The 288,358-nt window shown below is 42.5% G+C and overlaps 3 protein-coding genes across 8 annotated transcripts; 2 read left to right on the plus strand and 1 right to left on the minus strand.

Moving 5' to 3' along the window:
• Positions 1-6,584: 6,584 nt before the first annotated feature.
• On the plus strand, positions 6,585-59,412 carry FGF2 (fibroblast growth factor 2). 2 transcript variants are annotated; one of them, XM_084768777.1, is made up of 3 exons: positions 6,585-7,318; positions 48,301-48,404; positions 59,229-59,412. In XM_084768777.1, the coding sequence occupies exons 1-3, from the start codon at positions 7,144-7,146 to the stop codon at positions 59,409-59,411; spliced, it is 462 nt and encodes a 153-aa protein (XP_084624903.1). In that variant the 5' UTR covers positions 6,585-7,143; the 3' UTR covers position 59,412. The 2 variants fall into 2 exon arrangements, with proteins under 2 accessions (XP_084624903.1, XP_084624902.1); XM_084768776.1 differs by having other exon boundaries at positions 6,600-7,318; positions 59,226-59,412.
• Positions 59,413-59,521: 109 nt separating this feature from the next.
• On the minus strand, positions 59,522-74,664 carry NUDT6 (nudix hydrolase 6). The gene is made up of 5 exons (XM_084768775.1): positions 74,417-74,664; positions 70,854-71,057; positions 67,086-67,141; positions 64,311-64,365; positions 59,522-60,108 (listed from the first exon to the last, which is right to left on the minus strand). The coding sequence occupies exons 1-5, from the start codon at positions 74,625-74,627 to the stop codon at positions 59,711-59,713; spliced, it is 924 nt and encodes a 307-aa protein (XP_084624901.1). The 5' UTR covers positions 74,628-74,664; the 3' UTR covers positions 59,522-59,710.
• Positions 74,665-74,820: 156 nt separating this feature from the next.
• AFG2A (AFG2 AAA ATPase homolog A) lies at positions 74,821-239,153 on the plus strand. 5 transcript variants are annotated; one of them, XM_084768768.1, is made up of 17 exons: positions 74,821-75,009; positions 75,323-75,492; positions 79,971-80,095; positions 81,412-81,569; positions 87,696-87,754; positions 89,264-89,908; positions 90,770-90,899; positions 91,250-91,306; positions 94,016-94,139; positions 96,522-96,777; positions 100,441-100,595; positions 114,176-114,385; positions 115,671-115,724; positions 117,425-117,504; positions 122,495-122,621; positions 192,087-192,251; positions 238,797-239,153. In XM_084768768.1, the coding sequence occupies exons 2-17, from the start codon at positions 75,333-75,335 to the stop codon at positions 238,971-238,973; spliced, it is 2,682 nt and encodes an 893-aa protein (XP_084624894.1). In that variant the 5' UTR covers positions 74,821-75,009; positions 75,323-75,332; the 3' UTR covers positions 238,974-239,153. The 5 variants fall into 5 exon arrangements, with proteins under 5 accessions (XP_084624894.1, XP_084624896.1, XP_084624895.1 ...); XM_084768770.1 differs by lacking the exon at positions 74,821-75,009 and adding an exon at positions 194,316-194,354 and having other exon boundaries at positions 75,030-75,492; positions 238,797-238,934; XM_084768769.1 differs by lacking the exon at positions 74,821-75,009 and having other exon boundaries at positions 75,031-75,492; positions 79,974-80,095.
• The last annotated feature ends 49,205 nt before the right edge of the window (positions 239,154-288,358 follow it).

Genomic DNA, 288,358 nt, shown 5'->3' on the forward strand with positions numbered 1-288,358 from the left:
CCAAACTTAGGTGCTCTGGAACTGGAAAAGCATCATGTGCTTTAACCACTAAACCATTTCTCCAACCCAGAAAACTACATTATAATATATTGATAAATGGGAAATAAGACTATAAAACAGGGTGTTCAATATGACTAAATTTTGTAGAACCAAAATAAAGCAAAATAAAATCTACACGTATATTTCTGTGCCTGTCTGTTCGTCTTATACAAAGTGTATCAATGACACGTTCTGGCTAGAGGCGTTTAGTTTATCTTCAGGGTCAGCTATCATTTATCAGCATAACTAGACACAAGAGAGTTGACAGAGGAATGGAGAGGCACATTAATCACCTTCCCCTTTCAGCTACCTAAGGTCTGTCTTCTCAGATTAGATCAACAGATAGCAATGTTCTTCAAATATCAGTCTAGTCCCTGAAGAAATGCTGTTGCATAGCTATGAGTAAATACTGAACCCTTGACTTTTATTAAGACAATTATTGAAGAACATTTTCTTTCTCTTGCAGAATCACAGTTACAATCACTGGCCTTTCTGCCACCCGCTACTCTTGTAAAGAGATGCTAACCAGGCTTCCAGGAGCATCAACACAAGACAGAGCACAAAGCGTAGAGCAGCTCTTACTTCCTTTAGTGCTCTGCCTGCCTGGATTAATGAAGGTGGAGATGTGGCTACACGTCTTGTATGAATAGACCCTATCCTTTTAACTGGTGCATTATCCACCTTTTAATTTTACTTTTAAAATTAAATTGTGCACGTGCATGCATACACATGTGTTTATGTTATGTGTTGGCATATGTGTGTGAGTGTGAATGTGTTGAGTGTGTGTGTGTGTGTGAGAGAGAGAGAGAGAGAGAGAGAGAGAGAGAGAGAGAGAGAGAGAGAGAGAGAGAGAGAGAGAGAGAGAGAGAGAGAGAGAGAGAGAGAGAGAGAGAGAGAGAGAGAGAGAGAGAGAGAGTTTCCCTAGGACCTGGAGCTCACTAATATGACTGATCTAGCTAGCCAGCCTGCTCCAGGGACCCCCAAGCACTGGAATTACAGGGGGACCACCATGACCACCTCACCTTCACAGAGCTGATGGAAATCCAAACTCCAGTTCTCACACTTGCATGTGCATGGCGAGCCACTGATCCAGTTAGCCATTTGCTAGCCACCACCAAAAGTCTTTGGTCATGTATTGATAGTTAATTCTTCTCAAATTAGTCTTCAAAATAGAGGCAAGGTTCTGAGACTTTCAAATATTCTCCAATAAATAAGAGAATTGGGAAATTAGAGCTTTGGGCTGTTCACATGTATTTATGAGATCTGGGTTTAACAGTTGTCTTTGTGGCCACCCATGTTTCCTGTGGATTTATCCTCTTCTGTACATGAGCCCAGGCTATGGTTCCCACTGAACTTTTACTACAATTTCTTTAAGAAACCGCTGATCGAAACAGTAATTTTCCAGATAGCATATTGTTTTGGTACTTTAGTGACATATATTTTCCTACATGAATTTTTTAAAAAACAAAATAAAAATTTCAAATCCAGCTGACCCCCATTCCAATTATTTTTAGTTACTATTCATTTCTTCTGATACTTTGAGAGAAGACGTCCACTTTCAGGGCTCTGTTCTGAGCAGGAAGGTTGTATTCTCCTGAGGACTGCAGGCTGAGGTGACTAAATGACCTTTTCCATTCTGGTGGGGAGTGGGTGACTGCTGTAGGTCAGGATTGAGGTCACTGGCTGGAAAGTTACAAACAAAGTCATAGTTTTGGCTGAGGGAAAGTAAACTTGGACTACAGACAAAGCCAGTGCTTCCTCGGTGATGAAAGAAAAATTTCCCATTTCTCTTCTGTCAACGCAAACACTGGGCATAATCACCAGTCTGGATGGTCAGGGTTTGTCGTATTCCTGAGTCTGGTGTGCATCACTGATTGCCCATGTGTGGTCAGGGTGAAGCTACCGATGTCTGGGACATGTCTGGAAAAGCAGGGCTATTTCTCAGGAAACAGAACTTTGAGCTGTGGAGATGGAGGAAGCCTGTGGTGGTCAAGGAACCTTTTGTCCAGAAAGGCTAAGCCCAGGAAGTGTCATGGTGACTGCAGATTCCACTTGCATGCCGGAAGAAGTGTTTCTTTCTTAGCCTGTTCTCTGTGCAGGGTTTCTCTGTCTCTGAGGAAGGACCTGCTGGCGCACAGGAATCAAGTGCATGGCCTTCATCATGCAAGGCGGCAATGTGGCTTTCTCTTTAAGACCGTGTAAATTGGCTGGGAATGTTCCTCAGTTGGTGGAGTGCCCAGCTGCCATGCCAGAGGCCTTGAGTTCAATACCCAGCACTACGTCAACCTCAGAGTGCTAGCATATGCCTGTAACCTCAGCCCTTGGGAGTGGAAACAGCAGCATCAGGAATGCAAGGCCATCTTTGGCAAGTTCATAACCAGCCCAGATACACGAGGGCTTGTCTGAAAGTAGCAGTCACGAGGCTGAAGCTGGTTTATGTTAGCACTTTGAGTAGTTGCAGAGGTGGGGTGGCTACTCCTGTCCTTTGATGACCAGGTGTTTGTCATGGTGACCGGCAAATAAATTTTTGACCTTAGATGCAGAGCTTATCCAGATCTTATACCTACACTGCTAATTCTCAGCGCAACCTTTTTGTGGAACGGCTTTTCAACTTTAGTTTTGTCATCTACTAAAGAGCATTCTCAGCGTTCTAGTGCTGAGGAGAGCATTCAGTGGCTAAGAGTGCATACTTCTCCCGCAGTGGGACTCAAGTTTGGTTCCAGGCACCCACACACAGTGGCTTACCTGCCTGGGCACCAAGCAAACACACGTTGCATAGACAGACAGACATTCAGGCAAAGCACACATATGCACAGAATTAAGGTATATAAATCTTTAAAAAAATACAACATAAATTTGAAAACAAGAAACCCATGTTAGGATACTAGGCACACGAAAAAGGTTGGGACACTGACCACTTGAGGAGTCCCATGCCCCCTGATGAAGGTTTGGGGCCAGGTACCGTGGCACCCCACATTGTCTCCTGTTTCTTAGTCTTCCTCTCCTTGTATTTACTGAGCTTTGCATCCATTTGTATTTGTTTCACTTCTAATTATGGAACGGAGCACTAAACATATGAACCTCTGATGAGCAAGGCAAAAAGCAAATAAGGAGACCAGAAGTCTCCAGGAGTATATGGGAACCATTTTGTTTTTCTAGCTGAAAGAATAAGATGAAGTGATGAAATCGTCACAGAGAGAGAGGGAGAGAGAGGTCCCTGGCAATTTCCCCCCTCTCCCTCTTTCTCTCTCTCTCCCTCTCTCTCTCTCTCTCATTGTAGAAAATATGGTTATTAATATTTGCTATTAATTACATAATTATTGTTGGTGGTTACTATTTAACCCACTATCATATCAATAAGAGACGCAGACACCTGATAGGGTTTTAAATGCTTTAAACTCTGGGGCTGGGCAGAAATAACCCCCTAGGCTACCTTGTTAGCGCCCAGCCCCACATGCCATGCCATCTGCTTTAATCATTCCTATCTGGGTTGCTTCCCATCCGTAATCCCATAAATACTTGCACATGCTGACAGCCGGGCTGCTTCTCCCCACTCAGGACGTCCTCAGAGCAGGCTCCTCCCGGCCATGCGCTCCTCTTACGCTAACCCATAAGGACTCTCCTTCTCCTTCCCCTCCTGTCTCTCTCTCTCCTGCCTCCTCTCCTTCCCATGATCCCCTGTCCTCCAAACCCTCGAACTTTTGCTTCACCTACCTCACTCTGCCCAACTCAGGTGTGCAGGAAATTCTTTAACCAATTAGGGATAATTTGAAGGCAAGGCATCACTTTGATACATGTGAGAGTCAGCTCGTAGAGCAGTAAGAATCTCAGGGTGAAAGCAATTAATTAAATATAAAGCATCAGACCGTACTGTAACACACTCCCCCCCCCCCTTATTTCCTTCGATATCCTTCCAAAGTTTCATTTTCTAACAGTCTTAACCAACAGTGGCTGTGTCCCCACACCCTCATGTTCAGCATGCTGGGTTCTGACACACACAGTGAGCATACACACAGGCTTCCCTCTGCATGCTGCCTTGCTTTTTCTTTCGGACAACCTCATAAGCACCTTAGATGGCACTAGGGCTTTGTGGCCCTCCTGGAGCATCCTAAAGAGTTCTGAAACCAATCTGTCAACTTGGCTTTTGTTGGAAGTTGTATTGTGAGGCGATCTAGACTGGTCCTTTCTCGTGTCTCTATACACTGTCCTCTGAAGAGGAGAGGGTATGTTATCTTTTTCCTAAGGATTTCATGTTGGACTATTATATTTATTTATTATGTGTATTTTAAAATCAGCTATGTAAGTAATAAACAATCCTATTGGGGGTAGCTTTTTTTAAAAAAGGCAGCATAAACACTGAGCAGCTCTTCTCTTACTGCAAATGCGTAGAGGCAGGTGTTCCTGGAATACACCACATCTGTCAGTGAACATGTTACTTGTATGCATTTGTGTATGGGGGGCTCACTTCAAAAGACAGAGTGTATAGGATATTTTCACTTGTTTCCCAGTTTCTTATTCCATGCAGGAAACCGTTTTTTAAAGCAATAGTTCATTATAAAATTATATCTGATAATGACTGGTTCTTGGGTGAATTACTATACTCGCTAATTAATTTGTTACATGAATCATTTCCTTTAATATGCTCCTATTGATAGCCATTCACATTTTAACTTTGAGTTGTTTGCAACCATTAGGAATTTGTTTTAGAAACCTGGATTTTCATAGAATTAATTTAACCGCTTGGACTTTTAGAAGGAGGAAAGAGTTGAATAGATCTCCCCCGCCCCGACTTTGGAAGGAAGTAGGCGTGGAATGGGGTGCAGTTCCTTCCCCAAACCCCTGGCCGATGCCGGTCAGCTCGCTACTCTGCACTGGTGCTCTTCAAACCCGTGCCTTCCGTCTTACTGGGCGGGCTCCACCGCGTGTTTCCCTCCTTAGGCCACTCAGCGTCCAGGAGCGAGCTCCCTCCCTGCCTTACTGGGCCCTCAGTGAAGACAAGAGTAATCTGGGCTGCAGACTGATTGAGAACACGTTGTCCCCAAATGGTACCGCAGCATTTAAGAAAACAGCAGTGTTCAGGAAAAAAGCGGGAAGCCGGGAGCAGTGGCACCTGCCAGTAATGCCAGCACTTGGGGAGGCAGAGGCAATCAGACCTCTGTGAGTTCGAGGGCTCCCTGGTCTAGAAGGCTGAGTCCAGGGCAGCCAAGGATACACAGAGAAACCCGGTCTCAACACACACACACACACACACACACACACACACACACACACACACACACACACACGGGAGGGAGGAAGAAAAGATAAGAAAGAAGGAGGGGCAGGAAATGGTAGTGCACGCCTTTAATCACAGCCCTCTGGAGGCAGAGGTAGATGGATCTCTGGGTTCAAGGCCAGCCTGGTCTTCAGAGTGACTGCAAGACAACAGCCAGGGCGACACAGAGAAACCCTATCCCAGAAAAAAGAAAGAAAGAAGGAAAGAAGGAAAGAAGGAAAGAAAGAAAGAAAGAAAGAAAGAAAGAAAGAACGAACAGCAGGATGGCTGCTCATATAACTCCTTAGCCTTCTCTTATTGAAGTCATAAAAGCCACATTTGAGAGGCATCTGCCTTATACCTACAGTCAGGGACTTCCCATCTCTGAGGACAGACAGAAGACAGAGACTCAGAGCAACCAAGACTTGCTAAGTGCCCCCCACTCATGCCCATTAGGCGGCACCTCCTTCAATCACCGTTCTCCGCAAGTATACACAACTTCTCCCAACCTGATGGAAAACGCACAGGTCCGTGTGTAGCGTTTGGGTTTTCATTTCCTTTTCAAGTTCTCAGATTTACCTTAAGTTAGTGTTTTTTCTCATGTTAATGTGTCTCCTGCTATAAGAGCTTCCGTCATGAACCTGGCAGGAGGCTAGGGGCAAATGAGCTTGCTCACACTCCTCCCGCTAGGTACACAGCGGCCTGGAGACAAGGCTTGAGCTTAACTCTGGAGAATATACTAACATCACACACTTGAGTCAAGACCTCCGTGCAGACTAAAAGTAGACGCCCTCAGGATGGTCTTTACAGCTAACACACAGTGGCTCTTGCAGAAGCTTGCCTAAATCTCCCCACGGCGAGGTTCTCTAAGCGGCTTGTGTCTCCTCAGAGCAGTCACTTCTGCTCAGCCTCCTGGCCTTCACCCTTTGTGTAACCAAGTCTCGCATGCTCTCTCCCACACATCTCAGATGCTTTCAGCACCCGCATTTGATGCGTGCAGGTTTTCCAAACGGTATTTTGGAAAACATCCTCACCTGAGAGATGTGTCCCCACACGAAGGGGATAGAAGCACCGAGACTCAGAACAGAGGCTCAGAGAATCCGAACGTCGAGCCTGTGTGTGTGTGTGGGGGGGGGGGGGTCTCCCGAAAATCACCAAATGCAATTAACTGCAATTTTGTGAGACTCAGTTCCTTCCAAGAAACATCTAACAACTGAGGTAGGGCAAGCGCCAGCTCTGGGCTTTTACGTAAGGACTCAAAGCGGTTTTCATCTTCCCACGCTTTCTCGGGCTGGGCGCCCAGAGAGGAAACTCAGGCGCCCCCTTCTCGGCTTCTGTCTCCTGCACCCTTGTCCTTTCACAGTTTGTGCTCTACAAGGACTGGAGATTTCCAAAGCCTGACTCGATCAGTCCCGAGTTTAGACACTTTGCTGCTTTGGGGTGGAGGGCGCCTCGGTGCTCTAAAAGGCAGGCTTGGAGAAAGCACGCGAGAACGTTGCACTTAAAACTTTGGGAGCTGCGTCACGGCAGTCGCCTGGAGAAGGCTCCTCCGAGCGGGACAGAGTCCTTGCAGCTTACAGGCACCGGGCGTGGGGAGGAGGCGGCGCGCGGGGCGGGGGCGCACGGGGCTGGGGTGCAGGCAGGGACGCGGCCCCGGGCCGCTGTAGCAGCACACAGGGGTTCTCCCGGCTTCAGGCAGAGTACCCGCTGCACTGGACTGCGAGCGCGGCGGGACGCGGACCGGGAGGCTGGCAGCCCGCGGGCGCGCCGCGCTGGGGGGCCGAGGCCGGGGTCGGGGCCGGGGAGCCCCGAGAGCTGCCACAGCCGGGTCCCGGGGCCGAGGACGGGCCATGGCAGCCAGCGGCATCACTTCGCTTCCCGCTCTGCCGGAGGACGGGGGCGCAGCCTTCCCACCAGGCCACTTCAAGGACCCCAAGCGGCTCTACTGCAAGAACGGCGGCTTCTTCCTGCGCATCCACCCCGACGGCCGGGTGGACGGCGTCCGCGAGAAAAGCGACCCACACGGTGAGTCGCCACCTCCCACCCGTGCTCATGGTCTAGACCACCCTGCTCCCTCGCCCTCAGGGATGTGGGGACACTGAGATACAGAGCCTTTCAGCCCCTTGGCACCGTGGACCCAAGGCACAGGAAGCAGCTTTATTCCTGTGTCCTCAAGAATAGGGTCCCCGCCCTGCGATTCCAGGTAGGCTGGCTCCTCAGTCTCTGGTCCCTCACTGGCTACCTGTTGCAGCCTGGGTCCTAGGATGTTTGAGGCGAGGGGGTCCGCTGTTCTTGGGTTTGGGGGTAGGCGTGTCTCAAGCAGGGCTCTGGAACTCCTGGGCATCCTGCAGTCACCCATGGAAAGCGAGGCAGGACGAAATGTTCGGACTTGGTGACTCTTACTCTCTCAGCTATCTTAATCTCTATCCACCCAGCGTCTCCAGGTTATCACAAAGAGGAAAGCTCAGGGAGCCAAACCAGACAAGACTTAGTGATTCGCTGCAGACCTTGTTTCTGTGTGAAGTGCAGATCCCTTGACAGCACTGAAGTGGCGGGAGTGGGGTGGGGTGGGGGGGGGGGTGGGGTGGGGTGGGGGGGGTCACTACTTTGCAGTGGATTGAGGGTGAAATAAGAATTACAGCTTCAATTTATGTTATTAAAAAAATACCTGGTCACGGATATAGAAACAATACTGTCCTATAACAGCAGTCTCGACTTTAAGCGCTCCCAGGCATCAATCACCACAGTGTCTGCTGTCACAGATTGGACCCAGTCTCAGGAGTCAGGGATGACACACCTGCATTTCTGAGTTTCTATTCTCCTCGGTGCTCGTCCAGGAAACACACTTGGAGAGCCACAGGCTAGAAAAGGCCCAAGTGGGTTAGTTTAGGTCTTGAAAAGTTGGTGGTGAAAGGCGACTTGCAAGTGGTTTAAAACATCTGCGTTCATCTTTAAAGGCTCAGGTGGGGGCCCGACTTTTTATGTATTTATTTATTTTGCGTGAGAGAAGAGAGGCCTCGGGCCTGTGTTCTGGGGTCCCTGAGGTCCTCCACCCAGGAGCTCTATCTCTAAGATGCCCAGCCCTGTGAATGTGACACACACTTTCAGATTTTCTGAGTATATTTAAAGCTTAATAGGACATTTAACTGATATAAAATATAAACACTGTATATATTACTGAGGTATGGTAATTTCAACACACTGTATGATGTTCAAATGGGTTTAAAAATACTTATCTCATCATTTACATTTTTTACAGTAAAACTTTACCCACATGCTTTCTTCTTCTTTTAAAACGTGGCACAACGTTTTCTGTCCTCACTGCTGGTATCGCTGCTGTCTCCTCACAACAGAACATCTTGCTGCTGCCTCTTGCTTCTTGAGTAGGGAGCGCTAAGGGATTGTGTGTCCGTTATCTGTTTCGGGCCTGCTGTAATTTGGAAAATCTTATCAATTGAAAAGACGCTTAAAAGAATTTATGTGAGCCAGGACTGCTTCTCTACCGCAGAGCAAAAGTTAAAGCATGCGCCTTTGTCTCTGAGGTTCGTCGGCTGCTGGCTCAGCTGCTAGGACGAGCTGATGTGCGTCCCAAGTGGTCTTGATTCTTTTCTGAAGCACAAGTTGTTTGAAAGCCTGTTCCATGCCTGAGGGCAGAGAAGCATCTTCCAGTCTGGGCTCTGCTCTGTGGGGCTTTACCTGATGCTCCTGGGTTTGTTGTTGTTGGTTGGTTTGGTTTGGTTTGGTTTGGTTTGGTTTTTTTGAGACAGGGTCTCCCTTGTAGTCCTGGCTGTCCTGGACTCACTTTGTAGACCAGGCTGGCCTTGATTTCACAGAAATCCACCTGCATCTGCCTCTCCAAGTGCTGGGATTACAGGCATGGGCCAACACTTTCGGCGTGATGCTCTTGTTTTTTAATGCTGCATTAGTTGCAGAATTATTTTTCTTTGAAACCATTTGCTTTATAAATAAGTCAGAGGTGCGTGAGGATAATTCTGAGTTACATAACATACTGCCACCCTGTAAAAGCACTGTACCTTTCTTTTTCTTTTCTGTCTTTCTGTCTTTCTTTTTCTTTCTTTCTTTTTTGGTTTGGTTGAATTAGAGCCTCATTATGTAGCCCAGGCTGGTTTCAAACTTAAGACTTTCCTGCCTCAGCCTCCTGCCTCCTGAGTGCTGGGATTATAGGTCATGTGCCACTATTCACAACTGAGTGATTTTTCTTAAAATTTATTTTATTTTGCTTGTGAGTTTTTGTCTGCATGTGTGTCTGTGCGCCACCTGCTTGCAGTGCCTGCAGAGGTCAGAAGAGGGCATTGGATTTCCTGGAGCCGGAATTAAGATGATTGTGGGCCACATCATGTGGGGCTGGAATCCAAACCCAGGTCCTCTTCACGAGGAGCAAATGCTCTTAAACGCTGAGCCTTCCGGTTCTGCAGTCAGTGATTCTCAAGTGGAGTAGCTTGGCAACTCTTAGAGACGTCTGTGGACATCATAACCTGAAAGGGCACTTCCAGTATTTAGTGGGGGCACTTCTGGTGTTTAATACGTGGCATTCCTGGGTATTTGGTGGGGGATCTTCCTGTGTGTTTAGAGAGGGAGCACTCCTGGGGGAAACTTGTGTGTATTTAATGTGGGGCACTCCTGGGTATTTAGTGGGAGCACTTTAGCTGTTTATTGGTAGATACTTCCGGGTGTTTAGAGAGGGGTACTCCTGAGCATGTAATGGGGGACAGTACTGGGTATTTAGTGGGGAGCACTTCTGGGTCTTCGCTGAGTAGGGGCGCAAAGTGTTAAACATCCCGCTTTACTCAGGACGGACACCCAACTAAAGCAGTCTAGAACTAATGTCCAGGATCTCCCTAACTTTATCATTAGCAAAGACAGCTGCTTACAGTCAAGAGTAGAGTCCCCCATCCAGATGTGTGCGGCAACTAACTCCTCTAGAGGACTTTTTTTTCCTGACAAAAGTACCTACCTAGCCACCTTTGTATAGTCTCACATAGACATAACCTTATGTACATATGTTTTCCTAGCATATGGAAGGCACACTGACGGTTGGGCAGGTCAGGACAAGGCTGAAGGGAAAGATACAGGCAAGAGTGAGTGTGGACAAATGGCAGAATCCCCTCATAAAAGCCGCTGGCTTCCCACTGCAGTAGTGGGATTCCCGGCTCTTCTCAGTCCTCAGCGTGTCCAGGGGATGTATTGCTTTCTGCTTAGCTCTCTTCCCCCTCAGCAGTGAGGAGGGACCCCATCTAAGAAAACACCTCCATAAGATCAGGCTGTGGGCCAGTGGTTCCCAACCTTCCTGCTACTGAGACCCTTTAATACAGTTCCTCATGTTGTGCTGACCACCCCACCCCCATAAAGCCATTTTTTAATGCTACTTCATAGCTGTAATTTTGCTATTGTTGTGAGTCCTAATGTAAATGTGTTTGGAGGTAGAGGTTTGCCAAAGGGGTCACAACCCACAGGTTGAAAGCCATGGCTCTAGGCATTTTCTTAATTAGTGATTGATGAGGGAGGGCCCAGCCCATTGTGGGTGGTACCATCCTGGGCTCTAAGCCCTGAGGAGCAAGGTAGTAAGCAGCACCCCTCCGTGGCCTCTGCATCAGTTCCTGCCTAGAGGCTCCCAGCCAGCTTAGGTTTCTGCCTTGGCTTCACACTATGGACTGTGATCCAGGCTCTTGCAAGCCAAATGCAAACCCTTTTCCTCCCCGGCGCTTTTGGCCGTGGTGTTTCATCACAGCAATAGGCCCCTGACTAAGACAGTGGCTGAGTGAAGCTGCGAGTGCCCTGGAGGGCTGGGAAACGCGCTCTGGAGACTGTGCTCTACACCGTAGGTGCTGGCTAGGTGTGGAGTGCAGTTCAGCTACAGAAGAATGAGCAAGGTGCGATCAGGTGTGAACTGTCCCGGGAGGGAGAGCAGAGGTGAGAACCCAACAGAGGTGTCCACGGTTCTCAGTGGTGCTCTATCCTGGCTGCCCCTCAAGGTCTTTTTTCACTGGGGTTGGGGCGGGGGGGGGGGCTGTTTTCTGGACCTTTTCATTTAGAGGCCTGGAAGATCTTTATTTGATGTAGGGTCTATGATAAAGCCAAGGTGCTGCAAGTGGTGACACCCTTGATCTTGACCTCAGCAGGCCTCTTCTGACATCCTGAGGATAAATTACATTAAGCATCCACTCCAGGAGAGAGAACATTTTTTATCCCAAGCAGCACGTATGGCATGTGGGGAAGTGTGAGACGTGGGCTGCTTGTGGACACGCTAGCAGTAAATCTATTCCAGATGCTCTTACTTAGAGGAAATGAAGGTATTTAGAAATACTGGGCCTACCCTGGGCTTCTCCCGTGCGCTCATTGGTCACAATTCTCTGCTTCCCAGGCATGGGAGCCTGAAATTCGCAGAGGCTGGTGGTCATCCCACGCCCACAAGGAGGGGGACGGCAGCGAGGTCAGCCTGCCTCCTGCACTATTTGCCACTCTACGTATTCCACACAACGCCAACAATAAAAACATGGATTGTGAAATTCACAGATCTCATTTTTGTGGAAGCTCAGAGAAGCAGCCAGGTGCCTGAGTTTCCCTACTGGTTCACTTTCCTGACCCAGCTTCTTGCCCACCTGGCCGCTGGCCTGCGAGGCCTGCCTCTGTGGCCTCCTCGCTCTCTCATTCAGCAGTCATGGTAACCCCCCCCACGCCCTACGCCCCATGCCCATGCCCCCCTGGTCCCCTCCCCCCACCATGCCTGTGGCCAAGCTTCCTCAGTTCCTGGGCACTGAGGGCCAGATGCTTTGATGGCTCTGTGAGCCCAGTCTTGCTGTTCTGTGAGAATTGTGGGCCAAGCAGCCTTAGCTTTTCCACTGCCCTGTGTAAATGCATCCATTCATTTACTGATTCTAGATGCTTTGGCTCTCCCGTCCTTTGGTCATTTCTGGCAAGTGATTCCTGCCAATTTGCCTTAATAAGCATGGTGTTTACTGTAATGCTGTTGGTGTGCAGTAAACAAGTGAGGTCAGACTCCCGGAGCCTATTAATCCTGGAGATCATGTAATCTGTACGGCAATGAAAGGACAATTCATGAGTCACAGAGATTACCACACCTTAGGAGTCTTTAAAGATGAGCCTGATGCCAAGTGACATCAGCCTAGAGGAGGCAACATCCCCTTCTGATGTGCCCTGAGGGCTTTCGTTGGGTTTGTAAAACACCCGTTATGTAACCAGACTTTTGACAACAGGACAATCTGAGTATTCTCTGAGTTATGCTATGTCATGACATAGACAGACATCATTTTAAAGTTCAATTTGAAAATAGAATCTTGTAGATGCAGTAAACATGCTGGAAGCAAGCTTTGTGCATCACAAGGGAAGGTCCTCTGAGAGCTGGCAGAGGCGTGCAGCATCCTTTGCTCCAGAACACCGCTGTCTTCTCACAGGAGACACTGGCAGTGGATGGTAACTGCTGCACATGCCGGAGTCCTCTGTCTCTTCCCAACTCCTGACCTTGTTGATTTTCCAGTACTTCCCATACCTTTGGCTCTGAAGTGCACATCTGTAAGGAGGTCACCCAGGACCACCATAATATGAGCACATCTGGGCATAGCTTAACTCATGAGCATATTCTGCCCAAACAAGTCTTTTCTGTTGGGACTTTTGTTTGTTTGTTTGTTTTGAGTTTTCTGTTCTTATGCTATACGCATGCATATATGTGTGTGCATACCTGCGTGTGTGTGTGTGTGTGTGTGTGTGTGTGTGTGTGTGTATGTCTGTATCTGTGTCTCTTTTTCTTACTTTTTTAGCAAAATAATTATGCAGAGTGCAACAGGCTTGGTAGTTAGACTGTCTACTCAGGGTTTGCCTGTCAAATATACTTGTTTATTTACACTAAGCTTCCTTACAATACCATTCTGCGATAATGGTTATGGTGATCTCCTGTAAACAGACACCACACCAAGGGGGGACTGTTGGCTAGTTAGGCAGAAAAGGCTGCAGGTTTCCACTGGGGAATCTTCTCCTGAGGCACCCAGAAGTCCTTCGGCTGCGGCAGTGCAGGAAGGTGGCCCTGCCGGAGGTCCCAGAAGGTCTCTGAGAGCTTGAGGCAAGGGGCCAGTGCTGACCTGTGGGCACATGTGAAAGGTAAGCCAGAGTGACGCGGTGGCCAGTTCTCAAGGTCCCCTTGCCTGTGGGTATCGTCAGCTCACGGGCTTGAAATGTTATATTTCAGGAGCACAGCAGTGTGTTATTCCAGCAGGCATTAACTTTGGGGTAGTGAGGCACACAGGTTAGGGCTGGTCCATTAGCACATCAAAGCCTGTCTTGAGCTGGGCTTTTTTGGGGAGCTGCTTTGTTGCAAGCTCCTATCTTTAAAGCACCATGGTGCAAGCCTTTAATCCCAGCACTCGGGGAGACAGAGGCAGGTGGATCACTGTGAGTTCAAGGGCAGCCTGGTCTACAAAGCAAGTCTAGGACAGCCAAGGCTACACAGAGAAACTCTGTCTCGAAATAAATAAATAAAAATGAAAATAAATAATAAAGCACCATATTATTCCAAGTCACACACACAAAACAAAACACCCAAATAACCCTGGTTTTGAGGGTTGTGTGTGTGTGTGTGTGTGTGTGTGTGTGTGTGTGTGTGTGTGTGTGTGTGTATGTATGTAACAAATTAGAAATAACTCTTATACCTACAGAACTCTAATTAAGAATTCAACAGCTAAAATTCACTATGATTTGGGGCATTTCTTTGGCTTTAAGACAAAGTTTCTCTAGCTATCCTGGACTTGCTTTGTAGACCAGGTTGGCCTGGAATTCACAGAGATCCCCCTGCCTCTGCCTCGCTTGTTGGGATTAAATGCGCACGCCACCATGCCTGGTTAGGCATTTCTTTCTTGTACCCACTGTCTGGTGAGCACTTAATTATCTGCCTGTCAAAGGTCTTCTTAGTAATGTGGCCAGGGACCCTCTACGCTGTGCTGTGTGTGCTTCTCGAATGTAGGCGAGGTTGCAAGCAGGTTGTGAGTTCCCTCTTGAGTCACAGACTGTGGCTCTTAGAAGCCAGGCTGGACTGCCCTTAGCCCCTGGCAGACATGTTTAGTCAGAAGCAATGGGGCAACAGCAAGCCCCAAGTATTCAGTGTTTAGCTCCTATCTCATCCTAGCCGACCTCCGCTTCTCTCCCTACACAGGGTGACTTATCTGGTGTCACCCTGCTGCTAGCCCACTCATTTGCAGGAACCCGGAACGTGTGTGCCTTTTCAAAGGGTTACCGATCCTAAATTAACTTCCATCTTGGGTTATCCGGTGGAATTCCTCAGTACAAATGTCCAGATTTTTCAAGACACCATGGAGAATAACAGTATGAAGGAGAACAGGTTAAAAAAAAAAAAGTAAGGGTTACATCCCAGGTGTAATTGAGCCATTAAAAAGAATGATGTTGATTTAATTCATAATTAATCTTATATTAGCTTATAATAGAAGTTTATGATTAAGAATTCAAATTACTGCTCCCCCGCCAAGAGGTGGTTTATTTGTTTTAAGAGACATGTATATAGAAGAGAAATGACCTGGCTGGCTTCTGTGAGTTTACTGTTCACCCACCCCCACCCCACCCCCACCCGCCAACCCCCAGAAGGTGCTAGGACTCATGGGAGGTGACCTGACATCTCTGTGAGATGAATTAACTCAGTATGCCCTGTGTTGGGCACTGACAGAGCATAGCCAGGGACACCTGCTCCACTGAGGGCCACAGTCCCTGGTATAGATCCAGGTCCTTGCTTAGATGTCACTCAACATAATTATATTTGGAAAATTTAGGGAATCTTGGAGGTTGATTCTTTTTAAGGAAAATCAATGGAAAGATGAGTCATTTCTCAGGAAAAATGAACCTTACAGCTTTTACTAGCCATTCTGATTTCTTTAAAAGAACTTACAATTTTTTTATTTAGATTTGAAAAAATGACATTCACATGTGTCTGTCTGGAGAGTGTGCGTGCGAAGGAGCCAGGTCCCCCTGGAGCTGGAGTTACAGATGAGCTGGGGGCTGAGATTTGGCCTCTATAAGCGTAGCAAGTGCTCTTAGCCACCCAACTCTCTCTCCAGCCCCAGCACCGTGTTCTGTCTGAGACAAGAGCACAGGCTGGTCTGGAACCCCCAGTGAGCCCTTGTATCAGCCCCCCAAGTGCTGGTGTGACTGCTGGGAGCCAGCATGGCCAGCAGCATTTAGGACTTTTTTAGACCATGTGTTGTGGGATTCCTTCTCCTCAGGGTTCTGAAAGCCGTTGATGATGCTTTCTCAGTGATTTAAACCCTGCAGTCCTAGCCTTGCTTTTATTTTACTTGCTTTTCATTTTGCAAACTCCTTTTGAGCCCATCCTGGGCTAGGATTCTGTGTCAATCACTGGGAGACTCCCTTCCAGTTCACTCACGTAGCCTTTCCCGGCTTGCCACTCTCCTGTGACATGTGGCATGATTGCCTGCCTCCGGCTTCTTGGGAATCCTTCAATTTCATCAGTCTCCACTAAGGGTGCTCCTGTCCCCCGCCCAGGTGATTTTCCTGCATGTTCTCTTGTGTCTGGTCTTTTGCTTTCCTGTTTCCTGTCTCTCTCTCTCTCCCTCCCTCCCTCTTTTCTCTGTGTATGTTCTAGAATTTCTTCAGCGGGTCATTTTTAGTCTCTTGTGAGTCCCTGCCCCTGTGTTTTCACTGTTCTAAGGATAGGCACCCCACCACAGTCTCAGTGTGACATGTCACACCGCCTCAGAATAGTTCCTTTTCCTACCAAGTTTCCATGTCTACTTAAGCTGCTTTTCTAGAAGCTGGAGACTGCTACCTTTCCTCGTTACGGAAGTGGGCACGTACACACTTGGGTCTGTCTCCCAGTCTTTGGGGTTCCTCTTTGCCCTACTCTTGGTTTCTCCTGCTACCTTCCTGGAGCATTAGACCTGGTAGTGTTCTCAAACATGGCTGTGTTAGTTTCATTTCTGTTGCTAGGTTAAAATATTCAACAAAAAGCAACTTAAGGAGAAAAAGGTTATCACAACTCCAGGTTAGCACCGAGATAAAGGTGGCAGGAACTTAGAGCAACGAATTAACTCATGCCCAGAGCCAAGCAGAAAGAAGCGAAGTCACGCAAGCCTGCTGCTCAGCCTACTTTCCTGACACTGCCACAGCCCAGGACCTATACCGAGAATGGTGACCTCAGAGTGAGGTTCAGCCCTCTTGTGTCGGTTAACATAACCAAGGCAGTCCTCACAGACATGCCTACAGTCCCGTCTGATCTAGACAGTTCCTCACTGAGACGCCCTTCCTAGTGGATTCTAAATAAGTCCAAATTGTCAGTGTAACCTAATCATCATCCCCATGACCTTCAGCATCTTCTGTCCCTGTCATCTGTTGTTATCCCCAAGACTGCCACACTTGATGCCTAGATGTCTCCAACATGATAGATGCACCTCTCTTGACACAGTCGGTCTCTCCTAATGTAAGTTCGCCTTTCCAAAGATTATTTTTCTCCTCAGTTCCCCTCTCTCACCCTCCTCCATCCTTACCTTCCTCTGGAAAAATACAATATAAACTACCTCAACAGTCGTCTACGACCCTTTCTCCTGCCTTCCCAAGGAGAGCTTACAGAGCCCCTTAGTCTTTGGCTCCTGCCCCACTATAGAAGCAAATATGTGTCTTTATCTGATGCTTTATGTGTCTGTGTACTGAACTGGGTCTGTGAGCACACTGAGGTAAGGAGTAGGTCAGCTTTTCTTCACACACACACACACTCACACAGACACACACACTCTCACACACACTCACACGTACTCACATATACACACACTCATATACACACTCACACACACACACACACACACACACACACACACACACACACACACATTCACATACAGTGGTCACTCAAAAATGTTTGCTGTGTCAACCATTTTGCCCAGCAAGCCAGCCAGGGCTTTTCACCTGCCTTTTGACCTCCTGGCTATGCCCCTTTCTTAGTTCAGCCAGGCTGACCTTTGTAGCTAGAACTCCTGTCTTCTTTCCCTCCCAGCTCAGGTACTGTGTGTAGCTGGACTTCTGGCTACTTTTTGGGGGTCTTTTCCTTACCTTCCCATATCACCCCTATCCATTCCAACCACCCGACACTAGGTAGGAGAGAAGGAAGGTTAGAGCGGGTCGGGGGCATCTGTATCTTTAGACTACACACTGCTGATTAGGGATATTGAGTTCTTTGGGGGGCAAACTTGATCTTTGTCACCAGGATATCTCCAACCAGCCACAGCAGCAGGGAAGGGCAGCCTCTCTTGGAACTCTGGCATCTATACACCGTCTGAAGAGTCCCCAGAATTCCAGACACAAACTATCTGCAGCTGTCAAAATCATGCCCCTGCCAGAGCACTAGGCAAATCATAGTCAGCCACTGTGCACAGCCTGAAGCAGGCCCACATCCCATACCTGGGGCTCAAACAAAAACATATTCACATATCACTCCTGTGTCGTAAGGGAGTTTTAAAGCTCTAAAGTAATCTAGATACTTGCTACTCCCTAAGTAGCTCCCGCCTTCTTGTGTGTTCTGGGAGTCTGAGGTTGAGTTACTTACTTGAAGCTCCCTGTGGCTCAGCTGTTGAATGCAGGGTCATCGTGAGGTAGTAGGTGTGTGAGGGCTCGCCCAGCCAACTTGCCTCCCTGTCTTTCCCTTCCCTCCCTCCATTCTTATTTCATTTCTTTCTAGCCCCTTTCTTTATCTTGCCTTGGTCCTCTTTCCTTCACCCTTTCACCCTTCACCTTTCTCTCTGTCTCTCTGTCTCTCTCTGTCTCTCTCTGTCTCTTTCTCTCTCTCTGTCTCTTTCTGTCTCTCTGTCTTTCTGTCTCTCTCTGTCTCTCTGTCTTTCTGTCTCTCTGTCTCTCTCTCTGTCTCTCTCTGTCTCTCTGTCTCTCTCTCCTTTTCCATCTCATTTTTTTACTTCAAGCTAGGCGAGCGTTCTGCCACAGAACTGTATCTGAATTGCATGTGAGGTATGTGAGGTGTGAGTTGCCGTGGTAGCCCCGCAGTGAGTATGTGAGGTGTGAGTTGCCGTGGTAGCCCCGCAGTGAGGTATGTGAGGTGTGAGTTGCCGTGGTAGCCCCGCAGTGAGTATGTGAGGTGTGAGTTGCCGTGGTAGCCCCGCAGTGAGGTATGTGAGGTGTGAGTTGCCGTGGTAGCCCCGCAGTGAGTATGTGAGGTGTGAGTTGCCGTGGTAGCCCCGCAGTGAGTATGTGAGGTGTGAGTTGCCGTGGTAGCCCCGCAGTGAGGTATGTGAGGTGTGAGTTGCTGTGGTAGCCCCACAGTGAGTATGTGAGGTGTGAGTTGCTGTGGTAGCCCCGCAGTGAGGTATGTGAGGTGTGAGTTGCCGTGGTAGCCCCGCAGTGAGTATGTGAGGTGTGAGTTGCTGTGGTAGCCCCGCAGTGAGGTATGTGAGGTGTGAGTTGCTGTGGTAGCCCCGCAGTGAGGTATGTGAGGTGTGAGTTGCTGTGGTAGCCCCGCAGTGAGGTATGTGAGGTGTGAGTTGCCGTGGTAGCCCCGCAGTGAGTATGTGAGGTGTGAGTTGCCGTGGTAGCCCCGCAGTGAGTATGTGAGGTGTGAGTTGCCGTGGTAGCCCCGCAGTGAGTATGTGAGGTGTGAGTTGCCGTGGTAGCCCCGCAGTGAGGTATGTGAGGTGTGAGTTGCCGTGGTAGCCCCGCAGTGAGGTATGTGAGGTGTGAGTTGCCGTGGTAGCCCCGCAGTGAGGTATGTGAGGTGTGAGTTGCTGTGGTAGCCCCGCAGTGAGGTATGTGAGGTGTGAGTTGCTGTGGTAGCCCCGCAGTGAGGTATGTGAGGTGTGAGTTGCTGTGGTAGCCCCGCAGTGAGGTATGTGAGGTGTGAGTTGCCGTGGTAGCCCCGCAGTGAGTATGTGAGGTGTGAGTTGCCGTGGTAGCCCCGCAGTGAGGTATGTGAGGTGTGAGTTGCCGTGGTAGCCCCGCAGTGAGTATGTGAGGTGTGAGTTGCTGTGGTAGCCCCGCAGTGAGGTATGTGAGGTGTGAGTTGCCGTGGTAGCCCCGCAGTGAGTATGTGAGGTGTGAGTTGCCGTGGTAGCCCCGCAGTGAGTATGTGAGGTGTGAGTTGCCGTGGTAGCCCCGCAGTGAGTATGTGAGGTGTGAGTTGCCGTGGTAGCCCCGCAGTGAGTATGTGAGGTGTGAGTTGCCGTGGTAGCCCCGCAGTGAGTATGTGAGGTGTGAGTTGCCGTGGTAGCCCCGCAGTGAGTATGTGAGGTGTGAGTTGCCGTGGTAGCCCCGCAGTGAGTATGTGAGGTGTGAGTTGCCGTGGTAGCCCCGCAGTGAGTATGTGAGGTGTGAGTTGCCGTGGTAGCCCCGCAGTGAGGTATGTGAGGTGTGAGTTGCCGTGGTAGCCCCGCAGTGAGTATGTGAGGTGTGAGTTGCCGTGGTAGCCCCGCAGTGAGTATGTGAGGTGTGAGTTGCCGTGGTAGCCCCGCAGTGAGTATGTGAGGTGTGAGTTGCCGTGGTAGCCCCACAGTGAGTATGTGAGGTGTGAGTTGCCGTGGTAGCCCCGCAGTGAGTATGTGAGGTGTGAGTTGCCGTGGTAGCCCCGCAGTGAGTATGTGAGGTGTGAGTTGCCGTGGTAGCCCCGCAGTTGTTCTGAGCAGCACCTTTCTCTTTAGCCCAAGGAAGCAATGCAGGCACATTGGTTATCTCCTGGTCACTTGCTCCGGTGCAAAGCTTTCTCCCCAGCTCTGGAGGTGATCCTGGTGCTCAGCTCCTCTCACAGAGGAAGCCTGCTGATCCCTGTGCCTGGTGCCAGAGTGTTTCACCATAATCTCATTGAGGAATGCAGCCTGGGGGCAGGGGTTGGAGGGTGGGAGAGGTGGGGGCGGTGGGGGAGGTGGGGGAGGTGGGGGGTATGCATACTTGGCTCAGGCACCTTAATGCCTAAGTCCCTCACCCTCCAAGTGACAAACTGTCTGGCACCATTGTTGGTGTCCTTTGGCTGTGAGGAAATGGCACAGATAGCCTGGCTCTGATTTATGAGCTGGTATCCATCATAACAATCTGCAAAACCCTTAGAAGGATGGAGCTGGTGTGACACAGTGAGTCAGGCTCTTTGTAATGGGTGTCTGCAGGGGAGGGGGGGAGAGAGGGCTGAATAACCGTCTCCTCTGCCTCCTCTCTTTGCTGAATCATTTTACAAACAGGAAACAATCCATTGGGTTTTGTAATAGTCATACAAACAGGATCTGGAAGAGCTTGAAAGAGTGGAGCAGTAGCTCCATTTAAAAAGCTTCCTTTCCAGGGAACAGTGATGGGCCGTGTGAAGGCAAGCTGGAAAAGTATTTTGACAACTTATTACAATTATTGGAAAACAAAAGGCACTTTTGGGGGCGTACTACCCGATGAGCAGACTTTGTATTGGAACTCATTCTGTAGACTAGGCTGGCCCCGAACTCAGAGATCTGCCTGCCTCTGCCTCCCAAGTGCTGGGATTAAAGACAGCCACTACCACCATCCAACATATATAGTATCTTTTAAAACAATACCTGGCGTGTGGGGTTTTTTTTTCTTGTTTATTTTTTTTTTGTTGTATTTTAATGCAGCTTAACATTTTTCTTAAAGCTCTTTCTAGCCTTGGTCTCGTTTAAAGGTGGTGTGTGTGTGTGTGTGTGTGTGTGTGTGTGTGTGTGTGTGTGTGTGTGCGTGTGTGTATATGTGTGTGTATGTGTGTGTGTGTGCGTGTGTGTGCATAGGCTGCATGTGGGTGTTGCATGGCATGTACATGTGTATGCTGGGAAAAGATATTATTTACTCATTGGCTGGTGGAGCCTCAAGAGGAAAGGCCCCTTTGATTTTGAATATTCCGGTTCTGGGATGGTATGTTCTTGCATTTGGCATGGTTGGTGTTTACTTATTACTTTTTAGCTTACTGAAAATAGATGTTGGGAGAGCCTCTGTCTAAGTCATGCTTAATCTTTCACCTTTGACCTCATTTCTTATTTATCTATATCAGTTATTCAAAACCCAAGAATTCAGAATTAGAAAATAATTCAAATTCAAGGGTGTTTGGAAAGGCAGCCCTGCTGTGGTTGAGTTTACTAATATGTGAACAACCTACAGAAGTTGCTGGAATTAGAAACAGCTCACAGCAGCGATGCCCTCGGCTGTTAGAGGGCAGGAAGTGAGGCACATATTGATTTCTGGAGGGTGAATATGAAAGCCATGATGGATTCCAGCCTTGCTCAGATAACGGAACTCCTGCGCTGAGGGGCAGACTCCCTCCGCCCTCCAGAGGAGGAAGGGCCACTCTATCTCAGGGCCATAACATTTACGGAGGAATGAATGAGTGAATTAATGAAAAATGTGAAGTAGTTTCATCTCTAAAAATAGGATCATTTAAATCTCAAATACAAACTCATAAACCAACGATCATTCATCATTTTACAGGTAAGAAAGATTTTTTTTTTAGGCGTTTCATTCCATAGTCTCTATCTACACCCACAAACAATGAATTGTGCATTCTAGAATCTTCTTGTTCAGAATCTAGGCCCACAGGAGAGGTCCATCCACATGGGCAGAAATGTGAGCAGAAGTAGTGGTTTTGTGGCAGTGAGATCCAATTTATGGCTTTGCTTAACATGCTGAAAAAAATGCACTCATGTTAAAGCGTATGAAAAGTAAGAAGCAAGGCTCTGAGGCTGGCTGAGGAAAGCTGCTGAAGAAAAGCTATCCTGAAAGCCTGAGTGGCCACGCAGTGGAGAGACCATGCCAGGGATCATGAAAACATCTTCCAGAAGCAACGACAATTTTCTCTGTTGAGGAGAAGTTTGTCCCTTTTTTTCTTTTAGGTTATCTGAGTTGTAGAGGTGGGTACTGAGGTATACGTCCTAGGTCTTTGAAATTTTGACAATTTTCTTTGGATCAGAGAAACTGCTGAACTAAATTAAATCTGGTGGCTCTATTTTTTTTTTTTTTTAAAAATGGTTTGAAATAGTTCTGGGCCTGTGCTACGCCTAGAGCGAAGGGACACCATGTGTCCTCCGCCCCATTTGGCTCTTGCACTTTCATTTGCTTAGGAAATAGTTCTGTTTTGGCACTAAATATTTCTTCACTATTGAAAGGTAGTTTTCTGAAGAACTGGTTTTTCTTTGTAAAATAAGATTTATCATTTATTTCTCTGTGTGTCTGTGTGAGTGCATGTACATGTGTGTTCAAGTGCATGTACATGTGTGTTTAAGGGCCCCCAGAAGCCAGAAGACACTAGGATCCTCTGGAGCTGGAGTTACAGACATTTGTGAGTTGTCCCATTTGGGTGTTGGGATCCGCACTCTGGTCTTCGTGAAGGAGCGGCAGGTACTCCTAAGCCTTGAGCCATCTCTCTAGTTCATAGAACTGAAGCTTTTAATGACATATTAAAATTAGAAGTAATTAAGGACCAATGCTACAAGGCATGGAGTGAGTCTTGAAGTCAGGATCTGGCCGATTAAAGCCCAGAGTGAGCTGGCCATGCAGAAATGCAGACAGTAACTAAACAGCTCTTTTAAAAGCACAGTAAGAGTCTTTCAGGGAATTTGAGATACTATAGAGATGTGCTGTAAGGTTTATAAATGACTTGAAAGTGCACATACCCTTTACCCATTTTGTTCCGCCTTCTTCACCAAGCAGCGTTGCCGGGCAGCAAAAGTGTGGGATGTGCTCTGTGAGGAAGTGAAGACCCAGACTGATGAATAGATATCAAGGAAGTGCTTTGCTGCCTGTACCCAGGAAACTCTCTGGAGACGCATTCCTCTTTGCTTGGAGTCCTCTGCCGTCTGTGATGTCAGTGCCGTCTTCACTGTGGGTCAGCCCCCGTGGCCACAGTCCTCACTTCCTGCCTTAGTCCTCCGTGTCTGGTCTCCGTGGCCTTTACTTGTGCTGGCCTCTGCCTGATTGTCATGCTGTTTCTAGCGCTAGCCCAGAATACTGGTGTCCATCTGTCTGTCAGTGCTAGCTTCTGGGGTCGCAACATAACACCAGATGGGTGGCTTAAACAGTACCTGTCTATCTTCTCAGATTTGTAAGCTTCAAGTCCAAGGTTAAGGTGCTGACTGATTTAGATTGCTCCCAGGCCTCTCTCTTGGGTTTGGGTTGGGGACCCTCGCGCCATCTCCACAGTTGGTGTCTAGACCCCTGTGCCCCTTAGCTGTCTCAATTTCCTGCTATCAGGGCACCATTGTTACAAAAACTAATGGCGAGTGTGCGTTCACCTCTCCCAGATGTGAACCCGTCCATTCCTGAGCCAGTGTTCTATGCTGCAGACCCCCACGAACCAGGCTCCTTGTTCTGTCTCTCGGTTCCACTTACTTATGTGACGTCATCAGTAGCATGACGGTTTGCTCACCTCAAAATTGTCAGCTTCAGCCAGCCAGGCGGGCACAGGCCTTCACACTCATCTACTCCAGAGGCTGAGACAGTTCGAGGTCCTGCTGAGATACCCAGGGTCTTCAAAGACCCGATCTCCAGATAAGATCACATGCTGAGACGCTGGAGATGATGTGGGATTTAGCACTTGGGGCTTGCAAACGTGCCTTGGCTCTTTAACGGCGTCTTCTCAGCTGGGCTTTATGCTTTGCTGGAGAAGCTATCCAGATACCATGTAGTTGTTACAGTTGGGACATGGTTCTCTTCTGTTCAGAAGAAGGCGAACGCCGGTGCTTAGTCCCCGAGCCACTCATGGGTCCGTTGGAAGCAGAACGGAGGGGACAGGAAACGTTACTCTGTGTGAGGTGTAGTGGCGAATGACAAAGTGTTCGAGAACAGGCTGGAGGGCACTGAGGGACGAGGAGTAGCAGGAGGGGTGGCTGAGACGCTGCTGTGGAAGAGTGGGGCGTCCATGAGCTGTGAAGGGATGCTTGCCTTTCTCAGAGCTGCACTCGGTAAGAGAACCGTCTCCTTCAGGAGAGCGTCATGAGTATAGAACGGTCACCGACATCTGGCTCAGGCTTTACTTCTATTTTTATTTTATTTTGACTTTTTTTTTTTTTTTTTGAGACAGGGTTTCTCTGTGTAGCCTTGGCTGCCCTGGAACTTGCTCTGTAGACCAGGCTGTCCTGGAACTCACAGAGATATGCCTGCCTCTGCCTCCTGAGTGTTGAGATTAAAGGCGTGCGCCAGCACCACCTGGCTTATTTTGACTTCTTGATCATGGTATTTCTGCTGTTCCTACTTTTAAATCTGGTATTATATATGCTCATGGCTTTTACTCATCAACATTTTGGTCCATTGCAAAATTTCTATATTAATGATCTAATATCATGTGACACATTGGAAGCACATGTTCCCTCTGAATGACATAAAAGATAAAATGGTGACGTTGATTTATTTAGCTACTTATTATACCAGGAGTTGAGCTCAGGGCCTTGTGTGTGTATGCTAGGTGTATTGACTAATTTGCAGTGTGAAAAAATACCTGATATGAAACAACCTAAGCGAGGAAGGTTTTATTTTGGCTCTCAGTTTTAGGCAGTACAGTCCACCATGGCAAGGAAGCCTTGTGGCTTGTGACTGCGGCAGCAAGGAAGTGAAGATGTTTGCTTACTTGAAGGCAGATCAGGAAACAGAACGGTTAGGTCAAGATCAGTGCTGTAACCCAGAAGGCATCTCTCATTTCCCAGCAATCCACACCTTCTAATGATGCTGCATCTCTTAAAAGGTCTCGCAACCTCCCATAGCACTGTCACCAGCTGGAGGCCAAATGTTCAAACCCCTGAGCCTGTGGGGGCATTCCACATTCAAACCATAACACTCTTGTCTGTGGCTCCCACAGGCTCACGGCCATCCCATAGTGCAAAACGCGTTCAGTCCAACTTCAAAAGTCATCACAGTCTGACTGTTCCACCACCGTTTAAAGGCCCAAAGCACAAAATGGAGGAATGGGCAGAGCAAGGAAAGACTGAGCTGCGTCAAGATAAAACCCAGCAGAGCGCAAACTGTTCCATCCCTGTCTGGTGTCCGGGACGACAGCATGCTTGGGCGGCAAAGCACATGGTCCTTCTCTTGGCTACCCTCCGTGCATACACCTCTCCGTGGTACATGGCTCACATCCCTGGCATCTCTTACATCCTAGACTCTGCACTATAATGAGGCTTTAGTGGCAGAACTTCATACAGCGGCCTCTTGGGGCCACCCTACAGGGACTCTGACCCAGTTCCACATTGCTTGGCCTCTATGGCTTTCTGGAACTTTAAGTCTCTGTGATCTTGTAATTGGTGCGTTTTGCATGTTATGTCTGCACAAACTAGTGCCATGTGGTTGGCTTTTGCTGCTTGTTCTGTAGCCTGAGCTCCCTTACCACAGTGTGGGCAGCCTTCCTGTGCCTTGCTGGCTATCCCTCGGGGCTGCGTGTGTGAGGGAGCCTCTACTACAGCGCCAGCACTTGTTGGGCATAGCCGATGGCACCACATCTCCTTGCATCAACCTCTTTAGTGGCCTCTGTGTTTTATCCACAGCCCTTTGTTCTCTGCTTTAAATCCAGCCACTCTCTTCTCTGTGCGCAACTGCACATTTTCCCTGTAGGTTCTTTCTCACTATACATCTGGCTAAAAGCATTGCGTAATAACCGCAGCAAATTAGCCTGTTTTTTTTTATTGTTTATTTGTTTGTTTTGTTTTCTGAGACAGGGTTTTTCTGTGTAGCCTTGGCTGTCCCAGACTCACTTTGTAGACCCGGCTGGCCTCAAACTCATAGACATCTGCCTGCCTCTGCCTTCTGAGTGCTGGGATTACAGGTGTGCACCACTGTGCCTGGATTAGACTGTTATTTTTTTAAAATTCAGCCTCACTTAGACTTTTTTTTAAAAGCAAGATCCTTTCCCAGAATGTAGCACAAATAGCGCCTAGTTTCCAGTAGAGCCCTTGTTCCTTTTTGAAAGCTCACTAGCCTGGCTTTCACTGTCCACCGGGTTTTCCTCATCCTTATCAGAATGTCTCACTAAGCCTTGCTTTCAGCACTCTGTGACTTCTTTACCCTAGAGCCTTAGACACTACCACATTATTCCCACAACTAGTCCCAGAAGCCCGTGAACTACCTGGCCAGGTTTATCACAGTGAGGACACTGCCTTTTTTTAAAATTTAATTTAATATCTATTGTATTTTATTTTTATGGGACAGGGTCTTATTATACAACTCTGGCTTGCCTGGAGTTCACTGACTTGCTAAATAGCCCAACTTGGCCTTGAGTGCTCAACAGCACTTTCGCATCTTCCTCCTGGGTGCTAGGATTTTATATGTGCCCCACCATGTCTGGCTAGGACCCTAAGTTTTATATTAGTTACTTTTCTTATCATTGTGACAAAACATTTCAAGAGAAGCACCTTAATGAAGGAAGGACTTATTTTGGCTCACGGTTCATGGCAGGGAAGGTGGTGGGGAGTGTGGCTGAGGGGGGAGTGCGGCTCAGAGGAGGAGGTGCCAAGGCTTGAGTTCTTTCCTGTGCCAGGTCCGTGGTAGAAATCAGAGTGGCCTTTTTTTCTTCCCCATCTTCTTTCTCCACCCTCTATTTGCTCCTAAACTGAAACTCTTCTGTTTCCCAGGCCAGGCTTTCCAATATTTACACACTGGCTATGGTGGTTGTACTAGCACACAACTGTTAACATTGATGCCTAGGAGGGAGGACTCCAGCACAGTTGTGAAGAGCTGTCTAGATTAAGTTAGCCTCTGAGAATGACTGTGAGAGATGTCTTGACTGTTAGCTGCAGGCAGGACCGTGCCCTGGGCAGGGATCCTGGACTGTGTGGATGGAGAGGGCGAGCTGAACGCTTGCCGGCCAGCTCTCTTGTTCTGTCTGTGGATTCAGTGTGGCCAGCTGCTACTTTAAGTTCCTGCCACTGAGACTCCCCTGCCTTAACAGACTGCAACTTGGAACTGCGCCTCAAACCAGCGCTCTGGCCCTTAAGTTGCTTTATTTTTCATCACAGCATCAGGAAGAAGCCAAGACACTGGCTCCTTCTTGAGTGGATTGACTAAGCAGAATAAACCATCAGCACCTGCCCCTCAGTCCCCCTCAGCGCCCTTCCCTGTTGTAGCTCATCCTGTGTGTCAGGCTTTTGCCAGCAGGGTACAGTCAGTGTCAGACCAGATACTGTTTCCTGTGGGAGTCAAGAAGAGACAGACACTTCTCACATAATAATGTGCCCTCTAAGCCAGGCGTGGTAGCAAATGCCTGCAATCCCAGCACTCAGGGCAGCAAGGCAGGTGGCTCTCTGTGAATTCCAGGCCAGCCTGGTCTACAAAGCAAGTCCAGGACAGCCAAGGCTACACAGAGAACCTCGGGAGCACTCCCCTTACATCAGCAACCTCGGGAGCACTCCCCTTACACAGCAACCTTGGGAGCACACCTTTTACACAGCAACCTCGAGAGCACTCCCCCTTACACAGCAACTTCGGGAGCACACCTCTTACACAGCAACGTCAGGAGGACTCCCCTTTACACAGCAACCTCAAGAACACCCCTTACACAGCAACCTTGGGAGCACTCCTTTTACACAGCAACCTCGGGAGCACTCCCCTTTCACAGCAACTTCAGGAACACACTCCTAATACAGCAACCTCAGGAACACACCTTTTACACAGCAACCTTGGGAGCACACTCTTTACACAGCAACCTTGGGAGCACACTCTTTACACAGCAACTTTGGGAGCACTCCGCCTTACACAGCAACCTCGGGAACACACCTCTTACACAGCAACCTGGGGAGCACACCTCTTACACAGCAACCTTGGGAGCACTACAATTTGAGTGGGTTCACAAGAAACTCATATTTTCCTGTTGTTTTTCTTACTGAGGATTGAACCCAGGGCCCCATACAGACTCTAGGTTATTATTACAAACCCAGTTTGGGGTTTTTGCTAGACTTTCCACCCAGTCTTAACAACTAAGCTTCTAATATTCCTATGGAGGATGTTCCTCTAGTTATTTATTATATGCCTTGCAATTCAACTAATTTTTCTTGGAAGGCACTGCAGGAGGTTGTATTACGCAGGGTAGCTTTTCTCTCCATTTGTTCATGAGATTTAAAGGAAAAACAGTTGGGGTATCTGTTTGGTTACACCTACTTTGAATATTTTCCACCCTTGAGTTACTTTTGGCCACGCTTAATGATGTAGAACTGGAGAGCTTTTGTGTTTCAGAGTTCTGCAGAGCCTGGCCTGTGCCCCACTTCCACACGGGTGTTCCCTAAGCACTCTGTCTCTCTGGAAGAGGCCTTCACTGGCTGCCAGTGAAGGGCACGATCCCTCAGGGTGGCGGTGAGGCCGCCACCTTCTCCCAGGTTGAGAGTTTGACATGGGTGTACCCTCAGGTGGTCTCGATGCCTTGAAAACAGGTGCAAGCTGCTCTTCTGAGAGGGGGTGTGTCTTTTCAGGTTCTCGTGGCCCTCCATAGTCCAAACTATGGTAAGAGGAAAGGGTCACAGATATGGGAAAACTGCCTTCTTCCCAACCCAGCTGCCTGTCACTGAGATAATATTTTTTAACGGCATCCCTCTGAAAGTGGAGTTTCAGGACTGTGTGCTGGTGTGAGCTTTCGTGGTGAAGGAAACCATAGAATTGGCTCTGGGAGCTTTGATTCTCTGTGACTTAGGAGGTGTTTGCCAGGGAAGGTGTGGGGGGCAGGTATAATGTGCAGTTGCAGGGGACGGACAGCTTCCAGTGCTCGGAGCACATTGGGATGATGGCAGCTGAGAACACTTAGTGCCATCTCTCAGAATAGCTGGGAAAGCAGGCTTCTGTGTTCTTAGCACAAAGCAACAAAAGGTGTGTGAGGCGACCAGTGCACCAATTACCTTCCGCTCGTGCTCCGTCCTGCACTCCTGAATATAAACAACGCCCTGGACATGGTGTGGCTGCTAGTTCTTTCATCACAGTGAGGTTCCTCATCACCTTGAGGTTCCTGGGGAGAGATTTCTGCTTTATAACCAGGTCAGGTCTGGTTGCACTTCTAGCAGCCACGTTCCTTTACCTTTTGGCCTCTGGGAAACTTTTGCTCAGCTATTGGCTACAGGAAAGCAAAGCACGTGGCTCACTTCAGCAAGCACGAAAATCTCACCGGTGGCCCTACCAGTCTTCAACTCTTCGTTTTCTGCTTGCCTTATTGAAAAATTACTTTAAAAAGTTTCGGTCTTGGTATAGTGTCAGTATCTTTTTTTTTTTTAACTTTATCTTGAATGTTATTTGGGACCAAACAAGTCACGCCTCAATTTAAAATAATACAAAATGAGTTAGTTATTTTCACCACAAATTGTCCATTACATTATTGCATTCATCACTAGGTACTGAGGTTTAAAACCCAAATAAGATGAGGGCTTTATGACTTATGTGTATTGTCTAGCAAGGCAAGAAAGAAATGTAAGTCAATAAAGGTGATAAAATATTTGAGATTGAGTTGTATTATGTAGGCCAGGCTGACCTTGAACTTGAAATCTTCCTGCCTCAGCTTCCTGAGCACTGGGATTAAAAGTGCGTGTCCAGCTAAGACCAGTGGATTTCAATAGGGAAAGTTAAGTTAGGCATGGATTCGGATAGGAGCACCCTTCTGTGCAGAGTGTTAGAAGTCAGTAGGTTTTTGCCAGGCTTGTGGGCGGGTAAGGGCATGAAGGCTCAGGAGGCAAAGCCAAGTGTGTTGTGTTCCGGGAACTGTGATGCATTTGGGATGGCTGAAGTGAGGTGGGAGGCAAGACCGTCATCACACTGGATTGGTATGGGCCCTGCAAGCCTTGTCCAGCGAGGGTGAGAGCAGCGGCAGAGGTAGGAAGTTACTGCAGCTGTCCGGGCAAGAAGCATGAGTCCGTCAGCTCATTGCTTCGTGCAGAGTAGGGTGTACAGTCACGTGCATCTGCTCTGGAGCAGAAAGCCCTCCATGCATCAAGGGAGGAAAGGGATTGTTGATTAACACTGAAGAGCCTGCCCTGTTATGAAATGCACACCCTGGCCCCACTTGCTCATGGGGTAAATGCATAGGAGGAGATGTGAAAAGGGCATAAGGCCCTTTAACAAGGTCTAGTAACTTTGGAGGGAGCTGGAGCTGTGAACAAAAAGGATACAGGGGAATCTTTTGTGCCCATGGATGTGTGACTTTTAAGAAAGAATGTACCCTTGTGTGTAGAATGTTCTGAGATGAGTGAATGGTGGGGAAGTGTGAGACACAACTCTGGAACACCAGGATGTGCCCAGGAGAGAGCTAGGCAGCAGCAGTGTTCCTGTCTTTGAGCAAGTGGAGTTTTGGTCTGGGTCTTCAGCCCTCAGTCACCTGGTGAAGGGGACCAGGAAGTAGCTAAGAAACCATCTCACACTCCTTCAACTCTCCCACATCTGGGCACCTCCTTACGGAGCAGCTCGGCTTCCAGGAAGTCATTAATTACAGTCCTGCAAAGAGACAGGATCAGGAGGAGACTCGGTCAATCAACAGACTCATGGGTAGGTTAAGAATGGTGCATGGAAAAAAAAAAAAAAGAATGGTGCATGAGGCTATAGAAGGCAGCCTGGGGAGGAAACTATGGGAGGTTTGATGTGCTTCGAGGCTGCCTTCTGCTGTCCTGACTGAAAAAGGCCCACCCACACGAGGGAGGAATAAACCTTACTTGCCTGAGGTCCCGAGGGGAAAATGAGTAAGACCAGGCTCCCTGTGTCAGTTAGTCAGCTTCCTGCTACTGTAATGCCTGCCAGGGGCAGTCAACATATAAAGAGAGAAGAGTTACTTTGGCTGATGGTTTCAGGCGTCAGTCCATAACGGGTTGGTGCTGTCGCTTCTGATGCTGTGGCAAGGAAGCACACTGGGGTGGGAATGTGTGAGGAGCACAGCCGTTGCCTCAGGCAAGGGTGGAAAGAGAACAGGCAAATGAGGTGTGAAATCTTGATGCAGGCAAGGGCAGTGCACCTAATAACCTGGAGACCTCCCACACACTGATCCCACCAGCCTGGACACCCCCTCCCGCATACTGATCCCACCAGCCTGGACACCCGCTCCTGCACACTGAACCCACCAGCCTGGACACCCGCTCCTGCACACTGATCCCGCCAGCCTGGACACCCGCTCCCACACACTGATCCCGCCAGCCTGGACACCCCCTCCCACACACTGATCCCGCCAGCCTGGACATCCCCTCCCACACACTGATCCCGCCAGCCTGGACATCCCCTCCTGCACACTGATCCCGCCAGCCTGGACATCCCCTCTTGCACACTGATCCCACCAGCCTGGACACCCCCTCCTGCACACTGATCCCGCCAGCCTGGACACCCCCTCCCACACACTGATCTCACCCAGCCTGGACACCCGCTCCCACACACTGATCCCGCCAGCCTGGACAACCCGCCACCATGGATACTTTTCTACTATGCTCATTATAAGTAATGGTGTTTGAGATTGTAGAGGCAACCCAGAGAGGAAGCTGCAGCAGGTCTGAGTTCAAAAGCCACTTGGTGTCAGAAGCCGTTCCTCTTGTCCAGGTCTTAGCCTGACTGAATGCCAGTATAGGACAGAAAAGGCCACATAGCCTATGTATGGACCCAGAGTGGTAGCTGGCATTGCCGTAACGGGATTGAGTGGCAGCTCACAGAGTTGGGCTGCAGGGACAGAAAGCCGGGAGGCAGTGGTTCCTAAGAGGAAGATGGAGCTGGAATCACGCTGGATGTGCAAAAGAGGGGAGCATGCTGTTCCCGCTGCAGTTAAGGGACACAGCTGCAGAAAGAGCCTCTGAGCAGATCTGGAGTGAGTGTCTCAGGCAGAAGTCCGGGCTAGGGTAAGGAAGTCAGCTCCAGCATGGATCTTATTGGAATAGGCGATTGTAGATTACTTTGTAGTTTACAGGTTCTTCTCATGAGTCTAAAAATGCAGATGGTTGGGGGGTCAGTTCTTAGCCTTGGTGCTCTGGTGGGTAGGGTCAGGTGACCATCTTTTTTATAGTTTTTATTAGCATATATTCATTCCTCAGAATGAGTGGCTTTCTTATGACAATTCATACATGAATATAATGTAATATAATGTACTTTTCATCATAATCTTCTGCGTTATCCCTCCTTACACCCCTACGTGCACACTCATACACACATACACACATGCACACATGCACGCACACACATGGGCACTCTAGGACACCTGCAAGGTCAGAGGTAGCAACACCAGCCAGAGACTAATGTCCAGGAGAGTCAAGATCAAGGCTTGGCGTGCCAGAGGGCTTAACGTGATTACCCAGAGCCACCTGGGAAGGGAGACGTGCTGTCCGAGTGACTGACAGCCAACAGAGAGTCAGTAAGCCGCAGTCAGAAATGGGCAGAGGAGGCGCCAACCAGAAATAAACTGCCTGCTCATGCCCTTGTTGTGCTTGGGGGGCAGGACCTGTATGTGTGGACCCTTCCTTGGCTCAGCCCATGACAGCGCAGAAAAAAAGGACAGCCTCAGTGGAAATGACCTCAGCCTTTTGGCAGTTTCCACCACAGTCCTATGGAAACCCCTAGACAAAGGAAATCCAAAAGTACTCAGGATTTTTTCTTACTTTCCTATTTTATTTTATTTTCTGTCACACTCAATAAAGGCTGCCACTGCTTTGCATATACCCATGAGAGTCCGTCTCTTTAATTTTCATTTTTGCAAGAAAATGAACTTGGACCCACTGTCCCAAGTGGGCCTTTGGTGACGGCCAGCGTCTGGCACCTTAGGACCTGGGTTCAGTGGCCTAAGCTAAGCAGTAAAGATCCCATCAGGCTCTGGGGTCTGCAGCAGTCGCTTTGGTGTGCACTGCATATGTGCTAGTTCTGATCCCTTGGTATATGTTGGAGTTATGTTTGCTTGTTTGTTCTTCACCAGCCTCTGTACTTAGATTTTTTTTTTTTTTAGTGTTCAGACTAATTTACATTCCAAGCAACGGTGTACCCCGACCCCCACTTATCGTTACCCTTTGCTGATGTTTTGTTTTCTTGGTTTCTTCTTTCTTTGTGTGCAAATGACCACTGCCTTAGACCCATAGACAGTGGAATGTTCCAGACAGTCTTGGGAAAATTGGTATAGTGATAAAAGCTGTGGCTTGAGCAAACTTTTACATGCATATATATTTGTCTCTGGCCATTACGATAACTTATCCACAGGCATGAGATTTCTTTTCAGGCTTGAAACATTTCAACTCAGAGTGACTCGGACAGAATGACTGCGGGGACCAGGTGGGTAGTGCAAAGTCGAGAGGCGTTTTATAGACAGCAGACATATTGCTTGGAGGAATCAGAAAAGGTCATTTACATTGGGGGGGGGGGTTAGGTTAAGGGAAGTAGACCAGGGAATGGATGGGGTGGGGGCAGCTGGACACAAAACAACTGAAGACCAAGCAAGAGAGATTCGGATGGAAACACGAGTACGCCCAGGCTCCCGAGCCTTCCGTCCAGCGCTCTTGGCTCAGTGGCTCCAAATGTGACAAGCAGGGAACACTGAAGGAAAACAGAGTGACTTGTCCTCACAGCAGGGGAAGAGACGCGTGCCCACTGTGGTTTCAGGCGCCTCAGCTAGCGGGGGGAAGTGTCTGTACTGGGGCCAGGAGCTATTTGCCATCTCCTCCCGCACTTATTTTATGGCATTTTGAGAAAATTTTATAAGCTCCAGTCGTTGCCTCTGCCGACTGTAGAAATGGGAACAGTTAGGTCAGCATGCTGGGGGGGGTGGAGAGGGGGTGGAGGGGGGACCCTCGCAGGCCTTCATGTCCTCATCTTCCCTCCCAACCCTGGCCAAAGCCCCACGCAAACAACTGCTAGGACCAAAGCATGCTTTTATATTTCTCTGTAGTATGATTCTTTAAAAAGCGTATCAAAATCGATGCATAATTGTGCATATTTATAGAGTAAATGGTGACATTTCAGCACATGCTCACAACATAAAGATGGGCAGTGCTCATCAGGCCTAAGGCATATGGAAGACAGGAGGCTGGGTGACAGGGGACAGCTGGGAGGAAGGCTTCTAGGACACCTGTGGTCGGCACATGTATTCCAAATTACCTGGTAAAGAGGATTTGATTGTTCCTAATAAAAAGGGATATTAAGCACGTGTGATGGTGGGCTTCCACTGTCCATCTTTACATCTGTGTGTGTGTGTGTGTGTGTGTGTGTGTGTGTGTGTGTGTGTGTGTGTGTGTGTCACCTGCCTTGCTGTACCTGACTTTTATCATTTGATGCAAGTAAGGTCTACAAATGTCAGGATTTTGTTACCTGAATGTTTCATATATGCGGAATGTGTTATCTACTTACCTTCATCTGTTCATCTGCCAGTGAACCTCAAGGCCAGCCCATATCTTGCTACTGTGAACAGTGCTGCCGTACACACTGGTAGTGACGGTTTCTCTGATGTGCTTCCTCTTCCTGTGCACTTAGGTCTGATGGTGGGATCGCTGCATCGCATGGCATTATGGGATTGGTGTTTTAGGAACGCCTATACAGCTGTCCACATGGCTGAGCCAGTTTATGTTCCTTTTCCAGCAGTGTAGGAGAGTTTACCTTTTCTAGATCCTTAATATATCTTTTGGAAAGAAGCGAAGGCATACACTCTGCAATTTCTGGTGGCCTCATCTTTGAGATGGTATCTCAAAAAGTACAGCACGGCATGCCTCGTAGCCAGCCACTGAGGAGGGTGAGACTGCTCACCTCTGACCCCAGGACTCTATGGCCTTGGGCCTGGCAACTTACCAAACTGGCTCCTGCTTCATTGACAGTTGTGTAAAAGCTCAAGGCTGCACGACCGCCTGGGCTGGGGCATAAGGCCGGTTGGCTCTGAAGGCTCACCACTAGCCTAGGGGGAGAAACCAAATGCGCATGGACAACAGAAAAGAATGTTCTTATGTGAGGCTGGCACTGGGGCCGGAGGGCGTTAAGTGCCTTTCTGTACTGGAAAGCCATGAAGCTAGACAATCATTTCAGGTGTGGGTGCATGAATCTTGGGGAGCTGCTGCCTTTGGCAGAGTTGGGGGGGGGGCGCAGCGGGAGAGTGTATTCCTTGGCTGCAGGTGCTGCCTTCTGCCCCTGTCTTCACTTCAAACCAGGCCTGGCTTCCACTGCCCTCACGTCCACCCGCGCTCTGTCTGGCCTCACCCGCGTTCCTCTGGTGAGGCTGTCCACCCTCAGCGTACTGCTGTGGAGAGAGCCCTAACAACCGTGGCGCTTTGAATGAGAATGACTCCCTTAGGCCCATATATTTGAGTGTGTGGCTCCCAGTTGGCGGAACTGTCTGGGAAGGATCAGGAGGTGTGGCCTTGTTAGAGGGAGTGTGAATGAGGGTGGGTGTGCTTTACGGTTTCAAAAGACTCACCACTCTCAGCTCTCTCTGACTTGTGGTTCTGTCCCGTGAGCTGAGCTCTCAGTTAGTGCTCTGGTACCACAGAGCACTGTCTGTTTGCTGCCATGCTCCCCACCATGGTGGTCTTGGACTCATCCTCTGAAACTATAAGACATAAATGAATCCTTTCCCCTCTAATTGCCTTCATCATGGTATCTCTTCACAGCAACAGTAGAGTAACTCAGCCAGAATACTTAGGATAAAACTGTCACATACTACATAGCTGTTGGACTTTTATTTTCTCCTGAAACCTCCCTTCCAGGGTCTTGTATCTCTTTGTTTCCAGCACTATAGTTAACTAGTGCTGTGCAACAAACAGCTCTAATCCCAGCGCCCTAAAGTAAAGCATCTCATTGTTAGTCGTGTTCCTGGGTGGATGGGGGCTCAGCTGTGCAGGGTACATCACTGTTAGGTCAGGATTCTTACACAGCTACACACACACTCTCTCTCTCTCTCTCTCTCTCTCTCTCTCTCTCTCTCTCTCTCTCTCTCTCTCTCTCTCTCTCCCTGTGCAATCTGAAATGGCTTTTTAAAAACGTTCTAGTACCTTGACAAGGGTAGTGGAAGCCCAGGTTTCTTTTTGCTATGATGTCTCTCCCTGAGGTTGGTTTGGGTGACTTTTCAGTGTCTGCTCTAGGAACAAAGGTTCAGAGAGTGAGTGAGCCTCTCACACAGCTTCTGCCTTCATACCTCTGACTAAATCCCCCAGTGTATCAAAACCAGATTAACTGTGGAGCTACAGCAGTGCAGAGCCCAGCTGCTCTAGTTCAGTGCAGCCACAGGGCAAGGTGGTCATGTTCCATTCAGAAACCTCCTCTCCTCTCTGAGAGCGTCTTTATGTGGATGCCCTTCTGGTACCTTCCTTTACAGGGACTGGCAAAGGCATCAATAACTAAAAAAGCAGAGCGCTGGTTCTGAGGCAGAAACTGCAGGCTGCTCCTCATTGCTCCTAATATGACCAGCCTGAGGTCCCCTTTTCCCTTCTGGTTCAGCCAGGCATTTCTTCCTGTGTTGCACGCTCTCTGGCACCATCAAAGCCATCTGTATGTTATTTAACACTTGAGCAGAACTGTGGGCAATCCCCACTACCAAGCCTTCGGATGCTTTCAGTTCAGTGCGTTTCTTCCAAAGAGCCCATAGTCTCTTTATAGTTCTGATTATATGAACCCACTTTTCCTGGTCTACACTTGGGAATTTCATTTGTCTTTTTCTACTTCATTTATAGAGCTCATAACTAAAGCCTATCACTCACCCACTCACCTCCCACTCTGAGATGGAATGAGGCAGTAACCGAGTGCCTCAGCAAAAGCGGGGGAGAAAAGGTTTATTTGGGCTTACAGTTCAGAGGGGACACAGTCGTTGTGGTGGGAAAGCGTCAGGGATGTGACACCAGGCCTGGCAGTCAGGAAAGAGAGATCTTATCCATTCATACAAAAATTAGGCCAGGAAATAGGGCCAGACTATAAGCCCTCAAAGCTCACCCCCAATGACACAGTTCCCAAAGTCAGGCACTACCTCATAAATGTCTTATAACCTTCCAGAACAGTGCTGCCAGCGGGGGGGCCAAGTGTTCAAACACACGAGCTTATGGGGGACACTTCACATCCAACCCGTGACAGGAAGAAAGTTACCTACAAAATTTAAGAGCATCCATGCTCATAAATATGTTAGAACACGGCAGTACCATGAAGCTGGCCAGAGACTCTGAGGTCTGGGTGTGAAGACGGGTTCTGTCGTGGCTTTCCATGTTACTGAGAATTAAGGAGGAAAAATGGACAAGGAGGCCACAAGGTGTCTCTGGCATTCCTGCGCCATTTTTTTTTGCTGACTGCCGGATTCCTGCCTCGGTGGGTATGTTTCTATGTAGCTATCACTGCCAGGGGGAGTGTGCCTGTGCGTCCTGCGGTACAGAGCTAGGTACAGAGAATGCTTCGTCGGTGCTGTGTGAAGAATATAGGCAAAACCAAATTAGAGTCAAACACCTCTACACACAAGTGGACGCCACTGAGTCCAACAGAGGGGTTCCTCGACTGTGAATTCTCTTCATTGCCCCTGCTATGGATGGTGTCCTGAGACTGCACCTGGCACCACGAAGGCTTAGCTAGTGACACTGGGGACAGGAGTGCTGTGAAACATGAGAAAGGAAATCTAGGATGTTTCTTCTTTTTAGATCTCTGAGATGTTTGAATTGGACAAGACTTTAAATATAGGACAACCCAGGACTTCATATAGTAGACCTATGGAGGCTGGCGGAAGTCTAACAAGCTTACCAGCCACTGGGCCTAGTCTGTGAGTGTCAGCTGTGTGCTCAACTCAGGGGCAGACAGTGAAGAGATGGCGGCTACTTTAAAGATGTCACCATGGAGGGGTCAGCCTGCTGACTGTCAGTCCTAGGCTGCTGCACCCAGAGGACAGGACTGAGATCTCAGTCCTGCCAAAGAAGAGGCCATTTCTTCCTAGAGACTTTGAAGCAAAAAAACAAAAACAAAAACAAACAAACAACAACAAAATGCAGTTTTCTGCTCTCCCCTGCATCTACCCAGCACCTCTCCTGAAAGGAAGGACAAAAGAGGTTTTCCTTGCAAGGGCCTCAAAAATCTTGGAGCTGGACCCCGGGATCTTGGCAGGGAGCAGGGTTTTCCAGAGTGGAGCTCGCCTGACGGAGGGACGTGCTGCAGGGCTATTTTCATGAGACTCAAAGAAAACTCTTTCGTCTCCAGGCTGCTTTGAGAGGTGTTTTCCTAACGCCTTCCGCAGTCGCACAGAATGGCTCCTCAGTTGCTGGGGCAAGTTGGGCAGCTTGCCGTCCACCCTGGGCTCTGCCTGCATACACCACTGCGCTGTTCTGGAACTGCCCGGATTGAGTCTTGCAGATGAATGTTGACTTTTTAATCCAGAAAGAACTGCCAGGGACACAAACAGCCCGGCTGACTGGCACTCACCCGAGTGCTTGCGTTATCTCCACAGGGTCCTTACCTAACACTCAGGCACTGTGGAAGTGTCCAAGAGCATTTCAGATGGGAAGAAAGGGCTGTTGCCAGGAAGAGGCTGGAGTTGGGAGGTGCTCCTCTCTTGGGTCCATTGGGTCCATTGCAGAATTACTTGCTTGTGGCTTATGTTTATAGCTAATCTCTTTTGACCACTTACGACTTTAAGACACTCTAGCTTGGTTAATGGCTTTTGATAAGGAGCTTTCATTGGTGACCATAAGCTAAATGCCAATAAGAGATGTGTGTGTGTGTGTATGAGTTTATATGTATATATGTGTATTTATGTCTGCATGTCTACATGTGTATATGTGAATGTGAACATTTATGTACATATATGTGTAGGTAAATGTGTGTATCTTGTGTGTGTGTGTGTGTGTGTGTGTGTGTGTGTGTGTGTGTGTGTGTGTAGCTGGACCCTATCAGGGCTGTCAGTTGAGGATTGTTTTCTACACTGTCACAGTTTCCACTGTGCATTCCTACTCTTAAATCTTAACCACAAGACTGCTTTGCTATTGAATGTTTCCTGTGTGGCCCTATCTTTGCCTATTTTAAATTAAAAGCCATTGTTTTGTAAGAGAGGGTTCAGGTTACAACATTAGGGGGAAATTAGAGACTTTCCCCAATCTCCTCCTGCCTTCTACAGCCTTTCATCACTCGTGTCTTACACTACACGCGTACACTTGTCACAGTAAACCCATACTTGCTCACCTCTGAGTCTGTCCTTCATGTTAGTGAAGGTGCTGTGCATTTCAGGGGTTTGGACAGGTGCAGTGTGACAGCATCTCTGTCACTGTGTCACACTCAGTCATCTCACTACCCGGCGAATCTTGAGCTCGAAACATTCACCACAGCCTCCAACAGGCCCACCCCCTTCTTTCCTTTCCTGTATGGTTCCTCAGGCCCTTCCCTTCGTTGATCACGTGTGTCTTTCTAGTGCTGAGTTATGTGTGTGTGTGTGTGTGTGTGTGTGTGTGTGTGTGTGTGTGTGTGTATTCTGTTGCCTGGATGAGCCACAGTTTGTTCTGTGATTAACACAAAGATATCTTACTTGCAGCCAGGTTGTAGCAATCATGAACAAAGTTGCAGTGAGTACCCCAAAGTTTGCAACTTTGATAGAGCTGCTACCCACTTTTGGTACAACTACTTTTGTGTCCTTGGATGTTGAGACAACCCAACGGGTTGACGAGGAATTTTCAAGAATTGATTTCTATCATATTAGAAATGTCAGCCATTGTCCTCGGTGATTATGTTCCTCAGTTCTGGCAGCTGCCAACCCTGACTAATATTCTGACTTCCTATGGCTCGTTCCTGTTAGGACTACCGACTTGCTCAGGGCCTCCTGTTGCTGGTCTCCTCAGACAAGGGAGCCTGTGTCCACCCACAGCTTTCTTGGGCCTTTTCAAGAAGACGCTGCCTTCTTGGTAGCACAAGCATGCTTCTTGCAGGGCACGCGAAGAATGCAGAGGGATCAAATGTTCTGCAGCTACCAGAGAAGATCATTGTTAATAATATTTTTTTTAACATTCCACTGTCTAAGGTCCAGGAATTCTTCTTGTCTACCCTTACACGCATGCGCATGTGCACGCAAACATGCACCTCCTGATACTAACATGGCGACAGATGGGGGCAGAGTGGCATCCGAGTCGCAGCCTCCCTCTACTTTGCCCTTGCTCACCTCAGGTGAAAGCAGAGGCTGCAGAACAGGGAACTGAGAGTCTCTGAATAATTGAGGGCTTACTAAGGAGACTAAGCCGTGAGGGGGAAAAAGCCACAATGATGCCGGTTCATTTTGTACATTTTCCTGTGATGGTTAAGAAAGAAATCATTAAAATTCACTTAATCAACTAAAACTTTGCTTCAGCATTTTCTCTTTGTCTTGTGCTTTTATGACATGGCACGTGTTTAAGAAGCTGCATTCGGATTGCTCACTGCAGGAGCAGAGCCCCTTTTCTAAATGGACCCTGGCTGACATCTTTGGGCAGCAGTGGCTACAGGACATCTCCAGGCACTGCAAAGCCTTTAGTCTGCATTTGGCTTTGAAGCCTGGATTCTGAGTTCCTTCCATTCTTAGTGTACGTGGAAACTGAAGCCAATAGTAAAATAATACCTAGAGGGAACTCCCTTCCTCACACGACATAGCTCCGCTCAATCATTTGTGGATCTTGATGCACACACTAAGAATGTTAACTATCAAACCATAAGTAGAGATTTTGAGCAGTTGACTGATTTTTTTTAAATTAAATTTTATACTTTGGGAGAGCAAAAAATTAATTCAGATGCAGTGGTATGAAATAATGTAGATTTCATCTCCTTTCATCCAGGGAGACGTTACCTTCTTACAAAGCTACAGTCTGGTATCCCAGGCACACTGTTGACATGAACACGGTGAAAACATAGACTATCCCTGTCTTAGCTGTTTTTCTGTTGCTGTGATAAAATAACACCCTGGGGGGGAAAAAAAGCAACTTAAAAGAGAAAGGGTTTATTCTGGCTCACAGTTGCAGGGGACACAGTCCTTCCTGGCAGGAAAGCCACGACAGAAGATAGGGAAGTCATGGGGGGTAGCACTGGAGGCTGGATGGTCACGTTGAGGCAGCACACAAGAAGCAGGGCACGAACAGGAAGTCCTCCAACCAGCCTCCGCCTCCAGTGGTTCCACTGCCTTCTCCATGGCTGGGACCGAGTGGTTAGAAACACCCAGGCCATGGGGACATTGCACTTACGCCACAGTTCTCCATCACAGGGATCCTCCCCTCCTCACTGTTACACAGTTGCGCCAACTCCCCGGCCCCATGCCTGGCAGCCACAGTCTGTTTTCCGTTACTGTGATTCCCGGGCCACTTATTTTTAGCAACGCTTTAGGAACATTTCTCCATTGAGCGCATACAGGACTAATGACTTTTATAAGGGGAGCCAGGTGTTTATTTATAGCTCCATGCGCTCAGCGCTGCCTTGTTTTGCCCCGGTGGAAGTCAGCGTGGGGTCCTGACGTCTTGATCCGTGGGGCATCGGTATTGCGGCTATTCTTGCTATGAAATGCCCCTCCCCGGAGGCTAACAGTACTTTCTCACTTGAATTTCTACGACCCACGAAGCAGGCCAGAGAGAGTCCGTGGTGGCTGCATTTGGGGTTCCCGTGTCTCCGAACCAGTCACCAAGGAAAGGGTGAGAGTAGGGGCTGGATGACACTTGCTGTTCTCACAGAAGACCTGAAGTCTGTCCCCAGCACCCTTGTGGGGAGGCGCACAGCTTCCTGTAACTCCAGCTCTAGGGAATCTGGTGCCCTCTTCTGGCCTCTGTGGGCACTGCACATGCACATGCTCCTTCCCCCATGTACACACCTAATTAAAATCAAAACAGAACAAAACAAACTTATAGAAAAGACAGGCTAGAGACTGTCCACTGACTGAGCAGGGACCAGGGTTCTCTTTGCCCATGTCTGCACTGTGTCTGCTTTGCCTCTGTGCCAGTCCAGAGCTTCGGAACGCCATAGTTTGGTGATGTGAGGGCATTTACGTGTAACAGACAAGTCACCGCCTTAGTAGGGGTGTGCCACCTGGCAAGACCTGGCAAGACAGTGAAAATGAGGGAAGATGAAGACTCGGGCGTCATCTGACAGGCGCTCTCGGCTTGCACCGGCCTTCCTCTGTAGTCAGATAACCCGGATGTATCTGCTGTTGGGCGTGGAGTGACAGCCTGACAGAGGAAATCTTGTAGGGCACTTTTGTGGATTCTTATTGATCAGAATGGCCTGTAATGGCCCTGCTCTTACCATGAGTCAGATAAACAGTATCACATTTTTAATTGTAAAATTAAATGGTGTACTCTATAAGTAGGATAATTATGACAGGAGAATGAAGACTACAAGCATGTTACATCGCACAAAATTTCGATTAAATTATTTTTACACAATTTATTACCATTGATGATCTTATATCAGGAAAACATGTTTTATTTTGTCAGTATTAGGACTGATATACAGAAAGATTTAATGGGCTCTTTTGGGGGGGGGTGAGACAGGGTTTCTCTGTGTAGCCTTAGCTGTCCTGGACTCACTTTGTAGACCAGGCTGGCCTTGAACTCACATTGATCCGCCTGCCTCTGCCTCTGCCTCTGCCTCCTGAATGCTGGGATTAAAGGCGTGTGCCACCATGCCTGGCTAGATTTAGTGGACTCTTAAACCTGTGTCCTGACTGGGTAGTGAGAGAAGAACTCAGATTTCTTAGCTAGTTAGCTGTCCTTTTCCCTTCTTCTGTTTTCCCCTTCCCTTTTGTTTTCTTTTACTGTCCCCAAATGTAACCTTGTTTGCAAATACAAATTTCTTAATAAACTATCAGCATGTCTGATATGATTCATACATTTTAATCTTTTGGTTGTGTTATGAATACAGTGGAGGGGAGGTGGTTGGGGTTTGGGATGGCAGGCCAATGAAGAACTTTTTAAAAGTCTTTCACTGAGAGGAAGTGTGCAAAGCTTCTAAGCCACGCCAGTTCACAAGCATCTGAGCATCACTGGGTATCCAAGTGCTGTTGGGCATCCCATGTGCGTACAGAAGTTAACTGCTCTCATTTTTAACATGTGTGTGTGATGCTTTAGTTTCTTACATCTCTTTGTTGGTACTCGCATGGTCATGGGATTCCAGTGGCGGCTCCTGATCAAAGACACACACACACACACACACACACACACACACACACACACACACACACACACTAGGTCTTTGAACTGCAGCCACGGTGAGGAGTTTGTTTATCAGGGAGTGGTGGATTTTCATTCCATGGAGACAAGCAAAGCTGGTATAGTTATTTGCTGACTCAAACACACTTCCGTTAAGAGCGAGCACATGCCATCACTCAGTTTTAGGCACAGAAAGTCTTTCTGAGTGAGTAGGAAAACTGTGTGTGACTCTGCCTGCTGTATAGTGAGGGTCTCAAGACACAGTGCCTGTCACCGGAAAGAAGTAGCGACCTTGCAGTGCGGTTCTGGCTGTGACACACTGCCTGTCGCTGGAAGGCAGAACAGTGGCCTTGCAGTATAGTTTTGGCTGCTTTCTAACTGTCTTTCTGTGCAGACTTGACAAGTTTTGCTTGGGTTTCAAAGTCTTTTGCTGAGAAAATGACACTATTGCTGGCCCAAGTAAAGAAAACTCACACAGTGGCCCCGAGAGCATCACCATGTGGAGGGAGAGATGCCGTAGGCCTTGAAATAATTGCTGCTGCACGAGTGGACCCGAGCCCAGGCTGGTAAATGAGTGACCAAGTCATTTACAGGACAATGCACTGAGACGCGGTGTGGGATCTGCGTCGCTTCTGTGACGTTTCTCTTGGGAACAGTGGGTCTGTGGATGTATTACGGTGCAGGGAATGTGGCCCACTGCCATAAGATTATGTACAGGAGAGAGGACACTGTTTCTTGGTGTCAGGCATGGGAGAGGAGGAAAGGTCTTACTATGTAGCCCTGGCTAGCCTGGAACTCATTGTGTACACCAGGCTGGCGCCAAACTCACACGGATCAACCTGTCTTTTAAGTGCTGGGATTAAAGGTGTGTACCACCACGTGTGGTCAGAAATGAAACTTCTAAAAAGATGTCCCAGACATATTTTGTAGATCATATGTGCTCTCTCCTACACAGTCTCTCGCCCCTGACCAAATCGAAGGTTTCCCAACACCTCGGCAATTTCCCCAAATCTTAAAGCAAAGTGGGTAACCTAGGAGGCTATGTTGCTTAAAAGCAGTCCCTCTGTCCCTCTCCCTACCCCCCCTCCCCCACCCTCCCACCCCTCACCCCCACCCGTGTGGTATATGCATAGTGTGTGAAGAATGTGTATGATCTGCTTATGTGTGTGTCTCTGTGTATGCATGCGTGCGTGTGTGTGTGTGTGTGTGTGTGTGTGTGTGTGTGTGTGTGTGTTGCGCACAGAAACTCTTGCCCCAGATGGACTGAATGGCTTCACTCTTGCAAGTTCAGCTTGCTCTGTTTCTTCCACAGCCATTAAAGAGCCATGGATTCTGCCTTTGCTCAGCGTCTGCTTTGTCTTCTCCCGGAAGGCGTCACCGTCTTTATGTTCCCCTCTGTCTTGAGTACAGCCTTTGCTCCCTAGGAAGCCACTGTCAGCATCTCCCCATCACCTGTCGCATATCTTCTTTGAGATGGTCTTCTGGAAATTTCCCATTTGGATTTCCTCCAGGCGCTCTGTCAGGGTGTCTCTTGGGAATGTTTTCCCGCCTTCTCTAGTCATCTTAGTCCTTAGCTTCCCAAGACAGAAATGTACCTGTGGCTCTCTTCTGAACTCCCCATCTCTTCCTCTCTCCTCTTCCCTGCCTCCCTTTTTCCTCCCTTCCTTACACCTTTTCCTCTGTTTCCACGCTTGGTAGTTATGCCCACAAGCCTTTTGTATGTGTTGGCTATACTCCAGCCTTACTGTTTCCTCAGAACTCTCTTTCTCTGATCTCATGTCATACGACCGTGCTCCTCAGCACAGAATCCAGAGCGCCCACGCCCACTGGCCAGCACATATCTCATGCAGCCACATGTGTCCGTGGGGTAGGTTTTTCTTCTTTTCCCTCTCTTCTACAGATGCTACTATGTAAGATGCGATCTTGTTGTCTGTCTCTTTTCTTGATTAACTGCTAACTCCTCCTCCGTTCAGTTTTCCCTGTTACCCGATTGCCTCTGCTCTCTTGGGCTAGGTTAGGTGCATCCTCTGATGTGTGTGATGCGCATGTGTCCTATCTGTTTCATGGTTTGAATATCCCTGTCAGCTCATATAGCACGGGCTTGGGTACCAGCTCATAGGCTCCAGGAAAGGGATCTTGAAAGGCTCCACGGCTGAGTGGGCTGTTAGGAGAGCAGCCCAGCTGCAGGACCTCGGTCAAATACTTGAGACGTCTGCCATTCATACTGCCTGCCTAGGAAGCCTGACTTCCTGCCGCTGTGGACTGTGCTGACCATCTCTGGTTGGACTTCTTGCCTTGGCCTGGCTTGTCATGTGTCACAGTTGCCACATCAGCTTGTGTTAAGGAGGTCATTTCACATTTTCACTTTCAACCTGCCTGCACCTTTCCACCCACACTCTAGCAACAAAACTAACAGGAATCAGTGAACACTGCTTATTGATTAATGGTTTCAATCCCCTAATTAAAAGATACAGACTAACGAATTAGATTAAAAAAATCCAGTGTCTGTCTTTTTACTGCATCCAAGAAGTATACCTCACCATGAAGGAAAAGGACAGATATCACCTTAGGATAAAAGGGATGGACATGGCTGTGCATCAGCTTCTGCGAAGGGATCATCTGCGTATGCAGGTAGTTCATTTCTGTTTGACTGAAGCTCAGCTGTGACTCGTCTTTAAATGAAATCTGTGCCTCTATGATATACCCAACTCTGGTTGTTTTCCAAGCCTCTGCAAGTAGTGCCAACTGCTTAGTGGGTAATGACCAATAGCATTCAAGCACAGGTCACACGTGGATCTGAAACACATCACTTGTGTTTTCCTTCTCCTCCCTACTCCATACAGATGCCGATCCTGCCAGAGTGTTTTAAAGCTAACCTCATATATTAGGTCTCATTCTATGTATATAGTGACTTCCTGATAGGAAAAACAGTGTGATATAATCACTGCAATGTCGTCATATCTAGCAATTTTAATCATTATTCCAGGGTCAGAAGCTGTTCTGTGTTGTTTCCTTAGCGACTTGTAAACACTAGGGAAGTCAACTTACCTTACAATCACATTTCATTGGTTTCTAAAGTTTGGAACTATCATCGGGTTTTTCTACTCCTCTGAGTAGTGTCCCAATGGTCCCCTGGGCTATTTGTACTGGAGGACTTATGACTTCCTTTTTTCTGTGACCAAACACATTTGATGAACACTCTGTACCTGAGCCTGTTATACTGACTTACATCATAGGTTTTACTGGGCAGAGTTGTGAGACATTTGGCATTAAAGTTGGTATTATTCCGAGTTTGAAGTCGTCCTCGTGGGCTTGCACATGTGACTATCTTGTCCCCAGCTGGATGCTATTTGGGGGTTCTGCGGGCCTGGGCTAGTCACTAGAGGTGAATGCCTGGTCTTGTTTCTGGTCCCATTTCTACTTGTCGATCTACCAAGATGGAGGGTGTCCTGCCACTCTGTCCTGCTCCCACTTCCTGTCCTGCACTTCCTGCCTTCCCTGCTATGATGGACTGAGCCCCTCAAACTGTAAGCTGCAATAAACCCAAGCTGCCTCTGTTAAGAATTCACAAGATTTATTTGACCCCAGGACTTGTCTTTTAGCATTTGGTAGCCAAAACACATTCTGGGGAAGGCAGTCCTAGCAGGCAAGCACTGCCTCCCAACAGCAAGTATAGCTGTTTAACCTCATTTTTTCCCAACTAATTAGATATTTTTTGTCCAAATCATGTTATCATAATCATGTGACATGTAGTTCGGTTTTCCTGAAAGCCATGTAGTGTGGAAGGTCACCTGTAACCATGTTGGGGTGCCACAGAAACTTATGAAAATAAGAATAGCTGAACAGGCTGTCCCTCCAGAGGAGAGATGAATATATCAGAAAAGGCAAAGATAAGGTAGAAATAAGATGTGAGGAATCGGGGAGGCAGCTCCCGAGGGGGCAGAGGACTGGAGTTCCCTTTATTTGTGAAAAAGTGGCCAAACAAGACTTTAAAAATGTTGAGGCAGTTGCACAAACATCTCACAGATGGCCTCATTTGCATGGAGTCTCACAATACGTTCATTTTATTTTAAAATATCACTTTGTTCTAAGTGACTCATGAATAACAAACACCACACCGCTGGCTTAAGGAAGCCATTCAAATGCTTTCCCTGACCCAAGCTCAGCATACGCAGAGAATCTGAAGGCCTGGGGCCTCGCTCAGAGCATTACACTTTCATTAGCAACTGCCCGCCACAGGGGACACCAGCTATGACAGAATTGAAACTAGGAAAGCTAGCCGCCCATCTCTTTGATGCATCCTGTGCCTGCGTTCTGTCTTTCTTATCACCGAATCCTTTCTGTCTCCATTGTAGATGCTCAAACATACACACGTGCGCGCGCGCACACACACACACACACACACACACACACACACACATTTATATTATGGGCTAGGGTCTGCACATGAGGGAGAACATGAGAGCTTTGTTCTTTCTGAGTTTGGGTCATGTTGCTTAATATTATATTTTAAAATGCCACCTGTTTTCCTGAAATTTTTCATGATTTTTTTCTTTACAGCTGAATAATATTCCATTTGCATATATACCACATTTTCATTATCTATTAATTTGTTGAGGATGTGTGTGTGTATGCCTGTGCATGTGGAGTGTGTGTTTGTGTTTGTGTGTGTGTCTGCATGTATGGTGATGTGTGTGTGTGTGTGTGTGTGTGCCTGTGTGTGTGTTTGTGTTTGTGTGTGTCTGTGTGTATGATGTGTGTGTGTGTTTGTGTATGTGGTGTGGTGTGTGTGTATGCCTGTGTGTGTAGTTGTGTGGTATGTGTGTTTGTGTATGACTGTATTTGTGTGCATGTATGGGTATGTGGTGTGTGTGTGTGTGTGTGTGTGTGTGTGTGTGTGTGTGTGTATTGGTGTGGTGTGTCTATGAGCCATGTATCGTAGGACTGCTTCTTTGCTCTCTTATAATTTTTCTCTGTTACTTACAGTGAAACTACAACTCCAAGCAGAAGAGAGAGGGGTTGTGTCCATCAAAGGCGTGTGTGCGAACCGGTACCTTGCTATGAAGGAAGATGGCCGGCTGCTGGCATCTGTGAGTAGTCCTTTCTGGAGGTGGCTATCCCGCTTGCTTTGCGCGTGTGTTTACTAGCCTTGGCACGGAATCTTTGCTTGGGTTTCATGTGCATCATTTTGTCTCCTTGTCTCCCTAGATACTAGCATCATTGCCTGCATCTCACAGACGTTAGGACGAGTAGGGAGGAACACACAGCGCACATGAGAGAGAGTCCACGCAGTCTACATTCACAATGGCTCCAACTCACTGTGCTTTTCTCTGCAAAACAGTTGGGGAAAGTCTCCTTTATAGTCGTTTAAAGACCACATAAAGGCACACCTGCCAGTGTCTCCTTCATTATCAAGACCAGCGGTACAGTCTGTTGTGCACACAGTGCATAGAAAATGGTACTGTGGAATAAAGGCACAGGACGCAGGGCACACTCCTGTGTCAAGTGTGTAAAGGCCTGGTTGTGTGGTTTTGAGAATGGAATCAAGGGCTTTGTGCTAACAGGCCAGTGCTCTTTCCCTGAACCACACCCTCTGCTCTGTATAACCTTTTTAGCTTTCCTGGCAGAGAGTGCCATAGCATTGCATAGTTACAACGTTGTCAGGTGTACAAATTGTTCAGTTTTTTTCTGAGCGAGGGCATTTATGTTTCTGAGAGAAAGAGATTGTCTAGTCATCAGTTTTCAGATCAGTCGTCTGGCAGAGATACTTCGATTAATTTCGTTATTCACATTGGACTTGGCAGGATAATTGACAAAGCTGTGTGCAGGGCTCATAGTTTTGTGTGGCAGCTAAACACATTTCAAGACCCTCTTCAAGAGTAGCTCTTGCTCGCTGGGGGGGGTGGGGTGTGTGTGACACATTTCTTTTTTGTTGTTACTTTTTAAATATTTTTATTTATTATAATTTATTTACATTACAATCTGATTGTTATCTATTGGCTCGTATCTTCCAGTTTTCCACCCTCCCTCCTTCTGCCCTATTCCCCTCCCCTAGACTTCTGACGGGGGGTCGGATGGGGGGCTATCAAGTCTCATCAGGATAGCCACTATCTCCTTCCTCTGTTTGCCTGCAAGGCTGCCCAGCCAAGGCATATGCCTTTAATCCCAGCACTCGGGAGGCAGAGAGAGGTGGATCTCTGAGTCTGAGAACAGCCTGGATGTTTGGAAACACTGAGTTCCAGGACAGCCAGGGCTATACAGAGAAACCCTGTCTCAAAAAACAAAAACAAACAAACAAACAAAGTAGCCCATACTCATAGAATGTATGGTGGGCCAGATGTGCTAGACAGCAGACTTAAAAAGCCAGGTGTCATGTGTTCTCTGCTCCTAACGGGTCCACTGTGCAGGAAGACAGAGCTGTAGGTGTGTTGTGAGTACTTTGTTGAGTTGTTTTTGTATTTCCCACATGCACATAGTAATACAGGAAAAGGTTGGAGGTATTCTAACGTTAGGAGTAATTTAGAGAAGAAAGTGACTAGCTCTCATAGGACTCAGAGAGGTGACTTGTAAAGGTGTTGGGTGAAAAGGATCCCAGGCACGGGTAGGGCTGAAGCTGTGCTTACAAGAGGCCACTTGACACATCTCTAAAATTGCAAGCAACTCACCCCAGCTGGAGTGTGACCTTCAGAGGGCAGAACACAACAGAAGGGAAGAGAGAAGGCTGGAGAGGCGGCGGCCAAGCTAGCCATGTTTGCTGAGAGGCCGGTAGGGTTGGCGTCTGCAGGAGAGCACTCTGGCAGCAGTGTAGGGCAGCTTAAAGGAGCTCCAGGGTGTCAGGGAGATGAATCAGAGTTGAAGAGGAAACACTGCTGTGGCCATGACAACTGTGTGGGCATCTCGGGGATCTGGGAAGGAAGGTAATGGTAGACAGAGATGCAAGACTCTGAGATCATTTCAAGAATGCACATTTCTTTTTTCCCCCACTGCTGTTTATATATTGTATAGCTAGCTGCTAGCGAGCACGGCAAGCAGCACTTGAGCGAACAGTATCTTTTACTCCCTTATCTTGAATTCTTCCTTCTGCGTTTCCCTGCCCTTGTGACCTTATTTGGTCCGGGAGGTCATTCCTCCTCGGCTTTATCTGCAGTTTTCCACAGTCACGGGGCCACATCTGAGTCAGGAACTGCAGACTGTCTGGACCCCAGCAAAACACAGGCCGCATTTTCAGGGCTGAGTTGAGCTGCACTGGTCTTGGTTCGGTCATAACTGCCTGTGGACGGCACGAGCCCCGTGGCCTTGAGGTTCCACTCTTTCCTCTCTGTTGTAATCTTGCTCAGTGAATGCCTTGCTAGGGTAAGACTGCACCCAGAGAGCCTGTATGTCAGTCACAAAAAGAACTGGTCTCAACAACATACGCTGGATGGCTGTCAAGGGCCTACCTGCCCCCCCCCCCCCCATCCCTGTGCTGACAGGGTGACAAGCCAGAGGAAACAAATTAAAGATGGTGGAGGTGAAAATGGAGCCATTCAGGTCTTCACGGAGAGTTCTGGCCTTTTCTCTGGACAAATAGGTGCCAAGCTTCATAAAGTCCTAAGAGCTAGGCAGTGTTTCTGGTCCCTACCTCAGCAAGGAGAACAGTGCTCCTGATAGCAGATAGGAGTCTCGCTGGATTTCTGTCCCCTCAGTGCATGCTGAACCCTTCAGGATGCAGCCCATGGCTGCCAAGTTGACAGGGTAGGAGTTAGTTTAGTAAAGTTCAGAAAATTATCACAGACTTTCAGCAGTTATGCACGCTCCAATGGTCACACGCACACGGACAATTCAAGATTCGTCAGGCTCTTCTGAGGAGGGCACCAGCCACTCCAGCTGAGGGCCCAGTGCAGAGTTAATCTCTGGCCTCAGCATCCAGTGTGGATGGATGGCCGCCACACCTCCTCAGCGAATCCCTCTTCTCATCTGGTCCTGGTGGACTGTCAGTCTTCTAATGAAGAGATGAGTGCTCCTTCCTGAGCAGGAGCCATCGTGTGTGTGGGGTGTGTGTGTGTGTGTGTGTGTGAATGTGCCTCCTGTCTGGAGAAGCTGGTTGTAAGCATGTGCTTGCTACAGGCATATGCCTGCCCACCTTCTACCTGCCCTGCTGCCCCCCCCAACCCCCCCCCCTCCGTCACCTTGTGCGTGGTGGCAACACAGGATTGCCGTGAATGTTACACACTGAGTGCAAATAAGGACATGGCCGCTCCCAGGTGTACAGTTGAGGAGAAGGTTTTTATTGTAGATAATGAGAGTTCAGCCAGAGGCGTCTGGAAGATTCCAGAATGAACATGGCCAGCAGAATAGACTGGGCCATCAAAGGAGAGAGGAGGAGAGGGAGAAAACAGACCAGGAGCCAAGAGCAGAGGACCAAGAGAGGAGAAGCAAACCCCCGCTGAGAGAACAAGGACCAAGAGAGCCAAAAAGGGAGCCAGGAGGCAAGTGGACAAGAGGAACCCGTGGCCAAAATGGGTGGGTGATACAGGAAAGAGAAGCTGCGAGAAGGGCTGGCGGAGCTCAGGGGCTAGAGGGGCTTAGAGTGGGGGGAGGGTGAGAAGCGCTGAGAGGCGGTGGCCTGGGTCCACTTGGATGCGTTAATAGGCACCTCCGTTAGCGTTAGCCATGTGTCTTGAGCGTCTTTGAGACCTGGCACCTTCTCCATGGTTTCTGCAGTGGCTTCCAATGTGCTCGTCCTCTTGCAGAAAACAGTACGTCAGAGTCATCTTGTCTTTACTGCCCTTCGAAGGTTCGAGAAAGGACTGGTGTGTACTGCGCCACCTTTACATGACAGACAGCAGTCTGAAAGCCTTTGGGTTAAGGATCGCTCGTGATTTGAAAACATCTGTATGTGTGTGTGTGTGTGTGTGTGTGTGTGTGTGTGTGTGTGTGTGTGTGTGTTCTCATATGTGTGGATACATGTGCTGTTGAGAGTAAAGCTCAACCGTGGTACCGTCCCTCAGGTGTACAGTTTCCCTTCTTTGTCAAATTTCTTCTTATTTAAGTGTGTATGGCTGCTTGTTTGTCTGTGTAGCCCTTGTGTGCCGTTCCTGTGGAGGTCACAGGCAGTTAGGCACCTTGGTGTTTTGTTCGTTTGGTTTGGTTTGGTTTTGCACAGGATCTCTCGCTGGAGTTTATCAAGTAGGCTAGGCTCCCTGGCTGGCCTGCAAGGCCCGCGGTCATCCTGTCTCCACCTCTGCAATGCTGGGATTGTGAGAGAAAGACATGATACCGTTTCTGCTGCCCCCCCCCCCTTTTAAAGATAAGGTCATACTATGTAGCTCTGGCTAGCTTGTAGGTAGAGCAGGTTGGCCTCTGACTCACAGAAATTCACCTGCCTCTGTCTCCCAAGTGCTGTGATTAAAGACAGGTGCTCCCCTGTCCAGCAATGCCAGGCTTTTAAGATGTGGATCGGGAGCTAGCTCAGACTCAGGCCCTCAATGCTCCCGTGGCAAGCACTTTACCATCATCTTCCTAGCCCTTGGAAACATTTTCTTTAGAGAGACTTTCTTCTTTCCATATATTCTGCAAAGGTGGAAAAGTACTGTTTTAGGACTCAGTTATGCAGCCCCAAAGTCAACACTAATCAAATTTGTCAGAGAGAGAGAGAGAGAGAGAGAGAGAGAGAGAGAGAGAGAGAGACTGCATCATTGTAAAGAGACGAAATGCTAGATTGAACCCAGACAGTGTGGCCAAGAGAGAATTACCGCTCTTAGAGCCCGTTGCCACCAAGTCTCCGCGGCCTTTTTAAAGATTGAGACCACGCCGGCTCTTAATTTTTCCCATTTGTGGTTTTTATTTAGTTCTGAAATGTTCAGCACGGATACTTACATCACATCTGTTTTTAATTCTCGGAAGTGGTGTGAGCAAATACATTTTGAGATTTCTATTGAGCAAACTCCCTCATAGGCCAAAACTGCAAAAAATCAAAGTACTGTAAATGAGTAAACAGCTCGGAAAACAGAGCATGGGGGAATGGTCCCAAGGTTCAAACCTAAAAATTGAGCAGAGGCCCAGAGCCAGCGTGCAAGCGGGGGTGGGGGGGTGCGGGGAGCCTCGGGGCATTTTGCTGGGTCACAGATGTTTCTTTCTGTGTGGAGACCATCTGAGCCAGTGAGGCCTGGAGAAGGTACAGCGCTTAAACATCATGCACACTAGCTGGAACTGTGGCAAAGCCGGAGCCCAGGCTGCTCGGCTGCCTGGAAGCCCTCACGGACGTCAGTGAGGGCAGTTAGACTCACGGAGAGGTCCATCTGCTCAGTCTCCTCAGAGAGTCTGTGTTCAGTACAGTTAAACCACATTCTGCATTTCAGCTTAAAGTTGAATTTTTTTTTTTTTGGCCCGCCTGGTTTCTCTCTTATTTAGATGCTGCAACATCATTGTAGCTTTATTTTAAGCTATCTAAAATATTTTATTTACTCATTCATTTAGAGGATATTTGTTGGTCTCTTACTATTTGGCAAAAGTGGATAGCACAACAGATATAATAACATGAAACTTCAACATGGGATTTATATGATGGGTGTCACCACATAGCAGCTCGCTGTCTTAATACGCTAGCTTTATTAAGTCTTTGAAATTTTCCTACAGTATATTTTGATCATTTCCGTCCCCCATTCCTCTCCTAACTCCTCTGCTATCCATCCCCACCTTTCCACCCCCTCCCAATTTTGCATTCTATTTTTTAAAAACCCACTGAGTTCAACTTGTGCTACCCATACTTCGGGGTGTGAGGCCACACGATGGAGCATGTTGACTTATCAGGGGACACACCCTCAGAAAACTGATTCTCTCCCCTAGAAAACATCAACTGTCAGTTAGCAATGGAGGCTGGTAAGCTCCTCCCATCTCCTGCCTAGGAGGCTGGTACGCTCCTCCCACTCCCCTCCAGGAGGCTGGTACGCTCCTCCCACCCCCCTCCAGGAGGCTGGTAAGCTCCTCCCACCCCACCCCCCTCCAGGAGGCTGGTAAGCTCCTCCCACCTCCTGCCTAGAATGTTGACTGGCTTGATCCTTAGTCAGCCTTGTGCAGGCAACAACAGTGGCCACAAAAGCAGTTCACTTAAGAGACATTTTAAGAGGGACACCAACCAAAGGGGACATAGGTACATAAACAGATTGTGTCTGTGGCTAGTGCAGATAAAAATCACTCAAAAACAGCTTGAAACTCAACGAGTCACTTTTATTCTATAAAAATCAATTTTATAATTTAGAGATTACTTAGCCCCCTGCGTGTGTATGTATGACGAAGGTGGCAGCGGTGTGTGTGTGGAAGGGTGCAAGTGTGCGCACCTGCATGTAAAGACCCAAGGTTGACACCATTGCTCACTTTGTATATCAAAGCAGGGTGTCCTGGCAGTTTTAGGTCAACTTGACACAGACTAGAGTCTTTTGAGAAGAGGAAACCTTACTTGGGGCAAGCCTGTGGTGTTTTTTGTTTTTTTGTTTTTGCTTTTTTCTTGTCTGTTGATTTGATGTGGGAGGGCCCAGCTTACTGTGGGCAGTGCTACCACTTGGCTGGTGGTCCTGGGGAGCCTAAGAAAGCAGGCTGAGCAAGCCATGGGGAGCAAGCTAAGAAGAAGCAGCCCCCCACCCCACATGTCCCTGCCTCTAGGTCCCTCCCCCTGACTTCCCTCCGTGATGGACTGTGATGTGGAACTGTAAGCTAAAACAAACCCTTTCCTCCCAAAGATGCTTTTGGTCATGATGTTTTATCAGAGCACCAGAAACAATAACTAAGACGTAAATTTATTGCGGAATACAGAGCAATTTTGGCTAGTTTGGCTGGCCAACTTGTACCGGGGATCCTTTGGGCTTCTGGGTGTCCACTGCTCATACCTGCATTTATGTGGGTTCTAGGCACCTCAGCTTTTGTCCTGATACTTGCACAGCAAACACTTTGTCCACTGAGCCACCTTTCAGTGGAGGAGTTCTTTTCTGGTAGCACTTGCAGTTCTAGGGTCTGGCTTTTTTCATTACATGTGTCTTATCTTTGTCGTGTAGTTTAATGTATTTAGAATGCACAGTGCATGTCTGGTGCAAGTGGATACGATGTGAAGATGACATCAGTAAAGGATACAATTTGTTTTTATAACTAAGTTCACGGGAAGGTCAGGAAGATAGTCTGCTATGTTTACCCTATTAGGTACTGGCTGGCCGTCACACTATGGTACTAGTAGCTGAAGTCTGTCCTAACTTACAACACTTTAATTCTCCCCTGAAGATCCTATTCAGGGCCAGCTTTGGTCATCCTGGTCATCCTGTCTCTGTAGTTTCCTCCAGACAGTGACCATTTCTCCTTATTTTTCATTACTCTGCCAGCCAGGCATCTTTAGGATCCTCCAGTTTGGGACTGCTGGGTGTTTTTCTTGTGACTAGACAGAGTTCTGAAAGTTTGAGAGGATAACCACACAAATACAGACTTCGCCTTTGGCAGGAAAGTGGGTGTCTCCACTCTGAAGTTAGTCTTTTTTCTCCTTGGAAGGGGAGTCACCAAGAAGCAGCCCTGTCATCCCTTGTCCAGTGGTAGCCTGGGTTCTGCATCAGTCGGGCTGGTCCAGGTGCTGTCTGCTTCCAGACAGGAACAGAGGGACCTCGAGGTTAAAGGTTCTGTTTCTCTCTCAGGAGCAGCTTAGAGTGCTCAGGATGAGGCTCTGTGTGCTAGGCAAAGCTTCTGGTCTCATGGGGGCAGGTAGGAAGAGTAACACCACTGGGTGTTACAGTTAGCTCTTTTAAAATGAGACTGCTGCTATCAGACGGCAGTGGAAACTTGTGAGTTCCAAAAGCCTGTCATGAAAGCAAAAATGGCTGCCACAGAAGTTCCACCATCGCAGCCTGGCCACCCTGGCCACCCAGTGGCAATTCTTCCCCAAAATAAATGATGAGGCTCAGACTGTCCTGGTGGGGGAGTGGATTGAAAGAGCAAGGCAGCACGCCTTTATTTTTGTGAGTCAGGGACATTATAATAAACCTTGTGCAGTGGGAGGAGTTTTGGGGGTGAACGTGTTTGATTCGCTGGGGCTGAGGGATTCCAGGGATACTTAATCTACATGTAACAAAACAGCCCTGTCATAAGAAGGGAAATGCAGTCCTGAATTATTATGGGTCGGGGAGAATCTCCAGGTATAGTTAAAGGTCATTGGTTGAAAGCCAAGACACCAAGACATCTTATTAGGGTAGGGTGGGTGTCTCCAGCAATCCCCAGGTGCCTGCTGAGCAGGCTTCCTATCGGGAAAGGGTTGGCTTGTAGTCTCTCTGCTGGAGAGACTGACTATGACACTCACTAGAGTTTCTGGGATCCAGACAGAGAGAGCACCCCACTGAGAAAGGATGTCCTCCATTTTATACTGAGCTCAGAGGCTAACCGGAAATGCCAGACTTTAACCTTACCAGCAGAGACTACTGAGTTCACTGTTAAGGGATGGAGCATCATAAGGAAGTCACCATGCAGCTGTTCACACTCAGGGGGATGGCATGTTGCATTAAGGATGTCACCGTGCAGCTGTTCACACCCAGAAGGAAGTCACCATGTGGCAATTCACACCTATGGCATGGTTAATTGCAGATAGGACATCACCATGCAGTCATTCACACTTAAGGGATGGTGTGTTGCTGGAAGTCACCATGCAGCAGGAAGGATGTCAGTGTAGGAGATCATTGTGATGGGGTGGAGTTGGGCGGTTTTGCTTTATGCCCTTGAGGGAGGGAGTAGTACCTAGATAAGTTATTTAAAGTTTCTTTATGCAGGAAATTTGTGTGTTCTCCATTTACTTTTCAGTTCAGCCATTTTTTACAAGATTGATTTTATTTGCTGAAACATTTGGGAACTCCTGCCTTTGGCTTGGTGTGTTTATTTTGAGCATTCCATCACTTCTTGAGCAGCAAGACTTACATGTAAATCTGCTGTTGTAGCCCGGAATGATCCATTTCTCCATGGAGTCTTTTTATTGGAAGATGGGATCACATGACTTATTGTGCTTGTTGCTTTGGAACTGTTGTTGCTTCCAAGCTCTGTCAAATGTGTGCTTATATACATATGTATAAAATGCCTCTGTATCTAACCATCTGAGCTGTATTATACTGAACATACGTTAGTATTCCTGAGGTCACCATCTCACCCACGATCTGTTGGTACCCTGGAATAGTTAGCCCTCCTTCTTGCTTGGCTCTCCTCTCCACACCAACAGAGCCTTGTTCATGGTGTCTCTTCACAGAAATAGAAAGGTAACTAAGACAAATGACTTCTTGGGATTGTTGTGTGTAGTACCCTGTGGCATTTCAAGTTCACTAGTACTTTTCAAAATTCCATTCTGTAGTTATTAGTGAAGGGAAAGGCACAGTGGTTAAGAGCACTTGTTCTTTCAAAAGACCCAGGTTTGATTCCCAGCACCCACATCACTGGTAGCTTCAGTTCCAGAGGATTTGATGCCCTCTTCTGACCTCTGTGGACACATAAATACACACCAGCAAAACACTCATACACACAAAATAACTAAATCTACAAAAAATACTAAAGTGGAACTTAATATGCTTATTAATACAAGTCATATTTATATATTTATACATCTTGAATTCATGTGTACATGTTTTAAAATTGACATGGTATGTATATTGCTTTTTATATAAGTACCATTTGGTTGAAATATATGTTTATTAAAAGGCAGTTTTTCCCTGTTTTCTCTTAAAGTGTATAGTTGATTCTCTGTGGTCCAAAGTTACCCTGCCAACTTGATTTCTTATCATTTTCCTAAATAATATGATAGTTTTTAAGACTCTGTTACTTACAACATTGTTTCCAGGCCCAGCTATTTAAAAACTATTTTGTTTTTCTGATACACGTTGTCTTAGTTAGAGTTTCTATTGCTGCACTGAAACACCATGACCAAAGAGCAGGGCAGGAACCTGGAGGCAGGAGCTGCTGCAGAGGCCATGGAGGGCACTGCTTACTGGCTTGCACCCCATGGCTTGCTCAGCCTGCTTTCTTATAGAACCCAGGACTACCAGCCCAGGGATGGCCCCACCCACCACGAGCTAGGCCCTCCCCCATTGATCAGTAATTGAGAAAATGTCTTATAACTGGATCTCATGGAGGCTTCTTCCTCTTCCTCTCTGATGGCTCTAGCCTGTGTCAAGTTGACACACAAAACCTGCCAGCACACAGGTGAATAGAAACTAAAAGGCAGAGTCCTTTCCATCTTGTTTAAAATGAGAATTGCAGAAACCTGTCTGCTCCAGATTGCGTATTCAGAAACCAGTGTGCTCTGGATTGTTTGTTAAGCTGGTGCATTCTAGACTGCTCGTTCTTTGTCACTGGTTGGCATTTGGAGAGCATCAATCTCCCACCAGTCACTGTTTGGGAATATTTCTGACATCAGGTGACCTTAGGTGTTTTCCACACAACAAACTGCAAGTGACTTCGGTCACTGGCCAACATCTGCAACCTTCCTGGACTTAGTCCATCCCTCCTTCATTGTGGGGGGAGTACTCTGAGATCCCTTTTTGATGTTATTTCCCTTATACCCCAGGAGAAATGTAAAGGTGAAATGCCTAACTGTGAAGCTGCCTGGTGAGGACGGGTGTGGGGGGACAGACACACCCGGAGGTACGTTCCTCCATGTTACAGGATGTGACTCTCCTGTGAGGCCCCTCATGATTTGGGTTGTGATGTTCTGAGTCCAGGATAGTGTGGTCCCTGTGGCCTCCGCGTGGGGTTGCTGCCTGATCACGGGGCTGGAGTGGTGCTGGCTACTCCTGCCTCAGGTTCCTGGCATCATCCCTCAGCAGAACCGTCAACTTCTGACCTACTGGGTTGTTCGCTTGGCTGTCTCGCTGTCCTTTTGGTGTTTGTCATGAAAAGCATAAAAACAAATTTTCTTTCTTTTTCAGAAGTGTGTTACAGAAGAGTGTTTCTTTTTCGAACGACTGGAATCCAATAACTATAATACCTACCGGTCAAGGAAGTACTCCAGTTGGTATGTGGCACTGAAACGAACTGGGCAGTACAAACTCGGATCCAAAACGGGACCTGGACAGAAGGCCATACTGTTTCTTCCGATGTCTGCCAAGAGCTGACTCACTTTAGAAATCGTTACTGAGAGAAAAGAATGTATACAACTGAGCTCAGATACCTGCTATATATCAGTAAGACACTTAACCATTACCTCAGTAAAGAAACACAACCATTTTTGGAAAATATGTAGACTTCCCCATTTTATATAGCTTTGGTTGTGACCCAGTGATGATTAGAGCTACAGCCTTTTTCATTTATTTCCTTTATTTTGAAAAGAGGATTAAAAAATATGCTCATTTACAAGTTTCCATCCCGGACATCCTGTATGTGAGAGGGCTGGTTGAGGTACGGATGTTGGCACTCAGTCTGTCCCTGGTGTGACCATGTAACTCTCTGGCAGGTCCCTGTGATAGAGTTTGTAGTGCTTGCCTGTGTGTACTCCAGGGAGTTCCTCCATGCTGAGGTCAACCTTGTCAAACCCTTCCCTGTGTCCGTACAGCAGTAGCCTGGCCACCCTGCTGGTGAGGGGGGTTGTGTTTTTAGTCCTGGCCAGGCTTTCTAGATCCATCCATTCACACTTCAAGCATTCCTGCTGGCAGAAGTTGATGGTGAAGGAGCGGGGCTGTAGGCGGCAGATCAGGTACATGTCTGACTTCCCGAAGGCTCCAGGGCTCCGGTGTTGCTGCCGGATGCTCAGCAGAGACCTGAATTCTGACTTGATGCCAGTCTCTTCAAAAACCTCTCGGACCGCTGTGTCTCCTATGTAAAAGGGAGATACAAACAAAGATTTCGTTCTTAGAGATGCCATCAAGGTTTTCAGCTAAAATCTGGAAGTTCAAGAGCAAAACATTGTCTTCAAACTGCTTTCTGGATGTTGTAAAATGCACTTTGTATTTAAGACACTGAGGGTGTCTTTGGAGGCTTAAGCACCTGTATATTTTGGAAGTTACATCTTCTTTCTTAACCTCTTCCTGTTCTATTTCCCAAAGGCAAGAACACATTTGCAAACAATGCTGTACTTAATATTCTGCTAAGTCCTTCACTATTGTCCCGCCCTCAAGTCTGCAGACGTCTGAACTGAAAGGACCCACCCCATGTTACAGAAGTCTGTAGTGCCAAACGTACTTGAGTGAACTGTGAAATGACTTTGACTTCTTTGGGATCTGAAGCCCACTGCCCTCCAGGACAAGGTCCTTTGCCATCGTTACGCCCCTTTCCTGGCCCCAGTGGACCTCAGCCTGATTTAGGAATTGCTTTTCCTTGAAATCAGAATGTGTAGAGTTTGAGATTCATTCCTTCAACACGAAAATGCCATCGCTGTCTCATCAGACATCTTTATAAGGCTGGAAACATAATTTTATAGTACACCACAGATCTTCTCATTTTATGAAAACTTTAATTAAATAGAAGTTTCCATGGCAGGACTTCTATTGCCATTAACATACACTTATGTCCAGTTTTCTAGACACCCGGGAAGACTGCACGGATGGACTTCCCTAGTTCTGATGCTTTATAGCTACCTGTCTTGGTTGCTTTTCTGGAAATCTTCAGGATTGCTGTAGGTAGTTTATATACCTTCTAATGCCTCACCGGTTGTCTGTCGGGTAGCATGTGAGTTTGTTTTGACGATAATCCTACTGATAACACCTGTGCACTGAAGAACTATCAGACATCCACAGTTCCTATGCACTCAGACTATAGGTTGTCTTTCATGCCCACCGGACACATGCAGCTCCCAAGACATGCTCTTGTTCCTGAGAAACAGCTCTGGAAAGGCCAGCAGGAAGAGTAATCCAGTCTAAAACATAAGACATCTATCTGCTGTTCTTTAACTGCATGCTGACTTTCTCTGTGACTGAGATCTATTCATAGGTTAAGCACAGCCAGAAATTACATTTTGAAACGGAAAGCACCAAGACCAGGCATGTAGCTCAGCATGTAGACTGCCTGCCTTGGCTGGTGTGAGATGCTGGGTTGGGATCCCAGCACCACACAATGAGGGAGGAGGGAACATAGGCATCAAAGAACATCCTAGGCTCACCAAGTTTCTCTAGAAGAAAATAGTTTCCCTCTAACATCCAGTGCTTTGTTAAATACTGAGGCACTAGTCTTAAATGTTTATATAGTTGCTTCTAGCTCTTGTTTAAATATATATATTCTTTAAAGGCTCGGGAAGATAACCTTGGGGGTCTTGCTCAGTTCTTAGCACCACTAATCTGACCAACTCTATGAAGGACAGGGTAAATGAGAGAGTGAGTGTCCTGCTCAGCAGTCACGCTAGCACCACGGTGGTGCAGGATGAACACTGCCTGAGCAATCTGGATAGTTTAACTTGAGTTAGCACATCACTGACTAGCTGAACCAGGAAAACGCAAGCCGGTACTTTTACATCTGAGATGTGGGACATCTTCCCCTTCCACCGCAAAACAGAAGTCTCTCCCGCAGTTTCAACGGGAATTTAAATTTATCAAGATCAATTGTTGTATCTTTACAGTTGTTTTAATAGACTTCAAACTCAGTTGAAATAACAATTGCTGTGTGTGAGGAGTCTCGAGGCTCATTCATGCTGATGAAGAGATTACGTTTGAATGTCAGACGGGAGTGCTGAACAGCAGAACAGCAAAGACAGGCATCCCAAGTTTTCTCTGTTTTGTAGTATGCAATGGTAGGATGGCTTGGGATGGACTAGCGTGGTGGGAGACTTTCAGCACGTGGGTTCCTTGAGCTCCCTCTGGTCCTGCCGAGCATCTCTGGTTGACTGAAGCAGGACACAGTTTTCAGGCACGAGAACGGCATGTTTTAGGAAGGCATTTTGTTCCTTTGAACTGTGCAGACACCTTTAGGCTCAAGCCTTGAGAACTGCAATTTGTTTTGCAGATTCCAAACTTACTTACTTACGTTGTTGTTTGTTTTTTGGGACAGGGTTTCTCTGTGTAGCCTTGGCTGTCCTGGACTTGATTTGTAGACCAGGCTGGCCTCGAACTCACTGAGATCCACCTGCCTCTGCCTCCCAAGTGCTGGGATTAAAGGCGTGCACCACTGAGCCTAACCCAACTTACTTTCTAAAAAATACTTTGCATGTCAATGTTTCACCTACCTAGCATTATCAGAGAATGAAAGATTCCAAACAAATGAATTTCCAAATTAACTAGTATTTATTTACTGTTATTTTGTAACAGCCTAGTTAATAGCCAGTAAATGTTGAACTGCTCAGGATGGCAACATTTCAAGTGCATTCCTGCTTCCCTAAGAAAGTTTCAGGACAATGACTTCAATGACTTCCTTACATCCTAGACAATCACACTATTCTTATTTTGTGTGGTGCCATCAGTAGAAACAGGCTACAGAAGGGCAGGTTCTAAGACTGGGGAAATGGTGGATGCCAGCTTCTGCTTCTGTTTTAGTTCAGATGGGTGAGTTATTTTGATAACCACAGATATTTTTTTAAAAAACAATCTAATAGTATATTTAAAATTTCTAGGCATAAAGAAAAGATTCTGGAATTATACTTAAACCTGAATTTATACATATTCAAACTGACATTTTTTTCATTTATATCTAAGTCTGTCTGAAATTCTTAGTATCTATTTAAGCTCAAAGTGTGGGGGAACGTACCTCAATTCATTTGAAAAGGCATGTCTTAGGAGGGAAAGGCACACAGGACTGTAGAGGGTGGAGGGTGATAAGCTAGACTTGAGTCACCTCATCCACATGCTCTCAATACCATATAGGCAACGGTGGTACTGAGAAACGGAGAAAATGAAGAAGGTGGCCTCATGGGAAAAAACGGCCTTTGCTTTCAGTATTTGGCACCCTTACAAAATACAGATGTTTTTGAAGACAACATGGTCCATGTAGCACAGGGTGCCTTAAAGCACCATCCTTTCGCTACAGTCTCTCTAGTGCTGTGATGAACAGGTATGTGACATCACACCCAGGTCCCAGAGGTCAGTGAGAACCTAACACCAAGGTTTGTTTTACATGTATGAATGTCTTCAATGTTGCTCATGGGCTGTGAGGATTTGGCCATGTAAATACGTACACGGTATTTTGATTTGTGTAACATTTAAATATCAGATTTCATGAACATACAGTAAGTATGTTCATAAGAAAACACAGGAGACCTCTCTAACACAGTGGCTGGCTAAGGAGAAACGAGAATGCGCATATTTTTAAAAAGGCCTTTAAGAAGTAATATCGGTATCTAATGCATGCTTTATTGATTAGGATGATGCTGGATTTAACCCACTGGTTTAAGGACCAGCATGATTCTACACTTGGCAGACCAGTGAGCAGGTCCTTAGTTCATCCTAGCTCCTTATAAACTGCTTTGGTGGGGGAGGGGAGGCACTTTATTTCCCACTTGAGACTTCCACATGAGGTAATTTATTATGTTTTACATTATTCATAATAAATAGTTGGTAAAAATCTTCAAAAGAGAATTATACCACTTTTTCCTTATAGTTGACTTTATTAATCATCAAAGGTCATTATAAAATTATTACTCACCAATCTGTGATAAAATGGTCAACAATTCAAATAGCCATAGTTGACATATCTTTATAATGAACTTTACTAATAAACACCTAAAGTTGCTCCTTTTCAGACCACCATTGGAAGGCGGTGTGCTGTGCTCCTATAGGTATCAACTACACAAATGGAACGAGTGCTTTGAAAGTTCATGCAAACTCTCTATCAATTCTGAAGGAATCTGCCTGAAATTTTCTGACTTGTGTGAACGAATTAGAAACTTTAAACTCTTTTTTTTTTTTTTTTTTTGAGACAGGGTCTCTCTGTGTAGCCTTGGCTGTCCTGGACTCGCTTTGTAGACCAGACTGGCCTGGAACTCACAGCGATCTGCCTGCCTCTGCCTCCCTAGTGCTGGGATTAAAGGCGTGTGACTATTCTTAGCTATGAAGCAGGGAAGTAAACGTGAACTTTCTAAACATTTTCAAGCTTACCAATATCTTCTCCAGGCTCTGACAGGCCGCCTGGAAACTTCCACATATTTTTCAACTGCACTCCAAAGTAAAAAAAAAAAAAAAAAAAAAAAAAGAAAAGAAAGAAAGAAAAGAAAAGAAAAGTTACTCTAGTCCACTCACAGGTGGTCAAGGAAATAAAAACTTGTCTTTTAGTAAGTTTATCCTATTTCTCCCAGTTTCCTTAGTACTTCATTTTTTTTTCCTCTTTTGAGGGAGATGATGATTGATGGAATCTTTTCCTCTTATTCTTCAGGAAATAGAAGTGGTGTTATTTAGTTGATGTGATAGAGCATGTATTACTGACCCTTGGGGGGAAATGCTATTCATGTGCGTACTTCACAGAACTTGGCTGCTAGTTAACTATGAACAGATAGCCTCTCACAGATGCTGCTATAAGTAAGTAGAGTACAGAATAAATGTAACCACCGAGGTATACTAGAGTTTTACATGTATTTACTGTATTTTGTTTCTAATCACAGATATTACTCAAGATTTCTCTGGTAATAGTTTTATGTAAAATGTAATTGCTTTTTATGGATAGTGTGAATAAAACTAATTTGGTTTCTTGGCTATCATTTCTTTGTATTTTCTCACCAATTATTTCTTTTTTGGTGGTGGTGGTGGGGGGGGGAATGGGAGAATGCTGAAGAGGTAAACCTGATCTCTGGGAGAAATAAAATTAAAATAATGATGAGCTGGCACAGGACAGTTTTCCCCTGGCCGACATGGTCGCGTCCTTGTAGAATTCTGCTGTGTGTGTTCACTGCAGTGTGGACCTGGAGAACGAGACGTGGCCTCCTGAGGCAGCAGATGTCATAGTCCTCACTCACAGACCCGTGCGCCGTCGCTGTGGGGCTCTCTGGCTTCCTGGAAGTGCTTCTGCGAGCACGCGTCAGCTCTCAGCTGTGGGCTGGGAGGCAAGGTTCCTGCTTTCCACACTGCGGGTTACTGGGTACAAACCCCAGGCTTCCCACCCTTCCGCATCCAGCTGAGGTGTGACGTGTACTGACAGAGCACATTCTGCCTTACTTTATAAGGACAGGAATCTACCTCATCTGCACCGATGCATTGTTTTTGGGGCTACACTCTGAAATGGTACTGGAAGCTCTGTTTCTATGGAAACTGAGGAGACAATGGACACTATCACCATAAACTCTACCTGTAGTAAAAATGAATGATGTAATAGGGCACTTGAGAACTCGGTGTCATTATTATAACATTGACCATCCCATACGCTATCACTCTGCCAGTAGCTGCTATTTGCGTTTTAAGCCCAAACTCACATTTGGTTCCCAGGTACCCTCACAGTGTGTCCTGCCACCTCTGTTAAGTTACATTCCCTACTCTCCGATAATTACTATCAAATGTATATATTTATGTCCCAACCCACACATTAAGCTTACTAAAGGCTTGGGTATAATATTACATTAGGGGCGGTATTACGTTTATGCTGATGGTAGAAAGTTTTGTTCAAGTCAGAGATAGGGCCTTATCTAAGCCTCACAAGTTATTTAGAATAATTGTAGATAGTATTTCTAAGAAGCTGTGATGTCATCATTGTATATAGTGATGAAAGTGTTTAATTTTGTCCAGCAATACTTAATGAAGGCTCAGAAAGTGTACAAGTAAATGCTCTTGCTGGGCTGGCTTTAGCTCACAGGGCAGCACTAGTGTCTGCCCTGATTCCCAGCACCACAGGAGTAGAAAACCTTCTCCCTCACTTTGGCATCAGTGAGCGAGCACGACAACATTTCCAACTGGGGTTCTTCTTTTAGTCTTTGCTGCTTCAAGAAGCCTGGGCTCTTCTTTTAGCCTTGATGCACTCTTGCCAGTCTCTCTCGGGTCATATCCCCTGCCACTGATCACAGTGACGGCTCTTCTTGGTGTCCACTGCGGCAGCCACAGGCAGAGCTTTATGCCTTCACACAGTCAAGTCCAAAACTTGGTTTATTATTCTATCCTTTAAATTTAGAAATACTTAACATTTTTATTTGTGTGTTTCAGTGAGTGTCTGTGTGTGCCCCACACCCATGAGAGCATCTGCAGAGTGCAGAAGTAGGCATCGGATTCCCAGACGCTGTGGTTACAGGTGGCTGGGAGCTGCCTGTCATGGTGCTATGACACAAAGTCTGCTCCTCTGCTGGTGTAGCAAGTGCTTTAACAGCTAAGCCGTTTCTCCAGTACCAGCCTTGCCTTGCCTTTCTGTTCTTTTCCTTTCTCCTCCCCTCCCCTCCCCCACTTCCCTTCCCCTCTCCACCTTTCCCCTCTTCTTTCCCCTGGTAGGTTCTTACCCACTCTTCTAGAGTGAGTTTGAAATGTCACTTCCTCTGAGGCATCCCTGGAGGCTCTTAGGGCAGAGTTAATTGTTAGTATCTGTTGTAGCACAGTCAAAAGACTGAGCTGCAGGGCTGTTAGGGTAGTATGTTTTCATTCTCTGGCCTCTCCATACTGGGAGCAAAGCTCCTGGCAACACAAGGATGTTGAGTGACTGGATGCTACCTCAATAGTGTCTCTTCCCAATTACACACTATTGTCTGTGATTCCTACAGCTGTGGAGTAAGCGCAGCCCTGAGCACCACACTGACAGGCCCAGACCTCTATCCCAACTCTATTTATGTAAGTAGCTGAGTGTTCCGTAACTGCCTAGAAACTGCCTAGAACTGTAGCATCTTCTATATTTTCTTAGCCACATCAACATTCCTGCATTTTACTTCCTCTGCGAGAACACCTGCAAAGCAGTCAGAAACAACTTACTTTATTTCGGTCTTGTATAACCAGTACTTTTCTGGTGCCATCATCAAATACAGCACCTTTTGGGGGAGAAAGATAATGGCAAAATATTAATTTCATTTACCTTCAATTCTTCCAATGCTTAATGGTGGTCATTAAAACCACACCCATTAAAATCCCATGCTTGAAGGTCTGGTTCATATACCTCAGCAGCCATGAAAACTGCAAGGGGAAAAGGCTTGGCCCCTTAGGCCTCTGCTAATGAGGGCTCCAATGCCTTGTTAAAGCTCTGTGCACAGGACCCAGTCACTGGTGCGGCAGATTTTCTCCTTTATTTGTATGGGTGCTTTGTCTGCACGCATGTCTGCACGATACACATACAGTGCCTAAGGAGGCCAGAGAGGGCAGTGGACCGGCTCAGACTGGAGTTACAGATGGTTGTGAGCTGCCACGTGGGTGCAAGGAATCAAACTCTGGTCCTCTGGAAGAGCATCAAATGCTCTTAACTGCTGAGGCAGCTCTATAGCCCCTCTTTTAGTATTTTTGTTTGGGCAATCCTGGGTAAAAAACATAACACTTTGATGACTTATAATAGAATCCCTGAAGTGGGCTAACTTCAACATATCCATGTGGGAAGATATTTTCTACATAATTATCCATTCTTTCAATATTCCTTGAGTCTTTGTATATAGCATACAGAAGCCCTTTATGTATTAACTGTCCTCCTATTATGTATAAGACATTTTACTAGGTGCTGGGGCTACAGTGGTAAACACAACAAGAAATTCCTTTCCTTCTGAGATTCATATCCTGCTGTGTGTGTAGAGAGGACACAAAGGAAAGCTAAGTTATACAGAACAGAAAGTAGGCCAGACTCCCAATAACATGTATAGGCAAACTATGTGAAAAGAGAGTTTATTTATAATTGGGAAGCTGGAGAGATGCTCAAAGGTTAAAAACCTATACTGTTGTTGCAGGGAACCCACATTCAGTTCCCAGCACTCACTTGAGATGGCTTACAACTGCGTGTAACTCCAGCTCCCAGGAGCTGATGCCTTTCCTTGTCTCTATAGGTACCTGCATCCCCCTCCCTCTCTCCCTCCCTCCGTCCCTCCCTCCCTCTCTCCCTCCCTCCAACTCTGTCTCCCTCCTTCCTTCCCCCCCACACTTATAAGTAAAATTTATTTTAAAAATTTAAACATTACAAAGTAACTGAAATGAAACACTGCACTTGGTACTCTTGAGGCCAGAAAGGAAACCAGTACATGTAATTAACTCCAGTGAGTAAAATAGCAAAGATGTAAACCTAATTGGATTTTTCAAGGGACAGAATTCTAAGAAACTTATTTTTAAGTTAGAAGACTGTGATTGCGCAGTGTCTCCCACCTCTACTTCCCCCCAGTCCTGGACTCGCTCTGTAGACCAGGCTGGTCTCAAACTCATAGAGATCCGCTTGCCTCTGCCTCTCGAGTTCTGGGATTAAAGGCGCGCACCACCTTGCTTCAGTGTCTTTTCTTCAATGTATTCACTAGCCACAAACTCAGAGTGAAAAGATATTATGCAGAATTGGAGCGACCCCTGCTGGCCACAGCATAAAGCTAAGGCAAGTGGGATTAAACAGACATTACTTTGTAGTATATTAGGCACTGTGTCTCCTGTGCAGTGCACCCTAAGGGGTGAGAGAGTCCACACAGCCCTCAACGGGAGAGCTGGGCTTAACAGCTTCATTCCAAGTAGGCACTCACGAACAGCCCTGCTCCATCAAGACATAAGAACTGTCCCCTACTTAAAGATGTCATCATCCACCCATCTACCCATCTAGTCATCCTTATAACCATCCATCCATCCATCCATCCATCCATCCATCCATCCCTTGGCTCTCTCTTTAGCCTGAGGAAACAGTGGTGAACAAGACACAAAAAGGCTGGCTTTGTGGACTATGCACATTGCTTGGGAGAGTAAGTATGGTTTACACTGGGTGCTATAAGAAAAAACATCTGAAAAAAGAGCCACAGACTGGTGGAATCGACATGGGGGAGGTCCCTATCTTAGGAGGTTTGTGAGCTTTCCCGAAGTCAGTAAAATGAGTCTCAGACAAGCTTGGAGAACGGAGATCCCTAGCATCCACATGAAAAACCACGCACAACAATGTGCATCTGTAGACCCAGTGTTAGTAGGTGGGCGATCCCTGGGGCTCGCTACCTAGCCAGCCTGGCCAACTCAGTTGCTGTAGGCTCCAAAACATGAGGTGGATGGCACCTGAGCAATGATACCCAAGGCCATTCCCTGGCACACACGCATGTGCACGCGCACACGCACATACACACACACACACACACACACACACACACACACACACACAAAACAGTTTTGCATGAGACATGACACTGCCACCAAATTGCTGGGTAGAATCTTCTGAGGTGGAGCCCACAGGAAGTTTTAGAGTGTCTGTTGCCGCAGGAAGGCAGGTAACACTGGACACCTGCACCCAGCTTGTTTTCCACACTGGAGATGTGCAGGCTAGCTTAATACCACATGCCAATTAGATGGAAACAAAACCCAAATCACTAAGGTAATAATTAATCTGCAATGTTCTTTCATTTATTTAAGGATTTCTTACTATTTTATTCCGCCCTGGTCCCCCCTTTCATTTTTGAAAGGCTTCTAGGAGACTTTGATGCCCTCAGCAATGAGAACTTCCTGTTTCTGAAGCTAACTGTTCATGGCTCTACCTTAAACCTTAAACCACTACAGCTTGACACAGGGACCATGTAAAGTCTTAGGAAGTAATAGTCAAATAACCAAATGGTTAGTTGGCCTTGCTTCAAGCTCAACCTGTAAGTTGTCCTGTACAATGTTACACATTTAGCGAATACTTAGCCCTAGTATGTATGAAACAACCGTGAACTCCACCGTAGTCAAAATGGAGCTCCTTGTGTCAGTCCTAACAAAAGGCAATGAAGCTGGGAGATTAGGAAGGCAAGTTCTCCACATGCGTGCCTGACAGTAACTGTCACAGAAGACTGCAGGGAGCACAGCTGGCGCGAGGCAGAGCCAAGAGAGCTCCAGGAGGACGTGCTCTGCCTTTGGCTGATGGCACTATTCTCTCCTTAATGGCTGTGTCCAAGGGTCACTCTTTTAAGTACCTGCTCTAGGAGTTGGGGACTTAGTTCAGTGGTGGAGTGCTTGCCTAGCAAGCACAAGGCCCTGGGTTCGGTCCTCAGCTCTGGAAAAAAAAGTACCTGCTCTAATAGTTTCAATTTGGTCTTTCAAAACTTATTCTTGCTTTCGTGAATATGATCCACATTTACTATGGCACATGAGTTCTGACTGCAGTATACTCAAATCACCAACACAAAAACAAAACAACACAAAAACGAAAACCACCACCACCACCACCACCAGAATCCCACAAAACAATCCTCACCCCCTAATCAGTTACTTTCTAGAGAATTTCATTGTTTATTTGGGGTGACGCATGCTTTAAGGAGTGTAATTTATTTCCTTTTCTCAATTCAGTGCCACCACTGAGAAGGGAGCTTCAAATATCTGTGTGAAGTGTGTTAAATGCGCCCTTCGGGAAGCTTGCTTCTCCATTTGTTTTCTGTGCCACCTGTAGTGCACGGGGCACACACTGTTTAGTTTTCAGAAGCGCTATGCCACGGTGGCACCGTGAACACTCACGCAGTGCTCACTGGGCCAGCATTCGCTGACAGACTAGCAGCTCGGCTTCGAGAAGACACGGCACGCCTGTGAAAAGGCAGTTCCTGGAGGTGGGAGACGTGAACTGACCTGCAACCCCTACTTGGTGCGTCGCGTACAGCGGCAGTCGGCTGGGCCCTTCTCCCAGCCACAGAGTCAGCGTGGAGGAGTGGGGTTCGGCATGGTGGAAACAGAAGCCCAGGGAAGCGGCGGCGGCGATCAAGTGGCTCTGCAGGATGGGGATGTGCAGCCACGCAGCTACCCTCCCTTCCGATCGCCACTGTTGGACGGCAGCTAGACGCAGAGGAAGATACAGTCTGTAAAGCTTTCAGGTGACACGAACAGCCACCACCTCTGCACTGCTGTAGCCCAGTTCTTTAGGTTGCTCTCCACTCTGATGAGACAGCGCTGGTGTGTATACCCACGCCGCCTAACACAGGCGCAGCACACAGCAGGCGCTCAGCCATGGTAGACGGACTGACTTAAATGCACTTTTACTGCTCTCTTCTCTCCAGAGCTGGGGATCAAAGCCAGGGTATTGCATCTGCTACGGGGTCCTCTACCACGCCCCCACACCCCAGCGCACTCTGTTTCTTTTAATGCTCCTAATTTAAATGATGGTGAAAGTTTTCTTAAAAACTCTTCCTGTGAGAGAGCTGATGTTATTCTTCATTTACAAACTGCAAGGTGGTTAAAGAATAGAAAGTTAAAAAAAAAAAAAGGTCAGAACTATTACTAGCCTGAAGAGAATTTTTTTTTCTTGTGAGTTTGGTATTAACATAATGTCTACAGCTTATATTATGCCTTTTATAATACAGTACATATTAAACAGTCTATCATTAACTTTCCTTCAGTGAAAGTGGATTTCTCAATAGCAGCAGTTTCTGTTATGCATCCTACAAGCTATTATCCAACCTATAGTCTAGAGACTTATTTGTATTATTTTAAATTTTATTATAAACACCATTCTGAATATGAATATGGGATTTCTATCTTAGAATTCTCTACATTGTCTTATTTTCTCTGTAGTATTGGGGGGCGGGTCATTTATTTCAGCCCTAGATGTTTCCAACCCTTACTATTATCCAAGGGTGAAAGCCAGGGGAGCTTTAACTGTGGATGGGGAATCACAACTGAGACTTTAGAAAAGTCTCTCGGATCATCAGGTGACCCCCCCCCCCACCGCCGCAGCCGCAGGCCACCCTCTCACCGAGGCATTATCCACTCTGGTGGCCTGTCTTTCTCCTCTCTTCATCAGCCTTGCTTAAATAGCTCCTCCCTGCTAAGGCTCCCATCTTTGGAGGTCAGTTTACCTCACATAGTGACAAGCTGTTGGTCCTTATCAGACTTGATTTGACCCCACATGCACTGTGGCTGTGGGTCTTACCTCACCTTCCCTAATTCAATCGTTTTTAGTTGAGGCATAAACACATAAAGCAAAACACACAAATCCTCAGTGTGCCCTTGAAGAATTCTGACCTATGCAGGCACCCATACCCAACGCCTCTGCTAAAAACTACACAACACTCCTCCCATGCAGTAGGGCAGGCTCCTGTGCTCCTTCCTAGCCAACCCTTCCAATCAAACAGAACCGGGGACTCTAAAACCATGCTATCTGACTGCCGGGGTTTGATTTTGCCTTTAAACTTTTTACCTTGGAGAAGTCATCTGTCACCACTGTTTCCGCTCACACATGAGGCTTCGCGGTTCTGAGCTCACTGGACTCTTCACTGCCCCCCTCCCCCCGCCCCAGGTTGTTACTTCAGACCATCTCTAAACTGAATTCAATGCCCAAACTAGCTAGAGGCCTGGTCATCCCTCACACCAGTATTTGAAATCTTAAACCCAATTCTATTAGGAATTTTTGTTCCCTAGTAATGTGGCTTTTCCTCCTCGCCCCATCTCCACAGCTTGTACACACTTCTAGAAGCCTGGCTCCTATGTGACCTCTTCAACAGTCTTTCCTGACCTCTGTCCACACACTACTATTATGTGAACTTCAGATCATGTGATGTCTTCACACCACATATACTAAGTACTTTGCTGCTCCTAATTAGGATGTCATGAAGTTGCAATGCTCCCATTAGAGGCAGGGCGATTTCACCGCCAGGGCAAGCTGCATGGGATGCTAGGTGTGGTACTTACCTCGGTAGTCTGGTGCTCTGGAAGCAGAGGCGGGCGGGTCATGAGTTTGCAGCCATCTTGAGCTATCTATAACACTCAACTATCTCAAAAACCCTCTGCCAAAAAGTATTCTATGTGGGGCTAAGCATACTATAATCCCAGCATTTGAGTTGCCAGTAAGAAAACAGCAGGAAAGGCACAGTGACCTTTGTGTGCAAACATGCGTTAACGGCCATCACTAACTCACTGCAATGTTTAATCTCCTCCAAGAGACAGACATCCTGTCAGGCTTTGTTCTCAAGTTAGCTCTTCTTCACAGGCCCTGTCAAGTAGTTTGGTTTGATTTCACTGCAACAGAACTAGCAGAAGCTGGAGAGCAGTGTGAAGAAAGCACAGACTCAGAGCTGCAGGAAGGCACCCACTGTCTCTGGGCCTTGGCGCCATCATCTTTCAACTGGGATGGGTGTGTACTCTCCAAGTTATGAAGATGAAATAAATCCCTCTTTGTTAGATTCTTAAAACGAGTCCAGTACTTGAGAATTACACCTAAAATGTTTCATTAAAGATATGTAAAAAAAAAAAAAAACCGTATAATAGAGCTGAGGGCCTTCATTCAGGGTGTCTTGGTTCACACTTATCCAGTATCTAGAGCTGGCTAGTTTTGTTCCCCTAAGAAGTCTTTTCATTGGTTCATTTGATTGATGCCTGCAAAGCGCGTGGCACAATCTGGGACTTGAACCCTGGACACATTTCCAAATCCAGCACACTTTCTGGAGTGGTGCTTAGATTATCACCGGTCACTGGTAAATGTGTGTATGAAAAACACCTGTGCCCATCCATAGGCACACACATAACGGGATGAACAGACTCGATTCCCTTACTGGGGATACCGCTGCAGCCTAAGTGGGGCGTCTCAGCGCTTAGAAGCAGGAGGGATGACATGAAGCAGATTGAAGATTAAACAGTGTTGGAGACGCTAACTTGCCATGTTTGTGGCTCAATGCACAAAGATCATTTGTGGTTTCCTGGTTATGTGAAAGGACCTTTCCATAGATGTTTTTCCATGCTATGCCTTCAGTTTGAAAAAGGGACTGTTCTAACAACCAGACATTTATCCCGAAGTGAGGGCTTCTTCATTTAAGCTTTCCTTTCACATAAGTGGGCTCAAATTTCAAAGTCAGCGATGTGTAGCTACTGAAAACTGCAAAGGTCTGCTTCTTGAACTGCCAGCTCCTGTCTCGATTAGGAGGCAGTTTTGCCTGGTAAAGCGTGTGGCAGAATCTAAATGCCAGCAAAACTAAGGCTGCAAGGTAGCTAACAGTGAGATAGATGGTCCGTGTTAATAAGAACTAAGTGTGAGGCCGACACGGCGCTGCGAACCCATGGCCATGGCAAGGACGGTTTGGACCTGGCCATGGCTGAGGGCACTTCCAGGTCACAGCGAGAGGTCAGCTGGGTGTCCTTTTCAGCTTTCACCTCCGAGCCCTCACGCTCCGCCCCGGTTTCCGGAGCCCGAGACCCCCACTTGCCCTGCAAGAGCCTCCGGAAGGCGGCGGCATCCAGCCGGTGCAGCGCGCGGTGCCGGGCCAAGTGCACCGAGACGCCCCCATATCTGTCCAGCTCGCCCTGCAGCTCGCCCGCGGCGCAGGAGCCCGAGTTCTCCGGGCCGCCCGAGGCTGTGCGCCGCCCCGCCCGGAGGAGCGCGGAGAGCCAGCACCCGGAACTCTTCGGCCACCGCATCGCTGCACCACGCTTGTCGGACGCCCGGGGTGTCCCAGTTCGCCCCGCCCCGCCCACGTCGCCCCGCCCCGCCCCGCCCATGTCGCCCAGACAGGGCCTCGTCTCGCCTTCTGGCTCCGCCCCTTCCCGCCCCGCCCTTGTTGCCCCGTGCAGCTTCACGTCTCCTTCCGGCGCTCGCCCCGCCCCCTCGCCGCGAGCACTCTGAGGCACCTTCCGGCGCACGCGCCGCCCCTCTCCTCTGGGAGGAAAGCTGACCGTAAAGTCTCGTGAAGTGTCGCCATCCGCTAAGATTTGAGTTGTGCTTACCCTTTGGCCCAGAGCTCTGGGGGGAGGTGACTGCAGCGTCGTCGACGGCTCTCGCGCGGAGAGGAGGAACTTTCAGGTTTGTTTGTTTGTTTTTTCTTTCTACTTTAAGCCAACCGACATTTGCTTCGGGACTAGGCAAAGCGGCGGGAGAACCTTAGGTCACTTTTCAAGGGTTTATAACCTAAACGGCGGTCCCCGCGCCACGCCCGCTTTCCTTTACTAAAGTGTCTCTTTCTTCCAAGACCCTCGCTAACCGCCCCCAGCCTCCGTGGCTGCGCTCTGCGTGGAGCATTACGGCGTGCGCGCCGAGCCGCTGACCTCTGACCCGGAAGTTTTCTCCCGGAGCCGCGCACGTTGAGCCGGCTTGGGTCTGCTTTTTCCTCCGGCAGGCTTGCGGACATGTCTTCCAAGAAGAACAGAAAGCGGCAGAAGGAGGGCGCCGAGGGCACCTCGCCCTCGCTCTCTGCCACGACGCCTCGCTCGGGGACCTCGGGTCCTCTCGCCCGGCCGGCCGTGGCGGCGCCGGGGATGCTGGTGGTGACCAACTTCCTTGAGAAAGGTGAGGGAAGCCCGGGCAGCTTTGGGGAGGCTGAGGCGCCTGAGGGGAGAGCGCGGCGTGTGGAGGTGGGCGTGACCCGGGAGGCCGCGGACAGAGTAGCCGCGGGCGCTGGGCCGCCCGGCCCTCTCTGCAAAAACGTCCAGAATGTTCCTTGCACTATTTCCTCTTTGCTGACCCTGGCAGTGCTGGAGATCGAGCCCGGGCCTTGCGTGTGTCGCGCAAAGGCTCCATACCAGCTGAGCCGTGGCCCCACTCGAGATGGCCTCGGCTCCCTGACGGCGTACTGCAAAAAATGGCTCCACCCTAGTAGTAGCCGTAGCTCACGCCAAAAAAGCTAAATACCGATTTTTGATGATGAGTCCGTTCTGCCTAACAGACAGCGTTGCGGCTTCAGGAAGGTTCTGAGGTTCAGTTACCGCTATTCAATAACTGCACATTGGCGTTAGTAGTCAGTCAGCCCCGTCACGGGCGCAGCTCATCCGGTTTTCACAAAAGCAGTGATAAGTGGGTACGTAGTGATACCCATTTTACAGAGTAGAAAGAAAAAGCTAACGGAGTGCCGTCTTGAGTTACCCAGGTAGAGCTGGCAGAGTCCATGCTTGAGTTCAGATTTGTTTGATTCTAGAGCCATGGTCTTAGATCAGTTTTGTTGGCTTGGGTGAATGGACAGACTTAACGTCCGACAAGTCGTTTACTTGGTAAAGCTTTTGGCATGCTTGATGTGAAGTTGTTTGGGAAAACGGAGCGTACGTACTAAGTAGGGGGGTGGGGTGGGGCATGGTTTCTATGTGCAGTGAGACTTTCAAGACTATCTTAAGATTGCCTTAGCATCGTGGTTTTCTTCTGTCTCAGAAATCAGAATACAGCTCTGCAGACTCAACCTCCTTGCACGGAGATGCTTTCCACTGCCGTTTACCCATGGTCATTTCTCTTCTGTCTTAAGCCACTGGAAAAGTTCCACAGTTTCTTCCTGCCCCCATCCTCTCTATACCCTTTAATTGCCTACTTGTTAAATGGAGTGTTCTTGGCCAAGGTGCCAGTCGCATACCCCTGGCCCTGTTTGACTTCCATGCTGTCATCCCTCGAGGACTGTTTTGTAATGGTCACAGATAGTCTCTGTGTTGGCAAACCTAGTGGATGGTTTTCATTACTTCACTTTTGACCCTGTAGCCTTTGGCGGAATTGATCTTTTATTCCTCAAAACATTTTGCTACTTACCATTAGACTTTCCTACTTTTTCTCCATGAACATTGGTAATTATTTTCTTTGCAGGTTTACCCTATTCCAACTGATTCTGAAATACTTTGAAGTTTCTCAAATCTAAGTCTGATGTGTCCCCCCCCCAAATATTTATTATGGCAAGAATATTGAAAGCCTCTTTGACGACTCTAGTTTGTGTCAAGTTGACACAAAATGGGAGCTAAATTTTTCATTTATTTTTTTTCAATTTTGATTTTATTTTTGTAAGGCGTGTTATTTTTTTAGATGATTTAGTGTGCTTTACATCAGGATTTCTCAGACATTTTCTGTAGAAAAGTTAAATAGGTCACAGATCGACCCTTTTGTAAAATGGTGCAATTACAAAATAAGCTTATATAGTAAAATAATGAAATTTATTTGGTTCACAGACACAAAACTTTACCCTCTTGAAAGAAAAGTTTCTAAGTGATTTTTGGGTACTTAACCTTGTAATGAACTAGTAGCAAGTTTGTAGACTATATTTTGAATAGCACTGTCCATTGCCTCTTCCCTTTTAATTTTTCAAAGTCACTTTAGAATCAACTTCCTAAGTCTACAGTCTTCCAGTAATACACATCTTACTCCTTAGAGAATTCAGGAACTAGGGGTCAGGCTTACCACCGCCCACTCTCATATCTACATCTGCTGCATTGATGAACTTGTTTATCATCCAGATGTTTTCTGTTTTCCTTCTCACAGCATTCCTGCTGTTTCTGTTTTAAACTCAAACAATATCATCTCTTACCTGAACTACTACAGTAGCCTTTATTTGATCTCTCTGTTTTCAATTTTGTCCCCTTACTTTTTTCTACTTTATACTCAGAATGATCTTATAAAATGAAAGTCCTGTCATAGTCCTACTGTTTATCCATTGCTGTCAGGGTATCTTAGTGCAGTACACTGTCCTGCTTTTGGCCCTCCTCCTCTTCCTCCTCCTCCTCCTCCTCCTCCTCCTCCTCCTCCTCTTCCTCCTCCTCTTCCTCCTCCTCCTCCTCCTCCTCCTCCTCCTCCTCCTCCTCCTCCTTCTTCTTCTTCTTCTAAAGGTTTTTCAAGACAGGGTTTCTCCGTGTGACAGCCTTGGCTGTCCTGGTCTCACTTTGTAGACCAGGCTGGCCTTGAACTCACAGAGATTCACCTGATTCTGCCTACTGAGTGCTGGGATTAAAGGTGTGCACCACCACTGCCCAGTTGTTTTTGGCCGTCCTCAAGCAACCCCCCTAGTCTCTGGAGGATGGTGTGTCATGTGCCATCTGTTTTTCCTGCTTCGTTATTTAGTTATTTCTTCTTCCTCCATACCTGAACTTCAGCAGCACTTTCTTTGAATAGCAGCCTCTAATTATTCAAATTAAGTTTGATCATATACAGTATAGGCTTTGCTAGGCTTCTCAGTATTCTGTTATTGTGTAGTCTTAGTTTGTAACGATACAGTTACCAGTACTCATTGCATAACTCACCTACTAGATTATAAACTCCATGAGGTGACAGAGCAAGGATGGACTGTTGTTTGAAACTGACTTCATGGGCTGGTGAAATGAGTCAGTAGGTAAAGGTTTTGTAGCGCAGACCTGAGGACCAGAGCTCAGATATCAAGCGCCCAGGTAACAAGCTGGGCATGGGGGCTGGAGAGATGGCTCAGTGGGTGAGAGCACTTGCTTTGTAAGCATGAGGACCTGAGTCTGAGTTCCAGCACCCAGGTAAAAAGCTGAGTATGGGTGGCTGTGTCTTGTAACCACCCAGAGACAGGGAGATCCTGGAAGCTCACTGTCCCAGACTCATTAAAGCTGTCAGACCTCTTTCTGATTGAGTAAGAGACCCTGTCTCAAGGCAGGGAACACAGAGTGATGTAAAGGGAACTGTCTTAGTTTCCTTTCCATTGCTTGGTTAAAGTGCTCTGAAAAAGCAGCCTAAGGGCGAATGGATTCATTGTGACTCGCAATTCCAGGTTATAGTTCATCACGGTAGGAGCTGGAGAGAACTAGTTACACTACCTCCACAGTAAGTTCACGTATGCATTCATTGCTTCCTTTTGATTGTGAGTGTAATGTGACTAGCTGCTCTAAGCGCCTGCTGCTGTGAATGCTCATGTGCTTTGGTTCCTGGAACCTGAATGGTATAAAGGGAAGAATGGACTCCCTTAAATTGTCCTCTTACCTTCACATACGTGCTTGCACACACTACATACATGTAGAGTCCTGAGCAGGTGGGACCCTGTGGAGAGCTTGAGTAGATTATATGCTGTAAGCAGAGAACCAAATAATATATTGGGAAACAAGGGCTTGGAAAGAAGTTTGTACACGGTCTTCATTAACAGGGAGGTGTGGGGGCTTTTAGGGAAGGTTTTGAACCTGCATTATGTGGTTCCTTCAGAAGTGGAATTGAGCCTTTAGAGCCAGATAGAAGTGCCAGTTCTTAGTTGGAGACTTTGAAACCAAATAGCCAGCTCAGAATCTTTCTGCAGAAAGCCTGGAGACTGCTCAAAGTGTAGTTGGTTTTGGTAGTTGTTGCTGTTTGTTTTTAATAGTGCTGAGAACAGAACCCAAGGCCTTGGTCATGCTAGGTAAGCGCTCTACCTCTGAGCTAATACCGCAGCTACAAAATGGTGTGTGTGTGTGTGTGTGTGTGTGTGTGTGTGTGTGTGTGTGTGTGTGTGTTTTAATTGGGGGGGGGGCTTTTTGAGGCAGTTTCTCTGTGTAGCCCAGCTGTGCTAGAACTCATTTTGTAAACCTGGCTGGCCTCTAACTCCTTATGTCTGCATCCTGAGTGCTGGGATTAAAGGTGTGTGACATGACTCCCTGGCTACATTTTTTTTTTTAATTTAAACTTTATATATGTTAGTTACACATTGCCAGCAAACATTCAGAGAGGTTTGACTTCACTTTAGTTGTTTTTTGTTTTTTGTTTTTAAAGAAGGTTTTAGCTGGGTGTGATGGTGCACCTCTGTGATCCTAGCACTCTGTGGGAGGCACAGCACTCTGGGAGGCAGAGGCAGGTCACTTTGAGGCCAGCCTGATCTACAAAGTGAGTCTTAAACAGCCAAGGCTACACAGAGAAAATCCTTTCTTAAATCTTCACCCACCCTTCCACCCTCCCAAAAAAGAGGGTTTCTTTTAGGACCTGATAAATTCATTGATATAGTTAAAAGAGTATAAGATGTTCGTTTACTCTTTTAAAATGCCTTAACTTCAGTTATAAAATAGTATAAAGTAAATTCTCTCTCTCTCTCTCTTTTTTTTTTATAGTAGATGGCAAAGTTCCTAAGACATTCCAGAATTCCCTTGTTCATCTTGGACTTAACACTATGAAGTCTGCAAATATATGTATAGGGCGACCAGTGCTCCTTACCAGTTTGGATGGAAAGCAGGAGGTAAAAGTCCTTACTCTTTTCCTTTAGAAGCATTGGAATCATTAGCGTTAGCTTTTAGTACAAGCAGGAGTCAGTGAACAGAATTTTAAAATTGTATATGTGGCTAGGGCTTTGGTCCTTTCCCTTCCTGATGTTTGTTTCAGGGGTCAAACATATGTTGTCAGGCTTGATGACAAGGGCCTTCACCTGTTAAACCATATTGCTGGCTCAAAAAAAAAAAGTATTTGTTTAAAGATAGTCATATGGGTGCTAGAGCGGTTGCTCAGCAGTTGAGAATGTGCACTGCTCTTCTAAAGGGTCTGAGCTCAGTTCCCAGCACCACACCCGGCAGGTCACACTTCCTGTATCGCCAGCTCCAGGACAGCCTGATGCCACTGGCTTCTCTGGACACTAGCAGAAGTACACATACCTCAGCCCCAGCTAACCAAAACCACAGACTCTTATATCAAAATACCAAACAACCCCGATAGTCTTTAATCTTCCCTCTGAAATTTCACAAGCCAGGCCTCTATCTTCTGCACTGCTATCAACATTCTTATTTTCCCAGCTCCTAACGAACATCTCACTGAGCTCTCAACACTCAGTGACTCTTCTAGCCCAGAGTTCCAAAGTCCTTCTGTTATCCTCCCCAAACATGGCTAGGTCTGTCACAGCAGTGCTCTACTATACTGGTACCAACTTGTCTTAGGGTTTCTGTTGCTGTCATGAAACACCATGACCAAAAGCAAGTTGTGGAGTAAAGAGTTTATTCAGCTAACACTTCTACATTGCTGTTCATCACCAAAGGGAGTCAGGACAGGAATCTGGAACCAAGAGCTGCTGCAGAGGCCATGGAGGGTGCTGCTTACTGGCTTGCTTCATATGACTTGCTTAGCTGCTAACAAAACTCAGGACCACCAGCCCGGGGATGGCACCACCCACAATAGGCTGGGCCCTCCCCATTTATCACTAATAAAGAAAATGCTTTACAGCTGGAACTCAGGGAGGTATTTCTTCAACTGAGACTCCTTTCTCTCTGCTGACTGTAGCTTGTGTCAGGTCAAGTTGACACACAAAACCAACCTTCCTTCATCTCACTATGAGCTCCTTCCTGCTCTTACAGAGGATAAAATAGTTAATTAATAATAATTTGTGAACTTAGATAGGATTTAATTTTATGTTTTTGAACAGCAATTTCACTATAGTTGGTGGCAGATATTGCTTGGGAATAATGTGTATTATGTATTTGATGTATTAAATGTACTTACCATCTAATACAGAGATTGATGGTATTATATATACCATTTTTAAAAAATACTGTTTCTTTCTCTGACTAGGTTTATACAGCCTGGCCAGTTGCAGGATTCCCTGGAGGCAAGGTTGGCCTGAGTGAAATGGCACAGAAGAACGTGGGTGTGAGAGCTGGGGAGAGCATCCAGGTCCAGCCTCTCCTGGGGGCTGTGCTTCAGGCTCAGGAAATGGACTTGGCACTGAGGTGTGGCTCTTTCCTTTGGTGACTGTCTAGCTCCAAGCTGCCCAATAGAAATGTGTTGAGAGGGTTCTGGAGAGATGGCTTAGTGGCTAAGAGTCCATGTTCTTGCAGAGACCCAGGTTTTATTCCCAGTGCCACATGGTGGATCACAGTCATCCATAACTCTACTTCCATTGAATCCAGGGCTGTCTTCTGACCTTGGTGGACACTAGGCACAAGTGTGGAGGACAGACAGACATGTAGCAAACATACACATAAAGTAACGTAAGTAGATCTTTAGAAGGAGAAATACAATGAGAGGTGTACATGTGTTCAGTTTTGGTATTTTTTTTCCTTTCTTTTTTTCTTCTTGAGACAGGGTTTCACTGTGTAAACTTGGCTGTCCTGGAACTTACTTTGTAGTCCAGGCTGGCCTTGATACTTGCAGAGATCCACCTGCCTCTGCCTCCTGAGTACTGGACTTAAAGGCCTGTGCCATCACCACCCATCAATTTGAGGTTTTCTCAACAGATGAAATGTCTTACAAATCTTCTTTACTCCACTATATATAAAATATTATTTTACTATATTGTTTTAAAAAGTTACTGGAAAAGTATTTTACCCCCCCCCCCTTTTCCAGATCAAATCTTTAGAATCTAATGTGTCTTATACTTACAGCACGTTTGTCTGATTTAGATGAGATCTTACTATGTAGCCCAGGCTACTGCTTATAGACACTGGGAAATTTCTCCTTTGTGTTTGGAATGAAAGCCAGGGCTTTGCACCAGGGCTATTTCTAGCTCTGTTTTGAGTACTTGATCATCATATGTGGTAAATGAGTACTGATACACCATGTAAGATAGCATAAGCTAAACAGGTGGCTATATTTTATGGATAAGGGACTCTGCTTAAGTAGCCTTGATATTTTAAGTGGATGAGATTATAGCTGATGAGTACTTAGCAGTGAGTTTCATCTTAACTTTTATAGTTATCACAAGAGTAGCATATTGTGACTAGAAATAAGTTACTTTCTCTCTTTGCCACTAAAGCATATTTATTCCTTTATAAGTATGTCAAGTACATGTTATAATTAACAATGTATAAAAATTAATTTCTTAATGAGAAATAACTCCTAGAAATACTTTAGCAAGATAAAGAACTAGGTTTACATTGAGTCCCAGTCTGATGTTAAAGGCTTAATAAAATGTTAAAATAAGAATTAATGGCTGAGCAGGTGAAGTAACTAATGACTGAGCCGGGCACAGCGGCACATGTCTGTTGTTGTTGTTGTTGTTGTTGTTGTTGTTGTTGTTGTTGTTCTTCTTCTTCTTCTTCTTCTTCTTCTTCTTCTTATTATTATTATTATCATTAATGGCTGACAGAAAAAATAGTATAGATGTCTTTAGACTCAGTATTCATATTCCACATAAGCCAGAGAAATTTTAGAATTGAACCTTCAATTGAAAAACTGGTACAGATCATACCAGTATCAGTTTGATAACTTTTAATTTTTTTTTTTTGTCTTTGTTGTTGTTGTTAATTCTTTAGGGAATTGAATATAATGTGTCTTGGCCATATTTTTTCCACCAACTTTTTTCAGACCCAACCCTTATTCCCTGCCCACCTAACTTTATGTTATCTTTTTGTAAACCTGTTCAGACTAATTTGTGCTGCCCATGTGTTCTTGCGTGATAACCAAGGTCTGTACTCTCACAGAAAACTGAATCTTCCCAGCAGCTAACAGCTGCTCTCCAGTTAGTACCTGGTCTGGGTGGGTCTGTGTGCCCAATTCCCCTCTGTCTGCTGAGATTTGTCTGGCTTGGCCTTGTGCGTGCTGTTACAATGGCTATTAGTTCATATGTGCAACTATCCTGCTTTGTTCAAAAGACACTGCTTCCTTTTATACACTGTCTGTACACTCTTTCTGCCGCCTCTTCCCCCCAATGATCTCTGAGTCTTAGGAGAAGATGATGTGGTTTATGTGTCCCATTTATAGCTGAATATTTTGTAGTCTTGTTGTTTCTGTGCCTTGGCTAGTTGTGAGTCTCTTGTTAATCAACTACAAATAGAAATACTTTGAATTTTATATTTAATATGTCAAGGTATTTGCATGTATGTATGTATGTATGTATGTATTTATGTATGTATACCATATATGTGCCTGTGCCTGGTGCCTACAGAGGCCAGAAGAAAGAGTAGAATTCCCTTAAACTGGAATTGCAGGTGGTCATGCGATACTGAACCCAAATCTCTATGAGTAGCAAGCCCTCTTAGCTACTGAGCCATCTTTCCATTGGTTTTTGTTTATTTGTGGTGTTTCTGAGGCAGCTTTTCTTTGTAACCCAGGCTAGCTTACTTCTGCTACATCCTTTTGAGTACTTTACATATGTGCCATGTCAGGCAGCTCTGGGAATAATTGGTACTTACGATAGCTCAAGCAAATGCCTTGATTCCATGTTTAACTCACATTATCCTAGTAAAAACAAAGAGCTGTTACTACCAAGAGTTTAAATAGCTCCGTCTAAACAGTAAATAAAGTGTCTCGTCCATCCTTTTGGACATACCAAATACAATTTTGAGAAAGTCTGACCCAAATTTTATAAATTTATCAAATTTAATAAAAATATCTTTTGATAATTTAGTACCAGTTTGGTGGTAATTTAGGGAATGTATATTATAAGAATCCAAAAAACATTTTCTAGCCAACATCTTGAGTTAAAATTGTTTTCTTTTTTATATATTCTGAGCTTGGGTTTTGGCATCATTCCTCAGTCCCCTTTGAAGACAGGAAACTGTTTTCTGACCGTAAAGTAACCATTTAATAAACATTGAAAAGCAGAGAGGAAACGTAAAGAACATTATATAGAGAATAAGTGTTATGTATTAGATGCTTATACATGTGCGGTCGTTTGAATGAGGATGGTCTCCATAGTCTCATGTGTTTGGAAGCTTGGTCCCCAGTTGGTAGAACTGTTGGGGAGGATTAGGAGGTGTGGCCTCGTTAGAGGAAGTGTGTTATGGGCGGTAGGTTTTAAGGTTTCAAAAGCCACACTGTTCCCAGTTAGTTCTCTCTCTGCCTTGTGGTTATGACTTAGATGACAGTTCTCAGCCACTTTTCCAGCACCTTTGCCTGCTGCCATGCTCTGGACCATGATGCTCACGGACTCTAACCCTCTGGAACCCTCAAATGTAATGCTTTCTATTAATATGTTGCCTTGGTCATGGTGCTTTTTCACTACAATAAAAAGGTAGCAAAGACCACATCATATACACACATTTGTAAGTGAACAAATTGCATTTATCCTCTTGATTTTTGTTTCCTTTTAAACTTTTCAAGATAGCTATTCCCCTCCTCAGCCCATCCTCAGCCCATCCCACTCCCCCAATTTAGGGTCTCACTAGGTAGCCGAGGCTAGCCTCTATCTCATGATCCTGCTGTTTTACTCTCTCAAGTTGTGGGCTCATAGTGTGTGACTGGTTTATTTACCCCTTTGTTACAAATGTAATGGTCTCAGTGTGGGGAACTTGTGTGTTACATGAAATACTTGGTGGTAGTGTTCTGTTAAGCAGATTATCAACAGAATGTGTTGGAATGCTGATACACGAAGTAGTAATAATTGTTGGCTGGAATTAGCCTTATCTATGAACTAGTCTCATCTTAGTGAGGCTGAGCAGTATTGAGTGATTATGGAAGACTGTACTTAAATAAAATCTTGGGTTTTAAATTTTAATTTCTTTAAAGAATTTGCATTTTAAGTAGGGCAGGAGAATGTTAACATTGAATTTCCAGTTATGAAAGTCAGTAATTTAAATCTGGCGCTGGAGAATTTTGTTAGTGATGTCAGAGCTCCTTCTAGAGTGGAAATGATTTATCTATACCCGTCCTTCATATTTGTAACTGTCTCTTACTCAGTTAATAAGATTAGGGATTAAGGGTATTTGCTGCTCTGGCAAGAAGACTTGGGTTCTATTCTCAGTACCCACATGGCGGCTCACAGTCACCTGGTTTTCAGTTCTAGGGTGTTTGGTGCCTTCTGTCTCCAGGGGCATCAGGCACTCAGATTGTTCTTCATGCCTGCAGGCATGCCGCACACACACAGATTAAAGCACATCTAGAAGTAATGTAAGTGTAGCTTGACTTGGTGTTTTACAAGTATAATTCAGCTTGGTTAAATTAAGTATGTTTGTAGTTGATTCTCATTGTTTTTGGTAATTATATTCTCTTGAAGTTGCCTTCATACTGATAGAACAGAATGTTGTTCTTGGTGAGGAGTTTGTACAGCCGTGCACCTCTTACATAGGCTGTGGTTTGAAGACTTGAAGATCCTAGTTCTGGATAGACTCGGCTTGGGCTGCATCAGAGAACAGGCGCATCAGACATGCTAAAGGATTTGCCTGAGACGGTGCCCTTGTGGAGTTGGGTTCAAACTTCCTTCATCTGGTTTTAGAGCTAGAGTTTGCACTATACCACATCTGTCTTGATTATCTCTGAGTCAGAGCTGAAACACACGGCAGAATATCGCCCTAGACTACTTCTGTTGACAATATAATTATTGGATGTAATACATGCATAGCAGCAACAATTACTGTGGATTCTGGGTGCTAGTAGCTCTCCCCTTACACAAAACTACCTCCATTCTGTGGTTCACTGACAGGGCTGGCCAAATTTTGGCTTCTTCTGTGTACATGTTCCTTCTGACACATGGAAGAGGAAGAGAATGTCCATTATTGAAGACTTTATTTAATTATTTAAAATTAATTAGGATGTGTGTTTTTGTTTTCTTTTGTAGGATGTGTGTGCATGTGTGTACAAATACTTGTAAGGATGGGGGTGTGCACACTTGTGTAAAGGTATGGAGGCCAGAGGTTAAGTTCAAAATGGCTTTCTCGCTCACCTCACCTTATTTTTGTTTTGTCTGTCTGTGTTTATCTATTCATTTGTTTTTCTCTTACTGAATCTGGAGTGTGTCATTTTGGATATACTTGTTGACTAGCAAGTTCTCAGCATTCAACTGTTATATCCTTTGCAGTATTGAGGTTACAAGCCCAACCAGGGTTTATGTGGGTGCTGGAGGTCCAAAGTAGGGTCCTCTTCCTTGGCCAACAGGCAACCTCTGAACCATTTGTCTAGTTCTTGGAAACTATTTAAAAGCAAGCTTTTTGTTTTTGTTTCGATATAGGGTCTCTCTGTGTAGCCTTAGCTGTCCTGTACTTGCTTCGTAGACCAGGCTGGCCTTGAACTTAAAATTATTCACCTGCCTCTGCCTCTTGAGTGCTGGGATTAAAGGCCTGTGCCACCACGCCCGGCTTAAAAGCGGGCTTTTAAAAATCAGTGCAGTAATGAGACGCTCTCACTTCGTAGACTTCCTACACATAACTCTCCTGGTAGAGACTAATTACTAGGAAGATCCAAACAGGTCCAGCAAATGGGGACTAAGCATTCAAATATGTGAGCCCTATTGTCCTTCAGGCATCCCTCAGAATCAGTTTCCATTGCAGTCAGTACTCTATTTTCCTACTTGTACCTCTTCAGGGTAATGTTCTATACAGGATTTGATTTTTCTGAAGAGCTAATGTATAAGTTATACAAAGGGAATGAAATTAGCTATGAATAAAAGCTTTTCTCTGCTGGGCAAGTTCAGAAAGGGTGTGATTAGTTTAGGCAAGTGTGTTTTAGATGTGCTTGCCTGAAATATCCTTCTGATTATAACTCATGTACAGTATGTATGTTCATGTCTATTCTTAGATGGATATCTATACATATACACGTATGTGTGTTTATCTACATGTACATGGAATATATTTGTATGAGAAAATGTTTTATGAAGCAGTGTTTGTCATTTCTATGTAGTCTATGCTAACATTTCTTATGGGACTAGTTTTTACGGTTTCATGGTGGATAGTACCCTGTGTTTTGAAGATAACTGACCTTAGCTTATGTAGCATCAAACTGAAGGGATTTTCCTGCAAGTAATAATGTATCTGAAATGTAAGTCATTGCCAAAACTGTGTAAATCACTTATTTTCAGATTTTAAACAAATAAATCTTCTGGCCTATAATAGAGCTATGTGTGGCACTTATTTTTTGTGGTTTAATTTTTAGTGTACATAATGCTGATATGTGGGTTTTTTTCCCTTTCCTCCTTGTAGTGACAAAGATAAGGAAATTAATGAAGAAGAACTGACTGGTTGTATTCTGAGAAAACTGGGTGAGACTAGTGTTTTAATTTGTTTTCTTCAATTTTAAACAGCAAGGGAGCAGCAAAAAAAAAAAAAGCTTGTAAACATTTTAAAAAAAATAGCTAACATTCTAAATTCATACCCATTTAAGACAAAGACCTCGAGCTTGTGTGTATGCACGTGGCCCCTGCCCCATTTGTGGGTGTGCATGTACTGTGTGACTTGGGTCGTGACACCTAACTATGGGTAAAGGAATGAAGGAAAGACAAACACAGAGACATGTACAGAAAAGCTGGGGTCAGATGTAGGGGTGCTCTGATGAAGTGGCATGTACAACTGCCAGCAACCAGGAACCTCAGCATGTATATTAGGTACAGAAAAAAGAAGGGGTTAACTAATCTTGAGTAGGAAGTGTCTGTAGGAAAATAGTCTCAGGCTGTAAACATGTGGGAGGAAAAGGAAGCTACAGTTGGAAAGTTTTGCACGTACTGGAACTCAGACCCCCCCCCCCCCCCCCCCGGGAAAGCTTTGCTATCCTTGTGAGCCTGCTCCAAATTGAGAATGGCTTTGCTAATTTAAAGTGGGTTTGAGGCTTTGCAGTCCTTACCATGGCTGTGCCCTTGTCAGCAATATACATTGACTCAGGACTCAGGGTTTCTTCCTATCCATACATGAGTGTGTGCCTGAGTGTGCATGGAGGTCAGAGACTGGCTTTGGGTGCTTCGGTCTTCACCTTCTTTATTTGCAAAGATTCTTTGACTGAACCTGAAATTCATTGGTTTAGCTAGATTAATTGATCAGCAAGCCCAACGCATCCTCCTGTCTCTGCTTCCCCAGGGCTGAGATTATAGGGGTGCATCAGTGTGCCTGGGTTTTTATGTGGGTGCTAAGGATCTGTGCTCAGGTCCTTGTGTTTGCTTAGCAAATATTTTACTATCTCAGCCATCTCTACGGCCTTAGAACTGAGACAATTTTTTCTTTTCTTTTTTTTCTATTTATTTTGCTTGTGTGTATATAAATGTTTGCGTGTGTATGTGTATGCCTGAGCTGCCACTTTTTTTTTTTTTTTAAAGTCAGGTTTTCTCTTGTAGTCCTGGCTGTCCTGGACTCTCTTTGTAGACCAGGCTGACCTCGAACTCACAGAGATCTGCCTGCCTCTGCCTCCCAAGTGCTGGGATTAAAGGTTTACGCCACCATGCCTGGCTGAACTGCCACTTTTTAACCTTTGTGCCTGCACATTTTCCAGTGAAGACCATCACTGTGTCTGTTGGTTTGGGTGTGGCATTTAAATTTAGCTTTTTTGGTAAATAAGAACTTTTGTTTCTATGATTTATAGAAGTTTAATTTACTGGCATACAGGATTTGAAAGCGTGATCTTTTTCATACAGCTGATACTGTGTCAGGGGAATATGGGCCCTCTGTTTTTTGTGAATTATTTTATTAGTGTTCCACTTTTGTTACTAGCAAATAAGTTGGTATTAAAACTCTTAAATGGGGAAAGTTTTGCTAATGTATATTTATAAAAAAATTTTTTTTAGATGGCAAGATTGTTTTACCAGGAAACTTTCTGTACTGTACATTCTATGGACGACTCTGCAAGTTACAAGTGTTGCAAGTAAAAGGGACAGATGGCACAACATTGGGAAAGCCTCAGAGTGCCTCTGGCAGTGATACCCAGGGAATGGTCTCTGAGCAGTCTAGCATGGAAAGCAGCGATGCGGACATATCTTTCCAGCTAAGCCAGCTGGAGCTGAAGGAGCCTCAGAGCCCGGCGTCACAGAGCACTCCCTGCAAACCCAGTAAAGACAGAAGTGTGAATAAAGCTGGTGAAGTTTTGTTGGATGTTACACAGAGCCCTGGGGATGGCAGTGGACTTGGGCTAGAGGAAACCTCAGGTCTTAAGGGTAGTTTTGATTCAGCTAAAGAAGGAAATACACAACCTGTCAGCGAAGAGAAACTACTAAAATCTACCAGTGCAGGGACAAAGAGCAATACTGATACTTTTTATTTTATTTCTTCAACAACAAGAATCAATCTTAGAAAAATTTGTACAAATTCAAAAGAACAAGACAGCCAATTCAAAGTAACTTATGACATGATTGGAGGCTTAAACAGTCAGCTGAAAGCAATAAGAGAAATAATTGAACTGCCTCTCAAGCAGCCTGAGCTGTTCAAAAGTTACGGTATGTCACCTGTACTTTCCTGTGTCCATCTTCCATTCAAACTCTCAAGCCGTTGGTTAGTTCCACTCTAATCGGCCTACCCTTACTTCCTAAGGCCTGTGTTACACTTGCTTTGGGAGGCGATAGTGAAACAACTTATTCTTGTGCGTGGTCTTTTAAGTTGTATGTGAGTGGCAGGGATGTCTCTTTAATAGCACATTATCCACTGTTGGTGGACTGGATCTTCAGAAAGTATCTTGTTATGCTAGGTAAGTTCTAATGTCTAAAGACGTAAACCAGAGATAGTCGTGGTTCAGTTAACCCTTTTTAGGAAATGTAGTTCTGTGTATGTCTGCCTTGAAGCAAGTGGTTAAGGAAATAACTTGTAGGAATCTCAGAGCTACTCCTCTATGGTTGCTGTCCAAACTCTTTCTTCTATTTGTTATGTAGTCCCCGTTTTTCCTTTCTCATGAGTTTTTTTGTGTATAAAAGTAACCCATAGGTTTATATGCTTGTAATGTTTGTATTTTTCAAGAATGTAAGTTGGACAAAAGTATGATGTGTCCTGATTATTGAACTGTGCCACCTAGGATGGGACAAGACAAGGCCTCTTTAAAAAAACAAAACAAAATAACCAACCAAACAAAACTGTATATGCTTCCCTTAGTTTGTAATCTGTAGAGAAAGGGAAAGTCGTTGCTGGGGCTCAGGATTTGGGATAGATACTTTCGGGGAAGTAGGGGAAAGGTGTGGCTTCTCTTCGTAATACAAGGTAAATTCTCATTTCTAACTTACAGTGGAAGTTGTATGGCAGCCTAACAAGAACATTAATAATCATACAGAGTGCACTGTGTTTTTCTTTTGTTTGTTTTTTTCTTGTAGGAATTCCAGCACCTAGAGGGTTGTTACTCTATGGTCCTCCAGGTACCGGAAAGACAATGATTGCTAAGGCTGTTGCCAATGAAGTTGGAGCTTATGTTTCTGTAATTAATGGTCCTGAAATTATAAGCAAGTAGGTATATGACTTAATAAGTAACGTTAACACTACTAAGCTTATATATCTCAGATATGGCTTCTTAAAATGGTTGTGTTGTAGTCTGCCAAGGCGTTTCATAAATTAAATGATTTTGGAATATTTTAAATTTGCCTTTTTTTCTGAGGTATGGTCTTACCTACATAGCCTAGCCTGACCTCATTCTTTCAGTCATTTTGCAATTATACTTTGATATGTGCAAAATTTGCAAGTAAATTTTGAAAATAATTTTAAGTATTTTAGAAATGCTTGAAAATTCAGATTATCCTTTATAGAAAAAGTTTTATAAACAGTGAGAAATGTTCATAAATGTTTTTTATTCATTACAGATTCTATGGCGAGACTGAAGCAAGGTTACGTCAGATATTTGCTGAAGCTGCTCTACGGTATTGTTAATAGTTGATGCTTTGGAGACATAGAAGCTCTTTTTAAGTGAAAAGTAGCTCTCTATGCAAAGATAGTGATGGCCTTACAAACTGAGGGGAGATTTAAGGGAATGTTAGCGGTCTGTGCCTCATACTGTTGTGGAAGTTTGATAAAGAAGTTACTAAGGGACATGAAGTAGCAGAATTAAGGTATTAGCAGGAAGCTTGGCCTGGACAGAGATTCATCTTGTGAGAAAAGACTCAGTTTGTCAGTTCTTGGGATTATTTCTTGTACTGTTGGAGTCTTTTTCAGAAAGTCTTTTCTGTGTCTTTTCTTTTAAGGTCTTTTGTGAGGCAGGGTTTCTCTGTGTGACAGCCCTGGCTGTCCTAGACTCTCTTTGTAGACCGGACTAACCTTGAGCTCACAGAGATCAGCCTACTTCTGCATGCAAGTGCTGCCATTAAAGGTGTGTGCCACCACACCTGGCTGCTTTTACTGTATCTTAAAAGTATTTTGCCCATGATTTCCTCCAGCATTTTTAGTGTTCCAGTTTCATATTAAAAGTCTTGACACCTTTGTATGTGTTTTGGTGTAGTGTGAAAAAGATGGATCAATGCTTATTCTACATGTGGATATTTATTTTTTTCAGCATCGCTTATTGAAGAGGCTTTTTTTCTTCTAGTGACTGTTTTATACACCTTTGTTAAAAATTAGGTGGCTGTTACTGTGTTCTCTATTCTGTTCCATGTGTCTATTTTTTTTTTAAATCAGTTCCATGCTGGTTTGTTTTTCAGGGTATACTTTTATGTGTGTGGGTGGTTTGCATGCAGATGCACCCCATGTGTGCATGGCCTATGGAGGCCAGATGAGGGTGTCAGACCCTTTGCAACTACAACTACAGACTTTGGCGAGCCCCAGTGCAGGTGCTGGGTATCAGATCCAGTTCATTTGATTGATTGATTGATTGATTGATTGATTCCCAGTACCAAATGGGGATCTAAGGCTGTGCCAAAGGAGTCTGTCCTAATTTTGCTGTGAAAAAATACTCTTAATAGGAAGCAATTACGTGGGGCAAGGTTTTGTTTTATTTTCATAGCTCAGAATTGTAGGTCACAGCCCATGGTGGGAGTATCAAGGCAGTAGGAACTTGCAGCTGGCCACATTACATCCACAGTCAAGCTCAGAACGTATAGGGAATCTTTCCATCAATTAGACATGCCCATAGAGCAGCTCAGTGTAGACAGTTCCTTACTGAGGTGCTAGGATGGCTCTAGGTTATGTCGTCATGGAGGCTTGTGTTCTTCTGTATAAGTTCTGACACTTTTTCCTCCTGCTTCTGTGAACAGTGTCACTGGAATTTGATAGGAAGTGCATTAAATCTACAGGTTGCTTGTAGTAGCTTTTGTGACCATTCTTACAGCATTAACTGCCAACCCATAGCATGAGAGGTCTTTCATCCTTTGCTTTCTTTATCTTTTGTCAGTGGAGTAAAGTTTTCATGTAGAGGTCTTTCCAGCTGCTTGGTTAGATTTGTTCTTAGGTCAGTTTTTCCTTTGTTTAAGTTACTGTGAATGGATATGAATGGGACGATTTGTCCTAATTTCTCTCTAGGACAGTTTGTTACTGTGTAAATCTTTATGTTGATTTTATGTTCAGTTACTTTGGTGAAACTGCTTGCCAGTCTAGTTTTCTGGGTTCTTAATTATAGGATCGTGCCATTTTTGAGTAGAGATACTTGGAACTTCTTTCTTTATGTTAGCATCTCATTTCTTCCTCCTTTTCACTTTTCCTTTCCTTTTTGACAAGACTGAGGATTGATCCTAGGGCTTCCTGGATACCAGCAGACGACCACTCCGTTACAACCCCAGTTGCCCCTTTATCTTTCTTGTTTTACTGCTAGGCCTAGGACTGGGTATTAAAAAGGAGTGGTAAGGGTATGTGCACTTGTGGTGTCCCTGATTTTAGGGGAGATGCCTTCAGTTTTCCCCAGCTTATATTATACTGACCAAAGGCTATCTAGGCTTTATTATGTGCCATAAGTTGGTCTACTTAGGCTCAGGGCTTAGTGTCACATGACAAAGCTACTCTAAGTTTATGCATTCTAGTCTGGGTAGGCCTACCTTACTCTGTCCTTCACTGACAGAGTGGAGATCTTGAGCTTGTCAGTGTTTGGCTGCAGCCTCTCCACAACTGCCTCTTGTGGCTGTGCCTCACCTTTGGTCAGTTTCAAGTAATAGCTTTTCTCTCAAGATCTCACCTAGCGTCTGCCCTTATTGTCATACATACAATGGAATTTCCCATTGCCGGCCCATTGCCAGAAGAATCACTGTCTCACCGAAAATTACAGCTGACTTTGAGGCTTGAGAGAGAGTGTAGGACTGTGGCCTGTGTGTTTTCACAAATCTGTTTGAGAGTGGGGGTGAGACTTGGGGGTGGTTCTTCTCTTGTTTACCTCCCTCTGCTGGGGGACTGGTATTTGGAGCTGTGTAGTTTTTGTCAGTTTATCCATGTTTTTGAAGTATCTTGCCACTACTTCTGTAAATCTTTGAGGCCTTTTATGAAGGCAGATAAGCTAGAATGTGAGGTTGATAACGTACTAAAATTAAGATTTTTTTTAGCATTTAGTGTTTTTGTTTTTACTATTGATAAGTAAAATTGAAATTTAATATGTTGTATTTTAATCAAAATTTTATACTAAAATTAAATGTTACCTATTTGATTTGTTTTAGTCACCCATCAATTATTTTTATTGATGAGCTGGATGCGCTTTGCCCCAAAAGAGAAGGAGCTCAGAATGAAGTGGAAAAGAGAGTTGTAGCTTCACTTTTAACATTGATGGATGGCATTGGCTCAGTAAGTATAGCACTGGCATTTAGAGTATTGGAATAGCAAAACCTCCCAAGTGTATCTGGGTCTGTGAGTATCTCAGGATGAGTGAATATCATCAAGCATAAAGCTAGCTTAACACTCAGAAAGTAATTTGTTTCAGCAAACTGCTTAATAACTGAGAGGCCCACATAGCCTGGTATGTTTTCTATTAGGCAAAGTGATTTACCATGGCATGCTCGTGTGTGTGTGTGTGTGTGTGTGTGTGTGTGTGTGTGTGTGTGTGTGTGTAGGTGTGTGTGTGTTACACGTGATCATTAAAACCTGAGGTACTTGTCAATAAGGAATATTTATTAAGAAATCTCATGAGTCTCCTTGGATATGGTAGTATATGCTTGTAGTCTCTTAGGAGGCTGAGGAAAGAGGATCATTTCAATCCCAGCTATATAGTGAGTATGAGACCAGCCTTGGCTATGTGAGATTCTGTCTCTGTAAACTAAATTTTAATAAGTTCATGGGTCTTTTTTTCTTTTTTCTTTTTTTTCTCACTTTGATATAAGTCTTCTGTGCAACTCATGGGTCTTTTTTTTCTTGCAATAGAGTCTTGCTATATAACTCAGTTGTCCTAAAACCTCGATTATTCTCTTCTGGCCTCCTAAGTACTGTGACTGTAGATACGTGTTACTGCAGGCCGCATTGTATTTGTGTATTAGTAAAAAATAGCCTGTGCTAATTGCGAAAAGGACTAATGTAGAACAGGAATGAAGGAAAATTCTCTTAGACTTTTGATCAGACTATTAATCTGAAAAATTACTTCTTAGATTAGATTGAAAATGACCAAAGTTCTTATATGTCAGCACCAAGAGAAACTTTAGGAAGCATAGAGTCCACACACTCCTTCTGCACATTAAAAAGCAAAAAGAATGTTTACTTTTATTTCCCATTGGTAGGAAATGAATATGTGAAAATAATGTGACGTTTTGGTGTTCAGTGATTTAATATCTCTCTCAGCAGCCCTCATCTCTGACTCTGATGTCCACGATACAGAAAGCTTCTTTATAGTTTGTTCTAAAGTCCTTAGCAAGAAGGGCAAGTCAGGATCAGTGTCCTTTTCTCTGCTAGGACTAGGATCATGTGACACTCATATTTTAATCTGAAAACATTTAAGGGCTTGGATGTGTGCTTTTTAATTTATAAGTTCCTAGTAGTTAATGTATTTTCTGCTAGTGTACCATAATTGATGATGTTACAGTTTTCTTATGAAGAACCCCTATAATCTGTCTTACCTCTGAAATTACACTTGACCCCTGACTAAAACATGGGCTAGTATCTGAAAGTGGCTGAACATGGTGATCCTAGTTCTTTATAATTTGTTGTTCTTTTTTGGTTTTTCTAGACAGGGTAGCCTTGGCTGTCCTAGAGTCACATTGTAGAACAGGCTGGCCTCGAACTCACAGGAATCCACCTGCTTCTGCCTCCCGAGTGCCAGGATTAAAGGCGCACATCACCACCACCTGGCTAATTTGCTGTTCTTAACCCTATTTTTAGAGAGCAAAATTCTTAGTATATATTCAGGGATATTGGTTATGATTCCATATTTTCTGCAGTTGAAAACTTCATCACAATAAAAAACCCATGACTGGCAAGATGGTGGTCAGCTAAAGACTAGTCACCAAGCCTGTCAACCTGAGTTCTATCCCCAACACCTCCGTGGTGTAAGTGGAGGACCCATTCTTGTAAGTTTTGTCCTCTGGCTTCTTCACGCATCACAGGATAGGGCTTGTGTGAGTGTGTTTACACATACTTGTGGTCATAAACTCACAGTAAATAAGTGTAATTTTAAATTTCTATTTTATTTTATTTATTTATTTTTTTTTTTAAGAAAACAGTTGATGTGTGAGAAAGAATTCTTAGATAATTTCCTAGTGAAGGCTGGTTCTGTGTGAATACTACTTAGGTTGTAATGTTTACTTCAAAGTAGAGGGAAAACTACTTAACTGCTGAAGAGCTTTCTCAAATAGAAAGCGTTTAGGCTAAACTTTGAAAAAACGGTACTAAAGTTAATAATTTTGTTTTTCTTTTTGGTTTTTCAGATAGGGTTTCTCTGTGTAATCCTAGCTGTCCTGGAATTTGCTCTGTAGATCAGGCTGGTTTCAGACTCAGAGATCTATCTGCCTGCCTCTGCCTCTAGTGCTTGGATGAAAGGCATGTGCCAACCCCACCTGGCTAAAGTTAATAAGTGCTTAATAAAAGTTTATTATGGATAAAATTTATAAATTGGTTAGTACAAGTATAAGGATTAATTCTTAATGCTCTAGACCCTTCTATTCATCCTTTCCATAGTGTCAGCGTTCACCTTTCTATTCTTGTAAAATCAGCATGTGATTTATTTTTATTTTATTTTTTTAGGAAGGAAGTGAAGGACGAGTATTAGTCCTTGGGGCCACTAACCGCCCTCAAGCGCTAGATGCTGCACTCAGAAGACCTGGGCGATTTGATAAAGAGATTGAGATCGGGGTTCCTAATGCCCAGGACCGTCTTGATATTCTCCAGAAACTTCTCCGGAAGGTGCCGCATTTACTCACTAAAGCCGAGCTTCTGAGGCTGGCAAATAATGCCCATGGATATGTTGGTGCAGACTTGAAAGCCTTGTGTAATGAAGCAGGTGAGAGTGACTGTGACGAGTCTTATTTGTCAGTTTATTTATAGACTGATAATGTATGTTGCTTAACAGAAATAGTTTTGGTTGGGCATAAAATAGAAATTTATGTAATTTAGAGAACTATGAAGAAGGAAAATCATTCTTTATTTCTATCTTCTCAAGTTCACCACTTTTAGTAGAACACCTTCTTTCCTCAGTGTATATGTGCATGCACACACAACCAGATGTGCAGATGTCAGTACTGGTGACAGTGCTGTTACGGTGCTGTGGAACTCAGAAAGGTACAGCTTTTTTAGAGTAGTCTGATGCCTGTGTTGGAGGAACCTTACATAGCAAAATTTGAGAATGTGTGTGTAAGGGCTGTTAGCTCATCCATTTCCTGCTTAAGAGCATCATAAGGACATGTATGTATACACATGTACCATAGTTTATGTGTAGAGGTCAGAGGATGATTTCAGGTGATCTCCTTTTTCTGCCTCTCATGCTGCTGTAAATGCTGAGATTTCAAACATGCACTGCTGAATCCAAGTGTGCATGGGGTTTGGGATCCAGACTTGGATCCTAATGCTTTCACACCAGTGGCTTTACCCCACTGAGCTTCTTTGCAGCCTCTGTACTTACTTTTGAAGCTTTTCTGTACAGTATTTCAGAGTACTTCCAACTATGGAAAGGTTGCTCTTGAAATGTTGATTGAGCAGATAATTTATTGAAATCAGTCCATTTTTCCTGAAGGATTTTCAGGTATCTGTAATCTTAGATGTCTCCCCAGGTCTCTGTCTGGCATGTTTTCATATGCTGGGCTCTCTTTGCCTCTACTGTGGCATTCTGTTGATTCTACTTTGTCATCCATCTTACATTTTCATATTGTACTTTCAAAAAGGTTTAATTAGTACTCGTAATGGAATAAAATTGTTTTTAAATGAGAAATTCCGTTATTTAAAGGTTTAATTTTTGAATGGCAGGCAACTTTTGTGCTTAAGTCACTAATTTATATTTGTATAATTTATTAACTTTGAAGATTCTTTTATTCTTTTTATCCCTTTTAAAATTTATGTTTAAGTTTATATGTGTTTATCTATGCACATGGGTCTTTTGGAGCTGGGGTTATTGGTAGTTGTGCACCACCTGATAGAGGTGCTGGCAGCAGAAGTCAAGTCCTTTGTAGCTTGCTCTTAAATGCTGAGTCATCTCTCCAGCCCCTTGATTTCTTCTTTTGTCTGTCCCATGAAAGTATGAGAAGAGAAGGAAAAACAAGAAAATAACTTTAAATGAGATATATAAGAATGGTAAAATAATTTACTTCTGATGGAAAAATATGTATTCTTTTATTTTCTAACAGTTACCATAATTTCCAGGTTGGAGGAGTACTGGGTAAGGGAGGTGGGACCTGTGTAGTCTACCAGGTAAATAGTAACACCCACTCTTCAGTGTATTGCGGTATAAGCAAAGGTCCTTTTATGTCTTCTTTCTGTGCTGCTTTTTGGTTCATAGAGAGCGATAGGCTTTATACCAACATAAATTTCCTGTGGTCCAAGAACCAGATGATCTATCAGTAGACAACTTTGCTTTTTTCAATCACCAATTAAGTGGTAACTAAGAGTCTGGATTACTATGCTGATCTGTAACTCCTGTGATGTTCAGGCAGGGATCCAGTCTTCAGTCCTTTAACAGATTTCTGTTTTGAAGCTTGCCTTTGTAAGCATAGCACAGCTTTTTGAAATATTTTATCTCAGATGGACAAGCTGCTTACAGCGTAGACTAACCGTCTTATCCTGACAGTGTCAGTGTGTGTCATCCTGGGCTTAGGCTGCCTTTCTAAGTAACTAGTTGCATAACCTTTTATTCCCTATATTCATGAGAGTGATTGGCCTATAATTTCATCTTCTTGCAGTAGTCTTTTGAGCTCTAAGGAATAAGTGTGAGATGTGAATTATCTTTCAGCATTTTAGAAGACAGTAAAACATTTTAAAGATAAGCATAAAAATACAGTTTTTAGATAGCAGAAAATTTATTTCTGTAAATGTTTGTATACTGTTATTGTTGTGTATGTGTCTGTATGTTTGTGTGTGTGCATCTATCTATGTGGAGGCCACAGGTAGACATTAGTTATCTCTTTCCATCATATTTTTTGAGACAATCTCACAGCAAGCATGGAACTTACTGATTCCTCAGACTGGCTGGCCAGCAAGCCATTGAGATCCTTCTGGTCCAGTGCTGGGATTACAGGGGCATGCCATGGCATACCTTTTTTACATTGGTGCTGGGGAGCCGACTTAGGCAGTATATAAAGTGCTTCCATTCTGTGCTCAGAACTGAGGCTACAATATTGTTGGAGTATGCAGCACATAGAAACTGTACAGATTTGTTATGCATTGAATTTTCAACTAACTGCTGCATGTTTAGAAGTGTTAACTATTGCCAGATTATTTTGTTAACACACATTCAATTATATGACCTATATGGAGCGGCCGCCTACAGATAAGAATCTGCACTCCAGCTTCTGCTACAGCTCCGTACAATTGAAGCTTCATACCTGGCGTATGAAAGAGGTAGTTGCATATTTGGTTTTGTCGGTATTTGAACTGTAAGAAAATATCAAAAACAAAGAACTTAGCATTATCTGATGATTCTGGTTAGAGCCGTCTTTCTCCCCCCACCGCCCCTCCAGACAGCGTTTCTCTGTATAACTATCCTGTCTGTCCTAGAACTCTCTTTGTAGACCAGGCTGTCTTAGAACTCACAAAAAGAGATCCAGCTGCCTCTCCCCTCGGAGTGCTGGGGTTAAAGGTGCACCACCATACTTGGCTTCAGAGCCATCTTTTAAGCTCTTTAACATCTCTAAAGTTTATGTCCTTGAGCATGTTTTTTTAGTGGATTATTATTGTGATACTACTCTTCCTGTTACATCTCTCTTTTAAGAAGAAAACAGTTCTTGTTTTTAAGCCACCAACTTTCCTGAAGGAGCCTTCTGCCTTCATTCTTCCATCTCTAGTCTCTCTCAGACCTTGTGTGTGCCTAACTCTCAAGTCATCTCTTCTCTGTGTTTCAAAATACTGTTTCCAAGAACCAACTATATATCTCCTTTCCAATCTTCTCTCATTCTCTCTAATCTTGCAGCTTGGTTTTTATGTATTCAGAAAAAGAGCAGTAGTAAAAGGCATGTTAGTATTATACTTTTGTTTTGTTTTAGTTTTAGTTTTTCAATACAGGGTTTTTCTGGCTCTCCGGACTCGCTTTGTAGACCAGGCTGGTCTCCAACTCACAGAGATCCACCTGCCTCTGCCTCCGCATGTCCTGGGACTAAAGGCGTGCAGCACTACGTCTGGTTTATTGGGCTTATTTTAAGGACACCTTAAACATTAGGTTGATAAACTTTTATTTTCTTTGTAAATGTTATTTGTATATTGTTTTATGTTTGCAAAGTACCTGTCTTCTTGTATGTAATTTCAGTTTGTTGTGTTTCCACTGCCTACCTTAAGCGCTTGGGTTTGCTGTAATTTTCCATGTGTTTCTGTCCCCTTCACCATTAACCTCTCCCTTCATCCATATATACCTTAAGTACAAAATACTGTAAATGCTGTAATACCCACAGAGCTTGGAGTACTATAGTTACCTAGTCATATCTATGGAATAAGTGATCAGTTTTGTTTTCTTTTTCTCTTTTAGGTCTGTATGCCTTGCGAAGAGTCCTGAGGAAGCAGCCTAACCTCCCTGATAGCAAGGTGGCTGGCTTGGTGAAGATTACCCTCAATGATTTCTTACAGGGGATGAATGACGTCAGGCCTAGTGCTATGAGAGAGGTAGCAATTGATGTCCCAAATGTAAGTGCCAGCTTACTATTTGAATAATGTTCTTAAGGAAACTCAGACTAGCTGGCTTACTAGGCTAACCCTTTTAAAATACACATTTTAAGTAAAGTGTTCTTTTGAGACAGTTACGACTGAAGTTCTCAGGTAACTCAGAGAGGCCTTTTGTTTTACATCCTTTACCTGGTTTTCCTTGTGGCAGCATCTTGCAAAACTGGATAGGGTACACAGACACACAATGCCCAAAACTGCTGCTGTGACTTATTCCTATTTGGACTTTGAGTAACTGTTGTGTTTAGGTCTATGGGGTTTATCACTACACTCAAATTATCACCTCAAGAGTTCTCACACTGTGTTTTCATAATCATACCTAACTCAGTCCTCATTTCATTTGTCCTCATCTCATTTCTAAACTTTCATTATTTTAAGAAGGTAATATAAATGAAATCATACTGCATACAACTTTCTAGAATTAGCATATTCACTTAGCATAATTCCCTGGAAATTCATCTAAATCAGTGGTTCACAATTTGTGAGCTGTAACCTCTTTGGGGGGGAGGCATATCAGGTATTTACTTTAAAATTCATAATACTAGCAAAATTACAGTTATGAAGTAGCAGTGAAATACTTTTATGGTTGGAAGTCACCACAACATGAAAAACTATATAGTAAAGGGTCGCAGCATTAGGAAGGTTGAGAACCACTGGCCCAAATAATATGTATCAATTTGTTCTATTTTATTTGAGTGGTTATGTTAAGTCAGCTTTATGTAACTATATAAAAATGCCCAGGTAATATATCTTATACAAGAAATATTATAGAATGTTTTACTGTTTGTTTTTCTGAGAGAGAACCTCAACGAGTCCAGGCTAGTTGAGCTCACTGTGTAGTGAGCATGGCCATGAACTGCTGCTCCTTCTGCCTGTTAAGGATTCAGAGCCGGGTGGAGAAGGTGTGTGGTGTGTGTGCGTGCACATACTTGTTTGTAAGTGTGCGTAAGTGCATATCTATGTGGAGGTCACTGTTGATAGCTTCCTCAGTTGGTCTCCACTTTAATGTTGAGAAAGTGTCTCACTGAACTGGGAGCTCACCCATTCAACTTGGCTCACTGATAATATCCAAACTGTAGCAGTATTCTAATAAATATATTATTGATGGTATCTCCTTTGCCTCCAGTTTTTTACTACTTTGATTAAAGCTATATGAACTGGTACTCTATGAATGTAAGATTTTTCCCCTACTCAAGTAGATGACCAAGAGTAAAGTTGAAATTGCTAAGTTGGGTTGTATTTTAACTTTTTATAGTAAGTTTAGTTTCTTGGAAAATATTAGTGGGTTTAATTTTAGGACAAACAAATTTGATCATTATCAACTAAAGATATTTAATGTTTCTTCAGAGTTCATTACACACAGTTTCATGGGAATAGAAAGTACCAGTTACGTGTGAGTTTTGTAATGTCCCTCATGATCCAGCTGTGCCTGATTTCAAGGAAAACATGATCTGGATGATTATTAATAATAGCTGTTGCTACACATGAGCTCCTTACTGCTATGGTATTTTCTTTTTTTGTTATTGTTGTTTTATGTTTTGTCTTTTTTTATACAATTTTTAAATTAATATTTTTATATATACATTTATATTATTACACACACACATATATAATAAACTGTCTACAGCAAGATGAACCATGAAACAATCAGGAATTATATACATGTTACATTCATAGTATTTTGGCTATTTGTATTTGGCAGCCTTGAAGAAAACATCTTTCCTAGCTTGGTGAGTCTAAAATTCTGAATGTAAATCAGTTTATGCCATATCTCATCTTTATCAACTTAAAACATCTATCTAGACCTAAGGTATTTTCTATTTTATGGTCCCTTTGTTCTTTTGTTGTCCTCCTTTGTGCTGGTGAGGCCTGTGTCTGTGTCTGTGGGTATGTGGGTGTGTGTCTGTCTTGATTATCTGTCTGTCTTGATTCTTTCCTCATCATTTCTGTGTCTGTTATAGACTTCTTTTTTGATTAGGCTTACCTGTGATTTCTAATAGTTTGAAGTGTATTTTAAATAGATGGCTGCAGCTGCACATGTAACACTCATCACACTTAACATCAGTCAGTTATGTATCATTTGTCTTTACAAGTTATTGTGTTACTACTAATCCTTTTGGCCTTTAGATTTGTAGTAGAGTTAATGATGTATGCACCATTGTTAACAGGATTACACTGTCTGAATTTTAGTATGCTGTTATCATAATAGGGAGTATATATTTTGTTGTTAGCATCCGTTTTCTTCAAATTGAAAATTGCCAGTTGCCATTTTCTATAAGCCAGATAGAGCTATTTTGTTTGTCTGGTAAAGTCATTCATTTTCCTTCATTTCTAAAGGCTTTTTTGTTTTTTGTTTGTTTGGGTGTTTTTGTTTTTGTTTTTACCTGCTGTGCCCAAGGCCCTGTTTCCATCCTCAGTTCCACAAAGTGAAAAGTCATTTCAGCCTTCCTAGCTTGCAAGGTTTCTGCTAAAAACCCTAACTGGGGATGAGGATGCAGTGTGCAAGATGATCTGTCTGCTTTTCTCTGGCTGCTTCAGCATCCCTTGACATTTTAGTTGTTAGACATTCTGTCATTCTGTATGTCCGTCTGCCAGTAAGTCTTCTGCTGTAATCTCTCTAAGCACTAAGCTCTCAGCCCCTTTCTTTGCCCCTTCTAGGACTTTTTATGCCATTTACATTCATTTGCTTGGTGGCATTCCATGAGTCCTGTAGGCTTATTTCACTGCTGTTCCCACATGCTAGGTAATTTCAAAAGATACACTGTGTAGATTCTTTCATCTGCTTGGTGGGCTAGTTCTTCAGTTTTAAGAATTTCTTTATTTCTTTTTTTCTTTAATTATTTTCTTTTTACTGAACATAGATTCTTGTCTCATACAATAATATTATTTTGTTTGTTTCCCCCCTTCTCCTCTCAGTTCCTCCCTGCCTCCCTTTCTCTTCCCTCTCCTCCCCTTCCCTCCCCTCCCCTACTCCCCCTTTCTTCATTACAAAAGAACAGACTTCTAGGAGATAACAACCAAACATGACCAAATAAAATACAATAAGATAAAGCAAAACCTGGTATATCAAAGTTGGACAAGACAGTCTTACAGAAGGAAAAGAGTCCTAAGAGTGATAAAAGAATAAGAAATCCCACCTATAATCCCAGCACTGAGGGAGCCAGAGGCAGGCAGATTGAGACCAGAGTTTGAGACCAGCCTGGTCTACAAATTGAGTCCAGGACAGCTAGGACTGTTACTCAGAGAAACCCTGTCTTGGAACACAAACAAAAAAATCAGAAGTTCACTCCTTCCACTCAGGAGTTCCATAAAAATACTAAGCTACGAAAACTGTAATATAAAGGGACCTCCTCCCCCACCATATGAATACAACCTATTAGGTCTCTGTCACAGGTGTGTGGGAGGGGAATAGGGTGAAAGAGGGAGGGAGTGGGGGAATGGGAAGATAAAAGTGAGGGAATAACAATTGAGATGTAATCTGAGTAAATTACTTTTTTAAAAAGCTGTAATATATACACAGAGGACCTGGTGCAGAAAGCTCTGTGCTTGCTGCTTCAGTCTCATACAAGTTCATAGGAGCTTTGCTCAATTGATTCAGAGGGCCCGTTCTCCTGGTATCCTCCATCTCTTCTAGCTCACACTCTTTCTTTCTTCTCTTCCACAGCGTTCCCTGAGGGGAGGGATTTGATAGAGACATCCCCTGTTGGTCTGTCCATCTGTTACTGTATTTTGCCAGAGGAAGCTTCTCTGATGAATAAGGCACTGATTTTAGGAATATAGCAGAATATCATTAGGAGTCATTTTATTGATACTTTTTTTTTTAACCCTAGGTCTCTGGATAGCTAATCTCTGGTTCTTGGTCACCTAGGCAAGTGTTGGTATGGGTTCCACCTTGGGATGTGGGCCTTAAATCAGACATTGGTTGGCTCTTTACACAAGTTCTGTGACACCATTGCCCTAACATTATTTTGCAGGCAGGACAGATTGTAGTTTGAAGATTTTGTGGGTGGATTGGTGTTTACATTTCTCTTTTGGTAACCTTTCCAAACCAGAGAGAATGCAATAATGTGAGTGAAGGCTCCATGTAGGCACTAGCTGGACTTCTCCATGTTCAGTGAGCTGTCTGGGTGTTGTATTCAGCAATGGTGCCCTCCTGTCAGTTTGTATTTAACTGACAACATTGTCTTTAACAACAATCTTGGTGATTTGGGGATTTTCATGTGACTTCCTTGGCCAACAACTCAACTAAGTGCAACCCAGTCTCCCTACTGGAAGCCTTGTTTAGTAACAAGAGATAGCCAAGGTTAGACTTCACACCCCCCATTGTTAGGAGACCTCATTAGGATCACCTTCTTATATTTTAGGAAGGTTCCACTGCACTAGGTTTCTATATAATCCTCCAAATGCTGCTCAATTCTAGCTTTTTGTCCACATTCTCTCCCTCTACCATATCTCTCTTTCTCCTCCCCATCTAGACCTCTTGTTCCCTTTCCTCTTGACCCCAGTCCACCCATACAATCTGTTCTATTTCTCCCTCTGAATACAATCCATGCATCCACCCTAGCCCCTTCCTCTGTATCTAATGTCTCTGGATCTACAGATTGTAGCTTGATTAGTAGTCACTGTGTTCTTCCGTATTAGAACTTCCCTTTGGTTCTTATGTTTCTCTCTTGAATTCCCTTAGTTATGTATTACTTTCTTGAGTTTATGTAATTGTTTATCTGTGGCCCTTTGTAATTTACTGACCTTTTTAAGGTGGCTATTTTGAGGGTTTTGTTCATCAATTTGTAGTTTTCCAGATATTATTTTTGTTAAATTTCTATTTAGTATGCATGTGTTTATATACAAGCAACTTTGCCTGTCTTGTGGTCCTAGATACTCAATTCTTTCAGGTATAGTACAAGTGATTTAATTTGTCGCTTTGGTGGCATCATTTTCTTACTTGTGATCTTTGTGGCCTTTTGCTGTTATCTATGTAGATGAAGTGACAGTCTCTTATGGTGTTTATAGATTAGCTTCCAGAAATGTCTTCATAAGCCAGGCATGGTGACTCACACCTTTTAATCCCAGCACTTGGGAGGTAGAGGCAGGCAGATCACTGATTTCAAGGCCAGCCTGGTCTATAAAGCAAGTCCAGCATAGCCAGGACTACAAGAGAAACTCTGTCTTGAAAAACAAACACAAACAAACAAAAAGAAATGTCTTCACCAATTAGCTCATTTGGAGGTCCCAGGTTCTGCGTGCTGATTTGCTGCTTAAGCCTCACACGGTCTGGTCTGGTCTGGTTCCTGGATCAGCAAATGGGAAGACCTGATATCTTGTTCTGTGAGTTCTGGCCTACAACCTGGGTCTGCAGGGCTTAGGCTTGATGGTGTGATGATAAACCTAGAGCTTGAGCCCTGAAGACCAACGCGGTGCTGGAGTAGGCTAGAGTAAAACTTCAGGGGCAGACGTAAATGTCTGCCCTGGTCCATGAGAGCTGTTTGAGGTGCAGGACTGTGGTCTTAATACCTGGACATCAGTGCCTCTAGGCTAACTGTAAAGTTCTAGTACTTAAAATAAACCCACATTAGCTTCAGGGAGATGGCCATCAAAATAATGTCACTTCTTAAGTAAACATTGCTCAAATCCTGTTTTGGAGGTAGCATACCACTTGTATAAACCATCAGAAGTCTGTTTCACTAATTAGATATTCCAAGTGTACTGTTGTGTTTTCTTCTGGCACCTTTTCAGATGAGCCTACCTCTAGATGTGACTTGTCAGTTGGATTTCATCAGATGAACTCATTAGTAGCTCTTTCCTGTTGTAAAGTTTGAGCGAAACAATTTAATTGACTATAATTATGTTCCATTCTTCATAAACCCTTAGGATAATTATAAGGAATTTTGAGTTTCTGCATTTTAAATACCAGAAACATTTGTCTCTGTCTGTGTGGGTTTGTGTGTCTCTGTCTGTCTCTGTCTCTCCCCCACCCCTTCTCTCTTTCTCCAAGGTTTTCATGACACGTTGGTAAGTAAGATGTGTTTTTCTTGGATTAGATGATAGAACCTGTAGAAACTCTGTTAATTCATGTTGATTCTTTGCAGACTTTTATTTTCATTTTATTTGTTTTGATTTTGCTTCTTGTTGTCTAGACAGAGAAGTGTCTTCTATTGCTCCCAAGATCCTAGTCTTCCTGGCAGTTTGTCCTGTACATTTTTATGGTTTTAAGTAATAAAATAGAACAGGAAAGCACATTTGGGAAATAGATTAATTTTAACCAGGAAATATGTAGTGCCAAAAATAACAATGCAATTTCAATCATATGAAATATTTTAGAGTTTAACACCTTCATCCTGCTTTTTATACCTTACATTTTAGGAGAAATAAGAGACAGTACAAGCTAGTGGAAAGGTTGTTACTATTGCTTGCAATCCTGATTGCTATGCTAAAATTAAATAGCTTTCCCTTCACAGTATAAGTGGAAAACTAAATATTAGGTTAAACCTAATATTTATCTCTTACATTTATACAAATGTTGAAGTACAGTGGCAACATATATTACACCTGTATGTATACTTAGGAGTAGTGCTCTGTGTGTGTGTTTTATTGAGCAGGAGAGATATCTACAGAGCCTTCTGGGCACCATAGTGGAACTAAAGCTCAGACTTCTTTTAGGGAAGCCTTATTAGATTATCATCTTTATGGCACAGAAAACGGCCTGTGGGTGTGTGATGCTCTTTTTTTTTTTTTTTTTTTTTAACCTTTTCCATTGCTATCTAAGCACATTTCTGATCTCTATTAAAGAAGCATCTGGGGTTTGCCTTTTTTATTTTGGATGAGTATATGTATTTTAATGTTGCAAAGTTATTGTTGGCCCAGTAAGAACTTTGGAACAGTTGCTAACCCACTGCCTGTCTCTTACAGGTAGCTAGCTTATTAACCAAAGTGTGAGGTACTTTTTGTCACAATATATTCTGTAAAATACCACCTTTAAGGGTTTTTGTTTCTGACAGCATAGAACTTGGCTCCTCATTAAAGATCAGCAGTCCCTATGGAGCTGACACCATCCTCTCAGCAACCGCCCCAGGATCTGAAGCCGCTTTGTTAGTTTGTTTCCCCTATGGAACTTGCCTTTAAAGGTTTTGTTTTGTTTTGTTTTTTAATGTTTGTTTGTTTGCACTGCTTTAACTTTATGTTTTTAATCTGATTATTGAGTTCTTGGGCTTGTATGGATGTATAATTACAATGTTCTGTTGGAGTGCTTGTCTAGATGTCTTAAAAGATAACACATTTTTTTTTTAATGTGTAGAATTTTCCCTTATCTGCTTGTTTGACAGAAGCTGCTGCTTTACTTTTAACTGTATTTGCATTAAGAAAAAATTTAAAGGACAGAGGCAGAAGAAGAAAGGGCCAGTCATAGAGCATCTAGTGAGGTTTGTAAGAGCTCTCTGCTAGGTAAGGTAGACGGCAACTTACTAGGACAGTCCTAGAAATTTTAGCTTAGTGTTGATTGAAAGATACAGTCTTGAAAACTAATACTGTCTGAAGTTAAAGTGGTAAATCAGCCAGTTCCAGCTCTTTATGATTTCATGGTGGCGTTAATCCTTTTTATACACCCATCTTTTCCCACAGGTTCCTTATATGTCTTAGGACTTTATCTTGCAAAAGTAAATCGTCAAAGCTAATATTAAGATTATTCTTATTTTTTAAATTATTTTCTTAGCACATAGGAAGGGCTAATCAGGTTTCTGTTGTTGTTTTTATTTTCAAGTGCTAAAATCAAGACAACTGGTTTGCCTTTAGTTTAAGGATTGTAGTGATTACAACACCAAAAAAAAAAGCCCTAAAAATGAAGAATAATTATGATAACTATTACTCAGTAAAATTACAAATTCATTGACTTCTTTGCTTTTTTGCCACTGATCTTTCAAAATATAATAGTGACCATCTTCCAGACATCTAAATATAGGGACACTTAGTAAATCCCATATCCCAAGCCTCATAATGAATTTGAGGTATTTATTGTTTTTATCTTATAAACTAGGAAGAAATTTAAGGAGGTAGAGTAAATGATGCAAAGTCTCAGTGAGTAGTGTTTCAGATTTAGACTCATTGTTCATCATTCTTAGTTGTAGAAAATAGTATGTTTAAAAGGCATGAAACTTTAAAAAACAAAAAGGAAAAATTATGAATGTGTACAAAACCCCAGTGATGGCAGTGACGACTTTTAAGACAGAAATACATACAATTCTTACATCCTCTCATAATTTCTAATATTGTGTTCTTATGTCAGCTATCTTTATAGTCAGGCAAGAAAGTGAACATTACTATATTTTTAACATTCTGGTATCATTAAGTAAGTCTTATACATGCAGTTTTCAACTATGTGCTTTCTCATATTTCACAATTGCCAAAAAAATTTAAGGTGGTTATTACTAGAGTTAAAACATGTATTTTATTTCTTTAGAGCGAGACTGTATGTATTTCAGGTTACCTTTCAGCGTTTGCAAAGTATAGATAGATTTCTGAAGATACTGTCTTCCTTTGGCTTCTAGGACATATAAAAGATAATTCCTCAAAATTGACTTCATTTCTCTTAAGTTGTAAGTTTCAGCATAATACAAGGTAGGAAGACTATAAAGGCATTTTAGTTGTAATAATTAGGGGGAGGGTAGTTTTATATTTTTATTGATAGGTTAGAGTTATAGAATAAACCTGTTCACTGTGAGTATCCTTTCCCATGATAATGTGACTTAAACATATGCATACCCAATTATGCATAGGCATCAGGTGACATATGGGATTTTCTTTAACAATTCACTTGAAGGACACAGTTTGCCTTTCTGCATAGCATCTATCCAGAACCAGCCCACTCATCTGCATGCTGATCTTAGTTCCGGGATTTGCTGCAGGTTGTATTTGGCCATAAAAGGGCAGTTACTAAGGGTTGGTAGGGAGCACTAGGTTGGAGTGACTGATTGTTAAAGACTGAAAGCCAAACATCCTGAGGATACAAAATTTTACTTAAGACTATCAGGTTGTATTGTGAGGCAGTTCGTAGACAGGAGGTAACACATTCTTCCTATCCATTTGTGAGAATAGAATTGAAGTTTTTAAAGCTTATCCATTACAGACAACAGAGTCAAAAGTGAATGGCTCCCAGGATTTCAGAGTACGCCGTCATTTTCATTCTTGCAACTTATAGAAGTTGCATCTCTGATGTCCACATTTATGACATGCTGCAGTGCTGCTAGTTCAGTGTGCACACTTCCTAGGATATCCTTTCTATGAGTGTGTACGTGTGAGGAGAGGCATGCACATACACATGTATTGCAGTGGAAAGCACTAAACTGAAAACTCTGATGAGACCACCGTTTGGTGCCTTGCTGTCAGGTTAACTAGATTAGCTTTGCGAATTCTCTGTACCTGTGATCCATAGTTCATTCTTTACTATCATTTAAAAAATTCTAAGAATATTTTTATAGGACATATGTTGTTATAAAGTGACATCTCTTCAGCTTACTGTTAAGAAAAAATCAGAAAATTCAAAAATTGGTTATGCCAATGTGCATACTGTTATAGAAAGACAGTGCTCTCTCTAAAGTAGATGTGGGGAATACTAAAGCTGGCTAGTTGTTTGGAGTATAAATCTTACGTGTATTTGACCATCTTTTGTCTATGTTTGAATGCTTTCAGAATACAAATTACTACAAAGAACAAATCAAAGAAGTTGGAATGTACACGTAGGAATGCTTCTCAGGGTGTACTTCTGTCAGAGGCACACCAGTTCATTCTAGTCACTGTTGCCCTCTCTGGTAAACAGTAGGTATGATTCTGCCAGTCATTGTCCATGGGTTAAGGTTCTAGACTCACGGGCTACAATATGAAGGCTAATTTTAGGTTTAGTAATTATTAATATCAGAAGTCAGCAAAAGAAAACATGGGTGTGCATGGCTGCACTCAGGTAGGCACTGGAACATAGCTGAGAGCTACATCCTGGTCCTTAAGAGAGACTGGACCTGGCATGGTGTTTTGAAACTTCAACCCACTGTCCATGATGTATTTCCTCCAGCAAGGCCGCACCATCTAATCCTTCTCAAATAGTACCTCTCCCTAGTGACTAAGCATTCAAATATATGAGCCTATAGGCATCTACAGGGAGACAACAAAAGTGCGTTCTGTGGACTGGGACTTGATTTGCTCATACAAGACCAGCCTCATGAATAAAATGAATTTGTTAGGGATTACTTTATGGGACTACATGCCAACACTGCCTACCAAATTTCTATTTCATGTCTCTAGGTCTACAGTAGTTATGCAAATCTGTATTCCAGCACCACCTACTATTAAAATACCTAGGAGTGACTATAGGCTCAGAAAGCATAAGGCACAGATAGAAACAGACTCAGCTATGTCTTTGCCTTTATTGGATACTGACCTCAACAAATACTTCCCATGCAAGGGAAACGTGGCTTTGTTTTGTTTAAATCTGGCATGCACATCAGCTGAGTGGTGGCATCCTGTAAGAAGGATACGAGTCAGATCACCAATCTCACTAAACTTAATGATACTTCAGGTGAACTTACTCATTTTTGTTGTCACTAAAAATGAGAAAATGGAAAGCTACCCTGAATTTTTGTACATTTAGTTAGGTTCTTTTTGGTTTTTGGTTTTTTTCGAGATAGGGTTTCTCTGTGTAGCCTTGGCTGTCCTGGACTCACTTTGTAGACCAGGCTGGCCTTGAACTCACAGCGATCCACCTACCTCTGCCTCCCGAGTGCTGGGATTAAAGGCGTGCGCCACCACGCCCAGCTCATTTAGTTAGGTTCAAACTGGTTTGTTGTTTGTTTTGTTTTGTATTGTTTTATCACCTCTACCCCCTTTACTTTGCTGCTTCATCAATAAATCTTGTAGAATTTTTTCTTAAGCATAGATCAGACAACATCTAGATTAAAAGCTTTCAAAACTTACTATGTTTAGAGTATATTGATCTGCTTTATTTACCCTCTAAGGTCCTCTGCTCTGTGACTTCATTATTGAGTGTCTCCCCCCCTTTTTGTTCTCACATCTTACCTCTCATCTGGGAGTTGGCTTTCAAACCATCTTCCACCTGGAATTAATTTTTTCTTCCTGGAAGCTCCCGAAATGTCTTTCTGTTTTGTTTTTTAATGTACTCAGTGCCCTTTCTATTGGAAGTATACATACGAATGTACATGTGTATGTATGTACCATTCCTAGTTTTTCGAACTTGGTATTTATGTCTTACTCTTGTGTTTTCTTAGCACATTATCTAGTTCATAGCCTGTGTCCTGAACTGCATTTGTAAAGAATCCTTTACAGGTGATACGTGTCTTTACAGCACACTAGTGGCAGAGGCAGAGGAAGGCTGATGTCTGTGGGCTCTGCCCTAGCCTTGTCTACACAGCAGTTCCAGAATAGCCAGGCTTTATGGTGCGACCTTCCTCCCATTACCCTGCAAAACACCTCAACTTTATTTCAGAGATATTTCTTAGTAGAGAAAAGAAGCAGGTTTAAAGGCAAAGATCTCAAGAATTTACAAAGCTATACTTAAATATAATTTTGTTAGTTTTATAAAAAAATGTAAAAAGTGTTGATATTTTATATAGTGAAAGGGACATTTCTGTCAGTATTCTGAATTGAGTGGATTGATGGAAGAAAGGGTCACTCCAAGGTGTATTCAGGCTCAGTGGCAGCAGTCTGGGTGATCTGAACTGCGAATAGCCATGCAGAAGCATAGTTACTGTTACACAAAAGTTGTTTTGGGGTAAAACAAGTTCCTCATATCAAAACCCCTAGTCTAATCTATACGCTTTGTGAAGGAAAAACATCCTGTCCCTGGAGCTTCTTTAGTCCTTATTGTGCACTGTTTGCAATACTCAGTAGTGCAAGACATTCCAGGTGTGCTGCCCACCCGAGATACAGTAAGAAATAACTGTTTCATTCTAGTGTTTGCCCTAGATATAATGATTCTACTAGAATTTCACTACATCTTTCCTTTCTCCTTTCTGGATATGGAGAAGGCATGCAGCATAGTTACAGAAACAGCAGTGGGGTGAAGAGTGCAGTCCTGCGCCTTATCACTTTGCACTCTTGCTAAGACTTGGAGCTTGTGACTCAGCTGCTCTACCCTTGTGTTTGCTTCTGTAAATGGGGCAGATCGCTGTTAGCTGTGACATTTATGAGATGTGAATCCCATACTGTCATTTGTTAGTCTGTGTGGCTTTGGACAATTCTTTCACTTCAGCATATAGATTCTAGTACTGACTCAAACTTTAAAAGTTACCTAAAAGGCTTAGCAGTAAGTTCTATCATGAATCAATATTTATATAGGAAGCAGTAAGTATAAAACAGAAATAGAAATCCATTTTTCTCTAGTATTATTATAATATCTAACTATTATGTACTACTAATTTACTTCTTGTAATTTTGAATTTTTTAAGGATCTTATTCTGTTATTTATTTTACTGGTGACATATTTTGTTTTTCTTAGTTTTCCATCATATGAAAACTTAGACTAAAAACTGTTATTTTATGACAAGATATTCAGAAAGATGCACATATCCTAGGGATAACGAACAGCCATCTGATTTTATTTAAGACCTTCTGATTAGGAGGAAATTTAGACCTGGTATTGTAAATGTAGCCTCTGACCAATGACTGGTGAGGCCTTGAAACCTAGAAGAGAGCCTACAAATGCCATTTCCCTAAACCAACATAAAATCTAAATACATACCCACATCAAAGAAGCTTTATTTTGCAGGAGGCAGAACATTACCGAAATCCACAACTTGTCAAAATACAGATAATAACAACTCATAATGGGGTCCCCAGCTGTAAACACGAATGTCACCCAAGGCTTAGGAAGATGTTGGAAGAGAGGGCAGAAAGCCAGTGGGCCATCTATACAAGATCTCTTCTATATATGGCAGGAGATTGCTCCATGAAATCTCAAAAATACAGATGCCTAAACAAGGTCTGAACAGTGACAATACCAATTGATGTGCCCATATGGAAGGGGGAAATCTCACAAGAATCTACTCCCTTGATGATGAGCTACAAGCAGTTAATAGCTGCTGAGAGAGGGAGAATCAGTCTACTCCAAGATGGTCCCCTTGATAGGGTATCTAATCCCAAATGATCAGCCTGAAACACATGTATATGAGTCACAGCTGATGAACACAATAAGTCAATTTAAAAATTTGTGTATGTGTGTGATGATAAGTAAATAAGAGGCACTGAGTCTGAGGTATTGAGTGTGTTAGCAAGGCCGAGAGGGTGGAGAGGGTGGAGAGGGAGGGGATAAATGATATAACTACAGCACTCATGCAAAATTCCCAGTAAATAAAGGCAGTGTTCTGTTGTGGTGCCGTTTTTACATTGAGCAGGAGTACTATTAATACTTGAGGTGAGTATCATAAGGAGGCCATGCTGTACTTACTAAGCGTATACTAACCTAATGCAATGAACATACATATGAACTTAACCTTCATTTGTCCTTCAAAGACAAATTACAATTAGGAAAAAAATATTTTGTTTTGTAGGTATCCTGGTCAGATATTGGAGGACTGGAAAATATCAAATTGAAATTGAAACAGGCTGTGGAATGGCCCTTGAAGCATCCTAAGTCTTTCCACAGAATGGGTATTCAGCCACCTAAAGGAGTGCTCTTGTATGGGCCACCCGGATGCTCCAAAACAATGATAGCCAAGGCTCTGGCCAGTGAAAGTGGGCTGAACTTCCTAGCTATCAAGGTAGGGTGTGGGAGTTTCCGTGGCTGCTCTAGCTTCCTGTATGATGTCTGTTCAGTTTTGTTGGACTTATTTTTATTTCTTTATTTGAGGTAGATGACAGTAAAATATGGGCAGAGAAGATAAGAAATAAACTGGTGCAAATACCCAGCTTAATTAGAGCTCGTGTGGTACAGTCAAAACTCTGAAGAGATATGTCTTCCCACCTCCCTCCCTCAAATGAATGGTTGGGAAGTATACGTTTTTGACAGGAACAGTTTACGTTTTCCCCCCTTCCTGCCAGCCCCTCCCTTACTCAGTGCTTTTACTTGCCTGCAGCCCATCTGACTCACACTTGCTATTTTCCTACTTGAGAAATTGTTTCTCCAGAATGGCCTTCTCTGTGCTGATGCTGCACTTCTGATTTCCAGATCTTTTCCTCACGGTGCCTATGTGTAATTCTATCACTTGCACATTTTACTTTCTAGGTAGGCCATGCAGGCACTTCCTAGGCAGTACCCTTGCCAGAGGAGTCTCAGGACCACCCACGCTGTTAACCACCCATGATCACACTCTCATAATCACCCTTGTGATAAAGCTCCATAGTGTCTAGTATCTGATAGCCATGTCCGAACTGCCTTTTGGTTATCTATTTCTTTCTTTCTGGGCTCCAGTTATTCTGAGAGGAATAAAATTCCATCAGATTGTACTAAGCAATTTTATCAAGAGAATTCCTGGCCTGCCTATGCAAAAAAAACACAATACTACAATTATTTCTGTATTTTGGGCTCTGTAGATAACACTCTTAGATACTGACAGTGGGTGGAAACATTTAAGGACTTTGAGATAGTGTTACAGATTGCACGAGTTGTGTTCTGTTTGCTTAGTTTCTGACATTTTCACTAATCGGATAAGGCTACTATACTAATCTAGTAGATTTAGGAATAAACTGATAAGCAGATGTGATTTGGCTTAGTAATCTACATGTGTGACACTGTTGGTCTTCTAAATTAGCCTGTTCTATCTTTGGTGCCTATACCATGCCTGGTATATCATAAAAACTACTTATAGATGGATAATCAGGTAGTGAGCAGCAAGGTATTAATAAAACATGTTTAGTCACAACTTCTCTTGTATTGATTTGTGGCTTTCGAACACAGAATGGCTTTAATCTTTAGGTGTAAACAACACCTAGAGGAAGTAAGCATGCTAAAGGATTTTTTTTTTTTTTGCTTACTTTGTTTTTGTGCATTTCTTTTCTTTTCTTAATAAAAAGAAAATGCATAGAACCATGTCTCTTTTTCTACAGGGGCCTGAACTAATGAATAAATATGTTGGTGAATCTGAAAGAGCAGTTAGAGAGGTAAGAAGATTACGTCGGAGAGAAGCACACTTCCGTCCTTCTGTGTAGTTTCTACTTAGATTTGGGTAAAGAAAGTCATATCATTTTTCTTCAAGCTAAGACTCAAAATGAAAATTTGAGTACTCCTTAATATTTTGTGTTTGTTCTTATCATACCATATTAACTTTTATTTCTATCCAAAATTATTTCTTCCAAGATTATTTTTAAGAACTACCAGCTCTTCCCTGCCATGTTTGTGAAAGAAATACCAATCTTTATAATGGGCAGTCAGTCTACATATGGCATTTTAAGGTTTTACATTAGATTGCAAGCCTCATATTTGAAATTTTCACATTACTGGATTGATAGACATCTGCTTGGTGGTTTAGACAGTGTATCTTCCTTTTGTCAACTGACTTTTAATGCCAGTTCCTGACTGATGATGCTTCATTCTAGCTGTTGGTCCAAGTTAGGGCAGCTAGAGTCACCATTTGATCACATGCCATGACTTTCCTAAACAGGCACTAATCTGCCCCATGCAGTGTTCCCATATGTCCATAGAAACTCTGTGAGGATAAGAACACAGAAATAGCCATGGGATATTGGTTCTTATTTGTGAAGACTTTAGTGCTCGTCGGGAGAAATGGAAATCTGACTGTTTTGTCACAAGAAACTTATTTAAAATTATGTTTTGCTTTTTCTGCTTTAAAATGTAGATAATGAACTTTTTGACACATTAGTTGATAATGACAGGCACCTGCTTCTTTATGGCCTTTTAGAAAGGTTTTATATTTTAGTTTTTCAAGGCAGGGTTTCTCTGTGTAGCCCTGGTGGTCCTGGATTCACTCTGTAGACCAGGCTGGCCTCGAACTCACAGAGATTTGTCTGCCTTTGCCTTCTGAGTGCTGGGATTAATGTGTGAGCCACCACCACCCAGCGGCACCTGCTTCTTTATGATGTAACACATGAACAAAAATAATGGTCTAAAGCTATAAGAGACATATATCTGGAATTTTCTTTTCTGTCCATGCTGCCTTCTTCCAAGTTTATTTCCGCAATTGGTTTTTTCTTTGTTTGTTTTGGTTTGTTCCATTGGGTAAAACACTTCTGGTGGTTTGTTAGGCGTGTTGGCAATCTAGTATATGGTCCTATAAGATCTGGACATTTTTCTTGCCTGGGTTTTGTGTCAACCACTTTTCTATACATCTTAAAATGAGTGTGACTTTGAGATATATGAGCATTTTATATGGCCAGGTTTTTTAAATGTGTTTTATGGTATTATTACTATTTATTGAATTCTGCGTATTGAGCCAAATGTTTTATGCTTTGGCTCTGTTACTCATTCCCTAATCTTCTGAGATCTGTATGTATTACCTGTATGTATACCACCATCATTTTCTAAATGTGGAAATTGAGATCTTGAGAAGTCAGTTTGCCTCCTGAAGTTCACACAGCACTTGTGGAGCTGGTATTTGCATGGATTTCTGTTCACTTACCTTGTCTTCCTCCTGTACTGTATTTATTGGTAGTCTGTTGATCACTAAAGAAGTTACTTGTCAACTACTACAGAGTTTTGGGCACCTGTTAAAAGGTATAAATGAAGTGATCAGGCTGGCAGTTTTGTACATGATAGATTTGCTTCTAAATGATTTTCAGAAGGAAACAACTTTGGAATTTTCTGGCATTTGCTAATCTGTCTACTGTGATATTCTTTCTGCTAGATATTCCGTAAAGCAAGAGCAGTGGCACCTTCCATTATCTTTTTTGATGAACTTGATGCCTTGGCAGTTGAAAGGGGCAGGTAAGAAATGTTAAATATTAGCATATTAAATAATAGCAGTTAATATTTTTATGCAAATGTTATCACATTTTTCTACAAGAAACTATTTTTGAGTCTGCAGTTAATTTCTCCTTTACCAGCTTACTTCGTCTAATCATCTCATATAATCATTTCCTATACAATTGATAAAATAGAAGCATTTGAGTTTTAGTTTATCTTCAAAAATCCCTTATTACTATATATTAGGAATAATAGTATTGATATAAACATTTAATTAAAAGTGAAAACAAAGTTGAATTAAATACAGTTGTTTGTTATAGGAGAAACAAATTATAAAAACTTACTATATGACCCACACAAAAATCTTATTTTCATGTTTTTAGCTTTGTGTTGATAAAATGATCCCATCTTTAAACAACATCAATATAAACGGCTTGAGAGAGAGAAGAAAGATGGTATTATATAGATTTTAGAGTACAATAAAATAGAATGTAAATTATCTAAAATGGTTGGATAAAAAGTGCTTTAAATTTTTTGTAATTTCTTTAAGTTTTAGAATGTTTTCTTAAATCTTGCTGACCTGATGCTCAAAGGGCTTGGAGTTTTGGAGCATTTCAGATGTATTATAACTGATGTAGTCAATTGTTCAAAAATTAACTTAAAAATTGTCATGGTGTAGTGACCTTTTCTGAAAATGGGAGTTCAGCACATCCTTTCTGTACTTTTCCTTTGGATGCTGGGGTTCAAATGCAAGACTTTGGACTTGCTGTGCATGGGATATACCCCTTAGCCAAATCTTTGGCCCAACAAATATTTTCTGAAACAGGAAAAGTTAGTACATTTTAAAATTTATGTTACAGTTTGTTCTCTGTCGCTGTAGCCCAAAGAGACATATAATAGTGGAGAAAATGGTTGGCTAGCTACATCCTTTGTATAGTTTGCCAGTTTTTGTTTTGTTTTGTGTTTTAATATAACTCCTTTGGTGATATAAATGCCTCATAGCATATATGTTTTTTGAGAATAATTTGGACAGAGGTCTTGACTTCTGAAAGGAAAGAGGAATTACAATATTATAAATGTCTGACTTTAGTGGTTTTTTTGTTGTTGCTGCTGAATGCTTTTGAATGCTGTTATCTTTTTCTAGCAGATAGTAAGGTTTATGACATCTTATGATTTTAATGATTTAAATATTTGTATTTGTATAAGCTTTTTCTTAAAGCTGCCTTTGATTTCTTAGGATACCAATTTTATGTTTTTTTGTTTCCCACTGATGTTTTGAAAGTTAGCCAGGATGTTTTCTTGGCCTATGAAATGTTTTCACCACGTTGTTCTCAAACTGGGTCTCAATGGTTATGGTGAAATAAAGGTCAAAATGATAAAGGTAATCAGAATGGAAGAGTTCCTCTCTTAGTCTTAACATTTAACCACCATTTGTTCCTATAACAAACAGTAATTAGATGTTTAACCCTTTCTATGTAGAAGTGACAAGATGTCAATAATAAGTTTCTAATTATATGTGCTTTTTAGGTAGTTTCTTTTTTTTTTCCTTTTTTTATTATAATTTATTCAGCTAAGTAATTTCTTGTAGGTACTATATAATAGCTGAGAGCCACAAAATTTTGAATCTGAAAGGATGTGTGCATAGCTAGTTTAAATCAGCTCCCTAGATTTCACTTATCAAATCCTCAAAAGAGCCATAGTGTTTCATCCACTTGCAGGCGCACAGTTGAATAGTCAAAATACTGACTAATAAGAATAAATGCTAGAGAGTCAGAGGACTGTTTATTTTGATTCAGTGAGGTACTTAGAAGATTCCAGCTTCTGCCTATAGGTTTTCATGTCATTGGTTAGTAGACTTCCTGTTGTAATTAAACAGAATGTCATATGAAATTTAATCATCCGCATTTCTGCTTATAAAATCATATATATGGATGTGTGTACACACACACATACACATACATGTTTTTTGTTTATGTCTTTGTGTTTTGTTTTTGGTAGACTCTTACAAGTTTTGTAATAATTTGCCCTGACAGAGAGCTCAAGAAAGAATAGAATGCTAAGCAAAGCTGAACAACAAAACAAGAACAATGGAAAAACAAACAGGCTTTTTGTGTAAAACTAAATTGAGAAGTGTGCCTGAACTGAATAACTTGCTACTTGTGCTAAGGATACAGAAGTGATTGGTGTTCTTTGTATGTAGCTATAGTAACAGTAAAGAAAGGACAAAGGACAGCAAGGAAATGTGGACTGTGCTTCTTTAAAAACAAAAAACAAAAAAACTTCTATTTTTATTGTTGGGGGGGTTAGGGGTGGGGGGAGAAGAGTGCGCAAGCTCCAGCACACACATGTGCATGTGTTGAAAGCAGTTGTGAGTTACCTGACATGGGTACTGGTAACAACCCAGGTCCTCTGTAATAACAGTAGTACAAGCTCGTAAATGAAAACTCTAAGCTTCTCTTTAACCAGAGCACCATGCCTTGGGGATTGGTGAGAAAACATTTCGAAAAAGATGCCTGCTAATCATGAATAGTACTAATTCATTTTGTAGAAAACACATCATATTACTTTCTGCCCAAGGGCCATTCTTTTACACTTAAAATAGAAAAACCTAATACTGTTTTCCTTTTTGTTTTTAAGTTGATAAGTACCCAAGTTACTAGGTCCAAATGCTATGTGTCAAAACCAATCTGATAACTTATAGGTTATGATCCTGATGGGTATAATTCTCCTCCTAAGTTCCTTTTGAATACACATGATACTTCACCTGCCACATAACCCCCCCCCCAGGAAAAAATTTTCTTTAATTAAGTGAAGAGAACTGTTGGTATAGATCCAAGAAACTGAAAGAGTAGAAGGGTTTTTGTTTTGTTTTGTTTTTGTTTTTAATTATTTCTTGAGTGGAACACTTTAGTATCTGAATGTGGAGTCTTACAAAATGCTGGTAAAAATATTTTGTCAGGTTTGGGGGATTTAATTTTTTAAGAAAAGAATAATTTTTACATTGTAAAACTCTCTGAAAAGTATATCCTATATGTAAATCTTAGCTGTTCAAAATAAATTACTCATTGAGAACCCACAAGGAGCCAAGATACTATATTTGAGCATGAAACAAACCATTAAGATTAAATTAAAGAACTTTACAAGTATATGACAGTAGTCTATTGAAACTCCTAGGAACAAAGGCCCTTTGGTAGTATATTGAATAGAGACTGGCCATTTCAGTCATATCTGGTTGTTAGAAAGCACGTCAGAGGAGCTGTCCTTAGTAGTTTCCACAGCAAAGGTAAGGCATGTTTCTTAGTATTCTGTAATGAAGGCTCTGTAGGGAACTGGGAATATTGATTTACCACAACCTGTGTTAGTTCTGAGATTCTGACAATCTTGAGTTATGTTCACCCCATTGCCGTTGCCCCTGACTTCCCCTGCTGCTGCTTCTTTCTCGTCCTCATTTGCCTTTGCCTTCTTTTTCAGTCCATGTGTAAGGGATTGTGTGTTCTGAAGGTCAACCCAAGGTCTTGGGCACACGAGACAAACGTTCTTGCTGAGCTGTATCTCCAGCTCATATCATGCTTGCTTTTTAATTTTTATTTATTTATTTTTTTATTTTTTATTAAGTAAATACTCCGTTTCAAGTTCATTAAGGCAATTTTAAAAGATTACAGCGAGAATGCTAAGGATAATGATAGAACTTGTAACTGCTACCTACTGGTACTTCCTTTGTGCCGAGTACTTCTGGAGTCCTGCCATGTGGTATTTAGTTTTTACGATGAATTAATCCATTTGGAGTGCTGTGACAGAATACCTAAATGGGTTTGGTTTTGTTATTAATTTATGTGTATGAGCGTTATTGATATTTTTGACTATGTTGGATTTCATTGATTTCTCTACTATTGTTTAATTTTACTGACTTATACTTTATTATTTGTTTTTTTCTTGCTTTAACTTTATTCATCTAGTAATTTGAACTTTTAGAACCTTTCCTAATGTTGCTGTTTGATTGTTAGAGACTCTTGGAATTGTATTGTGGGGATTGTTGTGAAGGATATAGAGTATTTAAAATGTTAAAAGGTTACTTTTAGGTAGCGGTAAGTAGCAGGTCTATATTCCTAAATGGTCAGCTGTCCTGTAGGGATCAGGGTTCAGGTTTTCTACATACTCTCTGATCTCGGAGAGTTTAAATACTGCAAAGGACCACTTGAAATCAAAACTCGGCATTAACAACTACGTATGACACCTTATGTCCACTTGTAAGCTGTGAATTAGAGGATCTGTTTTGTGGATGGGTCAGTCAAGTTTTGGGGCTTGTGCTATATGTTGCAATCTGAGTCCTGTCAATAATTAAACTGCATGGTGGTCATGCTGGGTGCCCTGCCACAGGTGCTAATGTAAAGATAGCATTCATTGTACGATCGAGTAAAAACCTATGTTCTTTCCTGTCCCTTCTAAGGGCATTTCACTTGATATCTATGTTATTTCATTACATAGATTAAATAAATCATAGTTCTGAGTAGATTTGAAGACATCAACATGATTATGAATGACAATTGTTACCTTGTGATCTTGACTCAGAGGTGTTTCGTTTTACTTAATTTAGGGGGAGAGGCAGAGAGAGAGAAGACAGACAGACAGAAGTGGCTTTTTAAATATGCCTTTCATAAACTAGCTAGTTTGTCCAGCAAGAACTTAGGACGATGCCAACTACCTGCCTGCTGCTGTGCTTTTGATAATTTCCATGCATCTAGAAAGAATAGAGATATCCCATTGTGGGATATGCAGAATTTTTCATGTAACTTAACCTTCCTTTGAGCGATGAATCCATGCCTCTCCTTGTCAATATATGCCAGATGTACGTTTTGACTAACTTTAATTTTTGATAAGATAATTCAACTACTAATGAGTTGTCAGGCAGAATTTTTTTTTATCTTGTAAAATAAAGAACTTTTTAAATAGTAAATGTGATATTTAGGGGGGATAGGAAAGAAGAATTTTTAAAATGTTTCCAAAATATCAGTTCTTCAGGTGCTGGGAATGTTGCAGACCGTGTTTTGGCTCAGCTGTTAACAGAAATGGATGGGATTGAACAACTAAAAGATGTGACAGTTTTGGCAGCTACTAATCGCCCAGATAGAATAGACAAGGTAAGGAAGAAGGTGATATGGGTGGTGTCACTGGATATATGTCTTTGTTGTTATTGTTGTTGTTGTTATTGTTGTTGCATCACTCTTTTGTTTTTCATCAAGAAGATGCTTGCTGGAAGATGTGGAACAGGATCACTGTTTTGTTACATGCTGCAGATTTACTACTTCCTGATATGGACATCAGAAACCTAGGGTTCTTACTAAGCCAGTTTGCCAAAGTTCAGGAAAGTTACGGATGGAGTTTTGAGTGTGCATGACCCATTTGTACTGCTACTTAGGGCACTGGAAGAATCGGCTTCCGGGTTTCATTCTCAAGCACCTGCAGCCAGTGCAAAGGGGTGTTGAGGACATCCTTTTGTGAGTGAAGATGAACCTGGGTTGCACTGGACTAACCGGCCTCTTCTAACTCGGAATGTCATCTCCTTGTATTGAGAGTTACAGTGAGCAATGGAGAGTATGACTGGGTCCCAGGCACTGAGGAATATCCTGTTAATGGAAGTATTTCGTAACTCCCAGTGTCCTCCTGCTCCCTCATTGCTGCCAGTAACTTTCAGTGCATTTCACTAGAAAATCAAATATTTAAGACTTTTTTTTCTAGCTAGTTTAGGCTTCTAGAGAATTTTATAGCATTTTCATCTATGCCATGGTAAATGTCTAAGCTATTTCATACTTAATAGAATCAGGTCACCTACCATAACTTTATAGAATTGCTCACTCTCCTAGCCATCACTTTCATTATATTAGAATGAAAATAATAATGGATTCTGTTTTCTCACTATGTAAATTAGACGTAACTTTGTGTTTGGATGTGTATACTTACTTTTTAAATTGTGACATCTGTCTGTCTGTCTATGGCTTTTTAATATAGTTTCTCTGTGTAGCCTTGGCTGTTCTGATGCTCTGTAGACCAGGCTGGCCTCAAATTCACAGAGTGCTGGGATTAAAGGTTTGTGCCACCACTCCCCTGCTAAATTGTGACTTTTTAAAGATCCTTTTGAAGATAAAGAAGGATCCTTTTTGTTAGCAGAACACTTTTTATTGACTGTGTGGTGGATAAGCAAATGCAGGTAAGGACTTGCTTTCCCTTACTATTGCTGTCTTTACACAAGCCAGCTGAGGTTGAATATTGACAGGACGTGGCTCAGTGCTGAACATCTCACGGGTTGCTATGAAAGGTAGCACTGAGTCCACACACACACACACACACACACACACACACACACACACACAAACAAACACACACAGCCACCCTGGTAACCCTGGTAGGAATACTGTGGGTTTGTTTATTCTGTTAGGGTTTCCCTCTTTTTCACTGCCAGTTCTTTTTTTTTTTTTTTTTTTAAGATTTACTTATTTGTTTATCACGTATACAGTGCTCTGGCTGCATGTACACCTGCAGGCCAGAAGAGGGCGTTGGATCACATTACAGATGGTTGTGAGCCACCATGTGGTTGCTGGGAATTGAACTCAGGACTGCTGGAGGAGCAGTCAGTGAGTGCCCTTAACCTCTGAGCCATCTCTCCAGCCCTGAGTGCCAACTCTTATTGGATACCTTTGGTTCCCTGATATTGAGTGCTTTTAATGTTAATTCTGTTTCTTGAAGTAGGATATTGGGTGTTCAGTAAATTTCCTTTGTATTCTTCTAAATCAAACTAAATGACTTAGCCTGATGAGGGCTTTCATTAAGGTTCTCCTGTGTAACAAACTTTCACAGACATAGTTTACCTTCCCTCCTTGTTTACCTCTATCATTTCCAGTATGTAGAAGTTGTAAGTCTCACATTCAAGTCTTTAATATGTTATATGTTAAATAAACCAGAGGGTTTTTGTTTTTGTTGTTGTTGTTGTTGTTATTGTTGTTGTTGTTTTGCACTGAGTGGTGGTAGTGCACACCACTCAGCACTCGGGAGGCAGAGGCAGACAGTCAGGGCTACATAGAGAAAAAACAAAGTTCTTCTATGAATTGTTTCAATATATGTATTGTGTATGATCTCTGGAGCTATATCATGAATTTAAATGAGTCATAATACAGTTGCTATACCTGTAAGCTATCACAATAGAGTGCAGTTGCTGTGCTGAGAGTCTTTGATGTGGTGCTATACTTGAAGGCTGTGATGGTTTTCAAGTTTACTACACCACTTCTTGAGGCCCTCTTAACACTTCATCTTTTAAAATAGTTTCTTAGGCTGGTTGGTTGTTCAACTGGGCAACTCCTCAAAATGCTTATATCTATGATATAATGTTATTATGACAGTGTAAATATTTATTAATTACCCCTTCTTTGGGGATTTGGAGTTTGGGAAATTCACTTTTTGACACTTATGATCACTGGGATTTTGGCACTTAGATATTTAAATTTGGGAAGCTGAGACTCACTATGTTTATTTTTCTTGGTGAACAGTATCTCATGATGTCAATATTCAGAGGTGTAATTAAAGACGGGGTTAAGTAGGTTTTTCTACTGTGTAACTATCCTGATGCACTGAGTGCTCATGTAGAGTTGCATCTCACAGCTCTCCTCTTCTTTCCAAGCTGCATAAATGGGTAGATAGGTGTTAACTCATGAGTAGACTTTACCTCCTGGCCTCAGGCTGTTAAAACTTGTACCTGTGCTCCTACTGTAGAACCAGTGCTGCTAACTTCTGAGAGCTTCTGCACATAAGGCTGATTCACTTTGGAAATCTCTTTATGTCCTTAATTTATCTCCTGTATGACTTGTTCTCATTCACTCTCCTCCATTGTCCCCTCCCCTCTCTTGTGGAAAAAACCAAACATATCTTTCCTTTAGACTCTATCCCACTAATCCGTTTTTCTTTTCAAATTTAACACCTTGAATTACTTTATATGACATTTTAATTCTACAGCATTCCTTATTTTTTGAAATACATACATACATACATACATACATACATACATACATACATACACACACACACACATACACACACACACACTGAAATTGGCTGCGTTTGTTTTAATTAGCTTATAAAACAGTGGGTTTAGGAATCTTCACAGCTGCATGTTGAGTACTTGCTTGTGTTAACCCCTTCTGCTCTCTTTTGTTTCCAGTTCTTCCCTTTGTATTTAAATTTGCCTACTACATGTGACAGTTGTCTTTCTGAGTCTGGATTCTTTCACTTCACACAGTGGTCCCCAGTTATGTCGATTGTCTTACAAATGACATTCTTTTTTACAGTGAGTAAAACTCCCTTGTGTGTGTAGGCATGGCTTTCGTTGTCTATTCATATGTTGATAGGTGGCTAAGGTGGCTCAGTATCTTGATTATTCTTAGTTGTGCTTCAGTAAACATGAATGCTATGCTGGATAGTTTATGTCAACCTGACACAAGCTTAAGTCATCATGGAGGAACGAAGCTCAGTTAAGAGACTGCCTCCAAAAGGTGGGCTGTAGGCAAGCCTATAAGGCATTTTCTTAATTAATGATGGGATGGGGTGTTTAGCCCATTGTGGGTAATGCTATCCCTGGGTAGGTGATCCAGGCTAAGCAAGCCGGAGGGAGCAAGCTAGTAAGTAACACTCCTTAATGATTTCTGCATCAGTTTCTGTCTCCAGGTTCCTTTCCTGTTGAGTTTCTGTCCCAACTTTTTAAATGAAGAACAGTACTTTGGAAGCAGAAGCCAAATAACCCTTCCCTCCCCAAGTTGCTTCAATCATGTTGTTTCACTACAGTAATAGAAACGCTAGTTAACTAGGACAGATATATAGCTATTTCTGAGCTGTGCTGACATGGGTGCTTTCAGGTGTACTCCCACGAGTGAAGCAAGTCTTACGTTAGTTCTGCTTTTTAGTTTTTTGAAGCCTGGATACTGATTTTCAGAGTGACCTGTACTACCAAAGATTCCCACCAGCAGGGTTTAAGTGCCTTTGTGGCCCTTGTCTTCTCCAGCATTTGTTGTTTTCTTGATGATTGTTAATCTTATTGGCATAAGGTGGAGCTTCAGTTTAGTTTTGATTTGCATTTCTCTCCTAGGTATGGATGTTTTAAGATTATTTTCTTTATTTATTGCCTTTTTGTAATACTTTTGAAAATTAACTGTTGCACTCAAATTGCCCACTTACTGATTTGGGAGTACTTTTATGTTTCAAAGTGTCAATCTTTAGTCTTGATTCTTTTTATTTAGTGTTTTGAGATTATAGTATAATTATATCATTCCCCCTCCCTTTCCTCTTCCAGGCCCTCCCATATACCCATTCCTACTGTAACTTGTTCATTGTTATATGAATTTTGTATATACATATACATTCCTAAACATAATCTGCTCAGTCTGTTTGATCATACTTATATGTATGTCTTTAGGGATGATCATTTGGTTTTGGATAATCAATTGTGGCATGCTCTTTCCTAGGGAAGAGTTTCTCTTACTTTGAGCGTTCCTTTGTTGCTTCTGGTTCTTATGTCTTGATTCGGTTTTTTAATCATATTTTGGGTGATGTGAGAAATAGGAACCTAGTTTCATTGTTCTACATTTCGCTATTCAGACTTGCCAACCCTATTTATTGACCAAGCTGCCTTCCTCCAATACATGTTTTGAGCACCTTCTTCAAAAGTCATGTGACTATAGCTACATGAGGGTTTTATTTTGGTTTTGGTTTGTTTGGTGTTGTGGGTTTTTTTCCTCCTGGCCCCAAGCTCCTAGAATAATGACTGAGACTCAAAATATATATATATATATATATACAGATACCTAGGCCATATAGCTAGGTTCTTCTCTGGCTATTTCATGATTTAAAATAACTTACTTATACTAATCTACATTCTGCCACATGGCTGGTTGGTTACCTCTGCTCACATACCACACATCTGTCCTCTTCACATCTTGCAGGGGTGAATCGCCCCCACACCTGGCTCTACCTCAGAATCCCCTCTGCCTGCTTGATGTCCTACCTTCTATTTTCTGCCTCAGCTATAGGCCATTACCTTTTTACTAGCAGGTGATACATCCATATAATACACAAGATACTCCTTCCTTAATTTTTTTTCTTGGTCTGTCTTGTCTGTTTTTCTTCCAGGACCACATTGTTTTTGTCTGAGGTATAATATGAAGGTAGATATTAGAATACTTTTAGTAATTGCTCTTTCGGCTGAAGATTGATTTGACTATTTGACATGTTTTGTGCTTTCAGATGGATTTTGTTTTACTTTTTAGTTTTTGTAAAGAATGTCATTGGAATTTAGGTAGGGATTGCTACATTAGATCAGCCATTTTCAAAATAATAATTCAGATACCCTAAGCTGGGAGATCTTTCCATCTTCTAGTGTTTACTTTTGCTAAGGCATTATTAGAGTCTTATTCCACAGTCCCAGCTAACCTGGAGCTCTCTGTGTAACTGTGTAACCCAAGCATGCTTCAGACTATGTTCTAGTATTCCAAGTGATAGGGTTACAGGTGTGAGATGTTTCATTTTCTCCTGTAAACCTTTTGCTGTAGTTCTGGATATAGCCCTTCTCAAGTTTTGGACTTTATAGTTAAGTTTTAGAAGATGTACAGTATCACCATGGGGCTTTTATATAGTCAGAACAGCAAAATTCAGATAACATACGTGACCAAGATGGTCAGGATCAGACCGTGGCTGCGGAAAGTGGTAGAATAGCTTAAAATTGACAAGAGACACCAATGATGGAAGAATTGGGGAGACATGCCTTGAACTTAGCTTCCCTATTCATAAGAATTATTTAGCCTATTTTCTGTGTCTTTTGAAAAGTGTAGTAGACAGTCTGTTATATCATTAAAGTCTATAGTTTAAAAAAATTTTTTGCAGAAACAGATAATAATAATAATAAAGCATTCCAAATGGCACCCAAAAAAGCTTTGTCATATACCAAAGCTTGTGCTTTCAGATTCACTATAGTTATGGGTTGGTTGGTTTTGAAAAAAATTGTTAAAAGGATGACTTGTCAAGCTAGACATTTTCTTTTCACGGTTGTAAAGCTCTTTTTAATATGCTATTCTTAAAGCTACAAATGTAAAAACAATTTTATATAGCTCAAAAGTATCTAGTTCTATAATTGTTTAAAGTTTAGTCACTTTAAATTTGAGTAAAGCTCCTTTCCTTTTATTGCAAATACTGTTTGATTTTTGTTCAGGAACCAGAGTCATATATTGAATATTTTAGAACCATTACTTGATGTAATTTGGTAATGTTTTAAAATTTCCCATAATAATAGTAGTATTGAAATGCCATTTTCCTGTATGGTACCCACTGTGTATATGGAGTGTTTGATGTAGTATTGGTGAACATACAATAAAAAAGCTTCTTTTAATATGTAAATCTAATTAGAATATCCAGATATTTTACTGCATTATAATCATGAAATGTGAGTAATCCAAGCTTTTCAGTATTTTAGTGATAAGTGCATTTGTATGGATCAAAAACAAAACCAATCTTTGGCTGGATACTCTGTTATCAGTCCCTTTCATGACAATAGATTTGGTGTTGCAATTACTCTTCTTTGACACAAGATGGTGATGCTCACCTGAAATGCTTCAAGTGCAAGTTCCTCTGCTTCTCAAAGCTGTAGGTTATGGAAATGCCTGCAAGTGGCTCTGCTTTCAGTTGATGACCTTTGTGTTGATATGTGCGTTGTGTAATTTATGTAACAGATAGTGAGAAATATAAGTTTAGATTTCTGTGAATTAGAGATAAATGAGAGCTGAAGGAAAAGGCACAGTTGAAAGGTGAAGTGATTAATCACATGTTATACTAAATAAAAGAATCCAGATGTAAAAGGCAGCAGTATATACGTACTGATTTTATTTAAGAGACATTCTGAAAAGACAGCACTGTGGTGTCAAAAATTAATTCAGCGTGCCTGAGCTACAGGGACAGCTTAGCAGTTTAGAGTACTTACTGCTCTTCCAGAGGACCCAGGTTCAATCCCCCGTGTGCTCCCCCTCCCCCAGTGTAGTTCACAAAGCCTATAACTCCAGTTCCAGGGACTCCAATGCCATTTTCTGATGTGGTGTACATACATGCAAAACACTCATGTATATAAATAAAAATAAGTAAAGCTTTCAAGAAGAAAAAATTGATCTGGAAGTCTTACAGAATTTTCCACAAAGCGGCACACCAAGCATTTTTGAGATTAAATAAATGCCCTGTGACTTGGCTTTCAGATGATTATAAAGCCATGTGTATGTGTCAAAATCCTTAGAGAGTGTTTAGGTTTTCTATTATTATAAATTTGATCAGTAAGAAACTACTCTTGAACAAAAAACATCTTAAATTGAAACAGCTACATAAAATTTTAGCGAGTTGGATGGAGGCAAGACTTTGTACTCCTCATCTCTTCTCACAGCCTTTGATTATCTTTGACAACCTATTTTCCCAGACCTCAAGTCACCCCTTCCTTATTGAGTTCAAAGGTACATCTACAAGAAGGCCACTTTCTTCTTCTTCTTCTTTTTTTTAAGGATTTATTTATTATTATGTATACAGTGCTGTCTGCATGTACACCTGCAGGCCAGAAGAGGGCATCAGGTCACATTATAGATGGTCATGGGCCACCATGTGGTTGCTGGGAATTGAACTCAGGACCTCAGGAAGAGCAGTCCATGCGCTTAACCTCTGAGCCATCTCTCCAGCCAAAGAAGGCCACTTTCTCTCCAACTGTACTAGCTGCGGTCAGCTCTCCTGTAGAAACAGTTTTAGAGAATGATATGCACTGTAGATATATTGGGCTAGAGCCAGAGATTGTAGCAGTCCTTCAGTAGTGTGAGTTAGCTCGTTCAGTTTTGCTTTGGTTGTATTCTTAGATATTGTGTGGTATAATACAGTGTAATTTAAAATATTCTCCCATTCTCTCTCCTACTACCTTACTGCAAGGTCATCATCTAGCTTTATAGAACAGGAAGGGCAGGTCAGTCAGAATAACTGAGTAACAATGCCACCTTCCATGGCTTTTCAGTCTGTGATCAAGAGTAAAGAGTGTGTGACCTAAAGTTACCCAGAGAGTGACTTTGATAGCATGCTTACTCAGAGTTGTATTGTGTTCTCTAAAACCAAACAAACAAAACCACCACAGTAAGCCAGTTGTAAGATTGCCCTTTAGATGTCTGTTCTCATCCTGCCCCCTTCACTTTGTGTGTTAAAGTACAGAAAAGCATTTATGATAGTGCATAAAAACATGTTAGTGTATTTTATCTAATGAGAAATGTGAATGACAGAAAGCACTGAGCAAGGTGAACAAGATATTTTCAAGTATATTTATTGGATTTTTAAAAAGTTTCTCCCATTAATACCATATTTTAGAACTTGACATTCCGTTTGCTTCTTCTTTAATGAAGTTTCTGTCCCCTCTTCAGACATTGGCAGAAGCCTGACATTTTAGTGAGTATAATAACTATGAAGTTTATTTTTAAGTTCTGCAAAATGTCTTAACTGATTATGTGCTTAATGTTGGTTATCTCTTTCAGCTGTCAAACCAGCAATTCATAGTGGGGTCTTTGAAAGTTACATTATGTTAACTGATGACTTGGGGCAAAGGAGAAAAGATGGGGAATGGGAAAGGCAGAGAAAGGGTGAAACTGTGTATGACTTTTTAAAAAAAATCTCTGTGACTTTATGTATTTGATAATTAAAATAGAGTAAGCAGTTGTAAAACAGTTGATACATTTTCTTTATGCCTCCAGGAAATTTTAATAGAAGACTGAGCTAGATATAAAATTAACTCAATAGATACTGGGACACCACTGTACTTGGTACCTATGCTTGATAGTATTTTTGGAGCCCAGACATACCCATTCATAGACCACTGTGTCTGGTTTTCATGTATCATGACAGCAAGGAATAGTTACTATATACATTGTACAGCTGACAGCTCAAGTTATGTCCTCTGACCCCTTAAGGAACAAAATTGTCCCCGAACCAAAGAAAGTGAAACGTAGTGGACTATAACTGTTTAAGTTTTGACTATTATTAGGTCATTCACCACATATCTGTTTAGTACCAGGATAGGCCATACAGCAAGTGAGATTATATAGAGGGGATCCAGGCATACCCTACAAAAATGCTCAACGTTTGGTTTTTTTGTTTTGTTTTGTTTTCTTTTCTTTTTTGTTTTGTTTTTACCAGTTACAGTACAGGTTACAGAAAACTGATATGCAGGAAAAGAGCTGGGGCACACGCATACAGTAGCGTTCCCTTACCTGAACCAGTGGCTTATCGAGCCTCAAGGCCCATAGTAAAAGAGCCCAGCAGTTGCCTGGCTTTGTGTAAATGCTGCAACCCATCTTTTCGCTCTCGCTCCCTGATTTGTTTGTTTGCTTTTAAATGGTGTTCAGACATGTTTTCTTACACTATTTGTTTCCATACAGGATATATGACTCTACTTGCAAGGAATGTTATCTTCTGTGTTCATTGATATGTCTAGTACCTAAGACATTTGTTTTATTTATTTATATATAATATAGATAATTTACATTATATGTAATTTATATTATATATGTAGAATGTAAATTGCCTGCTGAAGATGCTGATTTTATTTAATTTAGAACTTATTAATCGTTATTTTGTTTGTATCATTAACAAAAAATAGCCTGCTTTGTCAGCTAGGAGTTGGCCATTACTTCGTTCTGTCATCTCTCACATAGGATTCTCTTGCTGTTTTCTAATTCAGATGTTTAGTTCAAGTGCCTCATTTAATGAAGCTTTGTTGTTTTAAAACATTAATTGATAATGTGTGCCTTTTGTTGTGATTTGCAGTTATGTGACCAGAGAGTGCTTTAATTCTGATTTAGCCTATAATTCAGTGTTCTGTGGTTGTCATGAACATCTTAGGTTTTAGCTTTTTCAGATTTCACATTTAACAGGATACTAAAGAGGATTCATTTACTATTCATTTTGAAAATCAGTGAAAACCACAGAGCAAGAAAGAAGTTGGCATTTCTAGTCATGAAGTTTGTTTATGAATGAAGTCTGTGATAGCACACGAAAATGATACATGGAAAAGTAGATTTGTTTCAGTATTATACTTAAATTCTGTGGTTTTAACCAAATATCTTCACTTTTTCATACTTATTCTTCATATATTGAACTTATCCTTTTCATGATAGAGTTTGCAGCCAGAAAAGGGTGTCAACTAGGGTAATAATAGTAAGAGTCTTTCCAGTAGACTCAAAGCATTGACACGGAGTTTATCATAGCAGATTTATAGGTAGGAACTTGTAGATACTGTTCATTATTACCAGACACCATCTGGAGTCCTTATTTATTGACTAAATAACTATATTCAGAACATGGCCCCCAACCCTAGGAATGCCTTTGGAATGTAAGATTTTCCTCTTAGTTTAGGAACATTAAGTTAAAAGATAATATAGTGTGAATATTATCTGTCTATAATCATAAAAAGGAAACTATAATGCCCTCCTACAACAAAAGAAAGAAAAAAAGAAAAAGAAGCAAATATCTTGCTGAGTTAACTTATTATTAATTTTGCTTTCTATGTGCCTCAAATTATTGAGATTAAAATTCAGTCAGAGGCAAGAAAGATGGTTTAGTTTAATTTTGCTGTGGGATCTTGAGGTTGCAGTTTGTATCCCTACACCATGCAACAAGCCATGCATCCCATAAATGCCTGTCACCCACCTTGGAAGGACCCTAAGTCCTCTGCTGGCCTCTGTGAGTGCGTGCATAAACGTGCACGCACGCAGGCAGGCGCACACGCGCGCGCGCGCGCGCGCGCGCGCGCGCACACACACACACACACACACACACACACACACACACACACACACACACACACACACACACACACACACACACCCTGTCTCTCAGGGGTGGATCTTTTTTTTTTCCTCCCCCTTGAGTTATTTTGAACTCTTATCAGACAACACTGATGTTTTTTTATGTGAAGGAGATGATATTTTTGTTTCTTTGGTTTTGAGGCAAGCTGTTGCTCTGTAACCCAGACTGGTTTCAAACTTGCTATCTTCTTCTTATAGGTGTTTGTTACCACAAAAGATTAGAATTTTTTGATAGTTCCTATTTTTTATATATCACATTTAAGTTGTGTGTATCATAGTTATTTCTGTCTTTCAAATTCCATTTTTCATTCCAGCAGATACTGATAAGGAATCATTTTGTCTGAATGGTAGGCTAAAAGTATACAGTATTAAGGTTAAAAACTCAAATACAAAGCAGTATATTTTCTGGTTTTTATAATTTTGAAGCATTAATATTTTTATCTTGTGTTTATACAGTTTTAAAAGACCATCCCCTAAAAACCGCAGGGTACAGACATTTTCTTTCTGTTCATTGGCTGGTGGTTGAAGTTAACATAACCCCAGAATAAAAATGAATCCCGGAATGATTTTACCTTAAGCACGGGAGCCAAGATATTCATGCTATCAGTTACCCAAACACTTTAGAGCAATGGCTCAAGCTAGCCTAGGGATAGCAGTAGTTTTATTTAGAAATCCAGATAGACTATAACTAGGAACAAAATGGAGCCAGATTTGAAAGGAGTTTGTTTTGTCATGATTTTAGAGATAAGAGTAGAAACATTGAAGCTACACGGCAATATGTATATTACAATTCAACAATGTTCTGAGGATATTTTATTTTTAAAAGTTAGAATTTTTATTCTGCAGGAATGGTTGAAAAAAAATAAAACTATATATAAAACCCAATCTTAAAATACTAGGTAAGTCAGAATTCATTAACTAACTTCAACTTTAATTGGTGAATATCTGAACTATCCAACATGCTGGGCATCTCTGTATACTAGAGGCCACGGTGAAGAAACTCCTGAAATGGCTGTCCTGTGGTATGGTTAAGAGGAAGGCTTTATTGTAAATAAAAGAGAGAAACTATCCAGAGACTTACAAAGAGTTCAGAGCATAGAGAAAAAGAAAATAGACTGAACATGGCCAGGGCTATCTGTGAGAGAGGCAAGAGAGCGTGCACAGCTAATCAGTAAATTGTTCCAAATATTTAACTATTTACCCATTAATGTATAGCACTGCTGTTTATGGATGGTATCTTCTGTAGAGCATGGCAGCCCAGCCTGCTTTTTTTGTGTCGGGGGGTGTTCCTTTTTCCTTCTCCCCTGAGGATACTTGCTCCCTAAGATGAATCACTGTTTAGTTTTTGTAGCTTTTGTCCATTTAAAAATATTTTATTTTCCTAACTGTCTTAAAAGTATATTTGCAAGCAAATACAATGGTGATTATAGATAAATTTGGTCCTGCTGGCCACACATACCTAAGATTATTGTTAGCTCCAATGACACTGTTTTTTTTGTTCTGTGAACTCTGCTCTTCCACCTAATTGAGTTTATTATTAGTCATTACTAAGTATCAATTGGACAAAAATCTGAACCCAGTCAGGTCACTAGTTGTGTTTTTTAATTTAAAACATACCCCCTCCTCCTTTTTCCCCCCTTATTAATGCTGCTGTTCAGCATTAATGGTTCAATTCTTTCCCAGGATTATTGTGGTTGCTCTGAATTGGTTTCTCTGACACCAGTGTCTTCCTCTTCCATTTTATCATTATTCTGTTCTATAACATTCGATCTAAAAGAATGTCTTCCATGAAGCATTTGCCTGATGAAGAATTGACAATCCTCTCCTGACTGCTCAAGTGTAGTCATCCTTGCTCACTGTTGGTAGGAGTGTCCTTGCTTCCATTACCTTAGCAGTTGTGCTTGCCAGTCAGGATCCTGCACATGCCGAGCATATTTATTCCCTCCTGTTTTCTTGAAGACCATTTTCACTACTTTTCATCAGCTGTTGCCCACACTTAATACCCCTGGCATTCCCACGTTTGTGTCCTGAGGTTTTGTTGTTGCTTATCTCTTTTCCTTACTTTGTGCATCGAGTCTGTTTTCGCCTTTGCTTCTCTGCTGAGTTGCTCAGTCAGTGATGTTCTAAAGTTGGTCATTCTTTGCTAATGTATTTTTCTATTTGAGAACTTGAGGTCAGAAGACATCAAATCACTTTGAGTAATTCTCAGGTATCAGCTGTTATGTAGCTATTTGCCCACTGAATGGGGACAAAGATACAAACATTTAAATGCTTATCACTGTCACATAAATTTTCTGAACATGAAATATTTAAATCTTTTAAATTTTCTTAGATATTCTAATGAAACCAGCAATTAGGAAGAATTATTTTCAAAAGATAGTCTCTTGTAGTCTCCTGTCTCTTGTAGAGTTGTATCAGCAGGGGGCAGTCAAACCAAATTTTATTCTGCCAGCTTAAAAAAACATTAATCTTTCATTTCTGTAAGAGTTGTTCTATGTAGACATGAACTGCATTTTATAATGCATTTATAAGAAAAACCTTTTTATTGGTAAGTCTATTGGAATTGTAATAAGTATGCTTAGCTGTAAGAGGTAAAGCTGTAGTCTTTCTTGAAATTAAAAAACAGAAATTGTCATAAAGCCCATTATTGAATTTTGATGTTTGTTTTGATATGTGACTGTTTTGTAACTTAGCAGTTTTTTAAGTAGGCTTTTTTGTTAAAATACTTGTATAATTTTGTTTGTTCTTTGAATTTGGAGGTAGTCTTTTAGAGGCTATTGCATAATGCTGTGTGAAGTATAGCTGACTCTTTGGTAGTATTTGTTTTCTTAAGGAGCCTTCTCTGGCAGTTGGTTTCTACTAGTGTTATAGATAATCTCCCTCAGTGTTAGTCTAGTACTTTTGAGGAAAAGACAGTTTATTCTAAACAGTATTTATCATATACTGGGGGGAATCACTATATCTCCTGTTTCGTGTCCACAATAAGAAGATTCAGGGAAACTGCCTTTGTGTAAACATTGAGTGGCTCCCAGACAAGTGCAGTCCTGTCTGCTGTTGGGCAGGAAAGAGCAGTGTCCTGGAATGTTGCTGAGGAAATCTCTTTTGTGTTCCACAAATGATATCCTTAAACCTTTTAAGAATATAATTTTAAAATGACAGCTCTGTGTTTGTGTTTCCTTCTCTTTATTAACTTTGCGTTCACTTAGTTCAGAAATGCATTTAATGAGGGGGAAAACATTGTGTTTGAAAGCACGTTTTGGTAGTTTTCTGGAAATTGTTGGTAGAGATGTTAGGATACACATTAAAACAGTTTTATAAGTAATCGCCCCTTTTTTGTTCTTTTAGCAAAAAAATTTTTTGTAAGTCTCAGCAGACTTAAAGAATACAACATCATCCACTCCCCCTGAGAACTTACATTTAGGAAATAATGTGGGAAAATTGTTTTTAATACACAGATTATATTTTTCCCAAGTTAGATGTGGCAGGGCTTTATTTTGTTATTAGAATTAGTTGTGTAAGTTTAACCTTGAATGCTTAATGAATGGCTTTTTATGTGCTTAAATATGGTAGTTAATAATTCACTTAGAATTATATTAAAGTTTCTGTTTAATGACTGAAAAATGGTTATGGCTAGACTTTTTAAGCAATTATCAAAAAAAAATGATAGACTTAAAGAATTTTGTCCGATTTCCTGTGTTTGGTTTTGTTTCTTCTTCCTTATGAACTCTTATCATTAACTACCTCATTATTTAATGATTTTCTACTTCAACCCTTTCTCTAAACCCAGCAAAATATACCAAGCCTGGTGATGGCTGAGGCTGGAAGGGTCCTGTCTTGGAAATAGAAAATGAAACAAAAGCGTAACAAAACACGGTGATCTATAATAATGTTCAAGTACAGGATTTTAAATGCTTGTTGATAATTTTAGGCAATTATTACCTACTTACTATGATCAGATCACTTTATTGATATATATCATACCTTATATTCTTTTATTTGCATTAAATATGTTGAACATTATTATTCATACTTACTATGCCCATTCCCCTAATCCTGTTACGAAGAATCCTGAATGTTGGACCTGCAGATTTTTTTTAAAATTAAGTCTTTGAAAGAGAAGAGAATATTGTGCTGGTATAGGGCTGCTTACATACATACTGAAATGCTGTGTCAGTCAGTCTTTTTGCTGAGGTGAGTTTTCATCCCCTCCCATGAACTTGCCTGCAAGGTCACTCTTCAGCTAAGTAAGAGCTATATTACAAGTACATAGAAATACATTCTCTTTTGAATGCCATCTTGACCATTGAAGTATTACATATCCAACTTCAGATTCTTACGTGATGCTTCTGTAATATATTGTATATCTTTTTAAAGAAGGATTTATTTATTTATTTATTTATTTATTTATTTATTATGTATACAGTGCTCTACCTACATACACATGAACACCAGAAGAGGGCACCACACCTCATTATAGATGGTTGTGAGCCACCATGTGGTTGCTGGGAATTGAACTCAGGGCCTTTGGAAGAGCAGACAGTGCTCTTAACCTCTGAGCCATCTCTCCAGCCCTATATTGTATATCTTTTTGGTCACCTAATCTTAACTTATGAGTTAGTCACTATATAATACCTGATCCTACAAAGAACATATGCACAGGTAGGAAACCTGACCAAGGTCACAGAACTAAGAACTGAATTCTGTGAGTTTTGACAAATGCTAGTTGGTGAGGCAGCCCCATGATTACAATGTACCATGATTTATTTATTGCATGCTATTATTTGTGCCACTACCCTTTTTCTTTCTATTTTTGTTACAGAGCATTTCATTTGCTCCTTCTGTAATGTCATAGAGATGCATATGCGCAGTATGCAGTCTCTTGAGAATGGTTCCTTTCACATCATGAAGTTTCACCGTCTGTTGTTGCTGTGAACATAAGAAGTTCAGTTTTGAGCTCGAGAGATGGCTCAGAGGTTAAGAGCACTGTCTGCTCTTCCAGAGGTCCTGAGTTCAATTCCCAGCAACCACATGGTGGCTCACAACCATCTATAATGAGATGCGGTGCCCTCTTCTGTTGTGCAGATGTACTTGCAGGCAGAGCACTGTTATACAAAATAAATAAATAAATCTTTTTTCAAGTTGTTTTTATAAAGTACACCCCTGGTCAGTTTATCTGTACACTTGCTTGAGGGCATTGTAAACAGCTTTTGCTATGAGAAATAATGTTGTAAATGATTATGGGCAGGATTTTGTGTAAACATGCTTAGGGTAAAACTAAGGAATTGAGTCACAGAAGTATCAACTACACTTGATTTTGTAAGAAATTACCATGATGCTTTCTAAATTACCTAAATTTTTATGTATTCTTATATACAAGAGAGAGCTTTTGGTATTCTTAGACTTTGCTAGCACTTGGTATTGTTGGGTTGGTTTTTTTGTGTGGATGGCTGTTCTTTGTTGTTGTCTATCCTTTGGCAGTCTGCTGGCTTTACTGTTGTAGCTTTATATGTGTCTTCCAGTCTTCATTTTTAGTTTATGGTAGCTATTCCCATCCACTTCCTCTTGCACATTTGTTATTATCTCTGAACAATTCAGCTGGTACTTTTGGGGGATTGTTTTTAATTTATATCAGTTTGAAGAGAATTTTCAATAAATAATAATACTCTTGTCATGAACATGTTTGTTGGGTTTTCTTTTATTTAAAGTCTTGTAGTTAATGGTGTAGAAGAAGCCCTGTGCCTACTTAAGTTTACAGTCTAGTGTTCGTACTTAATGGGATTTTAATGCTATTCTGGATTTCCATTCCAGTTGTTAATTTAATAGTGTATCACAATATAATTCATTTTTAACTGTTGGCTGCTGTAGATATCTTGAGATTCATGTCATCAATGAATGAAGTTTTTGTTGTTGTTTTGGCGGGTTTTGTTTGTTTGTTTGTTTTCAATCTATATACGTATTATTGTTTGTGATGTTTTGCACTGAGTAGAATATCGAGTAAAATGCTGAATGGATTGTTCAATGTGGACATCTCTGTTTCCCTCCTGATCTTAAGGAGTTTCTTGAGCACTCAGGTTCACTGTTAAATCTGATGGTAGCCTCAGGTTTGTATGTTAGCCGTTTAATAGATTGAATGTTGCTACTTTATTGAGTTTTTAATCATAGATGAGTTTTGAATTTCGTTAAATTCTGTTTTACAAATTGTGGAATTTTTCTTTTGTAAATCTATTACAATCTTTGAGACTATTGATTGACGCAAAAAAGTTTCTAAGGACAAATCTTTCTTAATTGTTTTATGTACATAGATATGTGTACTTATAACTCAATTTGTTAATATGTATTGAAGAGTTTTGTATACTTACCTCTTTTTGTACTTTCTGTGGCTTTCTCTCAGAGCAGTGGTTGCTTAATAAACTGAGATGAGATTCTTTTCTTCTGTGGGTTTATTACCTTTAGTGGATAATATTTGGCTGTCTTCTTATAAAATAAATTTTGTTAAGTTGTATCTTTCAGGGAATTACAGCCATTTCGTTTAACTTGTAAAACATATACCTGGGGTTGTCTGTCATCAGCTCCCATTGTTTAAGGGTCTGTAGTGTTGTCTCTTCTTTCCTTCCTCATATTTGCAGTGGTGTCTCTTTCCTGTTGTGGCAGTTTTATTAGACAATCCTCTCAAGGATCTTCCATCGTGGATTTTTTTATTGATCTTTTCAACACTATGCTGTGGCTTTACTGATGTTTCTCTATTGCTTTGTTATGTTTAATTGTATTTCTTTCTTGTTATTTCCTTTGTATATATTTCATTTTTGTTCTCATTTTTGTGGCTGACACTTTGATTTTTTGACTTGGAACTTTTTTTTTCAAATGCTATAGATTTTCTTCCAGAAACTATTGTCATTACATTTCACAAACTCTTAGACATGTTTTAGTTTTAGTCAGCTCACATGTTTGATAAATTGTTTAGAAATATGTTGTTTAATTTTTAAATATTTAGAATTTTCCATACACCTTAGTCATTTTGGAAATTAGTTTTTTATGATCAGAGAATATTTTTTTTTAATTTTTAATTATTTCGATTTTTAAACATTATTTTTTGTTTAATGATCTAAGTTGTAGACCTCTCATTGGATGTCATTTCAAATGACTAGAATAATTTCATCTCCCCATTTTAATTTTTCAATTTCTTTTGTCCCTTAAAATTAGTTTTACCAATAATACTCATGAGTAAGTTTTCAAGGTCTACTTAGAAATAAGAATCTTTCGTTTGAAATAAAGTGTAGAAACCTTAACAACCATCCAGGTCAAGAAAATAGGAAGATAGCTAAGTGTGTTCTGTCACTGTGTTCTTCAGCCTCCCTGCCCTGGCCTTCTGTTGGGGACCGTTGTCATTTGTGTGCTTTTAGTTTCAGCCTGTAGTATAGAACCATGGAAAATAACTTTGGATCCATGTCTTTCTTTTTAAGATTTGTCTTTAATTCAGAGGAAGATTGCTGTTGCAGATAAGGAACACAGGGCCAAAGGTTTTATTACTCTAGTCACATATCTAGAATGTGTAAGATGAAGGGTTTGTATTCTGGCTTCAGGATGTGCACATTTGAGGAAATCTTCCTTTTGTCGACAGCCCTTACTTTTGCTTTTCAGATTGACTTCTGCTGCTAACTTCCATTATTAAGAATGTTAATACTACATGATCATGTGGATTTTGCTGTTTGAATTCTGGTTTGCTTTCTCTTCAGGTGTAGCTGAAAAGAATGTGAATGGGCCTTTAATTGATTGCTAAGATTATAAGATTATGACTTAGTCTGTTCTGTCCTAACTTCCTTAGAGGATGATTAGGGTTGAGGAACCCTGTCTTTGCTGAATTGCAGTGTCACCATACATATACTTTATAATAATAGCCAGTCTTCATTCTTGTGAGCATTTATTCATGTCGTCCTAAAGAACAAGTAATGCTAAGTCTTTGTTTAGATCACCTCTTACTGTAAACCTGCTAACATTTAAACAGCCAGAGCTAATTTTGAACAGTACAGCTTTTTGCAGCACAGCATGACGTAGCTTCCTTTGCTTGTTATTTTTCTTACATAGATAGCCTGCACTAGAAATGGGTTTTCAGTCATTTGAAGCTAGATTTGAATTCTAATTTGCTCTTTCTTTTGTGAGAAGAGGACATCTGTCTATAAAATAAGAGTAGCTCTTTGGTAAGAGTTTTGGATAGTTGCATGGGAGCAGCTCATGTAAATCAGTTAGCTTAGAGACTGTGACAAAGCGCATCCCTGAAACATTGTAGTTTTAATCAGTTCTCCAGGGGGAAAAGGAATAAAAATGTCATGAATAAATATCTGATTTTACACTTGTTTAAATTTTGCTTTTACTTTCAGTTGTGCTATTAAAAGTTTTCCTCTTACTGTGTATATTACATCAGCTATTTTCACAGCAGCCACTATAATAAAATTATCATAAATATTCCTTTGGGACCTGTCAGCACCTCTTTCTTTTATGTTGTGATAGTTAATGCTGGGCTCTCAGACTATCTGAGATCTGGACTTCCATGTGACCTCCTATCAAGAGACCAGTTTCATTTGAGCTTTTCAATTTTGGGGACGTGCTTCACTGGATTGTTTCTTCAACTTAACCTTAGCTTTATGAGTAACTTTTTAATCAGCTTGAGGTGAGTCCAGTCTATTTTGAGTAGAATAGGCTCAAAAGTATTTGGCTAGAAACAAGAAAGAGTAAAAATTGAAGAATCCCCATTCATTGTCCACACCCAGCCCCCAGTTTGTTCTCTTTCTCTCTAATTCCTGCCTTTCCCTTTGCCATATGATTTGTTTTATATCTACGTACTTTTGTAGTATTCTGTAATGTATACTAATTGAAATTGCATCTATAGCTTCTTTCTACTCTAAGTGTTTACCAGCATCTATAGAGCACTGTAGAACTGTATGGAAATGTTAAATTCAAATCAAACACAACTGGAACTTAAAGGTTTCCCATTTCTGAAAGATCATTAACATCTTATTTAAGTGCTAAATGAAGATTGTGTCATCCATTGACACCCGACCTCATTCAGTTTGTGCTGGGCTTAGAGTAAGAACAAGAGTTTAAAGAAGGTGTGGGAAATGAGCACACGTTAACAAGCTTGAGTTGTATGAGAATTAGGACAGGCTTCTAGTATTTGGAAGCACGCACACTACAGTCCAGTGCCTTGAATATTCCAGAAGATGCCAGACCAAAGGAATTGAAGCGCTTTAAAAGTAGAGAAGAAAATAAAATAATGTTGAGTCTATAGTCTAAAGCCTGCCTCCATCAAAGAGTAGGCATAAGTTTTCCCTTTTTGGTCTTTAATTTCAGAGCACAGTTTAAAAGCTAAATGTTTTTTTTCCTTGAGGTAGTTCAGAAAGTCAAATTTCACTAGCAATTGGACACTGCTGTTTTATAGGGCTGTTGTTTTCTAACTTTGTATCCTTTAATTCAAACTTTCATGAATGGTGAATAAATCAATTCATTTAAATTTTGGAAAGAGCATATCTTTATAATTGTTCACCTCACTGTTGGTAGGTTTCATTTACTTTTACATTTTCTTTTAAATGGATAGGTTTGTCTTGGCCAGCAAAGCTTAATTAAATTGTATAATTGAGCTTGTTTACATACTTTATGTAATACAGTGGTGGTTAACTGCGTTTCCTGGCATTGTTCTGTTGGGATCTCCATCTAGGTCATGGGTACATATTATGTATTATGTAGCCCTGCATGCTGATGCAAGGGAACCAATACGTGAAGTTATGCCTGCATTACCAATAAAGGAGATGAGAGTGGTAAGTTCAGGGTCCCAAAGGAAATAACATCTTCAAAATGTTGGTGGGCATTAACATTGAACCTAAAAATTTGTCCCAATTAGAGTGTAATTGAATATAAGGGAAAAATAATGAGGAGGGGAGAGAGGATAGAGGGAGTGTGTGTGTGTGTGTGTGTGTGTGTGTGTGTGTGTGTGTGTGTGTGTCTGTGTGTCTGTGTAAGTTCTAGAAAATATACTACACCAAAATCATCACTGAAAGGACTCTTTCAGCTGGTATCTTAGCAAGAAGAGTGGGCTATTCAGGACTGAGTATGAATAGTAATAGGAAGTAAACATTTAGTAATGTGTACATTTTCTTAACTAAATAGTGGGCATTGGTGACTAAATGTTTCATCCATCTAGAACAGCGGTTCTCAATCTGTGGGTTATGACCTGTGTGGGGTTGCATATCAGAAATTTATATTATGATTCATAACAGTAGCAAAATTTCAGTTATGAAGTAGCAACAAAATAATTTTATGGTTGGGGTCACCACAACATGAGGAACTGCATTAAAGAATCACAGAATTAGGAGGGTTGAGAGGCACCGATCTAGAGTGAAAACCCAAGGAGCTGTGGTGTCATTTTAACTGCTGTAAGAACATAAGAGTAAGAGATTGGTTAAAGACTAGAGACAATGAAACTTAGGAGACTCTATGTCAGGGGAAATACAAAGATAGTTAAGGCAGCTTAGATACTGACAATAAAACTGCATAGTTAAGAACTCAAAGAACATGTCTCTTTAATAGCAGATAGCAGGCAAATCAAAAAGGTCCTGATAAGTTGGGAAGAGAACAGAATAAAGGACATGAGTTATTTGGCCCCTTGTCATCTAGCCATGATGGAGAGTTACTGAATCACTTTAACCAGTGCCCAAATGTTTGTTTTCATTAAGATAGCCATTAGATACTGAGAGTTTTCTTCACTTAAAGAAATGTATATGGCTGGAGATGTAGCTCAATTGGAAGAATGCTTGTCTGGTATGCATGAATCTGTGAATTTGGTCTCCAACACTTAAACCACTTGGTGGTGGTACATGACTATAATTCCAGTACTGGGGAAATGTTTAAGGTCATCCTTCCCTACAAGTATGTTAGAGGACAGCCTGGGCTACATGAAGCCCTATCTTTTTAAAGTGGGAACCACAGCAAAAATATATCTGTTAAAAATAAAGGGTTAGCTACGCCATTGGGAGACCTCAAGTTAAAAATCACAAGATAAAAAATGGATACCATTTGTTCAGGCGTAACTGAGAAGCAGCTATCACAGTCTGGACTATTATGCAACATTGTTCCTGTGGGAGTTGTCTGTCAAGTCACCCTTTTCACTCTTTAGCTACTGACTTTCTTCCATTCTGAGCCATTTTTCATTTTTTTCATCTGGTAATTCCAAGATATATAGTGGAATAAACTTGTTCTACTATTAATGATATTTGTGTTACAGTTTCACTCCTTTGTTATCTTTACTCTGACAGTTTATTTAAGTGAGGACACTCCCTATGTGAGGTACGCCTGATATACACAAGAATGGTAGCTTTAAAAAAATCTATTGCTAGATTTTCAGTGCCTAAACTGACCAGGCAGAATACCTACTTGTGAAGGAGACCTAGTCCCTATAGACACTTCTTTACTGCCTGACATGCCAGGCCACAGGGTGTAGGAAGTTAATGGGCCTGAGATTCTCATTGTGGTCCGGAAGTTGAAATAATTTGTTTGCTCTTTGTACTTACATTTTTCTTAGTAGTTACAGTGAAAACACACTTTCAGTTGTCATCTCCTTTTCTGATATATAACTAAAGTTTCAAGGAAATAAGGGACATTATAATAATTTTTCTGATTTCATTGTTGTAAACAAGGTCTCTTTGAACTTTATTTCACAATTTCAAAAATGAAATAAAAATTTTAAATTGGCTATAGTAGTAAGTAGTAATATCTTCTGTTTATAAGAACTCACTAAAGAATAGCCTCATAGGTCATTTCTCTCTTTTTTAGAAATGGATTTCAGTGTGCTTTTTTGTTGTTGTTATTAGTGGCATTTCTTTAAAGCCTTTGTTATATTTGTATAATTGTATAATTAAGTCTAGTGCTAACCCAGCCCAGTAGAAACAGAAAATTTAGAGCTCTGTATTAATGTGAATGAAATTTAAAATTCTTTTCCAATTGCTTTCCCCATCCTTCCAATTTCTTAGAATTATCACAAGGTGTTCAACAAAACAAGGATGTCTTACTGGTGTAGAAAAAAAGTACAATTCAAGGAAAAGAGGGAAAGTAATTTAAAATTTTTCAAAGCTGGTTTTAAATGGATAATACTAAAGTGATATGTCACTATGGAGTTAAATCTTCTGATTTCATTGGAAAGACTGCAAAGCTGTTACATTTAAATCACAATATTAAAGCTGGAAGTAATTCTAGTTAGTTAATCCTGTACATAGAAAAACAATAATATCAATTTTCTTATTTAGATAGGCATACTGTTTTTTTGTTTTTGTTTTTTTACCACTACAAAAACTTACATGTACACAGTGATTACCAGCAGAACTGTGAGTTTCTAGAGACTGGAGCAAAGCAAAAGACACTCTTGAGAGTTAAGCAGCAGGGAAACCTTTCTTGAGAATGATTCAGAGTGAGAGATTGCAAAGTGAGTTTTGGAAGCAGATCTGCCAGAAAGGTGGAGGTCTCAAAAACAGAGCACAGAACAATGCATTGATCTCTGGTCAGACTAGAGGAACTGCTGTATTACAGATCTATAAAATTATATATGCCATTAGTGTTTCTCAGTGCTTTCTGCCAAAATGGCTAGCCATAGTAATGAGAGCTGACTAGTTCACTGCCTACAACATAGTCTTTTCTATTAATACTAACTGTCCTTTTGTAAGGTGGGGGAAGAGGCCTACAGGCCTAATTTTCAGTAATAAGTAAGCCTTGGCAAACATTTGTAATAGTGCAGAATATACAAACTTTTAAAAATAATGGTGCTTTGCATTTTACCCTCATTTAAAACAGAGATAGTAAGCTGTGAAAATATGTGGGAATAGCTTAAGTACATAGTGAAACAAACTGTGGGAAAGTTGAAAGGTGAGTGGTTTCCTGGAGCTGAGGGAGGAGGCAGTGTAGTAGTACATCGGGCTACTTTGTATAATTTCCTGGCTGGATATATGTCACTGCATTTGAACTGGTAGGTGTGTAGCATTTATGGAGGGTGTACTTCTCTGGAAGAAACTGATAATGCGGGAGGTTACCTGACAGTGGAGCCTCAAACTGCTCTTGAGGGGAGGGTGCCCTAAAAATCTGTCTTTTTGACAATAATTTTGATAGTATTCATTTAATTGGGTTGCAAGTCACATATGAACAAAGAAACATTAGGATCCATATAAAATGTATAATTAAAAAAATTTTTATTACATTTGTTCATTGGGAGAGACATCTATCTGTGTTGTGTGCGTTAGTGCACGTATGCTACAGTGGCATGTGTCGGGAGTCAGTGAACAACTGGCAGGAGTCAGTGCTCTCTTTTCACCGTGTGGGTGCCAAGAATTGCACTTTAAGTCATCAGGCTTTGCAGCAAAGCACTTCTACATATTGATCTATCTCTGTGTCTGATTTACCAATATATTTTAAGGGAAAGTAAAGTAGAAGTTTGAATGTTTTGATTGTGAACTATGATGGGTACATTTAGGTACATTTGAAAAAAGAAAGCTACTTTTCACCAAATCACACAATAAGATAAAAGAACAGCTGACATTTCGTAGATAAAATAATTAGAGGAGAATATGAAATTTAAAAAAAAACAATAAATATAATAGCTGACTTTATTAAACATGCTGTCCTAAATAAGTTCCAATGTTGAGTTACCGTCACAGTACTGACTACATACCTGTCTTTCTAAGGAAATGTCCTCAGTGTTCTTCCTGCTTGATTTTATCTTTCAGAAAATGAATTAGCTTGATTTCTGTGCATAACAAAGTAAACCTCGTCTCAGCTTCGTGTGTGTGTGTGTGTGTGTGTGTGTGTGTGTGTGTGTGTGTGTGTGTGTGTGTTTTCAGCATGTGGGAATAAGTGTACATGTGCAGGCCAGACATTGCTAACAGGATCTCAGTTGAAGCCATAGTTTACTGATTGAGCTACCAGCTTTTCCTGGAGATCTCCTGTCTCAGCTTCCCTTTAGTGCGATTACAGGTGAGTTACCATGTCTGGCTGGTGTTTACATGGGTGTAGTACTCTGAGGTCCCACCTTCATGCTGGCCTAGTAAATGCTTTGCCCACTGAATCATCTCCCCTGCACCCCCAAACTCCTGCTTCCTCATTTTAGTAGAAGCTTAACTGGACTGAAGTGTCCATGACTCCCCTGTATGTCGGGCTCATCTTAACACCTTCCTCTAGCACCTTAGAGCAAGCACATCTGCATGACCTCTGTCCAGTTTGTCTTCTTGTGGATAGTAGCCAGGGTTCTCACAATTATCTTGAAAATTAGAAGTTTTAGTCCTTCAGTGTCCTGCTGTGCAGCTATGCTGTCGTTTTGACCCATTTTTTCAAGTGTTTGAGCATAAGAGTAGACCACAGTGAATGAGAGCCACTCACAAGAGCAAAGTCAGCCTCTGATCATGGAGAAGTAAAAAAGCTAAACAAGGATTATAATAACTCCCCTTGTTGGCTTTGTTAGATTTTTTTTTTTTTTTTAAAGAAGTTTCTCTCTCTGGTTTATTTGTAATACAATCCTGTTTTGTTGTGCTTGGGGGATTTCATTGTTTGTTTGGTTTTTTGTTTTTTGTTTTTCTTTTTTTTTTCTTTTTTAAACAGGATTTCTCTGTAGCCTTAGTTGTCCTGGCTTTGTAGACCAGGCTGGCCTTGAACTCACAGTGATCCACCTCCCACTGTCACTGTCACCCCTGGTGCTGTGATTAAAGGTGTGCACTACCACGCCTGGTTCACAAGCCTGTTTTGAATGTGCAATGCCTATGGCAGTTTTAAAGGAATATCTGGTAATGGGAGAACTAAATCTGAGTACGGTAAGGCGGTTAAGAGAAACAGCAAATGGGCTGTATGGGGTTTGGATCATGCAAGAATCCTTTCTCAGTGTTGACATTAAAGCAAGCCAAAGTAATCATGCAATATCTGTGGTCTCTGATGCCGCCAGAGGACATGTGATGTTTGGGATTTATGCTGAAGCCAGGGGCTTTGTTGTTGAGGTCCATCTTCCATGGTGCAGCTGGAGGCTGAGTAGATGGTTTTGGTTCATGTACACCAGAAACCATGTTGATGTCCATGATCCACACTGGGTCTGTGTTATTTTCACAGTCTGTGACTTCAGGAAACCATGTGGAAGTCCATGCTTTTTGCTGCAGTTGGTTAATATGAGTAGGGAAGCATCTGTTACAATGGTATCGATGACTCCAGACTCATGATTGAGAATTAAAGACATTGAAAGCTTCTTCAATAATCTCACCCCTCTTTCCCCTGAAGAAAAAAGAAACCGTCTAGATGGAAACTGAAGAGAGTCCTTACAAATTGTGATAAAGATGCTGACATGTAGCTCTTCACAGTAGTGGCTTGTGGGGAGAAGAGAAGGCACATGATTCAGTTATCTTTAAAGGGCTGTCCATTGGGTGTTTAACCATGCTCCAATGATAAAGGATACATTGTATGAAATTCCAAAATAATCAATTAAAATATGTTGGAAAAGAAGAAAAACTAAAGCAGCAGTTAGAACCCGAGAAATGAGACCATGGTGATTAGACCTGTCCATTGGTCCTTAGGTCTTTGGAACTGGTTTACAGGAGGAACGTGGAAGGTTTTGCCCTGCAGGATAGAGCATCAGAGCTTATTGGGTAGGGCTCCAGAAGACCAGAATTCTAGTAGATATGTAAGCAGAAAAGACTGCATTTGTGACCTTAAGAAAAGATCAGTGGCTCTTAAGGGGATTTAACCCAAAGCCATTCCTGTTAGATTCTGGCAAGGAAATACTTTGAGTTTTGAAACCTTGTGGGAGCCATTTAAAGGTGTGGCAGTTGGATTTATTGGAGGAGCTTTGGCATCAGCATAGCGCTTAGACTGTGACATGGTCAGTGTGGGTTAGGGTTACAGTGGAAACTTGAAACAAAAAGCAGAATATGGATAAAGCAAAATATAGAGCATGGTGTTTGACATGGTCACTTGCTGTTGTTAAAGGGAGTATAAAAGGATGGAGCAACTTCCAGCAGAGACCTCAGTAAGGCGGGTCAAGAGGTATAGCTGAGCACAGCCTAAATCTATTTCTCTCCATTGATCTATCTATATTCCTTCTCACTCCTCTTAGGCCCACTCGATGGATGTAACCCTAATCTGTGTCTTTTCTGTTAAAAGTAAAAACTAATAGAGCAGAGGCTCTTCAGTAGACTCCGCAGATCCCAGGAGTAAGGTGTAGAGTTTTCTTTTCTGGACTTACCTGTGCAGTGTTCTGTTACTGGCTACACTTTTCAGTGTCCATGATTTTAAAAGGATAATGCAAAGGTAAAGAACTACTGTGAAAGAAGGAATAAAGCACGTCTTACAAGAGCCTTTTTATTAGAAAGAGTTTGCGCTTCCCGCGTAGTAATGAACTCATTGTTTTCTTAAACTGTTGTTAAGATTAGGTCACCCTGAAAAGAGTTCTAACTTCTGATTTATATAACAAAGTATTACTCATGTACATCCTATTAACATAAAACAAATCCCTAGCCAAGTTTGCACATTCCAACATCACAGGTTATGTAGTTTTTGCTGAAGAGGATAGCTTCCTTTGTCACCAAGTGAAAGTAAATACTACCCATTTATAAAGAAGCAAAGCCTATCCATCATAAACAGGCATGTTGTTGTGAAAAGTCCTTTTCTGTAGATCATGGAAACTGGACCTGATGTAGTAGAAACAGTGAGTAGTTCGAATAGACCCCACACTCCCCAGGGACATACGCCCCAGAAAGTTTGTCAGGTACACCTAGGGACTTTGTGCACACACACAGACACACCAGCCCCATCACAGCCTTCTCTTTCTCCACAGCACTGCTAGAGAAGTTACCGAATGGCAGCAGTGATGTTGCTGGCATGTTGCAGCAGAGGTTGAAATTGCTGCCAGTCTGAATGTTCATTTTTACCTGAATGTGACAATTACAGCTTTGAGAAGATGAAAGGACTTGTCTAAAACCACTTTGGCAAAGAAAATTACTAGCCTGGATCATAGATTAATTTGTGTCCTCTGTCAGTTTTTTGACTTTTCAATTTGGGGAGTCTTTTTAAAAGACTATACTATAAACACTGGGATAGTCTTGACTTACATGTAGCATGATACCAGTAGAGATGAATAAAACATCTTTTCCGTTTTTCAGCTTTAAATTCAAGGTGTGCTAATAACTAATGAATAGTAGCTTCCCAAAGATGGCTAGGTCAAGAAATAGAATATACAGGTAGAATATAAGTACACCAATTGTTGCATCATGTCAATGGAGGAAAACATAAATGGAACATAAGCCCTCTAAAGAAAGCATTGCCTGTTATAACCTGCTTGCCACATCAGGAAGGAAGTGAGTGAGGAAGAATGCCAGAATACCTCGAGAACCAGATTCCTATAGGGAAACATGCTTCAGACTCAGCTACTGCAATTACAGAAGTATGGATTTCAAAAATCCATTTTCTACCAATAAAGTAGACAGTAGTGCTGAAAGAGACTTTAGGAATCATGTTTAGCCTTTCTGTTTTCAGTTGATGTTAGCACTGGATCAGGAGCCTTGTTTGTCTCCTGTTCCAGCATTCTGTGGAAAGAAGAGTAGTTCTTTCACATTGCTTTCCGAGTCCTGGCACTTGATTCTCCAAGAAGAAGGAAGTTTCCTAACTATTTGCTGATAACTGCTGATTCTGGGGAGCTAGTTCTTATAGATTTACAAATAATTTGTTATTAGGTGGTTTACTTGTCTGTTTTTAAGTTTTGACAAGTTTTTAATTTAATAGTCCAGTGTATTTAGGAACTACTAAATACTAACCTACTAAATTCATGAAGTTGCAGTTGTCAATGTATAGTAGCTCTGATCTCAAAGGGAATAAAATACCGTTTTTGAGGCAGGTATTAATAACCATGGCCCAGGAGCAGGGGGGTCAGGTTGTCCCAGAGGGTGCGTTCCACTGTGAGAATGGTTATATGAGAGTAGTTACAGAGCAAAGTCGTCAGTGAAGTGTAGGGACCAGAGGTACAGGGCTTACAGCAGAGCAGAGCAAGTCCTCTATAGGGTTCAGGTGCTGCCTGATAGTATTTTTAGCTGTTAGATTGATAAAAGCTTATGTTCGGCTAAGAATACATTTTATAGGTTTTGATAGTCTCTAGAATGTTAGGTCAGACACAGGAGTAAGTAATGATTGGCCTTCAAAGCTAGAAATAGCCGGATAGCCAGAAGCAATTTGTCTCTGGTCTACAGCTTTACAGATTCTGCATAATCTCCACAGTCATTTGACTGTGTAGTATCACAGGTGTTTCTTTTATTTTCTTATTGTTATCTGGTAACTTCTGTTTATTTATTTCTCTCTCATTTCCAGCTTTGATAAGTGGGCATGATTCTATAGAAAAACGTTGTGATAGTCCAGAGTTCAAGTCAGGTTGAAGTCATATAAATGCTTTTCAGTTATGATCCATTGCTTGTAAAGTACATTGTTTATAGAATATGAAGAAAAAAGTCAGCCAAGTACACTGTGATATGCATTGATTGCAGGGCTGATTCCCGTGGTGCTCAAGAGATAAAGAAACCTGCTCTGTAGCTTCATTGAAATAGGAGCAGAGCAGGCTAGACAGGGTCAAATCCTTGGTGAAGAAGGGAAGGTAGCAGAGAAGCGGCAAGAGCTCCCAGCAGATACAGCAAGCTTGTTAAGGGCGCACGGATGATGAATGAAAGGTTGAAGGATGTCGGGCTACAAGGTGCAGAGAATGAAGACAAGGTGCAAAAGAGAGCAAGATGTCTGGAGCTCCAGCCTTTTTTCTCCTCTATTCATCACTGATATCACCCATGTGTCAGAAGTCAAGACCTGGAGCTTTAGTTGAATAGATTGCTTGCCTAGGCTGTGAGGGCCATTACTACTAATACTAGTACCACCACCAGCGTGCGCGCACACGCACACACACACACGTAGAATGAACAGAATAAATGGGAGAGCAGTTATTAAAATCTTGAAGCTTAGAAAAGAATATGAAATGATTTAATACTTGTGTAAAGCATTTATAAAACCTTACTCTCTGAGAGCTTCTAAAAGGAATGAAATTAACGTTTTAAGAACTTAAGCTAGCAAACAAGGATATGTAATTGACAAAAGTCTTAGTTCTTTTTTTTCCCCTCAGCAAGTACCCTCTTTGAAGAAATAATGGAATATACAATACAAAGAGTATGCAAAGTGAGGGAAACTGCTTCATTTACAGAAGGAAAAAAAAATCCCAGTAGAGTGAAGGTTTTCAGAAAGTCTGATTCTTGGAAGATAAATAGGAACTCATCAAGTAGATAGCGTTTAGTTCACAGTAATATGACGGAGGTGAGGAGATGCACTGCCAGAGACTACAAAGCCTGGGAGAATCTTGTAGGAAGAAGTATTAAGGAAGACACTACAGAACGAGGATAGCAGCATCTTAGAATACCAGCACAGCAAGCCTTGCACTGTCTAGTTAGTAAAATGAGGTGATAATGCCAGCAGCTGTCTATAATAGGTTGTGTTGTTTGTGTTTTCAGGAAGAGGCATTGTCTGTATTTTGCCTATAGAAAAATTGATGGTCAAGGGCCAGGTCTCTACTCACCCAGAATGAATCACTTATTTTAGTTATAACCTAATGTATCATGTTTTAGTACTGTGTCTACTAGATGACAGTAAGGTAGATAAAAGACAGAAAGAAAAAAGAGGTTAGTTTTCATACCATTGTGAAAGCAAGAACTGTTTAGAGAATGGCAAATATTCTGAATTTGTGCATCAGAATTGTTAATATATTAATAACTGATAAAGCTTGGCAAATAAATTGAAATTACATTGTGAAACAGTTCAGAATTTAGTAGGTCATGAGGAAATAATTTCTGAACTAAGTTCACATTTTATTGAAAAGTTCAGTATATGTACTAGACTAGAAGAGGCAGAAACTAAAGTCCAGCAGTTTATTTAGGAGATAAAAACAAGACGTTTAAAAAAACAAAAGGTAAATTTAAATGATTGTGTAATGTGTAGTGTCTCCTGCACTACATGCTAGTCAACTCAGATTTCATCTCTCATTTTTAGAAAAACACTAGCATCTCAGAGTAAATTGAAAAGAAAGTCATCAGGATTTGAGTAGGTAAGAGAAATACCATCTTTACAGTTAAATGTACAGTTCTCGGTTAATTAAGGGGTAGAAAAAACACTAGGAGAAAGGATTCAGTCAGTTAGAACAGTTTTGTAGAAGAGAGAGTAGTACCCTTCTCAATTAATTCCAAAGTGCCAAGATAAAATATGACAAGTGGTCTATACCAAATGGTTTGAGTTACGATAAAGGAGACCTGTAAGACATTTGAATTTTCATCTTTAGGTATTTGCTAAGTGTATCATGTCTTAAAAGACTTAAGATACATTCAACTAACTTCATACATGAGAACCATTTGTAAGCTAGATGTAACTTTTCTTCCTTACTTCTTTCCTTCCCTTGCTTCTTTAAGTGTACATCTTAGTGTGTTGTGTATCCATGGGAGATACAGGAGGGGAATGTCATGCACAGAGGCCAAAGCAGGATGTCTGATATCCTTTGTCCTTTGGGGCAGAGTCTCTCCTTGATTTTGCCCCTTTATTTAAATTTGTTTTACACAAACATTTATATTATTCCACATATATACAATAAATTACCTCCAGCAAGAAGAACCACAGAACAATCAGGAATTATATAAATGTTAGATTCATAGTGTTTTGGCTATTTGTATTTGGCAGCCTTGAAGAAAACATCTTTCCTATTTTGGTGAGTCTAAAATCAATATCTATCATATCTCGTCATTATTAACTGAAAATATCTATCTAGACCTAAAAACATCTTTTTCATTGTTGTTGTTGTTGTTGTTTGAGACAGGGTTTGTCTGTGTAGCCTTGACTGTCCTGGACTCACTTTGTAGACCAGGTTGGCCTTGAACTCACAGCGATCCGCCTGCCTCTGCCTCCCAAGTGCTGGGATTAAAGGCGTGCGCCACCACGGCCAACTCTAAAAGCATCTTAACCCCTAAACAATTAAGCTTAATTGTAAAACTAAACTATCTGGTCTTCAACCCCATCAATTAGCTGAGTAAACAGGAAGTGCAAGTTAGCAGCTTCCAAAGTTGGAGAGAGGAGGGAGACAAAGACAGTTTGCTGCCTGAACAGTCACCCAAAAGTGTCGTTAACGTTGGAGCATCACCTTCAGCTTTCTGACCCAGTATATCTGACAGACATTTGTGAGGCCAGAACTATTGAGGACTTGCTTACCCTGTCTTGCCAGTTTGGCTATCCACTCTGCCTGCATCCAAGCTTGCCCATTTTTTAGGCAGAATTCTGTCTGTTGTAGAAATAAGGACATTTTGCCCAGTGGCTGGTTTGCCAGATTTGAAGCCATCTCCTTGAGGAGGTTCTTGGATACTCATCATCTTCTTTGAGGTAGGCTGGGTATTGCCAGGAGTTAACCTGTCTCATTGCCAATCAGTCTTTAAAATAATAAAAACATCTTTAAATGCCATGTTCTGTAATGTCTTTTAAATCTTATGAATTGAATAGTAAGTCATCTTAAAATACCAAATAACAACAAACTTCATTTATAATTGATCATCATGCCATAGTGTGAAAAACAATTGGCTGACTTCAGGCATAGCTGAATTCAGACATAGCTTTCCCACTTTCTGCTCTAACTTGTCATGTTATTTGGGCTTTTTTGCCCCTGCCATTGACAAAATAATGCCCTCAGCTGACTTTGAAGGATGCAGTTTCAGATATGCTTTGAGGATAGTGAAAGAGTTTGTAGGAACCACTCATGTCAGTCAAATAATTATTTCAAAGATCATCCAAATCATAAGTAGCAAAGACCCAAGTTGAAACTTGAGAAGTCAGTTGGAATTGTATCTGTTGCAATTTTTCTTTGTTTTGAAACTGAAGTGTCAGGCAGATCAAATAAGTATGTCTTAATGCTCACTATTCACAATCTGATGCATCAGTCTTAGCGGTGCCAAGCCCTTTTCAAGTTTCCAGCCCCACTTTAAATGTGTCCTAGGCACTCATATTGAATAGTGGGTGAGCAAAAATATTAAAACACTCACCCATGAAATACTCTCCTAAAGGATGCTTACAAAAGTATGCAGAGCTCAACAAACAAAGCTGGAAGGTGATTTGGTTGGAGAGTTTGAGTTCCTTCCAGCAGTTACGACACTTAATGTTTTTAGTAATCATAATATAGAGTTGCATCCGTTTTCTCTAATTATAATGTGCAAAGACTGGTTGCATATGCTATGACCAAAGTCCTTGGCACTGAGAACCCTAAACAAAGCTGCAGGCACTAATTACCTTCTTTCCCTAATCTGCATTTGATGTGCCTTTGAACTAGCGATTCTTCTGGCATTCTGAGAGGACTTCCCAATCATGGGGGAACCTTTTACTTCATAATGCAGGAAACTGGATTTTGAATTAATGTTTTTCGTAGGAGTTTTTGATGCTTGTAACTCTTATGATCACACGAATAAATGGTTGTCTCTTTATATGTATGTAACCCAGTAAGCATTGCTTGTATATAAAGAGGCAAGTTAAAGTGATGTGAAGATACTTGTGAATATGGTAGAAAGTAAACACTGTAAAAAGGATTCATTTTGTCAGAGTCAGTCTGCAAATAACAAATAATATGACCTTGGATCTCTTTTTGACATGCTATTGCCTGAGTGTTTATGGCAGTCCCAACAGAGAAGATAATAAAAAATAATTTAGATGGCAAAGTGATTTATTAAACTGTTGAGTGCATCTGGAGAAGGACAAGTAACACAAAAAGAAAACACCAACTCTTTTCACTGGTGACACTGTATTGATCAGATTTCTTTTTCTCAAAATATTTTGACCAAGAGATTGCCATCTCATAAAAGTAAAAAATAGTATACTTTATTTTTCTTTTCTTGAAATTGAATTTCTTAATTATTTTTCATTTTTGTTTGCTGTTCGTTATGCAGTGAGGCATCTGGTTTTATTCAGTTACCTTGTAGTTAGGCTGAAATTATTACTTATTATCACCTGTCTGTTTTAAATAAATACATAGTAAGATAATGGAATGATTATCAGACAAATTTCAGCTAATGGTTTCAAAGTTATCATAATAACATTCTAAGTCTAAATTTTGTGATCTTTGGAGCATCTTTTTTTCTCTGGTTCTGTTTTTCCATCTATCATATAGAATTGGAATTAATATATTTCTTGTAAATTCTTACAATAGTTACATATTAATGCACGTAAGCATGCTTAGAAAGACGTAGTTGGTATTGAGCCTGTTAATCATTTTCAACATTATCATGATTTTTGTCAGGTTAGGTTTTTGTCTTATTTGTTTTAGCAATGTGTGAAAGTACTGTACATACACAGTCATCGTATATTACAGGACTGAGAATGGGAACAAGAATAGAAAACATAGAAGCACAGGCACAGAAAGACATCAGAGAAGGTGTTTCAAGAGGAATAAGGAAGAAACAAATACTTGAAAAGCAGGCACACACACTTAGGGAGGAGAAGGCTAAAAACGAAGGAGACTTTGCAGCTCCTCTTACACTAAAAGCTGGGGGACAAGACATCAGCAGCCTATAGTCTTTGGAGCCCTCACATCCAGGAGGTAAAATGTATTTAAATACTTAGGTTGATTGGGGTGGGCTTTGCAATACTAACTGCATTTTTCCCAATTAAAGGTTTCTGTCTATATGTTTTTATTGTGCTGATATCTATATATATGTTCTTGACCGAAACAAATTGAGTACAATAACACTTTAATTTCTAAATTTCTAAATTTTTACTTTTCCTCTAATTCAGACGTCTCAGTGTTCATTAAAATCACATGTTTAATGCAATTTAGTATTATAATACTTGTATGTCTTTTATGGTCTAGCTTACCATTCCTTATACATTATTTCTTAACTTTTCTATTATTTTCTCCTTTGAATGCTATTGCTTCATGTGTAAAGCAACATACCTGATGCTTGCACCATGGACTTTTGCCATGATTCTTAGTACTTCTTGGAATATTTGATTTAGTAAGTAGGGTAATGGGCATACAAACATTGTGTAACAGAGCTATTGTAGTTGGTGCTTTGTGGCCTGGGTGAAGTTGAAAGAAAAGAAAAGAAAAAGAAAGAAAGAACATCAGCATTTGACAGCTTATATAAATCCTGGTATGGCCCTTTGAGACAAGATTCAGCGATGTATTAAGTGTGGTGTCTGGGACCATGAGCAAGTTTTGTCATCTCAATTTAATAGTCTCTGCAAGCAACTAGCTACCTAGGTTTAAATATTTTCATTGGTCTGAAATATCTACAAATTCTAAATGTAGCTTCCAAAGTACATATCTAATAACTTTATTTTCAGTGAAGAGTTGTCTATTTAATCATCTATACCTAAGTGAATTTCTTTATCCTCCTATAATCTATAGGAAAAGAGCATTGACCTGACCATCAAAGTGAAATAAATTCAGACTTCAGGGCAGTATGTCCTCACTCATTTATCCTTTAGAAATTTTTCTTTGTGTCAGCTCATTGTTACTTAAGTTTCAGTCTGAAAAATAACAGTTCTGTGTTTTAATGCAAATGCTCAGATTCCTATAAATGGTTGCTTTCTTCAGTATAGAGGGTGAAAACAATATTATAACAAGTCAAATTGTTTATAAACTAAGCAATAATTCCCCTGGATATCTCATTATTTAAAGAGACACCTTAAGTCTTTGGGGGCTTCAATATGAAGTATTAACTGCATGTTTGTAGTAAGAATTTTGCCCCCCTCCAAAATGTGATTATTTTGTACATAAAATTGTCAGGGTGAAGATAGATAATAGGAAGATAAGAAACGATTCATATTAGTTAAAGAAGTGAAAATAGTAATCTGAGTTCTTCCTCAAAGTATAACACCTGAATATATAGGCTAATTTCCAAAAACTAAATAAGATTTTTGGAATATTTCTACTACATATCAGAAGATATAACACGTTTATAAGATGGGTTTCATAAATGCTCATGAAATTAAGGCCAGGTCTGAGATGAAAAGGAGTTGTCTAGCTGGTTTTATAAGATGTGTGTGGTTTTAATCCTATAAGAATAGTGCAAGTTGTCAGCCCTGCAATTATATATGTACAATAAACACTAGGCAGACTCTACTGGTTCTTTCTTTCTTTCTATCTATCTATCTATCTATCTATACATACATACATACATACATACATACATATATATATATATATACATGTATCAGTACAGTTGGAGAAGAGGGTACATGGAAGGAAGAAGGACTAGAAGAAAAAGGAAGATGGAAATTATAGTTATTTTAATTTAAAATATTAAATTATATGCTATTAAAAAGAATAGTACAAGGAAAAGAAACTAGGTTCTTCTCACTTAAGCATAGGACTTCCAGTGAAATTTAGCTGATTGTTTCCTAAGTAAATTCAGTAAGTTCTTCCAAATGTGTTCATTTATGGAAGATAAGGCAAATATGATAAAAGTTATATACAAAACCTTACAGCCAGCCTCGGTTCTAAAATCTTAGTCAAAGCAAGACAGAATACCTGCACAGTCTGTTATATTTGGCTATGATCTAGTAATCCAGTAAGAAACAGGAAAATAAAGAAAGAAGAACAGAATGTGGAGCAAACCAGAGGAGTAGAGGAGGCAAGATAGTTTTCCCCTAATGATCGTACGCAGTCTGCATACAGATTGCTAGATCTAGCAAAGCCAAGGGATGCTCTTAGACAAGTAGTTGTTTTCCTCCCATAGCAGCTACACTGCAAAATGTGTAACTGCTTAGAAAGATTAAAAAGCTAACAAAAGTCACAGTAACTTTTTGAAACAAATGAAATTTCACTAAATGCATACATGAAAACTTAGATAAGTGAAGAGCTCTAACACTTATTAATGGGTCATTTAGTGTCAGATGTCAATTCTCAGCAGACACAAGTCTAATCAAATTAATGAGATTTTAAGTTAACTTTCACGCTATGAAGATGAATCTACTTTGAAATACATCAGTTAATATAATATGTTTACCCAGTTTTAATTTATAGTAATAAAAGCTGTATGGAATTGGTACAGAAGTAGACAATCAAACTAATGAAATAGAAAACAGATCAAAACCGGACCCATGGGGATGAGATAGGAATATTGGGTAGGTTCTTGGAAAGGCTAGTTGACAGTTTTCCTTCGGTTCCATCCTGTTGTATGTTCTGAGCATGCAGAGAGAGCAAAGGCCTAGAGATGACAGTAAACTCAGGGAACTGCTAGAAGCAGAAAGATGGAATAGCGTATAGCATTCTGAGAAAAAGCTTCTTTACTCAATATGTGAGCTGCCAGGGATAAGTCATAGTGAATTACAAACAGAACAAATGTAGCAACCCAGTGCCATATTGTAGGATATACACACAGCCACTAAAACGTGGAAATATGTAGACCATTTGGGAATTGCTTGCAAGGTAAGAATAAGAAAAGAAAACCAAAGGATACCTAAAAGTAGGACTGCTGGATGCTTGGTGATGTCCAGTCTTATGAGAAATTAGAAGAAAGCTAACAGAAACACAGCACCTCACACCCATCTGAGAAATCTTATGAAACATTAGTTGGTAAATGAAAACAAGAGGATGTGGGATAGTAGGGATATTCAAGTACTACCTGTAGTAGTCTGGACCCACACAGCTGCTCTGAATAGCAACCTCACAGTCCTCTCTGACTATAGGAGGTTTATTTCTGTGTTCATAATCCAGAGTAATATAGCTTAGCTCTGTAATGTGTTTATGTTTGTAATGGAGAAATAAGAACATCTCAGCAGCCATGGTCAAAAGCCAGTCCTGTGATCTAGCATCTGCTGCATTTACTGCCAGGTGAGAAGAGGAGTGCACCTTTAGCTTTTCCTAAATCTCTCACTTCCCCTAGCAGGGATGAGCCACAGTAAAGACAGCATGTTGATGCTTGTTGAAATAAAACATGCCCACCAGTTTAAAAAAAAAAAAAAGGCAGAGAGCATTAATATTTCGTGTGGGAACTTGACTTAGCTTTAACCATACTGAAAAGCTTTGAAAGTTTAAAATCAAATGAAAAGAGAATAAGCCATCTCTGTTTCAGAGGAACCTAGTTTATTACAACTTCAGTAAAGGATCTTTTCATAAAACTTGAAATAGTGCTGCTAGTCACGTTGTTTTCATTTACTTCTAACTTTGTCATAGTGTGATTATCTAGAATTAAGGTTCTAACCTCCAGTGAATTCCCTTTCATTTTCTTCATGAATATCTAGAGTCAGATATATAAATACTAATTGTTTTGTTCCTTGGGAAAGAAAGAAATATTAACTTGGACCTATCTACTCAGTTCCAAGAAAGGTAATCCAGGACTGTGAATTCTCATTACCTTCCCTTTGGCTTTCTAGTCTCTCAGACACATTGACTGTTGGCCTCAGAGGAGTCGTCCCCAGTCACTAATGTCCAGCCTTGCCTCCCTGTGGGATCTTGCTGTTACTTTTCATTGGTAGTGTTCTACAAAGGGTGCCTTCTTACCGTTTGTGTGTGGTGTATGTGTGTATGTGTGTGTCAAGGAGGGAGCTGCACATACCTGTGGATATCGATGTACAGGCCAGGGTGCGCTCCTTTATTATTCTCTACTTTTGTTCTTTGAGACAGGGTCCCTTGTTGAACCCAAAGCTTGCCAGTTTGTCTGGCTAGTTGCCTCTTGGGATACACCCTGTCTCCAACCCACAATACTGGGTTATAATCACAGCTATGTTTGGCTTATTACTGGGTGCAAGGATTCAAATCCAGATCCTCAGTTGGTGCTCTGATCCATTAAAGCATCTCCCCAGTCCCTTTTAAAAAATACTTTTCTTTAATTTGTATCATTTTATAGTTATGCAGGGGAAATACTATATTCATATTTTTTTATTTAAACCTTGCTTAATTGATAAATTAGATAGGAACAAATAACAGAGCTATTCTAGGGCTTGAAGAGATGCTCAGAAGTTAAGAGTACTTGCTGCTGTACTATAGAGCCACAGTAATTAAAACAGCATGGTCCTGGCACAGCAATAGGCTGGTTGATCAATGAAATCGAATCAAAGACCCAGAAATGAATCCGCACACATATGGTCACTTGATTTTTGACAAAGAAGCCAAATCTATTCAATAGAAAAAGGATAGCATCTTCAACAAATGGTGCTGATCTAGTTGGATATCTACTTTTGGAAAGATGCAGGTAGATCCATATTAATCACCATGCACAAAACTCAAGTCCAAGTGGATTAAAGATCTCAACATAGAACCAGAGACACTACGTCTGTTAGAAGAAAAACTAGGGAAGAGCCTGGAACACATTGGCACAGGAGACAACTTCCTGAACAGAACACCAACAGCCCAGACCTTAAGGTCAACAATTAATAAGGTCATGAGTCTGACAAGCTTCTGTAAGGCAGGGGACACTGTCAACAGAACAAAGCAACAGCCTACAGACTGGGAAAAGATCTTCACCAACCCTACATCTGACAAAGGACTAATATCCAAATTATATAAAGAACTCAAGAAATTAAACACCACCAAACCAAATAACCCAATTGAGAAATAGGGCTCAGAACTAAACAGAGAATTCTCAACAGAGGAATATCGAATGGCTGAGAAACATTAAAAGAAATGCTCAACATCCTTAATCATCAAGGAAATGCAAATCAAAACAACTTTGAGATTCCATCTTACACCCATCAGAATGGCTAAGATCAAAACTCGAGTGACACCACATGCTGGTGAGGATGTAGAGAGAGAGGAGCACTCCTTCATTGCTTGTGGGAATGCAAACTTGTACAACCACTTTGGAAATCTATCTGGCGCTATCTCAGAAAACTGGGAATAAGGTTTCCTTAAGACCCAGCTATTCCACTCCTTGGAATATACCCAGAAGATGTTCCAGCACACAGTAAAAACATTTACTCAACCATGTTCATAGCAGCCTTATTCATAATAGCCAGACCATGGAAACAGCCTAAGTGTCCCTCAGTAGAAGAATGGATAAAGAAGCTATGGTACATTTACACTATGAACACTACTCAGCTATTAAAAACAATTCCTGAAATTTGTGGACAAATGGATTGAATTAGAAATGATCATAATGAGTGAGTTAACCCAGAAGCAGAAAGAGTCAAATGATATATACTCACTTATATCTGGGCACTAGCCCAAGGGGCATGTCCCACGAAAGTCTTCGCTTACCAGGAAAGTGGGACAGAGGGAAAACTTCTTATTGGGACTCTCCATTGAGAGAAGCAAGGGAGAATGGGGAAATAGAAGGACCCAGAGGTTCCTAGAAACGTACAAGAACATTATGACGGGCGGATCTGGGCCCAGGGTCCTGCTCAAACTATGGCACCAGCCAAGGACAATAGTGCAGTAAACTTCGAACCCCTACCCAGATCTAGCCAATGGACAGGACATTCTCCACAGTTGAGTGGAGAGTGGGGACTGACTTTCACACGAACTTTGGTGACCCATATTTGGCCACGTCCCCTGGAAGAGGAGACCTAGTGGCACTCAGAGGAAGGATAGCAGGCTACCAAGAAGAGACTTGATTGATACCCTATGAGCATATACAGGAGGAAGAGGTCCCCCTCAGTCACAGTCATAGGAGAGGGGAGTAAGGAGAAAATGGGAAGGAGGGAGGAATGGGAGGATGCAAGGGATGGGATAACAATTCAGATGTAATATGAATAAATTAATAAAATATATTTTTTAAAAAGGAGTACTAGCTGCTTTTCCAGAGAACCTAGCTTTCGTTCCTAGCACCTACAGAGTAGCATACATTCTGTAACCTCTGTTCCAGGGGATCCAGTGACCTCTTTTGGCTTCAGCTGGCACCAGCTGTGCACACCTTTACATACCTGTAATTATCCATGTAAAACACTGATACACAGGAAGTAAAAAGAAACATTTAAAAGAGTAAAGCCTGTATTTTATTTCACTGTTGTTTGTATCTCTGTTCATATTTTCAGTAGTACTTTAATGGTGAATTACTCTGCAGTTTGTCTATTACAATAAGAGCTATACAATCATGCTCTGTATAAAATCTGTTTTCTTTTTCCCCCAAGAGAGGTTCTTCTGTATCCTAAGTTGGCCTTGAACTTACAAACTCATTAGATAGCTGAGGATGACATTGAACTATTCTGCCATCCAAATACTGGGTTTGCAGGCGTTCTGGACTACCTGAGGCCAGTTTTTTGTTTTGTTTTGTTTGTTGTTTTAGATGATGGAAATCAGAGTCAGGGCTCCATGAATGCAATACAAGCACTCTACCAACTAAGCTACATCTTTAACCCAAGATTTCTCTTTTCTTGAGACTTCATATTGTTCCTTAAGGAACTGTTCATGGACCAACAAGGTGACTCAGTAGGTAAAGTGCTTGCTTCAAGTCTAATGACTTGAGCTTAATCCTGATGTCCGACACAAGGGAAAGTTAGCTAATTTCCAGAAGTTGGCCTCTGGCCTCCAAGCTTCGCAGTTGTGCATACATATGCATTTAGGGTATGTATATTTTTAAAATATGATGAGAAAGACAAAGTAGGAAGAGTGGAAGTGCTCAGTAAAATATTTTAAATGGGGGTAAGATGGTACCATCCATGGTACTGTGCCCATTTTCCCGGCTGCAGGCCTCCACACAGCTCCAGAGCTGCACTTCAACACTGTCAAATTTCTATGTCTGGGAGCTGATGGATAGTAAATCTAACTGGCTGAAATTTGGACTGACTTTGGGCACAACTGTTTTCCTGTGGGCTTTTCTGCCAGGAAGATTACCTTTCTGGTTTTAACAATTAACTTGTAGCTCATCAATCAACATAATGAAGATGTTTTGAAGTATAAAAGAAGAAACGGATTGGAATAAGCTTTGGAAATAATAATCTAGTCTGCTTCATGTGATGGTCATGGGTATTCCTCTGCAGTCTCCCATCTGTCGAGTTTTATGAAGAGTGTAGGTTATTCAAAGCATGTAATTCCAAACGAAAGGGAACACTACTAAATAACTAGGCTGTGTAGCCATTCATTTAGCTATTTTTATAGATTTATCTTTGTTACGGAAGGTGAATTCTTAGGTTTTCATCAGGGAACCTAGGATCCTGGTTCTTGTGATTTGTTCTTTATAAGTAGTAAATCCGGCTTCCCCTCTCAGAAATTACTGAGAATAAAGTTTTTTAAAAATCCGTAATCATTTTACCTTAAGATATTGTGAGAGTTTTGAGGGAGAAATAGACATTATACTGATTATAAAGTTTTATACTCCTCATAAAGTTTATACTCATTATAAAGTTTTAACTAAACTTTAAAATTAACCTACTGTCTATGCACAGAAGTATGTGGATGTTGTTCTTTGTTCTCAGACTTAACAATCTCAGTTTTTCTTGTAAACGAAGCTCAGCAAACTCCTTCTGTAAAAGGCCCCATATTAAATAATAAGAGCCAGGCATGGCTACACACACCTTTCATTCCAGCAAGGGAGGCAGAAGCAGACAGATCTCTGGGTTTGAGGATAGCCTGGTCTACATAGTGAGTTCCAAAACAGCAGGGGCAACACATAGAAATCCTATAGGTTTTCTTTGGGGTAGGGTACTAATAAAAAAAGTGAATAAATAAATACTTGAGGCTGTGTAGACTATATATGATTTCTGTAGAATCATTTCTCCCTCCTCCTCTCTTCTGACTCCTACTTTTTTACAACCGGGAAAATAGAAATCATTTTAAACTTGAGTTTAGTATAGTCTGGTTCACGCACTCATTAGCACTACAAATGAGTGCTAGAACCAGATGACAAAGATCAAACAAAGCAGACATAAATATTCCCAGGTGAATGATTTCCTCTAAGGGGCAGGGAAGCAGGAAACCAGGTTCCTCAGTAGGAGCCATCTTGCTTAATGTAGCAGTACTGTGTGGGCCAGATAACCTTCCTTAAGAGAAGCTTTTTTGCCTGTGCACAGTAAGATGTTTAGCAGGGGCCAGCAATACTATTTTAATTCTAAAAACATCCGTGGATATTCAAGGGAGAGGGACCCTTAGAACCATTTCAATAAAAGAGAAAATACTTAATTTTAGACAGTCTTCCTCCCAGAGCTGATGCCTGTAGTAACCATTTTCTTAGTAATCCTGTAACCACCAGAGTCAAGGCTACTTTTGGCTTTAAGGTGATGTGTCAAGCCACTGGTAGTTCTGAGAGCTCTTATGTCATGAAGTGAGGCATAAGTATTACCCATTCCCTATAGCATTTTGTTTCTTCATCTACTCTATAAGCTTCTTCATGACAGAGAGCCCACTTGTAAGCTTTGCACTGATAACCTTGTTTTCAAAATAGAAGCAGTTTTATTTTTAAAATGTTATAGCCAATAACAGTGTTTATTTCATTTTAAAAGAACTCTTTTAAAATTCACAGTAAATATCTTATTTACTGTGTGTATACACATGTATAGGAGTCCAGAGGACAACTTGTAGGAATTAGTTCTCTCCTTCCACCATAACGGTTCCAGCTGTTCAGGTTTGGGGGCAAGCATTCTTACTTGCAGAGCCATTTCATTAAGCCGTTTTTTTAATTTTTTAAATTAAAACTATCAGTCACACACACCCCAACTCTGTGTGTGTGTGTGTGTGTGTGTGTGTGTGTGAGAGAGAGAGAGAGAGAGAGAGAGAGAGAGAGAGAGAGAGAGAGAGAGAGAAAGAGAGAGAGAGAGAGATGCACATGTAAGGCATGCATGACAGGATGCACATTTCTAATTGTTTTTACTTTTTAAAGTAGCTAGGTGTTAAAACACACCTTACTATATCATCAACTCAACTCTCAAAGTAGACACGCTCTGATTTCTTCCTTCATCCTAGCTCTACTGAGTGTGCTCCAATAACCCTGCTGTGCATTGAGTGCACATGCTATTTTATGTTTTTATAAAGAATCTCTTTATAGTAAATTATACTCTTTAGCTATTTTTTTAATCTCTGATTCTGTGTGTATGTACACATGCATGATGGTACTCCCACAGAGACCAATAGAAGGTATTGAATACCCTGGACCTGGAGTTGCAGGCAACTCTAAGCCACTGGATATAGGTGCCAGTAATGGAACTCTGGCCCTCTGAAAGAAACTAATTGCCCCAGTCAGACTTTCACAAAACAAAATAACAAAGTGCTACTTTGTGTGTTCTTACTCTGTCTGGAGATTTGTGCTACTAACTTACTCACCCATTTCCTCTTGCAGATGTGAACTGTGGGATGCAGGGGTGTGTGCTTGCTCTCTTTAGTGCAGATAAAGAGTCTTCTTTGTGCCTGACAGGGACAGGGGCACTCTGGGATCTTTACCTTCTTGGGCTGTGATGCCCCCTCTTCTGGTGCTGGAAATGTGTTAAAGGAGCAACTAGGTTTTCATCCTTTGATAGTCCTTCCAAGAATTAGAACTGCTGTCACACAAAAGGTAGCTGTGAACTCTAGTTCTTGGCTCCATCATTACATGCCAATTTCCTTACTTTACCAATTCATCGAGGTTTGTTACTGTTTTTTTGTTTTGAGATAATGTCTCGTGTAGCCCAGGTTAGCCTCCACATCCTAGAAGTATAACTGAAAATGGCCTTGGATATGTGTCTCCTCTCCATCTCCAGTGTGCTCAGTTTACAGATATGTACCACCACAATAGGTTTATGTTGTGGTGGGGATCAAACTGGGGCATTGTGCATACTGGCTAAGCACTTTAAAGTAGCATGTACATCATTAACAATTTTTATTTTTAGTTCACTCTAATTTAAATTAGATTTTATTTTTAAGGGAATATAGTATTCTTAAATTCAAATCCAGTTTTTACAAATAGCCTTTAATTAGACCTTCTAAGAAAACATTTTAAATAATGTTGAGTTCAGCATTAACTTTAAACATAAATTGTAATGTTTGTCTTACTCATGTTAGTAAATAAGAAATAAATCAAGACATTATCTAGAAAAGTGCGTAGTTCAATTATTTTTATATGCTTTGCTTGCTCAGCCTTTAATTCTTCTGAGAATACCAGTAAATTCCATGTGAATGCAAAAGGTCTTGGAACCTGAAGCTTTTAATAAAACTTTGTTGAAACATGGTTCTATGAAGAGAGTTATAAGATCTTCAGATAAACATTGTTGCTGATTTTCATTAAGGCCACCATCATTGTAAATGCACTTAAGATTTCACTGTGCCCAGCTTTAACAAGCAGTGTACTTCTAGGGTGTAGAACAGTTGGTAGAGTGCTCTTGTAGTATGTGCTGTGCTTGGAGTTCAAGTGAGTAGTGGTGCACATCATTCATCCTGGCCTGCAGGAGGTTCATGGTCATCCTCAGCTTTTCAGTGAATTTGAAGCGAGCTTAGGAAATCTGTCAACTTTGTCTCAAAAAAGAAAAAGTTACTCCAGAGCAGTTTGCTCAGAGTTTATATATTGTACTTGGAAAACTACACACAGTATTCTTAAAGTTTCTTTTTCTAAACATCTCTAATATGTAAGCTTTCATGTATTTATCCACATAAAAAGTTGATACACAATGTAATAAACAAAGTATAAGATTACAAGTAAATTATAAATAGATTATTTCTAATGAGCTTTTGTAGTTCAATTATGAGCTTACTCTTAAAGTACCGCAGAGAAGAGAAAAGCATGGCACTCATTTAGGAGACACCATTGTTTTAAAAAAAAAATTAACATTATTAAAGCATTTAATGAGACTCAGACACAGCTAAGCTGTTCCCGTGAGCTTCAGAGAGTTTCATTAGGTCAGAGTAAAAACAAAGATTGAACTTAACATCTAACATGGTGTGTGCATGCTGTTTCTTAAAGTGTGAAAAACATCAGAAGCTAAACTGCATATTGACGTCTTCAGAATGTGTCTCAAGAATTGGGCACAAATAAAGAAATACTAGATGTGTAGTCCACCTTAAGTTTTCCTGAAAACAGACCACACAAATAATGACAGGATTTTAAGCCAAGAAAGCTTCAAAATGAAAAGGGAAAAAAGCCAATGGCACTGAACTACTGTTCCCTGTGTATTGAAAGATACAGTGGAACAAAACAAAGTAGGCGTTCTTCCATACTTTTCCCTCTTCCTTGGGCAAGGAAAGAGTTATAGTGAATCATATGGCTTTATTGGGCAACATCTTGAAATGACTTCAGCCATCTACTTGCTTCCATAACAAATAGCAGGGCTGGGAGGGAGAAAGCAAGTTTGGAAGAGACCTGGAGAAAAAACTCACTGAAATCCCTATCATAGTTTTTCTAGTACTTTTTACTTAAGGATACCTGAGCTTGTGTTCGGTTAAGCCATTTATTTATATATACGTATTTTTGTAATGTTTTCCCTCTATGAGGAAATAAAGAGTACATAAGAATTTGGGTTATATTTTTGTTACAGACTGGGTTTTTTAATGGAAAATTCAAAGTGGATGGCTGATGCATTATATTAAATATAAAAATCACCTCTTTCCATGATGGTGGTATGACCAGTTTGTGTGCTTCGAGGGCTAATTATGAAAGTAGTAAAATGGGAAACCTGAGCTCAGAATAATGTTCTGTGCTACTCCCCACCTTCGCTATAATTCTGTTGTTCCTAAAGAGAAAATGGGGCAATAATTCCGAAGGCAGGTAACTTTATTTTTCCTCATTCTTCCATTCATTTGCTGCTTTTATTTATTTCTACTTTCTCATTTCTAAAGCAGCATGTGGTGACTTGAGTAGATAGTTAAGAAGCTAAAACAAACGCTTAAATGCTTGACAGTTAGTTGAGTAAGTAATTCATGCAGGTAGTCGGATAAAAGGCAAATAAACATGGCAGAGTGCTGAGTATTATGTAAAGATGTTATCAAAATTGTTCCTTTTTCTTGGACTTGCTTTCTGTCCTCAGAATGCAGTCTTTGTTGTTAAAAGTATTTGACTGATGAGATACACTCTGCATACATACAGCCTGTCACAAAAGTAAAACTGTCAGGACAGTATTACAAATTTCTAATATTTTGCTAATATTAAAATAAATTATTTAAAGCTTTTGTTAAATATTGCAGATTCAAATCTTCAGTAATTCTTGCTAGGTGAAAGAACATCAGCAGTAAATATTTCAAAATACATTGAATATGAAGAGAGGGATTACATGGTTACTGTGTCCATCCACACAGTGATCATCTAGGTTACAGAACTGATACAGTTCAAGTTGAACAATGTCTTATTCAGACGAACATCTTAGTCTTGTATGGAAAGAAAAACAAAGCAAAGCCCTGCCAACAGGGCAGTAGGGATAGGATTTCCCTCTCTAGCTGCCCCCTCTGTGTCCCTCATCTTTGCTAGAGCATCACTCCACTAACTCTTCCTGTCAGTATTGGTGGCGACAGCCAGTCTGACCTACAGAAACCCACACTTCTCAGCCTGGAAGTGCTGGTAATTTATCTCACCACCCCCAGTTCATCTGTAACCAACCAGCAGACTTTGTTTATCTAAAACACATAGTACCTCTTACAAGTATATGGGAACTGTTCTGAGTCCATAAAGTAACTTAGTATAGTTTTCCCGAGCACATCCACAAAAAAGGAAAAGAATATATTTTTTTCCATATTAAGACCATTGTTCTAAATCCAAACAGTTTCGTGTGTGAATGCTATAAGTAAGATCAGGTTTGTTTGTTTAAGAAACAGTATGGCGATTACATAAGAGTGAAACATAGGGCTGAGTCCTCTGTTACAGAAGTAAGACTACCATTGTCTTCATCCTTGTCCGCTTAGAAGCATCCGTATGGCACTGAGTCAGGGGGAAGTTACACTGCTTCCCCCAGTTGAAATCATCTGAGAACCTGGGGTGGTGGTGTAATTTCAGAATAGCAGTGTCTGTTACTTATCAGTGCATATTTTAAACAGTCCTGAGTTGACATAGCTGAGAGCACCTGAGGGGCTAGTACATATGCAGTCTGTTAAAACATTTCTTTGAGAATGTGTTTGCCATTACTTACCCAGTTGGGAGTTCTGGGCCCTCAGTCTGATGTGACTCTGGGTTTGGAATAGTTCCTTTCGTTGTTTGACTTGGGTTGTGATGAGAAAGCAAGCCTGTTAGTTCATGTATGAAGAAAGTTCCTGCCTGAGCATGCTGGACTCCTGATAGAGGCTGCTCTTTTACCTGTCTGCAACTTGGATAGCTTGTTAAGTTCTCCAAGGCAAGAGAGCTGTGACAAGGTGTCAGTTACTTTCAAAAGTAAATAAATCACAGGCTTTGAGTTTCATTTTAATAATAATGGTTCAGTATCCTCACATGACTTTGTCATTCCATGATATTGAATTATATGTTTTGTGGTGAATGTTCTACCTTCAAAGTAAAACATTTTAAAAGTATAGTTTAGACAGCTTAGTCCTCAGGAAAATTATTAATTTACAATAAAAGAACACAAACTGTCTTTAACAAAATGAGCTGAGGGGGCAAAAATGAAGATATATTTGAAATTTTGCTTTCTACCTATATTTTCCTTAGTCTGATTTCAATGGGAAATAGAAACCAGTGACTTTTAATTTTGCAAAAGTTCACATAGTCCTATGTTGCTCTTGAAGTATCCTGTCCAGGTTGATAGCATGGAAGAGCTATTAGAAAGCTTGAGACAAGTCTGAAACTTGCTGCAGTATCTCAAAAATATCCTATGTTGTGGACTAGTGTCCTGCCTGCCCCTCCACCCTACAGAAGACTTTACTCCCTGTCTTTCAATGAATGCTATTGTGTGACATAGAATTAGCAGATTCTCATTCTTTAGACGAACTTAAGCTTTCTTGTGTTCAGTCATTTACCGCAACTATGGTTTTTAACCATTCTTTTATTTATTTTCTTTTTCTTATTTTCCCATCCTTTTAAAAATGTTTCTGTATTTGCTGAAAAATAATGATGGTGGTGGTGGTAACTATTGAAAAGTTTGCTAGGTCTGTATTTCGTGTAATGAAGAACTTGAGTCAAAAGGAAGTCTGTTTGGTGAGCCAAGCATGTCCTCCTGCTGGAGGCATAGGTTATGAGAGAAGTGAGTCTTTCAACATGTGTTAGTGGGGAGATGAAGTGATAAGGGAAGGAAATTGTGAGTTAAGAGGATGCATGTCAGAGTTCTATTGAAAATTAGCTTCTATTTCATTTGTGCACCAAATGTTCTAGATTTCAAACAAACAAAAACACGTTGTTCTGTTTGTACTAGTAAGTTAAATACCATTTGTCCTAACAACCAAAAAGTAAATTATACAATAATAAATTTACTCAAGGAGATCAAATACCTGTACAGTGAGAACTACAAAACATTTCTTGAAACAAGTTGAAGACGTAAATGGGGAATGCCCCACACCTGTGATTGCAAGACTTAGTAATAAGATGTATGTACTACCAAAATGATGTTGTTTATCTCAGAAAGAGAAAGTCCAGCTCTCAAATCAGTGTGGAATATGAAGGCACCCAGATGATCAAAATGACGATCAAAGACTAAGATTGGAGGACGTATACCTTGTAATATGGAAACTATGACCACGCTGCTTTGAGCTTCTGCCATAAAGATGGACTATGTATGGAGTAACGGAATAGAAGCACGTCCAGAAATAAGCCCATTAATTACATTTTGACAAGAGTGTTATGGCCATTTAATGCGGAAATACTAAACAAGTGGATCTCCATGCATACAGTTCATACTCTCTTACCACACCTTATATAAAACTAGCACTCCAAAGAAATGATAAGGATAAATCTTAATGACTTGAGGTTTGAGAATGGATTGTTAGCCACAACATCAAATGCACAGAAATGAATATGTTTAATGGATTGTTGTGGATTATAAACTGCATACCCAGGCCACAGTGTTAAAACTATTTGTTTGCTTTAATATAGCTTTTCAAGATAGGGTTTCTCTTGTAGCTTTGGCTGTCCTGGAACTCACTCTGTAGACCAGAAACTCAGAGGTCCACCTGCCTCTCCCTCCCAAGTATGGGAAGTAAAGGCATGTGCCACCACTACCCAGCTAAAACTATGATTTTTAAAAAGCAGATTAAGCAAATTGTAATTTGAGTAAGTAATCTGAAATCTAATTTGTATCTGTTCTTATAACTAACTTCTCTGCATCTGAGAATTGTCAGGTCACAGGACTAACCATTAGTGCTGTGGCTGAAAGGTCCCTAGAATCTTTTGGATAAAATACTAGGACAATGCAAAGTATCCCAGGCAAGTCTTTTGATTCTCCTGCCTGTGTCTCCAAGAGATTACAGGTATGTGCCACTCTGTGTTGCATCTAGTTACTCCTGTCCAAGCAATATTAAGAGATAGATACCTGTTGTTTCATTATTCACAACTTGCTCGTGTCCTCCCACTCTCAAATTTACTCTTGCCTTTATGGATATTATATGTGAATCTTAGTGAAAGGTCAGGATGGTTGGGGTGACCCTATAAATAATACATCCTTGTTTTCCATTTTGTTGGGGTTAGCTAAATATCAGCAGGAGACTAGAAGGTGATTAAATGTCTGTATGTGTTTTCTTGCGCATATAACCCTGTCTTGTAAATTCAATTTTGACATTATCTGGGCCCTTTGTCCTTGTCCTTATGAGCCCCTTCCTCATCTCTGACGAGCCTTCAGTTGTTTCTGGGTTTTACTGCTTTTCTCCTTTATTCTTTCAGGCTCCTCAGCAATAGTAGCTTCCTGTAGTTTGCATTCTCTCAGCATCCCATTCTTCACATTCCCTGCCAACACCCTGAATAATTCTTTGCCTTCTGTTCACATACAAAATAATTCATGCCTTCTATTCTCAAACTCTTGTCTCCAGAAAATGTTGAAATGTGTATATTATATAACATTTTAACAGCAAGCAAGCTTAATTTTTATAATTTGCTATTCTCTTAATTTCTTAGTCACTAGCTTGCCAGTAATTCTTAGCGCATGGCTAGTTCTTAACATCTTTCCATAAAAGTTCATTCATATGTATATATATTTTTACACACACACACACACACATATATATGCATATGCGTGCATGCACATTTTCAGCCTGTTCTCTAGTCCCTTGACATTCCTCCAGTGTCCCTATCATAATTATTCATCTTAACTGTAAAACTTTCTTTACCATGAGTGGTCAAGAGAGGAAAATGGTCTGTGTCAAGGACCACTTTTATTAGCAAGGAGGAAAACTCTCATAAAGTACACTTAAGTAGGAGAAAGAAGTAAAGGAAAGCGGTGGCTGAGAACATGCTGATCTGGCAGTGCAAGCTACTACCCAGACCACCATCCTTTCACACCAGTTACTGCTAAGCTTCAGCAATCTGTTTACAATTTAGAGGAAATCTTTAGTAGTTTAATCTTCCTAGATAAAAACCCATAATTTCATTTTTTGTCCCAATTTTACTGTGCCTTTTAGTTGTTGAGCTTGAAATTATCCAATCAAAAAAGGAAAATTCTGGACTAAAGGAGAAAACACGAATCAGGTGTGCTTGGAAGGATGTATTTTGTTGCCTGGATTTTTACTTCATCTCTACATCCCTAGCTCCCACTATTCAAACTGTATTTTCCAATGTTCTGCCTAGTTTTCCTTTTTCCTTGTTTGATTAATAGTCTTCCTGTTTATTTCATCACCTGCTCACAATTCCCCACTGTACATTTCCTGTCTTTCTCTTAACCGCTCCAGTTTTCTATTACTCTTGTTCTGTGCCATTGAGTATTGATTGTTTACAAAGAACTCAAATGGGGGGAGGAGAAATCACTGCTAAAGCAGAATTGCCCTGACAGGACTTAAACAACATTGACCTAAGTTCCAGCTTAGGAATGATTAAACTTGATGTTGATTGGTATTTTTAGTATAAATGGTGACTCATTCAGCAAGAAGTTAAAGTTATAGGTGGCAGTTTTAGTCTCCAAACTAAATCTGTATACATAAATGTGTATTTCCAAGATAATTCTGCATTATGCTAGGCAGGAAAATTATTACCCAGAGAACCATGTACATAGAAGAATGCTGGCCTTTGCATCTGCCTGCCTGCTTTGGATTCGTTCTGTTCCACATCAGTGTACTTGACTACAGCTACCAGGATTCCTGAATAGTGTGATAAGGGGATGAAGAAAGGACAGGCACTACAGAAAAGCTGGAGTCAGGTTGAGGATGTGTTCACTCTGTAAAGTGGCACCTGTTGCCCCTGCTACCAGCCCGGAACCTCAGCGTGTTTATTAAGTACAGGGAGAGGTTGGCCAGTCTTTGTAGGACATGTGTGTAGGTGAAGATTCTCAAGCTGTCAACATCTGGAAAAAGTGGAAAAGGTACAGTTGCCAGTTTGTGTACCACCGATCATTCATTGACACTTGAACCCCTAGAAAAGCTTTGCCCAGGCCCATAATAGGAATAGCTTTGCTTGTTTACCGTTGGTCTGAGGCCTTGGTCTTTGTTATGGCTGTGCTCATATCAGCAGTATACATTCCTAAAGGACTTTACTCACGTAGGTATTTCTCAGTCCCTTACACTTGACCTTGGTCAAGTCATTACACCCTCTTTGAACTTTAATTATATCATGTGATCTCTGGGTTCAGTGAGAGACCCAGTCTAAAAATAAGGTGGCAGACAATTGAGGAAGCCACACATCTGGCTTCTACACACACTCACACAAAAACATGAACACACAAAGTCACAAATACATTTATATAAAACTGTGTTAAAATGGTTTGGAATATTCTTTCTGATTATCTTAATGGAGCTATCTTTTTTTTTTTTAAGTGCTCACCCATATGTTGACATTCTTTATGACAAATATGAATCTGTCTCATGTTCAGAAAAACCATGAAGTTGTCTTTCTTTTAAAATCAAATGTGGTATTAGTGATGTGACTCAGGGTTAAACGTGCCTGCAGCACAAGCCCAGCAGTCTGAGTTTGATCTCTGAAACGCATACAAAGGTAAAAGTAGAGATACAACTCCCTGGGTCATTTTCTGACCTCCATATGCACACACTCACAAAAATAATCAATTTTTTTGCATTCATATGAACATAGCCTCATAAACACACATAATTAAAAATAAATCTTAAAGCTAAAAGGGGGTCTGGAGAGATGGTTTAATGGCTAAGGATGTGTATTGTTCTTGCAGTGGACTAGAGTTTGACTTGCAAATGCCTATATCTTTAGTTCCAGGGGACTGTGATGCCTCGCTGCTATCTGTACTCACGAGCACGTACCCTACAGTTAGGTTTTTTAATTACTGTGATAAAACTTTGTGATCAAGTCAGTTTATAAAAGAAAGTGTTTAATTGTCCTTACAGTTCTATGTGGGTTAGAATCCTTGATAGCAGAGTGAAGGCATGGTCACCAGCTAGGGACCAAGTATTCAGATGCTTGAGACTTAGCAGGGGACATCTTGTTCAAATACTCTTGCTCATGCGTGCACAATTAAAAGACATGTTTTTGGTTTTCTTTGTTTTACAAACAATAGATGAAATGTTTTAAACTAAATGTGCACAGCCTTGCTGGTTATTAACAGTGACTTTTAACTTCCACCCGTGTAAGAAGATACCGATGGACTCTGGAGTGTAAATGTGAATTCCCGTTCTAGCACCATCCTCATGCTTTCACACGGGATCAGACTTCTTGTCAGCAGTAAATGCTGACCTGACCAAGAGTAGAAAAAGATCAGGGACCCAAAAAGTGGACAGTCTAGGTGAGAAGTGAGTGAGATCGTCAAGCACTGTTGACTCGGGGTAGAATGATGCCGCCATTGAAGACTGTCTTTAGTCTTACTTTTGTTTTATGGTATATATTTATGGGGGGGGGGGCTGTCGTGGGAGCCTGCTCCTGGAAGTCAGGTGACAATCTTGGGTGTTACTCCTCACTTTCCTTACAAACTTCCTGAGATTATCTACATTCTAACTCCATTATGGGCATGCTGGGGTTACCAAGGTTTTTACTCTAATGCCCAGCTTTTATATGGGTTCTGGAAATCTGAACTCAGGCCTCCTAACCTTCATGGCAGCACTTTTACCCACTGAACCACATCCTCAGGCCTGTCTTTAGTTTATCATCTAGATATCAAGGTGTGATTTAATTGTGTTTGTTCAAGAAAGAAAAATGATTACTCTATTCATTTGCAGTTTTGTTACCAGGAGAAAAATCTCTTGGTTAAAAGTGAAATAACAGTAAATGTAGTTGCTCAGATGGTGTGCTGGCTAGTTTATGTCAACTTGAAACATGGTACAGTCATCTGAGAGGAGGGAACCTCTATTGAGAAAGCGCCTCACTGAGATCATGTAAAACATTTTCCTAGTTAGTAATTGGTGAGAGGCAGCCTAGCCCATTGTGGGTGGTGCCATCCCTGGGCTGGTGGTCCTGGGTTCTATAAGAAGGCAGGCTGAGCAAGCCTTGGAAAGCAAGGCAGTGCGCAGCACCCTTCCATGGCCTCTGCATCAGCTCCTGCCTCCAGGTTCTTGCCCTGTTTGGGCTCCTGTCCTTACTTCCTTCTTTGATGAACAGTGCTTTGGAATAAAACTGATAAACCCTTATTTTTTTTAAAAAAAACAACAAAACAAAACAAAAAGCCTTAACACAGTGAGGTGATAGAAATCTGGGTTTTTGAGTGTTTCAGTTGAGGGTGAGAACATGTGAGTTCGGTTGTTCTTGGCCACGCCAGAACCTCTACCTGAAGACAAAAGTGATTTCTCTGGCTATTCTTAGAAATCATCACATTCTTAAAGTAGTACTCCAGGGAGTATAAAAACCTGATGTGCTCCATGTGACCCTTGAGCATTTATTGCTTCCCACACCTCATCTTAGGCAATATAAAGCAATAAAAGTCCATGTCAGCATCACTGAGTAAGAAGAAGGTAGCATGATTATCGCTGGAGCCTCACGGGTTCGCTGGTACTTGGTAAACCAGAACGGCACCAGACTGCCTCTACTATCTGAAGTTCCATGTCTGCCTGCAAGGCGTAAGAGAACTGGCAGGGCAGGAGCAGAGCGATGTATTGGATCCTCATCTAAGGTTCCCATCTCCGTGTCTGCCCCTGAAGATTTTAAACTCAGGTTGTCAGCTTTGGCAACAAGTGAGTGCCTTTGCTCCCTGAGCAGTCTTGCTTGCCTCTCCCCCCCCACCCCCACCCCCACCCCATTGCCTTTCTTTAAAAAGGAAAAGCCGGGGGCGTGGTGGCGCACACCTTTAATCCCAGCACTCGGGAGGCAGAGGCAGGCGGATAGCTGTGAGTTTGAGGCCAGCTTGGTCTACAAAGCGAGTCTAGGACAGCCAAGGCTACATAGAGAAACCCTGTCTCGAAAAACCAAAAAAACCAAAAAAACAAAAAACAAAAAAAAAAAAGAAAAAGAAAAACAATTTTTACTTTATTTCAAAATTTCCATCTTATTTTTGAGATAGAGCCTCTTACTGAATCTGAAGTTCTCCCAGTATCTCAGAGCACAGATTTATTGAATAAAGTGACAGTCACAAAATTTCCAAAGATGATTAAAAAGTACATTATTCAGCAAACATTACACTGGACCTATATGAAGGAAGTTGTATGGGTACGTTAGAATGAATTGTGCTCAACTATTGAAAAAGAGAAATCTTTTTTAGTTAGCTTATTGCAATAAAACCACTTGATACGAGGTCTGACTTACCAGACTTTTAAGGTTATGATACAGTGATGATGACTTCAAGGGTCAGTGCAGGTTTTGTTTAATTGAAGCTTTGTGCCTGTTGGTTACTGGCTATTCATGTTCTTCTTCCCCAGCCCCTGGTAACCGGTCACTCTCTTGAGTCTCTCAAAATAACGGGTTCCCTTGTCTCACATAAGTAAGATACTTTACTGTTTGTCCTTGTGTCCTCATATACATAATTGGGAATATTTAAATGATTAAATAATATTTGAATAACAGTTTTCAGGTATTTATATCACCATGGCTAACCTCTGTTTTTCAAAACCTGGAGCCCCCTGAATAGAGGGAAGTCGATAGATTTTTTAAGCAAAATCTGAAGTATGAATAACACCCTGTTCAGAGTTTGAAAGGATGGACGTTAGCATAGTGATATATAAGTCACTCAAAGTCTGCATTCAAATATTATTTGCGCATTGTAAGCAGTCCTGATGAGCAGTGCTGTATCTCGATCTTAGTGTGGATGTGGCTCAAGAACAGACATGAGGGAATACAGTGGAGAGAGATACTAAAATTGACAAAGTTAGGGTGTGGGAAATGAAAAGTGCTGCACAGTTACTGAGTGGTGGGTTGGTGGAAATGACAGCTTCCTGGAAGGGGGAAGTGGAAACAGTAATGATTACCCACCCCACGGCCCACCCGCAGATGGGGGACTAGAAATGGCACAGATTCAGAAGTTGTGAGCCGTGTTTACTTTAACGTTACTTTGTGTAGTCAGATAGGCAGTTTGACATACAGGAGTACAATTTCCAAGGTAAAATTGCGTTGGGTGAGTGAAGAATCCAGAGAAACGTGTCACTTAATATTAGCTCTTTAGCTGTTAGTGTAAGAGCCAATTGAACAATAGGTAAGGCAAGATGAGATGTTCGACAAAGGCTTCTAGTGAGCAGTAGGCACCAGATAAAGAATAATCTGGAGATCTGAGAGCCAGCACGGCCAAGTGAGCCAGGTACAGTGTCTATCTGGTCTACAAAGGAATGGCCTTCTGTAAAGTCGCTAAATATTTAAATATTTAAAGTTGTAGTCAGAAGGCCCTTGCTATTTCTAAAGGAAACCTTCCTTATTTAAGCCAATTAAAAGAGTAAATGGCCACCGGACTGACATCAAGAAAAAAGATTAAATAATAAAAAACAAATTCGTTCATGTGTTTCACATTAGTGAAGTCGAACTGTCTGTTGGGAACTTTCATATCTATAGTCCTATTAATTTTAGTGCTCGAAGCAGTGTTAATCCAATGGCCCACAGTGAAAGATGTTTTAAAGTGCCATATTAGTAGAGTATGTTAGGTTTATAACAGATAATGCTTAGAAAGAAGCATTTTCAAGGCTTTTTAAACCTTTTTAAGATTTAAATTATTTGGGTAGCACTTTCTCCTATCCCCTGCCCCCTCCACCCTCAGAAGATTTAAATGCCACTCTGTCAGAATGGCACTGCCTCTTGCATCTGTCCCTTCAGGTAATACCTGTCTCCCCTTCCCTCCTTCCTGTCCTTCCTAAATCCTTTATTTAACTTTAAATAATCAGAAAAGTATCTCTCCTTTCTTACTGAAATTTAGGATGGAAGAAAGATGCTATTACAATCATCTACCCACACAGCACTACCATGCCAAATTGAGTATTTAGTTTGGAAACCATTCCTTCCCGACTGCTATAAAAACAGGAAGCATCTCTGATAAACGGTAGATAGCTCCCTGTTGCTGGAAAGGAAAGATGCACTTTACTTCTGAGTTCATTTTTGTGCAATAAGATGAATTCTCCATTTTGTGCACAGGATATATGTCTGTGTGTATATTGCAAAAATCTCTTGTCATTGTTTCTGCATACGTACACAGCCTGGGCACATGACAGAAGCAGCTCATAGGTTTGCACCAGGTGATCTATTGCTAGAAGCTTCTGGTTCTGTGGTCCACTAATTAGAAATGTTGCCTTTTCTAAAAATGTTTCTTTTATTAAGCTCCCACTTTTAGGAAGGGTAAAATGTACATAGATAACTTACATTTCTAATATAGTGCTTCTTAGAAAAGACAGAGGAAGGCACTAACATAATCTACAGGCAATCCCCCCACTCCCTTTTTGGTGGGTTTGTTGGGGCTTTTGTTTGGGGGTTTTGGTGTGGTGTGGTTTGGTTTGTAAAAAGGCTTTATTTCTGAATTTATTTATTTATTTTACTTTTTATTGATTCTTTGAATTTCACATCATGCACCTCAGTTCCACTCATCTCCTTGTCCCTTCATATCCACCCTTGCGACCTCCCCCCAAAGGAAAGTAAAAAAATAACAAAAAAGATTTCATTGTGGAAGCTTTAGTGTGTCACAGCATGCCACACAATATACCCTTTTGTCCACACCTCTTGACTTGCAGGTGTTCATTGCAATGACTCACTGGTCTGTTTGCAGCCTCTGGCTTCTGCTACACTATCAATACTGGATCTTCACTAGGACTCCTCTTGGATGTCCTGTTGTTGCCCTGTGTCATGGCGATCCTCCAGCATTGGATCTGAAGGACTGGTCCCTTTAAGTGCTCCAGCAGTTCATAGATGGGTAGATGTTGAGGTGGGACAACTCAATGCTCTGGACTGGGAAGAGTTGGTTAGCCCATCAGCTCTGCTGCACTGTCACCACCAGTGGGAGCTCTCCATCACTTCCTCTGCCTCCATCCCTCAACTCACCCAATGCCACAGCCAGCAAAGGCCAGGGCCAGCTCTCATGCCCTCTGCTCTGGCTTACCTATGCCCATGCCACCAGCGCCAGCTCTACTGTGCTGCCCAGGTGAGGTACAGGGCCCAGTCTCTGGAGTACTATATATAGCTGGTGAGGGGCAGAACCAGTTCTCCTAATCTCATGACCTCTGGTCTAGCTCTTCCACGAGGTTGCAGGTCTCACACCCTCCACCCATTTTTATGAAGACCTTATATTTTAACTTAACCCTACAGCTAGTCTAAGGTAACAGCAGCACGAATGGTCAGATACAGTTTAGAAATCAAGGGCTGAAGGCACAGAACCAAAGTGTAATCAGTCTCTTGTTCATACCCTTATGACTTTTGACAGCTGACCTCTTCAGGCTCCCATTTCCTTTCCTGTAAACCACTTCTGAGGGTAATGGAGCAAATTGCAAAACATCACAGGAAAGAACTTGACACAATTGGAATATGCAGTAAAAGCTTGGTGGCATTAATGCAATTATTGCTCCATGTTCGACCTATTCCACCCCTAAAATCAAGTATGCTTGGTTAGCTTTGCCTTTCTTGTTTTTGCTCTTCTCGGTGTAGAAGGCTTCTAAGAGTGAGTAATATCCTGTGGTTCTGTAAGCTAAGAACAGGTGTTCCTGCTCAACACCACCATCAACTTGATATATCAATTTGAAATATCATAAAACATACAAACATACCAGGAATTTCCCTGCTTTTTTCGACCTTCTGGAAATCTGTTTCACAAAGTAAGGTTTCTAGGAACACTTGAAAAATGCGTGTTTTTCCTCCTTCTGTAGCTTTTCAAAAATTAGGTTCCCATTTTATAAGGGGGGAGAATTAGAATAGTTCTAGGTAAAAAGTTAAAGACAAGTCAGACTGGTAAAGGAAGGTAGGAGGCTAAGTTCCACCCTTAAGCTGCAGTGCTCCGGAGTGCATCCCTTCTGAACACCTGCTCTCATACGCATCAAGTCCTTTCTTGCACAGTGCTATGGGATTTTGCAGACCTGAGCAAGCCTAGCATTAGACAGAAGCCTGCAGATTGATTGGTTTATTTGTTTTAATACAAATACATGCTGAGATGTTGGCATGCAGAAATCCTTTTTAAAAGAATTGTTTTTCAGAGAACATTGTAACCCTAGCTCCTAATGCTGTGCCTGCACTTTGTAGACACTCAGCAGGTGTCAGTGGGATTGGTCTGCTTTGGGAAGCTTCAAGCTGAACAGAGCTGTTTCCTGGAGTGTTGTATCATGACTTGAACTGCTGGTAGAAGTAAGCTTCACAAGCACATGAAAGTGAAATGGCTGGTGAGGGTTCAGATTCTGATTAGCAGGCTTTGTGGTCTTTGCAGAATTACAAGCCCGTTTAAAGGAAGGCTTGTTGTCCTTATCTTCTTTAGCACAATGGAGCGGCACTGTCAGAAGGGAGTGTCTGGTGATAAGTTAGCCCCGTGGCCCTGAAACTGTGTCAGGCTCTTTGTTTCAGGTTGTGCTTCATTCCTGTATATCTTGCATGCGGCATCCATTACCAGACACCGAACCTTTCACATGATTAAAAATCCTCCACATTTTTCTATGAACTGTGAGATTGCCTACCATATGTAATGTCATGCTTGTACATGTTTTACCACCTGCCTCCATGTCTCCATGTTCCTGAGTGTCCTCCACCAGTGTTTCCCAGATGTGTTCATCGTTTGTCATGGATGGAATGAAAACTAGATGAACTCACCACCCCTAGCTGCCTTGGTCTTCCTGAAGCCGACTGAAGTAGTATATTGCTTTGGCCATTGTCTTGTGGAGTACCTCCTCGAATGGGCTGCGTGCTGTTACTCAAGTTCCTCTGCAGCACTTCGCCTTCTAAACATGATGACCTTTACTTTGATTTAAGGTCTAACTCCTTGGCATTAGGAAATATTTGTGGATATTTTAAATTTATTCAACATTTTTTGTTATTGTTGTTGTTTCCAGACTGTCTTATATGAATAAGAAGTTCTTTTCATTTTCTAAGCCAGTTGTAATAATATGGTTTTAATGTTAATTATCTACTATACCAATAATGATTTTGTACTTGTTATTTATGTGGAAGGTAGTGGGGGTGGTGGAGGTTTGAATGAGAATGGTCTCCATAGTCTCATATGTTTGAATAACCTATTCCCAATTGGTGGGACTGTTTGTGAAGAGTTGGAGGAGGTATGTCACTGAGGATAGGCTTTGAGGTTTCAAAAGGCCCCAGCCATATCTCTATTAACCTTATGGTTACGTCTGAAGGTGTGAGCTCTCATATCCATATCCATACTGTTCCAGTACCACACCTATTGTCATGATGGTCATGAACTCTAACCTTCTGAAACCATAAGCCTCAAATTAAATATGCTCTCTTTTGTAAGTTGCTTTAGTTGTGGTTTTATATCACAGCAATAGAAAAGTAATTATGACTCTGTGTGTGTGTTTGTGTGCACGCCTGCGTGTCTTGGCATACATGTGGAAAACAGAGGACAACTTAGAGGAGTCAGTTCTCTACTTCCAGTGTGTATGACCTGGGAATCCTCAGTTCCTCTGACTTTACAAAACACCTTTTTCCCTGAGCTGTGTGGCCTAATTTTGGAATTTCTTCAGAGACAAAATTATAGTGAGTAGTTCCTGCAGTTGTTTTTTGTTTGTTTGTTTGTTTTTAAGAAAGAAACATCCTTCTCTCAAGGAGTATATTTTCCATTACTTTCAAATATAACCATCTTCCAAAAAAGAATGCACACACACACACAGCCCTAAAGTAGACTCTATACTCTTGAGGATTACTGATCAAAGGCTGTAAGTAACGAAAGAGGTTTAGATGATTTTTCTGAACACATGGCTGTTAAAATGATCAATTAGGATATTAATTCAGTTAGATAGATCTTTTGCTCTCACTTTGTATGTAGTATGCCAGATTATACGTTTAAAGTCCAGTTATATACTCACATGATTCAGAGAATTTCTTCACAAAGGAGAACACTTAAAATTGAGCTTTGAACAAGAGATTGTGTTTCTCTGACACACCAGTGGAGATTGTCATTCTGACCAGGGAAGTGTGAGAGAACAGGGAGGCAGAAAGCCCCATGGTGAATTTGTGAACTTAGTACTTACCTGTAGTGGGAGCCTCGGTAGGAGAAGAAGAAAGGAGCTGCAGATGGGACTTAATTAGAAAACAATAAATCAGTTTTTTCAATAAAAATGATCACTTTAAGCAGTGATATGTATAAAGGGGGTGGGGCAAGACTTCAGGCAGAAAAGTGTCCAGTGAGGCAGTTATATGCTCCATTGGATTCTTTATTGGCTTCTTTAACTGGGTAAGCATTTATTAAGTGATTCATGTATGCCCTGGTTGAACAGATGAGTGAATGTGGGTTCTGCCGTTCAGTCCTTTCAGTCTGCAGTCTGTTTGGGAAAGACCCAAATCAAACACGCAAATATAATAAAGACAACCAAGTAGCTATGATGCCAATAGAGATTGGGAGTAGTGTTAACAACATGTGCTACTCTGCTAGATTTAGAGGAAAAGAGAACTGACTAGGATAAAATTAATGGTTTTTTTGAAACAGACCAAAGCTGTTAGCAAGCATTTCCCTTTCCCCTGTTCTGGAGGTTTTCTCCATGAATGGGGGTGGGTGACTCAGTCTGTTTTGGTTGATGGGTGAGAGCCTGGCTGCCCTTCTGTCCTAGAGGAGTGCACACCCTCTATTTATATGCCCCTTCTCACATTCAGGGAACCCAAGCCAGTAGGTCCTGATTCTTTTGCTTCTTTGCCTTGGCTTGGTTTTTCAAGATAGGGTCTTTATATGTATCTCTGGCTGGCATAAATTTGGAGCAGTCTTCCTGACTCAGCCTCGTGTGTACTGTGAATAATGTCATTCTTGGTTTCAGAGTGTCTTTTTTTTAATACTTTGAACTACATAAGTATTTCTTTACTGATTCAATTAAATTTGAGTGTTTAATAAAAACCAGAACTTATAAGTGATAAGTTGTAAAACTTCTGAAACAGAAATGGAACCTGTAACTAGCATTGGGCTTCACACACACACACACACACACACACACACACACACACACACACAAATACTTGCAATGTTTTGAATTCTTTATGTACAAATCAGAAGGAGAAAGACTATTGGTTTTATAAGGAGCATGTTTTCTTTAGTGGTTATGTAAGCTATTGAGGATGCCATTTAGAACCTTAGAAATGGGGTCTTAGAAGCTCATTTTAAAGGTCATCTGGCTCTGGCAGACAACACTTCCTTAACATGCAAAAGGCTCTAGGGTCCATACTTGTACTATAAGATACATACATACAACCATATGTGCATATACAAAGGGTTGTATAGTGATACTGTAATTGCTTATCTAGACAAAGAAGCAGAATTAAGTGACTGCCTCTGTTTACAAAAGTGAAAACTTTGCATATCTAAGTATTTGAGGAGCCTGTCAGATGTACACTGCCCGTCTGATTAGAGTCCCTTTATTCTCATACATATATAGACATCAAGGCTGTTAGAAAAGTATAGACTTGTCCAAGAACTTGAATGAGTTCTTAGACAGTGCAGTTAGGGCTTGGGGAGATGGCTCAGCAGTTAACAGCAAACTTGCCTTGTTCTGATCCCCAGAAACCCATGTAAATACTGGGTTGTTGTTATGGCCCTCCTGTCACTCAGGCAGTAAGACTAGAAACATGAAATCCCCAGAGGAAGCTGGCCAGTAAGACTAGCCATATCAGCTAGAGCAGTTAAGATGATTCCTGGGCCTCTACTCACCTGTAAAAACTCACATACACACATATACATACAAAGTGGAAAAAGAAAGAAAAGGCAGTGATTGAAACTGTTTGGATGAAGATGCTACAGTATCCCAGGTGACTTTACAGCTGAAAGGGTTCTTCATCAAGTGCCAAGCTGATTTCACAGAATTCTTATCACTCTGGGCCTACCTACTCTAGTATTCCAGAACAGTGCTTAAAACAGAGTGCTAGGAAGTGTGTTAACTGTTCAGAGTTCTATAGGAAGGAAGGTTCTTTCCTGCTGTTTTCAAAGAATGACTTTCACTGACAAGATCAGACCAGAGAAGGCCTCTCTGGCTGCAGGCCAAACGATTTGACATGCACTCGGCCTGCCTTGCCCTGGAGCAGCCTCAGCAGAACAGTACAAGTGCATGCTGGGCAATCCAGCACCCAGCCAATGTTTATGCTCTGTATTCTTTGCTGTGTCGCTCTTTTAAGCATTAGAAAGGAAATTTAAACTACCAAGAAATTTATTAGTTTTACAGCTGCTTCCTCAACAACTAAACAGGGCCCAGTCCAAGTTGATATTTGGGCAGTGGGGAAAAGACTTGTTTATCTTTGATTTTTTTTTTTTTAAAGTTTCCACCTGAAACTCTAGCTCCAGAGGATCTGACTCTCTTTTCTGACTTTGTTAGGTAATTGTACTTACATGTTCATACCCACACAGAAACATACATACGTACACATAACTAAAAATTAAATGTTTTAAAAAGAAACATAACCCTTCAGTTTTTTCCTGCCCAGTGTTTTGCAAACATACTTAACTAAAGCCCCTTACTCTTTTTTTAATTAATAACACATTTTTATTGAAAATTAAAATAATTCATATTACATCTCATTTTCTATCCCATCCCATGCATCCTCCCATTCTTCCCTCCCTCCCACTTTCACCCCAATCCCCCTTCCCTATGACTGTGGCTGTGGGGGACCTCCTCCCCCTGAATATGGTGCTAGGGTATCAAGTCTCTTCTTGGTAGTCCGCTATCCTTCCTCTGAGTGCCATTGGGCCTCTCTAACAAAGGGACATGGCCAAATATGGGGCACCAGAGATCCTGTGAAAGTCAGTCCCCCGTCTCCACTTAACTGTGGAGAATGTTCTGTCCCTTGGCTAGATCTGGGTAGGGGTTTGATGATGACTGCACGTTTTGTCCTTGGTTGGTGCCTAAAATCAAGCAGAACCCCTGGGCTCAGATCTACCCATCATAATGTTCCTCTTATAGGTTTCTAGGACCCTCTGGATCCCCCTACTTGCCTATCCCCTATATTTTTCTCACCTAGAGTCTCAATAGGATGTTCTCACCTCTATCCCCGTTTCCTGGTAGGTGCAGACTTTCATGGGACCTGTCCCTTGGGCTAGTGTCCAGTTATAAGTGAGTATATACCATTTGAGTCTTTCTGCTTCTGGGTTAGCTCACTCATTATGATCATTTCTAGTTCAATCCATTTGTCCACAAATTTTGGGAAATCCTTGTTTTTAATAGCTGAGTAGTATTCCATAGTGGATATGTACCACAGTTTCTTTATCCATTCTTCTACTGAGGGGCACTTAGGCTGTTTCCATGTTCTGGCGATTATGAATAAGGCTGCTATGAACATGGTTGAGCAAATTTTCTTGTTGTGTGCTAGAGCATCTTCTGGGTATACTCGTAGGAGTGGAATAGCTGGGTCTTGAGGAAGCCCTATTCCCAATTTTCTGAGATAGCACCAGATAGATTTTCAAAGTGGCTGTACTAGTTTGCATTCCCACCAGCAATGAAGGAGTGTTCCTCTCTCTCCACATCCTCGCCAGCATGTGTCGTCACTTGAATGTTTGACTTTAGCCATTCTGATGGGTGTAAGATGGAATCTCAGTTATTTTGATTTGCATTTCTCTGATGACTAGAGATGTTGAGCATTTCTTTAAGTGTGTCTCAGCCATTTGATATTCCTCTGTTGAGAATTCTCTGCTTAATTCTGAGCCCCATTTCTCCATTGGGTTATTTGGTTTGGTGGCATTTAATTTCTTGAGTTCTTTATAAAGTTTGGATATTAGACCTTTGTCAGATGCAGGGTTGGTGAAGATTATTTCCCAGTTTGTAGGCTGTCGCTTTGTTCTTTTGACAGTGTCTCCTGCCTTACAGAAGCTTCTCAGCCTCATGAGGTCCCATTTATTAATTGTTGACCTTAAGGCCTGAAGAAGAAGCCCCTTACTCTTACTAGCACTGACTAGACTGTTTTATTAGCACTGGCATGAGACAGGATGCCACTGACCCACATATTAGCAAACTCTCAGCATTAGTACTGTGTGTTAATTGAAAATGAATAAGTATTTGCTGTGGAATTGAAACAGTTGTAATAGCTATCCCTTTGCATTTTCACTTACACTTATGACCAAATTATAGTGGTTGTTCTTTGACACCTTACAAATTGTTATCTCTTAAATAATTCTTATATAAATTCCCAAACTGCTTAATTAGAGAAAATAGTCTTTTCAGAAAAGATCATCTGACAATATCTCTGTTGCCATTAAGTTCATTAATTTGTAAATACTGAGCATCTAGCAAATTTAACAGTTCTTAACGTCTTTAAATTCGTATTGCTTTCTTATAATGTACATAGAAGACATTGGACCTGGTTATATGTGTGGTTCAGTTCATGTGTAAACTTATAAAACCATGTCTAGCCAAGTTAAAGAACATTTCACTTGTGCTCACTAAAAAGACTGCTTTGTTTTTTGTTGCTTGAGATTAGATTTGTCAATATTTCGTGTAAATGTAACTATACAGTATGTAGTCTGGGTGATTAACATTGGTTGTCAAGAAGACTTAGAGTAGCCCAGAAGACAAACCTCTGGGCATGCCTATGAGAGGTTTTGTTTTGTTTTTGTTTGTTTGTTTGTTTTAAAGAATCAGTTAATTGAGATGGGAAGACTTACCAGAAATACCAGACAAAGAAGAGGATAAAGAGACCTGAGTACTCATCTCTGCTTCCTGACCAGGGCTAAGTTCCTGCCATCAGGATTTTTTTTTTTTAAACCATGACAACACTGTAGCAACATCCTTTCATAAAATATTCCTTTGTCATTTGCTTTCAGAATCAACATGGAAACTTATACCATCTTGTTCTCTACAGATGTAGCCTCGTTCTCTCACACTGTCTTTCTTTAGCTGCTAAGTTCTTCAAGTGTTATTTTGAAGAATAGACTGTAGTTCCATGGTAGTAACACTTGCTTAACCTATATATGACCCTAGGTGAAATACCCAGTACTAGAACGACAGGGTGGCTCTTGGTGTCCTCAGTCACCTGAATTTATGTATAAATCTCAGTTACCTTGTCACTTTCTTATTTAAAAAATCTTATTGAAATTGTATGCAATCTATTGATAAGTGTTGAAATAATTATTTTAGTAATGGTGAATATTCTAATCTACAAACATGGCATAACCGTTTAGGTCTTCTTCATTTTCTCTCAGGAGTGTTCTGTATTTTTCTATGCAGAATTCTTGTTTTTACTTCCAGGTTATGTTTGAGTTTTATAATGTATTTAAAGTAAGAGAGGTTTTGCTGTTTGTTGTATAGAAGCAACTGATTTTTCGAAATATTAAACTTGTACTGTGTGGTCTTGTTATCACTGTTTTATAGGATTTATTTATTTACTTATTTGTTTTTAGAATTTCTACATAAACATGTCTTCCTAATGTACTTCTTCATATTACATAGTCTATATTCCCTCCTTCGTTACTGCTCTGTTAAGCTCTTCAGCATAAGAGGTGGTAGATGGCATTCGGTATTTTAGTGTTAAATATGTTTCTGGCTACAGGTGTTCAGTAAAGAAATACCTTTTGTCGTATTGCAAATTTCTCCTATTATCAGTTTGCTGAGAGTTTAGCATCATGAGTGAGTCTTTAATTGATTTCCAAGTGCTTTTTTCCGTACATGTCAAATGACCTTTTTTTTTTTTTTTTTTTTTTTTTTTTTTTTTACTTTTTTAATCAATACAATGAAGTACTCTGATTAATTTTAAATACTAGCCCAGCCTTTGGTTCCAGAGATAACTCCTGGATATGCTTGATTTTGATTATTAATCCATTTTATAAATCAGATTATGTTTGCCAGTATTTTGAAGATTTGGTAGTGTATATTTATAAAAGCCATGTTTCTGTAATTTTCATTCTTTGTAATAACCTTTGACAAGTTTAAAGTTAATAGCCTAACGTTATAACACAATTTAGTGAGTGTTCCTTTCTGTGTTCTGAAATGGCTGTATAATTTTAATATTTTGTTGTGGGGCTTGTATTTGGTTTTGTTGGTTTTATTCTGAGCATTTGAAGCTAGCTCTCTTTTCACTTAACATGGGGTTTACTAAGTTACCCTGGCTAGTTTTAAACTTCTCCTGTACTATAGGTGAGCCTTGAACTTGTGTGTGCTGCCTTCACCTCCGAATGATGGTATTACTGTCATTTATCACAAGACCAGCTCTAAAACGGTCCTTTCTGTTATATTAGCCTTGACTATCCTGGGCTCACTTCGTAGACTAGGCTGGACTCAGACTTGCAGAGATCCACCTGCGTCTGCCTGTAGTATCTTCATCCAAACAGTGCTGGGATTACAGGCGAGCACCACCCGCTCAGAATCTGCACTTTTGAAATATTTCATTTCCAGTGTTTTTCATTTCTTGCTGAAGGTTTTGTTTTCTATCTTATATCATTTGCCTGCCATTTCAGTGATATCTCCTAAAACCCTTTTGTTCTTGTTGTGGTTGTTTTTTTCTTTTATCTGAAAATAACCCTATTTATCCTTCATTATTGAAGGCTATTTTTCTTATGAGTTAGGGTTCTGGGTAACATTTTTGTCTTAGCACTTTAAAAATGTTACTCCCCTGATAAACTCCCTGTATATTGGGTTGGGGAGTTATTAGTTGTTCACTGCTCTAGTTAGCAGTGTGAACCTTGAAGAGCGGGGCCTAAAAAATGAGGCAGACTAAAGTCTCATGCAGTAGCCAACTTTATTTTAGAGCATCAGACAACTTACACTCTGAGAGTTAAGAAGAGTCACCGGAGTAAAGTGTGCAGTTACAAGGATAAGCTACATGTGGCAAAACCATGTTTTCCATAGAGGCACATGAGTAACAACAGCAGAAATAACCTCCCTCCTATCTGCTACACCTCAGAGGAGCATGGAAACACAACCCAAGAACAATCCAGTGTTTGAAGAAACTGAGATCACAAGACTTTTGTTTGTTTTCTTAGAGTTTTCTCATAAGCACTCAGAATTCCCCTCTCATGACTCCATTCTTGGATTGTGTTCCAATGATTAGTGATTCTAGTGTCCCCCTGTGTACCTGTCTTCAAGGTACTCTTGTGTTTGAGATGTTAGCAGTCGGATTGAAACAACTTCTTTTTATCCTGTTGGAGTTTCTTGACTGAATTTGTGTTTGCTTGTCTTTTTGGGAAAATTTTAGGTCCTTAACTCTTCACGGTTGTTGTTGTTGTTGTTGTTGTTGTTGTTGTTCCTCCAAATGTTCTTTCTGATTATGACATAGTAGACTTTTTATGTTGTTCCACAAGAGTGATCTTTTAATGTAAATTTCATCATCTTATCTTTCTGCTTCTAACTTAAACAGAAAAATACTTTGTACAGTGTGTGTTTCTCTAACCTTACTTCTTACCTCTTGTTTTCATTATTCACTCTGCCATGGAGCCTCCGGGCTTCTTTTCTCTCCTACCATGTGCCACTTGCTTTCCTTTGTCCTTGATCTTCGCTTTACCTCGAATGTTCTTCCAGCATTTCTTCATGTAGCTAGTTTCTTCAGGCCTTTGCATAAGTTACCTTTTGAACAAAGCCTTTTTGATATCTCCATCTAAATGCTACTTCAGTCACTCAAAAGATACGCATCTATTTCTGTGCCTTTATTGAGATATCATATGCCATAAAATTCACTCATTTAAAACATCTTTCATGGTTCTTATTCATAAGTTCTCATAATTGTTATGACAGCTTCGCACATGTATGTTTTACACATTTTTCTAATACCAAAGCTATCTGGTGAGTAAGTAGCACATGCTCATAAACTTCCTGAGTAAGTAAGTTTATTAGGCCTGGCATAAGACAGATGCTAGCCTACAGTAAAACGTCAAAAATATTCAGTTGACTAAATTTATCTCTGACCCTATTCCTTTATCATAGCCATGCTATTTTTAAGGCTTCCTAAACAGCAGATAGACCTAGCCTGCATTTTTAAGAGTTATTGAAGGAAGCTTTGAATTTTTTTTCATATACTAAGTACAAGTCATACGCACATTTCCCTAAATGTTACCATTTTCTATTTAGCTTGGCAGTTGTACAGAAAGAGAATTTCCCAAAAATACTGTTTCCCTTTCTTCAAAAATCAACTAAACACTGTGTATATATTAGATTATATAACATCTAGTTCTTGTCTTATTTGTTTATTGAAGATAACAGTTGTGTGATATTTCTGAAAAAGTAGGTGTTCTCTTTTCCTGACTGCCATTAATATGAGGTGTCAGTTCTGAGCATAGCTAAGCCTCCCTGTTCCATCTCTTTAGGCTTTGATGCGGCCTGGAAGAATTGACAGGATCATTTACGTGCCCTTACCAGATGCAGCGACAAGAAGGGAGATACTGAACCTGCAGTTCCACTCGATGCCAATTAGTAATGAGGTTGACCTGGATGAGCTCGTCCTCCAAACTGACACTTACTCAGGAGCAGAGGTAAGATAATTCCCCAAAATACAGATGTATCTCAGAGGTAGAACACATGTTTAGCATACAAAAGACCCTGGGTTCAACCCTTAAACAAACTCCCATACCCCATACCCCATACCCCCCCACATACCCTCCCAAAAAAATTGGGGTGGAAGGGAAGCAGGAGCTTGTGGTCGTTAAGCAAAAGAAGCTGCTTCCTTCTAACACCTGTTTGAAGTGACTGAACCAACAGATCTTAAAATCACATTACACTTTACTTGACCTCATGGGTCATTTTTTTTTAATCCTTGTTCTGATGATTTGTCAAAAGCATTATTTAGTATGCCATAGCACAGTGGGAGGAACACTGGATTGGAAGAAGCTGACTCCATTAGCCTTCCTGACTCCAGTTCTAGCTACATGCTTTACTGAACTTTGGTTCCTCTTGTTAAACTGCCAGTTAGGAGGGCAAAATAGACTTTTCAGTTATTTTCTTGTGGAGGTGATATTAGGTTGTCATGAACATAAATGACTTTTCAAAGAGATAGACTATCTTTTATTATTGTTGACATTTTTAATTATTCTGATGCACTTTTGATCACAAAAAGATATCTCAAAAAAGCAGTAAAAGGAACTGTGTGCCCTTGACCACAGAAAAGAACTCTTAGCTATAACTGCAAGACCTCTAAACACCCTAAGATCATGTTTATGTATGGAAGATAAGCATTTTCCCTCTCCTTAGAAAATCTTCCTCTTAGCCTATTTTTAACAAAGTAAAATTTGTTAAAGAAATTGTGTAAATTTTCTACATGCACCACTCCTTCCTCCCTGTACTAGGAATTGTACCCAGGTCCTTATGTATGCTAGGCAAGGACTTTACCACTGAACCACATTCCCAGACTCATATATATGTATGTATATTTTTAATATTATATATATAATATATATACATATTTCTTACAAAAAGTATATACCATATACTGCAGCACAGAATTAGCTTTAGAACACCACTGATGTGGATTTTACTGGTAATTTAATATTTTAAATAAGAAATTACAAAATCTTTTGATTATTGGTTGCTAGTAGGTGCTCACTCCAAACTGTTTTATCTACTATTTTCATCCACATTTTGTGAAAACCAAAAAGATATACACATATTATCAGGCAAATTTCCATAGAGTTGGCTTTAGTGTCTCATGTAGTCATAGCAAATAGCAGCATAAATGTCACACTACTTACTGCTTTGTCTTCTGAGCTGTGGGAAGCAATTGGAGTGCACTGACCTGAGTCCCTTCTGAAATGGAAGTCTTTATGATCACCTCCTTAGCATGTAGTTAATATGACAGAGGACTCAAGCATTTCTAAAGTGGGCTTTTGATGCAAGTGTAGGGCCTGGCATTGAGTATATAACATGGCAAGTTAGAAGAACAAGAAGAAACTATAAATCCTTCATTTGAACAAATGGAAGAGTAGTTAAAGTTAACAAGGCATTAATATGCCTTTCATATTGAACTAATTCATGATAGTCCAAAACAGAAATGAGTGTCTGTGAGATTTAATCTGGCTGGAAAGAAAAATCTCATTTGGTGCCAGCAATTACACCAGCTAGCAAGTTCTCATACAATACATATCTTATTCTATCTAAAAATGTAAGCACATTCATGATCTGTTTTTATATCCAATTTTGTACAAATTGCCACAGAAAACCAGTAATGAGTCCTGTGCTTCCTAGGCTGTGTTCTGATGTCCCTGTGCTCATTGTTTGAGAGGCCACTCTGACCTCTTTTAACTTATGGTTATAATATCTTAGGAATATCCCAGAGCTGCACTGAGCTGTCCAGTTCAGAGGAGACGGGCTTCCCCCAGAATGGAATATTTGGTGGAATGGGAAGGTAGAATGGGTGGGTGGGTGGTTTAAAGAGTTAAGCAGTTTACAGATATATTTTAAAATATATTTAAGTTTTAAAACTGACAAACAGGAAATTTAACAGTCAATTTAAATTTAGACAAAAATGTAAGATCTCATCTCTCTCTCTCTCTCTCTCTCTCTCTCTCTCTCTCTCTCTCTCTTTTTGTCTGTCTTTTCATCAGAGTGACAACAGTTCTACAGTGTTTGAAGGCCAAAATTAGGTTTGATTTTTTTTTTTAATAGTTAAAATGAATTTAAGATGATAACCTCGGTCATCTGATACTTCACACTTAGTACTTTGTAAACTCTGTTTTGAGTGATTGATTTTCTCACTAGGGTAAGACCATATCCTTTAGTCACAATGTGTTTACAAATGCTTGATAAAGTGGGAGGCAAAAGAAAAGACAAGTTACAGCTGGGAAAAATAGATTTCCATTTGTCTTGTCAATAGGAATTGACCAATGAAATGTGTACTTACATAAGTTGGTTTTTTTGTTTGTTTGTTTTTGACTAAATAGTATCCACCTCATGAGAGGTGGAGATAAGAAAATCCTGACAGTTACATTGGTGTTTTAGAAAATGTTCAAATATTGTTTACATTTCTTCTTTTCATGTCTAATTCAAACAATATAGCTGTGGTTGAGGTTGAGAGGATTTTCTTAATGACTGGGATTGGTCGAGGTTTTCAAATTAAGTATCTTCATTTTACCTAGTCAGCATCCTTCCATGAAAGCCTTGTCTTGAAGCAGACCCTGTAACTCCCCTGAGATATTCCATTTTCCCTCCTGGAGAGGACATGCAAAGTAAAGCCTACATTAATCCCCAGGAGCATCCTAGAGGAAGTGCTAGCACAATGGTTCTCAACCTGAGGGGGTTTAGATGACCCTTTCACAGGGGTTGCCTAAGACAATCAGAAAACAGAGGTATTTGCATTACGATTCATAAAAGAAGCAAAATTAAAGTTGTGAGGTAGTAATAAAGATAATTTTGTGGTTGGGGGTCACCACAACATGGGGAATGGTATTAAAGGATCCCAGCAACCCTCTGTTCCTGAGAACCACTGTTCTGCTTCCTTCCTCTGTGAGCTTGGTGCTGTAGGTACCTGATATAAATGGTACAGCAGAAAGAAATAGGGTGGGGGTAATCAGCTGTCTAGGGTTCCTCTGGAACGTTGTGTTTTGGCTAATGGGACAGTGTTGCCCTAAGCAGATGGAAATTCATCTTGAAAGGAAATGAGTCGTTTTCCTTTTCCTTTTTCTTTTTCTTGTTTTGTTTTTGTAATGGCTGTTTTCTTTTTATTCTGTTCAAAGTTGTTTTGTAGCAGGTAACCATTCTTTAATCAAATTATTCCGGTTTGTTTTAGAAAACGTTTATCTCTGAATGTAGACTGTAGCTGGCCTCATTGCTGTTTGTGATAAGAAATTATTTCCTCTGTTTTGGGCAGATTGCTAGCACAGAACAAAAGCCACTGGCTCTGTGGCATTTGGGTTGAATTTTTGTTTGCATTTAGATGTTACCTTCTCTTTCTGGTGGTTACTTAAGTAAGAGGCATTTGTAAAAATGTCTCCCCAAGTTAGAATGGATTCACTTTAGGTTTGTCAGCTTGATTGATGGTGAAAAAGTATGAGTATTTGGTAGAAGCCACAATCCATACTTCCTATCACGAGTTTTGATTATCTACTCACTTGCTTCTTTGTTATGGGGTTTTTGTCTTTTGAGACATGATCTTGCTATATAGCTCTGACTGGCCTGGCCTGGATGGAACTCATTATGTAGCCCAGGCTAGCTTCAGAGCATAATAATTTCCCTGCCCCTGCAACTGCCTCCCAGTGCTTACATTGCAAGTGTGAGCCATCACACTGGGCTTGACTTGATCTTTACCAAGCTGTAGTTACTCTGTAGGGTTCTGGGCTCCCAGTCATCCATGCAGACCACAGGTTTTAAACTGTTGGTCCATGGAGTGCCCAGCTGTTATAGTCAGCAGGTAAGGTGGACTTGATGCGGGGAGGGGGGTGCATCTTTTCAACCTTCTCAGATGTGACACTATCATGAGTCAAGGAGCATCTGTATTGGTTGGTTGGTTTTGTTTTTTGTAACTACTACAGACAATCGGTGTTTATCAGGATTTACAGATTCAGCTTCCCTCAGAGTTAAAGTGGCAAGATGGCTTGTATAAGTTTGGATGTTGCCTATCAGTTGACTTTAATAGAACCCTGGCTCTTCCAGTGTGCTTCAAGATGTAATTACCTCCTAGTTCCCTTATATAAAATTGTTATGTGATTGAATTTGTTTTGTGGGTTAAATGGGATAACAAATATAAGAACACCAAGAAGCAAGCCTGGCACTCACTAGAGGGCTTCCCTTTGCTTATTCTGCAGTTTCTCAGCTTGGTATTTGTATTGACCACTAAAATGTCAGTTTGCTGCTAAGTGGTAATATATTTTGTGTTGACATAATAACTAGATAAACTTTTCTGAAAACAGGATAATTATTTGTATTATTTATTTTATAAAGTTTCTTAAGCTTTAACTTCATATATACTTTAGCTGTTATTCCTTGTTTCAATATTCAAATAAGTATTACTTAAACTTCTGTTTTGTAGTTCGTGCCCCCAGCCTTGGGTCTAATAAAAGTTTTTTTAAGTCTCCATACCTGCTTGACATGGGTGGGAGGAATATCCTCGAATGAGCCTCATTAATTCAAGAAGGTTCTGTTCACTGTGGATAAGCTGTTACAGCTACGAAAAGGAGAACCTTGAATTATTTTCTGTCTCACTAATGTTCCTATTGACATCTCTCCCATAGAGTGAAAATACGAACAATTAACTGCCAGTTGCAATGTCTGTATTTCCCCTGTTGGAAATGCACTGCTTACCACACTTAAGTCAGAACCTGTGTCTGAGTGTCCTGTATACATTTACTGTTCATCTGACCAGTCTGCCTAACGACATATCGAAGATCGAAACAAGAATTGATCATCAGGGCAGGAAAGCTTTTTGGTGTCTCAGGTTCTCCACTTGTGTAGTAGAAAACAACCTACTGCAGGACCCTTCTGTCACTACAATGCACAAAGCACATCACTGCAACAATCCTCAGCCCTCTGTATCTTGTCCCATCCATGGGAAGAGCCCTGTGAATATCCACTGCCATAACCAACTAGCCTTCCATTCACATTTGAGATCTTTTTTAATGCCGCTCTGCTCTTCCTGGAGCTTTTATCCTAAAGTCTAACACCAGAATTTCAGTGTTCTTTTCCTGCTCCCCCTACTAACATCACTAGTATGTCTTCAGAGTGTCATAAGCACCTTCCCAGAGTGACCTTTCCTCTAAGCTCCTGTACTCCTGTTTCTAACTTTTTTACCCTTAGTTCATTGTTCACAGCCTTAATATGAGCTGCTACCTCATCTCCCCTTGACTTTCTTGGACAGAGGCTAGATCTACACCTCTTGGAGTCACCCTAGTATGCACAAGCGATTCTACCTCGTTTTCCAACCAAAAATACTAGCTTCACTAATTAAAATGGCATTCTGTGATTTTTGTCTTTTCTTACACATTATATGAATACCCTGACTCCATGTAAATAGTTGTATATCTAAAGAACCAGAGCTAAGCAAAAGCAACTAAGTTGTCTAATCCTAGCAGGCAATAAACTCAATACCAAAAACTAGATCTTGCTTTCCTTCTGAAAGACTTATGACCTCTTCATGCCTTGGTCTCTCCAAACATTTGATGAAGTTTTGCTTATTCCTGTAATAGCAATTTAACAAAGTAAAATATATGCAATGGATTTACTATGTACTATATGGTATTATATTTCTCTTTATAAGTAATTGTCTTTACCTTTTTAAAATCTCCCCCCCTCCGAAGTACAACCTATTTGAAGTTGAGAATCTGAAATTTCAATTCATTTATTTCATTTCCCACTTATTGTGAATAATATTTACAGTTTAGAGAAGACAGCACATAAAAACTCAATTCTGTATTGAAATGTTTATATGGCCAGATCCTGTGATGTGCACAGTGTGGGCTACAGGAGGAAAGAAGGGGGACGCAGAAGCTGGAAGTGAAAGGGACAGTTGGTAGCCAGTGGAAACAGTTGATCTGAGTCCTACTGTCAGTCTCTAGGGTTTCCTCAAGTGCAGTGATTATGGCAAATAGAAGGCAGGGATGCATGGAAGTATAATGTGGCCTACAGTCTAGGCTGAGGACAGAATTACATGTAAGGAGTAGAAGATGAAGTGGAAACAGTAGGTCAGACTTAGACGTGAACTTAGATGTAGTCTGCCTGGTGGAAGACCTTGGGGGAAATGTAGTAAGCATTGTTATCAGATGTACATTACTGTTAGACTGGTGCCATATTTAGCAAGCTGGCTAAACATCTTTATGTAAATATAGAGTTCCTTTATCGTGCTTGGTGAAGTCTTCCTGGTAAAGTATAAAGCTTATTACTTAGCACACTTAGTATATGTCAGTTCTTTCCACATCTAGCTGACCTTTATGTGAGCATAGCCTTTATGTGTGTAGAAACTTACGTCCTTTTTGTCTTGTTCACCTTCATATCGATCATAGTACTGAACACACTTCCTTGTGTAGAAATAAGTGTTCATTAAACAGACAGATTTATATTTTACATTTCAGGTAGATAAACTGCACTGTGTGACTATAAGATCTGCCTTCTCATCTGTTGGACATAAAGAAATCCACAATACCTCTGTGGATTACCATATTATTAGTTAAGTGGGTTGTGTATAGAGCATGAACTCTTATGTATGGCTTCTAGGGCAAAACTTTTTCTACATCCTTGATGTAAGAGAATTACAAAAGGACCCTTCAGAGCAGGAAGCCAGCACTTCAGTATACTTCTTGCATAATGAAGGTAGATACGTCAGACTGACTTTCAGCCAGCTCACTTCTCTCCTCACCCCTCTCTCATAGTTTAGGGTGTACTTGCTAAGCAAACAGACTCGGTGAAAAACTAAAATCCGTCATAGCTCTTCACTATAATATGAGTTTCACCAAATCATTTTACTTTTTTAAAGAGTCACTTCTCATCTTTTAATAAGGGAGAGTAGTGTGTGGTCTTTATCATTCTTGTATAGGAATCCTTTAAGAGTTTGACTGAAGGATACTTTTCACGGCTATGATTATTTTAAATTGTTTTTGGAAACCAGTACTCTAAATAACTTTCTTGTGTGGCTTATAGATCCCCGTCATGGCACTAGAGGAGTGAAGACCTTAGGAGACATTGCTCTATACTCAGACTTCAATAAAAGTCTTCTTAGGAAACTGAAGTACTTTTACACTAAGGGGAAATGACTGTCTCATGCCCAGGGTCCAGTTCTTCATGTGGTTTTGTTCTCTTTATGTCCCGAATTCTTCAGTGCGTCTGTGTTTCAGCATTCTTTAGTACCTGCTGGTCAGGTTCAAAGCTGTGGTTTGGAAGATACTGGAATAAAAATGTTTGTAAAATGCAGCAGCCAACTTTTTCCTTCAAGTCTCTTAGTTAGGAAGTAAACAAAGGTTATACTACTGTTCATTCTAACTTTGTTTTTAAAACTTAACAAATTGTGATATATGCCCAGTTCTTGGAGACTTTCTGTGTTTCCACACTTCAATTTTTACTTAATTTAGGAAGAACACACCAAATGAACTTTCCTAGGGCTGTATTAGATATATGATTGTTTACCCCACAGCAAGTCACCTGCCAGAACACGTTGTGCTGCCATTCCTGTATTACAGGCTACTTGGTAGGTGTTTAAAACTGCTGTCATCTTTCAAGAAGCATTAGTCAGAAAGGAAATGGATGTAGAATGGGCAGCAAGCTTAAAACAGTGTTTTATAGCCAAATATATAAACCCCTCTGTAGGAAAATCTGTCTCTGTAACAAGTTAGTCAGGACCCACATGACTGGCTGGTACCTCAAGGCTTGTATCCAAGATAAACCTGTATCTATGAAGGATTAAACTTGTGGTAATGATGATTTAGCTTTTACTACTCAACACTGTTTCTTTTGTGCCAAAAATTTCTATTTCTTCAGGCTAGGTCTTCATAATTCTTGAATAAACCATTTGCTTCTCCATCTTCAGGGGAATTACAAAATTTGGGAATTTTTTTCAACTTGAGGGACCCTATGATTTCTTTTTTTAAATGTATAAAGTGTGTCACACAAGCATTAGTATGATCACTTATTTTTACTTGGTCTTAATATAATTTTCAATTATATTTCTAATTTCTTTATATGAAAACTGTTCTGTGTTAAGAACATTTTTTACTGTGTGAAATTGCATAATGGGTAACTACATAGATTATGGAGTGAGGAAGCTGTAAGACCAGATGCTGACCTTGCCCACAGAGTTCTTGTCAGATTCATCAGCACAGCTCACATACATGTACTCTTCTTTATAAGTGCAGAGCAAGTGTTTCAGGAATCTTTTTTTATAACCAGAAAATTACATTTGATCTTTATAATACTAAATATTTGCAGCTTGCCTAAAATTTCCGTATTTTATCTTAGAATTTTTAAATACTCATAAGATATTTTATTGAGATATTGTTTTCAGTTTTAGGTCATTAAGCTTATATTTCATAGTAAATGATTTATTTCAGCTGTCTTAATACTTGTAATGTCTCTGTTATGTGGGGTTTGTTGTTGTTAAAGATATGTAGTATTTCTCAAAAGTAAAAGTTAATGTTTGTTTATAAACTATTACATATCACTCAGAATATTTTCAGGAAATTTCCTTTTTCCTGGCTTAGAGCTTAATTTTGTTCTCTTTTTATATGTCTTTCTAAATTAAGAAAACTAGTCTCTTTTTTTATAATAATGTAATTAAGTTAGAAAAGGGGGTGCTGATATTTAAAGGAAATACTTTATCTTCTACTTATTGAAACCTAAAAGAGAATTGAGAAGTTTTTAGTGATAGCAGCTCTTACAGACTCTTTCTGAGGATAAGATAGCAGGGGTCTCATTATCCCAGGTTCAACTCAAATATATGATCCTCCTACCGTAGCCTCCTGAGTGCTGAGACTATACACATGTACCACCACAGTGGCTTTTAAACATGTGATAGAATATATCTGTGTGGTTATAAAGAAGCAAAGCTCATTTTCCTTGCAAACTGGGCCCACAACTAGAAGGTCTTACACCAGGATTCTTTACTGTCTCCATGAGCAAAATAGGGGGAAACTAATGTAATAGCCAAGAAGCAAAAGAGAAACAACATCCAGGAGGTATACAGACATGCTCTAACTACTGGGATTCCATTGGTTTCATGTGCTGCTGATGTGACACATTATTCTTTATTATTTTGATCCTAGCTGGAACTGTACTACTAATGTTTACCACTTTTGTAACTAGAGTTGAAGTTCACTTAATATGTAGTGTGTTGGTAACTCAGACATTCATCAGGTAAAAAGTCCTTGTCATCTTCTGTGGTATCCAAAGATGCCTCTACAAACCTGTAATAAGTGATGCTCTAACAGCCTCCAACTCCCTACCCCAACACTCTTCCATAGTCTCTGGAGGCTTGATTTCAGGTTTTAGTTGCTTCCTTAAAACAATAGCCTTAGCTGGGCGGTGGTGGCGCATGCCTTTAATCCCAGCACTTGGGAGGCAGAGGCAGGTGGATCGCTGTGAGTTCAAGGCCAGTCTGGTCTACAGAGTGACTCCAGGACAGCCAAGACTACACAGAGAAACCCTCTGGGGCGGGGAGAGCGGGGGACGGGGAGAAAGAAAGAAAGACAATAGCCTTTACTCAGAGGAACATGTTAAAGGTTGAAACTTCTGCTGGCCTTACCTTTAAAGCAATCTACATTGCTTTCTTCACTATAGATGGAGCTTTATGGCTGCTGATTTTTTTCTGTAATATTTTTAATGATATTTTCAAGCACCTTAATCCACATACAGTTAGATTGTATTACTGGATGGGGAATACAGAGACATTTGAAGACATTTTGTTGTACAAGTGCAGCTTCATAGAACTTCGATTTTGAATTTTCTGATTTTTCTTCCTTTTCTTTTGTATTTATTTTTTCATCCCACCCACAAAGCCATCTCTGCCCATCAGCATCCCAGAGTAGACACTGATACTCATCATTCCTTAATGCTTCCTTGGTATTCCTTGAGCCATAGATTCAGGAGCTGTGCTGCAGATATATCTTCTGGGGCTGTGCTCCCCCACACTTCATTAACCTTTCATGGTATCCAATTGTGGTTTTCTACAATCAGTGGTTTCCACTTGCCGTTGAGAGAGAAGCTCCTTTGACAAGATGTGATAGCTACACTTATTTGTGGATATAAGGATAAAATTTAGAATGATGTGATCTAGCAAAGTGGTAGTAGTAAATTCTCTTTTAAGGTCCTTGACCTTACTGGCTATGTTTCTAATACCAGTCATGATTTCCTTCTTGTTGAGTGGGCCTTACGGATTTAAGTCTACTTAGACAGCTGGTGGTTACTGCTAACATGTGAGTGCCACTATTGCACCTTAATGGGTATCTTAACCTGCTGGTCATTGTAGTGATATTTTATAGTTATCACAGCTGGGTAGGACTATGAATTACTTCCTTCCCATGGCAGCTTACATAGTACTTTCTGGTACAGTGGGGGCTATACCACAGAAAAGAGGCTTTTATGTTAGATACAGCTCTCTAATAACCTTGAGTCCTGTTTCCTAAGTGTGTGGTGTCTTCAGGAATAGGGCCTTACCTTTAACCTTGGAGAGGCCCTATATTGGCTTAGGAGTCATTTGGGTTGCTATGACTACTTGAGAGGGAGGTCTCTTGTGACTGGTACTGGAGTTTTTGTTAGTTTATGGTTCTTGTGGGAGCATTGTCAACCAAATGGTATAACTTCATTTAAGCTACAGATAGAAACATCCACACATACACTTAGATGTATTGTGTATAACTTTATGTAAGTAAAAAAGAAAATATGATTCCTTAAGGCTTTATCAAACAACCTTGGTGTTAGTTGACTACTTCTTCTCTTCCCATTTTTTCTTTGTTTCTCCCTTTATATCTGCTGTATCCTGCTATTTCAAGCCCTCACCTTACCCACCATTGTTCCTTTGTAGTTTCTTGATACCTGTGGTTACTCCGTGTTGTATACTCAATATCTGAGGATTTGGATCTAGGAACTGCAGATGAAGTGTGGCTTTTGTCTTTCTGGGTCTGGGTTCCCTTCCTCTAGATAATATTTTCTAGGTACACCAATTTACCTGCAAATTTCATGATTTCATTTTCCTATATAGCTGAATATATTATTTCATAATGTATATGTATCATATGTTCATTATCCATTCATTTGTTAAAGGACATTTGTAGAGTAAGATGTGGAGTCCTTTAGACAAATGACAAGAAAGCAGTATAGCTGGATCATATGGTAGATTTATTTTTAGCTTTTGAGGATTCTTTATAATGAATTCCATAGTGGCTATATCAGTTTCTATTCCCAACAGTGAGGGTTGGGGATCAATCATGATTCTGCTTTCCCCACAACCTTACCAGCATTTGTTGTCAGTTGCTTTGTTGAACTTAGCAATTAAGACTAGAGTGAGATGAAATCTCAGAGTTGTTTTAATTTGTATTTCCCCGATTGTTAAGGATGGTAGACGCTATGAGATACTTGTTAACCACTTTTTGTTTCTTTTAAGAACTCTTTGTTTTTTGAGTTCTTTGTATATGCTACATATGATCCTCTGTTAGATATATAGCTGATAAAGATTCTCTAATTCTGAATGTTGCTTCTTCACACGATTGGTTCCTGTTGTTAGTTTCATGTGTCCTACTTGTTGGCTTTAACTCCTAGACAAATGGAGCTCTAATCAGAAAGTAGTTTCCTATTCCTATATCTTAGAGGGTACTACCTATCTTTTCTTATAACAGTTTTAGTGTTCCAGGTTTCAAATTGAGGTATTTGATAGCATTTGTATCTAATTTCTGTGGGATGTGATAAATGGGTCTTGTTTCATTAATTCTGCATGTCAACATCCAGTTTTCTGCACCATTTGTTAAATAGCCTGTTTTCTCTAGTGAATGCAGTTTTTATTACTGTCACTCTAGTACAGCTTGAAATCAGGGGTGATGATGTTGCCAGAAATTCTTTTATTATTCAGGATTGTTTTAGTGATCCTGGGTTTTTTGTGTTTTCATATGAAGATGAGAATTGTCTTTTCAAGCTCTGTAAAGAATTGTGTTAGAATTTTGGTAAGGATTGCATTGAATCTCTAGGTTACTTTTGATAAGATGGCCTTTTAACCTATGTAATCCTACCAGTCTATGAGCATGGGACATCTTTCAATCTTCTGATATCTTCAGTTTCTTTCTTCAGGGTCTTGAAGTTCGTGCTTGGCTAGAGTTACCCCAAGATATTTTATGCTATTTGAGGTTTTTGTGAAAGCTGCTATTTCCCTGATTTCTTTCTCAGTCCTTTTGTTGTTTATAAATAAGAGAACTACTGATTTATCAGCTGTAATTTTCTAGTGGAATTTTTAGTGTGACTTACGTGTACTATCATCTGTACATAATAAACATTGGATTTTTTTTTTCCAAATTGTATCACTTTCATCTCCTTTGGTTGTCTTGTTGCTGCGGTTAAAACTTCAAGTACTGTATTGAATAAATATGGGGAGAATGGATGAACTTGTCTTGTTCCTGATTTTAGTAGAATTACTTTGAGTTCCTCTCCAGTTAATTTGATATTGGCTATAGGCTTACTGTAAATTGTCTTTATTATGTTTAGGTATGTCCTTTGTATCACTAATCTCTCCAGGACTTTTATCATGAAGGGGTGTTAAATTTTGTCAGTCTTTTTCGGCATCTAATAAGATGATCTTGTGTTGTTGGTTTTTTCCCTTTTTTGGTTTGTTTTGTTTATTTACATAGTGGTGTCTTGGTTAGGGTTTCTATTGCTATAAAGAGATACGATGGCCTTAAAACTCTTATAAAGCAAAGCATTTAATTGAGACTGGCTTACCATTTAGAGTTTAGTCTGTTGTCATCATATAGGAAGCATGGTGGCACACAGGCAGACGTGGTACTGGAGAGGGGCTGAGAATTCTACATCTGGATCCACGGGAATCTGGAAGAGAGTAAGACACTGGGCCTTGATCTGACCTCAAAGCCTACCAACAGTGATATACTTCCTCCCAACAAAGCCATACCTACTTCAACAAGGCCACACCTTCTAATACTCCTACTCCCTATGGGCCTTTGGGGACAATTTTTATTCAAAGCACTACAGGTGGAATATATTTACTGATTTTCATAATGTTGAACCATTCCTGCATTTCTGGGTTGAAGACTATCTGATCATGGTGAATGATCTTTTTGATGTGTTCTTGGATTCTGTTTGTAAATATCTTATTGAGTATTTTTCCATGTTCATAAAAGAAATTGGTCTGTAATTCTTTCTTTGTTGAGTCTTAATGTGGTTTAGGTATCAGTATCACTGTGGCCTCATAAAATGAATTGAGCAATGTTACAATTCTTTTTATAAAACTGTGCTTGTTTCTCAGTTTCTCTCTTAACCAGGCTATCACACAAATAACTGAGACTCTATTACATTATTTAAACAAACTTCACAGCACAAAAACTGAGCAGTTATTACTCTATTCTTAACCCTCTAAGCTAATTTGGCTTTCTCCCAGCTTATATCCCAGAGATACTTGTACTTTGTAGTTTCCCTGCTCCAGCTTCTCTCCTGGTGTTTCCTGACCTCTCCACTGGCTAAATCCCCTACTTCCTCTCCTAAAGCCTCCTTTCCTGACTGGCCAGAAGTCCAGGCCTATTCTCTCCCCTGCTCAGTGGTTGAATGTAGGCTGCATGACATATAAGAGGACAGTTGGTACGAGGTATTTACACAACATTGAGACAGGAGATTCTCAGAATAAGGATTGCGTGGCAGGGGATGGGTGGGGGGTGATACCTATCAAGAAAATGATCTGTTTCTTTTAGATCTTCCAATTTGGTGGCATATAGGTTTTTAAAGTATGTCTGGATTCTCTAGATTCCCTCAGTGTTTGTTGTTGTGCCTCTGTTTTGTTTTTTATTTTTATTAATTTGGATATTCACTCTAAGTCTTTTTAGTTTGAATAAGATTTATCTTGTTGATCTTCTCAAATAACCAACTCTTTATTTCATTGATTCTTTTTATTCTCTTTGTTGCTCTTTTATTAATTTTAGCCCCCAATTTGGTTATTTCTTGCCATCTATTACTCTTGGATATGCTTGCTTCTTTTTCTAGAGCTTTCAGGTATACTGTTGTTATTATGAGATCTTTAATTTTCTTTATGTAGATACTTAGTGTTAGGAACTTTCCTCTCAGCACTACTTTCATTGTGTCCCATGAAGATTCATTTTCACTGAATTCTAGAAAGTCTTTAACTTCTTTATTTCTATCTTGACCCATTTTTCATTCAGTAGAGAGTTATTCAGTTTCCATTAGTTTGTAAGCTTTCTGTTGTTTCTTTTGTTGTTGGTATCCAGCTTTAATCCATGGTAGTCTGGTAGGATACAGGGAGTTTTTTTCAGTTTTCTTTTATCTGTTGATACTTGCTTTATGTCCAGTCATGTGGTCAATTTTGGTGAAAGTTCCACGAGGTGCAGAGAAGAAGGTATTTTTTGTGTGTGTTTGGATGAAATGTTCTGTAAACATCTGCTAGGTCCATTTGGTTTATAAGGTCAGTAAACTTCAGCATTCCTCTGCTTAGTTTTGGCCTCGATGGCCTGTCCATTGGTGAGAGTGGAACATTGAAGTTTCCCACTATCTGTGTTAGAGTCAATATGTGATTTAAACTGTAGTGTTTCTTTTATAAAAATGAATCCTCTTCTGTTTGGGGTATAGACGTTAAGAATTGAAATAGCATCTTGGTGGATTTTTCCTTTGATGAATATGCATTGTCCTTCTCCATCTCTTTTGATTAGTTTTGGTTTGAAGTCTATTTTGTTAGGTATTAGCATAGCTACACCAGCTTGCTTCTTGGGTCTGTTTGCTTGAAATATTGTTTTCCAACCTTTTACTCTGAACTTATTCTTGATGTTGTGGTGTATTTCTTGTATGCAGAAGATGGATGAATCCTGATTTCTTACCCAGTCTGTTAATCTGTGTCTTTATTGGGAAATTGGAGCCACTGATATTGAGAATATCAATGAACAATGATTTTTAATTTCTGTTATGATGGTGGTGGTAATGGTGCACTTCCTTTTTTGTTTATTTGTTTGTTTTACTGGTGTTAGATTATTTATTTCCTGTGTTTTCATGTGTATAGTTAACCTCCTTGGTTAATATTTTTTTCCTTTTAGCTCCTCTGTAGGCCCAGATTTGTAGATAGATATTGTTTAAATTTTACTTTAACATGAAATATCTTATTTTCTCTACAGTGATTGAAAGTTTTGCTGGATATAGTAGCCTGAGCTGGTATCTGTGGTCTCTTATAGTCTGAGTATGTCTCTCTAAGCCCTTCTGGCTTTTAGAGTATCCATTGAAAATCAGGTGTGATTCTAATAACCTGCCTTTATGTGTTACTTGGTCTTTTTCCTTTATGGCTTTTCATACTCTTTCTTGTGTAAGTTTAGTGTTTTGATTATTGTGTGCTAAGGGGGCTTTCTTCTCTGGTCCTAGCTATTTGATGTTCTGTACATTTCTTGTACCTTTATAGGCATCTCCTTTAGGTTAGTAAATTTTTCTCCTATGATTTTGTTGAAAATATTTTCTGGGCCTTTGAGCTAGGATTCTTCCCCTTCCTCTATTCCTATTATTTTTAGGTTTGGTCTTTTCATTGTGTCCCATATTTCCTGGATGTTTTGTGTCAGGAATTTTTTAGGTTTAACATTTTCTTTGACTGATGGACCAATGCCTGAGATTCTCTCTTCTGTCTTTTGTGTCCCATTGATGAAGCTTGCCTCTCTAGTTTTCACAATCCTAAATTTTTCATTTCCAGAATTCCCTCAGTTCGTGTTTTCTTTGTTGCTTCTATTTCAGTTTTCAGGTCTTGAACAGTTTTATTTGTTTTCTCCAAATCTTTGTGGGTTGTTTGTTTGTTTGTTTGTTTGTTTGTTTGTTTTCTTTAAGGGATTTATTCACTTCCTCCTTAAGGACCTCTGTCATCTTCATATAGTTAGTTGGTCTTAAGGTTTTTATCTTGTGCTTCAGTTGTGTTGGAACATTCAGGGCCTGCTGTGATGGGATAGATGGGCTCTGTTATTACCCTGACTGTTACTGTGTTCTTATGTTCGTGTCTAGAAATCCAGGTTTGGGGTGATTATAGGCCTAGGTGCTGCTTTCTGGGTTTGTCTCTGAAGAGTGGGTGTTTTTTCCCCTTGTATTCTGTTTTCTCTCTGAATTTTCAGAGTGTGTTAGCTGTGTGTTCCCTGTTTTACTGGCCTGCTCAGATCATGTGTTTGCAGCTAATGGTTGCTGGTGTTAAAGGCTGGGGGACAGGGAAGCCAGGGGCAGATGGTCTGTTGCGGTGCTAGGGACAACACTGAGAATTGGGTCTCAGTGGAGAAGGTGGAGAAAATCAGAGAGTGAAGATTACTCTACCTGGTCTTTTGGCCAGCATAGCCTGTGGTTGAGCAGGGAGTGTCTGCTGGAGTTGGAGGCTGGGATCCAACAATAAAGCAGGGCAGGTGGGGAAGGGGGCTTCTGAGGGATCCAGAGGAGGCATGGACTGGATTCTGTTTTTCATTGACACATGAATGAGATTCACTAACATTCATTTTGAAAGACTTCATCAGCAATTTACATGCTAAGACTTATAATACGGACAATGTCACACTGTATTCAAGAATCTTAAATAGTGCTTCTCAAGTCACCCAGGGTGGTTTTGAACTTGACATCCTCCTACTTAATGCTCTTGTGTAGTGGGAATTATAGGCCAGCTCTACCAAGTCTGATGACAAAGTACTACCTTGAACTCTGCAGACCGTGTTTGTTTGTTTGTTTGTTTGTTTGTTTGTTAAGACAGGGTTTCTTTATGTAGCTTTGGCTGTCCAGGACTAACTTTGTATACCAGGCCAGCCTTGAACCCACAGAGATCTGCCTGTCTCTAACTCCCAGAGTGCTGGCATTACAGGCGTACACCACCACACTTGGCCAGACCTCTTTTTAAATATGTTCAAAACCCATCTAGATGTTCAGTAGCTGCAAGACTTGGTATACACAACTACATCTTAGACCTGACCTTTTCTCCATTCCTTGTTCTTATTTGTTATTTCTGGTATTACTCACTGTCTGTTCCCACCCATGATGCTCCCATGACTACAAAACTGGTTTGGTGATGCTGCATGCCTTGTAGTCATCTTAACTCAGAGCTTCCACTTACCAGTTTCTGTTATTCTGGGAGGGTGTGGGGAGTCTTCAGCCAATCCTGAACTTTAGCAATGAGAGACAAGTACAAACAGAAAGGGCATATCCTCCTGCCAGGTCTTAAAATGGCACATGTGATGTAAACATCCTACATGAGTCATAGTGACATCCACTTGAATTAACTCATATCTGATTTTTGTTGGAAAACACTGTAGGCAACCCCACAGCCACTGAGCACCATAGATGATATACTGCTGATGTTTATTACAATCCTGATGTACACTTACGTGGATTTCATAAATTACCTGGCTACATTTAGGATACAAAATTGGGGTACTCATTTTATAGAATAGGAAATTACAGCTTAAAGTAACTTTCTCAAGGACCCATAGCTAACTAGGAGAACCAGGATGTATTAGCTATTAACCAAGATCTAGTTCCAAAGCCTGTGTCTATAAGTCCTCATTTTCTTGGCATGCATTATATCTTTAGAATGGTTTTGTCTTTGTGTGACAAAGGTACCAAGAGTGGAAACTTTACTTCAAAACCTTAAAGACAGTGATTATTACATAGTATTAGGTAGCAAAACAAGCATATGACAATTGGAAAAGGTTATCTTCTAAATATTCCAGAAGGGACAAGATTATACCTTACATATAGAATTTCTAGATTACTATCTTTAAGGGCATATCTAAGCAAGAAAGAGTTGATTATCAGATAGGCCATATCTAATTGATCCAACTTGTGTCTTTTCTTCCCTGAACTTACAAGTTAGGCACATTTAACTTTGTGTTCAGTACCTAGTCATGATCGCCAGGCAGTCTCTGCATGAAAGTCTTAAGAAGGCAGCAAGCCCTGAGAGGCCATTAAGTGAAGTGAAAGTAAAGCTTGGCTTTGCAGTGGAAATACATAGTTGTTGGAGATTCCAGAACGATGGGATATTTGCCATGAGGAGCTTCATACAGAGAGTGGAACCAGCCGTAGAGAGCTGGTAAGGCGGAGACATCTAAGTCCCTTAGTACCAAGCATGAAGCTACAGGGTTTAATGTTTTCCCTATTGGGTTTTAGTCTTTGGTCCAGGATTCCTCACTGTGTCTCCTTCTGGAATGGTAATGTATATCCTGTGCCACTGTGTGTTGGAAGTATGTAGTTAGGCTCTTATTTGTTTTTGGTTTTGTCTTACAAGAGGTTGAGGGGGCACAATTAAGAGATTGCCTTAAGCCTTAGAGGAGACGTTAGACTTATAAACTGTGTTAATACTGTGAAAGATTATGGAGACTTTTAGTTGGATTTTAATGTATTTTTGCAGATCATTTTGCATTATGATATAGCTGGGAGATTATAGGACTAGGAAGTGGAAAGTGGAAGTTTGAATGAGGAGTGACCCCCACAGGCTCAGGTGTGTTCCCAGTTGGTTGTTGCTGTTTAAGGAGTTTAGATGATGGCATACTTCTTGAAAGAAGTTTGTCACTGGGGACACGCTTTGATATTAAAACTCTCAAGCTACTTTCAGAAAATGTGTTCTCTGCTTTGTGCTTGCGTTTGAAGCTGTGAACACTCAGCTTCCTGTTTCTGCTGCCATGCCTGCTGCTAGTTGCTATGTATGCCCTCCCTGCCATGATGGACTCTTGATGACTTCTCCTCCATCAAAGTCAGAATAAAGTCAGTCTTCCATAAGCTGCTTTGGTCATGGTGTCTTACCAACAGCAACAAAAAAGTAACTAATACAAGCTGTATCCTTTCTTAAATTGCCCCTTCCTTTCCTAAATTATATTTAGAGTAACAAGAAAAGTAACTAATACACTAGTTATTCTATAAGCAGCCATACAGAAACTTATCCTGTAAGTTTCTCTCCAACTAAAGAATAATACCTTGTAGTGATACCTCGAGACTTGTTCTCCAGGTCAGTAATGTCCTTGGAATTCTCATTCGTCCCATGACTCTGCTAATCCCACTTTGGACGATGCTGGTGAAATAGTAACTTTAACCATCACATGTATGAAGTAATAAGAAAGAAAGTGAAGTGGAAGAAAGTAAAATCTCAACAGGAATATTATTTAAGGAGAAGTAGGGAAAGATGGGTTTTTTAATTTATTGGTACTCAAGCTATAAAGGTAGAGACTATACTTGAAAGTTCTGGTCCTGGGCCTATAGTATTTAAGGTGTACTTTCTCCATTCACAATTAATAGGCTTCTTTGCCTTTGGTGAGTATTCTACCAAGTCCTGGGAAAGTTTTTGTGCTGTAGGTGGAACTGCTATTTAGTGCCATGCTAGTTGCCATTAATCTCAAGTCTACGCATGGTCTGTATGTAGTAACCCAGCACATTTTGTGCTTTCATTCATAGCCCCCCCAGTCTTCCATTACACACATCTGCCACAGCCGCCTCCTCTTCTTCTTCCTCCTCCCCCTCCCTCCCCTTCTCCCTCCTTCCCAGTGGTCTGTAGCATTCTCAGCTTGTTTTTCAGTTAAATTTTAGTAGCAGGTAAAAACATTCTTCTTTAGGGAACTAAAATTTCAAGATAAAATATATTTTTCATTAAGATTAGAAACAAAAATTCTGAGACTGAGTCTTTAGATGCAATCGCTCTCCAAACCTAAAATTTTGGATCTGAACGTTAGACCAAGCCCTCATTCAGTCTCCAGGATCACATACTATCTTTCCGCTATTGGGGGTGGGATGTGTTGCTCAGAAGTTAAAGGTCATCTAATGCCACATAAGAAGTAAAAGACCAGCCTGGGATACATGAGACCCTGTCCACAAGTAAAAAGACCTCATCCACTGAACCAGAAAGCACATACTCTGGCTGTTGGGGTAAACACTTTTGGTATGAGACCATTGCTTTGTCTTAGCCAGAAATTGATATTTCAGAATGTAAGCATTACTCATACACATATCACCCAAGTGAGACACATTCAGAGATGCAACAGTGTTGTAGATCAAATCACAGTTTTTATAAAGGTAAAAAATCCCTGTGTTCTTTGTAATGACGGAAAAGACCTTGGTGTCAATGAATTACCCTTGCTGTTGCTTAGTTCTTTGCAGAACTAACATTGAATGCCCAGGGTTAGTGTATTTTGCTAGTACTGACAACTACATACGTACATCATCTAGGTGCCACCCAGGTTTGCTCAGGAGAAATCCATGCTCTGACCCCACACATATTCTGCCTCCCTGCCCATCCTAATTGGAAAAAATGGCTGACAAAAGCAACTTAGGACAAAAGTGTTCATTTGGATTCATAGTTTAGGGATTCAGTTTATCGTGCTATTCAGAGCAGGTAGCAGCAGATCATGCTGCATCTGCAGTCGGAAGGCAGAAAGCAGCAAATGCAGGTGCTCAGCTCACAGTCTCCTTTTTATTCAATCCAGGACCCTACCCCATAGCATGGTGTCAGCCACTTTAGGGTGGGTCTTTCTACCTCAGTTAACTCAGTCTATATACTCCTTCACAGACATGCTCAGAAGCTTGTCTCCCAGATGAGTCTAGATCCTTTAAAGCTGACAGTAGTAAGTAGCTATACCCTCAGCTTTAGCATACGAGCAGATCTTAAATCAGGAGTTACCCATTGTCATCTGTAAACATATGTTTTGGTTAGGAAGGATACTAATGTTTTTAAAAGTTGTTAATTCAGAAGTTCTTTCATGGATATATACATGGTTTTACCGTCATTTGTAATTGTTTAAATTGATACACATAGAAATAATCTACTTAATCTGTGATTTTGTTTCTTAAACTTTCCTAAGTACCATTCCTCTTAAAAGAAAAAAATGGAATGGAGAAAGAATATAATCAAAATATTTTGTATAAATTTTTTTTTGTTAAAAAGTATAACTTTGACAGGTGTGGTGGAGCACACCTTTAATCCTAGCACTTGAGAGACAGAGGCAGGCAGATCTCTGTGAGTTCAAGGTCAGACTGGCCAATATAGTGAGTACCGGAACAGCCAGGACTATATAGAGAGGAGGGGAGTAAGGGGAAAATGGGAGGGAGGGAAGAACGGGAGGATACAAGGGAAGGGATAACCATTGAGATGTAACAAGAATAAATTAATAAAAAATAAATAAAAATAAAAATAAAAATAAAAATAAAAAAGAAAAAAAATAAAAAACAAAATGAAATAAATGTTTTTTTAATTCACTTGGGAAGAAGTACGGCATGCTCTTTAAAACATCTGCACCCATTTACATTCGTTTTCTGTCGTTATGAATATTTGAGGTGTTTAGCTTATAAATAGATTTATTTGGACTTATAGCATAGTGGTCTCGGTCTATTTGGCCCCATCTCTTTGGGGCGTGTTATGAGGCAGGAAATCATGGCAGAAACATGACAGAAAACATTTGGAAACTCAAAGCATCTCCACCTCATGGGCATGAGGCAGAAAAAGAGAGAAAGAGGCAGGCTTTTACACTTCCTGTTAAAGGCACACCTTCATTGATTTTTATGACCTCCTACTAGACACAACCTCATAAACATGCTACTGCCTCTTGGTGCCTTCCTGCAGACTAACACTAACACTTGAACCCTTGTCAGATACTTGCATTTACTTACAACACCCGAACATCTTAACTATATGTAGTAGCATTCTTTTGTGACATCTGGATGCTCGACAAGGCTGGATAGTTTTAAAAATAAAATAAAAGCATAGTCACTTCCTTTTACCTTGGTTATAAGTTATGATAATTTATTATAACAAATTTGGGTCATTGCTGGCTTGGGCAAGGTTCAGATCAGTTATTTAAAAGAGTTGATAATGTGTTAAACCCTGTCATCTCCTGTTACTCAGTTCTCCTATCCAAAGAGTGTTAGGTATTGATGTAATCTGGAAATGATAATTAGACTCCCAGTAAATAACCCATGATCTAAGAGGGCTGTCTGGTGATGAGAGGATATCATTTCTTTATGAATTACTATGAAACAAGAATTCAGAATATAGAGCCATCCATCTGTTTGGGCAGAATTCAGGCGGTGCTGATCTGAAACAGTGGTTAAAGGAATGCTTACTGATGATTTTAATTTCTAGTAAGAAGAATCCTAAAGAAAGTGACCATCTAATGGGTAGAGGGAAAACAACCCAAACTTCATATACTACTGCACTACTACTCAGGCTGGCTGTGGGGGATGGGGTTGGATGTTGCTGATGTTTGGTGTTGTGCAGATATCCACCTCACATCCAGGTGTGCTGGAAACTATGGTTTGGTTGACTTGTGTTTACCTTTCTGTGCACTACTTTTTGTTCAGATGCACCTTTGGATGGTTTGGGGTGGTGGTGGTGGTGTTCACCACCCTCCAGTTTCCATTCTTAACTACTATGTTTCAGTTACATGTGGACAAATTAGCTGCACTATGTGCAATATTCTATGTCTTCCCTGGAGTTTGTGCTCATTAATTTGCAGAGAAACCAAATAATGAAGCTGGTAGAAGTTGCAGGCACTGTTTGCACAAAGTCCTCAGAGCTTTCTCTTTAGTTTGTCCTGTGTATTTATTTAAGCTTCTCTTTAAGTTTTATATGCATGTGTGTTTTGCCTGCTTGTATATCTGTGCGCGACATGTGTATCTAGTACCCAGAGAGGCCAAAAGAGGGTGTCAGAGCCACAGTAGCAGAAGTTACGTAACAGTTGTGAGAGCCACCATGTAGGTTCTGGGACCTTAACCAATATTCTATGGAAGAACAGCCAGTGAGCACTCTTTTATCGACTGAACCATCTCTCCAGCTTCTAGTTTGTTCTTTTAAGCATTCATCACTTTGGTCTCTTTGGGGTCCAGAAAATGAGTAAGAAGGAAAGTCATACAAGAGGACATACTTTGCTGGGAGGTAGGGTCTGACTAGACAGTACAGTTCTGTGCTTTTATCTGGTGGAGGAAGCGTGGATAGCATGCAATTTCATGCATTGTTTTCCAATGCTAGTTCTGCTGTTTACAAGCTGTACTACATGCGTTAGATATTGCTGACACTGTAAAACTGCAATAGTAATAATTTTACCTGTTTTAAAGATTGGAAATAGTATGTAGGGTGTTTAATTTTTTTAAAATAGCTGTTATTTATTCTTAGTCCCATTATTGAGAAACACTACTGTTTTCACTTAATAAAGTTAGATTCATAAATATAGAAAGATTTCCTATTCCTGTTGTAACAAATTACACAAAATTAGCTCTTCAAACTAGATAGGTGTTTTTATACTGTAGTTGTGGAAATTGAAAGTCAGGTGTTCAGGGTGCCATTAAACTGAATGCAGTTTATCTGCAAGCCTGTGCTCCTTTTTATAGGTTATAGAATAATGTCTTTATTTTTTTGTTTTTGTTTCTACTGTTATTTAAGAGTCTCTCCACCTTCTGCATTTCCTTGGCTGGCATCTCTTACATCTCTCTTGTTTCTGACTTGTGCCTCTCTGTCATACTCAAAGAGATTCTAATTATATAAATCTCTCCAGATAGTCTGGGCTAATCCATCTGTGGGGTGAAATGATTATCAACTTTAATTCCACCTATAACCTTGATCCCCCTTGTCATGTACCATAACACAAGTCACAGGTTCTAATACTTGGGATCTATTTGTAGACAATGAAGACAGTACTCTTTCCACAATAGTCAAAGAAGGCAGCTGTTGTAGCACTGAGCATACCATCTTGAGAGACTTGTAAATATAGTTGATCTGGTGCCATATATCTTCAGACCTTAATTTCATCTTTGTTCTGGGTTTTGTGTGTGTGTGTGTGTGTGTGTGTGTGTGTGTGTGTGTGTGTGTGTGTGTGTGTGTGTGTTGGGGTTCGGGGGGCAGGGGGTTCCTTTTAGTGTTGGCTATCATTGTGAAAATGCACTTTCTTGTTCACAGTAGCTCTTATTTTGCTTTTTACTTTGTGCCATCTTTAAAGACCTGCAGATACAGATGCATAAATGTGTGTGGGCAAAACTTTGAACCTTTATAGATAAAGATGGGGTATGATTTCTTGTTTTTAGCATCAGTTACAAAGCTAATGGGAAGTACATCTTCTTTCTAAGGTTAAAGACGTCTCAGTAGCCTGCCTCTTAGCAAATATATTTGTTTGGGGGATTTGTTTGTTTGTTTTTGTTTGGGGGCGGTTGATTTGTTTTTTGAAACAGACTCACTATGTAGTTCTGTCTGGCTTGGAGCTATGCAGACCAGGCTGCCTCAACTCTACCACTCCTCGTCTCCTGAATGATTCTTACAACACTGGATGCAGGCAGTTGGGGAGGCCAAATATGAAGTAGAGTGTTGACCCTGAGCTGATGTCACAGACTAGCAGGCCTTTAGACTGGCAGGGTTGCCAGGAAGGAGAGAGAGGAATGCCACATAATGTGGTTAGGCCAGGCTCAGGTAATTACCCTGTAGAGAGAGCAGTTCTGTGGGTCAGTCACTTAGCTGCTGGGCTTTTTCCTCAGACCTGCTCTAAGGATTAAGACTGTCTCTATACCATGGTGCCCTCTGATTCGACATTGATGACAAAGCAAGTACAACACTTGAAAACAGTGGAAGTCACAAAGATGTCCTTTAGCAGGTGAACGGGTATATAAGCGATACATGTAAACAGTGCAATATCATTATACATACAAGTAAGTAAATTATTATGCCAGGAAAATACATAGAAGAGGCTCACAGGCATGATACTAATAAGAAAAGCCAATCTGAAAATGTCATACTGTATGATTCCAAACATGGCATTCTGGAAAAGACAAAATAGTGAAAAGGTTGGGGTAGGCGGGGGAAGAAGCCAGAGAAAAGAGAGTTTTTCAGGACACCGTAACAGTTTGAATATGAACTGCCCCTACACCCAAGCTCAGGTGTGCCCAAGCATGAGAGATGATTGGTTGTGATTTTAATCTGTTGACGGCTTATAGTCTGGCATAGGAGAGGAAACAACAGGAAATTTGTGGCTGAAAGAAGTAGATGACTGGAGGTTGTGTTGTTCCTAGCCCATTCCTGTCTGTGCTTCCTGGTCACCATGAGTTATGCAGGACCCAGTCACATGCCCTTAGCACCAGGATGTTCTGCCTTACACAGGCCAGCTGGCCATTGACTGAACCTTCTAAAACTAGGCCACAAAACAAATGATTTCTCTTAAGTATTTTACACAGAGCCAAAAATCTGACTAATAGAAATAGTGAAGCTAACGATTTGTAATAGAGTACACAGTGAGCCCTGATGTAGCTGCAGATATAACCAGTGTATGATTGGGCCAGAGTAGATGGTGAAAGGGTGTTTGCATGTAGGGCAGAGAGGGTATGTGTGGATTCTGTACTCAATAAGTATTACACTGTGGACTTGAAACTAATCTTTTTTTTTTTCAATGTAGGAGTTGGGTGAAAGGAGGAAGAAAATAAAAGACGCTCTTTCTGCTCCTGTCCCCATCCCTACTACCAATTTCCCGTGGTCTCCCCCCACTCAGCTTTATCTCTTCAGTGTAGCTGGTTCAGACAACTTTTTCCTACCCTTTAGGTTCTTAGTGCCTTAAAGCAGATAAATGACTGCAAAGTTGACTTGGATGGAATGAATCGTATCTTTCTATAATTGCTGTCTCATAACTGAGAACTGCATTGTTATTCTTCAGATGCCATCAGCCTGGGACAGCTGATCCTATAGAACAGGGTTGTAAGGCTTATCTTTAAGAAGTGTTAGAGTGACTAAGGACAGCCTCACTTGTTCAGGAGCTAAGAATGACTAGCATTACTTAAAAGTAAGTCAGTGCTGGTTGGGAATAGGAATTGTCGTTGCAGTGGAAGGAAGCGGAGGGAAAGAACGACACCACGTTTCTGTGTTACAGTTTTGAGACACCCACTGCAGTGCTTTACAAGACTTCTCGTTTGACAGAGTAAGGAAACTAGTCTTTTGTTTTGTTTTTTTAAATCCCAGACAATACATAACAATTATTTGCTTCCTAAGAACTAACCATAGCCATAGGTGTCTCACAGTCTGTTTCTGTTTCCTTGGTTTCTGAAGCTGGAAAGGTCTTACCACCATAAAATCAGCACAGTGTGTGCTCAAGAAAATCCCTCTGGGCACCAGCTTTCTGTTTTCTGTACAGTGATAGGCACTGCATATTATTCCTACCCAAGGGAATGTGAGACTAGGCTGAAGGGAAGAACATTTCTAAGTCATTCTTTTGTCCATGAGTGATGCCATGGTGTTAATGGTCTTGTAGTAGTTCACGTAGTTCACAACATACACGCTGATGTTGATGTTAGCGTGTAGACATGCTAAAGAGGAGCTCATATGTCTTCCAAATAATGGTTTTCTTTCATTACTGCCAGCTTTTCATACAGGTAATTTAGAAGAATTAAAAGAACAATTTTTTTTATGCAGAGTCCTAAATGAAGATCAAGCCAGTTCCATAATAAGATTTTACTACATAGGGGGTGGGGGTAGCTACAGTCTGAGGAACAAATACAGCTCAGAACCTGGTTTTGTAAAGCCCAAAATCCATAAACAGATTTACGTTTTAAATAGGTGAAGAAAAGTCAACAGAATTTGTAAAACATTTTAAAATGTGTGAAATTCAAGTTTCAGTGTCATAAAGTTTCATGGGAACACATCACACTTGGTCTTTGCATCTGCCCAGTGGAAGAAATCATTTTGCCGTCCATTCATCTCCCTATGGCTTTCTTTCCCTCTCTCTGTCTTTAAGTAGAATTTCTAAAGTGGTGTCTTTTCTCTAAAGTGTTTTTTGTTTTCAAGTTAGGAGTTAGATCTGGATCGTCTTTCACTTCCATGGAAAGTTCTGTGTTAGTATGTGGTCTCATTTTTAGCCTACTTGCAGATGCCCCAGTTATCTGAGATCGCTTTCACATGGGCTGAGGTTAAGCTTTATTTCTCTTGGCTTGTCCCTCCCTCAGCAGACACTTCCTCTTTGCCTTGAAAGGACAAGAAGATGTTCAGCTGTCTGGGCTTGAGCCCAGTATTTGATTTATACATTATTTAATTTCCTCCTGAAAATTGGAAGCAGGACTCTGAGGAATGGAAGTGAGTAATTTTCGTTTGTTTAAGAACACTTAGATTTAATATAATCAGTAGTAGATGTCAGCATGATTGGGGCGACATCAGGTGAAACAAATACAAGTTAATACAAAGGAAAAGTACTTGACAATAGAAAAGAGCTGAAGTTTCTGAATCACTGCTGCTGGGTTGTCTGCGCCACACTTGGGAGTGCGCTCTCTGGGCGCCCTCTGGCCTGGGTTGCTGTTGCAGTTATAGGACATTTCCCTAGAACCACTACTGGACCTATCGCCACATCTACACTTGCCACTATGTGAGCCCAAAATGAAAATTTTATATTAGTGAATTCAGGAATTTGAAAACCAACTCTAGCAATAACATTTTGTGCTTCTTAACTGCTTTGAGGTGGTAATTTCTTCTGGACATGTTAGTTTGAGGTTACAGCCTGTCTTTTCTTCATCACCCAACCTCCTAAGGCTTAAGCACACCTGCTGCCTGCCCTGCCTCTCTGGGCACTGCTTCCTCACACCTCCTAACCCACACTGCTGATGTGTCTTCATTGTTGCTCTTTCTTGTCACCAGCCCTAAGCTTTAGCGTTCCTGGTCTTCTCACCCTATCTGCCAGATAACCCTTTTGCTTTGTGATGCTTTGTTTCCTCTTTTCTATCATACTGAAATCATTCCCTAGTATGGAGATAAGTTTAAATGTTCCAGGGTTGTTTCTTGGACCTCTTTTCTCCCTGGTGTGTTCAAACTTTTGACATAGTGTCACAACATTGTCATCTACAACATTTGAGAACTGCTTGGTGACTTCACAGAAGTGGAATCACAAGTTGGGGAGGTAATTCAGTCAGTAAAGTATTTGCCGTGCAAATAAAAGAACCTGAGTTCAGTTCCCTGACATTCGTGTAAAAAGTAGGTACAGTAGTGGTGCATGTCTGTAACCCCAGCTCTAGGGAGGCAGAGATGGCTGGAGATGACTGGCCAAGCAGGCTAGCTAGCTCATGGTGAGCTTCAGGTTCATTGAGAGATCATTATCTCAAAAGACAAGGTAAAGAGCAATTGAAGAAGACAAGGGCAGCATGTATCATGCACATGCTCCTCGCACAAGTATGCATGCACCACACAAAAAATGGCAGTAGTTTAACCATAAAGTAGAGTTCATTCATAGCTGTCTTTGACTGCATGTGGCCCCCCGACCACAGGTCAGACACCGCAATGGACACTACAGTGTAGACACACCAGTGTGACCGCTCATCTTTTCTGAGTTCCAGCACCTGAGAAGCTTAGAGGGCTGCTAACAAGCATAGTTGGAAAACTACCAAGTCCTGTCAGGCTTCTTTTGACCCCTTGAAGGTAGTAATCCAGCTCTGCAACTTCTGTGCCTTCACGCAGACCGACTTCCAGGGAGTGAATACCACCTGCACACCACCATGGTCCTTTAAAGCTCAGACCCTAAAGATCTCCTCGTTGATGTTGCTCAGCTCCCAGCACATGCCTTCTCTACTCATCTACCTGAGGGCTGTCTGTCTGTGTGGACTAAGTAGAGAACAGTTGTAGCTTCATATTTTAATCAATAATTGGTACTTAAAAGGTCATTTGACTCTTATTTTAGTACAGTGAAACTTGAAACAGACCAGCTTTCAAGTTATTACTCTGCAGTTTCTGAGACTAAAGGACCTGTATGTTTACATCTGGTCTGAAGTAATTTTGTTTTCTTTTGAGACAGACTTACTGTGTAGCTCCAGCTGGCCTAGAACTGCTCTTTAGACCAGGACATCGTCAAACTCACAGATAACCACCTGCCTCTGCCTACCTAGTGCTGGGATTAAAGTATGTACCACCATGCCCAGCTACTTTGGGACCAGAAGGAGAGAACTAGTTGTAGCCAATTGTCCTCTGACCTCCCCTAGTATGTGTCCATTCCCCACCCTAATACGAATGCATGCACACACAGCTTTTTTAAAGAACTACTTTGCAGGTGATTTATAAATGTTACCAGACATAAAGTATTTGAGATAAGATAGATCCAAGCATTAGGTTACTTTTTAGTTTATAGGGGTTTTTTTGTTTTGTTTTGTTTTGTTTTGTTTTACTTTATAAGAGCAGCCAACAGCAAAGTTCTTTCACTAAAAATACCAGCGGTTTTTCCATCTACATATTTTTTCTTAAACAAATACTCTCCATTTCCCTTGGCATATTTCTGAAGAAACATCACTTTTCTGCTTTCAAAAAGTAACACTTCTTTACAGATCACATATGGCCAGCTTTCTTGTCCCAAAAGCTAAAGCTGTAGATTAGGATCTGCTGTTAACGTTTGAAAGCTTATATAGAGAAGGCATGGCTTTGCTCTCCCCAGTCTCAGTTTCTAAGATTGAGCCTATTCACATAGAGTGCCAGCTGCTGAAGGACTGCCCTGATGAGCAGTCAGTGCGCAGGAAGGCTAAGCTGGGACAAGATGTGGAGCCTGCCCAATGCTCACACTGAATCCACATGTGGAACACAGGAATTATTTATACCCACTGTGGAGTATAAAATAGTATCAAAGCAGATTTTATTTAACATTCATTTAGTCTAATCCTGTTTAATCTCTAGTATCTTTATTTGGTTTCTTTGTTTTTAAAGCAACCCAATCTTGTAGAAGTCTTACAAACCACAAGCGTCAAATAACTAGTCACAGGAGGCTTTTCTTAACCTAAATTCACATACTGTTGCACAGTTCAGTGATGCCCAAGGCTGCAGGTAGTTGTTTTACTTTTTGCCAAACCTTTCTTTTTTAAAAAAAATTTTTTTTATTATTTGAGGGGGGCACGGTGTTTTGCCTGTCTATATGCCTGTGCACCACATGCCTGCCTGTATTGTTCATATATATAGCATGTAAGTATGTGATCTTCCAGGAATTAGAAGCTAGACCCTCACATTACACAATAAGTTAGTGTGGTAGCAACACACTGGTTCTAATAACCTCTAAACAAGGTCATTCTGAGCTTCCCATTGTCACTGTCTAAGCCCATGGTTGCTGCTCCAGAACTTCAGAGCTCAGACTGAGCGAACCTGAGACATGGTGAGCCCCAAAAGACTGGCTAAACTCTGGTAGCCATGCTAGGAGAAAAGGCCACACATGACACTGCTTGGAGATATGGAGGGACAGAGCTGTGCCTAGAGCCAGCAAAGGCCTGAAGCCATGGAACACTGGTCAGAGAAGAGGAAAGAAAAATAGAAGAACTGAGGCAAGTGAGAGAGGAAAAAAAACTGTGATTTTGAAATTTACCTTTTCTAAGATTTTGGGTGAACAATCGTTACCAAGGGAACATTTAACTAAGTTTGACTCTAAGCCTGTTTAACTCTCTTGACACTTTGGCATCTAAATTTTAAGATAAAGGGGAAATAAAGAACTGGAGACAGCTCAAATGCCTTTAAGTGGGACTAGGTTGAATAAACTATGCAACTGTAAAGGGAATGAGAAACCATTCTCCATATAATATGAAGTGGGCTCTTGTTATTGTTATTTGAAGAGGGCAAGGCAAAGAAAAGTGCAGTTAGTGTGCTAACATTTACAGGAGTTAAGAATAGGACAGCTTCCCTCTAGAGGCCATGGCCGAAAGCCAGGCATGGTGGCATACACTTGTACTTCTAGCACTGGGGCAGTGGGACAAAGTCTGCACAATGCAAGGAGAGAAGTAGCTCCCAAAAGTTGTATTCTACATGCCTGCATAGAAACATACACATAAAATAAATTAATGTGAGAAAATACATAGAGACCAGAGAAAGGGGATGAGAGAGCTCTTCCTTATGAGCTATGCTGACTAAATACAGTAGATGTGGGGTATGCTAGCTAACAATGGAGAAGATGTGGGCTATCTATACTCACTCAGTGCTGTGTACTGTAACTATTTCAATCCCAACTCAAACAATTACTGCAAATCAGCAAGATTTTAGCACTGACTGATTATTGATAATAGTAAGGACTTATTGCAGTTTTAATAGTTCTTTTAAAGGTATGTACTGAAATATTTAGAAATCAGATATTCTAATTTTGAGAATTTCTTTTTTTAATGCAATGTGTTTCTGGGGATGAGGAGAATGAAAATCAGGCATGGGTTTTTCACAATAAAAGCTGCTCAGCAGGTGAATGAGTGCTCTCTGTATACTCTTCTCTCTTTCTTCCTCCAGCACCCCTACTCTCCCCCCCCCCACCCCACCCCATCTGACTCTGTGTGTGTGTGTGTGTGTGTGTGTGTGTGTGTGTGTGTGTGTGTGTATACGCACATGCACATGCATGCATGCGTTTTCCATAGTTAAGTACTATGTTCTCATAGAGTAGTAACATTCTCTATCTAATGTCCTTGGTAATTTAAGTCACCTCCATCTTCCCTGCTTCCAGTTGGCCCTCTGAAGTTCCGTCACCCTCACATTTAGTTTCTGATAGACCTAGGTGTGTCCTAAAAATTCCTCCTTTAATTCATGTTACATTTCTGTCCGTGGCAGTTAAATACTAGTACACCACAGATATAACAACTAATCACATATATTTAAAGGAATAAAAGAGGTTGAAGCAAAAACTAGAGTAGGTGGCTCGGAGCCGCTCGCAGATACAGTGTGCTCTCACTTCTGAGCACCTTTTGAGTACAGTTTTCCTGTTTGTGTTTGCTGGGTAGTTACAGAGCCTTAAAGATGTCAGGATTTGGATTCTTCTAAAAATAAATAAATAAATCACAGCTATTCATTTCAAAGATTGATTTTAAAATTCAGAATTCTGAGGTTCACTCTAAATTTAACATAACTTACATGGGAACATGTAAGTATGAGGGAGTTAAAATTCCATAAATACTACTAAAATGAGAGTTGTCAGAACGATAGCTTAAACTATTTTGTTTCGGCATGTAAAATCTCGTTTTATGGCAGAACTTTTATGTTAAAGGCACAGCTTTATTGCATTGCTGCCAGAATGGTGGGATCTTACCACTCTGGTTACTTTTAAATAATTCACAAATTCCAGGACTTGTAACTCCACACACTCTGATACAGTTGTTAAATTACACCGCATCTTGGAGGTGTACTTATCTGCCAGTGCACATAAATGGATGTGAATGTTCCTAATTCAAAGAGACCAGAATTTGATGGAGAATGGGCAGAGCAGACTTATGAAAAAATAAAGAATCTCTGCTTGCTTTCACATTCTTCATTTACTATTATGAAATATATTGAATACACTGGAGATCAACAGTTTCAATTGTACCATGATCCCTGTGTCCAGTGAGTTTATAGAAGACACTTCAGAATATTTACTGGTCTCAGCTAGGTGGGGCGGTACACACCTTTGATCCTAGCACTCGGGAGGCAGAGGCAGGCAGATCTCTGAATTCGAGGATAGCCAAGGCTACACAGAGAAACAGCCCCCCACCCTCCCACCCCCCAAAAAAAGGTTATTTACTGATCTCTTTCCAATGATTTTTTTTTTTTTGGTAGTTAGAAGTCTGAGTGTTCACCTAGTTTAAAATGCTATAATACACATGTGTGCAGGCCTAAGATTTACTAAATACATATGCTGAAATTCACTTAATTTTGTATCTTTAGATTTTTAAAACTAGGTGAGCAGAGTGTCTGAAAATTCGCCATCAGTTGCTGTATCCCTTATTGCACTAGTCTATTTTTTGTGTTAGTTGTTAGGTACTTTCCTTCCCTGTCTGACCTTCCTCATTGTGATTCTGTGTCTTCCGGGAGGCCCAGTGGCTGGGCTGTCTCTGTGGAAAGGTCTGAGCACTGTCCGTCTCTGGACAAGAAGGAAAAGAATGAAGCATGGGGTCCCTCCCAAATGAGATCTGTGTTACAAGATCCAGTCCAGCCAGGAGTTCAGGAAAAGGAGATTTTCTCCACAATAAGTGTTATTTAGCTGGCAACACCAGGCCAGGTGACAGTGGGCAGCTCTGGGCTCAAACCTGAGTCAGGTGGCAATGAGAGCCAGGCCTGAGTAAGGTGGCTGCCTCAAGAACAGCTGGCAGCAAGAGCTCAGTCAGCAACAGAGGCCTGATCTGACTAGGATGGATGCAGTGGCTATTTGGGAATAGCTGGCAGCTTGCTCCCACAGATGGGCGCTGCGGTGGGCAGAGACAAACAGCAGAAGCTTGTGGTGACCAGGCAAGCACAGTCGAGTGGCAGGCGAGTACAGGGGGCCAGCAGTGAATTATTTAAGGAGAAGGGAGCCCCTTCTTTCCCCAGGGCTACAGCTCAGGATGAACAGCCAGTTTCCCAGTCCTTCACAAAGTAGATGGTGCTCATTGCTTTATTTCACGTGAAACAGGGACTTTACCAGCCTTGGGCAGTGGGGGAGGGGTTTTGAGGATGAATGTGTCTCATTGGCTGGACTTAGGATGCTAGCAGTACCTTATTTACATGGGGTAAGATAACAGATGACAAGCTCATATGACTGATCACCTGTGGCCACGTTGTGTCACGTGCATCTGAAGCAAGCACGGAGGCAAGGAGAGAGATTTATCCCACGCCTTCCATTCTCAGGATGAGATTTTTAAATCTCAAGTTTGAGATTTCCAGAGTTTGAACATGCTCCATCTCATAGTCCCGTGCCAGTTCCCCTGGCAGCACAGTCCACAAGCCCCACACCTCATGATTGTTAACATACACAGTCAGCAAGTATGCTTAGACTTCCTCATTGTTAGGTTTCACACCAAACCTTCTCATTAGGATTCTTGCAGAGTTTGAGTAATAGCAGTCAGGAAAGACTGGTTAGTTTGATATCCATTAGTAATGGGCTCGGTAGCCAAAAGAGGGAAAGTAAAGTGTGTTTTGGTTCAGGGTTTTCCTCACCTGAACATCATTCCCACCCAGCTTGGGCAAAGAGGACATTATTGGGAATGTGTCTGGAGCTTATTATTATGACTTTGAAGTATATCACAGCTGTAATTTGTATTGTTAAAAGCAACAGCTGGGGCTAGAGAGACAGCTCAGGGGTAAAGAGCAATAGCTCCTCTTCCAGAGCTCATTAGTTCAATTCCCAGCAACCACATGGTGGCTCACAACCATCTATAGTGGGGTCTGGTGCCCTCTTCTGGCATGCAGGTGTACATGCAAATAGAGCACTCATATATTATACATAAATAAATCTTCCCCCCAAGAAGCAAGAACTAGATGTCACTGTTAGCATCTGCTCAGTGAAATTGGAGAGTTGTTTGTTTGTTTGTTTGTTTGTTTGTTTTCCTTTTAAGTGGACATACAAAAAATAGTTTAAAGTTTGTGTGGCTTAACAGCATTCAGATGAGACTCCCTGAGTTACTAAATGTGTGTCATGGTACCAGTTAGCAAAGTACACATGTGTACCTTTCCTCTCAGGTTATCTGTAATTACACATAGTTAATACCTGCCACTTGGAAATTCTGATCTTAGTTTAGCTATTTGATTTTGCAGTTCCTTTACTATGTATAATTTGTAATCTTAGTATCTTGCTTCCCTAGTGTTTTTTATTTAAATAATAATAGGATATAAGTCTCTCCAGTAAAGATTCAAATAAATGCATCAAGTTATATGTATTAACAGATGTAAAAATTTTCTGGACACAAAAAGGAGAGACTAAGAAAGGAAAAAACTACTCAACTTTCTTTTTTAATCAAATGTACTCCCCAACCTCAGTAATTACAAACATGCAAATTCTGGCCTTAATCAGAGAGGAAAGTAGGTCTTATGAGTCAGACATGGGCAGTTCAGAGAGTGTCACTCAGGCAAACCCAGTATTCTTGCCATCAATCAGAAAAGAATTTCAAGAGAAGCCAGTATGAAATAGAGTTGGTATTTATTAGATGATATTTTAAGGAGCTGGAAAGATTATTTAGTCTGTAAAGTGCTTGTCGGCTAAGAATAAGATCCTGTATGACTATCTGTTGTTTTGACCGCCTTGTTACACTCCCCCTTGTGGCCATGTCTTTGTCTCAGGAAGTCATTAGCACTAACTTGTTATGATGTTCTGCCCCTGGTACTCTACCTATTTTGCCTGACAAATTCCCCATTTGGAAACTCTTACCCCTAGCTATAAACACCTTGTATTTCTCATATTCAGTGGTGACCTCTGGAACCCCGTCTTAGGGGGAGGCAGCCCCTGTACCCAAATAAAAAAGCTTGCTTTTAAAAATATGTATGTTGAGGAGTTGGAGAGATGGCTTGGTAATTAAGAGCATTGGCCACATAGTTGCTTATAACCATCTGTAACTCCAGTTCTGGGAAATTTGATGCCTTCTTCTGGCCTTCATCAGTATTGCATTCACGTGGTTCACAGATATACATGTAGGCAAAATACCTATTTACATAAAATAAAAGTTTTAAAGATTAATGTTAAGTAGCAATGGAAAAGGACACCCAGTGTCAACACCCATGTCAGCCTCCCTAGGCACAGGGCATGTATACTCATCCACCATTCACTAATACACATAAAGAAATTCCAATATATATTTTAAACACAAGAGTTAAAAGAGAGGTGCTCTGGAAGAAAATAAGACACACCCCAGAGCATGGGTGTCAGTTTCCCAAAGATGAGTTTTGCTTCACTGCCTTAACAATTGTCATATGTAGGATTTGGTGCTATTTTGAGTTGGTTTGTTAGTTTTGAAATCGATAGTGTCAAAGGTTTGCTGAAGAACTAAATTTGATTCCTCTGTTGTACCAGACAGAATTACAGGTGACAAGGCAAAAGTAGTTCATAAGGAAGGAAACCGCTAGGGTTTCCAACTTCACAGTCTTGCTCAAGAGTCTCAAGGAATGTGTAGGAGAGGAGTGAGGCCATACTTGAAGGTCATGCAGGCTTAGTCTGGTTTACTGCTATCTCATATGGAAATAGCTAATCTAGGAAAGCAGGAGTTTATCTCTGTGTCAGCAACCTTCATAGCAGATGTTAATTCTCTTTCTCAGCTGGAGAGGCTTCAACCAGACTCAGGGGTAATGGCTCGTTTTCCTTCCTGTGACTCTGTGAGATGTAAGGAGGTTTGAAATGTGGTTATTATAAAACAGTGCAGTAGTTCTTAAACCCTTTTTAGGCCATGAGACCTTCTTATTCTGTGATTATTCTTATTCTAAGAACACCAGAGTCTAGACAAGTGGCAGTGTATATGGCTAGTGGGTGTTGTCACAGGCTTCAGTTATATGCTAAGGCCTGTCTAGATGGCCATGGACCCTGAAAGACTTTAGTATACAATCAACGATAGTACACAAAACTGGTGAAATACCACTTGAACTATTGCTAAGTGTATTTAAGAAAGATGACTGTTGATTCATTATTTAAATTTTAGCAGCATAGTGTCAGCTTCTATGCAAATGTCTTGTAAAACAGAATAAGCGTTACCAGTCAGAGGAAAAAACACCTCAGAGTCCAAAAGTGAAGGTATGAATTTATCCTGGACTTTGAGGATATCTTATCTGATTACTTTAGACATATTCATATACTGGGAGGGTTTCCTTCCTTTCAGGAAGACTACACTATCAATTCAGTGACATAGATGAAGTGTGAAGGATGGTATCGTCTTCTCACTCTCTGACAGGTGCTCGTGGCATACTTGAGTTATTTGTCCCCAGGACATATCTCTCGCTCCTTCTTAGCTGACTGTATATGGGTTATCAAGCCTCTCCCCTCCTCTTGTTTAACACAAATAGCCATAACTACCATACCATGCTAAAAATGATTTCAGGTATGGCAGTACAGTACTCTAATACCAGCACTCAGGATGCTGAAGCAGATCACCATTAATTTGAGGCCAGCAGGTTACATAAGCAAAGTTGTCTTGAGTAAATGAGTGGTGTCACGTTAGATGCTGATCATCAGGCCAGCCCACAGGTAAGAGTAAAGATGAGAACATAGTACACATTAAAACTACCTCAACAGCAACCTCTGCCATGCACATCTCCAGAATAATGGCAGAAAGGATCAGATCCCCCAGATTTATAAGAGAGCCCTGGAGCTACATAAAGAGACCCTGTCTGAGAACAACAAAAACTAAGGTGCCTGGTTTAGGGCTCTCCTAACCAGCAAGGTCCCACAAATGACACAGTATCGTACGGTGCTCCTTGACCCTTTTTAATCTAGGTAATGAGTTATCTGGTGGTTATGACAAGGGAGAGAGACTAAAAGGGCAAAAGGTAGCTTGCATATGTCTTCAGAGATAACAGGAAGTCTAATGCGCTAACTTAGGGTGTCTGAGATATAGAACAGGGCTGAACCTGCAATGTAGTAGTACTGTAGATATTTAGCACAGATAACTTAAAACCTTGACAGTTGGATATGTTGGAACAGCGAAAGCAGCAGTTAGTTTTATTCTGAAACCAGAGGTATGTGTGAGCACGAAACACCTCCCACTGAGACACCAGCACTACACTGAAGGAAGACTAGACAGGCCTTGTGCACACCTGGGAGTTGACAGTGAGCTTTGGGTTTTACTGCTGTGTTCCCTAGTGCCTGCTAACTTGTAGGCAGTCAGATTCTTTGAGTGACCCAAGAACTGGGCTTCTACCATTTGGTCCATTTCAGCACTGCACTGAAGTGGTTCCTACCCTGTTCATTTCTATGAAAGCTGTTTTCTTTTCAAAACCAAAAATACCTTTTTTATCTTGTTTTGGTGGTTCCATTGAAGCTAGAAACATTTAAAATTGCATAGGAATGCTAGGTGTGGTGACACTGGCCTTTAATCCCAGCAGCTCTGAGGCCAGCCTGGTCCACAAAGTGAGTCCAGGACAGACAGGACTTTTTACACAGAGAAACCTTGTCTTGAAAAAGAAAAAAAGAAAAAAAAATCCATAGGAAGAAATAATATTCTAGATCTTGCCGGCCCAGAACTTCTACAGGATAATTGATCTGTAAATTTTACTCCACTGCAGCTCAGGCTGGCCCAGAACTCACTGTGTAGACCAGGTTGGCCTCAGAATAGTTAGGTAATAAGAGCTCTAAATTCTTGCCTCCTCACCACTTACAAGTTTTTCCATGAAGAAACATTTTAAAGGATAAGTGCTGCGTGTGACCCTTAATTAATCCCCTTCTGCAGTGCAGTACGGCTCCCTGAGGGGCTGGTGACAGTGCCGGCTCGCCTCCCTGTGTTTGTAAAGGTCCCACTTCATCTGTCCCTGCTCCTGCGGAGCCTGCTGCCATGCCCCAGACCCTCCCAACCACAGGCGCATAATCTCCCAGGTAGCTTCCTTGAAGCACCTCCAGAGCATGCTGTTCATGAACAGCAAGACACCACTCTCACTGGGTTCCTAATCCCTCCAACACACTGGAGAAGGAGGTCGCAGGGCTGTGAAAGTGAAAAGAAAAGAGAAGGGGGCGGGCAAGCCAGGACAGCACAATGTCGTCCTTGGTGCTCCAGCGGCTGCACCACAATCAGCGCCAGCTGCAGCCCAATTAAGCTCAACAGGTCACAGGTGTTCCAGACAGAAGACGCTTTTAACAAAACCACTTTCTGAGACTACCTAAGAATTTTTTAAGCACTGTGGCCCATTTCTTTTGGTGGATTTTTAAAAGCTATTTACTACACTTGAAATACAAAGAAGCTGAGATTAGGCCTCGCTGGATGGCGTGCTTTCTTCCTGCCAAACAGCAGGAGTAACACAGACAGCTCCTCTGCCATTGTGAGTTCACTGTGCAGCTGCAAGGAAAGGAAGGGGTCTGTCTGAGGGGAGGGCCACAGCCTGTCCTGGGCCATTCACCAGCCCCAGCAAAAAGCAACAGTATATCTGTACCTTTGCACTCTGAAATCACCATCTCTCAGGTGCACTGGAAGTTGAACTATATAATGTCTTAAGCCATCGTTGGAGAGTACTGTTATTCAGGGTATGAATTCAGCTATCAAGAGAAAGCCTTCTCATGGGTGGGGGGATCTAGCTTGTCTAACATGAAGGACGCTCTGGATTGGCCCCCAGCACAACTGGCCATGGTGGGGGTTACCTGTGATCCCAGCACTGGAGAGGTGCAGTTAAGAGAGTCAGAAGCTCAATGTCATTATCAGCTAGTTGCAGCTTCAAAGCCAACTATGATACATAAGACCCTTGCGGGGGGGTGGGGGGGTTCATTTTGAGGGATTAGAGATGTGTAGCTTGGTGATAGAGCAGCTGAGACACAGGTACTTCATTCCACCACCAAAAAATAAGATGGTTTAAAAAAAAGTGGTAAAGAGCACCCGCATGAAAGCTCACAAAGATCCTGTTCCAGGGATTCAGAGGGTGTGTGTGTCTGTGTGTGTCTGTGTTTGTTTTTAAAAAGTAGCTGGGCAGTTGATCTCTGTGAATTCAAGGCCAACCTGGTCTGCAAACGGAGTTCCTGGACAACCAGGGGCTTTCCTCATCCAAGACACCTAGTCCTCTTCTGGCATACTTGAATCTGGCTTCATTATTTCCACATATCTTCCTTTTCTCTGTTCAGTCTGAAGGTCTGCATGGTGGCTGACCTACTGGTTCTGTCATTCTGAGGATTAGCATGCTTCCTGAAGTAGTTTATCAGAAAAGTTAGCTAGAACTTAGTGCTTCTGGGCAATTTCGACCCCAGGGCATTTGCAGCAGCACCCCACCCAGCAGCTTCCAGCACCTGTGTGCATGTTTCCCTGTTGTCGCTGTCACGGTACATGTCTTGTAGCAGAATTCAGATTCACCCAGGACTTGCCTGGAAAATGAAGCAGCTACTTAAGTTACGTTTTGGATGCTGCATTCACCAGAGAAGAGGCTGGTTCCACTGTGAAGCTGCAGCAAACAAGGGAAAGAAGGGCTCTAGCACACAGGGGAAACTGCTGGCCATGATCAGACGCTCCTTCCTATTGACTACTCTTTAGTAGACACTGTTTGCCTTTACTTACTCGATCACATTTTTTAAAGCCTTGCTGTCTGTTCAGAAGCCATGTTGGTTTCCTTTTCCCTGTTGTCCTATTTCTGTTTTGCTAGCTGAGACACCTGCTTAAACTCAGTTTCTCTGGTGGGTTGGAGAGAAGAACGATTGGCTGTGTGTTAAGCTTTCAGGTTTCTCCTCAGTAAAGTACGACATTGTTCTCTGTGGCATTTAGAATTACACACGATTGCCTCTTTTGCCCTTTTGCATTTAGAAGTGAAGTAATTAGGTTTCCCAAGGCTAAGTAGTAAAGAGCCTTCTCATCCTGGACCACTGCTTCCCCATGTAGTAAACCGGTACTGCTACTGCAGAGCACATGAAGAGAATGAAATTCATCCTCACATGTGCCTCCGCTTCTACTGCTGACTACTGTCCTCACTTCAAAAGACTTACTGTTAGGTAAACCTGGTGATTTGTAGATGTTCTTAGTAGCAGACTCTTCCTGTTGGGTGTCCATCTCAAATTCACCTAACTCTTTGATATGGTGTTCCTGTATGTCTTGTGTTTTTGTTAGGTAACTGATCACCGGATCTATTTTAACTGCTGAATGATTGGAAAGGAAATTTGTGATGTATAAGCACCAAATAAAGTGGTGTGGGAGCCATTGGAGCAAAACACATCTTAGTCTGGCTCTGATAGTGAGGTCTTGGGCACAATCTACTAGTTTTTGTCCTATTTTCTTATTCCCATGAAGATGTTTCCATCTTCCAGCAAAGCACAAGTGAAAGATTAGGTATTGATCATTTAGTCAAAACCAAGTAAGAATATTATACTCTTTTGTGTTTGTAACCTACTGGCAAAAACACTCTTTCTGGCAGCTTGCTGATAACTCCTTTAAAAGATGAAACCTGCACCAGCAGGGTTGGGGGGTGAGCGGAGGCAGGATGCTGAAGAAACAAAGGCTGGCTTCTAAAACACTTTTTGCTAAAGAAGTTAAAAAGTTCAAGTGGACAAGGATTTTGTTTCTGAGCAGGTTAATCTAATATTTCTGACTGTGAGTCAAATTCATCTACTTATCTACACATCTCCGAGGACTTACTCTGTGACCCCATGGCGACCGGGGGGAGACTAGAAAGAATCCCTGTTGCTGCATCAGTCCTAGACTCAGGTTTGAGTCATGATTGGTAGATGTGCTTTGTAGAAAGCAGGTGATCCATCCAGACATGCAAACACAAACTCATCTTACTGGGTTTTCTTTTTTTATAGACTTTATTATGTAAGCTGCCAAACAATCATAGTTTAGATTGAAGGTCTTTCCTCATAGTTCTCAATTCCAGAGAAGACATGTGGGCAGTTTTATCTAAGAACTCACTTTCTTGATGCCTACTGCCAGGAGGAAAACAGGACAGATTGGCTGGTTGCAGGATTCTACTACCAGGAGAAACACTCATTTGCATGTGTGTTTGTTTTTTAAGCAAACTTCCATTCACGTCCCCCAAACTAATATATATTACTGCAAAAATATTTCTGTCCCTGTGTGACAAATCTTGATAGCCTGAAGAAGTGTCGTTCAGAAAGAACACAGTTTCCAACTCCTCTACAGAAATAACTGAAGCCGTAGGACTCCAGACCAAAACACAACATGGTAATAAGCGATGTTTATTGCTTATTTCTCTTGGTTTCATCAACTTAAATGTATAACTGACAAGAGTATATAAAATACAGTCCCTGGCCTCAGTACAGTAGCATGCACATGTAGTAGCGTAATGATAGTTACAAACCTGTGCAGTGCCTAGCAGAAGTGGGGCTTCCAGCTCTTGTCTGGCTCTGTAGCCCTCTTCTTAGCTCCTCAATATATCTGTGCATCTGTCCACAGCCCCTTCCCTTTTGTCTCTATTCTAAAATACAAGAGTTTAAAGGTATATAAAAAGGGCAGGAAGCACACTGCAGACCTTCAGTAAGTTTTCTGGTATTGTTACACTAGGTGGCTCATCAGTGAAGGTGCTTACTGCTAAACCTGACAACCTGAGTTCAGTCCCCAGGACACACATGCTAGAAGAACTGACTTCTGCCCTTTGTCTTCTGACCTCCACACTTGCTCTGTGGCATGTGCGCACACACCCTTCACAAATAACATAAATATAGTAAAAAGTATTTTCTGATGAGAAAGAAGGTCAGCGTTAAAAGCAATTTATTGATGATCTGCTAAACACAAGGTGTCTCTTCTCATTCCAGATACTGTGTCAGGTTGACTGGCTAATTGATAGGCACTACCCAGTTGCTACTTACAGTTTGGGTGCCTCTGGAATCCCAAATCAAGCCCGTGCAAGACAGGATTTTCTCACTGTGTCTTTATGTAGAAGGGTCAAACCAGCTCCCATGACCCCTTCTATAAGGGTGCCAAGCCCATTCTTGTGGGTGGAGATTGGGTTCCAGCATGTGGATCTTGAGGACAAAGCACTAACATAAGTAGGTTAGAGCAGACTGAGCAGCTGCCATTGCTGGGCTACAGAGTCCATCAGCTTCCCTTCTTCTGCCTGTTCCCTATGTAGGCTTAAGACTTATTTGATCGTGGAGTACTAACCATTGATATCTCCCTGGGAAATGTGGGCCTGGTCCGTGGGAGATGCATTTTCTTCTTGGGAAATGTCCTATCTTGGAAGTCTTGCCAGAGTGATGCCTAGAACAGAAAGAAACCCTTGGTCATGAAGCACACACCCTTTTATTTGGGTTAGGAGAAGAGAGTAATCACATAAGGCTTTTCCTTTGTATTCCTACTGAAGAGAGTCTCTTGTAAGGAATAAGTGAAAACAAAGAGGACCTTCATACATGTCATCAAGTTGGGTTAAGGGCTTCAGAGGACCAGTATCAACAGTTTTTGCTGCCATAGAACACTCATGGAAATCAGAGGACAACTTCTGTCAGTTCTTTCCTTCCACTATAGGCTGTGGCATCAAACTCAGGTGATCTGGCTTGTGCAGTGAGCAAGAAACCTCCTTGGTCATCTTTGTTCTAATCCCCGCCAAGCTCCCATCCCCAGTGCCCTGGTGTATGTGTGTATGTCTGTGTAAATTCTGTCCTTCACAATTTGGCTTACAAAACAACAATGTTTTCTTTCTATACGAAATGCTATGTTTTTCTGTTGAATATTTTTAATATTAACAATTTAATAAAATCAGCAGTTACTCCTTAACCAGCTTTATACCCAGATAACCGCATAAAGAGACTATCATCTATTTAATTAGTCTATAGTTTCACAATAATTACTCCATCCTAAGCCTCCATGCTAGTATACTTTCCTCCCAATCAGATTTCCCACATTATACTTGGTTTTAAATCATCTCCTAAGCCTGGTTCATTTCTATTTCTCCTGATGTTTCTCAGTCTTCTCCTTATGGATCCATCCTGTCCCTCTCTTTTTCCTCCCTCAATGAACCTGGATATCCCATCCTATTCTCTGTCTTGCTCAGCACTGGCTAGTCGGTTTCTTTTGGCAATACAGAGAACAAATGGTGACATGTTTACACAAAACTGAGACAGGAGATACTTAAAACAAACATCACAATCCAGTGTCTGGATTGAAACCAGGGAGTAGGGTAGAGAAGTCGGCATTTGAATGAACAAGGGTAAACCGTACATACACAGTCCACAAGAACATTATGCCAACAGTTTTCCTTCCTGGCAGTCAGCCTGTGTTCATCCCTTGCTGGTGTGTGGAGACTGGAAGACAGCTACACTTCCTCACAACTCTAAATCGTGTACTTGACCTTCTGTAGCTGCTGCACAGAGCAGCTGCCCTATTGGTCTTGACTGAGGACTGGAAGCCTGGCTAAGGACTCCATACTGTCCTATTTTGGGTTGTATATCGCCAAGTATGTGTACTATGAAAGCAAAGTAGCAGAAAAGATTGTACAATTAGTTCTTTCAAACATTCCCTATCATGGTTACTGCTAAACTCACCAGGAGGAAGTACAACAGAAATACCTTCCTGAGATGTCCAGTTGGTGACACTGTGGCAGTGTTTTATCTAGAGATAAACTGAGAACCATGAGTTGAGTTACCGGAACATCTCATAAAGCTTGCAGTTTACTATTCTCTGTTGGGCAACACTCATAGCTCTTCATGGGCTCGTGAACTGCATGCATGTCAGATACGGCTGTGACGAGGCCTTGAGGCCCAATACTATTCAGCACCTGTCTCACACCGTCTTCCTTCAGAGGTTCTACAGAACATCCCAGCTAATCCAAATGTTCCTAGTGTTCTGTTTCAAAGTTCTATCCAGCAACATAGATGAAGTTATTTTGTTAAAGTCAAGGCCACACTCCGATGTTAATACATACCAGGAGCTCCAAGTTATAAGCATTTACCTTCCAAGAGCTTTACTTCTTTCTGTCCCAATTTAATCACTGCACTCCCACCAGAGTTCGCTTTCCCAGTGTGCCACAGTGCTGTCCACCCACCTGCTGACACTGAGAACCTAGAGGTTAGCAGGTTCCAGGCAGTCTTTTGATTATTTTCTTCCTTATCAAAGTCCCTCTTTAATGACACCACCGCATCATTCTGCACAAAACCTGTCATCAGTTATAGAGCAAATGAATGAGTATAGAATTGGTGTTTGTCTAACTTTTATGAGAGATACTCAGAAAATGTGTGCTGAACTCTGTTCTCTGGGATAAGTCTCAGGTAGAGGTATGTAAAAATGTAATGCTGACCCGAAGTCTAGCTCTTCACTCTCTCCTTATCAAAGAGAGAGCTGCACTCTGGGTATATTCCCTATACTAGGGTTGAGTGAGAAAGGAATACTCCAGCACTCCCTGCTTCTCCAGTGCTGCTCAGACCTTGTCTGGATGGAAAGAGTGTTGCTGCTTAGGTGAGGTGGTAGAAGGACTCGCTGTAAGGTCCCTCACCCCCTTTTGTGGAGGTCCTCAAGTTCCCACCGGGATCACCATGGAGCATTTGCTATGTTTTCTGCCTTAGCAATTTGGTGGCCACTCTATTTTCAGAAAAGCATCAACATCACAACCACTGTAGTTAGAGTATATGCTCATTAACGAAGCTCAGAATTCATAGTTACATTGTTAGAGTTTGACAAAGGGTGTGTGTGTGTGTGTGTGTGTGTGTGTGTGTGTGTGTGTGTGTGTGTGTGTGTTTAAAAGGTGTCTAACGATGCTGCTAAATCATCTAAAAAGCTACTCAACTACTTGGCCTAGCTAAGCAGAAGAATCATTTTCAGTAAGTGGGCAAACTGTTACACCTGGCCTGACTTTCACTCAGCCTATATAGGATGCAGTTAGTCTATCATTCATCGTTCCCTATTGCCCTGAAAATCAAATCTCTTTTCATCCAGTAGGCCTGTTCGCCACAGTAATACAGTGCATCTTTGGAACACCACTGGCCTGTGCCTGCTTCAGCTGTCTAAAATACAGTGACCCTTCCTTCCCTAGTATTCCCCTCCCACACACCTTCCTTCTCTCTGTCAGTTCTGCATTCTCCCCAGATCCTTCTCAGTTCGCCCAGCTTTCCTCCCTGAGGAAACAGTGTACTTTTCTAATATTACAGAATCAAGAGCTCATAAAGGAGACACAGGAAAGAAATGCACAGGTTGAAAGACATGTACAAGCTCTGCTGTGACAAGGCATGCTGGTTAGCAGGGCCTCATTGTGCATCATAGCACCTCTGTTAAGGGTTTCTCTCACCCACACGTCACAGGCTGCCTGTCCTTAGCCATACTGTGTAGAATGGTAGGGAGCCATATCCAGTCCACACACTTAACAGCAATGCTTACCATATGTATTTGTGCTGGCTCTGGTTTGCTTAGAAAGAACAAAGAGCTCTGTATATGGTTGCTTTTTCCATTTGTAAACTTAAAATAGATGGTTTGCCTAGCATGTGGGAGACCCTGAGTCCATTTACGGCCCCACCAAAAAACCATACCTTAAGTTGAACAACTCTCAGAGTCCTCATAGTGCAGAAATAACACCATATGTCAGAAGCTACACCCAACTTGAAGTCTCACCATCATGGCTTCCTGAGTAGGACCTGAACAAGGATGAAACATGTAGACATGTTAACATGGAACTTACACAGAACCCTGAGAGGAAAATACATAGACTGCCCCCGAAAGAAGAGCACACTGATTGGTTATCTAATTCCAAATGGCCAGCCCTGAAAACATATAAACAAGTCAGACTAAACAGACTGAGCAGGCTGTACTTACATATCAAGAACTACACACCCACCTACCTCCCCAACACACACACACACACACACACACAGAGAGAGAGAGAGAGAGAGAGAGAGAGAGAGAGAGAGAGAGAGAGAGAGAGAGAACTAGAGGCCAAAACTTGAACATGAGTGATGAGGTACATAGGAGATTTTAAGGAGAGGAGAGGAAAGGAGGAAATGATGTAATTATATTATAATCTCAAAAATAAAAGGTTTTTCTTTTCTTTATTCAAGACAAGTTTTCACTGTGTAACAGCCCTGGCTGTCCTAGAACTCTTAAGATTTTTTTGAATGTCGTAGCACAGATAAATATGTTGAAAATAATTTATCTACAAAAGAGTGCTAACTGTTTCCTGCCTTCTTTTATATGTTCAATTTCAGATCATAGCCGTCTGCAAAGAGGCTGCTCTCTTGGCCCTGGAAGAAGACATTAAAGCTGATTGCATTTTGAAGAGGCATTTTACTCAAGCCTTGAGCATTGTGACACCCAGAATCCCAGAGTCGCTGAGGCGCTTTTATGAAGATTACCAAGAGAAGAGTGGGCTACACACAGTCTAAGAAATACTTACGTGCATATATTTTCTAGAGAAAAGTTTGTTTTCAAAGTTTTGTCTTGAGAGTGTTTTTGTTTATGGTTTCTTATTAGGTAAATGTTTAAAAATGTCCTCACTGGAGTTGAAGAACCTTGGCTAAATGTTTTGAATCATTTGAGTACAATAAACATATCTCTGGGCATGAGTTCAAACTAGTTTTACTTTTTGATTTTCAACAGCATACATTCACCCTTGTATTATTTCCTTACTTCAGAATTCTTGTCAGTGCCAGACAACAGTGGAACTCTGTTTTATACAACATGGAAGATTATGTACAGAAGGGCGTCATAAAGGGCATCACCAGGTCTTTGCTTTAAAGATAGGACTTTGTGGAGCCTAGGTTGGCCTCCAGCTCAGAGGAGGGGCCTAAGCTTCAGTTTCTGCAGCCTCTACCCACAGCCCCCAAGTGCTGGGATTGCAGGGATACTCCCCTGCCTGTTTATGCAATGCTGGGCCTTGAACCCAGAGCCCAGTGCCTGCTAGGAAGCCGTTCTACCAGCTGAGCTGTATTTTCTGCCCCAAATCTGTATTCTGATAGGCCAGCCAGGTTTATTTCCAGATGTGTACTTCTCATTGCTGTTGTTGTCGACTGCGCTTATGACCAGAAATTATCACAGTACAAATCCCTTTGAAGGCTTAGAAAGTTAAAAGTGTAGGGCCAATTTAAGGCCAGAAAGTACTCTTGGCTTTTGCTAAGATACTGTAAGGAAATCAGAACATATACCAGTTTTAGTGTGTGCCTATTTGCAAGTTGCCAATTAATCTCCAGTTAAAAAGAAACCCTAAAAATGAAGCAGGACTATCAAGATGGCTTAGGTAACGGCACTTGCCACCAGCCACAACAACCTGAGTTTGGTCCCTGGGATTCATGGTGGACAGAGAGACCCCAACAAGTTGTCTTTTGACCTTCGCATGTATACTGTAGCATGTACAAACACACAAATAAATGTAATTTTAAACATCAACAAAACCCACAAATTTTACCCTTAATTCTCTTGTGTTATATTGCATTCTAAATATGTGTTTTTATGCATCTAGTTATATAATTTCCCTTGGAATTCCTTGACACTTTAATATTGTGTAAACCCTCTTGAAACTACTACTACCAGTTACTCCTGAACAATAGAACCTAGCAGCTACTGTTTGAGAGTGAGACAAGTCAAGGGCTCCTGACCATCACAATCACAATTACAAGTGCAGTTTACTGGCTGAAGTTGTCTGAAATCACCTCACAGCTATTCATCCTGTCACTGTTTGGTACACTTGCAAGATAGCATTGGATACCAGTACATAACGCCACTTAAGAAATGAATGTTATATTTAGTACTGTGGTGTTAGATATAAGTATTATATTTATTTAAATGAAATAATGTCAGAATGTTTGATCAGGCACACTAGGCACACTTCTATTCTTAAGAGTGTAGAAAATCCTGTCATTCAGATACTTTGGTTGCATACTAATAACTTGCAGTATTCTCTTTATAACTGGGCATAGCCCCTATACTCTCAGCACTTGAGAGGTAGAAGTAGAGGAATAGGAGCTCAAGGCCAACCTGGGCTACATAGTGAGTTTGAAGCCAGCCTGGACTACCAGAGACCCTCTGTTGGGATAAAGAAATCAGGCTTACACAATAAGATAAGACCTCAAAACCACTTTTGTGTCCCCCAGTTTCGTTTTAGTTATTTATAAATAAAAGTGTGTAGAGGAAGGGCCTCAGCTTCTTCCTATATATGACTCTAAGTAAGAGAAAAGGTGACTCCTCAAGTACTGGGCTGGAATCTGAAGAGAACACCTTTTCTCATCAAGTACAAACCAGAATTTGACCTGACTTAGGCAGGGGAAGAAAGGTGTTGATCTTGGCCAACAAAGGTGTTTGGGTGATGTCCACACATAAGCTGGAACTGAGCCTAGGCTTCACATACTACCCAGTTCTCCACAGTGCATGGGTAGACAGAAGTTCTTCCCCTGGCAGAGGGGACCACAGGAACCTCATACTTGCCCTGTGCTTTGTATATGTGGAAAAGACCTGCTAGGAGTCATGCCCGTATACTTAAGAGTGTTATGGTTTGAATTCACATAAAAGCATGAACCCACTCAAGGACTGTCCTTAGGGTAGCTGGCAGCTCTGCTAGTTGCAGGAAGATAGAGGTTCCGAGAAGCTGACACCTACAGCAAAGCATTTGTGATCCCCAAGGATGTGAGGAGCAGGGGATGCTGTGTAAGCAGGTGTAACCACCTCAGAAAGCAGCCCTATAGGCCTGGGTCTTTCTCTGAGTATGTACAGTGACAGTTCAAAAGAGATTTAGAACAGTAGACCTCTGCCTGTAAGAGCAGTTGAAGTGTAAGGCAAGTCAAGCAATAGACAAAGTGGCAACTGAAAATAATCAGAGATAGGATCCATATGAAATGGATCAAATTCAAAGTTGAGCAGAAGAAACGAATATATGAGATTTAAAGCATGAAGCCGATTGTAAATTTAAGCCTACACAGCAAGACCCTTCTCAAAATTACATGTTTATGGGGACTGTATAAGTAAAAATAAAAGATACCACATAGGTGTTAGGAGAGACCAAAACTGCAGTTCTTACACTGTGTTAGTTGCTTCTGTTTTAAGTAGGCCTTAATGAACATCACAATCATACTTTCAGTCCATGGGTTTGTGTCACAACCCATGGTTGTCTAAAGACTCAGGAGCACTGTGTACAAGGATAAAATGCAGAATAAATAAGATGCAGGAAGAGGTAGACCTAGGAAACAAATGGGAAGAAATGTTGATGGAAGTTAATGGCCTTGCAGCTTGGAACGCTCTCGACCTGGGAGGAGGCTTGTTTCTGTCGTGGTGTGGTGGTAGTGCAAAGGAGTTGGAAGCTAGGATTTAAAAGGATTTTAGAGCACCAATCCTGCAGAGTAGAGGAACCCCTGAGAGGTGCAGTTCTGAGTGAATGTATGTCATTGACATTTACACAGCCATGGTGAGGACTCCAAAGCTTCACACCCCTGGTAGATTGGCCAACCTTTTCCTCATCTGGGCCAGGCTCAAAAGGGAAAGTATGATAGGAAGATTTGGGCCCAGCGGTCCCACTCAAAACTATAGCTCCAGCCAAGGACAATACAGGCTGTAAACTTCAAACCCCTACCCAGATCTAGCCAATGGACAGGACATTCTCCACAGTTGAGTGGAGAGTGGGGTCTGACTTTCACATGTACTCTGGTGCCCCATATTTGACCACGGCCCCTAGATGGGGAGACCTGGTGGCACTCAGAGGAAGGATAGCAGGCTACCAAGAAGAGACTTGATACCCTATGAGCAAATACAGGGGGAAGAAGTCCCCCTCAGTTACAGTCATAGGGGAGGGGGATAAGGGGAAAATGGGAGGGAGGATACAAGGGATGGGATAACCATTGAGATGTAATAAGAATAAATTAATAAAATAAATTTTTTAAAAGGGGAAAGCTCCAGTGTTAGCAAGTAGACCAGTGTGTACAAAAGCTAGCAAATACAGCTTCCTCCTCCCGGGTTTATGGACTGAGCCTGCTTGCCTATTAGGTACCTCCTACCAAAATCTCCCCGCCTGTACTTAATAAACACACTGACATTCTGGGTTGCTGGCTATAGAACGTACCCTCAGTGTGCACAGCCCCACCTGGCCCCAGCTGTCCTACACATGTTGTCTGTGTGTCTTGTCTTTTCTCCATTCCCTCACCACTTGGCTCAAGGTTCGAGGACCCAAACTGCACATATGGGTTGTAGTAACTCACTCCGTATCTTTAATCTTATCAAAAATAGAGCTGTTCCCTTACTTGGCTTGTGCCCCATTACAACAATGCTGTTATAAAGCACACGAAAGACCAGACCAGGTGTCAACATGACTTGTTTATGCCAGCTTTGTCTTAAGGGTTTTATTTCTGATCCCAAAGGATCAAGTAGACAAGTGGTACATGATCCTACTGTTTGTGTTTGTTGCGGTGGAATACATACATAATACAGGGCAGGGCCTAGTTAAAATTAACAAGAAAACAAGCAGCTTTTCTGTCTTTACATGGTTTGCTTTTCGGCATCTGGTCAGAAGTTTGTACTTGTTCTTCGTTCTTTTGGTGTCTCAGGGATATTGATATTGATGTCTTCATTGTGTCCCCAAAGGTTTAAGTTAAGTTTTGTGTTTCTTTCCCTAACATTGAAATTTTGAAGACCGGCTTCTGCTTTTTAGCTCTTCATAGCTGATAACGCCCCCTGGCCTGGCCTGAAAATGTATAGTTTGTGTTTTTGCTTAGCAAACTAGAACTCACTCCATACCCAATCCTACTCGATTCTGCAAATTTTGGGGGAGGAATGGCAAAAGGAAGGCTTCCAGCCTGATTTCATTATAGTATTCTAGGCAGCTCAATTACCTAACATTAAGGCATGATTTAAATCTCTATATAGTGTATCCAATCAGTAAAACATGCTGCTATTAAAAGGAGAAGAAAAAAATTAAAAAGGAAGAAAAGTTCTTCTTGACCTGATACCTTGTCTCAAGATCGAATAACAGTTTCACAGCAAATGTGTGTGACTGCAAACACCAACATCCCTCACAGTGTATGCAGCCTCAAGCACGTGTCTGCATATGTGGTATGATTCAGAAACTATGTGATTCATGCTTTCTAACAACATAGTGGAGAAAATAAAACCCAAGATAGGAACAATTCCAAAACAAACAATTCTTTGGTCAAAGAAGAAGCCATTATGTAGAAGATGTGAAAATACCATGTGAAGATCAGTGGGTCCAGTGAGCACTGCACAGTGGATAACACATTATTAGCTGGATGAAGTGTTCCACTGGAGGGGGAAGAGAGGAGGGAGGGAGGGAGGAGAGAGAGAGAGAGAGAGAGAGAGAGAGAGAGAGAGAGAGAGAGAGAGAGAGAGACCCAAACTAGCCCCAAGAAAAAGATAGACACATGAAAACAATAGAAATGACTCCTTGGAAGGCAAAAACCCAAAACATGCTCTTCTGTCTGTTTTAGAATGAGCTCCTCCTTCCAAACATGTCTGTGTGCTGACCACTAAGCTGGATGTATGGCAGCACCATCACATGGCCCAAGCGGCTGCAGATATGGCTGAGGATCCTGAGATAGTCCTGGACTTACTAGCCTATCGGTTAATCTCAACTCCATTTAAAGACCCATTTCAGGTCCTTAAACTGGCGGCCCATTCTCATCGCTTTAATCCACTGAGGTGGCAATGCATAGCAGCAGGAACAGGATGCAATACAACTTCAAGCCGGATCTTTAAAAGATGACAAATAGACAAAATTAGAAGAAAAGGGAACCGCAGTAAATAGAGAGTGTAAAATTAGGAAGTTGTGTAAGTAGTCCAGGCTAGTGTGTGAAAGCACACAACCCAGCAATATGAAGCTGAAACTACAACACAAAGGCATGTTCATAGCACCTGCTTCCTCAGTGGATGCAGTCAAATTAACAAGGCTTGTCATGTAATCATGCCCCTAAACTTGACTGTCAGCGCTAACAAAATAAGGTCACATTCTGGCTCGTACACAGTTCACATCTTTACCAACTACAGACTGGCAGTGACACTGCCAGTGTCCCCTCACATTCTCTGCTGTCACCCCTTCTCCATTTCACTCTGCCCCTGCTCTCACAAGCTCCTCCAGGTGGCCTCTGGGTTGCCAGGGACCTTACCTCTAACTCCCCCAGGGCATCCGCTGCAGCCAGAAAACCTCACTGGCAAATACAGCAGCTACCAAAGAGCATCAATTTGTCTGTCCTGACTTTACATCAGTGTTCTTATATCTGCTCATCCATGTGTCTCCAAGTCCCTGCTGCGCTGCTGCAAGAGCCAATTTGTTCTTCCCTGGGACGCCCCCCCCCCCCGCAAGCCCTTGGTGGCCCCCACTATGAAGTCACTTCATTCAATTGTCTCTACTGTTTTCATTAAAGAGGAGTTGTACTTTTTCTTTTTTCTATGCTTTCTTTTTCACTAAAAGTTACTAGCTTTGTGATTGTGCCTGTATAGTGCAAGCATGCTTTATGCCATAGTCAAAGGACAACTTTCTGGAGGGTTCTGTTGCCTCCTTTCTCGGGAGGTCACTGGAATTGTCTGGCCTGCACAGCAAAGGCTTTCATCTTGCTAGCTCTGTACTAAGTTTCTTTTCAACCAACTATCCTTGCCCCACAAAGAGTTTGTCCTCTATCTTGAAAACAGTCAATAGCATCAGTACATATCACATGACCAGTGCTGCAGAAATACATTTCCACTGTACAAAGAGTCTGTTACTGTTGAGAACAGGGGCCATCAACTGCTCTGGTCAGGCAGAGACCCTGCAGCAACAGTTCCCAACATGGCCTTGCTGGAGGCTGGGGATGCAAGCCGAGGCTGGTCCCTGCTTCTCTTTGCTGGTGTTAATGAGCACCTTGCCTGCTGTTGTTCCCAGGCTGGCTCTCCTCCAGTCTGGGTGAATGGGAGGTCGGCACATCCCTCTTCTCTTGCTTCCTGGTGCATCAGTGGAGAAGCTGAGGGGACTACACACCCTATACCCTGCACCCTGCATCCCTGCATCCCAGCATCCCTGCACCCTGCATCCCACATCCCTGCATCCCTCATCCCTGCATCCCTGCACCCTGCATCCCACATCCCTGCATCCCTCATCCCTGCATCCCTGCACCCTGCATCCCTGCATCCCAGCATCCCTGCACCCTGCATCCCACATCCCTGCATCCCTCATCCCAGCATCCCTGCACCCTGCATCCCACATCCCTGCATCCCTCATCCCTGCATCCCTGCACCCTGCATCCCTGCATCCCAGCATCCCTGCACCCTGCATCCCACATCCCTGCATCCCTCATCCCTGCATCCCTGCACCCTGCATCCCTGCACCCTGCATCCCAGCCTTCTTGACTGCAGTTCACACTCCTTTTGTTTCCTTTTACTTTGGTTTCTTCCTTCCCCAGTGCACTTAACCAAGCAGCCCAGCACTGAGGATGAATTCCATTTGGAAGCACACTGGGGAAGAAGGCAAAAGAATTTTGGCAAAATCACAAAATGGGCATAATAATACAGAGATCGGAATGGAACACTCGCCCATCTCACCCGGGTGCTGGGAGAATTAATTAAGGTCTGTAAAGGCCTTTGAGTTCCTTGGGGGGACGTGCCACCAAACAGCTAGCGTTATTGTGGAGGGATTATGTGCACAAATACAATACCAGGAGCCAGGATATTACTAAAAATAAAGCAGACTTTTCTGTGGGGACCTCAAGGAAGGAAATGCCTTGCTGGAAAAAGCTTAACTGTCCTTTAATACCATCGCTTGGGCTGCCCAGGATAGAAGAGCAAAGCTGAGATTCCATTGTAAGGAGAGGATTATGTTTTTTGAGCATTGTCAAGGTGCTGGGGAACAAAATAAAATCACTGCTTTGCCAAAAGACGGTTATAGTCTTAGGAAAAGAGATTAAGGGAGTGTTTGGCTAGTGTTTCATGGCCTGTCCACAGAGGGAAAAGGCAGCAAGGAAGCAAATGTTTGTTTGCGTTTGAGGGAAAAGTTGTTTTGTTTGGTTTTTTTTTTACAAAACAGGAAGAAAGGGAGGAACTGCCTCAAATGAAAGCCCCCATCGACAGTCCCCCTTCAGTAAGTCTCACAAAATTCCCCATGTATTTTTTCCATCTGCTTGTCTCTCAAGCAGACACTTCTTAAACCTAGTTTTCAAAACAAGGAAGAAAAAAAAAATCTTGCTCATGTGTTACTGAGGAGGACCATACTAACTTCGGGGAAAGAAACAAAGTTCTTTGTCCATCTCGTAAACACCGGGAGGCCGGGTAGCTGCTGTTCCTATGGTGTCCGAGAGGTCTGGCCTCCTAAGGGTAAAAAACTGCCTGACCAATGGGGAAGAAATCCTGCCCCCCCCAGCCCCTCCTTTCAGCCCCTTCTCCTTCCGCCCCCTTATTTTGTAACAAGCCTCTGGGGCCTGAAGCAGATTAGCAAACAAATAAATCCTTTAATGTCCCGGAATACTTTCCCAGTATAAACGCGATTAATCTGCCAACCCAGCAAATTCGGCACATCAAATACCACAGCTGTAGAAAGCCATTTCTCCGGCCCCCTAATTTATGGCAGAAAGGTCATGTTATTTTGATGTTTGTGTTGGTTAGACTTTCTTCCTTTGGTTTCTATCTTTGAAAACGCATTTTGCTCAGCCTTAGAAAACATCAAAGCCTCCAACACCCAGTGGTGCACGGAGTAAGAACAGCCTTCCCCCAAAGCCTCCTGGGCACACAGGCAGGGTGTGAGGGCCGAGATAGCCACAGGGCATGCTTACCCACCATCAACACTGTAATCGTGGGAATCTGGCTGGCTGGAAAGGACACAGCTTTGAGATGAACAGAAAGGCAGGCCATGTGGTCTCTAACCCTAGCAAGAGAATTAGAGGGTCTCTAAACACATCACCCATGACTTACCCAAAGCCATTCAGTTGGGTGGGTTGCTCCGGGCTAATCAGCCCTCTGCCTCCCAATAACTACTGTACCCACCAGCGGCTCGCCTCTCTGTGGGAACCATGGAGGAAAAAAAGACTGTTCTGAGTTATTTACATGAAACCTTTGTGTAAGCTGTGATTCACATGGGTGCTTCCTTTTCTCCCCGTCAGAAGTCACACAACACGAGACACTTGACGTTCTGTCCTCTTGGTTAAGATGTAAGTCTCTGGTTGTGGCTGAAAAAACTAGGAGGCCCCAGGTTGTGAGGCATAAATGTCCCCATGGCACGAAGACCAGAAGGTCTTCACACCAGACCACACAAGGGCTCCAGCCGGGCCTCATCACTAAAGCTGGCATCCCAGCCGGGCATCCCCACGACTCCCGTCTTCTCTGCCATCTATGTCCACATTTCCTGCTTTTAGAAGGCAGTAGACACACCAGTGTAGGGTTAAAGCCACACTGGTGTCTTTCTTTTCCTGAAATGCCTCTGTAAAGACCTTTTCTCTAAGCTGTAGTCTGAGGTGTCTATAGCCAGAACTTACAGCACATCTCTTTCTGGGGGGATGGAAGGCATCATGCATCATGCATGCTTGACTTTGACATCCCATAACGCTGGGAATAGAAGAAGCAGATGGATATTTCCCTCCTGCACTTGGCAGCACAGGTTTTGACATGGTTTTTATTTGTTTGGTTTTTGTTATTGCTACCTTAAATGTTTAAATGGAAGAAAACATGTTGGAAAACTTCAGAAAGACACTCGTGAGGGTGAAAGATCTCATTCTTTGAAAGTTTTTTTTTCCTTTCTTTTGTTTTTTTGAGACAGGGTTTCTCTGTGTTAGCCTTGGCTTGTCCTGGACTTGCTTTGTAGATCCGGCTGGCCCAGAACTCACAGCAATCCACCAGACTCTGACTCCCAAGTGCTGGGATTACAGGAGTGCATCATCACTTCCGGCTCAAAAGTCTTTTTTCTTTTAAAAATATTTCTTATTACTTATTTGAGGATCCATACAAAGTATTTTGATCATAGGCACTTCCTATCCCTCCCCTAACTCCTCCCACTTCCACCCTCACCTCTCTATTCCTCCTCAACTTTGAGTCCTTAAAAAAGCAATAATAATCCATGGAGTCCAATTGTAAGGCACATTCTTAAAAGCGTCATCCTCACCAAGAAGCCGTTAACTCCACAGCTCCTCAGGGAAGGCCTCACCAAGAAAAGTGTTATTCTCACTCCACAGCTCCTCAGTGAAGGGTGGGAGTTCACAAGCCCTCCCTACTCCATGCTAGAAAGCTACTGGCTTAATCTTATGGAGATCTTGTGCAGGCAACCACAGCTGCTTTGAGTTCACGAGGACAGCAGCCTATCGTGGTCAGAGACCACTGGTTCACTCCGGTTCTCCCTATCCCCTGGCTTTTATAATCTTTTCCGATCCTTCTGTGGTGGTCTTTGGGGAGGGGTGTGGCTCAAATGCCCCCTTTGTGGCTGAGCACAGCATACTCCATCTCTGCGCTTAGACTGGCTGCGGGGTTCTGTATTGACTGTTATCCACTGCACAGGGAGTCATCTCTGATACGGTCTGAGAACTGCATTAACCAAAGTCATGGAGATTTATTTTAGAGGTTATTTAAGTACCCTGTTCACTTAGGAGAATAATAATAGTCGCTGTACCCCTGGCGTCTTTGAGCTCCCCGTGGCTTCTTGGCCATATTATAGTGCCAGGAATGTGTTTACTCCTGTGGGGCAGGCCTTAAAATCCAGCCAGAAAGTGGTTGGTTAGCCCCCATAACATATATGCTAGTATCACACCCATGAGCAATCTGGACGCATCAGTTACTTTTGCAGTTCAAAGGGTTCACAGCAGGTGTGTAAAGCCGTTGATGGCCTCTCCATGAAGTAGCCTTCATCGCACCTACCAGTGGCAGGGAGAGAGCCTCCTGACCAACACAGCTTGATTTCTACTTGGCCTGTGGCCAGTATGTTTGGGGTCTAAAGCCTGTAAGCATCAAGTTCTGGTGGACAAGCAAGAGCAAATAACGATAGCCTGTGCTGTTTACAGGTGTGTGGAGCACCTCTCAGCAGCGGTTCTAGGAGTGAGCATAACCCCAGTATAGGGAACTACAATTAAACTCCTTTGTAGGAATATATACTAATAAACCAGAGAGAGGCTGACTGAGAAAGAAAGCAAGCAGGTTACTCTTGGAATAAATCTAACCAAGGGAGTAAAAGACACACACAATTTTTAAACACTGAAGAAAACACCACGAGACAGAGAAACCTACTGTGCACATGTACTGATGGGATTAATATTGAGAAATGTCAAAAAAAATGAAAATGAAAAGGCATAATTTGAACATGTAAAAACAAACTTTTAAATAATCCACAGTTCAAGGAAGGAAAAAAAATTGTGAAAATGGACATCCTACCAAAAGCACTTCATAGATTCAATGTGATCCTCTTCAAAGTTCCAACCCAATTCTTCACAGAAACTGAAAAAGAAATAATATTAAACTTTATAGAAGCATAAAACCCCAGATAGTCAAAACAACCCTGGACAATAAAGGCGCTTCTGCAGGTGCCACCATGCCTGATTTGCAGATGATGTACCACAGAGCTATAGCAGTAAGACAGCACGAAACGCACAAGCCAGGCGCACCGACTAATGGCCTAGAATCAAGTGTAAACCCCTCCACATGCAGGAGTGGCCAGACCCCAGCCTTGAGGACCCCCAACTGCCAGCCTGTGCCCACAGAACACCCTACCTGGCACAGTGGCAGGAACTGGCCCCTCCAGACACAGGCTGCCAAGCTCGGGACTTGAAAACCCACCAATCCATATGCTGGAAAACTCTACCTTGGAAAGTTCTGCCACGCGAGAAGGCCTGTATAAACCCTTCCTTCTGCTCAGTCCTCGGTTGCTTCTTGCCTGAGCAGAGGCAGCCACCCTCCTGGGTTTTTCCTTGCCAATAAATCTCTTGTGTGAGGTTTGTTGTGTGCTATGACTCTGTGGTATTCCTTGGCTTTCAAATGCCAGGATAGCTTTCCCGTCTGAGCTATAACACTCACATCAAGGCCCCAGATGAAAAGCCCGTGGCCCCACTGCCACCTGATTTTTGACAGGTGCCCAAAACATACACAGGAGAAAAGGCAGCGTCTTTAACAACGGTGCTGGGGAAACTGGATCTCTATGTGCAGGTGGATGAAACTAGTACTCGCCCTCTCACCTTGAACACGAGTCAGTTCCAAGTGGACCAGAGCTCAGTATTAGCGGTGAAACTCCGACACTTCAAAGAAGAACTAAGGACTACACCTCAGAACACAGGTTCAGGGGAGGCCTTCTAAAGAGGGCTCCGCTCGTCCAGGAAACTCTAATGGATCATACATATTGTTACAGGTCTTTAAGTTAATCTTGACTCTCCTCTTCCAGATAGCTGTCTTTCTATTGTGATTCTCTCTCAACACTTCAGCTGTGCCAGATTCAGGGTCTGAACGATGGCTCAGTGGGTTAAAGTGTTTGGCATTCGAGTGTGAGGACTGGAGTTCAGATTCCCAGAACCCATATCATGCCAGGTGAGCATAGGCACTCACCTGGAAGTCCACCCTGAGAAGATGGAAAAGGGGCTTTGTGGTAAGCAGGAAAGACTGCCTGCATAAATGAGGAAAAATGACTACAAGATTGTGCTGGATACCAACCTCAGACCTCTGCATGCATGTGTACACACATGTGCAAGCATACATATAAATGCATACTATACACACATATGAAAACAGAAAAAGAAAAAAATGGGCCACAGTCATGGTATTTCTCTTATTTCCCTGGAACTTAGCACAGGAATGCTTTCTTTCTTTCTTTTTAAAGTTCAATAACCAAGGCTGCAGATAGCATCACATCAGCGAGGACGGGGCTATACTGTAGACTTCCTCGGTGTGTATCCGGAAGCAAGTGTTAAGTTACAATATGTCCAGTGCAGTGCGAGCATTTTCACAGTAACGTAGCATTAAATGAAAGCCACGTATCATTTAATTTGAGCAAGGTGGGTTGTAATGTTAGGTGAGCTAAGGAAAGTGGGATTTGGGAGAGGTGAAGTGATTTGCCAAAGAATACACAGCCAGTGAAGGAACAGGACTAGGAGTCAGACCACAGCATTAGCAGCCAGAGAGACTTCAGGACCCTGAACAAGATGCGTTCAGCTGTTAGTCGAAAGCAGCAAGAATGTGGGCAGGGAATGGAAGGAGAGGGAAGGGAAAAGAAAATTACTGTCTCCCTGTACGTTCTTTCCTTCCTTTTTGCCCCTAGTGCTTCCGCTTAAATCCAGTTTCACTTCTGCTTAAAAATTAAAAAACCAAACAAGCAAGCAAAAAAGTTAACTACCTGAAAGTAAAATCCTGTAATCATTACTGTTCACTTCTGTGATAAAACATGGTGACCAAAAGCAACTTCCGAAAGGAAGTTTGCATTGGCTTAGGGTTCCAGGTGGGTAAAAGAGTTTGTAACGGGCAGGGGAGGCATGGCACTAGGCAGCCAGACCAGAAAGCTAAGAGGTCAATCTTCAGCCGCACAAAGAAAGCAGAGAAGGCTGGAGGCTGTGAGCTCTTAAAGCCCACCCCATTTCCTCCAGCAGGCTCCGCCCCCCGAAGGTTTCATAACCATCCCAAATACCACCACCAACTAAGAACCAAGTGTTCAAATGCCTGAGCCTGTGGGGGCGTTGACCTGAGGCAGTGTGGCCTAACTTCCTTCAGTGCAAGCCTTAAGGTAGTCAGGAGCGGTCCTGAGTAAAAAGAACAGACGGTCAGAGGTCAGCAGCCCCAATTAGTCTTATTTTGTTGACTCTGGTATCCCTGATGTCTCCTACAAATGATCCTCATTTCTTTTCCAAAGGGCATACATACTTCTTGCCTGTTCCCCAAGCCCCAACAATAGACTCTCCTATCCCTGAAGTGACCTTTTCCTGTGACCAATGTCCGGAACATACTATCGGGTCGCCTGGGCCACCGCCTGCCTGCAGCCTACTTAGGAGCTGCCTGCATCCTCTGCTGCAAGATTGCCTAGGATCTCGGACTTGATTTGAACCTAAGGTTGGTGCCATGTATACCTCAGGCATCCTTTTCTCATGTGGGCTTCTCTCCTTGTCTCCTACCCACTGGAGGGATTCACAGCAGAGAATTACTGACGTCACAAGTGAAGCAAGCCTCATCCCTTTGCCAGCCTTTGAACCTGCCAGCATTCTGAGACCCCAGTGGCCCACGGCTTCAGTCAGACTTCAGAGGAAAGAGACCAAAAGGTTTTCAAGATTGAAATAGAGATTACTGGGAAGCCTTGAAGGCAACGAGGAACCTTCCCAGCGCAGTTAAGACAGCTATCAGATGGGCAAGGCTGGGTGGAGGGCATCCTGTGAGCCCTCTGAGCCTTGTCCTTCATAAGGGGCCAGGGTGGGGGATTCAGGACTGGCAGCTGGTGGGTTCTGTATTTACCGTCTCATCTAGTCCCTCAGTAACAGTCTCTAGGGTACCACTGTGCACAACCTCCAGGCTGTAGTGGGTCTGCAGGCATGGTGGAGTACAGGGCGTGGTGCCCGGAAGGGAGTGTGGCTTCCAGTCTGTGCTCTCTGGTGTTTCTGGGACTAGAAAGTGGATAGGGTACAAAGAAAGCACCCAGCCAAGTCTTAAGAGCAGCACTCTCCCTGAATTAGAACACATATGAACTCCCCTGCAGACCGTCAGGGTCAAGGTCACCCTGCTGAGTGGCAGGGACCTCACAGACCACTCTGAGTTTGGATCTTGCCCGACTGGTGCTTTGTGGAGTCCCCAGCAAGTTACAGAAGTGCTCAGCACAAATGACTTCTCCCCCAAACATGAGATTTGTATCGCCTACTTTGTATGTGTGTGGGGGGGTGTATGCACATGTGCACACCTCAGCTCCTGCTAGGATTCCCCAGTCTTTGAGAAAGGGACTTTGATTGGCCTGCAGCTCCCTGCTTGGCCTAGTCTGGCTGGCCAGAGTCCCTAGGAACACACTGTCTCTGCAACACCAGCACTGTTGTGCCAAGCGTGCGCCACCAGGCCAGGCATCGGTCGGTCAGCTCTGGCGATTCAATCAAGTCCTTGTACCCACAGAGCAAACACTTTACTGACTGCTCTATCTATCTCTCCAGCCCAATCTAGTCCTTTTTTTAAAAAGTATAATTAATGCTGTTTTAATTGTGTGTGTATATACACGTGCCATGCACCTGTGAGTACAGGTGCCCTGAAGACCAGGAGCATCAGACACACCCCCACCATATGACTGAAGTTACAGGGAGTTGTGAGCCACCTGACATGGATGCTGGGGACTGCAGTCAGGTCCTCTGCAGTGTGCTTAAGACTGACGTGAAGTACCGAGTGGCGTGTATGATGCTCCCTCGTGGCCCGCTCTCCGACAGATGTTCAGCCAGGGCACTGTCCTTTATCCCTCACAAGCAGACTGCAATCAGGACAGATGGGAGCCTCTGTCACCACTGTCGCTCATGCCCTTTTCACAGAAATTATTTTTATAAATGGCCAGGCATACGGAAGGTTTGTTTGGTTCTTTTTGTTTGTTTGTTTATTGCCGTGTTCTGTTTTGTTTCAGAGTTTCCTGCTGTGAACTGTATTCCAGGCAGAAGGACCCCAAAAGCTCATTTCTCTGAACCCTCTGAAGTTCATCCAGACTCAGGACAACTCGGCCTGATGTCGCCCTCACCAGCCGATCCACAGTGACCTGCCCATTTCTCTTCCAAGTTCCTGGAAGTTGCGCAGGACACATCAGTTTCTTTTTCATCAGAATGAAGTCCAGAATAGAAGTTCCTGTTGTTTGCTTTGCCGCCTTAGTGACGAGAGCACCGTGAAACTGGCAAGGGCTTGCGTTTCCTTTCCACAAGGCCAGTGAAATGTGGCCCTTTGAAGCTGCTCCCATCACACCTGTCTTGCTTGTTTGTATCTAGCGCTGGTGAAGCATTTCCTGAGGTCCCTCAGACGGAGAAAACAGCACTGCCCACAGCAGCCAGCGCATTGACTGGTAAAGTCTTCCTTTTCTATTGTCCACGGTGGTCCGTTTTGTAGCCCCAGGAGACAAGGGCACTCCCACTTTGCCTAAGCACACAGAGATTATGTACCGAAGCCAGGGTCCTGACCCCTGCTCACGGATGGGTCAGCTTTCTCACCCGGGGAAGCTGCTGCATGCCTGACCCTAGGGTTCTCAGCTATAAAGATGGAGATAACAGTAGCACCATCCTAGCAGTGTCATGGAAACCACGGGCCACATGAAAAGGCCAGTGGCTCCGCTCAGCTGTCTGAAGCATCACCTCATCACTGCAGTCAGCATAGCTGGACTTTGTCCCCTTCAGCATTGCTGGTCCCTGCAGTTGGTGGGGCTCAGCTCTCTGTACCCCTACAATGTTCCCTACTGGAAGATCTGTCTTTTTTAAAATATTTTTTCAAGATTTATTTACTTATTATGTATACAGTGCTTGCCTGCATGACAGAAAGGGGCATTATATCACGTTATAGATGGTTGTGAGCCACCATGTGGTTGCTGGGAATTGAACTCAGGACCTCTGGATGAGCAGTCAGTGCTCTTAACCTCTGAGTCATCTCTCCAGCCCCGATCTGTCTTTTTATAACAGCACTGAAGTCGAGAAACCGTGTCGTGCCCATGCGGCTCTGGGTTCTCTGCTCCACTCAGCTTGCTTGTAACTTGAGGAGGGGGGCATTTACAGGGCTGCTTCTGAGTCCATCTAACACTCACTCCAGCCCCCACCCCCACCCCCACCCCCCGCAGGTCTCTCAGGACTGGACCGGCCCCAGAGGGCCACAGGTAGCAAGCATCCAGAGCCGTGCTCAGTAAAATGACGTGTTTTCCGTCATCCATGCATTGGGTCAGCCAGAGCTGGCAGGCAGCCGGGATGACATGGTGATGTTTTCCCCCTCCTGGGGAAGAGAAGGATAGAGAAGGCAGGCAACAACCCTCCGTCCCCATACTGCTCCCCTCCACAGCTCTGCAGAGGGGTCGGGTCCCTGGAGGCAAAGGAAACATTCACCTTGCTGCACTCCTGTTCAAGAGTCCCCAGGGAGAAGAGAAAAAACCGGTTTGGACCTGTTCTCCAGATTCTTCTTCCCTGGTTTGGGGGTGAGCATGTGTGAACGTGCACACTTCCACACCTGGCTAGCCCCTAGAACATGCCAGTGCACATAGCTTGGTGGCACTTTATAAGACAGTTAATACGTTCAGGAAGCCTGCCTTGCTGAGAGGTCAAGCTTGGGCAGATTCCTCTAATCGGGAGCAGAGACGGTGGCTTTGGCTACCTCAGCGCTCTTCCTGGCTGGCCTCTCAGCACTGATGACTATGGCCAGCAGGCAGATGAGTACCTCAGCAACAGGTGGCCTAAAAGTCACATGCAAAACAGCCCCGGAGATGGTTCCTTTTCTGAGCCGAGGCGTTTCTAGATGTCTGTCCTAACGAACAAGTGTGGTGGGGTCTTAGCCGGGAGACACTTTTGCGTGGGTTTGGAATTGCACCTTTCCAGAAGTGTTTCCTTGTCCAGATAATCTTTTCTCCTGAGTGCCCAGCCTGGCCAGGGGACCTGTGAAGAGATGGAAGACACAGGCCCAGGGCACGCACATTCATTTCCCTACAAATGGCTGAGGTGCCCATTTAACATAGCAAAGCGGACCTGATCTCCATGTTCTCCCAGCATCCCTCGGTCCCTACCCCCAAACGCTCCAGCCCAGGCAATGGGCCTCCCTTCCTTACATAATCCAATCGTTTTGTACACGCCTCTCTCCCATCCCCTCCCCCTATCCTCACACGCCCAGCGCAGGGTCATGACCACTCTGGATTCTCCCAGATGTGCCTGGCCCTGGCTACACTCTCCCACACATCCTCAGTAATTTTTCCTCTCCACCATACCTCGGAGCACTCATGCCCTTTCCTTTCCTTTTTATTTTTATTTTTTCACCTACCAATATCTTTGCCCAGTTGCTCCCACTTCCTGGACTAAGATTAATCTCACAGGAATTAAGGTCTACCAATTCCTTTGACTTTAAGGTCCTGCAAAGGCTTGTCCCCCAATTCTGTGCACCCTGTCAAAAGACACGCACTCAGCACGCTCACAATGACAGACCCACAGAGTGGTCCTCTGTAGAAACAAAAGCTGGGGGGCGGGGGTTGCATGCAGGGGTGATGCTGGTTTGGAACTTGCTGTGTAGATCAGGTGACTCAGAGATCTGCCTGCCTCTTCCTCCTCAGTGCTGGGATAAACGGTGTGTGCCACCGTTGCTCCTGATAGCAAATAGGTCTTGATTGACACAAATCAAGTAGGGGGCCAGGGAGCACTTGCCTTGACTTTGTTTGAGGACAGATTTGACAAGACAAAGAAGAGGAAGAGCTGCTGTCAGTAACAGACAACAGATCAGGACGCCGTTATCCTGTAGAAGCTCATTTATCTAGATCAGTTTTTAAATTTTTTGATATTATAACATAATTGTGTTATGTCCCTGTCTCTTTTCTCCCTCCAAACTCTCCCATATGCCTCTCCTTGCCCTCTCTCAAATTTGCGGCTTCTTTATTCATTAATTGTTGTTATATACATGCATTCACACTCCCGAATACAGAAACACAACCTGCTCAGTCTGTCTAACGCTACTCATATGGATGTTCTCAGAGCTGACCCTTGCTATTGGATAGCCAATGGGTGCGTTCTTCCTTGTGGAAGACTGCTTCTCCACAACTAAGCATTCTTTAGTTACTGTAGTGGGGTTTTTGTTTGTTTGTGTTTCTTTGTTTGTTTGTTTGTTTTGTTTTGTTTTTTCAGGGGACATGGTGGGGGAGGGTCAAGGCCTCCTGGGATTTCCCTGTTCATGTTAACATCTCTGGTGTTGTCCTCGTTCAGCCCAAGGTTAGGCGGTCATGTTGGTAAGACTTTACGTGTGCTTCTTTTGAAATTCCTGTCCTGAGTGCAGTGGAGCAGCCTGCTGCCTCCTGACACTTTATGGACACCCCATCCCATCCTCCAGAGCTTACTGGACCATTACTCATTTTGTGTCTAGTTCGCTTACTACATAGTCAGGTTCACGATCGACAGTGCTGGTTTAATGTATGCAGAGCATGCATGCATGCATGAATATGAATATGCACATACAACTCTCCGTTTTACATAGATTCATGAGTGTTCATAGATTTGGGTATCCACACAGGGCCTGAGCCAACCCGCTGCAGATGCCGAGGGATGGCTGAACTCTTTATATGCTATGAAGCCCCTCCCCTTTCTGTTATTAACCTTAAGGTTTCAGGACAACACTCCATGTGTGGGTGACCCAGCACAGGTGTCACACCTGTTCTACTGATGCCGAGGCCCAATGGTTAGAGCGTTTATTAGAGATGCATGAGTGAGCGAACAGGTCACCTCCTGTATCTGCACAGCCGTCCTGGAGTTTGCCCGAGAGCTTAGCATGTCACAATTAGTCTCACCGTGTCCAGGCACCGTGACGGCTCATGCTTGCCATCACCATGAGGTAAATTTCCAGTCTGAGTTCAAGCTACCGAAGGAAGTCTCTGGCCAGGGATTTGGGGAGGGATCAGCAGCCTCACACCACTAGTCTCCTCCACGTGGGCCTGACTGCCCACCTAGGTGCCAGAATCCTCTCAGGATCTCTGTGGAGCGTTGCCTAGATTGGAGGCACTTCCCTCACGCTGGTGCTGGCTGAGCTTCCCATTAAAAATAGAGCTTTTTTTTTTTTTTTTTGGTTTTTTGAGACAGGGTTTCTCTATGTTATCTTAGCTGTCCTGGACTCACTTGTAGACCAGGCTGGCCTCGAACTCACAACGATCCGCCTGCCTCTGCCTCCCGAGTGCTGGGATTATAGGTGTGTGCACGCCCGGCTTACAAAGAAAAAAAAAGTAGAGCTCTTGGGAGGCAGAGGCAGGTGGATCTTTGTGAGTTCGAGGCCAGACTGGTCTAGAAAGTGAATTCAGGACAGCCAAAGGCTAAACAGAGAAGCCCTGTTTGGGGGGGGGGGGGGGAAGCAGAGCTCTGCAAACCAGATGGGGAGGGGAGGAAGGAAATGGTAAAGCAGGCCTGTAGGCCCGTGGACACAGACCTGCCTTCACGGCTTCCCCAGAGCTCATGTGCCTTATCCAAACCAACCACTTTCTTCCCTGAACCCAAGTCAGTGGCCAAGGGAAGCAGGCCTTTGTTACTGGTTCTCTATCGCTGTCTCACTATGTGCATTTCTTTTCTCCCCCAAGTCTGCTAACGGTGGTTGGGCAATTCCCAGGACTCTGGAGGACAGTCTGGTGCCTCATGAGAGGCTGTGATGTCATCTGAATGGCAGGTTTGGGAATGGCATTTTGTTCTTTAGCATGCCCTTCAAAGCTGTGGTGCATGTACCAGGTTTTCTTTGGGTCAGTAAAAAGGATGGGCAGTTAGCTGTTCTGGCAAAGGTTCAGCTCATCTCAGAAAAGGAGCACATGCTTAACTTACGTGATCGCTTCTGACCCACCCGAGGGGTGATCTCCAGCATGTGTTCAGTCTCCGCCATGCTCATCGGGACACAGCCCTACAGGAATTAGTGTGGGGTGGGGAAATGCTGAGATACAGTGGGAGCTGAGCTTAAGTGCGAGGCTGACTTGTTTTGCGGAAGCTGAAGGAAGAAAGTTCGGACTGAAATCCACCACATCTGATCCTAGGGGAAGGGCGGCAAGGACAGGCTGCTGATGCCTGGAATCCATACTGGAAATGATTTTGTTTCCGAATAGAATATGTGCTGTGAGTGGCTGCTTCTGTGTGGTAAGCCTTCTACTGATGCGCTGCTTCATGCAGAGCAGAGTCCCCACGTTCTAAGCTGCTGGTATCGGGACAGAGCACAGGAGATGGTCCCTAGGAGGTACCCACCTCTAGGTCCAGAGCCAGACACTGATGGAAGGGTCTGTCCCTGGCTCTGGCAGGACCTCTCATTCATCTCCAATTTGACTCTCACACCTCTATAAGGACTTTGTCACCTACTTCTTCAGTTCTAAGCAAAGTCCTGGCTCCTTTTCTCACTTAGCTAGAGGTGTAAGTCACTTGTGCCTTTTATTTAGTTTCTGGTGAGTCAACTCAGGATCCCACACATCTGAGGCAAGTCCAGCCCTAGCCTTGTCCACAGTTGGAAACAAACACTGACTATAGACTGGGAAGCACATACGCTCTTGGGGACATTGCTGAGTCAAACACCGACATCTGTGTGGCCAGGTCCCTTTGTGTATAAACAGTTTGCCTAAAAATAATAGTATGAGAGACTCGTGTTGTCACATATGGTGACATCACAGAACCTGTCACTGTCGCTAGAGACGGAGTCCCTCTGTGCTGGAACATTGTCGTGCAGAGCGCCTGCACCCCTCCTGTTGTCTGGGTAGCACCCCTTACGTCCCAGGCCCAGAAGGTAGCCCTTCCTGTGCCTTCTTGTCAAATGTTCCACTTTCGGCTAATCCTACATTCCCAACAGCAAGAGGAGGGAGAAACGGTGTTATTTATAACCTACCATGACCCTCCTGAATCACAAAACAATAGGACTGTTTCTATGTGTCCCTAATGGCCTGTGACTAACTCACTTGTGACGTCAAGTCACACAGAGTGCCCTCCATGAGCACTAGCTTCCACACAGTAAGGAGCTGAAGACAGTCAACTGTCCACAAGGGACAAAATCCTGCCAGCATCCACAGTGGCTTGTCTCTAGAGGACACAGCACTCACAGTGGCTTGTCTCCAGAGGACACAGCACTCACAGTGGCTTGTCTCTAGAGGACACAGCACCCACAGTGGCTTGTCTCCAGAGGACACAGCACTCACAGTGGCTTGTCTCCAGAGGACACAGCACCCACAGTGGCTTGTCTCCAGAGGACACAGCACCCACAGTGGCTTGTCTCCAGAGGACACAGCACCCACAGTGGCTTGTCTCCAGAGGACACAGCACCCACAGTGGCTTGTCTCCAGAGGACACTTGGGTACACTCACTGGGCACACTCTGGGCACACTCACTGGGCACACTCTGGGTACACTCACTGGGCACACTCTGGGCACACTCCCTGGGCACACTCTGGGCACACTCACTGGGCACACTCTGGGTACACTCACTGGGCACACTCTGGGCACACTCACTGGGCACACTCTGGGTACACTCTGGGCACACTCACTGGGCACACTCTGGGTACACTCACTGGGCACACTCTGGGCACACTCACTGGGCACACTCTGGGCACACTCACTGGGCACACTCTGGGTATACTCACTGGGCACACTCTGGGCACACTCACTGGGCATACTCTGGGCACACTCACTGGGCACACTCTAGTCACACTCACTGGGCACACTACGGGCACACTCACTGGTTCTTTTGAGTTAGCTTTCTCTGATGGATGACATAAGAAGATTCGTTAGGATTTTCCCTCTTTTTTTTTGTTTGTTTTTTCAAGACAGGGTTTCTCTGTGTAGCCTTGGCTGTCCTGGACTCGCTTTGTAGACCAGGCTGGCCTCGAACTCACAGCGATCCGCCTGCCTCTGCCTCCCGAGTGCTGGGATTAAAGGCGTGTACCACCACTGCCCGGCCAAGATTTTCCCTCTTGCTGCAAAAGTTGTGCATCAGTATATGAAAAGTGTTTCTCATGTGTTAGTCTGTGTGAAACCAAAACAAAACATGTGGTGAAAACAATAGCAGAGTGTGCTAAGTACCCTGCACACTGTCCTCATGGGTCCACGTGCCAGATGGAAGATTTTGAACTTAAAAAGTAATTCTGAGTTTGGCACACTGACCTGAATGCATTCTGATGAGTGTTAATAGTTATTCATGCCCAAGACCCACCGTTACCTCCTGTATACCTGGTGATGATGGCCACTTAATTTCTCAGAATTGCTTGGGCATGCTTTTTGGGGGTGACTTAGGCCAGTGCTCTAGGAGAGAGTTAGGCATGAGGTCATATAGATGCACTCTCACGGGGAGCGCAGTGCTGGGAGGCGCAAGGGCAGGCTGGAGGACAGGGAGCCACCGTCCCCAGGATGAGGAGGTCACAGTGTGTTGGCATGGCTGACCGTCCCTCTCCCACATCACTGTCTCTCTAAGGCTCCTCTATGTCGCTCTGAGAGAAGATAGCATCAACGGGCTCCCACTCCATGCCATTGTGGCAGGCCCACAGCATGTCTGCATTTTCCTCTGCATGCCTGGCCCTGCTGGACACGCACCTGTCCACTTGCAGACCCCAGAGGATGGGTGACCATGTAAACTCTAACAGGAGCATGCACACAAGAGCCTCGCAGAACCTCACACACAAGTAGCAAGGAGGCTTAAGTCGGAAAGGAGAGGCCGTGCAGGAAGGTACCAGGTGTGGGGAGGCCACGTTCCCTGATGGCATGAGACTCTGCTCTCAGCTGCTGCCAGTGAGCCAGCAGCTCTGCCTGTGGAGCACCACAACCCAGCACGGTTCTTGGTCCTCACAGCAAGAGAAAAACATTTTCTCTGTGTCCACAGCCTTGCTGATGAGCAGGAGGCCATGATGCGCACATGCGCAAGGCTTCTGACTGTCCTGTCATTCACTGCCTCCTTCCCTTAGCAGTGGTTACGGAACATCTGCAGCTCCGGCATTATTAAAACAAGCTTGTATCAGGAACAAACCTTGCAAGGCACTCAGGTTAGCAGCATTGTTGTCTCTGCACACCGAGTGAAATCACATTAGGGGAATGCGTTTGGCCTTAGGAGATGAAATCCCTCAATACATAACATGAGTGGTTTTTAAACACACTTGTCCTTCATTTCGTGCATCAAGGGCGAACAAGCTATCCACCTGCCGTTGACCACACACTTGCCAGAACCCCCCTTCCAATGCCAACAGTGTCGAAGCGTTTCCACCTGTGCTCTGTGTCTCTCAGACCTGTGACTTTGGAGGACACCAGGCATTAATGCGATTCCGAGTTTGATAATGGTCTGGAGGTTCCTGGCTTCTTTTCTGCCAAGACCCCTCTGCCCAGGGTGAGGGTGGGGCTGGGCCTGGGGGGTGTTTTCCAAGGACGGGCTGTAGGAAGCATGGAACTCCATGCTCCATCGAAACACCAAGTTCAGACCCCAGGACCCATGTAAAACCCTAGCATGGCAGTCTGAGTGGATTCCAGGGGTTCCCTGTCCAAACAATTTAGGCAAATCCGCACTCTCCATTCTCTGTGAGAGACCCTGTCTCAAGAATAAAGATAGATAGCAATTGAGGAAGACACCTGATGCCAACCTCTGGCCTCCACCTGTGCATTCCCAGGCAAGAACTCATGGCAAAAGCACCCACGCACACCCATGTGCACCCACGTGCACGTGTGCGTACACACATACACATGCACCCAAGCACAGTTACACACACATGCACACTTACGACCCCCGTCCCATGGCCTTGATAGGGGGTCACGTCAATGGCAGCACCTCTGACTGATGTGACCTCTGCAGCATTGCTGCCATGCATGCAGCGGACCACGTGAAGATTCTCAGTTTCCCAAAACACTTCCACAGGAGAGTCCCCAAATCCAGCCAAGAGTCAGGGAGGGTGAGTAACCTGCCTTTCCTTAACCGGGGTCATTTTTTAACAACCTGCCTTGATCTGTGAACTTCCTTGGATTTAAAAAGAAACAAAAACAAAAACAAAAATCAACCAAAAAATAAAAAATAAAAAACCTTAAAAGTTCCAGCTGTCTGAACAGTTTCTACTTAAAAACAAACAAACAAAAAAATGAACTGGACAGGAACATCATGGTACATGACTCACAATAAACAAATGTCAAACACATGTTAACGTAATTACATTGTACAAGTCAGGAAATTGTGTGAATTTGAAAAAGAATTGTCCAGAAAGGACCAAATGAAGGCTATCAGAACACGACTGGGAAGAAAGGCTGGTCTTACACATTGTCACTTGTGTAACTTCAGTCAACCACGTGAGCTGGAATCTGTTTAGCAGGTTGGTCCTGGCTGTTAGCCTGACTAGACTGAGAAACACCTAGAAGACCAGGAAAGCTCAACCCTGAGCCTGTCCATATGGAGTTGCCATTCACCACCATCGATGCTGACCTGGTGAGGTCTGACTCCAAGGAGGATTGAAAATATGAATAGACTGTTGGGATGGGCGGAACTGGGGAGAGTGGAGGCTGGCTGGAGGAAGGAGTCACTGAGGGCTCCCTCCAGTTCCTGGTTGCCATGGTGCTGGGCACTTCCTTCACCATGATGCTCAGCCTCTCATAATTGGGTCCAGAATCTTTGGACCCAAATCCCTAAAACTGTGAGCCAAAATAAATCCTCTTTGGACCATGTTCCTCAGTCATCTGTCATACAAAGTGAATCGAACTGATAAGAAGCCTTCAAGCCCACATCAGTTACATCCTACTGGGTATTAGTTAATGAAGGTGGCCTAACCTCATTTAACTTTTCTGTTCAGAAAAGTTAGAGTAAGCCTTTGCAATCATATCCCGAATAGCCAGGATTGTAACCCAGCACTGTGACAGGAAGCGACATCAGAAACTCTCACTCATACTGTTCAGCAAGCATGAGTGCAGCCTGCCGAGCAACCTGTTAGTAGCATTCTAGCAGGGACGGCTGGATCCAGAGTTTAGGTAAAGACGTTTCAGTGATGCCAGGCCACAGATCGCGGTGGCCTCATACATCATACTGGAGATGAAGCATACCAGCTGTATAGTGAGTGACAGCCTGACCTTCATAAGGTCACACAGCACAGCTCAGTGCTTGCATGTCTGTGGGGTTGACATAAATGCATCTGTGCATCTGTGTGGCCTATCATGGGATTGTGGGGCACGTGCAGTTACATACGACCCGCAGCATTGTTGTACTGAGACTAAATGGCTACTGGCTATGCACTTTCTGCCCTGTGCTTCTGACAGCTGTTTAGAGAACACAGCTGCTCTGAACCTGTGTCCCCAGCAGCTGCATATGTCTCCTGCTTGGCCTCTCTCCCTACTGCATGAGAATGACTGCCCCAGTCCACACGAGGACGACGGAACAGTGATGAGATCACCCAATAGACTGTATGTCTTGACACGGACACCCAACTATAAGGGGGTGTCGTGTTGTGACTCATTTGACATGTCAGATGGACCGGGTTGGGGGATGTCCAGGTAGCTGCTAGAACATTCTTTCTGGGTTTGTCTGTGACAGTGCTTCGGGAAGAGTCGCACTTGAAGCAGTAGACAGAGTAACCAGTTCCTGCCCTCAGATGTGGGAGAGCATTATCTAGATTTCTAAAGGCTTGCTTATAACAAAAGTATGGAGGGAGGACACATTTGCTGTGCTTTAATGGAGCATACATCTCCTTGTGTCTGTGATTCTGTTGAGCATGGCTCCTGGAGCTTGGATTTGGTTCAATCTTCAGGACCAGATTCTGAGGCTCATGGCTTACAGGTAAACGGCAGGCCGCGGGATCCCTAAGCCTCCAGGATCATGGCTGCCTCAACAGAAGTCTCTTCTTCTTCTTCTTCTTCTTCTTCTTCTTCTTCTTCTTCTTCTTCTTCTTCTTCTTCTTCATTTTTGTTTTTTAAGACAGGGTTTCTCCGTGAAGTCTAGGATGTCCTAGACTCACTTTGTAGACCAGGTTGGCCTTGAACTCACAGCGATCCACCTGCCTCTGCCTCCCAAGTGCAGAAGTCTCTTTCCACATGTCTACATCGCCTGCTGGCTCCATTTGTCTGGAGAATCTTGACTAATCCTGTGAGCAAATACTTTGTTTCTCGAAGCTGCCAGAAGCTAGTTTGAAGTAGGCAGGGGATTCCTTTATATAGGCTGTCGTCTGAATGAAAACGGACACCCATAGGCTCATATATTTGGATGCTTGATCTTCAGTTGGTGGAACTATTTGAAAAGGATCAGGAGGTGTGGCCTGGTTGGAGGTGTGTCACTAGGAGCGGGCTTTGAGGTTTCTGAAGCCCATGGCTGGTCCCAGTTAGCCCTCTCCGCCTCCCACTAACAGAGAAGGATGCCAGCTCCAGCACCATGCCTGCCTGCCTGTCTGTTGCCATGTTGACCTCCATGACAGCCATGGACTCACGCTCTGGAACTGTGAGCCCCAAGTTGACTTAATTTTCCTATAACTTGCCTTGGCTATGGTGTTTAGTCACAGCTATAAAACAGTAACTAAGACACAAGGTAACTTGAGTGCTGTCTCCAAGACAGAAAGCCTTGGTGGCATCCCTAAAAGCTAATAAGATACAGGCCTGGGAGCTGGCTCAGTGATCAAGAGCACTTGTTGCTCTTGCATAGGTTAGAATTTGGTTCTCACCGCCCATGTCGGACAGCTCACACATGCCTGTAACTCCAGCTCCTAGAGGTCCAATGTCTGCTTCTAGCCTCCTGTCTTCCATCCTGTCTCGTCCCCCCACACTCTTCCCTTCTCTGCCTTTCTTTAGCAGGAGCACCCCGTCTTTGTGTGATACTTCCTACCACACAGGAGTCAGATGTGATGGAGAAACTTGGTCAAGCGTGAGGGAAAGGACAGGTGCCATTTTGGAGCAAAAGCTGCAAAGAGCCACCCCATGGTTGTAGCATCACTTTTCCTCTGTCCTGGATGAGCTGTGATCCCAAGAAAAGTGCTCAAATAGGGAAGTCACAGTGCAAAGCGGCAGTCAACCCACAGGCCGCTTTCAGCAGCTGAAACAGGCGAGAAAGAAAAGCCACCAGGATTTGGGATAATTTCCCCCATACTGTAACATTTATGCAAAGTGACCTATGTGTGTTTGGGGGGAGAGGCAGTGACAGCCAGTGGGGAGTTCTTTGAAGATGGAGCCTCTGCATTTGGGCAGGCTCTACGCAGCAGAGGAGATAGGTCTGTACAGAGGCTAGGTGAGCAGGAAGCCGCCTGTGCAGAGCAACCTGGATACTGAGCTGTTGTGAGCATGCTGTAGGTTCTGCCTGCCAAGGGTTGGGCCCAGGTCTTGCTGCTGATCAGTCCTAAATGCTTATTATTTACTAGCAAAAATGCAAACTCAGTATCTTGTACAAAATACATAAGGAATATATAATTTCAAATTAAATTTGTAAATGCAAAGCAAAAAATAACAAATATATAATGTGAACAAGAAGTTCTAGAAAAATACAATAAAATGAACAGTAAGCTCAGCCAAAAGGGAATGTTTATGATCTGTAATACAAAATGATGTCCAACCCTACTCCTGCAAACAAACAAACAAAAAATGTAAATTAAAACCACAGGTGATTGATAAAGGTTCAAAACCTTGACCCTGTGCTGCAAGTTGATGTGAGGGAATTGATTTCTCTCTCCTCTTTCTCTCTCTCTCTCTCTCTCTCTCTCTCTCTCTCTCTCTCTCTCTGAAAACTCTAGTGAGTATGAAAGGTTGCTATGGCTATGAGTAGGCATCTAGAAAGATCTAGAAAAATGTCAGCTTTGTCAGTATTTGCCAATCCACCTCCATGGCTTTATCCCATGCATCTGCTCAGAGAGCGCAGGTCTGTTCCCTGGAGCACTGCTTGTCCCAGCAAAGACTGAGAGTTCCTAAGGGTGGGTAAGTAGGAGACCAGGTCAGTCTTGACTGTAATGACTGAGGAAACAGCCTTAGAGACTGAGGGAGTTATGTGATCAGAAAAGACACACCTAAGATACTATGCTGCCTGGAAAAAGAGATAAAAGATGATGTGTAGACATGTGACCATTACACATGGTGATAGGCTACAGGGAAAGAAGAGTATATTTCCATTATAATAATTCCTTCTGTGTGCAAAGTGACCCAAGAACCACGCTAGTGAACTTACCTGTAGAGCACACAGCACATAAACAAATAAACAAATAGAACACCGCACCTACAAGGACAAAGAAGGTGTGCGCTCTGACACTCTGAAACTTTGTTTTTACTTTGTGTATATGAGTGTTGGCCTGCACATGTGTGTGTGTGTGTGTGTGTGTGTGTGTGTGTGTGTGTGTGCCACATGCATGCAGTTTCCAAAGATGCCAGAAGAGGGCATCAGATCCCCTGGAACTGGAGCCACAGAAAGCCAGGTGCTACTACTATGTGGGTGCTGGGATCTAAGACTGGGTCCTCTAAAAGAGTAGCCACTGCTCTTTCTCACTCAGCCATCTTTCCAGGCCCCATTTTACACTTTCAGAAAAGTGTTATAGTAAAAAAAAAAAAAAAAAGAAGTATATAAATAAATAAACAAACAAGTAAACTATGAAGCTTCAAGTTGTCTTCGTAATGATAGTTGAAAAACAAGTCAATGAATGACATTTCTCTCAGCCGATGTAATCTCATTCCTAGGACAACAGAATTGCGCTCATTACGAAACTTAGCTCTTCACTCTAAGAGTCCGTATAACTTGAATGAAGGATTTCTCACTGGCTGTCGAAATAACCAGAAAGTAGCTGCAGGTCTGTGTCTAGATGAATAAAACATCAAGAATAATGTTGTTTATTATATATATGTAAGTTTAAATGCTCCTGTGCTGCCAGGCCATGAAAATAAAATCTTCAGGAAGCCTTAATCACTAGTTTAGTTGAACATATATTTTAATCATCTTGGTCTTGACAGAAAGTGAACTGAAGGGTGGCAGGGACACGGTGAGAGAGTGTGCATTTGAAATGAGCAAGAGGAAGAGTAAGTGTCCCAGGTGTGCTTTCTGGTCCTCCTGAGCAGAGTGAGTAGCTGTATTCCAGCAGATGGAGGGTTTCTTAATCTGTCACCTTCATCATGTGTGCCGCAGGATGTTCACATGTTGGCATCATGTGAAACAGGAGTAAGCTGGGGGTGCTGGCCACACCTATCATCGCCACAGAGGTGGAGGCAAGAGGGTCAGGTGTTCAATACCAACACCCTCAGTTACATACTAAGTGGGAGGCCAAACTGGGCCACGCACAAACAACAACAAAGCAGCAAATGGTGGCCTGGGAAGATAGTTCACCCATACACTGTTTGCTTAACACGTATGAGGCCCTTGGTCTGACCACTGACATAGAAAAACAAAACAGAACAAAACAAACAGCAAGCAAAAGAAAAACCAAAATAAGTGCAAAGGAGCCTTCTCTTTAAAAACACCCGTTTACATTATTTATTCACTTATGAAATGCATGTCTGTGCCACCACGCCTCTGTGGAAGTCTGAGAACGTCTTGCTGGAGGCAGTTCTCTCTTCACACCATGTGTGTGGGTCCTAGGATTCAAACTCAGGCCAGGTAGCAATCGAGCCTTACCCGCTGAGTCATCACTAGCCCAAAGAAAAGTAAACGCTCGCATCAGTGACACCATCTCACGATGTCGTGCTATTATTGTAGTCGTTGAATACAGAAATGACCGGTGAATTCTCTGGCCCACCGGTGATGATGTCAGTGCCATTTTTTGTTTGTTTGCTTCTTTATTTGTTTCGAGGCAGAATTTCTCTGTGTAGTCTTGGCTGTCCTGGACTTGCTTTGTAGACCAGGCTGGCCTCGAACTCACAATATTCTGCCTGCCTCTGCCTTGCCCAGTGCTGGAATTACAGGCGTGCGACACTACTCTCGGCTGTCTGTGCCACTCTTGTCCTAGGATTTCTACCATAGCTTTTTGCTTTTGTCTATAGTAACTGGAGAGGCCACCATACCACATACCAGGAACATCTGTGATATTTGAGGCAATTTAGAGTGACATAAATCAAGCCCGAAAGGCTCCACAAGATGAGCCAAGGCACCCAGAGCAAGGCACCTTTGTTCCCAGTCCTGCTCTGTGGAATGCCATGGTCCCCTCAATCTCAGTTCTGAATGCAGAGCTTCCTCTCAGCATCAACCTGTCCTTTCTCCATCCTCACTATCATGTAGTTTTCACGCCAAGGATCTTATCATCATTTGTTTGCAGTAAATGAACGTTGAATATTGTTGAATAATTCTCTTTACATCAGCTGATAGAACTGTGTGCCATTTCTTCTTCAATGAAGGTTATAGTGATTGAATAATTTTCAAAGTTTGAGCCAGTATTATAAAGCCTGGAGCAAATTCCACTTGGTCCTGGTGTATCATTTCTTTTACTTGTTGCCAGTCTCTTTTGACGATCTCTGCATCTCTGTTTATGAGAGATGCTGGGTTGTGGTTTTTCCCTCCTGTTCTGTGTCAGATTTTGCTGTGAGAATAACACAAACCTCATAAAATGAGTAGAGGGAATGTCTGTCTTTTTTCTGTCTGTAAGAGATGGTGAGCCCTCTTATTGAAGCATCAGGGTACTGCAAAGATTTCATTTTGTGGAGCACAAAGGGCACAAGACAGTTAAGGAGTCTATTTCATTCTGGCTGGGTTTTATTCGTTTTGTTTTTGATAGTGGTATGTCTCTCCCAAGACATCTAGCCCGTAAGCATGAAGCTGCAGGTGGATTTTGTTAATGGTGTAGGAACAAGGGGATGCCTCTGCCTTGGTGACAGTATAGGTGATTCGTGTCTGTTACTTCTTCTTTTAGATTATTTAAAAAGCATTTTTCTTGGTGTTGGACACATGGCTCAGCGGTAAAAAGCACTTTCTGCCCTGTAGAGGGCCCATGTTTGGTTCCCAGCAGCAGCATCAGGCAGCCCACAACCACCTGTAATTCCTGCTCCAGGATTTATACGCCTTATCTAACCTCTCTAGGCTCCTGCGTGCATGTGTTGCACATAAAACCTTGTACACACACACACACACACACACACACACACACACACACACACACACTTTTTAAAAATTAAAAATATTATCCACAAAGTAAGAGGATAGTATTATTTCCCAATTGCAGCTATGACAAACTTAAAAATTCTAGTGGCTGGAAACAGCACGTATTTATTACCTAACAATGTGGAGGTCAGAAGTTCAAAACGAGGCTTGCCAGCTGGAGCTGAGGTGCCCGCGGGCTGTGCTTCTGGCTGGAGGCTCTGAGGAGAATCAGTTTCTGGCCTTCTCTAGCTGCTTCCGGAAGCTGCCACGGGTTGTGTGGGCTAATGGCACAGTCTTCAAAGCCAGTGGAAACAGTGTAAGTTGCGACACTCTCTCTGTTGACTCCTCTGCTTCTCAGGCCCACACCTAAGGATGCTGCGATTGCCCCGCCCACTCAGATGAACCCAGGCACACAGGCAGCCGAAAAACAGCCTCAGTGCCACCTGCAACCCTAACTTCCCCAAGGCTAAGGGTTAGGACATGGACTTTTGGTTGGCCCCGATCTGTACTGAGGTACAGTCCTTTTTCCCCCCAGCACTGGGCATTGAACCCAGGGCCTCACACATGCACTCGAAGCACTTTATCACTGAACTGTATACCCAGCCCTATTTTTACTCTTTATTTTGAAATAGGGTCTCACTAAGTTGTCCAAGCAGGCTGTATCCAGGCAAGCCTAGTTCCTGCAGTCCTTCTGCCTTAGGGTCCCAGGTAGCTAGGATTTCAGGCCTGTACCAACAGCCCAGCAACAACTGTTGGGGGGGGGGGTTGGAAGTAGCACATTCACTCAATATTTATCGAGTATTGACACATCAGGTGCAACGAGGTTTCTCTGCTCAGTTGGGTACTCCATGCAACCCCTTTGAAGGAGAGATAAACCTGTTTTTTAGGATCCATCGGAATGGTCTTGTGAGAGAACAGGTGAGGGTAATCCATTAAAAGACCAACCACCTTGTGCGGGAGCTTGATTGTTGCCAGCTGAAAAGGTCCCATGAACAGACTCTGGGAGGAGATATATAAATGAGCCCGGAACTGGAGGCGGGGTTCTTTGGAGACTTCAGATAGTTTTGGCTGTTCATCGCTCCACTTCAAGACGCTCCTAGAGAGAACCACTCGAGGGAAGGCTTTGGGGCTCTGGCTCTTGCTGAGGTTCTGGGTTCTGGTTACTCCAGGTTCCAGCAGAAGAAATCCTTCTGATTACGCCAGGAGAATCGCTGCTCGGAACTGATATCCTTAAGGTTTTCCTATTGTGTTCCTTCATCCTCTTTTCCTATTATTTTGGTTAGTCGGGTTATAAGTGATGTACACTCGGTTAACAAGTTGTAATCAAATATATTGTTAAGAAAATTGAGCCTACACCCCTTCATCTTTCAAGCTCAATCTCATACCTCCTCTCATTAGTAGAGCTCTGCTTAGAGGTCCCCAAACCCATAAGGCATTTCAAACTCACATGACTTTCCTAGACTGTTGCTCTCTGCTCACTTTCTGAGTCTCTCCACTAACCTGGTAAGATGGTGAGGCCTAGACTCCATTTTGATTCCCTCTATACATTCAGTGCCTGACCCAATGCCTGAGGCAAAGCAGCCATCCAGGAAGTTTTGGCTCAATATAGAAACAGCTCCTGAAAAATAATCTCCGTTGTTAACCGGGCAGGAATTAGAATCACCATGGCAACACTCCTCTGGGTTTACCAATGAGGATGTTTTCAGAGATGTTTCATTGAGGTGAGTAAACCTGCTCAACAGGGAATTGCACTGTTCCCTGTGCTGGGGTCCTGGATGGTGTGAAAATGAGAAGGTGATCAGAGCACCAGCATGTGTCTCTCTGCTTCTGACTGACTCCCTGCTGTGGTGGACTGGCTTTCTGCTGTGGTGGACTGATTTCCTGCTGTGGTGGGCTAACTTACTTCCTGCCTGATGGACTGTATTTCCTGCTGTGGTGGACTGACTTCTTCTCACCATGGTGGACTGACTTCTTGCCTGATGGACTGACTTCCTGCTGTGATGGACTGACTTCCTGCCTGATGGACTGACTTCCTGCTGTGGTAGACTGACTTCTTGCTGTGGTGGACTGACTTCCTGCTGTGGTGGACTGACTTCCTGTTGTGGTAGACTGACTTCTTCCCACCATTGTGGACCGACTTGCCTGATGGACTGACTTCCTTCCTGATGGACTGACTTCCTGCCTGATGAACTGACTTCCTGCTGTGGTAGACTGACTTCCTGCTGTGGTGGACTGACTTCCTGCTGTGGTGGACTTCTTGCTGTGGTGGACTGCCTTCCTACTGTAGGGGACTGCCTTCCTGCTGTAGGGGACTGCCTTCCTGCTGTAGGGGACTGCCTTCCTGCTGTAGGGGACTGCCTTCCTGCTGTAGGGGACTGCCTTCCTGCTGTAGGGGACTGCCTTCCTGCTGTAAGGGACTGACTTCCTGCTGTGGTGGACTGATTTTCTGCTGTGGTGGACTCTTCCCTGGGGCTGTGGGCCAAGACAAAGCCTTCAGGCATTTGTGTAGCGATGAGCATTGATATTGCTCCCAAATCCTAAAGCTTAATATTCAGGCTTCTCTGTCCTTTCCATTGCCCTCTGCCTTGAGATTCTATCTAAATTTTCAACAATCTGTTCTGCAAACAGGACTTGACTCTCCAGACCACATTTGTTGCTCTCTGGAGTCTTTTGTATCTCCTGGGAGACTCTTTGTTCTTACAGAATTCACCACAGAGCTCAAACTTATCACATGCAAATATTCTTTATGGTCTTGCCTAAAAAGCCCCATTTAAAGCTCAAAATACTTTTTGGGGGGTTGTGTTTGTTTGTTTGTTTGGTTTTGGTTTTTCAAGACAGTTTCCCTGGTTGTCCTGGACTCGTTTTGTAGATGAAGCTGGTCTCAAACTCAGAGATCTGCCTGCCCCTGCCACCCCAAGTGTTGGGATTACAGGCTTGCACCACCATGCCAGGCTATATATTTAAATTCTAAGCTGAGAATTTTAACATGTTACCTGCTATTAGCTCTAGCCTCCTTTCTGGATCCAAACCACCTGTCCAGTCAACTCCCTGTTCAACTCCCAGCTCTTCCTTTTCTCTGGCATGTGAGGTCTTTATCACCTGGTGCATGATCAACAGCTTCTAGCGCTCTCCCTTTTAATCCCACCTACGATCACGGATTACCAACACCCGCAGGCTGCACACTGCCTGAGCTACACATATGAGCACACCAGCCTCCCTGAAGCCGGGGCTTATCTGTCCTGTGCTCATCTCTGATGATCAGCTCTACCCAAGACTTCTGACACAAACCTCAAGTATGAGGGATGCAAGAAGGACCCCCACTTTGGTCCTTAGCTGGCTGCTAATCCTGGAGTCCCCATGTTTGTGACAATGCTTTCCTCCCAGCATAAAACTGAAGGAAGAGATCTATAACGCCATATTGGGAAGATCCAAAGTAGGGAGTGTGTGTCTCCTCAGTGGTGCGGCATCCCTGTGTGCCTGCCCATTATGACGCTATTCCAGAAACTCCAGACTTTGGTTTCTGCTGAGGCTTCAGGTCTCATGACTGACAGCCACTGTGGCTCCTCCCTCTCCTTGGTCCTTCTGGTCTAGCCAGCCCCTTGTCAGACACTAGAGACAATAAGCTGCTGTTTAATCAGATTAACTGGTTGATGGAAGGAAGGGTATAAAACAAATGAGAGAGCCTGGGGATGTGTCTGCAACCCCAGTGTTGGGGACATGGAGACCGGAAGATCCTCATGGGCTTTCTAGCCAGACAGCCCATCTAGATTGGTGAATTCTAAGTTCAGAAAATAGAGTGGCAAGCAACTGAGGAGAACAGCAAATGTCCACTTATGCCCCCTATGTGACCCTAGTATACATGTAAATACACACACACACATGCATGCACACACACATACACATATACTTGTGTCCTCTGTGTGACTCTAGCACACATGTGAATACACACATACACATGTCCACTTGTGTCCCCTGTGTGACCCTAGTACACACATGAATACACACACACATACACACAAACACACACACACACACACACACACACACACACACACACACACACTCGCACAAGAAAACAAAACACATTTGAAAGCTAAAGGGATGAGATGCTTTTAAAAAGCAAGAAAATATAGGTCTTTCTACCTGTTGCAAATTAAACATTTCAATTATGAGTTTCTTGTTCCAGATTCTGTATTTAACTTAGAATATAAAGCTGTTTGTTTTGATTTAGAGATAATGTCTCACCCTGTGGCCCAGGCTAGCCTCAGTCTTGCAGCAATCTTTCTGCCCCAGCCTCCTGAGCGCCTGGGTTATAGTCCTGCAGTCATCTATGATGGCAAGATAGTTGATAGTAGGGGTAACGTCATTATAAAGTGTTCGGGCAGAGACTGATTCCTGGAAGGGGCAGCACGCACATGCTCAGACTTCATGGAGAACAGTCCAGGAAGCTTGGGCCACTGTCTCAGTCTCTTCTTTCTGTTTCCTCAGTCACCGGAACAGGCTGCCTTTCGCAGTTATTCTACACCCTCTCAGCATAGAGCAGCGACAATGCTGTGGCACCCATGGGCGGTAGAGAAGGCATGTCCCCTTTCCCTTGACTTCAGAATCACTGTAACCAAAGCCGGAGGAACAGATCCAGACTCTCCTTTTGGGAAGAACTCAAGCAATGGATTCACACTGGGAGGTCTGTCGCCTGGGCCAATGTGGATGGACGCACCATTAATGGCTCCTGCCCTAAGGTATTTTTGTTGCTTTTCTTAAAGCAAATATTTGTTTCCCTATAATTAATAGTTTGAAGAAAGTAATTGTACTTTTAAACAAAGAATTTGAAAAGACTTCCTTACAATAAAGGCAGTGAGGTCACTCACTGATATAGAATGCGAGAGTTGAGGTCTCACACACACACACACACACACACACACACACACACACACACACAGCAACGCGAGAAGCCAGCCTTGTGGGTGCATAACAGTGTAGGACCCAGGGCAGAAGCTGTTCACCTCCACTGCCACCTCAGCCCGTGTGTGTCCTTCCGAGACACACGAACTCCGTGCCAGGATATCAGAATGGGAACTGATTTGTGCAAATGATTGCAACTACTTTATAATTAAACATCTAGGGACTTGTATATGTGAAACCAGTATCTCTGTGCAGAACAGGGGTTTAATTACATCCTGGATTAAAAGAAATTTTGACCCAAGATTGAAAACAGATGTTCAGTTACTTCACGTCCCAATGGGCGCTTTGTGAGCCAGTGTCGTTGGAGTCTCTGCCTGCGAGACGTCTCCTCCCGCACATTGTTCGGCCAAATACTCATTAAAGAAGAAACACAAAGCGCTCCACTGTGGGTTTTTTTTTTTTTTTGAGTCTAGCAATCAATGGGATTAGCAATGTTTGATTGGAAGGTTTTCTCTGGAGTTTACTCCTGTGATGTCTCTCTGCTGTGAAAGGAAACAGCCGATATAAATCACTTGGTCTAGTTCTTCCTGCTTGTGAGAACCAAGACCCCCAAAACTGTGGTTTGCCTCACTTCCGCCTCTTTGTGTTCACCTTATTCACTCATTTATGTTTTAATTATATATATATATATATATATGTATATATGTATATATATATATTATTTGCTGCTCACACATGAGTGGCCAGCGTGTGAGCTACAGTGCATCAGACTGCTCCTTTCTTGCAGGTGGGAACGCGAGCCCACACTAAAAGTAAGGCACAAAAGCAATACTTGTTGAATTGATTGCTACAAAAGAAAAGTGACTTGACTTTTCCCACTCTGGTGGTGCATAGCAAGATGGAGTGGGGAAGAAACTTAGCAAGCCTCTCTTTACTGAGCCTGGGTCGGTGCCCTGCACTGGGGGTGAGCTGTGGAGAGTTGAGTTCGCTGAGGTAGAAAGACCCAGTTTGAATGTGGGCAACAGCGCGCTTGGGGAACGGGGTCCCCAGAAGGCAGGAGGGTGAAGGTGGAGCTCAGGAAACGGAAGGAGCAGTTCTCTCCCGAGTGGGCACTCACGGAGGCCCAGAAGGGAAGTTCAGGCTGCCGGCAGGTGGCGGCCATCAGAGTAAGGCGAGAGGACAGGTGAGACTCGTGGGGTCACTTAGAGAACTTTGGTAGTGGACATATGAACTTTATTTAGGGCCGAAGCAGAGCCATGTCAGCTTGAACAGAGCAGATCCTGAAAGAGGCAAAAGCAAGGTGGCGAACCGGGCAGTGGCCATGCTGAAGGCAGCGGCGGTGACTGCTCCTGTACAAGGTTTTGCAGGTGGAAGTTCACAGCACTCTCTTGGATTCCAGAAAGAGGAAGGAGTGAGTATGACAGCCAGAAGCCCAGGGGAGGCTGGGAAGAACAAACACTGGCTCAGACACTCAGCAGTGGGGTGTGTGTGTGTGTGTGTGTGTGTGTGTGTGTGTGTGTGTGTGTGTGTGTGTGTTATCTGAGTGTGACACACAGACACGATAGCAGTAAGTTCAAATATTCTCTCTCTTTTTCATGGTCTCTTGGCTAGCTGACTCATATAGTTTTAGCCAGATGAGCATTATGAAATCGCATTTCTTTATGTCCATTTTTTCTCTGGACACATGCGGTTGATGGGGTTTTGATAAGCTTATTAGTACTTGTAACTTGAGAGAGGAAGAACTTAGCTGGGCTGAAGCGGTCAGGGGCTTGCAGTTCACCATGGTGAGGGAAACGCAGTGTGGCAGGTGTTTGCGACATCTTGGCTGCCCGGAAGCTACCAGCCAGGACTCAGAAGCAGATTCAACCTCCAAGGCCCATAGCCAGAGATGGCATCAAAGACACACTTGCCAAAACCCTCCCAAAACACCACCATCTGATAGGGACCCAGTGTTTAAACATATGGGACTGTGGGAGGACTTTCCACACCCATTTAAATATTTGGTTATTGGTGTGTTACAGACTTATGCCCTCTTATAACTCTGGGTCTTAAATGTACTCCCAGTGCCTGTCTTTATTTTATTTTATTTTATTTTTTAAGATTTCGAGACAGGGTTTCTCTGTGTAGCCTTGACTGTCCTGGATTCGCTTTTGTAGACCAGGCTGGCCTTGAACGCACAGCAATCTGCCTGCCTCTGCCTCAGGAGTGCTGGGATTAAAGGTGTGCACCCGGCTCCCAGTGTCTGTCTTGTGCTTTTGTTCCATAGTGCAGTTGGGCATGGTGGCGCATGTCTTTAATGCCAGCACTTGGGAAGCAGAGGCAAGCAGATTGCTGTGTGTTCGAGGCCAGCCTGGTCTACAAAGTGAATCTAGGATAGCCAAGGCTAAACAGAGAAACCCTGTCTTCCAAAACCCAAAAACCCAAAAACCAAAAAACAAAGTACAGTATTCTGGTTTAATCAGTTTACTTCAGAGAGCTGGAATACTCAGATGAATAATCATATAGTCTTTGTTGTGTTGATGTTTTTGTTTGTTTAGAGAAATGGTCTCACTATGTAGTTCTGCCTGACCTGGAACTCGATATATAGACCAGATTGGCTTTGAACTCAACAAAGGTTCAGCTGTCTCTACCTACGAAGTTCTGGGATTAAATTGTATACTACCATACTTGGCCTTGTTTGTTTATTTTTAATTACATTCACTTATTTGGGGGAAGGCAAGTGCACAGTAGTCTATATTTGTGTGTGTGTGTGTAAATGTTATTTTTAATTTTCTCAGATGAGGGGATGAGATGAGAGCAGTTCCCAAGCCTTCCAGCTCTTTCTGAACTCTTGCTGCCTGGTTCAACTCAGCTGTTCTTGCCTAAATTCCTCTCTAAACTGACTGAGTCAAACCGGCTTCTCTTGGCTTCTGACTGAATTGCCTGGCCTCAAACTAATTCTGGCAGTATATTTTATATCGTAATCTTAATTTTGTATTTTAATCTTTTGGCATCTTCTCATTCTCTGTTGTGTTCTGTCTTTACCTGTGTCTAGACTGTTCTCTCTGTAACCTGTCTCTGTAAAACAAGAAAATCTCAGAGCCAGCCATGGTGGCACACGCCTTTAATCCCAGGACTCGTGAGGCAGAGGCAGGTGGATAGCTGTGAGTTTGAGGCCAGCCTGGTCTACAAAGTGAGTTCAGGACAGCCAAAGCTACGCAGAGCAACCTGTTTCAAAAATCAATCAAGCAAGCAAGCAAGAAAGAAAGAAAGAAAGAAGGAAGAAAATCTAGGTAAAAACCCCCTTTCTCTCTCCCCATGCTGCTCTTACGTATCCTGACTTTCCTCTCCTGTTTTCATGAGAATTGGATATACATATGCTATCTGAGGCATTCTGTCAAACCTTCCTCTGACTCGCTATTTTGTCTGCCCCTCAATTAGACACTCTTTCAAACATGTCTGTTTCCTTCCCTTCACTATTTGGGATTAAAGATGTGTGCTAAGGGTGTGCCTGTAATCCAGCCTGATCACACTGTAATCCAGTCTGCACTACAGCCAAGAGCACACAAACCTAGGAGATCGTTGGATGTGATCCTTTGCCAGAGCAGCCATGATGCTGGATTAAATTTTCTCTACAGTGTGTGGGTATGTGTCTGCCTGTCTGTCTGTCTGTCTGTGTCTGTGTGTGTCTATATGTGTGACTGTGTGTGTCTATGTGTATGTGTGTCTGTCTGTCTATGCATATGTGTGTGTCTGTGTGTGAGCGTCTGTGTCTATATGTGTATGTCTATGTGTTTGTGTGTGTGTGTGTCTATGTGTGTGTGTGTCTGTGTGTATCTATGTGTGTGGGCTATGTGTCTGTGTATCTGTGTGTGTGAGTCTGTGTCTATATGTGTATGTCTTTGTTTGTGCATCTGTGTCTATATGTATGTGTCTGTCTCTGTGTGTTTCTATGTGTGTGTGTGTCAGTGTCTGTGAGTCTGTGTCTATATGTGTGTGTGTCTAAGTGTGAGTATCTGAGTGTAGAGATCAGACGATGACTTTTAGGAACTGGTTCCCTCCTTCCCTCCTACAGGATCCCGTGACTGAACCCACCTTGTGCGGCTTAATGGTAGGTATCAGTGAACGCCTCACAAGCCCTCTTTCTGAAATAACACCTTGAACCGTAAATCTGAACAGGTAATGGTGATAAATCGTGAGCTTTTGAGCAGTTGCTTGTAAATTCAACTCTGCTCGTGAGTTAGAAAACTGTTTTGTGCGTCTCTTAGGACTTCACTGTAGATTAAGGATATCTTTTAAACCGAGCCCTGCAGACGCTCTGTGATATTGCTACACAGCAGAACAGTCCCACCCGTGCTCACATGTGCTGACTGGGAGTGCTGCAGTGATGTGTGCCCACGGTGTTTACTGTCTCCACGGGCTGAGGGAGAGCCCAATTAGTAATGTTTGCACAGAGTCTTACAAAAATAGACCCATCAAACGGCACATTGTCATTGAGAGAGGGGCAGCTCATTAATAAAACTCCTATCCCGGGATCACATTCCCGAGTAGCTCTTTAAAAATCTCATTAATCTCATTAATTCAGAGCCAACGTTGGAAATGGCAGTGATTCAGATCTGGAAGAGGAAATTCACAGTTCACAGTTCACAGTTGAGCTGCAACCCACAGGGCCTGTGAGAATTAGGCAACTATGAGCATCTGTGGAGTGATTTTATTTGGGGGATGTGTAATTTTTGCATAGTTAGCAAACTGTACATAAACCTGTGTTTTGTTTTGTTGAGCCCTTTCCCCAGTCAGGGCGCCTTCCCCTCTTCCAGCGTTTCTTTCCCTCTTTCTTGCCATGATCACTTTTCTCACCTCTGAACCCCAAACCACAGGGACACACACTCACCTGAACCCACACAGACACACACACCTGCACCCACACAGACACACACACCTGCACCCACACAGACACACTCACCTGCACCCACACAGATACACACACCTGCACCCACACAGACACACACACCTGCACCCACACAGACACACACACCTGCACCCACACAGATACACACACCTGCACCCACACAGACACACTCACCTGAACCCACACAGACACACTCACCTGAACCCACACAGACACACTCACCTGAACCCACACAGACACACTCACCTGAACCCACACAGACACACACACCTGCACCCACACAGACACACACACCTGAACCCACACAGACACACTCACCTGAACCCAGATAGAAACCTGCACTCACATAGACACACACCTGCACCCACACAGACACACTCACCTGCACCCACACAGACACACTTACCTGCACCCACACAGACACACTTACCTGCACCCACACAGACACACACACCTGCACCCACACAGACACACTCACCTGAACCCACACAGACACACACACCTGCACCCACACAGACACACACACCTGCACCCACACAGACACACTCACCTGAACCCAGATAGACACCTGCACTCACATAGACACACACCTGCACCCACACAGACACACTCACCTGCACCCACACAGACACACTCACCTGCACCCACACAGACACACTCACCTGAACCCACACAGACACACACGCCTGCAACCCACACAGACACACACGCCTGCACCCACACAGACACACTCACCTGAACCCAGATAGACACCTGTACTCACATAGACACACACCTGCACCCACACAGACACACTCACCTGAACCCAGATAGAAACCTGCACTCACATAGACACACACCTGCACCCACACAGACACACTCACCTGCACCCACACAGACACACACACCTGCACCCACACAGACACACTCACCTGCACCCACACAGACACACTCACCTGCACCCACACAGACACACTCACCTGCACCCACACAGACACACTCACCTTCACCCACACAGACACCTGCACCCACACAGATACACACACCTGCACCCACACAGACACATACACCTGCACCCACACAGGCACACTCACCTGCACCCACACAGACACACACACATCTGCACCTACGGGGACACACACTCACCTGTACCCACAGAAACATGCACACACGCTCACCTGGACCCACAGAGAAAGTTAGTTATACAGCAGGAATCACACCATATTAACGAGGCGTTCTGTGGAAAATTCAAGACTGAACAAGATGCAAAGCTGTTAAAACGTAGAACCACACACTACTCACTTAGCACCCTGACACTTGCTTTGCTCTGAGCTTTAATAGGGCTTTCTACTTGGGAAATATGCAGCTCTTCAGAATTAAGTCTGGTAGAGACAGGAAATGCTTATGGCTTGACAGATGCTTGAATGAAAGGCATTTCAATGCCTGGATGTTGCTTCCGTTGAGAACACAAAGTTGGGAGAATAGGTCTCTGCTGTAGATGATTTCCTCAGTCACACCTTCGTAAAACACACCACTGTGCTTCATAAAAGCACAGCAGAGGGGCTTTGTGTAGTATACATTTTAGGAAAAAACAAAAGTAGATTTCTGATGTATGTTAGTGCCATGTGGATTGTATTTTAAATAGCTCGTGACTCTCAGATGACTCACTTGGGTACCCAGTATGGCTGTATCCACTACTGGTGAGAGAGCAGATGTCTTAGCTTCTTTCTTGTTGTCTTGACAAAAGTAACTTAAGAGAGAAGGGGCTTATTTTGGCTCACAGTTTAAGGGTTCAGTCCAGCCCAGCCCAGCAGGGAACTCCTGGTGGCAGGAGTTACATTGCAGCTGTAGCTCGGAAGCAGAGAACATAAGTGTCTGCTCTCAGCTCTCTCCTTTTTATTCAGTCCAGGACCCAAGCCTAGAGAAGAGTGTGCTCCCACCTCTACCTCCCCTCCCCCACTCCAACTCCACCCCTGCCAAGCTGATAGTCAGATGTGCTATCCCAGCAAGCAAGTCTCACGCTTGGTCAGTCTCTAATGGGTGGCTTAGGTCTCAAATTTTGTCTCCTATATCTGATGGCACTGGCTAGCATTTGCACTGCTGCAATCAAAACACTGACAGAGACATCTCGGGGGAAGGGACGGTTTGTTTTAGCTCAGGGTTTCAGGGGGATTTCAGTTCCCCGTGGCATCAGCTCATGGCATCAGGAACGTGTGTTGAGGCGTTTGCATGACGGCGGCAGACCGGAAAGCAGAGAGTGCCTGGAGCTTGCGCCTGGGCAACAGCCCTTGATGACCTGCCTCCACTTACTAAGCTCCTCCTCCTGGTTCTTTAATTTATTCTTTCATACAGTGTATCCCAACCACCGGTTTCCCTTCCTCCCCTCCTCCTAGTTCCTCCTTCACCCCGCCCCCCCCTTCCCCAGATCTACTCTCATGTTTCCCTTTAGAAAAGACCAGGCCTCCCAGAGAGATCAACTTAATGTGACAATAGCAAGATGCTATTTATATTTATATGAATATTTATATATTCAGAGGATATAGTACAGACCCATGCAGGCTCTGTGGTTGCCACTTCAGTCTCTGAAGTTAGCCCTATGAGCCCAGGTTAGTTTATTCCGACGGACATGTTATCTTGTATCCTTGACTCCTCAGCCTCTTACAATCCCCCCCACCCCCACCCTTCTGCAGAGTTTCCTTGCCTCCAAGGGGAGGGACATGGTAGAAACCTCTAATTTGGGCTCTCTCATTCTAATGTTTGCCTGTGGGTCTCTGCATCTGCCCCCATCAGCTGCAGGAGGAAGAATCTCTGATGACAGCTGGTCTAGGAACCCATGAGGATAGCATAGTATCATTAGGAATCACTTCACTGATTTTTTTCCCCTACCCTAGGTCTCTGGGCTATCCAGCCTCTGACTCCTGGTCATCCAGGCAGTGCCAGGCATGGTCATCAAATTAGACTAGTCATTGGCTGGCCACTCCCATAAGTTCTGTCCCTCTATTACCCCGGCACAGATTATAGGTGGAAGGTTTTGCAGCTGGGTTGGTATTCCTGTCCTAGCACCAAAGTTTTGCATGGTTGTAGGAGATGGCCGGGGCAGGCTGTGTATCCCCCCTTACAGAGAGTCCTTACTAGGCTCACCTCACAGATTCCCGGGAATTTCCACATCATCCCCTAAATGCCTCCCTGCCCCCCCCCCAATTCTAGTCATCTCTTCCTGAATTCTCCCCCTCCATCCCCCCTCAACCTGATCCCTCCTGTTCCCATCCCCACCTACCCTGGGTCTACCCTGCAAAAAATCTATTCTATTTCCTCTTCTCAGGGTGATCCGGGCACCACCACCCCACCCCCAACCCTTTAGAGCCTTCCTTGTTACTTAGCCTCTCTGGGTCTGTGGATCAAAGCATTATTATCTTTTACTTAGCAGCTACTGCCCACTTGTAAGTGAGGACATACCATGTTTGTCTTTCTGAGTTTGGGTTTTTCTCGTTTACATACATTTGCCTGAAAATCTCGTGATTTTTTTAAATAGCTGAGTGATACACCATTGTGTAACGTACCACAGTTTCTTTATCCATTCCTTTGTCGAAGGGCATCTGGGTTATTTCCAATGTCTGGCTAGTACGAATAAAGCTGCTATGGACATAGTTGAACAAATGTCCTTCTTGTATGGTAGAGAACCCTTTGAGTATATTCTCAGGAGTGGTATAGCTGGGTCTTGAGGTAGAGCTAGTCATAACTTTCTGAGAAAGCACCAGGTTGATTTACAAAGTGGTTGTACAAGTTTGCACAACCACCAGCAAGGGAGGAATGTTCCCCTTTCTCCAAATGCTTGCTAGCATAGACTGTCACTTGAGTTTTTGATCTTAGCCATTCTGACGAGTGTAAGATGGAATTTCAGAGTCATTTTGATTTGCATTTCCCTGATGACTAGGGACACTGAGCATTTCTTTAAGTGCTTCTTGACCATTAGAGACTCCTTTGTTGAAAATTCTCTATTTAGCTCTGTACTCCATTTTTAAAATGGATTATTTGGTTTGTTGGTGTTTAGTTTCTTAAGTTCTTCATCTATTTTGGATATTAGCCCTCTGTTGGATATAGGGTTGGTGAAGATCTTTTCCTAGTCTGTGGGCTGTCATTTTGTTCTGCTGACAGTGTCCTTTGCCTTACAGAAGCTTTTCAGTTTCATGAGGTCCCATTTATTGTTGAGCTAGACGCTGTCTTCTAAATGTCACATAGCCTCCTAAAATGCCATTAGCAGCTGGAGACCAAATGTTAAAGTCACGGGCCTGTAGGCTCAATTTTCTTAACAAATATATTTTATTACGAATTTATTAACTGAGAATACCTCACTTATAACCCGACTAACTGAAACAATAGGAAAAGAGGATTAAAGAATACAATAATGAAACCGTAAGGATATCAGTTCCAAGGAACAGTTCTCCTGGCACAATCAGCAGGATTTCTTCTGCTGGAACCTGGAGCAACCAGAACCCGGAGCCTCAGCCGGAGCCTAGAGCCCCGAAGCCTTCCCTTGAGCGCTTCTCTCTAGGAACATCTCGAAGTGGGGTGATGAACAGCCACAACTATCCCCAGTCTCCAAAGGCCCCGCCTCTTGTTTTTGACTCATTTTTATACCTCCTCTCAAAATTGTTAAAGGATGTTTTTCAGCTGTTTAATAACCAATCTCCCCCCACATGGTGGTTTGACTTCTAAGGGGATAAACACCACCTGCTCTCTTACAAGTCTTTTCTCACTGCCCCCCACCCCACTTGTGAGCTAAACAAAAAACATGTTTACCTCTCCTTCATGGACTTTCACAGGACATTTCAGACTCAACCACACTGCTAATGTTGATCTATTCTTTTGCCTTTCATCTTTTCTCTTCTGGTTTTGTGCCACTGCACAGGCCAGGCAAGGATGAGCTCCATCACAGTCCAAACTCAGCCCTGTTTTTGCATTTAGCCTGTGGGGGGGGGGGGGGACGGAGGGTTGACAAGATATCACCTTTCTTTTCACCTCTGAGGTGAGTGTCAGGCGGTTATTATGGTCTGCCTGGAAGTGTGGGCACTTATCTGGGCTGTGTGCACAGCGGCCTCCACATGGTGGGAACAACACAAGGACCATTTGAGTGAGAGATACGAGCTCAGGTTGGTATCTGAAAACCTTCTGCTGTTGCCTTTTGATAACAAGGCATCTTCACATTAACACTTAGAGGTCTGGGCCAGGTATGGTGGTGCACACCTTTAGTCTCAGCACTCGGGAGACAGAGGCAGGTGGATCTCCGAGATGGAGGCCAGCCTGGTCTGCAGACTGAGTTCCAGGACAGCCAGGGCTACACTGAGAAACCCTGTCTTGTTATGGTTTTTTTGTTTGTTTGTTTTTTGTTTTTTATTTTGTTTTTCAGTTTTTCGAGACAGCGTCTCTCTGTGTAGCCTTGGCTGTCTTGGACTCACTTTGTAGACCAGGCTGGCCTTGAACTCACAGTGATCTGCCTGCCTTTGCCTCCCCAGTGCTGGGATTAAAGTCGTGCGCCACCACTGCCCGGTGAAACCCTGTCTTGAAGAAACAAACAAGCAAACAAAACAAAATAAAAAGCAAACAAACAAACCAAACTTAGAGGTTTGGAAAGAAAACCAGGGAACAGTGTTCAGCCCTCTTTAGAACGGCAGTGTCTGCTTGGAATTGTGGCCCAGTGCTCTTAATGGCTGAAACCATGAGCCAAAACAACCTTTCTCTCCCTTAAACATGCTCTGATCAGGTGTTTCTGTCCTGGAAGAAAAAAAAGTAATAATGCAATGGCATCATGACACCCCACCCCAGCAGCAAGCTGGAGGGATGAGACCCGTATCTGAAGGCATGGAGGAGCCTCTATCCATCTGTCTGTTTTACCTATAATTTCCCTCTTAGGTGTGCAGAGCAATGCTATCTGGTGCAAATCTATCTTTAAGTCAGAATTAGGAAGTCATTCCAAGGGACTGGAGCGAGACAGCTCAACAGTTAAAAGCATATGCTGCTCGCTGCTTGTGAAGAGAACCCAAGATTGTTTCCTGGCAGCCATGTTAGGATGCTCATGACCTATCAACCCACCACCCCGGGTCCAGGGGATTTACTGCCTTCTTCCGGCTCCACCTACACTCACAGGGCACATAGACACACATCTTAATTAATTAAAACATGTTAAAGGTCATTTCAGAGAAAGTAGGACTAGGGTAAGAGACTATTGTGCTCTAAGGAAACATCTCCCTATCCGTTAGTCTCTGGCTGGCAGAGTTTCCACATGGATACAGACTGAAAGAATGCTGCTATTTTGTTTCTTTGTTTTTCAGCCTGGTGAGTTTGCTCACAACATTCACTTACTCTTGTCCCTTGTAACCCTTTTTTTTTTTAAATAGCACGAACACTTATTTACTAACCAAAGGAACTGTCCTCGTAACCAAAGGAACCGTCCTCGTTAAACCAGCACTTTGAAATACTCGCATGTGAAATATTTGTGGTGAAGCTCATTGATCCTAATGATGGCTATGAGCAGTGGTGTGGAGCGGTGCGCGCTCACAGCTAATTCCCGCCTCATGTCATGGTGGGCTTTATATTCTGCTTTCAGGTGCAGGTACATGTGGCATTGTTCATTCCTTCTCCTCTCTCAGCTTCCTAGTTACAGCCTTTCTTTCCAGGCCCAGGGACAGACAGCCTGTTTCCCTGCCACCAGCTACAGGGTCTTTAAACTTGTCTCTCAGAGAACTGGAGAGGTGCTCCCCACCCCCACTTCCGGGCCCCGAGGTGACGATTCTGAGGTGGTAGGTGGTTCTTGTTCCTTCCTTGGTGGTTCATGAGCACCATCTCCCACCCAGCAGCTCCATGGTGGCCGTGGGGGTACCAGGGTGAGAAGGCAGGACAGAGCAGGAATCCCCGAAGCAGCAGGGCCTGCCTCCTGGTTACTGCTTGGCAGCCTCAGATTGACATAGTGTTGTCTGTTCAGTCTCTACATAATTTCCTACCTGGACCAGTTCATTCTCTGTACTGTTGCCCCACCCCCACCCTCAGATCAACAGCTACAGGGTCATGATCATCCCAACATGGCTTCTCCTGGTCACCGTGCTTTCACCTCCTGAGTACTAGCATTACCGGCCTGTCCACCAGGAAGTGAGTTTGTCTAGTGCTGGGGCTCGAACCCAGGGCTCTGCGCATGCTGAGCAAGCACTGTAGCAATGGAGCCGTGCTTGTTCACCCAGCCAGCGAGCAGGTTTATGATGCTCCCACACAGTCTGACAACGAGTTGTAAAAGTCAGAGAGGGAGCTCGGTGGGTAAGGGGGCCTGCTGCCAAGGCTGATGACCTGAGATGGAGTCCTAAGATCCGCACGGGGGAAAGAGTTTCTCTGACCTCCACTTGCACTCTGTGTCACATGTACGTGAGTGCATGCGCCCACACACGTGTAATAAAATAAATTCACCGCAATAACGTCTCTTCATTTACTAGATGTGTATCAGTCTGACCGTAAATGCCGGGCTTGAGTTATGTTATGGCTGAAGGCTTCCTGCACCCTTGTGTTCCGACTCAGAAATTTGGGATAATCATTTCAATGCCCTGACTAAGTCAAATCAAGCCTCAACAGTGTTTTTGACTCATTCAATACAACGGCCTGATATATTTAGCTTTGACTCCTTGAGTAGGTCAGACACGGCGGTAAATATTAGGGGCATCTCATTAGCACCCTGAAACAAGCTCCCCGAAACACTAACTGGCTGGAACAGAAGAGACAAACCAGTGTCTTTCCCAGGGCTGAGTCCTGTCTCTGTACTCAGGTCTCCTTGTGTGGCCGGTTACTTCCAATCAGGGCCCTTCCTTCATGTGTCTGACCAAAGTGGGTAAACTTACCATTTCGTTTAGGTTTTGCTAAGTCCTGTGGGAAACACTGTCCTGTCTGCCACATCATCATTTGGGAAGTGGCAGTTAAGTTAGACATGCCCCCTTTCCTCCTGTCCCATGGCCACCAGCAGCCTGCTACAAAGCTTTCCCTGTAACCCACTTGACTCAGCCACCGTATCTCCAAGCTGGCTCCAGCACAGCAGCCTCCGCTTGGTGCAATCGTGTGGTCGGGTGAACGGTGCAGGAAGAGACCCCTGCGCAGGCTAACTCCCTTGTACTGTACTGAGATTTCATTGTCTTTGGGATGGAGCCCAGACCCTCACTGTGGCTTTGAAATTCTGATGTAACTTGTCCTTAGCTAACTTAACCAAATTTTGACAATTACAACCTTACAAAAGGAGGTTTCCGGTGCCCTCACGCTGCTCTGGCACAATGGCTGCAATCCTAAAGTGACCACAGCCCCAGCTAATGAGCTGTCCTTTTCTCATCCTGCCACATAAGTCCTAGTTTTTTCTGCAACGAGGCTTCAAAACCTTCTTCCTACCAGAATGCCTTGTTTTCTATAGTAATATGTA

Source organism: Acomys minous (genome assembly GCF_964271855.1).
Source record: "Acomys minous genome assembly, chromosome: 19".
Lineage (NCBI taxonomy): Eukaryota > Metazoa > Chordata > Mammalia > Rodentia > Muridae > Acomys > Acomys minous.

What these genes read in the sequence shown, in the direction of transcription:
- NUDT6 (XM_084768775.1), bottom strand. Translation starts at nt 74,627, where the DNA reads ATGCGGTGGCCGAAGAGTTCCGGGTGCTGGCTCTCCGCGCTCCTCCGG. An exon ending in CTTCCGGAGGCTCTTGCAGG is followed by an intron (nt 71,058 to 74,416) that starts GCAAGTGGGGGT and finishes CTCTGCGTCTAG; the next exon opens with CTGCCGTCCAACAGTGGCGA. An exon ending in GCACCAAGTAGGGGTTGCAG is followed by an intron (nt 67,142 to 70,853) that starts GTCAGTTCACGT and finishes CTCCCCCAAAAG; the next exon opens with GTGCTGTATTTGATGATGGC.
- AFG2A (XM_084768768.1), top strand. Translation starts at nt 75,333, where the DNA reads ATGTCTTCCAAGAAGAACAGAAAGCGGCAGAAGGAGGGCGCCGAGGGC. An exon ending in CTGAAAGAGCAGTTAGAGAG is followed by an intron (nt 115,725 to 117,424) that starts GTAAGAAGATTA and finishes TCTTTCTGCTAG; the next exon opens with ATATTCCGTAAAGCAAGAGC. An exon ending in GCCCAGATAGAATAGACAAG is followed by an intron (nt 122,622 to 192,086) that starts GTAAGGAAGAAG and finishes CCATCTCTTTAG; the next exon opens with GCTTTGATGCGGCCTGGAAG.
- FGF2 (XM_084768776.1), top strand. Translation starts at nt 7,144, where the DNA reads ATGGCAGCCAGCGGCATCACTTCGCTTCCCGCTCTGCCGGAGGACGGG. An exon ending in CGAGAAAAGCGACCCACACG is followed by an intron (nt 7,319 to 48,300) that starts GTGAGTCGCCAC and finishes TGTTACTTACAG; the next exon opens with TGAAACTACAACTCCAAGCA. An exon ending in ATGGCCGGCTGCTGGCATCT is followed by an intron (nt 48,405 to 59,225) that starts GTGAGTAGTCCT and finishes TTTCTTTTTCAG; the next exon opens with AAGTGTGTTACAGAAGAGTG.